The sequence below is a fragment of the Acomys russatus genome, chromosome 9 (assembly GCF_903995435.1).
Source record: "Acomys russatus chromosome 9, mAcoRus1.1, whole genome shotgun sequence".
Taxonomy (NCBI): Eukaryota; Metazoa; Chordata; class Mammalia; order Rodentia; family Muridae; genus Acomys; species Acomys russatus.
This window is the reverse complement of record NC_067145.1, coordinates 37,297,728-37,558,463: the sequence shown is the minus strand read 5'-3', so window position 1 is coordinate 37,558,463 and position 260,736 is coordinate 37,297,728. Positions and strand designations below refer to the sequence as shown.

Sequence of the window (260,736 nt, the reverse complement as noted above, 5' to 3'; positions counted from 1 at the left end):
TAGAGATGCCAGAAGAGGTGGGCGGAGGTGAAGGCAAAAGGTCGAAGTGCAAGAAGGAGGCCAAGCAGAGAGCTGAGCACGGGAAGACTAGGAAGAGAAGAAGGGACGGGAAATGCGGAGGTGGGCAGTGTCAGAGTAAGTGGAAGGCAAGAGGACCCTAGGCCAGCTTGAGAACCTGAGGAAAAGTGTGTGAAGGGAGAAGGGCCGAGAAGGTAGTAGGGCGGTAGGGAGAGTACAGCTGGGGACTGGAGAGACTCGGGAGAGGTGAGTGAGACTTGAGAGAGTTGGAGAGGCACTACAGTGGGAGGAATGCAGAGGGATGGGAGAAAGGCTAGAGGAAAGGAGAGCCAAGGACCAGGAGGCCCGAAAGAAATTTAGGCTGCGCACCCCACCTCGGAGCGCCTCACCACCACGACCACTCACCTGCGGTGTCGCCAGGCACGCCAGTGCCCGCGCGCCCTGTTGCTAGGACACCGGTAAACACCCGCTCGCCCGCGCTGCGGGGGACGCAGCACGCCCTGCCCCGGGGCTCCCGCAGCAGCTGCCGGAACCCTCGAGCTGCTCAGTCCTGCACCCTGGCGCCTGCGGAACCCCTCGGCTCTTCCCAGTTCAGTGCAGGGACGCAGAGGGGCTCCGAAAACGGAACAGAAAGCGCTCAGAAAAGAGGCGTTAGAATATTCTGTGATGTTTCACAGGCTTCCAGAGGACAGCATTCTAAGCACTGGGACTATCTTAGGGTATTTTTTTTTTAAGGCTTGCAGCTTTTTATTCTTAAAGTAACTGCGGTAGAACTCAGACTCACAAGGCTGAACATACTCAACAACAGCGAAAAACTAATGAAATGAAAACCTCTCTTCCATCTGTGTAAGAAAGTATTGCCTTTGCTCATTAAAATACATTTTTCTAAGATTTAGTCTATTTTTAATTATGTGGGGAGCGGGTGAGTGCAGGCGCCAAAAGAGAACAGAGGACCCTCCAGGGCTGGGCAGTTGTGGTACTGGTAGACTCTGGTCCTCTGCAGGGGCACTACTCCATTAAGATGATCTTGACCCCACTTGTAGACAGACACTCTACTAAAAAGGAACCCCTGGGGACTTAGAGAGTGGGGAAAAAGACAACCCTGGTAGCAGACGGGGAAGGAGCAGTACACTGTCAGAGGGGACAAGACGTGTAGGGGCAGTAGACGGATTCAAGTGCAAGACAGTTTTGAACAGTTTCTGGACTAATTCCCAGACGTCAAAGGGGCAAAGGAATCTCCACTATCAGCTCAGGTACAGACCCCTGGGGACCGACGGTAGAAGCTTTTAGTTCCTTTCTTTTGAAAGCATCAATGCTGTTGAGGATGGACTAGTTTACTCAACGGACCCTTCACCTGTGAAGGATCTAAACAGACTTTCTCAACTCCCATCAGTCCAGGAAAGACTTCCTATAACTTGTCTGTGCCTTGTCACCTGTCTCCTAGCACTGCAAGAGAACGGCAGGGAGAAAAAAAAATGCTGTTTCCTTTAGACATGTGTCCCTAAGATCTAGGCGTGGGAGTGGCACACAAGGAATAAAATTGGCGAGGCACCTAATGAAGGTTGGCCTGTCACTTGACTCTGCAGGACGAGCCCCTAGAAAGGCGAGGGTTCAGTGTTTTGGATAACATTGGTAGCACCTGTCTGAGGATTCTAAGCAGCTGTGTTCTTAGAAAACAACCATCAACTGTAAGAGCCCACTCAGCGGGGAGCGCGCTGTACAAAGGCCTTCCTGGACTGCCTTCGTGTAGACACTCTACACTGTAGAGCAGTGGTCCTCAACTTTCCTAACGCCGTGACCCTTTAATATAGTTCCTCGTGGTGTGGTGACCCCCAACCAGGAAGTTATTTCATTGCTACTTCATAACGGTAGCCTTTCTACTGTTATAAATTGTAAAGTAAATATCTAATATGCAGGATAGCTGATATGTGACCTCCCCCCACCCCCTCAGAGCATGGGTACACAGCACAGTTCTGTCCCAGGGAATATGAGTGGAGATCTTCCTGGTACTCAGGAGAAGACTTGATGTCTGCCAGCCGTGCTTCCTTTAAACCATCCGCACTGGCTGGGGTGAGCCAACCCCTCTGGGAGAGAGTAGACTTCAAGTCCTTGCCTTGGATCTGTAGGGCCCTCCGAGCAGAGACCCACAGACCCGGTGTTACAAGTAACTTAGATGGATTGTTCTGGAACCTGGAGGGTTAAATCAAGTCAGGAAGGAGGGGCTTGTGCCAGGGCTTTCCCCTTGACTGACAGACGGAGGACCATGCTCATATGGCATGTTCTCTGTGTGTCCGCCCCTGTGGTGGTGTTCCCGTTGGAATAGAGTTTTCTCCACTGAATTAATTTTAATTTGATTGCTTTCGCAAAAACAAAACAAAACAAAACAAAACAAAACAACAACAACAACAAAACAAACAAACAAACAAACAAAAAACCCCTTATATCCTCTAAGATCACATTAGAGGTCCAGGGACTTCAGACTTTATCCTAGATGTTCTAGTTCTGACTGGAGACTCAGTGCAAATTCACAGCTCGTCAGATTTTAAGAACACATTTGTGTGTGGGAACGGCTGGTAATGTGGCTCTTCCCAGACCACCACAGTCAGGGTTGGTTTGTGTTCAGTATCTTAACCAGACTAGGATGCTCATGGATATGGCAGAAGGAAGTACAGTCACTTAGACTGAAGCTGGGTTTCATGGGCCACGGTCATTTCAAAGTAGGAGACTTCAGAGGTGTGAGTAGAAATTCTGAGGAGAGAAAACCGCATGAAGTCTCGTAACACCCACCAAAACCCCAGATCCTGCTTTCTCTCACAAAATGTCTTACCTATGGCTACAGTAATGAAACAGCGTGTCCAAAGCAACTAGGGTAGGAAAGGGTTAATTCAGCTTACACTTCCACACCATCAAGAGCTGTCAGGACAGGAACTCAAGCCAAGCAGGAACCTGGAGGCAGGAGCAGGTAACAGCAACCACCATGGAGGGTTGCTGCTTAATGGCTTGCTTAGGCTGCTTTCTTTCAGAACACAGGCCCACCAGCCCAGGGAAGGCCCCACATACCATAAGCTGGGCCCTATCCCCTGTTGATCACTAATTAAAAAATACCTTACAGGCTTGCCTGTATTGCATCTTCTTAACAGAGATTCCCTCCTCTCAGGTGACTTTGGCTTGTGTCAAGTTGACGTAAAACAAGCCAGGACACAAAGACTCAAAGGAGTCCAGCCTCATCTGACTCTCTGTGGCCTAAGTTATTTCTTGTTGGTGTACACTGAACACCAAACCATGGTTTGGCAATAAAGTTGTGGCTGATTAGAGACAAAGCTTGTATACATCCAATAAACGCTTTTTAAGACTATCGTGTGCTGGGCGTTGCTCCACTGGTCACTTGTGGTATCTGGCCAGCTGGAGCTGATGAATCAACTGTGATTAACAAGAAACCAGAACCGCTAAGGTAAAAGCACTGTTTTACTGGTACAATTATGCTGGTCAGCTGGAGCTGAGAAGTTAGCACTCAAAATCCTGCTCAACAACAGCAAGAGTCCAGTGATCTCCAAGCAGGACTCCAAAGTAGAAAAAGACTCGTGTCAAGACACACAGCACGCAAAGATGAATGCCTAGAAAAGGGTGAACAGGCACGTGTCCTTCAGTAAGTTAACTTATCTTTAAGGCCAGGAGAAATGCAGGATGTGTGTGGTAGGTCCTTTAAACCAGGATCCTGCTTATTTAAGGAGGAGGAAAAGAAAAAGGAGGGGGTGAGTTATTGAAAGGCTTTTTGTTATTGTTTTCTTATAGTTTGGGCTTTTAAATGTTATTTTATTTTTAATTTGTTCACTTTATATCCAATTGTAGCCCCCTCCCGCATCCCCTCCTAGTCTCACCCTCCCTCCCTCATTCCCTCTCATCCCCCTTCCCTAGTCCTCAGAAAGGGGGAGCCCTCTCCCCTATCATCTGACCTCAGCCTATCAAGTGTCTTCTGAACTACCTGAATCCTCTTCCTCTGTGGTCTGACAAGGCTGCCCTGCCAGGGGGAAGTAATAAACGAGTGGGCACCAGATTCCATGTCAGACACAGGCCTTACTCCCCATATTATGGGATCCACAAGGAGACTGTGCTGCCTGTCTGCTACATCTGAGCAGAGGGTCTAAGCCGTCACCATGCATGATCCTTGGTTGATACTAGTTTTGGTTTTGAGACAGGCTTTCTCTGTATAGCCCATTCTGGCCTCAAACGCATGTGTCTCTTGCCTCTACCTCCCCAGTGTAAGAACTGCAGATGTGTGCTACCACAGCTGTCTCTACAGGGAGATTTTAAGCAAGGAGTGGTAGGTATAATATGACTTGTGAGGAAAAGGGCCTGGGCTTGTAGCTCAGTTGGTAGAGCATTTGCTGATCATGTGATAAGTCCTAGGGTCAATCCCCAGCATCCCGTAAAATCAGCATCATGGTATGTAACTTCATCCCACTGGTCCAGTCTCTTGTGGACATTTTTCTTGGCCCCTCTTTGATTCTTTTCTCCCAGAATTTACTCTATTCCCCCAAACAAGTTTCTCTGTTCTGACCCTAGTTCCAGGAACCATGTCTTCTTTCAGCCGGAGTCCTACCACTGGCCACCAGCATCCTAAACCTCTGTCCCCTACGTCTACCATTGACCCAGGGTAAATTTGACCTTCAGGAAGTACTTAATCTTTTCCTGGCAAACTACCCCCAATCAAGCCAAGGTTTGTCCTAGCACACAGAATTTTCTCCACTGTTTATTACTGGAGCTTGTGCACTCAGTCTCTCATTCCTGGGACCCCCTCAGGTATGAGTATCTCCTTAACTCCCTGACCTCCCCCCGCCCCCGCCAACCCCACCACACAGGGTTCAAAGGACACAGTTTTGCCTTGAGTGCTCCCACTAAAGTGCCCGTTTTCCCTCTCTCTCAAGTTGAGGTGAGGTATGGGAGGGCGGTGAGGACAGAGGAAATAGTCACCCAGGCTCTTTCCAAAGAGCTCCTCTGTGGACACCATCCTGTTTTCTCTAACTTCAGTCTGATTGCTATTGCTCAGGGATAAAATGTCCCCCACAGTCTTATGTTTTCAATCTTTGTTCCTGGCTTTTGTAGCTATGGAAGTATGTCACGAGGAGACAGTGAAGGTTGTGTCTTCCACTGGCTCCTCAGCTCGGCGACTTCCTGCCCTGATGCCATGAGGACAGCTGCCATTACAAATGTCCGCCAGCATGGACCAAAGGCCACACTCTTCTTTTCCTGATGGACTATTCGTTAGATGCCGCCGGGGGCTAAAGCAAGTCCTTCCTCCCTACACTGTTACTGTACGGTATTTTGGTCACAGCATTTTGGCAACTCGGGTAATTGATTTTCCAGTTCAAAGATTGACAGTCCCATAGCCTGGATTTATTCCTCATTCTGGACTGAATTGTCTACTCCATCTTTGTTTGGCTGGTTGGTTGGTTTTGGTTTTGGTTTTTGAGGCAAGGATCTTACTGTCTGTTTCAGCATGGCTTCAGCTTGCCATCATCCTGTCTTTGCCTCCTGAGTCTGGCATTATAGGTGTGCGCCACCATGACTGGCTGTAATTTGTATCTTGAGTTAGTGAAATAATTCTACAACTTATTTCTCAGATATTTGTTCAAACTGTGGACAATAACGCAGAAAATCAAGAACATGCATTGCCTTCGAGAGACAATGGTTGAAGAATAATTTTTCTAAATTTGAACACCTCCTTATGTTTTGACCCATCATAATGAGCCTATGTTTCTGTGGTAAGAATTTAAAAGGCTACAGAAGACAGTAGATATATAACGTGGGTAAATAGAAACTAATTATATGTTAATTAAACTTGGGCTATATGTCAAGTAGCTAGTATATAGATTATTTTATATGAATCAAACAAAAATGGTTTTGTTTTTGTTTTTTTTGTTTTTGTTTTTGTTTTTGTTTTTGTTTTTTTTGGTTTTTCGAGACAGGATTTCTCTGTGTCGCCTTGGCCATCCTGGACTCACTTTGTAGACCAGGCTGGCCTCAAACTCACAGCGATCCGCCTGCCCCTGCCTCCCGAGTGCTGGGATTAAAGGCGTGCACCACCACGCCCAGCTAAAAAAATGGTTTTTATTTTAGAACCATTAATTGACTTTTGAGTTGAAATAAATTCTTGGGAGAAGGGCATTTCATCTATCTCTTCTCAGGCATTCGCATGTTCTGAAGAAAGTTGGTTCTTTGACTAGAAAATGTGAGCAAGAAAATGATCAAATGGCCACTATCTTAAATTGAAGTTTGAGGTGTGCAGGGTAAACAGGTGAACATGTTACAAGCTTCAAAGCCACATACAAGAAATGGACTGGCTATTTTCCCCAGTCTGAAATAATAAGTAAGTGATGAGGTCATTGATGTGCCTGGTACCCTTCATTCTACACCACTGACCTGGCTGGGAAGGATCATTATCAAATTTGTCAGCCTTCATCCTGCACCACTAACTCGGGTTGGGGGAATCCCCTCCTGCCTCACCATGGAGCTCCAGTCAAATGAACATACTCGAAATTTGCTCAAATGATAGTGGAACAAGAAAGTGGAAGGGACTACACTAGGTGAAACATGTCCATGAATTGTGGGTGACAGATAAGAGTTCCAGTGGCTCAGCAGAAAGGAGAAAACTGGAACTGAGCAGCTCAGTAGACTAAAAGCCAACAGGGGAAAAAAACTGTGTGTCACAGAGCCTGGGAAGACTCAGAGCTATGTCTGAAGTCTGGGGAGTGAGTGGGCTGAAGGCAGGAGGGCAGTGTGTTCTCAGTAGCAGGGTCCTACGTGTTTTTCCTCCAACAGAAGGGTTTGTAAGTTGGGTCCTGAGCAAAATTCAATGTTCCAGGACCACGGACACTGAGTGTGGAGTCCCTCACTCACACAGGCCCTCTTCTCTGCCATCCTTCTGTCTCCAAGAAGAAGATCTGAGACCTGCCAGCCTGAAAGCAAAGGCCAACAGAGGGTCACATTTCAGGGCCTTGCAATCAAATCTTGATGCCCCCAACCTGCCAGTTATACATCTATGGGTTCAACCAACTATGCATCAGAAATACTTCAAATCATAGTGGTACATGCCTCTGATGCCTAGACTCTGGAGGCAGAAGCAAGCAGATATCTGTGAGTTCCAGGATAACCTAGTCTATGTAGTGAGTTCCAGGCCAGCCAAGATTATTGAGTGAGTCCTCTCTCAAAAGTATCTATGTTTTTAAAGCATTGCTTCTGTTCTGAGTATGGATATGCCTTTTTTCTAGTTAATAACTCCTTACACAATAAAGCATTAACACGTCTTTATACAGAATTTATTTTGTATTACTAAGGCTAACGACAATAGGATGCAGGGCCTGAAAGAAGAAAGTGTGATTACAAGAGACATGACAGTAGCAGACTTTATCCTCTTCTCTATAGTAGAATTCAGTGATGATCTCTCTGAAATGTGCTCGGCCATCACAGTTGAAGCACATTCTTGAGGAATATGAAAATATTTGAGCAATATGGAAGACAGCATTTGGGTGTAATTTATTCCAGGGAATTTTAGAAAAAGGACACATTGGCAGATGAAATCGTAGAGAAAAGGCGCTGCAGTGACACCATAGAGTTTTCATAAAGAGGAATGACGTCATGTCATTTTATTTTTTTATAAAATGAGTCCTACTGAATATCATAATATTAATTGAAATAAGCTAGATTCAGAAAGACAAATACTATGTTTTCTCTCATTTATCCATTCTAGGTTGTGTGTGTGTGTGTGTGTGTGTGTGTGTGTGTGTGTGTGTGTTGTACATACATACACATATACTATACACACATATACATATATGTGACATGGATATAGAAGTGAGAGACTTAGGAACAGAATATTTCCTTTAAGAGGAAAATAGGATGGAGGAGGGAATGGAGGTTACAGATAATGAATATGTTCAATGTACCAATATTATTGAAAGAAAGCATCATTATAAAACATATATATATATATGTAGAAAACCAAGTGTTAATAAAACAATTAAGGTACAAAGAAAGGAAGGAAAAACAAAGAAAACCAGGAGGAACAACTGAGGATATCGAGGGGACCCAGGGCTATTCACTGCCTATGCTCTGTTCATCGGTCTCCAGGAGCAGCCAGTTGTCAGGCGACAAAGGTGTGTCCAGTCCTCATGATAAGAAAGCTCCTCTCGGCGCTCAGAGCTCAGTGGGGTCTGTACATTTATACCATCCTCCAGAAGCTTCAGTGGCTCCTGCTGCAGGTTGCAGAGTCTCTGCTTAGTGCTGCTACTGTGGCTCCAGTTTAGACAGCCACTGTTAAAGCAGTTCTCCTCCACACGACTCATCCCCTGAGGTAAACCGAGGCCATGGCCACCTGCTGCATGCTCTTGTCCTGTGGATTGTTTTACAGGCTTTTTCATTGACCACAAGAAGTCAAGCGGCCAAGTCTAAAGTCAAATGGTCAAATGATATCATTGTATTATGTCGCTCAAAGGCTCACGGGTTAAAGGATTGATCCCCAGATTTGCACTGTTTGGAGGTGGTGAGACTTTTAGATGTGAGGCCTAGTGGAAGGTTAGAGGGTACTGTGGTCATGCTGTCACAGGGAACTACATAGCCATGCTTGCTTTCTCTGTCACTTTCCATCCCAATACTGAGCTGATATGCCCCCTCACCAGAGCCCAAAAGCAATGTGACCAAATGACCATGGATTGAAGCCTCTAAAATGGTAAAGGTAACTAAGCCTTTTCTCTTTTTAATTTGATTATCTCAGGCATTTTATTATAGTAATAGAAGGTTAATACAATGGGGGAAATCTGTGTCCACCACAAGGTCATGGTAAATGTTCAGATACATAGTGTCACTATGTGTCTTAGGTTACGGTTTTATTGCTGTGAAGAAACACCATGACCAAGGCAACTCTTGGTCATGGAAACTTAAAGAAAATGTTTCACTGGGGCTCGATTACAGATTCAGAGGTTGAGTTCATTATCATCATGGCGGGAAGCATGGCAGCATGCAGGCAGACGTGGTGCTGGAGAAGGAGCTGAGAGTTCTACATCTTGATCCACAGGCAGCAGAAGGAGACTAGGTGCCACACTGGATGTAGCTTGAGCCTGGGAGACCTCAAAGCCTGCCTCCACGGTAACACACTTCTTCCAGCAAGGCCAAACCTACTCCAACAAGGCCACACCTTCTAGTAGTGCTACTCTCTGTGGCCAAGCAGGCAAACACATGAGTCTATGGGGGCCATTCCTGTTCAGACTACAACACTATAAAAGCATAGAGAATTATTAAAAATACTAGTTCAATATGTGCAAGCTCATGTCAACACTAATTCATCAAAGGCATCCCCATCACAGCTATCATTTCTGTTACAGTCAGCCTCTACCAAGAGGCTCTCGAGTGAATAATGCAATTAAATGCTCCAATTTCTTTGTGGCTAAAGACAAGCTCACTGGCTAAGAGCAAATACTACTTTTGCGGAAGACCTGAATTCAGTGCCCAGCACACATCGGGTGGCTTTCAACTACGTGTACCTCCCACTGCAGGGGGTCCTGCACTCTCCCCTGGCCCCCTTGAGTATCCGTACACACTTGGCATACACTTGTACAAACACAGACACATAAATAAAATAAACCTTTTTTTAAAAAAAACTTATTTAATGTTATTTTGTGTGCATTAGTGTGAAGGTGTCAGATCCCTTGGAACTGGAGTTACAGAGAGTTTGTGAGGTGCCACACGGATGCTGGGAAGAGGAGACAGTGCTCTTAACCACTGAGCCATCTCTCCGACCTGAATAAACTTAAAAAAAAAAAAAAAAAAACCAACTTTGTTTCTTTTAAAATATAGTTTTCGTAAATCTTTTTAAAGTGAATCGATATGTATGAAATGTAGTTTACTCTAAGTTCCTTTATTTTAATAAGAGTACAGAACAGTGTAACAAAATTTGAAAACCCTTGTGTGTCCAGTTCTGGATGTTTTAAAAGTACAAACTAGGAGCAAGGCACGATGGAATGCCGGCAGGGTTATTTGATATAGAAAACTCACGGTCTGGCCAAGTCGTGATGCCTCCAGAAGCCCTCATGCAGAATAAAGGATTGAATATGAGATTTGATATTTTGGAAAAACAAACCAAGGATTAATAATATCCGGGTGATGTCTCGCAGTCACACAAGGAAACAACGGAGACTTCTTGGGAGAATGGCTTCCAGATGCACAGTAAATCATGTATCCGTGGCAAACACGAACATGCCTAAGGGAGGGTCTGTCTGATTTTGAGAAAGGAAGTGTTCTTATGTGACTAGATGCATTTCCCCCTTCAACTTTGCAGTACCATTAAAGAGGGAAAAGCTAAGCCAGTTCGCTTTTCCAAGTAATGAAAGGATGAATAAAGTAGGCAATGAAAATCACTTTGCCATTCAATGTGATTTATCCATTTACAAAAATAAACAGAGTAAGGTTCATAGTTATCTGTTGACTACCTTGTCTAACCCATACCCTAACGTCTTGAATATAATTGATATAATTATCCTGGGAGGGGAGAATTATACAATGGGAGGCAGTGCAAGGAAGTCAGTGTGACACTGCCTTAGGAACGTTCACAAATAGATTGATTTGTTAAAAATCTGGAGACTGGAAATTTATTATCCTAAACCATTTCCATCCACACCTCCTTCAAAGATCATTCAGGTGCCCCCATAGTGGAGTTGCCATGCTCCAGAGGCCTTTGGGCCCTAAAACCATTTTCTCCGATTAACTCCATCTTGGATCTCAAGAACCAGAGTCTGCCAGAGCCTGCTGGCTTCAGGCACGGCATCAGAAGGAGCCTTTGGTGAGGTCACCAGCCTTTTGCCTCCACACTGAAAACTTCCTTTGACCTTTGCATCTTTGTGTCACCTGGCAAGCCTTTGCTCTCTAGCCATTTTTTCTGTGGGACTTGTGGCTATACTGGTGCAAAAAGCGAGTTGCTAAGGGATGCAGGCAGATTGTATTCAGATGTGCTAGAACGAGAACTGAAATGTGTGTGCTTGAGGAGGAATGCTCTTTTTAATCAGAAGAAGTTCCTATAGAGAGAGCATCAAGCACAAATGGACCACTTGGCGATTTCCGCAGATATTAAGTGTCTAAAGTAGGGCAGAGGGAGAGGAAGTCTAAATGAACCAAATTAATCTTGTAACAGTCTGTTTCCTTCTTAATTGCTAATCAGATGAGCATAGGCACAGAAACACAGATTAAGAAAACATACGCCTCATTGCTCTGCTTGCCGTTTGACGGAAGTGCTTTCTCTTCTCCTGGCTTGAGTGCTTAGGTGTTACAGTAATATCTCTGGAACACATGGGGCTGGCTGGTTTTTCCTTCCTTTCCTGAAGCATCTACTTCTGTGACTTCAGTAAACCGACTCCAGTTTATCTAAGATCAAGTTTTAGTGAGAGAAACAGACTCCAAAGGCTAGGGTTTCCAGAACAGAGAAAGGCTAATGACTCCCGATGAGCTGTGAACAGCTTGCGGATGACAGTCAAGCTCTCTGCGGAAGCTTCTGCACTCCAGCCTCTGTGCAACCCAGCCTCTTTCCCACCAGGCATTCAAGTCCCTAGGATCTACTCCTTGTCCAGCTATCAACACCAGCAGGGATGGAAAACCGTGAAAGGCAAACCACAGGAAAGCCTGTGAACTGTTTCTGTTTCACTAGCCAAACTAACCACACACAATTTGTTTCCTTTGTATATTTTGAAACATATTAGTAGGTGCATAGAAATTTAAGTTTGTCATATTTTTCTGGTACTTCTTCCTCTCCATCCTTATAAAGTCACTTTTTTTTTTCCTCCTTGAGCAAAGCTCTTTTTTTCCCTGAACATGCACCACTTGTGTGATTTCCAGAGTACAACAGTTTTCTCCTTAGTACATTGCCTGGGACCTTTTCCACCCTTGCCCCTTCTGCTCTACTTTAAACACAGAGAGCTCTTTGATGTCACAGAGCACAGCTAACTTACCATGGCCTGACAGTCTTTCTGTTCAGTGAAGGCATATTTATTTTATTTACATTTTGTGGTATCTTACCTTTTGTTTGTGTAGCCCTGGCTGTCCTGGAACTCACTTTGTAGACTAGGCTCTAACTCACAGAGATCCACCTGCCTCTGCCTCCTGAGTGTGTATGCTGGGACTAAAGGCATGCGCCACCATGGTCTATTGAGTTTTTGTTTTTGTTTTTACTTTTTTTCTCCTTTTTATTAGTGCTCATAAAATTTAGTACAATATATTTTGATTATATTCATCTTTCCCCCAACTTCTCCCAGATCCACACCTACTCACACCTTTCCCACATCTTACCCATGTAACTTTGTATCCGGTTTTGGTTTTTATCCCACTAAGCACAGCTGGTGCTGGCTGCATTAACTGGATTTTTGTCTTCTACTTCTTGAATGTTTGCATTCTGGTACTGTTGCTTTAGTATTTACATTTATTTATCTATCTATATCTATTTGTGTGTGTGTATATATATATATATATGTATTTATGTATGTGTATATATATATGTGTGTGTGTGTATGTATAGCTTCTGCCTTTTCCAATTAGCTGGTACATTCACAATGGTAGTAGTGTTTCAGGGAAAATTGTCAGTCCCAACTGTGTTGCTATATCCTGGGTGCCTATGTGTGCATTTTGGACTGAATGTGACACCTTTCTCCTTCAGTCTCTAGCAGGGCTGAGAGTTTCCTTTGGCAGCTTTGGCTTAACAGAAAACTCCACTCAGTCACTGTGCCTTGAAATGTCGTCCTTTGGTTTCATGCAGAAAATACAATTTTTTTTTAGTCATAGAGCTTTAGGTTAATAAAAGCTTTTCTTTTGCACATAATACATCGGTCCACAGTCTCCTGGATTTCTTCACTGCCGTCAAGAGAAAACACATCAGTTTGTAGATTGGTTAGAGGTAATGTTTCATCTGGAGGGATCTGGTCTTGGTCCCCTCCTGTCCAGTTGCACATGGTTTATCTAGTGGTGGATTTGCTTAGTGTCTCTCCTACCTGATTTTTACTGTGTTTCAGATTCAGCCTGGAGAAAGACGCTTTTCAGTGACTTTATTCTAAAATATTTCCTGTTTCTCTTTTCCCCCTCTTTTCACCTTAGATCCACAATTAGACCATGTCTATCCCACCCACCTTTCCTTACTCATTTCACATTCTGAATCTCATTCATGTGGCATTTTGTATCATTTCTTTGTGACAACTTGTCTTTAAGATCATTAATCCTCTCTTTAGCTGTGTTTAATCTACGGCAAAGCTCACCCACTGTGGGCTATTTGCTCATTTCAATTACAATATTTTCATTTTCTAGGTGCTTCATTGGTCTTTATTCAAATTTTCCATGTGTCTAAAAATACTGTCTAAAGCACTGGGATTTATTTCTGAAAGCCACAATTTTTTGTCTTTATCTTCTACCTTGTTTGACTATGTGTGAAATAATTTTTTACTTGTGAGATGATCATTTTTCTCAAGAATTTATATTTGAAGGAAACTTTTGAAAACTGGGAAAAATAATCTGCTTCTTAGGGAGCTTGGAAGACAACATGACATACCACATGTTTTAGGCTAAGCTCAGGTATTACCTGTCCACTTGGTCATTTTTTAAATTTAATAATAAATCATGCAATGTTTATCATTATAAGTCAACTAATCTCTGTATTATACTGAACGATGCATAGATTTCAATAATATGTACTTATTAATCCTAAAATTAATAAAATATTGCTACTAGGTGAGCCTTGTAGCACACATATCTTTAGCACTCAGGAAGCAGAGGCAGCCTGGTTTACATAGTGAGTACCTGGATAGCCAGGGTTACATAGTGAGACTCTGTCTATTAGAAGTAAGTATCACAGCAAATGTGTGTTTTTACAGCTTTCCATGCTTTTATTATTCAACACACGCACGCACGTACACACACACACACACACACACACACACACACACACAAGAATGTAGATTTAGACATGGCTATATTACTAAAAGCAGGACTGCTATAGCGAAGAAAGGGGGCATCTGAACATTCAAAAATAATATTGCACGTGATTTATAAAGGGTTCCATTTTTAATCTATTCAGAGTTGGTCAGTATATAGCTACCGCCTTGAAAGCCCTCAGTGTCCTCGGTTGTTTCATGATGAGAATATAATTGCTCACTCCTGCTGAAGTTTAACTGCCGGCGTGGCTGAATACTACTGCTGGCATTTACCAACTATTTGCCTTTTCCCCTTTGTGAGACGGATGCTCATTTACTTTGGCCATTTTTATGCTTTTTTTTGGGGGGGGGGTCATTTAATTGCAAAGTTTCAGGTGGTCTTTAAACTTTAGAGGGTAAAAGTGTTTCTTTCAAACATTGTACACAAAAGTACTTTACAAATATGAATACAAGCTGGTATAAACTAGTGCTAAATGTCTTTCATCATAACTCAGTGAGTGAATGCTTTACTTGAAATGTAACTATGTGTATTCCAATTGAGGCCAGAGAAACTGTCAGTAGTAGCTGTATATTTTAATGCTGTGAAAATTAAATCTGTTAGTCTCTTAAAACACTGTTGGAGAGTCCTTACCTAACAACTGGAGGGCTATTTCCAGTCAAAATTTTAACCCTTTACTAGAGGGATAATTATTACAAAGAAACTTTTTCCTTAAAAATTGCCTGTGTTCCATAGGCAATGAGATCTCCATTGGTGGTTCCATCTCCGTTTATCTACAACAGTTATATTTACATGTCATAAAGCTACTTTTTAAGAGTTTTAAATAGTGTTGGAATTTGAGGGGGCACTAATTTTATACGTTGGGGAAATGCTTACTATCTGAAATGACTACTCAAATTTGTTTTTTGAAAAAAAAAAGTCATACTTGCCTTCCACAGCCAATTCTTCTTGTAAAGTTATGAGCAAGACTTGGACAATTATAAAGCAGTGATCGTAACTATGGAAACTTATTATAGGTTTTAACAATGTGTGAGGAACTAGTCAACTTTGTATGTTGAAATAACTGGGGAAAATAGTAAAAAGGAGCCATGTCTGGCAGCTCAGGCTTGGAACCCCAGTTACTTTGCAGGCTGAGGTGGGATTAGCATATGTTCACATCCTGATTGGGCCACATAGCAAGTTCAAGACCAACCTAAGCAACTTATCCAGACCCTGTCTCAAAATGAGAATTTGAAGATGACTGAGGGTGACAGAGCTTTCACCTGGCACCAGAAGTTCCTCATATCAGTCCCATCTACTGCAAAAACAAGTTTGGTACAAAACGGCACAACAATGAAGGTGTCTAAATACCGTTTTAGTGCCATAGTGTTTATTTAAATACTAATACTTTAGAATTATTATTACGAATATTTCTCAGGATTAATAATTATCAATGCCGTTGCACTTAGTGCTAAATATTTATTCATTATTTACATGTATTGTGTTTTAACTGGGAATTCACACAACTTCATAAATGTATATTTGATAGATTACTTAAAAGAGGAATATGGCATTACCTAAAAATCTAATCATACAGTTTAAAAAGAAAATTGGTTAGCCCTAAAAGAACTCAAAAGTCAACAGAATGTAGAAATCAGATTTCTTAGAACTCTCCCAAATAATCTTCTAGCAAACAGTATGATCACTTGACCCAAATCTGGTCTACAAACAAAACAAGTGACAATACATCCTGAACAAACCCTGTACTTCCCTGCAACAACGGGTTAATCTGAGCATTCTTTAAACTTCAGTGTCTAGTGTTCGCTGCTACTTCTTGTTGTAGATACATAAAACTTTGAGTTGCAAACGTTTAGATTCTACTTTTAAAGCAGATTTATTTGATCATTTACAATAAAGAAGACAAGATGAGGGAAAGGGTCTTTAGAACTATACACAAGGATGTCCTAAGAGATTGAATGTCTTCTTTAAGGTGAGCTACTTACTAGTAAACATTGCACCCTTGGCTTCTTAAGTCGAGTAAAAGTTTATTTATTTCATGTGTTGTGAGAGACACTAGCAGTCCTTCCTCCTAAGTCATTGCAATCAGGTAATTTGGAATCTGGTATAGGACTGTCTGGCTTTGGGGACAGGGTATTATCCAGGGCCCAAAAAGGTCAAGAATAGAAGAGATGATGCAAACAGAAAAGGACTTTACAAATTCCACTATATGAACCAGGTGAAGCCGAGAACTGGAACTTAGGACTCCTGAACTACTAGAGAACAGCAAGATTGGAGGGGGCAGCAGAAGTGTGCCATGATTACACTTTATCCAGGAATCTTATGCACCAGGATGACACTAGCATAGAGAGAGATGCAGGACTGGCTTTCTGGTCTACCCCAAGGCTGATCTGTCAGCTTTCCTGCAGATGCCTAAAATCATTCCCTAAACTTAGTAAAACTGGAAAGTTCCTGCATCTTATAGCAACAAATGTGTAAGTCATAATAACTACTGTGCCTGTATGCAATTATCATAGTTTATATATCATGCAAGTAATCCTATGACTATATTTTTAAATCCCTTAGTCTTCTAGGGACAAGCAGCCACTTCTAAGACAATTTACATCACAATGTAAACAATCTGTATATTCTGTGGCAGTATGTCAGCAAAGTGCCTACTCAGTTCTGAATAATTGACTCTGTACTTAAATCAATACATAGAAATATCAATAGATGGCAAAATTCAATAAGTGAAGCTACATTTTTGGAAAATGCCAGAATTGGAAGAAAATATAGTCTTTCTTTTTCATGTAGACTTGTACAATCAGATTGAATTTTTTTGTGTTTGGTACCTATTAAAAATAAATTCAGGGGACTGGAGAGATGGCTAAGAGCTTAAGAGCACTGGCTGCTCTTCCAACGTTCCTGAGTTCAATTTCCAGCGACCACATGGTGGCTCACAACCATCTATAATGACATCAGGATACCTCTTCGGGCATGCAGGCTTGTATGCATCCAGAATACCATATACACAATAAATAATTTTTAAAAATGAATTCAACATATTCAAAATACAATGAGTTTTGGTCTGAAAAAAACTGAAGGAACAAATTAGGCTTATACTGCTTTAGAAAAACTAAAAGTGACATCAAGACTTGGTATGTGGGCATGCCTTTAAGCCCAGCATTTGGAAGGCAAGTCAGGCAGATTTCTGTGAGTTCTAGGCCAGCCAGGACAACATAGTAAGACTCTATTGCAAGAGAGAAAAGTGGCATCAATTGTGCTGAGCAGTTTGCCAGATCTTTGTTCCTCTAGCACATCCTGCAATAGACTTGGATCTGACCATAAGATCCAAGTGACCTCTACACATGTCTGTCACTACTTCTAGGAGCAATGACATTTGTGAGTAATAATGACAACACGAATATAAAAAGCTCACTTATTCATCTTGTAACTCTGCATATAAGTATACTCACCCACAGTAATGTCGAATTTACAAAGCATCATGCAGCAGGATGAGGATTGGGGTGATGGCTCAGTGGTAAAGCACTAAGCAGAAGGACCAGACTTCGGATCTCCAGCAACTGCATAAATGCCATGGGCTTGGCAGTCTGCTTATCATCCCAGAGCTTGTGAGTCAGCGATGGCATCCCCAGAGAAAGCTGGCTAGCTAGAGTAGCTGGACCAGCATGCTCCAGGCTCAGTGAGAGACTCAATCTCAGGATCGTAGGTGGAGCATGATAGAGGAAGACAAGTGACCCTGACCCTCTGGCCTCTACATGCATGAGCACCAGTGCACATACGCACCTTCACACATATGTGTCCCCACACATACAAACATGCATACACGCAGATAGACATGCCATATATGAACAGAGCCCTGCACAATAAATAAATAAATAAATAAATAAATAAATAAATAAATAAAAAGACTGCCATTCCATATGATAAGCAATGTGACACGCTACAATTAGTACATACCATAATTATAACCTTTTTTATTTTAATTCACAGTCCCACTTCTACTCTTTGTTCTTTGATAAGCACCTCAAAAAATAACTAATGCAGCTTATGCACAACTTCACAGAACAGAAGTTTAGCACCCATCGCACAGTGAGAATCTGGGGATGCCACTGACCTCTCTGTCCCAGAGTGCTGTCTACACATATTTGCCAGCAAAGTCATCCGTCTGTCCTTCATCGGTCCCTATACACCTCCATGGGTCCCAGGCTTTGCTATAGTGCGTGACATCCAGAATTCCTTATCTCTCCCTCCAGGTTTCCCTTCTCTGGAAATTATTCCGCGCCTCTGCCTCTAAGCTTACTTACTACACCCATCCCACCAAGCCATTCGGAAAACAAAAAGAATTTGAAATGAATTGCTAGGAAACATCCACCTTAATATTAATGTTAAATAACAAAGTTACATTAACTCCCAACTCTAAGGGGAAGCAGTGATGATTTGTATGAGCATTATTTACATCTGTGTGAATATAAATTAAAACATTCCAAGATCACACTGTAGTAATACTTACCAACATGTAACACCTATACGCCCTTGAAGTCTCTGGGATAGAAAGTCATCACACACAGACTTCTAAGAAATCTCAGCAAATAAAAAATGCCTGTAGACATCACCAGTGCATGGTACTAGCAAAAATCTGTAAATACCCAAAATAGGCACTAATATGTCCCTGGCTGAGAGAAATTTTTAATACTCATGTGATGGACTAGTGTACCACTAATAAAAGAGATGAGAGAGAGCACACTGGCTAACAGGGAAAGTTTTCTATATATGGAAATATTCTAAGTCAAGATATTAAAGTGAAGAGAATCTTCCAAATCAAATCCCCCAAGACAGAAGAAGACATTCCTGAGGGAGGAAGACAGCACAATTGATAACCAGTGTACCCAGCATTCACCCTGAGGAGAGCTAGCACCTTAGAGATCTAATGTTCCAGACCCGGTGATATGGCCACTTTCTCTCCTTTCTTGAGACAATGTGATGGTGGTCCTAAGAGCTGAGTTCACCCTCATAGTGAGCAGTCACAGAAGCATGGAGAAGCAGTGTAGGTGGTTGACTCTCAGGTTGCCCAGTTGCCACTCATGTGGAGAAGCTCGGTGGCCAGGAAGGAGGGCAGGCCTTGGCCTGCCACAGAGAAGGCGTCAGAGAGTTCTGCCTCTCCGTGCAGTCTCCATCACTTTTTTGCACCCAGGCTTTATGCAGAGGCCAGATGGGTCTGATTTCTCAAAGTTCCCCACAAGCATGTGATCCACGTGTTTTGGTTTCTTTCATTACATCTCTTCATGATGCGGAGACATCAGCCCTCAGCTCTAACAAACAGCACCTGGGCTTTCTTGTCCTGTTTCCTTCTGAATCAATGAAAAACACTTGAATACAAAAGATTTATGACAGCTTTTGTATTTTTCCCATTTTATATGTCTGCTAAATTCCATTTTTTTAAAACATTATAGAGAAAGCCATTGGGTGGAATCACAATGTCTAGAAATGTTAAGTTCTCTGTAAAAATAAGGCCACTCGAATCTTGTTAAACTGATACTGTATTCATTGTGCCTCTTAATGCCCACGTTCATTCCAAAGGACTTATAAAATGAAATCATCAAAAAGTTCCCAGCTGCACAAGTCTTTTGAAACTTTTCTGTCGTAACAGAGTCTGCCTTACACATTACAAAAACATGCAAGGGGGCTTAAAGATAGTTTAACAAAAAGACTAGAAGGGGAGTGTGTCCAGGTGGGTTTTTAAGTGTGGAGCATAATAAAATGGGATTTGGAAAGTACCATGCTAAGATATAATAACTAGAAAACAAGAAACTCCACTTACAAGCTGAAGTGTAACTCCAAGTCAGAAGAAATGTTGAGAATGCAAGGAAAATAATAACAAACACACTTATTAAATGCGGGACAGACAAAAACCTTCAGCAACACGTTAGCGGCGCAGCCACATATCTCAACTCGTCCTTCTGTGGTTCTGGGATTCCTGTTGCGTAAGTCAGGCTCCAATCACAACAGAACAGAAGCCAAGGGTGTTTAAAACTGAGGGACCTGGTGCAGGAAGCTCGTCACCAAACCAACTTACTCAACGGCAAACAGGGAGACAAGGCAGAGAGCTAAAGTCCCAGAAAACCACTGTCTCTGCTCTCTCAGAGTCAGGACACCAAGATCCAAGGTCCTCAGTAGAGTATTCAGAGAGAGGTAGTGTGAGCCAGGTAAAGAGTGGGAGAAGGGAAACCCTAGCTCCGCCCCCGCACCTTCTTGCCCCCATGTCCCACCAGAAACTATCTGTGTCCTGAGCTTGGGGATTGGCTCAGCATGGTTGGGGAAGGGGGTGAGCAACAGCTCCCAGGATGAGCAGCACCAGGGCTGTTAGGCTAGCAGATGTAGCCTGTGTTCTAGTGTGATCTATTGGGAAGTAACTATGTCACCATGGGACTCTGAGTGTCCCAAACAGTAGCTTTGCTCACAGCCAGTCAATTAATCCTGATTGTCCTTTGCCATCTTGACAGTGTCCCTCAGCCACCGTATGTAGAGAGGATTCATTTTATCAATACGCACTTTTAAAAGGGCCCATTTGGCTTATAGTCTGGCTGCTTACTGTAAGTCATCCACTGGCTTTTGGGCAGAGCAAACTTATAACATCAGAGGCAGGATAAGTGGAAGTCCAGCTGGGCAGTTGTTGATGGCATCAGCCAGGGAGAGGCACTAAAAGATCAGTGGGGCATTAAAACATCTGTGTTTGAAATGCCAATAGCTAGAAAAAAAAAAAGCAATAACATATTTCTCAAAAATTCTCTAAGGAAGAAGACAAACAGGTTGTCTCATTGAGAGGTGTGGGGTTTGGTTTTTTGTTTGTTTTTTGTTTGTTTGTTTGTTTTTTGGTACGGGTATGGATGCACATATATTTGTAGATCACTCATGTATCTGGTGTTTGGAGACGTTAGAAGAAAGCATTGAACTCCCCTAGAGCTGTAGTAATAGATGGTTGTGAGCAGCCGTGTGGGAACTGGGAATTGAACCCTGGTCCTCTGCAAGAGTAGCTAGAGCTCTTAACCTCTGAGCCATTTCTCCAGTTCCTGGTTGAGCTTTTAAACTCACTTTTAGACACTGCCTCCTACCAGACCCCAAGCAAAAAGGTTGCTCTTTGTATCTGCTTGGAAATAGATAGAAAACCAAATCCCATCAGTGAAGGAAAAAGTATTGGGTCATGTCATTAAAAATCACTTGCTGGAGCAAACTCCAATCTTGATCCATGGTGCAGTGAGGTCACCAAAGCCTCCCCCGCCCCCCCCCCCCGACCTCACACTGGTGGGGCAGCTCCTGGGAGGAGGTGAGAGTGCCCCTTTCATCAGCACTAGACACCCAGGCTCATCAATACTAATCTGCCAGTTTTATGGCTTCTCTGCAAATACAGATGTATCCTGTCTCCCATTTGTCTTGTCACTAATGCGTGACCTAAGGGTTAGGATGGATGAGCAGTGGGGCTCAGACCTGAGTCCTCTGCTCTTACAGCAATTCCCACTTCCTGCTTTCTCTGGCTCCAGCTTTGCTTGTGAATAATTGAGCATTTTCAGTGTTGAAAGGCTCCTGCAGATTGAATACCCAGGCCGCTGGCCAATCAGTAAAAAGGTCTCTCAGGACAGACATAGAACCTCTTCTCCAATGTAGTTGGACCACCTGCTAGTCAACCTGATTCGGAAAGAAAAGTAAAAGGATAAAGATATTAGAAAATATTTAACTCATCTCTTGTTCACCAACACAATTTTGTGTGAATCCATGGTCTTTTCCAAATATTTCTTCACATACATGTTAGTATCAGGGCATATGAGACCTTCATGCTCCTTTTATCTTTTATTGTATTTGATATTATTATATTATTTTTTAAAGTGTGTGTGTGTGTTTACACATAATGACGCACACATACCATGGTGCCTGTGTACAGATCTGAGGACAGCTTGTGGGGTTCAGTTCTTTTCCTTCACTGTGTGTGTCCTTTGGTTTGATCTCACATCATGAGGCTTTTGCTATTAAGCCATCTTGCTGGCCTCTCTATAATTTTATTTTTGAGGTGTGGGGAACCAAACCTAGGGCCTCTTGCACGCTCGTCAAATGCTCTACAACTAAGCAACATCCCAAGGTCCTCTTTTTCTAAATTGTAAAGTGAAGTGAGAATTTAAAAGATTCTGTGAAGTATATGAGAGAGAAATCCTTTTCCATTTCTATTTACGGTCTACATTTCCCGTATCTTTTATAGTTTGAGAACAGCTATAAAAGAACTGGCTTTCATCAAATCTTCCCAAAGCATTTGATTTTTTTTTTTTTTTTTTTTTTTTTTTTTTTTTTTTTTTGCATAGAGGGAAAACCCTACTATTTTCACAACCACGATGCACTGCTTTCTGTGCCTCTGTAGTATTTAGCTTGATACCGCAGTACGTATAATGAATAGGAGAGCTTTTGAACTTTCATTAGGCATAAAGGTCAGACGGTGGAAAGCTTGGTACGTTAAGGGGAGAGCCCAAGGCTAAGGCCGTGCTGAGGACTGTGGGCTTCCTAATAGACTAAGGAGCACCAGGTATGAGGCAGCCAAGCACTGGAGTCCTGCATAGATCAGTGAGAGCATTGATCACTGTGTTGCTTTCTATGCCTCCAGGAACGCAGCTCGTGGTCCAAGCTTGTATTCTTCACAGTGACCTTGACTGAAAGGTCACAAGATGTTTTTAAAGTCTCCCAAATCCTGATTGTTTTCCAGCTGTCACACTATGGCAGCCTTGGTAGATATGTGATCAAAGTCTTGAAATAAAATTCCAAATGGATTTCAAAGAGCTTTTTGCTTTGCTTTGTTTTGTGCTAAAACATACAAAGGTTATCAACTCAGATTCAGAAAGAGGAGAGGCCGGGCAGCTTCCAACATCACAGGGCCCAGCGTCACAGTTGCCTGACTTACACAGGCTTCATCCAAGAATCTCAAATCACCTTGCAGTCAATATGTGTGCACACCAGTGCTGGGCCCACCTGAGATTATGGATACACAATGTGGAACTCTGGGCCAAATAAAGGCTAGAAGAGCTACAGTTACAACTATGGCAACAGTCAGCACACTGCCCACAAATATGGTTCCAACTGTGGGGTCAACCAGCTTGGCAAGGAGGCATGTACAGCTTAGGAAGAGAGATAAGACTCCTAAGAGTCTAACCCAAGGGCTTTTCTGGGTGAGTGTGACCTTCTACTGGTCTAGCTGTACCTGAAGTGAGCTTGATATGGAAATGGCCTATGAGGGCCAATATGATACCTACCTTGTGTGTACATGGTCCTCACACTTTTGGTCCAAAGGCTCAGAGCGGGACTCAGGATGCCCAAAGCTTCCAGCCAATGGCTTCAGACTATGGGTGCCTGTGAGAAGACCTAACTGGGGACTCAATGCCAGTGCATGTTTGATGCCCCTGGCTTTCCTCCCTCTTCTTCCAGAACATCATCGAGTATATGGCATGGGCCAAAGCACAAGTTGCCAGGGTGCTTACTGAGTGGCTCCTGCTTTGCCTTTCACTTTGATATGGCCTGAAGCAGATGGTTCCAAGGCTGTGGAAAAAAAGGCTCCTGAGCAGAAGAAGAGAAGAAAGAAAAAAGAGGAGAAGGCAGGAAGATTCAATGAAGAGGGTCCCAGCACCGCAGGATTAGAGCAGACACAAGAAACAAGTTGCAAGTTGGGTACAAAAGCTGGGACAAGAAAAGGGGCGGGGGGAGGGATACCCTCGGGACTTCATGGTAGAGAGGATTCACCACACAAAACTGATGGCAAATACTCAACCTTCTTCTACCAGGATAAAAGAACCAGCCACCTTGACAGCAAGTCTCCCAAGGAACATGGTAAGTAGGTGGGTGCCAAGCTCCCCAGGCAGATGTTAGACTCCCTTCAGTCATAAGATGAAGAAAACAGAGAGGCCCCACAAAAACTATGAAGGGCCTTAATAGGATGCTACAGTAGGCTAAGGAGAAAGATATGACCAATAAAAAGAGCACAGGATCACAACCAGAACTGCAGGTTTGGGATGGTCCTCAGGACCATCAACAAGCTCACTGGTAAAAAGCTGCAGAGCTGTTTTAAAGGCAAGAACCCTTAACCCAGGGCCCAGATGAATAGCAGGGTCATGTGGACAATGACACTGTGGATGAGGGGACAGAGCAATGCAGCAGGGTTCGCAGAGGAAGCAGAGAGCAAGTGCAGAGTGCTGCTGGCATACATTGCTTCTTTATCCCCACCTTAGTCCTCTGGCCTATACATGACCACTACAGGCCCTGGAGGAGGAGGTGTGGTACCCTGGCTGGGTGGTGTGCTACAGTGCCAGGTCTTTTGCATCCTAGGTTTTGAGATGGAGGTTCATGAGGATGGCGATGAGACTGCCCTGTAAGCCATACGCAGGGCAGGCAGGGACCTGGAGAGTGAAGCTGGAAGCCAATCCTACTCCCCACCAGCAATAAAGAATCAGTTCTTCTGGTTAACCTCTACTGCTCTCTTAGACAGCCCCACATTTTAGAATGTATTCTTTGTATTCCGTGTAGACACAGTTTTTTCCCCTCTGATATAAGTAGCCAGGAGTGCATTTGCTCAGTGCTATGGTATTCATGTGTTTGCTTTGAATACTGCAGTTTTCCAGAGTAGTTGTAGCATTTTACACGCTCATTGGCAATATGGTTTTCATTTTTTTTTTTCCGCATCCTCGTCAGCGTGCCTGGGCTTCCATTGAAACACTGCCAAGCGCTGGGCAGCCTGGACAACAGGCACTAGCCTCTCGCTGTCCTAGAAGCCAGTAACTAAGCTGAAAGTGCCCATCTGTTGAGTCCTTGGCATGTGCCTTTTTTTTTTTTTGGTTTGTAGACAGATCCCTGCATGCTGTGTTTCCCGTGCACAGAGATGCTCTTGTCATCCTCTGAGGCTACTAACATTGACAGGATGGCCCAATTCTGAAGACTCATTCTCCCAAAGCCCCATCTCCAAAGACCATGTGACTAAGGGTGTGCCTTCAGTCTGACTTAGAGGCATACAATTCACACCAGCCAGGCCGAGCATCATCCCCCTTGTATTCTCTTATTTCAGGTTCACAAAGCAGTAAAGCTCAGAGGTGGTTCTAGGATTGGACAGTCTCAGCATCCTTTGAAGCCTCACTAAAAATGCAAGCTCCCAGACTTCCTTGAATTGCCCTCTGTGGTGGGGCCCAAAAGCCAGGAAGTTGTGTCTTAACAGGCTCTCTGACAAATTCAAGTACCAGTGTCTCAGGGAGCCACTCCCTTCCATAATCTTAGGGGTTGGAAGCCAGAACACTCTTGTCAGTTCAAGCAAGCATCAGGTCTTCATCAAGTTTCCAAAAACCTACTATTCTTTCAGCTGTTGGAATTGTTTCTTGGTCCAGTTGGTTTGCAACTTCTAATGGAGAACCAGTCTGAAAAAAAAAGCCAGCTTATGGAAGAAAAGCAGTGGACAGGGCCAAGCCCTATGCCTTGATCCACTGACAACCAAGTCTTGATAGTGTTGCTGGCCACCGCCACCAGACACCACCTCAAGCCGGATCTTCCCTGGGCTGTTCAGACATAAGAGTACACCGTGTTTACACACAAGCCAGTTTGGCCAAGGTATCAGGATCCATGAGACCAAAGATACAGAATTCACATGCTAGCCTACGCCAGTCAGTAGGGATAACAGTAAGTAAAAGTAAAGCTACCAAACTATCCAAGAGCTTACTCTTTACAGATAACCCTGCCTCCTGATTTAAGATCGAGGCTTCTTGAATTCTTGCTGTATCTCACACAGAAGAGGGGACTCTCCCAGGCATGGCTTAACGCACCCCAGTGTGCTTCCTATCTGTAAGTCTCAAATATCAGTGCCAAGAGCCAGACCTCTCCAGATTGCCCAACGGTCCTGCTCGGTCTGGCTCAGGGTAGTCCTCGGTTCTCTCACCTTGCCAGGGACTGTTCGGATGCCATGCGCTGCAGGTCAGAGGGAGGAAACCGTGGCAACTCAATATTTCTGCGCTTACCTTTCAGAGATGAGGAGGCAGGAGTAGATCAACCAAAGAGTGAATGGTTAGGATGCAATCTTGCTAGCCGCTATGGACACAGATGAGATTCTGGGAAGGCTCAATATCCAGCCAGGGAAAGGATTTTAAAACGCATTTTAAAAACAGAATTAGGTTGTCTTGCCCAAGAACCAGGTCTCTACTCTCAATTTTAATTTTGATTTTGGTATGTGTATCTATTCTTTCAAAAAAAAATTATGGATATACATTGAATTATGAGAAACCACACAACATATGAAAGTATATTTTGAAGAGCTTGATCTGTCTTAGAAGTCGTTACCACAGTTCAAATGGCCAACAGAATCAACCATCCCTGCAAGTTCTTTGTGCCACTCTCTGTCACATCCTTCCCCGTGCCCGGCCATTATTCATCTGCCTTCTGCTGCTGTAGATTACTCTGAATATTCTATAAGCAGCATCACACAGCATATTTTCTGTTCTGTTTCTTCCATTCAGGATATCTGGAATAATAGTAACCCATATTATTGTATACTTCATTGGTTTAGTCCTTTCTAATGTGGCATTTTACTCCATTGAATGGACAGGTTGTAATTTTATAGGCACTTAGGTTGACTTCAGTTTGTACTATTACAAATAACACTAAGATAAATATTTGTGTGTAGAAGTCCTTACATGACTAGATGCACCACCTCTCTTTCGTAAATACGTAAATGCATAAGTGCATGGCACCAACAGAGTTGCTTTCCTGCACCCACTTCCTTCCATCCAACAGTGAGAATTCTAATTGCTTCACATCCTGGCTGAAGGTCCGTCTGTGTTTTTTGGCCAGCAAGTGTATATAGGAGCATCTCCGTGTGATTTCAGTTCCCGTTCTCTGTTGCTTGAAGCTGAACGTCTTTCTGTGCACTTAGGACAGACACGTCTGTGGATTTACTTTTGTGGGGTGCATGTTTAAATCTTAGCCCGTTCTTATCAACAAGACCCTGGGGAGTTTATGTGGCATAATTGTGTTTATGTTTTAGAAAATTATACAGGCAGAAACTAGTGAGGATGTGACACTAGGTGAAGCTGAGGGGTGTGGGGTTGGGGAAGAACAAAATCTATATCTAATTGGAAGAGCTTAGCTACTACTGTGGGTAAGAGAGACTTCTGAAATAGAGTAACTGTCAGGTGTTTGCTTCTGAGTTACTCAAGGCGGAGGAAATCTGGCCCCACTGGACGCAGGGTTCAGAGTTATATATACACATATCCAATACAAATGGCTACACGTTGGATGCTCCCTCTGAAAGCTTATAAAGGTTTATTGCTGTTGTATTGGGACGGGAGTTGAGACTGCTGTGGAGCGTTTAAAAGTGTACAGGCTAAGTCCTCATGCATGGATGAAACCCTTACGCTGGGTGTTTCTTCCTCCCTTCCTCTCTCCTTCCTGTCCCCCCTCTCTCACTCTCCTCTCTTCCCAGGGCCATGTGTTTTAAGAAGCGCTACATCTTGCAGCACCACTGCAGGGCACCAGGTGGAGATTTTATACCAGATTCTTCAGTTCAGGAAGGTGATTTTCATTGGACTAGTTCCTGAGTGTAGCTTAACTTTTCTCCTTGAAGGAACTCCTATCAGGCAGACATGGAATGTGGGCCTCACAGACCATGCCTCCTGAGGAACTGGCATGGGATGGCTGAGATGGAGCATGTTCAAACCCCAGAAATTTCAAATTTTGAGATTAAAAAAAAAAAAAAAATCTCATCCTGAGAATGGAAGGTGTGGGACAAAGCTCTCCTGTTTCCTTGCCTGGCTCAGGGGTACGTGACACAACCCCCAGGTGGCTAAAGGTGGTCAGCCACATGAACTTGTCATGTGTTACCTTTCCCTGTGCAAATAAAGCATGGCCCTTGTCCTGAATCCCAGCTGATGAGACAAGATTCATCCCCAAGACTCAGCCCTGTTTCACATGAGCACCACCTACTTTACCGAGGATGTCTGAGACTGGCTGCTTGTTCTGAGCTGTGGCACTGTGGGAAAGAAGGGTCTTCCTTCTCCCTGAAGAATTCATTACTAGACCGCCGGACTTGACTGCCAGCCAGGCGCTCTCTGCAGAACCTCCATAGAGCATCCCCAGCCGCCAGTAGAGCTCATCCGGCCACTGAGAGCTTCTGCCGTGCCAATCCGCAATCTGCAGGAGCAAGCTGACTGGGCCTTCATTGCCACCTGACTGGGTCTCAGGGCCATGCGCTACCTACTGTCACCTGGTCTGATGTCGACAGCAAGGCTAAAAGAGCAATAACACTTATTGTGGAGAAAAATCTCCTTTTCTCTCACAATCCTGGACTGGACCAGACATCCTCCACATGGATCCCATCATTCGGTGTTCCATCCTTCCCTGGCCAGAAACCGATGTTCCTGAAAGAGGCACAACTTGGGACCCTGTTTCTGTTTTGATGTAGTAGAAAACTCGTCTCATAGTAAATGGATTTATGCTACTTAACATTGTGTTAAGAGACATGTGACTTGCTTCGTCCAAATTCTTAAGAAATAGTTATTTGACTTAGTCCCTTTTCTTCCATTACCAATTTTGTAGTGCTTTCTAGAGTAATAGTAATGTATTTTGATAAGCTATTACTTTTTACCATAAAAATTAACTTTGTCATAATTTTATTGTATAAGGCCAACTGTTCAATATATTTCCATAAATTAAAAAAATTAACTTTATGTGTTGGTGTGCATATGCTGTAGCCACAGGTGAAAGTCAGAGGACAACTTTCAGGGGACAGTTGTCACCTTCTCCCTTGTTTTGAGGCAGAGTCTCTCCTGAGTCTGCTGTTTTCCTGTGTATTTCATGCTAGATGATCTGACAATCTCTGGGTCATCCTCCTGTTTCTACTCACATAGCATGTGCTAGATTACAGATGTGTGCCATTGCATCTGGCTTCTTAAAAAAAGGATGTAATTTTAATCCTGTGATGGAGATGCCCCGAGGCTGGATTCCTGACGTGGGTGCTCTGGAAGAGCAGGACACTCTCTTAACTGAGCTCTCTCTCCATCCCCAACTTCCAGCTTTATAATGTAGTTTCAAAGATAGAACTCAGCTGATCACCCATGCATATCAATTTCCCTGGCCCTGAATTTTTCCATATTTAATGTAATCAATAATCACAATTTACAACTACTACTCTTAGCACAATGCAAAAGCTAAAAACAATGACGGGTATGATTTGTACAAGGTAGAGGCAACTAATGTCTGGTCAGCTTTTTAATTTATATTTTAAATGACCGATAAAATTAAAGTACCGCTCTTTTTAAAATAAACTTAAACCTCGAAGTTTAAGTCTTACTCACACTGTGGAAGATTACAAAGGTACATAAATCCAAATGGATTTTCTTGCTTTAGTTCACCCTCTTTAAGTTCCAGGGTCTTTTCAAGTCCAACAATGTGCCAACAGAGGCCGTGAACGCTGAGCAGGGGCAGCCTAGAGGTCAGCCAGCATCACTCCTGGGTCTGCTTCTTGCTAGGAGTGCTTTTAGCAGCAGGAACCCAAGGGGACTTAGCTTTATTTAACATGGAGACTCAAAGGTGCTATGTCTTTTGTTCTGTCTAGTCAGTCATCCTCAAACTGGCCTTCCTTATCCTTTACTTCAGGGCTAGAACTAAGGTGCCTCTATTAATAAACACTTCAAAATCACGCAAGTGTCTCAGATAGGAAGAATGGGTGGGGGGTGTATGGACTTAGCACTTTGTGTACAAGTGTTAGCTCAAATGTTTCTCCTAGCTTTAGTGCAGGAGGGAGATGGAACCTGGACCAGGTTAACTTGCACCAAACATGCAGGGCTGTTAGGATTGATTCAGACCAACTCTAACATCCATATGCCCAGGTGGAGCAAAGGGACAAGCACACATTCTGTAATAGACATGGATGCTTCTGGAGACACCCACTCTCCGAAGAGTAGCTTGCCCATATAAGAATACATAAATCCAAGTCCATGTGATCACCGCAACGGTAACTGAGAAGACCACGTGTAAACCACACAGGCTTATGAAGATGAACACTCCTCTAATGATTGACACATTAGCAGTTTGCCAGTGACTGAAGCAAGGCAGTGTTGATTCTCCTAGGCCCAGATGACAAGTTCTGTTTGTGTAACTGGGTGGGGAGGAGGATGGAGCACCTGACTCCCGATGGGGAAAGGGAGCGGAGGGTGAGAATGGGTGTTCCCAGCGCACTCAGCGTCCGCCGTCTCTCTGTGCCTCTGCACATCTTCAAGCTGCTGCTTACGGACCGAGTCCTGCGAATCCCGTCTGTCCAATAATCTTGATGAGAGCATGATTTGAAGAGAAATGTAATGTTTCATTTTAGGCAAGGAAAGATCAAATAAATTACATCATACTGAAGGATGGAATCTGTTCCACCATGGAAAAAGCAACGCAGGGTAGAACAATTATAGTGTATTCAAGTGCTAAACAACTTTCAAGCAGACATATTGTTTGAAGATACTTTATTAAGATAAAAAACTTTCCATTACGTTTATCTATAAATCCATCATAGACCAAAGGAAAATAAATAAAAATCTGTATCTTTAGGGACATTTCTGACTCCGTCGTTTTGTAACTCTGACTTTACATGTTTTCTCACTTTAAATGACTACAGTTTAGGTACACGCAATGATTATATAGTCCCAGGAATGTCAGCCTTATAGACGCCAAGTTTCCATGCTACTCAGTAAAACCATGGCTATTGTTATAATTTTATCTCTTTACTTTTAGGCTACTCTAATTGGAAAAGAAGAGCAGCATTCCATACTAGGTTCAATTTTAAGAGTACAGAAAAACAATTAAAGAAGATATCTGAGGAGTGCCATCCCCAGAATGCCCTATGCTGGTATACACTCCCCAGCATCCTCGGTACAGAGCCTAGCTTTACAGCAAATGCAGGCATTGCCCAAAGGACAGAATGTTTCACCCAAACCAATTCTTTTAAGACTTGTGCTTCTAGACAGGCCACACAAGGCACTGGCTTCAGAAGAGGAATCTAGTAATCTTTCCATCTGTGTTTGAACTGCATGGCTTTACTTAACGCCGAACTTGCGTGGACTGTCCTCATTATTCTAATGATCTGACTCATGGGCTTGAACACATAACGAGGTCACTAGAACAGTTCTGCTTCCAATTCCCAAGGAAATTTGACATGACTTAAGAAAAGCTTGCCGTGGACGGTATTAAGTATTGGACAGCAGTGAACATGTAACATGCATGTGGACTTATCTGCCAAAAGGTCAAATATTTACATGGAATGTTGACCTTGCTTATAAAATTACTATTTTAAATTATGATATCTTTACATACAATTTATTTTATGAATAGCCTTATCTGATAATTTAAAAATATGCCTTTCAAATATCTCACAAGTATATAAAATTTCCCCACATTTTATTTTTCTTTAAACATGAAATTTAAACTCTTTACAAAGCAACAAAAATATTTTTATGAATAATTTTTTGTATGAAAATCACAGATGTGATGCTTTCTCTATTAGCTAAACTGTCCTGCTCACAGGACTGGCAGATTGTGCTTTCTACTGAACTGTGGATATTTGTAGGATGGCAAATTATTCACTTGCCAGAGACCTGAAGAGGAAAAGGAGGACGTCATCTAATATCTAACATGCATTTTCCTTCAGGACAGGCTGCGTTGGAATCTGCCAGTGTTGATCACGCTGGTGACAAAGCACTAACACAATATCAGGTTTCTAAAACACATTTTAGCACAATTTAAATGTGTGGTGACTGCACAAATCAGAAACACGATCACCTCTTCCTTAACTGTACTCTAACATGTGTGTTGTATGTCTCAGAATACTTATTTCACTCTTCTAATTTGTTAAAAAAAAAAAAAAAAAAAAACCAAAGCAAGAGAAGAAAACTTTCTGACTCCAGAAATGTCTTTTGAAGAGAGAGACTAAAACTGGGGCGCTGCATGACCACTTCTTGCCCTAAGACATTTTTACTAAACCCTGAGGGAAAGTTTTTATCTACAGCTATAATATTATTTAAGTCCATTTCCAGGCCGGATGCAGTGGCATGTACCTGTACTTGGGAGGCTGAGGCAGAAGGCTGTCATGTTTGAGGCCAGTGTAGACAGCATAGTGAGACTCTAAATTTAAAATAAAGAGAAGAATCAGATTTTCCCTTATAGAATATTTGCAGCATCACTGATATGCACTCACAAGGACCTCCTAAGCAATAATATGTGAGCCACTTCCTCAAAAAAAAAAAAAAAAAATGCGTTCCTACTCAGTTTTAAAATGTGCACACTGAGACCATGTTTTGCACAGAAGCGGTGAGAGAACAATCTTATTTCCAGCTCAGTTAAGTCTGGGGAAGGGCTCAAGGCTGCTAGCTTCATGCTTTCAACTGTAAGTGTGCAAAGAAAAGGGTTGTGAGCACATCTGAGCACAAGTGAGGAATGAACTCTGAAGCATACTGTCTCGCACACCAGAGATGGATTAAAGACAACCAGGAAACTCAAGTTTTGCTAAGAACACAGCACTGTGCAGAGTTTGGCTTTTAGATTGTACAGCCATGTGCTGCAGATAAGGGTGTAAAAGACATAAACAAAACCAGCATTGAAATTTTATGAGGATTTTACATCTGTGACAGTGATACAGATTATTAAAAAAAAAAAAAAATCACACCCAAAACATGGTAGCTGACAAACTATGCACTCTGTAAAATGACAATTAGGACACTTCCCTGAGTTACGAATGTAGCCAGCTCACTGGGACCCAATGGGTATCAGTCTCTAATTTGTCAAATGCTGTTTTTAGCTCATTAAATGCCACAGTGAGATCATCATTTATTATGGTTTTGTCAAATAGATGGCCATATTGATTTTCCATTATCTGTGCTGATTTAATCATTTCTTGAAAGTCTTCTTCCTATAAAAAAAAAAAAGTGTGGACAAATTAAGTAATCAGGCTACTGTATTATTTCACATCAATGGAAACACCCTTCAATGACTTTACGTAAAGCTATGATGTTTTCAGATGGTAAACCAAGTCAAAAACAAAATGACCTTTCCCATCACAAATTTTTGGGAGGTTTTAACTGTTAATGCCACCTTTAACTGAACTCCATTCAGGGTCATCACCATCTCACCATTACATGGACACATCACTATTAGTGTAGATATGAAAGCTGCTCTTGAGTCTGATGCTCTGGCTCGTGGCAGTATTGTGTTTGCTCACAAGAAATAATTTATAGCACAAACTATTTTCTCAAGCATTACAGAACAATAGTTCAAATGCCCCTTTTGTGGTTCAATAGAAGTATTTCAACCCTGTAGGGCCACATTTTTTTTTTTTTTTTTTTTTTTTTTTTAAATTCCAGGAGCTATTTTAGCTAGGTACAAAACTCAGGATAGTACATTAAGAAGTATAAGCCACAACCTGAAAATATGCCATGATTTACAATTTATGTTTACCGAGAGATAACATTAGTGCTAGTCAACAACTTAAAGCAACTATGTGACAACATCTGTCCCTCAAGGACAAAGGTCACCATTTTAGAACAAAGAGCAACCACCAGGAATCAAAAGCATGACTCATGCTTCGTAACTAAAATCAACAGTTCACAGATTAACCCAGACTAAATTAAAGAGGAGCTAAACAGATGAAAGAAAAAATGGATTTAATATTATTTGTTCCTTTTTTACTCAAAGGTAGAATTTGAGAAGAATGAAAACAAAAACAATGAAAGACTTGCCAGGAGCCAGTGATGGACCAGCCTGACTCTATCTTAAGATTAGAAGCCATCTTTTTACGAGGTCAAAATAAGTTCATTCCTGTTTTCTGTAAAACTTAAATTTGACCAGGTCTTGACCAATTTTCTGGAATTTTACATGTTCCACAGCCTATATCCTGACCTCTACCTTGATAAGATATTCTCCAAGTAATTTGAAAAAGTTCAGCCAAGTTCTATGTAACCAAAATTCCTCTGGAAATCCCCCAACCCTTGAAAATCTCCTACTCTTGCACTTTTTTTTTTAAAGCTGTCTTCTCCTATGTTCCATGATATTTTCTCAAACCCTGATGTGGGGAGATACGCCTTTCTGACAGAAAATAAAAGCTTGAATAATTTAACCAAAGAGTTTGGGTAATGGTCTTTACTCTCATTCCGTGGATTAACACAAGGACAGCCATGGACCTCTGAAGCCGTAACATCCAATGACATCTGTAGGAGATACAAACATCGCTAGGGAACAGTTTAGCCTCCTGATTCTATGACCCAAATGGTGCCTCTACTTTTTCTGTACTAAAAGGTGACAAAGCAAATAATTACAGTTTTTGTTTAGACTACTAATAACAAACAGAAACTGACTTAGAGACTTTATGCTTTAAAAGGGGTTAATCAAATATAAAAACTAAGTTGTCTCATATAAATGACTGGCTTAGAAAAAAAAGCAACATGCATGTACAATACCATACTTTTGTTGTTGTTGCTTCTTTTTCTTTGTTTTGTTTGGTGGCATTAGAAATAAACCCAGAGCTTGGTGTATGCGAGGAAGCCCTCAAACCTGGTGGTTGCTACTACCATTGTAGCTGTTGGTTTGAGAGAGAGTCTTGCTTTGTAGACCATGTTGGTTTCAAATTTGTCAAGCAGAAGAGAATGACTGCTAACTCTCAATTCTCCTACCCTGCCATCTTGGATGCTGAGGATGACAGGAGTGCAGTGCCATATCCAGCTCCACAGAGGAGTCAAGGATCCATTTAATATGAACATCAAGTCATATCACAGAAACACAAAAAATTTATAATGCCATTGTTCAAAATAAATGCACACACTAAAACACATCTTCCTTTTGAGAGCTCTGGATCAGGTCTGTGAGAGTGTCCCTAAGTACACTAATTATACAGGGTTTAGGTTCTATTCACATGATGACTAGGAATCCTGACACCCACCGTGAAGGGCTTTGCAGTCCCTTGTTCATCTCTGCTTGAAATAATCTTGGCATTTTTCCTTGTCTCTCTCAAACGCTCTATGGATGGAGGTTTTATAAATATCACGTAGGGTTTGAACTCCAGTGTCCTTAAATGTTTTACTGTCTGCAAGGGAAAAAAGTTGGGGTTTTTTTTTTTTTTTCATATTTCTTCATAATCACATGTATTCTTGATTTTCTAAGGAGAAAATGTCTTAAAATTATTCTTTAATTAAGCAGGTTATTATTCAAACAATTCTTGACAATTAAATGACAATCTCCCGGATAAGCAGCCAGAGAATGCAACTTCCACTTTAAACGTTCTAATGTGGAACACAGTGGCTCACAACATCAGAAAACTAGGTTCTAGATGAAGGCTCTAAAAGATTTCCTGTCTGTAAGCTGTCCCAGCTCTTTCACACTCTGTTAGCAGCCTAAAGGTATAGTCTAGAGGCCTCTGCTCTCCCTGAGGCCTGCCAGCATCCCAACCCCCGTCCCCCACCTGCACCCCCCATCGTGTGGAGAAGGCCTGCCGGGGAATTCTAATGCTCTTGCCTCAGGTTCCTGAGTGCTGGATTACAGGTATGTACCAACATACCAGTTTGTTTTGTTAACTTATTCTTCTCCCATAAAATATATTCCAACCAGTTTCTCCTCCCCCAATCCCTTCCTGTCTCCCTCCCCAACCCCCCAACTTCCATTCCCCTTCAGATCAATTCCTCCCCTATTCCCTTCATAAAAGAGCAGGATTCACAGGAACATCAGACAAACACGGCATAACAAATCACAATAAGACTATGCACAAGCCTTCATGTCAAAGCTGGGTGGCTGGGTGAAGCAACCCAGCAGAATAAAAAGGGTCCCAAGAGCAGGCAACAGAGTCACCCCAACTCCCATTGTTAGGGATCCCACAAGAACTTCAAGCAGGAACATATATGCAGAGGACCTAGTGCCAACCAATGCAGGCTCCGTGATTGCTGCTTCAGTCTCTGAGCCCATGTGAGCCCTGTGTAGTTGATTCTGCGGGCCATTTTCTCCAGGTGTCCTTGACCCCTCTGGCTCCTACAATCACACCTGGGTTTTCAAGTGTTGATTTCTGCACACTGAGCTGTAATCAAGGAAAATGGACTAAAGGGTCAGAACTGAGAGACATTGCTCCTCATGAGGCCTCTCTACTCCAAAGTCTGAATATTCCCTAAGTCCCACTGTGACGTTATATAGATGGGCTCCAAGTGTGTGTGTGTGTGGGGGGGGGGGGAAGACAGTGAGGACAGGGGAGGGGATGCCAGGGGTGGGAAGGCACAGAGATGCAGGTGAAAATGCCTTCAGTGAGTCTGGGTCCAGTACACAGGCAGGGAGTTCAGAACAAGCAGGAATGCTGCACTCCTTCCTGATGCCTGGACAGGAGACAGCTTCCACGTTGATGCTAGGGCTTCTCTGACTCCAGCTTCTCCATCCCTAAGAGGTGTGGCAGTCTTTCTGAAATTGGGAGGCTAAGCATCCCTGAGTACCACCATCACAGAAGGAGAATCTGTGGCTCCCAAGGACTAGGGCAATGCTGGGCTTGGGTACCAATCAGATGACAAGTAGCTTGATGTAGGAGTTGAATGTTTTCTCCTATTGGCCTGCTTAGCTCATTCAAAGTGCCCACGAGAGACCCCTGGGCGATACACAAGGTCCCCTGCAGCACCTCAGCCAAGGCATTATAGAACAGTGCATCATAGCTCTGCTGGGGTTTAAATGTCTACATTGCGTCCAAGACCAAAGTTAGAAAAGCAGAACCAAGATCTAAAATGCCCATTGTCGGCCTATAAACACTAAGAATAAGACATAACACAAAACATGTTACGTATGCAGCAATGTAATACATTATTAAAAGACCCTAAATAAGCACGTAACAGCCAGCGAACTTGACTGAGTACAAACAAGAGATATAAACTCCAACCTCGGGTTTCTTCCTCTCTTCTAATAACATTACGCCTTTTTTTTTTTTTTCTCCACCCGAAATGTCTCAACCTACATTTAAATGAGCAGACGTCATATAAGGCCCATTGTGCGATGCCTTGGGAGGTTTGGTTTACTCACATGAGGCTGGACATCCAACAGACAAACTTTGTTCTTCGCTAGGACAGAGCGAACCGAGTCTATACTTGTTCCATAGTAGTTGTTTTTATATTCGCCATATTCAATGAACCTGTAGAAAATCAGACACTCATCTGAATGGTTTCTGACTATGAGACAAACAGGAGGCAAGTTATACTTCATAGGCGAAAGATATTTTTGCTGAACATGTCATTTCTTTGCTGTATTTAATAAAATAAACAGAGCCAAGCATTTCAGCAAATGTCAACTTAAAAAAAAATCTTCTACATTTTCAAATCACTAACACTTGCTTGTATTACACTTAAGCCCAAAAAAGTACTTTAGTTCAGTAGAGTGCTAATGTTTTCCATCACCCCTTTCAGAACTAATGCAATGCAATAAAACAGCGAGTGAGCCAAACAATAGAAACTACTGGAATTTCACTGCACACTACAGAGTAACAGAGCTGGGCACTGGAGCCACAGGAGCTGGGAGGTGCCTAATGGAACCAGGGCAGCGATTATGTGCTATAAAAACACAGTCATGGGGCCAAACTCGAAGAAAGCATTTTGATGTTTCAATAAAATCCCACAATACTGCGTTAAAACACGCCCTGCTTCTGACGCCCTGGAGTAGCCACACCTCAGCAATGGAAAACTGAGGGAGCGTGGAGTAGGAGCTAGCTGGAGGACACCTCGGCGTGTGCTTTATTCCACTGCTGTAAAGTGCCTATGGGAGGCGAAGGTGTGTATGAGAAAGATTTGGGGGCAAACATATCATATAGCTAGCCATTGATTTTTAAAATAAGGTCCTAAGCAAGTTACATGTTGAGATTCAATTACTGGACTGGAAAAAAAGTCACAGAAACACACTGGGTAGCTTCTCTTGTGCTAAAATATGGGTTTAGCTGAACAAAGACATAGCAGCTCCTGATACTTTAAAAAAAAAATAAAAGTAAACATCAGTAATTGTGAACAGAACAACCACTTTTTAAAGGCTTCAAATATTACTCTAATAAGTGAAATGCATTTCAAATGGAAGGGAACTCTAGGCTGTCTAAGACTAGATAAATAGGCAACAGTTGAACAACAACAGTAATAGAAACATTCTGCAAAATGTTCACATACTTGTTATTTTGAACATCTGTCTCAAACAAATGTTTGGAAATAAAAATGTATTCCACACCATCACTCTCTTGGCTCCTTCTTGCTCTAGTGGTGTCTGTAACAAGACAGAAAACGAGGTGAGAAAATCCTATTTCAGTTACCTTAAAGTATTAAAAGGAAATTAAGGACATTAAGTCAGTTTCTTATACAAGATTTTAAAACACGCAAAAGGAAAAAAGAAAGCAAATTAGCTGCTAAAATACAGTGGAGTATAAATTCAGACTTTTCCACTGTCGTTCCAATGTTAAGACTGAAGATCTAATTGCATCATGGGTCTGAGTTTTATTCATACCTTTGAAGAATCTTCAATACAAGTAAAAACATAAAAGTAGAGTTTAACACATTCCCCAGGCAATCATCTTTCTTTTGGAAAAAAAAAAAATGCTTAGCATATCACTTGCTGTCCTTTACTTGCTGAAGTAAGCATACTGCTGGCAAGGTGGATGGTAAAGCCTTCCTCACAGAGCACACAGCAGGTGCCTTCTGTGTTCTGTTTTCCTAACTGAATGAAACCAAATACCTCAATGTGTGATTTGCACTCCTGCCAAGTCATTAACAACAGCACCTTAGTCTAGGATTCAGCTTGCAAGCTTGTCACAGTGTTGCCTATTTATTTCTGAGTGAATGAAAGGGACAGACAATATAGGATAGTGAAAAACAATGACAAAGCACAATGCTTTCCAATGTGGCTATACAGTCAAACCCTACTGCGGCCTACCCTTCCTGCTCTCACAATTGAAACCCCTGGATCCCTGTCAGTTATCTGAGCACCTTGAAAATACATAAAACAAGCCAGGCATGGTGGTGAACACCTTTAAATACAGCACTCTGGAGGCAGAGGCAGGCAGATCTCTGTGAGTTTGAGGCTAGCCTGATCTATAAAGTAAGGCTACACAGAGAAACCCTGTCTTGAAAAAAATAAAAACAAAGCAAATACACAAAACTGGAAGGGTATGGAAGGAAGCGAATCTGCTTGGGGGGGTGGGGAAGGCTGATTTTATTTGTTTCTCTTAGAAGCTGTAGCATGCTGGTAATGAGACTGCACGTGCAAATACAAATGGTATGCTGAAGATACATTGGACTTAAAAGAAATGCTGGGGTTAAAAGAGTGAGGTAGTGAAGTCAAGGAACAGCAACTAGAGGGACTGTGGCTGGGTGTAAGGCAGCCAAACTCTGAGCAGCTAAGAGAGAGGGCAGGGGCTCTAGGAAGCAAGGTCAAGGCTGGCAGGCCAGCTGGCTGACTGACTCCCGTGAAACCCTGGGGATTGTACACAAGATACCGCCGGCCTCTCACAGCCTCACGCGTCTGATGAAGCTAAACGCAAGTGACAAAACGGGGGGGGGAGGGGGGGATGGCTTCTACTAAATGAGCTTTCCCCTAGTCCAGAGAAGAGACTCTTCCAGATCGCCCCCGTAGATACGGAGGGATGTACTGGATAGTTAAGAAAGACTGAGGCTACATCTTGGTAGCTCTGCTAAGGCTATCGCCTCCCCGTGGTGAAACACGCGCTGGACACATGAACGCTGAGAACAAGGAGCAGTGTGACAGCTGCGAGGCTGACAGTGGCAGATGACTAACTCCGTTAGGGAGAGCACACAGTCAATACCCACACCTAACAAGGCAGAAGTCAGAGATAAAATGGGGTGGGGGCTTCGGCTGGGCGGGCAGCATGCATGCAACAAAGTCTGATCGCCAACCTGGCTGGACCAGGAGAGCACGTGGGCCGTCCACTGGCTTACACTCAGTATGCTCCAAGAATGAACCATTCTCCATGGAAACCGTGCCAGTCTTTGCTCAGTTTCTGCTACAGACCTACGGAAAGCCCGGGGCAAGCAGCTCCTGGGTTTCCCCTGCCCTGGAAGCCCTTGGACTGTGGGGATTTCTTTCCTCATTCCTAAGCAAGGGCTGCCTTCCACTTCCCCTGGTCCCATCTGCCTGTGTCTTGTCCTCACTGGGGTGAGGCAGCAAATCTGAGAGCCACCATCCCAGTGAACTTTTGGAGACCTTTGAGTTGGAGCGCTTGAGTCCCTGTGCAGGTGCACCCAGGTTGAAAAAGATCTTGTCATTGCAGAAGAAAAAAACGCTCAGCAAAACCAACAAGGGGGTGGGGGGTTGGGCATGAGTAAAGAACGTGGAAAAGTGGAGAAGGCATAGAAAGGAATACATTAATTATCTTTAGAACCAACACAGGCCTAAGAATAAGTTTTGCCCTTGTGTATACAGCTCAGATTCAAACCAGTGGAATTTATGAGTTTGATTAGAATACCCAGTCCTTGGTCTAAGCTCTGAATAATGGGATGAAACACACACACACACACACACACACACACACACACACACACACACACACACTGAGATGTGCGCCATGCACACAGGCCTCATATCCATCCTTGAGCCAAGGCATCCTAAACCCACAGCACATACAAATGAATGAAACTTAGTGTCTAAATATAACATAGCTGAGAATGTGCTAGAATAAATGTTGTTAGGGTCTCCAGAATTTACATCAGGAGACAGCACTAATATATTCACAATATAAAAATATAATCCAAAACTATACAACATAAAAGAAATGAGAAAACATTACCAAGTCTCAAGGGAAAAGATAAGAGACGACCTCAAATGATCGGGTAATGGAGAATGTCACAGACTTTAAAGCAACTATTGTAACTGTACTTCAGAAAGGAAAACATCTGAACTGGATTGAAACGGAAAATTTGCCATAGAAACACAAACTATGACTGAGTAAGTAGAAATGCTATAACTAAAAAGAAACAAAACAGACGGAAACAAACCACTAGAAGGCCCAGCAGTATAAGAGGTCTAAAAAAAAAAAAAAAGCTAGTGAGCTTGAAGGCAGAGCACACAGGAAGGAATGCCATAGTCTTTCCAAAGCAGGATTAAGGACTGATAAATTTTATTCCTTCATGAAAACTAGCAATACATTTCACAGTAGGAAAATATTTTGTTGGGTGTGCACGACATGATACATACTCAAGAGCAGAAACAATATTTAGATAAGTAGTTTTTTATGCCTTGGAAATGGGGCTACATTGGCTGGTATTCCTTTACCCAAAAGTAAGATAAATACATACATACATACATACATACATACATACATACATACATACATACATACATAGATCAAGCCCAACAACACAGAAGTCTAAACTGAGACTTCTCTCTGCATTCATTTGCTCGCAATAAAGAAAAGACTATGAGGGGCTGGAGAGATGGCTCAGCAGTTATAAGAGCACCGACTGCTCTTCCAGAGGACCTGAGTTCAATTCCCAGTAACCACATGGTGGCTCACAACCATCTATAATATGGTCTGATGTGCACTGTATACATAACAAATAAACCAAAAAGAGATTTATTTAAAAAAAGAAAAGAAAAGAAAAGACTATGCTTGCCCAACTATAGGAGTTTTACACCATGACCAAGCACATACAGCACACATTTTTAGGATCAGTGGCCTATACAGAACCACCTCCGCTAAGTTAGACACTTTCAGAAGTACACCGGCTAAGTGAGTAAGACACCCAGGACACTCAGGAAGCTCTCAGGGTTAGCCATGGCTCCTGGCCTTTTGCTGTAGAAAATTTCATGTCTAACAAGGACAACGCTGTAGGAGTCCTCACGTGCCTGTGAGATGATGACAAGGGCTGTCATAATCTAGCAAAAATCTCAAGTGAGGTATCCTTTAGACAGCTTAGTCTTCTAGAACATGGATAGTTTGAGCTCTATGAAAGCACCGATCCATGCCTGCATGGGAAACCTCAGAAAGAGGAGATGTGGGCGAAGATGAAGGGTGCGCAAAGCCAGGCTAAGGATTTGGAATCCACAGATCCAAATGTAATACCTACCTACCACAGAACCTTTTGTTACCGGCACTGCAACTGTTTGAGCCCAAGAATAGCAGCACTTACTAGACTTAGTATTCCTTAAAATACTGCCACATGCTGCACAATGACATCTTATATTAGGGAACACATACTCGACGGTGGCCTTGCAGATTATCTAGTGACACTGTAGCCAGCTTAGTTAGTTATATGGTAAACAGTTCAAATGATAAAACCGCAAAAGGACACACTTCTCATGATGAGTACTTCCACTGCCTTTTAAGTGGAAATATGAAACACTCAAAAGTAGTTATAAAAACAGCACAGACAGGTGCCCGATCCTGGTCATTCAGTTTTCTCCAATAATATTTGCACAATTATAATATAGCCTCAAAACCAGCATGTCAGATGTCAAGGAATTACAATTTGTTGAACTACAAAGAGTTCTATTTAACATTTAAAAAAACCAGACTAGAACACAAAACAGTTGACATACAAGTCTTACATCAATGTGTGTAGAAATTGTGTGGGGTGTGTGTGTGTGGGGTGTGTGTGTGTGTGTGTGTGTGTGTGTGTGTGTGTGTATTGCAAAGACTAATGAAATCCCATGGATCAGCACACCCATAAGGCCAGTACTCTAACAAGCAGCAGAACACCACGCCCCATGAATTCCACTTGAGTTGCCTTCCTAACCCGTGTCCACAGGTTCTCTAACGGCACAGACTACAGCTGCTGAAGCCTTAACAGATGGTCTCTTTTGGACCTGCGCCCTTCTGATGCAGTGAGAACAGATGTAAGCTTTAAAAGGGGTGTAGGTGAGAATGCACGCTGGAAACACCAAGGAAAGTAAATAAGAGGCCTTGCAGCTGGATATGAGCTGGCCAAGCTAAGCTGATATGAAGGAGGACAAGATGGCGGAACACAGGGCCTTCAGTCTAAGCAGGTCTACTGGCTTCCATTCTCATGACCTCCCACCGAGGACAACACATGTCACCATTGGCCTTCTGCATACATTTGCTTCTAATGCAGCTAATCATAACAAACTAAACTGTAAGTAAGAGCAGCTTCTAAAAGCAGCCCCCATTTCTTTCAGACAGCAGACAGGCTTGACAGGAACTAAATATGAGACAACAACAACAAGCTCTCATAGACAGTAAAGAAAGATGGCCCATGCTAAAACTACAATCTGGCCATGCAAACACAAGAAGAAAGCACAGTTAAATGATGTGCAGAAGACCCTGCAAGGAAGGTCAGAGGCCAGCGGTGCCTGCAAGGCCAGTGGGCTGTAATCTGGCAGGGGCTACTGGCCAGGAGACAGCCAAGGCCAGAAGCTAATCTACCAGCCCACCTAATCAGGCAAGCAGCCCAATACAGCACGTTATCATCTCCGTGGGTTGGGTCAAGGGAATAGGCATGGTGGGTGAGTGGGCCTCGCTACACGGCTTGGGTCATGTCATACTCAGAGAACTAGCCAATCTTAACAGGAATCCCCATAGCCTAGCCCATTTTCTGCTGTAAGGCCAGTGAAAGGCTCTAGGCCAGCAGCTCGATGGCTGTTCCTCTCTGGGGTCTCCCCCTGCTCTCTAGAGTTCCTCCTACTTCCCTCATAAAACAAACAAACAAACAAAACAAGAACCTAGTTCTCACTTTCTCTTAATTTTCCTTAAATAAAATTTGTTTTCACTTTGCTTACATTCATGTATCCATGTCTTTAGTAGTAACGACAGACAATGAGCTCAAGAGCCACTGACTCGGTTGTCTTTTCGGGAATATTCAGTGTCTGGCCATCTATCTAATCCCCGAGACCATGTGCACCAGGGCTGGGAAGCTCTGGTGCTCATAGCATCTGTTTCACTCTTCCTCAGTATACTCTTTATGGAATCAATTCATGGCGGCCCCAGCAGCTGCAGACTGCTATCCCTTGGCATTCTAGCATCCTCTACACAAACAAGTCATGCTTACCTATCTACCCATTACTGGTGGCATCTGGGTAGCTTTTAGCCTGAGATACTTATAAAGACGATTTCTAAGAATATCAGAGTACATGTCTTTTGTTGACTTCACACACATTTCCACTGGGTGTGAAAATAAATTCGTGGCTCCTCTGGTATTTGTGTAGTTTTATAGTACGTAGTTTTCCAAAGTGTTAATCTGAGCTCCCGTCAATGCACAAAAGTTACATAGCTCCATATCTCTTATAATACACCAATTCTAATGGATATTTAATGTATGTTTCAGAAAAGAACATCATAGAGGCATGTATCAAACAGAATACTACAATATTCAAATCAGAAAGCTTTCTCTAAAATTCCAGGGTCTGCCCAAAGTATTTTGTAAAGTAATACAATCTGAAACTGTGAAATCTATCTTCAAATATATTCCTCTTGAATTACCTAGAACACTAAGGTGGTGCTCTGGCTGCACGTACCTGACACCACAAGGCACTAGGGAGGCTTGCTATAGACTCAGAACTCAGTGCCCCCTTTCCTACAACCCGAGGGGGAATCCCACCAAACCTGCGAGACACTCTGCACAGGAGTCTTTAGGCACTAACATGTTTAAAAGCATGAAGAGGGACTCTTTGGTGGGACTTCTTGATATGATCTTAGTATCTGGTGAAACTGGGGCCAAAAGCTTTGTTCAACTCTCACAGAAGGCTATATCTGAAAGGTAGCATTTCTCTTCCAAAGAAACTAAGCTGCACCATTCACTTGGATACAGCAGTTTAAAAGAACAGAGCTACACAGGAGGGGATGAGAAGTGTCTTGCTTTGAGCATTAGGTATCCTAATCAGCGCGTATTCTGCTGTTCCATGTCTGGCAGGACCATCTTTGAGGGTTGCAGCCTTCAGGAGGTGAGGCCTGACTAGTGGAAATAGATTAGCAGGGGCAGGTCTTTGGAAGTATAGGCTGGCTTCCAGTTCCAGCTCTCTGCTTCCGGATTCTCTATCAAGTGCACAGGCTCAGCCACACATGACCATTGCCATGCGTTTGCTACCAGGATGGAATCAATTCCTTTGGTCCCTGAGGTTGGTACTAGCAGGTACCATGTTCACTCTGAACAAAACTAAACTACCTCGAGAAATGATGTCATAGAGCCTGCTTCCAAGTCCAACTGAATCATCTTTTGTACCCCGGTCCTCCTCCCAGTGAAGCATCCCATCTACCCAGGTCCTCCTCCCAGTGAAGCATCCCATCTACCCAGGTCCTCCTCCCAGTGAAGCATCCTCTCTACCCAGGTCCTCCTCCCAGTGAAGCATCCCATCTACCCAGGTCCTCCTCCCAGTGAAGCATCCCATCTACCCAGGTCCTCCTCCCAGTGAAGCATCCTCTCTACCCAGGTCCTCCTCCCAGTGAAGCATCCCATCTACCCAGGTCCTCCTCCCAGTGAAGCATCCCATCTACCCAGGTCCTCCTCCCAGTGAAGCATCCCCTTTACTCAGGTCCTCCTCCCAGTGAAGCATCCCATCTACCCAGGTCCTCCTCCTAGTGAAGCATCCCATCTACCCAGGTCCTCCTCCCAGTGAAGCATCCTCTTTACCCAGGTCCTCCTCCCAGTGAGGCACCTGTACCCAGGTCCTCCTCTGTGAACTGGAGAAAATACACCCTGTTCTATGCTGCTTTGTAGAGTTTATATAAATCAGGACAGATGAGGAAAATGATAAAGCTACTTTCCCCCTTGCAACCTGTTTTGAACCTTCTAGATTTCTCTGACAATCATGCACCTGATAAGGTTAGCAACTGTTTGGTAAAATTTTCTAATTATCTGTACAGTAGAATTCAACATCTGTAAGAGAAGAGAATTGAAAGAAAAAAAAATGAAGGGAAAAACCCCTGCACCACTCCACATGTTCCTTTACTTTCATCTTAGTTGCTGAAAGCCAGAAGTCCCCTCACTTATAGCTAAAAGTGATTACAAACAGTAATTTGGAAAAATGTAGTAACAAGAGTAACTGGAGGTAGCAGAGCAGTGTAACTTAAAACACTGCTGAACGCTTCCAAAATGAGAGAACATTGCTACAGGCAATATACAAATGATTTTTCTTAAACGCAGCCCTAAAACCACTTGAAACAGCCAACATTTCAATTTGGCCTTTCAGACAGCCCTTCTAACATCAACATATTAAGTAGTCAAATGGCATTTATTCTGGAGATCAAAATGTTTCAAGTATCGTATTTCATTTGTAAAAATGCATATGAAAACCATTTTTATAAAAATAGATCTAATTCTGTGTACCCTAAAGAAGCCTACCATGTTTGGTCTATTAAGCTATGGAAAGCTCATTTGAAATGCTACCTGCCAATTACTACATATAAAAGATAATTAAGAAACATTGGTGCTATGAGAGGTCTCCCCCAGCTTTCTGTGGTTTGGTCTTTCTAATCATAAAACTGCTTTTTAAAAAAGCTTCTAGAGAACACTAGCACTTATTTGGGGGAACAGAACAGTAAGGCTTTTATTTAGAAGATAATTTATAACTACAGGTTGGTGTCATCCATGTATTAAAAGCCACCGTAAAAGTCTCAAGTAGGTAAAGAAATAACCCGCTAATAATCTGTTCAGTGTAGGGTGGGTCCTCGGACCACTCAGATCCCTCTCTGGTACCACAGTGTGATAGCACTGTGTTCCCTGCAACGCTGAGGGTGACCTAGCGGAGAAACGTTGAGAGCAGTGGTCAGCACCACGCAAGCGCCCTAAGCGGCTGGCAACCGTCACATGTGTCCTCGAGCAGTAAGGACTCACGGGGCACAGTCACACCGTAGTGCTGCGTGTCGCTGATCAGCAGCTTCCTCTTCAGCTCGTTCAGCCCGACCCCGACAGGACCTGAAAAACAAGGCAGCAGACACTGAGAACAAGAGTCTAACCCTCCGTTCCAAGCAAGCTAAGCTCTCTATAAGAAAAGGATGGGCTTCCTAGAGCTCCTTTAAAAAAAAAAAAAAGGCACCCTTTTCCAGAGAACTTAAAGTAAACATACTCAATAATAGACGGATATGTTACCAAGCAACTCATATGCAATCACCTAAAATTGTACTGCAGTCCTCAGTGATCACCTCATTCTTAAATATATTTTTTTTAGGTTTCAGTAAAAGAAAATTGTTGGTCGTTAATTCATTTTGGATACAAATCCAATTATGCACTTCAAATGTGCAAAGCCACACAGAGCTGACATGACCTCCTAGTCCGCATAATTTCAAGCAGTCCTAAGCATCTGAACGCTGCCACAGGCTTTACACATTTGTATCAATCAAATAAATACATACTCACAGAATATGTCATGAGCAAGGCCAATGGTATGTGCTGTGACAACGAAAGATGGCAGATAAGCACTGCATTTAAAGACATACACTGCACTGAAAGAACAGGATGAGTTACTGAAGACACGGGGGCTAAACAAAACCATCCCAGAGTGGTTGCCAACACCAGCCTGAAATCAAGTCACGAGGGTTTCAGCATCACAACCGCAGTCCCTTCCTCATCTTAAACATCACACAACTTGTGGTTGGAGTCTATGGATGAACTTTATAGAGACAGTAGAGAGAGCACAGGCCCCAAAGCCAGCCAGCCCTGAGTTGGGTCCCCATTCGATCCTATGCAAACTTTTCCTTCTGTGACACTGAAGAAGGTGACACACTCCCAGCCCCAGCAAGGTCAGGTGTGCTCTCAAGCTGCATGGCGACACTCCCTTTGTTGGGAGAAGGGAAGAGAGCTCAGTACAGCATGGCATGACTGAGCATCCCCCCCACCTCTTTCTCCTCTGTGGGCCACAAGAATCCCAGGAGAGGGATACTGAGGCACTTGCAGGCACACAGCCGAGCCCGGGCCAGGTGTGGAAAGGCAAAGGGGCAGGACTGGGACCAGACCTTCCTTCCCCACCGGCACTGTCCCACTACTGCTTTTTACCTTCCTACATGGCTGTCAGGAGCCTGTTTCTATGTCAGCTCCCCTTTGTTCTCCAGGACTCCATGGGAACTCAGTGATATGCTCAAGCAACTTTCACAGTTAGTATAACTTCCTAGAACACAGAGTCGCCCTCTCCAAGTTAACATGCTTTCCTAGGAAAAGCGTAGCAAAGAAAGGAGGGAGTGTAATTTCTAACAACACAGCTTGTATTTACACACTTGGCATGACCAGAAGGAAAGCATGCAACAAAGTCAGATGTCTGCATCCACTTAGTAGTTCATATGTAAGAGCTGGAGAGCATGGGGCTGGAGAGATGGCTCAGCGGTTAAGAGCACTGACTGCTCTTCCAGAGGTTCTGAATTCAATTCCCAGCAACCACATGGTGGTTCACAACCATCTATAATGTGACCTAATGTGCACTGTATACATAATAAATAAATCTTAAAAAAAAAAAAAAGGAGCTGGAGAGCCTCAGTGTAGAAGCAAGGACAGAAAAATAGGCCCAATGGTACAGGTGAGTAGACACCAGCATTTGGGCAGAAACCATGACCAGGTTTACCTGAACACAAAGTGTCATGGATCTGCTACTGTGACCTCCTTAAAATTATGCTAAAAGCATAGATGGCAGCTGATGTGACTAGACCATGGGGGCTCTGACTTAATCGATGGCTGAATGGTGGCGCCCGGGTTGGAAGGCATACCTTGACCTTGGAGCCTTTCTCAGTTTCATTCTGTATCCTGGTCCCCATGAAACGCGCAGCATCTCGTCCACCCCCCCCCCCACCCCCGGTGCCTTTCCTCTCTAGTGCTTCTGCATTGCCAGGAGCCTCCAAGCAATGGAGTGAGCTGCCCTTGGCTGAAAACTTTCAAACAGTGAGCCCATATAGATTGGACTCATTTTAAGCTGTGCTCAGGTATTTTGCTATAGTGACTGAGGTGACTAACACAAAGGGAAAGAGAGGGGCAACCTTAACTGACAAGAGGACAACAGGTCAAGTGTATCAAAGTGAAATAATACAAATGAGTGGGCTTGATCTTAAGGGCAGCATAAGAACCTTAACCTGAGCGATGGAAGTCGATCCAATGCCACAGAAGGCTGGCTTTTAACTTTGGGTTATGTACCAAGTTCCTGGGTTTCCTACACTTTCCCACTTCAAAGGGCTTTCCACACTAATTACACATGCCTGCTTACTTGCCTTGATCCTCTGACTGGCTGTGAGGTCCATGAATACAAAGACACCTCCTTCCCCACACACATCTACTATTTCCACAGCTGGCAAATTACAGGCACTCCTGTGTTTGTTCCGTGTTACTGGAGCTGCAGCCTAGGGTCTCTCTCACACGTGCTAGGCAGGTGTGCTACCAGTGCACCATATCCTGAGTGCCTAGGGCATTTATTTAAATTTTATGCTGCCGTGGGGTAAAACGTGAGCAAACCACAGGCTCGGAAGCTGCGGTTAAACAGCACCTAGGTCCGCCGGATGGTGGTCAGGCGATCCAGTAAGAGAGGGACACAGTGTGTTAGGTGCAGGGAGCTTCAGGAAGGGACTCTGGTTCTCTGTATCTTGACAAAAGGCACAATGCACTAAGGAAGACAGGCTGAGACCCCTGAGCACATGGTCAGAGGTAAAATCCGACACTAGGAAGAGAGATCCCATGAAGAATGCCAAACAGCACATACTGATGGTGTCTCTGGATCCACGTGAAAGCTATGTATCCCATCCACCTTAATGCTCAAAAATAAGACAAATATACTCTTGAAAGGAAAAAAGGAAAAGTGTTTTAATGGAATACTATTATGTGTACCTTTCATGTATAGATGAAGTGAACCCAGTCAGTTATGTCCCCCAAATACTAAAGCACACATAAAGCCTGCTCCATGAAAAAGAAAGTGGTGGGAAAAATTTTTTTTCATAGCTCTCAGATCTGAAACTTTTCCTAGAAGAAAATACTCTTTGAGGAGAAACAGACCTCCCTTATTTCATACTCTACACAAATTATGAGCAAACAAAGAACAAACACCACCCCCCATCCAGCTTCCAAAAGTAATGATTTATCTTAACCCAGTAGAAAAAACTGCATGTGTCTGACTTAGTATGGAAAGCTACGCCAGGGCCAGGAGGGCACCCTTAAAATCTGATCACAGTCCCATTCAGTCCCATCTGACAACTAAGGATGTCACCCTCACAAACCAACTCTAGCCACCAGCCGTGAAGTCACACCCACTCACCCCAGGCATGACCAGAGGAAAGGATTTTGTCAGAATTTCCTCAGATTTAGATTCATCTAGACTGTGATCTGCAAAGGACAGACTTTCAAATCATCCTGATGACAAAACTGCTCACACACGGCAGCTCCCCCAAGGAAACACTCATAGTCACTTTGTTCTGTTGACAGTGTCTCTTGCCTTACAGAAGCTTCTCAGCCTCATGAGGTCACATCTTATACCCATCAGAATGGCTAAGATCAAAAATTCAAGTGATAGCACATGTTGGCGAGGATGTGGGGAGAGAGGAACACTCCTTCATTGCTGGTGGGAATGCAAACTAGTACAACCTCTTCGGAAATCTATCTGGTGCTTTCTCAGAAAACTGGGAATAGGGCTTCCTCAAGACCCAGCTATTCCACTCCTTGGAATATACCCAGAAAATGCTCCACCACACAACAAGGACATATGCTCAACCATGTTCATAGCAGCCTTATTCATAATAGCCAGAACATGGAAACAGCCTAAATGTCCCTCAGTAAAAGAATGGATAAAAAAAACTGTGGTACATTTACACTATAGAATACTACTCAGCTATTAAAAACAAGGAAATCCCAAAATTTGTGGACAAATAGATAGAACTAGAAATGATCATAATGAGTGAGTTAACCCAGAAGCAGAAAGACTCACATGGTATATACTCACTTATAATTGGGCACTAGCCCAAAAGGCATGTCCCATGAAAGTCTTTACTTACCAGGAGATTGGGATAGATGTGAGGACATCCTACTGGGACTCTAGATAAGAGAAATATAGGATATGGGGAAATACAAGGATTCAGAGGGTCCTAGAAACCTACAAGAAGAACATCGTGATGAGTAGATTAGATCTAGGCTCAGGGGGGTCTGCTCAAACTATCACACTAACCAAGGACAATACAAGCAGTAAACATCAAACCCTTACTCTGATCTAGTCAATGGACAGGACATTCTCCACAGTTATGTGGAGAGTGGGGACTGACTCTGACATGAACTCTGGTGCCCCATATTTGACCACCTCCCCTTGGTAGGAGGCCTGATGGCACTCAAAGAAAGAATAAGCAGGCTACTGAGACTTGATAGCCTATGACCATATAGTGGGGGATGAGGTCCCCTTGGGTCACAGACCTAGGGGAGTGGAATAGGGTAAAAGAGGGAGGGAGGGAGGAAGGGGAGAATACAAGTGATGGGGTAACAATTGAGTTGCAATCTGAATAAATTAATTAGATTTTTTAAAAAACTCACAGTCACATCTGTGCTCTGTAACCCTCTACGAGCAGGTACAATCACATCAGTTGTAGCCGGCTCCAGTTAGAGTGTGTATTTTGAACACATGATCTATGTGCAGATAACACAGGGATCTGAACAGGCTAACTCATACCTGTTTATCTGCCAAGAGGACTTGCCGTGCCCTGCAGTACGTCAACTTTTTACCATATATGGTGAAATGTGCTAATTTGTAGGAAAGTAGACGACTTTATGGTTTTCAATGGTTCTTGATAATGATAAAATGGGTTGAGGTTTATGCTGAAACCTCATGTCCCATGTGGCAGTGCTATTTCAGAATAATGGTGATGTGTTTTATGGTGAAAATAAGTTTTTTTAATTCAAATTAGTGAAATGTGGTATAGACACACATACATACATATATATGTTTTAGAGTCTAAGGGTGAACACAAGATGATTTTGACTTCTGCCATAGAATATTAGTATAATGTTTCCTTTTTGTATGTGTGTTTTGCAAGTGTGTGTGTGTGTGTGTGTGTGTGTGTGTGTGTGTGTGTGTGTATTGGGTGCTGGGGATCTGAGCTTCAGTCCTCAAGCTTAGCAAGTGCTTTATCCACTGAGCAACCTGCAGCCACTGTGTATAGTGTTTTTTAGGGCTGGTCAGTATCGCATTCAATTTAGTAATTTAAATCAAGGTAGTGCCTTGTAGATGAACGACTTATCATGCTAACAATCTAATAGAAAAGTCACTATACAGGGAAAGATAAGTCAAGAGAGATGGCCAAACCACTCACGTAACTACCACACTAACACATTAACGATAAAATCCTCCTTGTTTATACACACTTCTTTCTAACATTTGGATTTATAGCCAATATTAAGTGGAATATTGGAAGGACATGTGTGGCTCTGACCAAGTACTATTTATGTTTTCTCCTGCTCTTTGTACGTCTTGGCCCAAGCCAAAGATGGTCGATTACACACAGAGTTACTGGCATGGATGCGGCCTCCGTTATGTCTCAACCCCAGTGTACTTACACTGCGCCACACAAAAATCCTGCATTTCCCTACAGACATTTTTTTTTTTTTTTTTTTTTTTTTGGACTTGGCCAGACTTGTTACTCTTTACTATCCAGGAAAAAAATACCAGAATTACTGGAGTCTACCGTAGGAACCCAAACTGCATTGTTTCCTTAAAACAACAAAACAAAACAAAACAACCAAACCCACACTCATTCATTTGATTTACTGCAAGATAAACCCAACCAACCCCCTAGGTATCTCTGACGTCAGACACATGCTATAAAACGTCTACTTATCGTATTGTGGCAATGCTCTTTTACGGCTCTAGGCATAAAATATAAACAGCCATGCTATTACATTTGATCCGTGACCATGGGATGGTCATATTAGTGGGTGGCTCGAGTTTTGTGTTCAAGAGCGACAAATCAAACTCTCCAAAGTAGAGCTGTATTCACGGCAAATCAAACCAGAGCTCATTTCTTCTGTCACTTCCACAATGGGAGAAGCAATGCTCTTAATGAGGCATCAACTCATAAAGCAAATGCCGAAGCACTAAATGAAAACAGAGGAGAAGAAAAAGAGAAGAAAAAGTTTGCTGAAAGCACACCACTCTAAAGCAGGTCTGTGGACCCACTTATGGTTTCGTCCTTCTCCACCCCAGCTATGCTGAGAAAACAACGGAAGGTTAAGATCTAACCACAGTCACCTTCCTTAACAAAGCAAAGGACAATGGTAACGGTGACTTCCTCCCCAGCCCTTCAGAAGGTGGCCTTTCACTGGAATAATGAGATCTTATTCAAAATCCATTCTGTTCTAGCCCCAAATTCACAATTCCCTGAACCAGTGGCACATGTCACCTCTAGTAGCTCTACAGTGACCATATCTGTCAGCACTTGCCGCTTTGAGTAGATTTTTGGTTCATCTCCTCCCACGGCAATATAGATGGGGCTGGAGGATAAACGGTCCTGTTGTAACCTAGAGAGCTGATGGTCAGAGCAGCGCCTGCTCACTAAAATCCAGTTCAATGAAAAGAACTGTGCCTCATGCCAGAAAGGAGTCCCACGTATAAATAGTTCAGATAGACTATAGGCATAAAAAGCCAACTGTGATTCCAATAAAGATCATCTTTGTCTCCTTACTCAGGATTATAATTTTAAGCCCACCACACACTCATAAATTTGATTGTGACTTTCAGTTTTAGAGTAGCCATATAGACTCCTCCAGAACAGACGCCACAAGGTTTCAGGCACAGTTCAACAAAAGCAGCAGGGACTCTAATGATCCCAGCCAGCTCTGAACGGCGCACTTTCTACTCAGCTTTATGCAGCTGTGCCACTGCCATCATTCTGTGGGGAAATGACGACATTCTTACAATTGTCCATTTATCCAAAGCATCTTGGCAGAGCAGGCTTCGGGCAATGTGTATAATTCAGCCCAAAGAGGGACCAAATCGCACTTCCTGCTCGCAGTATAAACGTGAACGATACAGAGATTTATTGTTCTTTTCCTCCCTGTGCAGAGCAACCAGACAGAACAAGTCGCAGAGTGTCTGACTATCCACAAGATGAATTTTGCCCTTGTTGTGGCTGAGTCCACAAGAAGGGCCTTCGTGGCTTTTAGCGCCACAGCTTGCTTCTGCTCCTCACCGTGAGCCTACATGCATCGCTTGACTTCATTGCTTTACTTTAGAAAAAGTCAGGTTTTACTAAAGATGAAATATGACACGTTGTGTAGGACAATGTGCTAATGCCGCAGCATTTGGGTCTATCACTTTTTATGAAATATTCTTAAACACAGAAGGGAATTTAACAGAAAGATCACTGAGGTATCAGTGGCTAAAATAAGGCCCAGGAACAATATGTTTGCCCAAAGAAGGGAAAAATCTAGTGTTTCTGGTCAAGTCGCACAGCTCTCAGATGTCATATTTTTGAATGGCAACAATTTAAGGTTTATTCTGATTTCTTGAACACTGCGTCTAAGAAAACCATATCATAACACTATTGAGAGAAAATATTCTGTATGTCTCCCAGTGACATTTACCTAAGACTCTGTAGGCTGAGGTCATTACTCCCATGGCTCTGACAATGTGGGTTAAAAAAGCTACAGTGCTGTGCTCCCATCCTCCCACACACGTCAGAGAAGTCAAGGAAACATGTCTTCGGCATGCAATCATAAAGGCAACAGTTAACTGAGAACAAAGCAGAATGCCCAAGCCATACACCTATTACCCAAGTGCTTCTTTCTGAGGGTCGGCTGCCAAGTAATCTAACTTAACATTATTCCAACGCTGAGGCTCGAAATCAGCAGGCATCTAAGACTGCAACACCTCATATTTCTTTTGAAGATATTTTCAGATAATATATAAGGATGGCTTTTTACTTAGACCTTAGTACGTGTTAGGAGCAAGTCTAAGTCTTCGCTCTTCTAGCAAAGCTTCTCAGATGGGGAAACTGAGGATGAGGAAACATCTGTGGACAGGCAGACTATTGGGTGAGCTCCCAGGGGCTCCCTTCTTCTCTTTTTTGCTCACTGTTGGCAAGATGAGCACTTCTGCCCTACCAAATGCTCCTGCCGCCAGGCCCAGTGGCACTTGAGATTGACTTCTATTTCAGATGCAGCACACAGCAGAAGGTCATTTTACCCAATGCTTAGGGGCGCTTGTGCTAGGATATCATGTTACCTGGAGGCAGGTGAGGTTCTCCACTCATGGCACTATCCTGGTGCTTACGGCTGTGACCCAAGGGAACCTTTATCTCTATTAGTGAACTATCTCAAGCACTTGACTTTGATGCTAGGAGGCTACCATGGCATCCTTCTGCTAGCCCATCCTCTCTTAAGCTAAGTCCAGGATGGTGGCATCCTCCGTCACAGAGTACTGTGTAATGGAACTGTCTCGCCTGCACAAGCTCCCTCTGTTCCCTAGCCCTCTGAAGGAGCTTACTGGTTGGCTATTTCTTTTCCAGAACCATCGACCATCCTCAAGTGCCCTCCACCTTGACTTTCTTCACTCTTCTCTGGCTTACGTCACAGATCTAACACACACTCAACCACCGACTCTCTCCCAGCCCTTGCAGAGAGGGTTTTAGGGTCAGGGCTCAGAGGAGAAGAAAAATGGCACAGTTCCTTCCTCTTCCTTTTAGTCCCTAAAGGAAAGAGCAAAGCTACAACAGCAGTCTAGCTCCAAGAGTGAGGCTTGCCCGGAAGAATGGAAAACCACGCTATTCTCCACCTTAGCGCTTTGCACGGCTCCTGGGCTGAGGCAGAGACAGGAGTGGAGTGGTGGAAGACTGTTAAGGTGAATGCTAGGAGGGAGGAGAGACAGCAGGGAAAACGGGGCCAGAAGATGTTGGGTAAGAGGTCTCAAGTAGCTCTGGGTGCTGTGTGGACTGGAATCTGGAGAGCTATAAGCACAGTGGAAATGGTAAGATGAATAGAATTCCCCTCCCAAGTGTGGCTAGGACTACAAAAAAGTAGGCCTTACTAAGAAAGGAAAATTTGAATTTCCTTTAAGTATGCGATTGTGTATTTCTATATAGCACAAATAAGTCCAGTATCTTCCAAGTAAATGATCAATTCTGGTGCCATTAGGTAAGAGAAAACCATATCACTTCCCGCAAACCACCCACTGCAAGTCTCAGTTAACATGTAACAAACATACTAAAGTGGCCGATGCCTCACCCTTCCGTTTATCCTCGTTCCCCAAACTAGCATCGTGAGTTTCTAATGTAAGACCTGGTGGCACTCAGAGGAAGGACAGCAGGTTACCGAGAAGAGACTTGATACCCTATGAGCATATACAGGGGGAGGTAATCCCCCTCAGGAACAGTCATAGGGGAGGGGAATAAGGGGAAAATGGGAGGGAGGGAAGAATGGGAGGACACAAGGGATGGGATAACCATTGAGATGTAACAAGAATAAAAAAAAAAAAAAAAAAAAAAGAATTCACAAGAGACACTATGCTTCTCTACCCGCAAGACTTCAGAAAAACCGCTGGCTTCAATCCTGGAAGCCGACACAGATCTCACCATATCTTAAAAGAAACACCATGAGGGGCAGGGAGTGGAGGAACATAAGGTCACGGGGGTCACATCATGAAGGCTGCACAAGACACTGGCTCAAAACAAATCGAGAAGAGCTTCGTTAACAAATGTTCAAACATTCGTCAACAAATATTCAAATATCCATTAACAAATATGCAAATATTCGGTGCTCTTGATGCTTCTTGGGTTACAGTGGACCCACTGACCAGTCTCCGGCAGAGACTCCACAGCAGGCCAGGCTGCCCCCACTCCCCCCCCACCCCGTCCCGAGGCATAGATCCAAAGCACCAGGGCACATAAACAGCCCAACAGATACTTCACCGTAGAGACTACACAAGATGTTGAAGATGTAGGGAATTTTTGCTTGAAAATTTCAACTACAATAAGCTTCAAATTTAAATTTTAGTGTTTTCTTATTTGCTCAGGACTCCAAAGAAAGCAAACACTTACCAACCAGGACAACAAGCCTGTATTTCTCATGAGTCTGCCGCCGGTAGGGGGTCACTTCCTCATATGTGGGCACGTCTGCTGTGTCATACTGGTCACTCTTTTTGCATTCATACATGGACTTATTTGTTTTCTTATCTTTTCTGCTAAGACGGAAACTTCTTCTAAAACCAGCTACAAATAAAAAAAAATATACATACGTATCTTTTTAGAAAATGTTTAATGTATTTCAAGCTAAATATTAAAATCTCCCAAACCAACCATTAAAATCCTTCGTGTCAGCTCCACAATATAAAATAAAACTCAAATGTTCTTTAAATAAATGAACAAAAGCACATTTGCTTTAAAAAGAATACCGAGGGCTGATGAGGACAGTGCCTGCTGAGGCAAGTTCCATCTCTAGAATGTGCATGATTGATTGAGAGAACTGACTTCCTCAACTGCCCATGACCTCTACACACAGGCTATGGCACGTGCACACCCATCCATATCCACACGCACATGAAATAAACAAAATATAATAAAAATTAAAAATAAAAGGTAATAGTTGGATGTGTAGAATACCTTGAGCTTTTCTACAACGTGCAAAAGTGAAAATATATATGCATGAATTTTTGGAGACTACGTAAGAAGTGAGTAACTATTCCCATTGGGTTTGAGAAAGTAAAAGAAATCAAAAGAAAGGCAATACTAAAGTGGACTGGGCTTCAAGTGCAGTTGGTGGAGTACTTGTCTGGCACGCAGGATGCCCTAGGTTGGATGCCTAGCACAGCACTGGGCAAAATGGCTCTGTGCTGCGCATGTGCAATCTAACAAGCTCAGGGTCATCCATGACTACATAGTGAGTTCGAGGCCAGCCTACGTTACATGAAACCAAGTCCCAACAACAACAAAAGGGTGACAATCAATGAGTAAATACGGCATTATCTGAAACACCTTATTGGAGTCAGAGTTTAATTTAAAAAAAAAAAAAAAAAGCCAGCAAATACTTTTGCAATGGGCAGTAAAATTATAGTTTAACAAGAAGTTTTAAGTCAGCAAAGATATTCTGAATACTTATTAAGAGTCATTCTGGGACTTTCTAAGAGTAACTGATTGTGAGGTGAATGCTAGGTTATTTGGGAGGAAAGGTATGAAGAAGATTCTCACCTTAGCTCCCTCAGAGTCAAAGAGGGGAGCAGGACCAGTCACAAAACCCATTGCATTTCAGAGAACGAGTGAAACGCAAGGGAGGCAGAGGGAAGCATGCCACCCTGGCCAGGAGGGGAAAACACCTGTATTCTAAAGGCACGTGGCAGAGAATCCAGCATTCTGTGAGAAGCTCAACCCCACTCAAGTTGGCAGTGTCTAACTTATCTGTGCCCCTAACTCTGTGATCGCTGACAATGATGGGATTTGTGATTGATCATTCTGACTGAAAGAGGTGGGATGCTGGCGTCCTGATCAGGGTTCTATCTGCAGTTCTAGGATCCCAATCCCTTCACAGTTCTTTCTGGCATGGAACTTACTAGAAATGTTGGGTACAAGCATCATCCAACACTAACAAAGTCCTACAGCTAAAACGGGGAGAAACTTCTGATCTGTAAATTTGTAACTGAATCCTGACTTCTGAGAAACTGCTTACCTATTCGGGTCTTTTACAACCTACTGGTGTTTCTACTCCCACTATAAACAGGAAAGTGAGAGGGAGGGGAGGGGAGAGGACAAGCTGATTTCTCATAAGACGCAACACTATGGGGAGCGCACTCCACAGGATAGGTGACGGCACCTTCTCTGTGGTGCTTCCCACAGAACTGGTACTTAAGAATTGCCCGAACTCAGTTTTAAAAGACAGCAGCATCAACTACAAGTCCACTCCCACCCTGTTCCACCCTTGAAAATGGCAACCAAGAAAGCTGGACGTCAGGGGAACTTTACCTCAGACCTGAAGCTGGGCAGAACTCTGCAAGGCATGGGCCAGGGATGATTACCCTGGAATACAGTCCCACCCTCAGCTTTTCAGAAGCCATCTCCTGGAACTGCCTTGCCAAAAATTTCCCTTTACAAAACAAAAGCAGTCCGGTAGTCACCGAGTTCTGGAGAGGAGGTGGCCACGGTGTTCGGGAGAGCAGGAGCTCTGCAAAGGCCGTAGGTGGAAAGTGAAGGACACGGCCTGGAAGTGCTGCCCTGCCACACCAGCTGTTTATCTCTGCAGTTTCAAGAACCTTCTGTAAGGCTCATTTTCTGTAGCTAAACAGCAGAATCTCCCTCCCAGGGTGGTGAAGGCTAGGCCACTCACAGCCTGGGTGCGTGGCAAAGACTCCCGTAAGCCTCTCACAGTTCCTCTGTACTGTGTCTCTCACTACCTAGCTGGGCCTTTAGGGCGAGCATGTGCATTCCAACAGCACGGACTCTCTAAAAGGAGAAAAGTACATCTGGAAGCTCATTAATCCACTTTAAATGGGCTCTTGTAAAAGAGAAAAATCAGTAAAAATGAAAGCCAGATTTAAATACGTGAATCAGGGCTGAGGTGTGACTGTGTAGTGTAGCACGTGACTTCCATGAGGCCGCAGTGCTACAACTTAGAAACAAACAATTATTTCAAATGCCTTATTGACTTGCCACTGTAAAGAAGCACAACGGAGAGGCTAAGTGTGTCCTGGCTATTCTTTCGGTCACGCTCTCTTCTAGGAATAAAAAACTTTTTAAGAGCATCTGTCCCTCCAGTCTTACGGTTTTTATTTATTTACTTGCTTCTCTGCATCATAAATGTATATGTATTATTTGCCTAGCCACTTTATGTATATATTCTACACATACACATGTAAAAACAGGAAAAATTTTCAGCTCAGAATCAGCAATTAACAAGCTATGAAATCCAACTGTGTTACTGTAATCTTTTTTTTTTTTCAGGCAAAAGCCCCCAAACCAAACACACACACACACACACACACACACACACACACACACACACACACACACACACAGGAACTCACAAACCAACATACATTCACTCGCACACACCTGAACTCAGGTTGTATAGCTAGAACGTATCCTTCCACACCTTGTAGTTTCCAACATCCAGCTAGAAATGAGGGGCTTGCCTGTCAGTACCCCGAGGCTGAGTCTCCAGGAGACTACACCCTATCTAAAAACAAGGAACTTCTCGACTTTGGAGTTTTCTTAGTTCTCTTATGAAAAGGGGCCTAAGCACCATGAAGCTAAAGGAAAAGTTAGCAGAGATTCTAGTATTCAGATCAAGTGTGTAACACAGCATTGGGTAAATTACCAGTCAGTCACAGTTGCTCAGCAAGGAGGCTTTGGAAGCAGAGAGACACGGAAAGGAACTCAGGATACGGGAACAGTTTCACCCGGAATGTATTTTCCTTACAGTTCATATTTTTGTCATTTATAATGGGTCAACGGTTTTATGGACGGGTTTGTTTCCAGGGAGGCTTACACACAGCTGCTCGAAGTCTTTCTCTTTGAAAGGGCCAACAGGTTTCATTACAACAGAAAAGTGACATCGGAGCAGGATGCAGCTGCAAGACATGGCTTATCTGATACTTTGCAGTAGTGACAATTCACAGTGACGTGCCAATCTTTCATCTAACTCTGCAAGCTCTGCTTAAAGACATTAGCCAGGAAGGGGTGACTATACAGAAAACTGCTTGTTATCTGAAACGTCTAGTCAGTATCCCTAGGTTCAGCTATATCAATAACCTGTGGTTTCATGGGGATACACAGCTGAGGTGGGGTGCTTCTGGCTCAGGACTCCTCAGATGGGCTAATAACAGGGCCTGCTAGCAAGCTGCCTATCTCACTGCTCTCCCAGGACAGCTTCTTTAAAACCTTCAGTAATGTGGCCGCTGTAAAGCTGTATGTCAATCACTGTTATTGAGGGTGGCAGTGGGATTTGATCATTTTCACGTCACTAACCTTTGTCTTTTTCACTTCTTCTGTCCCTGCCTGGTGATTGACAACTGATCAAGCTTTGAGTCAGTCCTTCATCATCAGATGCACACATTTATACGTCAGCAAGCAGCGAGCTTGTGAGCCTCTTCCCAGAGGTATTCGCCATTCTCCTAACTTTGAACTGATTTTAAAGAGAGCCTAAATCGATCGTGTATTGGAATCTGTAACTTTGCTTTTGTTTTTTTCCTCAGTGCTTTAAGGACTCTGCTCCTGTTACGTCTGATAAATATTCCCCTACATTCTTCTAAATTTTAACAAATGGGAATGCATGGCTTTATACTTAATTTTTTTAAGTCCCATCTGGAATCACTCAGATGTAATCATGACATCAAGTCTGTAAAGTGTGGCTGTAACTTTGTATTTTTCTAAATAATTAACCAATGGTTCTAAGAATCCCGAAGGAGAAGGACCCTATATAACTTCATATTGAGACACATGTGCAAAGGCTTCGAATTGTTTACGTCAGAACAAAAAACAAGGGGGAGATTTTGGATCCGAGCTGAGCTCATTCTCTGGACTGTATTGTCACCAAAACATGCTTGCAATCTTGCAGTGGCGGCAGCAGACGGGTTCACTGAGAACTTACCAGGTGACGGACGATTCTGAAAGCACCTGATGTGGGTTAACTTATTCAGTTTCCCTAGCAACTCTGGGAGGGGAGTTGAGTGTGAACTGCCTTCACTGTAATAAAAAGTGATAGCTGAAGCATGGCTTAAGTACTCCACAGTAAAATGAGGTCACAGACAAAGGGAGAAATGCCACCCTGCAGTCACAGATGTGGAGCAGGGAAAAAGACGAACCCCTGACACAACTTAACAGAAAGAAACTATAAAAAAAAAAAAAAGAAAGAAAGAAAGAAAGAAAAAAAAAAAGAAAAGAAAGAAAAAAGCACCGGTTTAATTTACAGATTAAAAGGTTATAGAGTGGGTTTTTTTTTTCTTTTTTATCAAATTAAGTAAGCATTTATGTCCCTCTGTATTTAAGGTGAGCTGTAAAACACAAAAATACAAGACTGTGTCACTGGCCTCAAGAAGCTACCCATCCTGCCGGGACTTAAAGCGTTTGTCCCCTACACTTATAGTTCCCAGTGTTCTCACAGTACGGGATCCTCACTGTATCTCGGGACTCTCTGATAAATTTAGAATGTCTGATTTGGCTTTCACCATTTTTATATATATATAAAAAAAACCTCGGCTATAATTTGGTCATTCTCAGAACTTGCCTCGCACTGTATAGCACAGCAGCCAAGAGTATCAAGTGTACCACTGGGGTGTGGAATTTAAGAAGCGTTTGTGATTAAAATAAGCTTTAACACTGTAGGAAACAGCGTATCTCTCTACTCCACTCCACAACTCCATACACTGATATTAATTTTAACAGTAAAAATACTTTAGACAAGAAGCCGAAATATAGGAATGGTTAAATGACGAAATAACCTCCTCTGGGAAAAATAGGGTTGAAACCATTAAAGTTATAAAGGTATAAAGTACCATAGAAGTAATATAATAATAATTAGAAGAACCAGACAGGACACAATAATTGCATTTAACACAATGAACTTTGGTTTTACTGCTACAAAAAGTATTACAAATATAAAAGAAAACACATGAGAGAAAAACAACGGCTTTGCTGGTCACAGAGGACTATGGCATCTACTTTATTATCCAAACTTACTACCCCGTGTGACTTTACAACTTGACAGGAAAACAAAAACAGTTTATAATATACGACCACACAAATGAAATCAGACCTAGACAGAAGTAGTTGTCTGGCTCTCTCAACACGAGGCACAAAGTACATTCCCTGTTTCAGGAGCAGGTTCCAGTCTCCTATATTTTGAAGTGATTACACGAAACACCAAGTTTCTATGTAAATGACAGTTGCAAATGGCCAATAAAATCAAATACACAGAAAACAACGAAAGTGAAACCAATGGACTGCTATAAAAAACATAATGGAGTATTAAGAAATCAATATCAAGAGGACAGAGAACCAGCAAAAAGCGAAACAAAATAAAACAAAAACAGAAGACAAAAGGAAATCCACTGTTTCAAAAGCTCAAAGTTGAATAAAACAACTAAAGAGTTTATTACAAACTCTCATATTTGTTTGCGCCCACAAATAAGTCACTTCAATGAAAAGCAAATGTTTTAATTTTTATGATCTCACTTTTTTTTTAACAGAACTGCGCCCTTTAGGATGACACGTCATTAAAATGATGATTACATAATTAACTCAGAAGTCGCTCAGGCCAAGCAAATGACACTGACAGCTTTAGACTCACACATGGACACTAGGGATGTGTATACTGGCTTTCTGTTTACTCAGAGAAACAAATATCAAGCCATCTTGTCACCACCTGCGATGTGTTGGGTAAGACAGTTTCAGTAACTGATTTCAATTGTTTTACATAACCAACCCCTGGTCGATAACATCAGACCCTCTGCATTGCTAATGTTTAAACAAGCTTTTCCTAGGTTTACATTTCACAGATGTTCAGTGCAAATGTGTCACGAGTACCTCAAAATTCAAGAGACTTACAGAAGTATTACTCTCAACCTCCTAATGTACGAGTAAACGTATCATGATGCAGACACAGTCAAAACAAAATATTCAATTTTTCCTAAAAGGAGCCTAAAATTAAGTACTTTACAGCTTTTTAAAATTTTTTTATTTAATTAATTTATTCAGATTACAACTCAGTTGTTGTTATACTTTATAGTTTTTATCTCCATTTTAAATATACATGAAATATAGGTCCCATTTTTATAAACTGGGAGTACTGCCAAAAACATCATATGAAAAAAATTTTTTGCATCTTAAAAATCAGAACTATTTAACCATGCAAATATTTACCTAGTATCTAAATTATAAGAAAGAGTACATTTTTACTATAAACGAGTGTTTAAAGAATATTTTTAAAACCCCATGGAGACACTAATAAAAACTAAGCAGCTGGAAATTATTCTACAGCATTAGGCTCTTGACAAGAAAAGAGAGAATGATGCCTCAAACACACTCTGGTCCTCAGGCCGGCGCCCTTAGCAAGTCTACACAGACACATGGCATACCAGAGAAACGGCTGTGGCTCCACACCACTGATGGAGATGCCCACACAGTCACGTGACTTCAAGATTTCACTGCTGGGTTGGTGCTGGGCAGTGGGTCAATTCAACATTATCCCAGAGATGATGAGTGACAACTTAGCATATCTTAAAGTAGCAAACCTGGGGGTGGGGGTGTGTGTGAAGGTTTGAGTTGCGGGGCTTCGGGTATGAATGGAGAGGAGCTGGATGTGTGAGTCCTCCAGCCATCTCACGGGGCCAGGAAAATCACCAAGGAAAGAGCGACGTCACAGTTATGATAAGCTATACATACACCGTGAGTTTTCACTGTACAGGGTGGGAGGGAGGCTTTTGAACCAATTAGCAGAAAACCCACTCCAGCACATTACAAGTTCACAGCTTCCTTTGTGGCAAGTTGTGTCCAAATCCACAATGGCTCATTTAAGTTAAAAACAAAACAAAAACTCAAAGTCCCCAGCACATTCCCAAGAGGTAAACTAAGATACGAAGTGCAATTGCCAACTGAAAAAAAAAACTTCTACTTTAAGATTTCCCAATCACACTAACACCTCAAATTTATTGTTCAGAAAAACAACTAGAAGTACACTAAAACATCAACACACACACACACACACACACACACACACACACACGGAGACACAGAAAAACTATATGGGAATTTAACTTTCTGCCAATCCGCTAATAAAAAAATGAGTTCTTACTTACACTTTCAAAATTATGACAAAATGCAGTATGCACATATTTTTTTAAAAACTATAGCTTCGGAAAGAGGGAAAAATTGGATTTGAAACTTCAGTAATTTTTTTTCTTAGCTTGAGATTATCCTTACAACCTAAAATGCTCCGAGCTGGAATAATTTCTGTCAGGAAACAAATATTTCCAAGCAGGAGTCCAGACATGTTGATATTTTGCAGAGGTCTTTTCTGTTCAAGAAAGAACCTGTATTTCTTTTTGGGGGGAAAAAGCTTTTAAATATTCTCTTTGCACAAATTCTATCTTAGAAAACTTCACGTCCATGATTTAAACACAGCGATACTTCCCCACGCAGCATGTTTAAATAAGGGTATAGAGCACTCGGCTAAATGGGAATTTTCAGTCGACGTACAAAATCAGCTGTGCTCCTCAGCACACGAGAACCATGGGAAGAAATAAGAACCAGCCCTGGGAAAAGCACACAGACCTAGAGAGAGATAAACAACAACTTTTTAAAAAGTAACACCACAGGAGTTCTGGTTTTATTATTTAACTGTAGGCTAAATACTTTGCTTAAATAGAAAGGACAGTGTGGGTCCCAAAACTGATCTTGTTTTAAAAGAATGCAGCATGTGCTCTAGCAAGGACAGAACACCAAGCATTCAATTCCTTGGGAAACCATTTGCAGCAAAATACCAGAAAGCACATGCTTGACGCACAGCGCCTCCTGCACCGATCAGAACAAGAGTCCTGCAGTGAATTAGCTGGAGGAAACTAGCCAGTGATTCACATCGATGTCAGAAAATTGCTTTACACTGATTATTTGGGGCTAAGGCAAGAGAAGAAATAGTTTTGTTTTTTTTTTTAAACTCTGCTGCTGGGGAGCGAGTACAAAAGCCTAGCGTAACAGCTTCCACATCGCTCACCAAAGTGAAAGAGCTACCCAGACCTTCAATCCATCATATGCAGCAAACACACATGAATGCCACATAGCAACCGATGACAGTCTGTACATGTAGCTCATATGCACACATAGCTCATATACACATGTAGGGCATAGAGATATATGCACCATGCATGTATCAATGGCAATCTTTAATGAGGGCAGCTCCTGACTTAGAGGACTCCAAGTTTAAAATGCCTTACCTTCTACAAGCTCTCTTTACAGTGCACTTTGTGTAATTATAGCACGTTACACAGACTACAAATAGCTTATATCGACTGTCCATCCAGCCAGCTTCTTCGTGCTTCCCAATCAGATGGACAAATCTTTTTCACCGATGACCTTTAAGAAACTGGTTCTGTGCCAGTCAGCTTATGCAGCACAGTAAGCCCTACTGGCGACACCTCTGGCAATGCAGGTTGAAGGTGCAAGTGTGTGTGTGTGTGGGGAAAGGGGGGTGGTGGATTACATCTGTAATTCCAGCACTCAGAGACCAAAGCCAGAGGCCAAGAGAGCGTGACTGCTCCCCTGGCGCTGGAGTTATGGGTGCTCGTGAGCCACCCAATGTGGGTGCTGGGAACAGAAGCTCTGTCTTCTCCAAGAGCAATGTGCTCTTAACTGCTAAGCCCTCTCCCCAGCCTGCTTTCAGGACGTGAATCCTGGTGTAGGATTAGAGGGCTTACCTATACACTGTCTCATGTTTGATTTTCACATACGTCAGGGAACGTGAAAATAACCAAATGTCTTCCCAGGGTTGTGACAGCACATGAGGCCACGAGCCTGTGCAGGAATCAAAGACACTGCTCCAGGGATACCCTTTCTGCAACAGAGAAAACGTCTGCTTTTCCTCCTCCTTTGGATATGGAAGCGGGTGACAGAAAAGGGTTAGGTCCTAAAACGAGCCGCAGCCTCCAATACTCTAAATAATCATTGGAAAATGTCAGATGGGAAGATCAAATTCCTAGGTGCTTTTGCAGGGTGTCTCTGGGCCAGATAAATGTGTGCAACGGGGCAAGGATGGACACAAAGCTCTCCTGGACAAGCCAATGCTCTTTCAGACAAGTTAACTACAGCCCATCTTGGGAAGCAGCTTTGTGCACTGGGACAGTCTTATCACAGAATGCTGTGATCCCTTAAAGGTACACACACGACGACTGAGATGCTAAGAACCAGTTTCATCTGGCTGACTCAGACCATTTGGATTAGAGAAACAATGGACATGAAAAATAGATGAACTCTCCAAAAAGGATTTTTCTCTTCAAAGCAACAGTTACCACAGACAGAGCTTTACAGAAGCCAAGTGGTGTAACTCATGACTATAGCCCTAGTACTTAGGAGGCTGAGGCAGGGAGGATCATAAATCTGAGATAGGCTAGCTAAAGAGCACGATTCTGCTTCAGAAAAAGGAAAAGAAGGGGCTGGGGAAGTGGCTCAGCAATTAAGAGCACTGGCTGCTCTTCCAGAGGACCCTTGTTCAATTCCCAGCCCTCATGTGGCAGCTCACAACCCAACTCTAGTTCCAAGGGATCTGCTATCCTTTTATGGCCTCTGAGGGCACTGCATGCACTGATACACAGGCATACCTGCAAGCAAAACACCGTACACAGAATATTAAAGGAAAAAAAAAATTAAGCCAAGGAACAAACAAACAAAAAAATCACATATCACAGAAGGTAACAATGCTTTTCCCTCCCACATTGCTCAGATATTTGGCCAAGATTATTGTGGAAATTCCTCTTGGTACAAAACAATGATATTCAAAATATCTGTCCTAGAAGTAGTAAAACAGGTCAGTACGTGAGTGATCTGTCTCTACTTAGGTGATATGGGACACTAGCAACATCCTGAGATTCCCTGAGTCACGCTGAAGACCTTCCTGTCCAGATGGTTTCTAAGCTTTTACTGTGAAAGGTGCTGGACCCCGGGCAAGTGCTTTCCATCGCAGCTAACTGCTATCCGCCTGCTCCTACCCCTCATCCTGATTTCGTGGCGGCACCATTCCTTCCTCCTTGAATCTTTACTTCCACCAGCCTCTCCTGGTGTCTACCCCACTTGCCTTGGGGCTCTTCTCCCATGTGGACTCCCACTTAGCCCTTTGCTTGTGTCATGTAACTTCATTGTTTTAATAGATTCCAATGCGCAAAACGTCCAAATTGATGGCCTCGACTCCAGCGCCTCACATATTTGTCCCCACTGCCAATTCCATACAGCTGTCTTCAACATACTATGCCCAAACCGAAACACCTGGGCAGCCCACTCCTTCAGCCCCTCGACCTCAGCAAACATTTAACTCCACTGTTGGAGTCACAGTGACCCAAACCATATGTCCAGGATCTGGCTTCCTCCTTACCTCCAGGGGAGACATCCCAGTTCTTACCTGAGCTACTACAGTGCGTCTCTGCTTCTGTACTGCTCCCTTCCAGATCCTCAACCCACCAGCTAGGGGGAACTTGAAACATACAAGTCAGACCATGTTTCTGCCTTGCCCAGGACCTGCCAATGATGCCCCATCTTCCATAAACGCTTGCCCCGTTTGGCATGCCCTGTTGTACAGACTTCAATTCCTGCCCCCCTTCCCTTCTAGACACTCTGCTCAAGCCACAGCGGCCTTCTTGCACAGGCTCCTTTGGGTGCCGCGGACATTCCGCCTTAGTCTCGTGCCATGTTTATCCCACTACTTAGATTTTGCACAATGCTCCTCTCAGCATTTTGACTATACACGAACTACTCAGGGAGGCCACTCATTGGCCTGCTTCTTTAATGCAACTTTTTTGTTTGTTTGATTTTTGAGACAGGGTTTCTCTGTGTAGCCTTGGCTATCCTGGACTAACTTTGCAGACCAGGCTGGCCTCGAACTCAGAGATCTGCCTGCCTCTGCCTCCCTAAGTGCTGGGATTACAGGTCTGTGCCACCATGCCCGGTGAATTTCACATCTTATGATCCAATAATTCTGTCATTTACTTACCTACCCTACTTCTAGCCACTGGATTATGTCCAATATAAGCACTGCATAGTTCATCTATCGCCGTATTCCACTCCCAACGGCTTGTGTCATCTATTTATTCATCTCCGCTCCTTAATAATCACTTGCTCCCTCCTCTCATCTGTAGTTGGCTGATCTACAGCGGAATGGTGTCTTGCAAACACAAGCCGTCTAACTACCCCAAAGCAGCTATCATGAGAGCTCATAAGAGACACGTAGACTGCACTTCACCAGTCAATCCAAGCTCTAGTCTCAGCTGGGTCTCTTCACCCAGCCATTTCCTCTCGGATGTGCAATCCTTTACCGCAGGCTCCCTCAGCAGTTCCTACAGAAGGTATCAGATTCTCTTTTCTCATTTGCAATATCCCTATCCCCACCTAAAACACTACCTGGACGGGGAGGAAGAGATGACTCAGCTGTTAAGAAGACCTGGGTCCGCATCCCAGCACCTGCATGGTAACTCGCATCATCTGCAACTCGGTTGCCAGGGCTTCTGAGGGATGTGGTACACAGACACACATGTAAACACACTAATGTGTTAAAATTAAAAAGTGAAGAGTCAATAATAAAATATACATAAGCAGAAAGCCTGCCTTGAACTCAACTGCTGTCTTCATAGTCTAGTTGCTACCCTTGACACCTTGCGGGTTAGCTTACAGGAATAGTTGCTTTTCAGGCAGCTTCTCAACTCTAGACTGGGTGCCAGATCGTAAAGGCATTTTATCAGAAGTCTGTGCTGGCTGAGAAAAATCTATGTTGCTTATGGCCCCTTTGCTTTGGGACCTTTAACTCGTGTCTACTGATTAAATATCCATTTTATAAATTTTCCATATGCTACAGTAGAAGCACAGATTAAAAACCCATATTCTGATATCTGGATACAATTTTATACAAAATGATGCCGAGTATAAAAACCAGGTGAAACTCTAGTAAGTGTAAGTTATTTGGTCTGATGTTTATTATCTCATATTATCAAGTAACCAAACTAATAAATAACTTACCTACAGATCACCCAAACCTACGTATACCCTGTGTTCACCAACACCCGCCTCTCCCACATGGCTGGGCCCACAGCTAGGCCCTCCTGCTAACTTCAGATCCACCCACACCTGGCAACAGTTCCAAGGGCATCTATTAAGAATGGCATCTCTGACCACCTCAGGCTGACAGCTGCATCTCTGTGTGTGAACTGCCACACTGTATACCCTGCTCATGTTGTACCCTCGCCACATGGCTGAGCACAAACTCTCCAATCAGTTGGAGTGGCATCTTTGTCTCTGCTTTTGAGAGTAAAAACACAAGGTAACGGCTGTGCATCTCTTCCCATCTCCCAGCGCCCATGACCTTAGGCAGTCCCCCCACACTATGTCTTGGCCAGGAGACCTATTCTGGTCACTAAAAGGCCAATTGCAGGAACACTCTCAGAGTGCTTCCTCTTGCTGCAGTCAGGAGCCCTGAGTACCCCTGAGAAGTTTGGGGAGTTTCCTAGAGAGTGAAAGACCACACAAGGGGCTGGAGAATCAGCTCAGCAGGTAGAGGACCTGAGTTCTGGTCCTCAGTACCCATGTAAGAAGCCAGGCATGGTAGCATGTACATGTAATCCTAGCACTGGGTAAGCAGGGAAGGTTTGGTGGCCAGCTGACTCTGGCCAATCAGTGAGCTACCCTGACTCAAAAAATAAGTCACTTGGAGGGTGAATGAGGAAGACACCTGACACTGACCTCGGGCTTTCACATGCAGGGACTCACATGTACATGTGGTAAGATCTCTGCACATGCATACACACAAAGACCACATGTAGCCAATGTGCTCACCGAGTTAAACTCCAAACAAATGAGATAGACCCCAGCTACCGGACTGCAAAGAACCAGCAAGCAGAGCCTGGGCAGAACCATAGGGCTGACATCAGACTTACAGGCCTAAGAGCTCGCTCTGTAAAGTCACTAGGGATTTTGAGGTATAAAAGAGATGTGACAGTCCACAGAACACAGGTCACATTGTCTCCTAATTTCGGTGCAGTGCGATGGAGGTGGAACCCCTCCCTGCTCCCCCCAAATATTAGACTTTTCTGTTAACTCAGGTGATGGGAGACAAGAAAACAAAAATTTTAGTTTGGTTGATGATATGAAATGAGAATCCTGTGTGTTTCAGAGTTTCTGGTATGATTAACAAAACAAAGCCCAGAAGCCAGCTGCCAGGAAGCCGATCATAGCTGTCTTTCTAGAGATGTGGGATGAACCCAGAGGCATTCATTGTATCTTTTGGTTCTTAGGTGAGCACCATATGCTTCCTGGAGACTCATGACTAATTGTCTTAGGATGGACAGGCAACCCCAGCCTTGAGGCACTGGGGACACTACAGCCACCAGGTACCTCATACAGCATGTGCCCCACTTCCTCAGTAACCAGATCTTACCACCATGCATGAGAGTGACAGTCTTCAAAGGAGGCTAGAAGGTACGTGCTCGGCCCTTGATTCCATATGCCGCCCTCCCCATACACCCCCCTCAAGTGCTGAGCACAGAATTTGCCGGTGAACCAAAGCAAGGGTGGAAGAGGCTGTGAGTGAAACGTAGAGGAAGACAATCTTGTTGCCTTTAATGGTTTCTAGACACTTTTGCTTCCATCTATAACATCCCCCAGCATCTCCAAATGAGAAAGAAGCTCTTTAAACCATACGTTAGAGACTAGTAATAAGACTTGACTCTATCTGTGGTTGTTTGTACAGCTGTGGAAATAACAAATCGTAAGAAAATGTGAGGAAGAAGTCATTTGAGAGAAGGAACAGCTTTGAGCAATCCCAGCAAACTAAATTGTTCAGAAAAGACCCGAAACTGCTATTGAGCAAAATTATCAATGCCAGCATAGCGTGTGTTCATTCCTCTATCAAAAAAGCTGTCTGGAGTGCTTCCTGCGTACTAGCCACAGTGCCTGCTGAGCCTGTCCAAAAAGGTTCCTGCTTGCCCGACTGTTGGAGCATGCTCAAGCAAACATGCTAATTTAAAAGGAAATAATATGATTATGTTAAAGAAAGCAGCAGAAGAAAAAACATCTTCTTCCACCACGGCCAATTGCTCACCTATGTAGGTTCCGCTGTTGTTACCGTCATATCCGGCATCCTCTGGGTAGAAGGTAAAAGCCAATACAGCAGGAGTCAGGAGACAAAGCAAAACGATTAGGAGCCCAGCCACAGACGCCACAAGCCCATTACCGGAGCAGTCATGTACCACACAGCACGGAGCAGCCCTGACGACGGCACCCTTATGAAACATTTTGTTTACTATGTTTCTTGGATTGAAACATTTTGTTTACTATGTTTCTTGGGTTGAAACATTTTGTTTACTATGTTTCTTGGAGTATTTTGAAGACCTCGTACTACTGGGTGGCTTCTTTCTTTCTTTCAACCTTCTTCAGAGGTTCCTTGCTACAGTTCCAAAGAAAATCTTTTTTTTTTTTTTTTTTAATTATCTGAAATGTTTATATTTTCACAGTAAAGAAAATTACACCAGTGGCTCCCAAAGTAAATTTACTTTTTATAAATCAGCTCTTTGATACTATGTAAAATACAGCGTTTACTTTGGCTGACTGGAGTAGACAGAAAGGTGAGACTAGCATCACCCTTGCTGATAGGTGTACTGATCCCACGTTGGGAAGGAATAGAAGAATAATATTCTATTTTCATTAAAAAATAAAATAAAACCTTTAAAATTAAACAGTGTGCTACTGTTTGGGGAAATCGAGTGAGTTCTGAGCCGTGCTTCTTTTAAAGCAGTGAAATAGTGTTTGTCCTAGAACATTCACACAAACAACACCCCAAGGCTCTGAGAGGGCAGAGCGCACGTCTGTCAGTCACCACACGAAAGTATGACCAACACTGCTTCTTCTGTTTGCCTTTATTTAAGACTAGTGACAGAGTCACAAGCACACTGTGTAGACCAAGGTTACGAGTTACAAAGTCCAGCCATGATTTTTGGTACTGGAAGTGGAAGTTTGTCCCCATAAAGAGCATCTAAACAGTGCTTGGCATGTCCATTCAAGCCTGCACTACTTCTCACTAAATAAACTTGTTAACCACACAGCAAGACTTTCACACATGTACCTTTAATTTCCTCTGAGGAGCATAAAGAAAATGAGAAAGCAGACAGTTAAAAAGACAGAAAATACAACAAAATAGGAAGATCCAAGTAAAAACAACTAAAATAAAATCTACCTACCACATTCAACTGCTTCCTCATCTTAGAAAAGCCGAAGGAGGGAAAACACATACATGTAAACATTTGAATTATTAGTCAGTAAATACAACTGTAGACTGTGCTGAAGCCTGCATGTACAGAATGTATACATTTTAGTAAAGACATGAAGTGGCCATACAGCTTATAGTAAGCGACCAAATGGGCAAAAATAACTAGAAAAAAACTGTCAACATTTTTACTGAAAATAATACTGTGAATAAGGGGATTTTATTTCTTTTAATAGATTGGTTGGCTTATAATTCGATATTATCAGTACATTGAAAAATGCTTCATGAAAATTAAATATCAAAGGAAGAAAAGATCTTGGAAACAAGCAAGTCTGCTCTGAAAATGTCTAAGTATTCTGTAATTTCAACAGTATCCTGAAGAGGCAATTATCACATTATTTCATGGAGAATATTTTATTAATTGTTTTTAACTTGTGCCACACCACTGTATACACCTAGCTGCCCTAGAACTCACTCTATAGACCAGGGTAACCTAGAACTCATAGAGCTTCTTTTGCTCTGCCTCTCAGGTGCTGGACTATTTATAGGTGCATGCCACTGTGCTGTTTTCTATTCACCTGTATCAACTGTAAAGGGGGACTTAATGATGGCATAGGCAAGCATTCACATGACGCACTTCAACCATGCTCACTCCTCCTCTATTACTTCCTGTCCATCTCTACCTTGTTCTCGTCCACATCTGGCATATCCCCTGCCCCCTCTTAGTTTCTTACCTTTTTGTTTCCCCCTAGCTTCCAACTGAGAAAATAAATGCTGTATCTGTTTTTGTGAAGTGGTTTAGTCTCACTTGACATTTTGAAATCTTTTTTCTATCCTCTATTCCAGCAAATGACATCACTTTATTCTTCTTTATGACTTAGAAAGGGCCTTTGTGCACACACATCACATTTCCTTTTCCCGTTCATTTCTTCATGGGCACCAAAACCGAATCTGCAACTTGGATTCCCTGAGCAGTACCATAATCAACATGGAATACAAGCTCTCTGTACAGCGAGTGTCATTCTTTCAAAAATAATTTTTATTTATTATTATTGTGTGCATGTGTGTGCCACAGCACACATGTGGTGGTCAGAGGGCAACTCTACGGTGTTGGATCTCTCCTTCCACTTTTCTGTGAGTTCTGAGATCAAACTCAGGTTGTCAGTCTTGTATAGCAAATCACCATTACCCACTAAGTCACTTTGCTGGCATCGTCTTTCATTCTTTTAGATGTCTGCCCAAGAAGTGGTACAGCTGGATGATATGGAAATTTATTTATTTATTTATTTGTTTGTTTATTTAAAAGATGGAATCTTGCTGTGCAGCCCCGAACTTTACTAGGTACAGCAAGGTAAACTTAAACTTACAAGGGTCCTGTTCTCTCTCTCTGCCAAGTTCTCGGACTATAAGGCATGTGCCACCATGCCAGACTTGCCTTTAATTTTTGAAGAACCACAACAAAAAGTGCTTTAAAAAAGAAGCTTGTAGTCTTGAGTTACTAATTAGATAGCAACTTAAAAGGTTGACCAGGAGACTTCTCCCCAGGAAAGAACAGAAAATGTAATGGCAGCATACCCCAAAGAAATCTCACCCTTGAATCAAGGTGGAACCTATTTCACGGCATGCCTATATAGAAGGAATGAGAATAAAACCTCCCGAAGCTACAGGACAGTAGCCATAGAAAGCGGGTCAGGAAAAGGGAACACCACTGGGTTATCAAGCTATGATGGTTCTACTTGACCACTGTTAGCAAATATGATAAGCAAGGAGTATTACTCAGGTTCATACTATAAACATCCCAAATTAGTGCTTATGCATATTTCTCAGTAGTTCTGAAATGCTAAATGCATCCAAAACAAATGATCAGAAAACAAAGAATAAATTGCATGATCAGAGTTGGCAAGACCAGGCATTGGGCCATACAGAGATCACACAACACAACTTGAGAATCACTACACTCTGCGTGGCAAGACACACTTGTAATCCAGTATGCAGTGGGCTGAGGTAGGAGGATTGATTTGAGCTTGAGGCCAGCCTGTGCAACATAGTGAGTACCAGTCCAGGGCTATATGCTAAGACCCTACCTGATCAAGCAAACAAATACAACAAGAACAAAAATCCATCACTGTAAAATTATCATGAGCTCTATTATAAAGTAGACTGCTAAATCCTCTATATTTCTTTGACAGGAATAATAGAATAAGTAAATAATAGACCCCTGGCTAAAGACTTCAGTATCATGATAATCGGGATGATTAAGGCCACAGAGATAAACAAAAACTTGAAATGCCAACAATCAACCCACAATAAGCATTTTATGTTACATATAACATAACATATAACATGCTTATTTCATATTCCAATAAAAGGTCAGAAATTCATATGTTGTATAAATTTATACAATTATTTCTCCATACAGTTATTGGGAAGAATGGTATGATTTTTAAGCATAGTAAAACTATATATATATTAAGTCTGTGCTTAGTAAATCTCATGTGGAAAAACCAAAGGATTCCTGTAGAATTGACAGCTTTGAAACATGAGAGAAAATATACAAAGTATTGATCTCCGAGGAAATGGGGTAAGCTATTTAATCTTGCAGCAACTCCATGAGGACAGGACTATTAGCCCCATTATACAAATGAAAGCACACGCACGTAGTGAAATACAAAGGATGTGGACCCAGAAGTCTGGCCACATGTATCTAACTACAAATGCCAAACCTTCACACCAGAGCCACTTTGTGACTATTCAAGATGAGGTAGGAAACACCACCAGTGAGGGATCAGGGTCTCAGTGTTGCCTCCCTTTCCCCCGTCCACCACCATTACCTCCACCACTTGTCCCTCTTGTACTTTCCCTATAACCTCAGCAGCCCCATGGACTTCCCAGAAGAGCCTGGGAAGGCTAGCCCCTGCCTCCATGGTATCAGGATTCGCTGGTTCACTGGCTTGGAACCCTGGAGAACAGGACAAGGGAGCTATAAAACCACAGAGGAATGGGTGCCAAGGAAACCAGAAGATAGACTGGGAAGGCTAGAGGGGAGGATGCTGTGAGCTGTGTACAGCAAACTGCAGGCAGCTTCCTATTCCGTCAGCAAGGTTACATCTGCTTGCCTACATCCCCTTAGCACTGACTGTAGCCTTCCCAGAGTGTGGATATGCCATAACCACAGATCAGACCCTTAACCATGAACAGACTCTTCCTTACCAGCATGTCATTAGGTCTCCAGGAAGAATTGCAAAAGATAGCATGGCTTGGAACCTTTCAAACTAGAAGAGTCTTTCCTAAGACTGTTTCAGAAGAGACCGTCAGCCATACCCAGAATTTACTGGGTCGGCACTGTGTGAACTACTGGATGTAAAATGGGCAGCCTTGCTCACTAGCACCTCTTTCCACAAAGCCCAAACCTGTGGAATCTGCCCAACAGCAGCAGTGAAATGAAGGTGTTACAGCTTGGACCCAGGATGCCAAAGGTCCACACTGCCAAGCTATGGGAGGAAAGGGAGCCCAGGGAGAGGACTTCTCCCCCCCAGAACCATGCCCATGAAGGGGACAAAAGAACTCCCCCCTACTGGCTCCTGACAAGGAGGTCGGGTGATTAGGGACTGGACTCCCTAAAACTGAGCCAAAAATAAACCTTCTCTTTATAAAACTCATCAGCCCAGGTTTTTATTAAGGAGGCTACCATAAGGGAAACTATTCAGAGGGACTTATATATTTGTATTTTAAGCTATGTGCCTGTGTGTAGGTGTGTGCATGTGAACACAGGCGTCTGAGGAGACCACAGGTGTCAGATCCCTAGAGCTGGAGATACGGGTAGTCCTGAGCTTCCTGACACAGGTGTGAGGGCTGAACTTGGTGCCTGTACAATGCATTGTGCACCCAACTGCTGACTGATCGCTCTAGATCCTGGCAAGACCTTTTAAAAAGTGTGTTTCTATTAACGACAAGTGCTACCGACACTAAGAAAATGCTTGACAAAGCTTAGATATGCAAAAGTTTTTAGCAGCACATGCAATGCTTATAAAGTGACACTCCGGCGTAATTGCTAAGCACAGGGCAGGTGGCATGAAGGAGGTGTGTGCTCAAGAGAAAGACGCTATGACAACGACATGCAGAATCTGAAGTGTGGCCCGAAATACCGGCAGCCCATACAGAAAATGGCACCGCTTTACTTAGTGTTAAAGCTCTTTTAACCAGATACTATGTGTGCCAATCCATAACGAGTGCATCCTACCTGCATTCACTTCATCTGAAATTAAGTAGTTTCTTTTGTGTCTACGAGCCCCAAATTGATTGTAGTTAAAATGTTTTGCGATTTTTATGTTCTAACTCTTAACATATCAAAACCTTCGCACATTTGTTTATCTCATGCCAAGAATTCCATAGAGCTATTTTTAAAGGGAAGAATTTATATGAATATTATTCAGTTTGCTGTATGAGAACTCGAGTTATTTATACTTTGATAACTGTAATAGATTAGGCACTAAATATAGAAATCATACTTTGATCCTCTACTGTAAAATAATCTATGTGAAAAAGAGGTTTCCCTATCCATCTTTTCTAAAGGCCACAAACACTGGATTTAAACATAAATTCTATCTGGACACAATTAGGAAGACCATTCGTAGCTAGCCTGTCTGTACTTCAACAGACGAGGAATGAACAATATTTCATATTTTTAAAACTTCTATGTCTTTATCGCAAACTAATCGAGGTGTGAGGACATAGCTCAATGGTAAACACAAAGTGCTGGGCTCCGAGGACATAGCTCAATGGTAAACACAAAGTGCCGGGTTCCGTTCATAGCGCGGAGTGTGCATGTGAGTGTAGGGGGTTGGTACAACAGAGCCATGCATGCAAATGAAACACAAAATAAATTATACATAAGAGCTACAGGCTCCCAACTCTCCACCGTCAACTACTCCCACGTGCTACAGGAGACACCCACGCCCGGGACTTAAGCAGCTGCCTCCTGGGTATAATAACCCACAGCAGGCCAGAGCAAAGAAGACCCATCGGACATCCATCTAGCTCTGTCTGGGTTACCAGTACAGAGCTACTATGAGAAAACAGTGAGAAATTTTTCTATTATAGGGAACAGAGCAAAGAGGGGATGGATCCCTGCATCAAGCTCCCAAGCTTTTAGAATATTTTCATTGCAGGAGTTCTGTCTCAGGTTTCGGGAAAGTTTAGGAAGCAAACATTCTTGTTTGAGACGCCCGCTTTCTGGATATGCATTGTCATTAAGGAGAGTTCTGGATACAACATCAAAGATGAATGCCACCTGTGCATACACTGAGTCTTGTATAAAAACGCTGGCATCAAAATGCAGAGAGCTTATCAATATCTTCTTGGTTTGATTTTCACTGGAGCTAGGAACAAAAACTCTAGCACAAAAACAAATGCAAAGACATATGACTAGAATTTGCCTTCCTTTGCATTCTGTGTTGATTTTAACCTAGTCACTGTGCGATTCTAGAATTATCTTCCGTGAACTTTTTCTAGTTACTACGATACACAGCAATCACACTGTGCTAACAGGGAACCAACTGACTTAATGTGTTATCATGTGGGGAAATTTAGCACTTCAAAGTCAGAGCATGCTGCACTTCCCTGGGTCTCAAGTACACTTAAATTTTTAGTTAAAACATTTTTAGGAACTGCTGATATAGCTCAGTCAGTAGAGTGCTGTTTAGCATGCGTAACACCCTGCATTCCATGCCAACACTTCATGAACTATTTGTGAGGCATTGCACACCTGCGTTCCCAGCACTCAGAAAGTGGAGGCAGAAGGGATCTGGAGCTCAAGGTTGTCCTTGGCTGCACAGAGAGTCCAAAGCCTGCCTAGGTTACGGAGGCCCCTACCGCAAAATGTTTGCTTCATTATTGTATTTGTTCATAAAGTTACAAATCACTAACCCCGAAGATCCCTCATTTTAAAAGATCTATTTTGGGGTATTAATGGATGTCTGTTGGATGTCTATCTGTGGGATGTCTGTGGGATGTCTGTCTGTGGGATGATATCTGTGGCATGTCTGTGGGATGTCTGTGTGATGATATCTGTGGGATGATGTTTGTGGCATGTCTGTGGCATGTCTGTGGGATTTCCGTGGGATGCTGTCTGTGGGATGATATCTGTGGGATGATGTTTGTGGCATGTCTGTGGGATTTCCGTGGGATGGTGTCTGTGGGATGATGATATCTGTGGCATGTCTGTGGGATGTCTATGGCATGTCTGTGGCATGTCTGTGGGATATCTGTGGGATGATGTCTGTGGCATGTCTGTGGGATGATATCTGTGGGATGATGTCTGTGAGATGTCTGTGGGTACCCAAGGAGATCAGAAGAATGTGCTGGATCCCTGATGCTGGAGTAAAAGGCAGCTGTGAGCTATATGAGGTAGGTGCTCAGAACTAAGTCTTGTCATCTGCAAGAGCAGCACATGCCCTACACAGTGATCCATCTCACAAGCCCTATCGATTATTTTCCTTCAAGCATTTAACATCATTTCTATCAGCTTCTATTTTCCTTCCTAGATCTCTTCCTGAAACTTGGGAAAGACTGTGACAATGAAGGTTTCTCGTTCTAAAACCCTATCCAGTATTTGAGCCAGGCAGGCCTTACAAAACGCTACACAGAGGGAAAAAAAGAGCAATGTAGTTTAACGTGCTTCTAAAGGTCACTGTAAATATTCAGAGCTAACACAACCCATTTCTGCAGATAGTGGCCAAGGAATTTCAAACAGAACTTCAATCTCAGAGAATAGAAGACCCTGGCCTGCTTCAAGTCTCACGGAAACCTGCTCTCTCTGAGCAATGCTATTTTAAAATATATGCTGCTGGTTTACTTAGATACCTGGGGCCAATTTACCCATCTCTTAGTGGGTAACACATTTTAGTGAATAAAAATCAAGGTATAAAAAGAGTGAAAATCAGAAGCACAGGCCTTCGCATCAGCACTGGGGAGGTGGGACAGAAAGCACACAAGGTTGACGCTCCACTGGGACACACTGAGAGACCTTGTCTCAAATACCCAAGAAGAGTGGGGGAGGGGAGAAAGGAAAAGAGCAGGAAGGACAACAAGTGCACTTCTGTCTCTTTCTTGTATGTAGTGCTAGGACAGGAAGCCCAGGCTGAGTGCTGGGCGCATGCTTTGCCACAGTTATGCCCCTAGAGTGTTGGAATGGAACTCAAGTGGTAAGACAAAAATCAACCAAAAAAAAAAAAAAAACCCAAACCAATAAAGATGGTAATCTGGTAAAGATACTTCCTATAATAAACACCAGATCCAAATGTTTAAATATTAACATAAAAGTAAAATGATGCCAAACAATGGGCAGAAGCCTCCATTACAACTCATGTTCACACCAGCACTCTTCCCTTACACCCACACACACGCAAGTCCACACACACCTATATCAAGTTGAGAGAGCAATTAAGAAGCTGCCCCTTCTTTACAGCTCTTTAAAGAAACATATACTTAGTACATTTTCAAATTAGTAAAACTCCCTAATTATTTCAAATGATAAGGTTCTAAGGAACCTGCCTACAGTTCAAAGCTGGGCACATCTTCAAATTGAGTGAAGTCTTGTTTCCCTCACTGTGTAGCGGCATATTTCATCTAACAAGCACTGAATATATTCCAGCAGCGCAAATCTCCACTCAGTGCCCAGGCTCAGCTCCTCAAAGCTGGAGGAGCTGACAGTGAGAAGTGTCCACACTTAGAAACAATGCACCCTTAAGCCATAGGCCTTCTGACATCTCAGAACGCCACGTGCACCCGGACTGCAAGCAAAAGCAAGCAGGCTTCCGTTCAGTGGTGCACCGGCCTGCTGGGAGATTTACTCTGAGCTGCAGTCTGGCTTTCTTACTACATGATTCCTGGGCTGTAAGTGCCTACAAACTGAAGGAAATAACAGGAGATGTGAAAAATGCAACAATACTAAAAACAGATGTTGGTATAAAATTTCAGGGCCATTTGTTTGTTCATTTCACTTTTTAACATACAATCACTATTTTTTAAGGGGTGGGGACTAGGGTTCCCCCCCCCCCTTTTAAAATGCCCAGACACACAGACCATTTAGAGAGACCTAAAAAGGCGAAAAGAAGGAAATAAAGAAAAAAAAATGTCCCAAGCCCACTCTCTTTCAGTAGTGTTACACGGCCTTTTTTTTTTTTAAAACTCTCATTTCCTTTCTTTCGGTCTGGTGAGAACACAGTGCAGGTGGGATCAAGTACTCGATCGCGATTGGTAGATAAGAAGGTATTAAGCATGGTTGCTCTTAGGCACAAATGCTTTTGTGCCCAAGAAAATGATAGTTTTATTTTCTTTTTCCCTATTTTTTACAGAGAAATATTTACCCCAAGCCTTCTGGCCTAGGGAAAACAACAACAGTAACAACAACAACAGAGTTGTACTGTAAGCTCCTTACTCAGTCTTTAAGCATGAAAGTTACTGATGACTGTTTCACACAGTGAGTTTTGCACAGCACAATGAACACCCTACCACATCTTTTTTTTTTTTCCTTGCAAAGATATCACATTACTGTGAATTATTTCTGTGTTGGGTTTCTGAGACACGATGGCCCAAGAGCTACTGCAGGATAATATGACCCCCCCCTCCTCCCCGGAGCACCTGCTTTCACAGTCAAAAACCAACAGTGGGATCGGGTTACCGTGCATTCTTATTAACAAACTTACATGATTTCCTGTTGGAAAGTTTCAGAGGCTGAACTACTATTTCTGGTCGTCTCACAGCCAATCTCCTGGGGGAAAGAAAAGGCCAATGTGCCTATCAACTTTCAGGCCCAGGTTCAAGGTTAACACAGCACCAAAATATAAAATCCGTAAGGAAGACCTTGAAGAGAGTCAAGACGAGCTGCTCGAATGAGCCAAAGCCGCTGCTGCTCACGTTTTAAAGTTGCCCCCTTTCCTGAAGTGACGACTCCCGCCTCCACCTCTCCTTGAAGCACACCCCCAGATATTAGTGTGCTAGGTGTCTGCTTGTTTCACAACAAACACAGGAGGACCTGGCCCTGGCGTATTACATTTGGTCATTAGTCACAGAGCTAGACAAAACAGCTCCGAATCCAAACCCAGCAGACAACAGATTCGCAGGCAGGGTTTAAAGGATCATTTTTATCATAACTGTGCTAGAGTAACACTCTGCAGGGAATGGAAAGTCCTTTGAAAGGTCACTGTGCGCTGGACCAGTGGCTTACCGTTCCTGGAAATGCTTGGAGGGGATCAGGCCTGCCCTGGGGTTGGCATCACCCTCGTGCTTCGCCTGCCACCACGTCACATCATCTTGGCTCATAATCTGAAGAATGTCTCCCTTTCTGAAAGACAGCCCTGCCTCCTTACACGGGATGGCCTTGTCCTCCTTGGGATCATAGTCGAAGAGGGCTTTGAGAAACATCTGGAAAGCAAGAATAAATGGGGGAGGTGAATGAAAAAGCCGTCTTCATTCTTGCAATGTAGACGAAAGAAGTAGTGATTTTCAAAGCAGGTATGTATTAGTTGGGGGGAAAAACACATTAAATCCCCAACCCAAACAGTATTTTAAGGACTTACCTTGCCTTCCTTAGAAGGTGCCTCTTCTTTGGTGCTGGGTATTATCTTAAATGTAATTGCTCCCTGGGATTGACTCTGGCATCAGGGATCAAAGAAAAGGTCATTAGTGAGATAAGGCAAGGAGACACCACAGCACGCAGGTAGGAGTGTACAGGACTGGCGTTCCACTTAGAAGACGCCAGGAAACTATGTAGAGAGTCCAGAAACATGAGAAAGCTCTAAAGTGGGTCAAGTCAGCCCAAGACCACATTTACACTTTTACACCCCCTGTGTGCTCAAGGTCTCAATACACCTACTGCCATCCAAGCTAGGTTACCTTGAAGCAGACATGAGCGATATGAACTAGGCTTGAAATGAACACAACAGCCAATGACTAGAACAGATAACAGAGACGAGATCCTGGTGTTTAAGTGCTGGCATCCACACTGGGTGAACTTGAAAGCTGATACCAGACACATCATTTCTGTGGTTATGAATACGGGATTCACTTGGCAGCAACGTGCAGCAACAAAAGCAACCAAGCATAGCCAGCTTGGCTTTCTTCTGGCAGTTAGGTAAACAGCACATATAACAACTCCATTGAGAGGTCTAAAGACAGACAGAATGTCTACTCAAATTTAATGAAGACAGCAATTCCATGACCCACAGATGCTTGCTGATTATCTCAGACCAAGACAGACCTCCTTGTGAATGGGCATTTATGAAGACATCTATTGGAGGTGCTCACTCATCTCTCTATTGCTGTAGGCTTGCAAGCTCATATACAAAGGGGCGGCCTCCGTTTTACCCCTATACCTGAACTTAAGTTTTAATAACTCCCACGCCTAAGAAAATTTCATTCAAGTTTTAGCGCTCATGAGAGGGGCAGAAGCAAGAGCCTCACCACACAGCAGACACACTTCACACCGACCTGAAACTCAGCAGCTATTATTATGACCCCATTCAACCCTCAAAGCACAGCAGCAGCTCGCTACTTTTGTCACCTTCATTTTGTACATGAGAACCTTGGCAAAAGTGTTTCTCAGTATGTGGGCAGCACTCTGAATCTGGAGGAGTGAGTCCAAATCAGACTGAGGAGCCTGAAAGTACGGTGATTTGATTTTCACTGAGATTTACAATGATGTGACAGCTTACCAAAATCTGTATTATTTCCTCAGGCCTCTTGTCTTCCACTGGGATCCCATTTACTTCCCTCAGCTCGTCACCCACGTGAATAAGACCTGACAAACAGGAAACCTGGTAAATCAGCAGTGTCACAAAAAAACAACACTGTGGTCTGTGACTGTTCCCGACAGACGAGTGTCACTCATTCCTCGAGGCAACTCAAGTATTGGAAAAGGAGGCCTCAACACCTCACGTGCTCCAATTCAACAGTGCTCTCATGATGAACACGGCACCATCAGTAGCAGTAACTAGGTCTCTATCTAGATATGTTCATTACTGACACCTTAGAAAATAACTCATTTTTAGTATTTACTTATTTTTCTTTGGTCAAATTTGGCATGTTCCTCAGGAGCAAATTACCTTGTTTTTGAGAAATGGATCTCCCACTGGCCTGGAGGACACTGAGATCCAGCTATGTTGCTTGGCCTGTGACCTCCACCTCCGCAAAGTGAGAATGCTAAGCACACCCACTTCGCTTGGATTTCATTGTCTGTGCTGTGGATTAAAATTGGTCCTCACGCATGTACAGCAATCACTTGGCTAACTGAGCTATTCTGCCAGCATCTAAAGTAATTTATAAATTTATTTTTTAAATTGCATGTATTAGTAGTACATATTTTTCACATGAAAAAGAACTAAATGGTTCATAATATAACTTGTAGGTGGCGAGGGCAGTATCTCCAGGATAGAACACTTGACTAGCATGGTTGAGGCCATAGGCTTGACCATCAGTACTGTGAGGTGAAAATCCCATGTCTTTGGAAGACTGTATAAGCTAAGAGCACAGAGAGAGATTCATCTATTATCATTTGTTTGCACAGTGTCCACATTTCAACACAGCAAACCATGCCTGCTCTTGGTTCTGCTATCTTGTATCCTACAGAATTCCCTCATAGAACACAATAAGATTTGTCCATAGCCAACCAACAAAGCTCTCACCACTTCTGTCTGCAGCTCCTCCCCGCATGATGCGAGCCACAAGGATTGCCCCAGTCTGCTCATCTTTCTTAATGGTGGCGCCCTTTCCAGGCAACAGAGATGGGAAAAGAAAACAAAACAAAAAACATCTGTAGGCGGATCTGTGAACTGGGTTGTAAGACAGAGATGTGAAATAACAACTAGAAGCTACAAGAAAGAGAAAGGAACAAATCGGGAGGAAAAAGACCTGTCCGTTGGGTCCTCCTTAGAATGCACCGAATTCAAGCTACATACAGAGCCCCTGGTATTTCAGCACAAGTTAAAGACTGGTGAAATCTTAAATCTCTTCTAATTCATGCAAAACAATTTTTTTCCTTTAAATTACCCATCTTGTATTGCTTTACTTTTGGGATACTATCTCATTTCATTTTGTCCTTATGTATAAATATCCCACGATGGGACACTGGAGAGATGGCCCAGTGGTTAAGAGCATGGGCTGCTCTTCCAGAAGACCCAAGTTCAATTCCCAGCACCCACATGGCAGTTCACAACCAGCTGTACCTCCAGTCCCAGAAGATCAACGTACCAAGCACACACATGGTGCATCGATATACATATATGCAAGCAAAATACCCCTTTGGGTGACCTAGGATGTTTTTCTGCTCGAGATCCATAGCAGAATCATGGAACGTCTGTTCAGGGCTCTGGGAACTAGGCTGTGACTTTTTGGGTGCAAATGGGTGTTATTGCGGCAGCCCAAGGTCCCTTGATGCAGTTTAACACTATGGGAATTCTAGTGCCAAAATAAACAGTTCTGTTTGTATTATCAATGCTAGATACCAGGTTAATTTCTCTTCACTACTTAAAATAAATAAGCTTTCCAGAGCAGCCTAAAGCACTATTTTTCAACTACTCATTTAATTTCCAATCAGTCATACTTTGCTACATGTTAAGTTTTCCCTTACAAATGTCACTAGGCTATATTTTCAAGGTTAATACTATTTTTTAAAAAACAATAGAATGCCTATTATTTTATTTTGATTTTTGTTAGCTGCTCTAAGTCATATCCTCAAGATGCAAATGTCCCATTTGGTTTTTAGAGACCCAGAAAAAGTGTATCTTAGGAGTGTGAGCACTGTTAGCTCATCTGACTTGGCTCCCTGTGAGATCTACTCATGTCTGAAGACACCACGCGGACCAGTCTCACCAGGGGTTCTCTGTTCTTGACCAGGCGGATGATTTTCACAGAATCTTCCTCATCGTCAATGTCGTCAGGCATGGGAGGCAATACAGGATCGTAACTCTTTTGAGCCACCGTATCGTGTACTGACAGCAAAGCCTGGAAAACCAAAGATTCCACAGAGACTCCATCAGATACAAAAGCCCTAATCCACTGGCACGTGAACAAAGCTGAAACAGCATTACCCTGTTAGCATGCTGATTGTACGGAAACCAGCTGCAGCAGGGCGTCTTCGGCTTGGGCAGTGGGGGCAGAGGCAGACTGTGCGATGACAGAAGGCAGACTACTCAGATGCCCCCGCACCTCCACTTCTGGTACCACTGACATATGATGCAATCTGCATTAAATTGCTTCTAACCTATATATTCTCTAGTAATCCCTATAAGGTACCTGCTGGGCAAAGGTCAGAGATGTTCCTCTTGGAGAGACTTTACTGATACACTGCCCATGAGCTGACAGAAGCTTGAGACACTGTCCATTTTTTCTTTATATTTTAAAAACATTTTTGAAAATGACCATGCAACGTAATGCATGGATGGATGTTTCTACATATGTATGTGAGTGAACACAGGGTCCAGGTGCCCTTGTGTGCATGTGGAGGCCTAAGGCTAATATCAAGTGTCTTCCTTGAGGCTGGAAAGATGGCTCAGCAGTTAAGAGCACTGACCGCCCTTCCAGAGGTAATGAGTTCACTTCCCAGCAACCACATGGTGGTTCACAATCATCTATAATGTGATCTGATGCCCTCTTCTGGCCTGCAGGTGTACATGCAGGCAGAGCACTGCATACATAATAATAAATAAATCTTTTTTTTTTTTTTTTTTAAGTGTCTCTCTTGATCCCTCTCCACCATATGTAGGGAGACAGGACTTCTCACTGAGCCCAGAGATCAGTGTTTCAGCTAGTGTGGCTAGCCAGCTTCCTGGGGGACCTCCTCTCTGCCCGCCTTGTGATGGGAGCTAAACTCTGGTTCTCACAGTCACTGTGATTTACCCACTGAGCCATATGGTTTCTAAATGTTTTTTTTTTTTTTTTTCCCCTCTGCTGGGGATGTAGCTCAGTGCTTGCTCAGTGTTCATGAAGCCCTGGGCTGGCTCCCATTGTATAAACCAGGTGTGGTGGTGTGTGCCTCTGATCCCAGCAGTCAGGAGGTAGGTAGGGGCAGGAAAATCAGATGTACAAGGCCATCCTTCCACACATGTAATGAGTTTAGACATAACATCCCCTCTCGCCCTCATATGCTTATGTGTGTGCATTTAAATTTTTTCTACTACCACCAGATATTGATCAACACCATTTTTCATTGTTTTTGTTTTGTTTTGTTTTACATATTTTGTGTAATGGGTATATATAAAAGAATGAAAGTGTCTTTTAACATTTTCTCACATACATCAAAGAGGAGAGAAAGTGCTGGAACTTTGCACATCGTGTTTCAGACGAATGCACTTGGAAGATCTCCCTCACTTGCTGACTATGGGTACCTGACTCCAGCTGGAGGCCTAGACACCCTGCCCTCCTCTCCCCCTCTAGTCCCAACATCCAACCTGTAACTTACTAAATATACTTCCCAAATATATTTAAAATGCATTTCCATTTTTCTAGTCCAACTCAAAGACCAGTAAACTACACTACCTGGCTCTGTGAACTCTGATGGCAACTGTCATACTAGTGGATTCTTGCACTGTCTATGGCTTCTGTTATGTGACAACAGCAAGGTGGGTAGATGGGACAGACTCTACATCGCAAACTGCCATGCCTGCACAGGGCGCTGTAATAGCTTCTGTATGGCCCAGATGTACCCACTTTTTAAAAATTCATTTATCATATACGCAGTGTTTTGCCAGCATGCACACCAGAAGAGGGTACCAGATCTCATTATAGATGGGTTGTGAGCCACAATGTGGTTGCTGGGAATTGAACTCAGGACCTTTGGAAGAGCAGCCAGTGCTCTTAAACTCTGAGTCATCACTCCAGCCCAATTTCAAATTTACAGTTCACAGTGTAGCCAGAGTGAGTGCTGGCTGGTCAGCGCTCTTCTTAGGCTACCTTACGTTCTGAGCTGAATCCACGCTAGCATGCAACCATCTACCACTTCCTTCTTCCTTCATCTTAAATAATTCATTTTCACCGAGGCCTGGCCAAAACATTTATTATAGAAGGACGCTCCTTGATGTACTTAAACAGTGTGTTTACTTTTATTATTTTACTTTTACCCGTGCTTGTATGTATGATGATATGTACAGACATATGTACTACGGCATGCATGTGGACATTAGGAGACAATATCTGGTGTCAGTCACTGCCTTCCACCTTGCTCGAGACAGACTTGCTCACTGCCATGTATATCACTCTAGCTAGCCACCAGCTCCGGATGCTTCTATCTCCATCTCCTGCCTCGATGTGAGAACACTGAGATTGTAACATATGGCTTGCATGGGTTCTGGGGGAATAAGCATTTTAAACACCAAGCCATCTCCTCAGCCCCATGCCATGGTTTCCTGACCTCGGCACTGCATCTGCTGGCACACACATTAGAAATACATAATTATACATATATTATATTTAATATTTTATATCATTCCATTGTTGATATCAGCTATCAAGAAATCAGAAGCTCTGGGATGGCAAAATGGCGTCAAATTTTAAATTAAACAATTTTAATGACTCTAACATATGTAACCAACTGTCCCGTTGTATCTCAGAAGATTGGTTCTAAGAGTCTTGACATGCTCGCTCCCATGTAAAATCGTATGAGATGTGTGCATAGCTTATGCGCATCATCTCACATACTTTAGAACACCTGCATATTACTTTCTCTCAGTGCACCATGGAAACAGTTGCCATACTGTGCTATTTGGTAAACGGTGACAAAAGCAATTTTCGTATGTGCGCAGGACATGCTTAACATTTTTCAAACATATTCAACCAGGCCTTGGTGGAATGTGCCTCTAAAACTCTGACCTGAATCAGCCCCCGCCTCCTTTTTTCAAAATAAACACCCAGCTTCAATATTTCGTGCAGCAACAGGAAAAAGATGACATCATCCTGCACAGCCTACAACAGTCTCTGAAGCTTGCTTCCACAGGGCAAGGACAAGCACAGAGGAATCCCCGCAACTTGGGAGAGCTGCCAGACATATATTACCTCAGCAAGAGGTTAAAAATAAACTCAGATTAAAAGTGGTGATGTGCTGACTGAACAAAATGTAAAAGTAACCCCCGAGGGTCAAAACTCTTCCAAGTAACTTAACTGTATGACAAAAATCATCACGGATACTGTCTGTAAGAACACTACTGTACTCAATGTCAACTACACATGACTACAGTTCACTCAAAACTTACCAGGCATGCCAAAAGTCAAAGAAGGTTTAAAAAATTACTCATGCCAGGTGGTGGTGGCACTCGCCTTTAATCCCAGCACTTGGGAAGCAGAGGCAGGAGGATCACTGTGAGTTTGAGGCCAGCCTGGTACAAAAAACGAGTTCAGGATAGTCAAGGCTACACAGAGAAACCCTGTCTCACAAAACCAAAAAATAAAAAATAAATAAAAAATTACTCGTAACGATGAAAAACTGAATCAACAAAAGAAAAAAAAGACTGAAATTACTCAAAGGTATAAGTAGGTATAAACACACAGTAGTCAAGGATATCAAAAGCTACTACTGGGGGCTAGGGAAGTGGCCCCATAGGTAAAATTATATATTGTACAAGCTCAATGACCTCTGTGTTCAAGATCCCCAGGGTCCACAGGGAAATCCAGATATGGTAGTATCTGTAATCCCTGTACTCCTCTGGACAGACACAAAGTGAAGATAGCAGAATCACCATGAAGTTTGTGGGCATGCTAGTCTGGTGCATGCTGTGAATCATCAGAGACAACATAGAGACACTGCCTCAAAACAAGGTGAAAGGTGACATACAATTGCTGAAAATTGTCCTCTAACCTCCATATGTGGAGTACACACACACACACACACGCACGCACGCACGCACGCACGCACGCACGCACCCCATATCATATTTATGTAAGGAGAAAGTAATTCTGCAGAAGACAAACTGATATAAACTATTCACAATTAAGCAACAATAAAAATATATTAAGGGTGGGACTGAAGAGAGTGCTCAGCCCTTAATAACATGGGCTGCTCTCCCAGAGAATCTAGGTTCAATTCCCAGTACCTGTATAATGACTCACATCTATCTGTAACTCCATTCCAAGAGCATTTGGCTCTCAGGGCCACCAGAACAGATGATGCACACATATCCAGGCAAAATACCCATATACCTATGGAACACACACACATACACACACACACACACACACACACACACACACACACACACAATTCCTGATTGTTTTGTGGTTCTTCTTGCTATAGGTAGTTTATTGTATATATGTGTAATAATATAAATGTATATGTAAAAACTTCGATTAAAAAATTAAAAATTACAAAACACCTATACACATGATGGAGTAATAGGTAACTGTGGGATTTTAAATAGCCTAAAATGGGTACTCAGATTCTCATGCTCAGAAGTATAACAATTTATTTTTTAGAAAATATTCCATTTTAGTGAGACAATAATAATCACGTGTTCATGAAAGTCAAATAGCTGAACACATGGAAAAGAGCATTAAATGAATAAAACTGCTTAAAACATGTAAGAAAATTCTAAAATCATGCACCAGAAAAAAAAAAAAAAAAACACAGCACATTACATATAAAAGAGTGAAGATGAAAGTGACTTCCATCAGAGATAAGATGACGCACTAAGCAACAGAACAACATAATTTAAAATACCTGAAAAGAACACTGTCAAGCTAACATTCTATACCTAGCAAAAATATCTCTTAGCGGCAAAGACTTTTCAATGAGAAGGGGAGTTCTTAATGAACTGCTAGCAGACCTGCTTTGGAAAAAATGTTATAGGGAGTCTTTTAGATGGGAGAAAGCTGATAATCCACCCAAAGCCGTGAAGGATACCAGCAATAAAACGCTCACTATCTCCGTGTCTATGTATGTCCACATCCCACATGGTGAGAACAACAGATAGCTAATCAAAACATTTTAAAATAATATAGTTACAATATTAAGGACAGCAGCTGTTTATCTTCTTGGCTTTGGACTCGTTTCCACGTCTAAACTCCAGTGGAATTTTGTAGATTTCAAGCTCATCGTTTAACAGCTTTGCTTTAGGGATATCATTGCTTAGCAACACTTTGTACTTCGGACAATGAGAAGTCATTTCACATTCCATCTTCCTGTTTTCACTGAGGTGATTTCATTCAACATACAGATTTTCTTCTCAAAAGGCAGAACTTAAGTAAAAATTGTGTTTCCATGCACCATAACCACCAGTCACAACTGATGGCTTTCCCTGGTGCTCAGAAGCACCCACAAGAAACTGAGTACTCGCCACCATTGTGGGCCCCTGGAAGCAACTCTATGCCTGAGTGTCTGTCAGGTGCGCATAACTAAATGCTTGTTCATTAGGAAGAAGGACAAGATTTATCCCTCCAGAAAGAAGCTCAACTTTTACCTCTAGCTTCCTCTAAGGAAGCCTCACCCATCCTTTCAGGCTCAAGCTTTGAGTGATTTCTGGTAAGTAAATGTTCTGGAAATCTGAAACAATTTTTTTTCTTAATCTGCCTAATTTTCCCAGACACCCTAAATCACAATACCATGTCCAGAGAGTGTCCTGAATCACTGTTTTATCAAATTGAGCACCAGGATGACTCAGGCTAATTTACCTTTACTGAAGAAGCTGTGTGTGTAGAATTTGGCTTTCACTGATGACTGCTTTTGTTCGCCTGGGGCTCAGGGCTCATGAGCGAGGCTCTTCCCCATGCAACCTGGCAGCAAACACCTCACGGCCTTCACCTTCCCACTATCAGGCATCTCTTTCATGCATTTCACTGCTCTTCCTAGACTGTATGTTCTTAAAAGTGGTTTTGTACACCTTAGCTGATTAGAATAATTTATTTTTGGATGGTGATAGATCAGATATTATTGGGCATAATCCTTCACTTTTTTGACAGTCCTCAAGTACAGTTAATGCTTCAGCAGAACAAATCGTTCCCCCATTATGAAAGGTTTGCAGCCATAGGTCATAGGAGAAGGAGTGAGCCCTCTTCAGAAGTGAGAGATGACAAAAGGTGAGATGACCAGAGTATGAGAGCAGCTTAGACAGCGTGTAATGGAACTGGGGGAAAGGCTCCATGGATAAGGCACATGCTGTGCGAGTTGAGAACCCAAGCAAACCAGACAGAGCGGAGGGCACTCAGATGGCGAGGTGGAAAGTAGAGTCTGCAGTCAGCTAGCCTATGAAGCTGCAAACAAAAGACTCTGCCTTGAGACTATCCTCTCACCTTTATACAAGTGAACATGCACATACAATTAAGCACACGCACGTAAAGGCATATGCACATACAAGCACACAAAAGAGGAGACTTACAAAACTACTACAAAGGAACAAAAATTCCAAACACTGCATAGATTTCACTGACTTCAAGTGACTTGAAATTCCCCTTGTGAAAACAGTGCTAGAGTCAGAGGTAAACAATTAACCCTTTATCTTACTAAGGATAAATATCTAAACAATTTACATAATGTATTCATCATGTTTTAAAAACTGCTCTTGTGTGTGTGTGTGTGTGTGTGCGTGTGTGTCTGTCTGTGAGTGTGTATATGTGTGTGCATGCGCACATGCTTGAGTGCATGCCTGTGTACTCCCAAGCTTCAAAAATACTAGGCAAGCACTCTTCCACACTGAAGTGGACCTCTAACCCCATTAATATTTTTAGGATTCGTCATATATAGCTTGAATCTATTTGGAATTCACTGTAGTGTGATTTTTCTTACTTTTTGCCTCTGGTTATCCATGTATCCCAATAGTATATGCTGAGTTATATTGGAAAAATGGCCCATGCCCCGCCTCAAGCAGGGCCACCAGGATGTTGCAGTTGAGTCCTTTTGACAGACGCCCAGCTCTCCTCCTCCATATGGATTCTGTTTTCTAGTTGCACTCTATATATGAAAATTACTGTCACTTTTCTACTTATAAGTCCTTTCAATGGCTTTCCCCTGTGCTCAGAATGAAATCCTGGTTTCTTAAAAGGCTTACAACTAGCGTGGTCATATCATTCGTCTCCCTAATAGAGTAGCCAATGAAAGGAAAAGAGACATTAAAAACAACACCAGATTTATAGGCCACACTGGGCAAGCTTAGTTCCACGCTCTAGCTTGTTCTCTAGCACACAGTTCTGTCTGTCCAATGGACTTTACTTTGTAGCTTTGAGCTCTACAACCTCTTCTTATTAAGACTTCAGGTACTATTCAAACTTGCCTAAAGCATTTACTTTTCACACTCCACCTCCAACCCACTATGGACATCTCTGCCCTTCTCTGTCTACCTCACACCCAATGCCACTTCTTCAATGGTTTGTTTCACTTACTGCTTCCAACCCAAGTTAGTCATTTCCAACTACTTTCATTACTTAAAAATGGGCCCTCTACAAGTTATACCTACACAAGTTAGCATAAAACAGGCACAGAATAGAACTAAAAAAGAATAGATGAAGATCCATCTCATTTCATTTGCAATTTACCAAAAATAAGCTATGAAACTTGCCCAAGAAGAAGGTAGCAGACCTATGAGGTCTATATATTATTATTCTATACTGATTATGTATTTGATTGAGCATATATTGGTGTGTTTGGGGAATGCAGTCTTGACTACTTTGGGAGTATACCTCAAGTCTCAGCTCAGTAGTGTCAAGTAAGTAACTAAAACAGAACAGCAATTTAAAATTAAGTAATTTCCTTTATCCACTAAAGTTTTAAGAAGTGTTTACATTACATCAAAATTGCAAATTAGATACTGTAGTCTACTTATCTTGCTTCATGGGATAGTAGAATTGTGTGATTATAATCTAAAAAACCTAAAATTTGTTTTAAAGATGAATTTTTTAAAAGAACTGCCCATTAAAGTGACATTCAAGAGCTATTTAAATTCCTCCAAGAAGACCAATTTCAAATGTTAAGACGATGGAAGAAAGATGCTCTCTTCACAAGTCTGGCTGGCCACAGAGCAAGACTGCTCACTGAAATACCATGCCTGGCTCCAATCCACTCCCCATGTGTATTTCACGGACATGCATGTTTCATGCTAACCTTTGCATCCAAGGATTTAGTCGTACTGCTATATAAACATTAGAACTAAACAGGTCATCTAACATATTTTCCACATGATAATACTTATCTGTTCAATTACTGAAAATGAACCTAGAAACAATAAAGAGAACACAAACTGAAGAAATCATGGAGATGGAAAACCCAGGGAAGAAAACAGGAACTACAGAGGTAAGCATCACCAACAGAATACAAGAGATGGAGGAGAGAATCTTAGACGTAGAAGATACAACCAAAGAAATTAGGGGCAAGAAAAGGTTGCCCATTCTCTCTAATACAAATTGGAAAGGAAGAAGTCAAAGTATCACTATTCACAGATAATATGATAGTATACATAAGTGACCCCACATATTACACCAGGAACTTCTACAGCTGATAAACACTTTCAGCAAAGTAGTTGGATACAAAATTAATTTTTAAAAAATCAGTAGCCCTTCTGTATACAAGCAACAAATGGGCCAAGCAAGAAATTAGGGAAACAACACCCTTCACAATAGCGGCAAATAATGCAAAGGATCTTAGTGTAATTCTAACCAAGCAAGTGAAAGACCTGTATGACAAGAACTCTGAAAAAAAGAAAGTGAAGAAGATATCAGAATGTGGAAAGCTCTCTGATGCTCATGGATTGGTAGGATTAACATAATAAAAACGGCCAATTTACCAAAAGCAATCTACAGATTCAATGCAATTCCTATCAAAGTACCAACACAACTCTTTATAGACCACGAAAGGACAATTCTCAACTTCATATGAGAAAACAAAAAATACAAAATAGCTAAAACAATCCTGTACAATAAAAGAACTTCTGGAGGTGTCTACATCCCTGATTTCAATGAGTAGTAAAACTGCATGGAACTTGCATAGAAACAGACTGGTAGATAAATGGAATCAAACTGAAGACCCAGAAATAAATCCACAAACATACCGACACTTGACTTTTGACAAAGAAATAAAAACCATACAATGGAAAAAGGAAAGCATCTTCAACAAATGGTGCTGGTATAACTGGATGTTTACATGTTTAAAAATGTAAATAGATCCATATTTATTACTCTGCACACAACTAAAGTCCAAGTGGATAAAAGACTGCAACATAAAACCAGATACACTAATTCTAATAAAAAAGAAAATGGGAATCACTCTTGAACTCATTGGCACAGGAGACAACTTCCTAAACAGAACACCAACATCTCAAGTTCTAAGATCAACGATTAATAAATGGGACTTCTTGAAACTGCAAAGCTTCTGTAAAGGAAAGGTCACTGTCAATAGAACAAAACTGGAGCCTACAGATTAGGAGATCTTCACAAACCCCACATCTGACAGAGGGCTAATACTCAAAATATATAAAAAGCTCAAGAAATTAAACACCAACAAACCAAATAACCCAATTAAAAGATGGGGTACAGAGCTAAACAGAGAATTATCAACAGAGGAATCTCTAATGACTGAGAAGCAATTAAAGAAATGTTTAAAGTCCTTAGTCACTAGGGAAATGCACATCAAAACAATTCTGAGATTCCATCTTACATCTGTCAGAATGGCTAAGATCAAAAACTCAAGTGACAGCACATACTGGTGAGGATGTGGAGCAAGGGAAACACTCCTCCATTGCTGGTGGGAGTGCAAACTTGTACATCCACTTTGGAAATCAACCTGGCACTTTCTCAGAAAACTAGAAATAGTACTACCTCAAGACCCAGCTATTCCACTCTTGGGCATATACCAAAAGATGCTTTACCATACAACAAGGACATTTGTTCAACTATGTTCATAGCAGCTTTCTTCATAATAGCCAGAATCTGGAAACAACCTAAATGTCCCTCAGCCGAAGAATGGATCAAAAAAATATGGTGCATTTACACAATGGAATATTACTCAGGTATTAAAAACAAGGAAATCATGAAAGACACACATGGTATGTGCTCACTTATAAGCAGATATTAGCTACATATTACAGGATAACCATACTATAAGTCACAGACCAAAGAAGCTAAGTAACAAGGAGGACCCGAGGGAGGCCCTCACTCAGATGAGGAAATATAAGAGAGTGGAAGAAGATGAAGAGAAGAAACTGGGTAGGAAAGGCGGGGAGGGAAACACTGAGGTGGGGAGATCAGATATGGGGAGTGTTGGGAGGGGAGGAGAGAGGGATTGGAAACTGAGGTCAGGGGCATCACTGAGACAAGGGTAGGCTACAGAGAGGGTATGGGGGTGTCTCTAGCTGATCCTCCTAGCAATGGGAGACATGGAGACTGAGGAGGCCACCTTCTAGCCAAGCAGGACTTATAGTGGTGAGAGGGGAACACCAATCCACCTACAACACCCTCGACCCAATATTTACCCTGCCTACAATATATTCTGAGATAGAGTAGACCAAACCAATGGCTGGCCCAACCTGAGACCCACCCTATGGGAGAGAGCCAACCTCTGACACAGTTAATGGCACTCTACTATGTTTACAGACAGAAGCCTAGCATAACCGTCCTCTGAGAAGCCCCACCAACAGCTGATTGAATCAGATGCTGAGACTCACAGGCAAACATTAGGCAGAGCTTGAGGAGTCTTGTGGAAGAGTTTGGGATTGGGCAGAGGAGAGAAGGACCCAGAGGGGACAACAACGCCACAAGAAGACCAACAGAGTCAACTAACCTAGAAGACCCAAGGGGGCTTAAAGAGACAGAAGCACCAACCAAAGAGCATGCATGGACTGGATCCAGGCCACCTTCATATATGTAAGTGATGGGCAGCTTCATCTTCACGTGGATCCCCTCGTAAAATGAACAGGTGCTGTCTATGACATGGACTCGGTTGACAGCTTTTGGTCACTTCCCTCTAGTCAGCCTGCCCTGCCTGGCCTCAGTGGATGAGGATGTGTTCAGTCCTAATGTGACCTGATGTGCTGAAGTGGGTTGCTTGTATGAGGAGAAGGGGAGAGGAGATGGGGGAGGAAGGTGGGAGGGAGAGACTGGGACGGGGGAGGGGGCTATAATTGGGATGTAAAGTGAATATATGAATTAAAAATAAATTTAAAAAAAGAAATCTCACTCAAAATCCTGTGTTTATCAGTAATCATCATAAGATAATCTTTCATTTAATTATGGAATTCAGATGAGATGTACTTTACACATAATGGCAACAGTGTCAAGTCCAAAATGAATACATTACAGGAACTTCACACAATCAGGTCCTGTATATTCACGGCCTAAAAACAAGAGCAGGAAAACTATGGATCGCCTTAGATACATCCCACTTGAGGAAAGATAAGTGATAAAATCAGGAGGTAGTGAAAGCAAGAGAAGTGAGGTTTGGCTACCAGTGTTCTGTTAATATGTTATACTTGAAAACTGCTCTGTAACATGGGGTGGAATCCTAAAGCATGGACCAGCCTGACGAATGGGAAGTGGGGACACTATGGACGGAGGGCTAGAAATGCTGAAATCCTCCTGTAATGAAGCGCCTGTCATCAATTAGCCAAAGGCTAAAGTCACCACAGGGTCTCTGTTCTGTACCCCCTACATCAAATGAAGACCTGACTTTCAAAGTAAGTCATACCTGTCAACTCTGAGCCTGGCTTGCAATTACAGTCCTTAATTACAGTCCTTTTCAGCTCAGTACGTCATCATAATCTCTAAGAAGATCAGTTCTTTTCCCTCTATATGATTTCGGGTGATGGAACATTGTATACTGTTTGAGTGAGCATTTCCTTGAAGACAGAAACATGAAGCCACTGGCCCCCAGGCCCATGAGCAGCCTCTGAAAAGGCACATGACACAGGCGCAGCAGGTTCCTCACCTTCACGTTGGGTTTTGACAGCAGCTGCAACAGCTCCCTGATCTCACTGTTTAGTGGCTTGCTCTGTAGCTCTTCAGCCAGCTGCAAGGGAGATTACATCAATGTGAGTAACAATCTGTGGAGTGCCATAAGGTTCACTGTGTCACGGCTGAATCTGTTTGCCTTCCAGAGCTACAGGATAAGGCAGCACAGAATAAAGCAAGCCATCAATCCGTGCTCCTCTTTACAGGCCCCTAGCAAAGCAGACCCAAGCCCAGACTGAGTGCTGCTGGAGTAATCCCATCAGCCACCTTCTGATTTACTGCCAGGAGGGCAGATCCCAGCACTTCATCTTCGTGAACGGTCTCCTGCACACAGACAAAGGGCCATTTGTAAAAAGGGCTGGATCAGCTTTGACAGTGTGCAAAAGAGAAAAATAAAAAGAAAGAAAGAAAGAAAAAAGACAGCTCTGGATGAGGTGATGAAATCCTCAGGACTTCCAGTGACCCACAGTAGCGGTGCTGTTCAGAGCTGGGGTAAAAAGAACTCGAATGCTCCTAACAGTCAATGGCCCTCGGCTTGTATTATGTGTCTGTACGCAGTCTACTAAGTCTGTCTAATATGAGCCAGTTCACCATGAACTCAGAAAAATTCAGCAACTACTATGGCACCAAAAATGCCAGCAGTACTTTATCGTAACCATCAAGAATGACAACTTGTTGGTTCAACAGAAAAGACTCGAACTGTGAGCCTGACTCATGTTCTCTATGAAGAAATCTAGAATGTTCTCACTGCAACGAAGTATGCTGAGGTGGCTGGCAAACTAAGAGCCTTGAGTTAATGCTTCTGAAATGTGTGTGTGTGTGTGCGCGCGCGCAAGGGTACTAAATCACAACCCATAAATATATAATTGCCATTTGTCAATTATAAACAAGGTAAAATGTAATAAAAAAAAAACTCCCCAGCAAGATTTCTAGTCAATTTTAGTTTTTAAGAAACATTATATTCACAAACACACACAAAACAAGATTTAAACGGCAAAAAAGGATTAGAATTATGAAATATATGGTGTGCTATTAGAATGTATATATTCAATATCTCTTCTTAAAACATGACATGGAGCTCCACTAGCCTCTGCTGTCCTCACTGTGCTGGCAGGACAAGGCGGCTCTTATCTATGGAAGAGGGGCTTTCTGAAAAAGTACAATATACATAGAAGGCAAAATCAGAGAAAAGTGATAGGTTGATCCATTACACTACAAAACTGCTTTTGTTTTATTAGGATACAATTGTTTTACCTAACTTTTAGCCTACACAAACAGCTCTTTACTCACTACATACATGGGTTTTAACATTTGAATGCAGTACTCCAGTGAATTAAACACCATGGTCTCTCGTAACTACACAGATTCGAATGTGTTGATTTCTGGAGCTTCTGGACCTTGAATCCACGTGTCACATTCTTGGGACACACTCTCGTGTTGAATGGTACTCCCTGCTTTGAATTCTTTTTTTTTTTTTTTTTTTTTTAACAATCAAGAGCAAAACTAGAGGCTGGAGAGATGGCTCAGCAGTAAAAAGAGTGTCTGTGGCTCTTCCAGAATACCTGAGTTTGGCTCCCAGCACCCACATCAGGCAGCACATAACCACTTGTAACTTCAGCTCCAGGGGATCCAACAAGCCCTTCTGGTCCCCACAGGCGCACGTGCGCGCGCGCACACACACACACACACACACACACACACACACACACACACATGTCTTTAAAAGAAATTGCTATAATTTGCTTGGGAGGAGGGACATTAGTTTCTACACAAATATTTCCAAAAAAAAAAAAACGCTGTGTGTTCTGTGTTTGGATACTGGTTCTTAAGGTTCTTTCAAGTTACAAATGCAGCAACTTGTATGACTGTCTTTACACCCGTATTCATCCTTTAAAAGTGTGGGTTCTGTGCTACAAATATACTTCTTTGTGGGACATGTGCTAGAACACACTCACATCTACAGAGAACACAAAGGGACATGTCTGCAAGTTAATCAGCCTACAACTGGGACGCCAGTCCCAGGGGCTTTAGTTACATAGGATGATATAACATCAACTTTGGAAGACAGTGGACTTGTCTGTTTTATTGGGGCCCTGGCACTCTACAGCACTGAGCTATGGTTTGCTCTATGGCTACAAAGGCACAACTGAAAAGCGACAAGTAAGCTGTAGCAACCACCACCACACAGCAACACGCTCTTGTCCAGCCCTGCACCTTTACAGTTTATCCAGGTGTGTTCTCAGTTCATCTGAGTCTGAGAGTTACCAGTGGGAATCAGCAAGTGAGCTCCCCTTCCCCAGGCTTAAAATAAAATTATAGCGACAGGAAATTAACTACTCCATCAATGCCAAATGCTTCTAAAATTTATTTTTTGGTTACGAAGGTAATTTGGAATGGTCTAATATCCATAAATCATCACTATAGTCTACAATCTATTTTTAAAACAATCCTGCCTTTTATGAATTTAATATGCCCAGTTCCTATCCTAGTATCTGTCGTTTTTTTGGTACTGTCAGCAAGGTAACTATCTCATTTGTCTTTATTTCTCCAAAGCATTCTCCTTGTGTGACTTTCACAGACCACTGATGTCAGACAGCTTTTCTTTGCATAGAAGCCGAAGCCTACAATTTCTATTACATAGTCACCAAGGCATAATACCAGGGTGGCTTTAGGCACAATTTTAGAAAAAGAAAGTAGCTAGAAATCCACATAGCCAGCACAAGCTTGGTGATGACAGGGATTTGGGAAACATTTGCAACTTCTTCTAGTTTTCACTCAAAGGATCTCATACATCTGTCTGCAATGGGGTGGGTCCCGCTCGGGCCAGGTTCCCGCAAACCCAGAAAGGCATACTTACATCATCAGCCAACGTTGCTGCACCATGGAGAATGGGCACTGGGCTCTGCGTCTCATAGCAGTGAAGCTTTTCGTGAATCTGGAGGAAAATGAGAGCAGTATTGAGTTCACCTGCTGGCGAAGCATCGTCGATACTTTACTTTCACAATCCTGAACAGAATCAGGTCTCTCCATCATTTTAAAGTCATGCGTTCAAATCAACCCAATGACAGTGGAGATGTACGCAATCCACCAATTACTACCCAGAGTCAAATGGCAAAAGCATCTTCCAAACCGACCCCATAAGAACGCTAAGGCTCTGTTTCTCCTCCCGGACAGAGCCCACTGTTTGTAAGCTACACTGTAGCCTCCCGATTTCAAGTATCATTTGTAGCTTATGCTCCTCACAAAGCAGTAACAAAACAACATCAAAGCAACAAATGGCAACAAAAACCCATCATTTATTAACAAAGCAAACCAAAAGTAGCAGCCCTGTTGTGACAGGTTGCTCTGCAGGAGCTGCCGAAACCATACACATGCACACACCTTACCCAGTATGCTGTTCCAACAACTCGCTTTGTTATCCACCTGCCCTCACTGTTGTCACTTCCCAGATTCAAATCTCAATGAAATTAAGGAAGGACTTCTGACTACAGATACCTTCACTATTCAAGTTAAATGACACCAGGCCCCATACTATAAAACATTGTCACATTTGTTTAGCTATTTTATTGGGTTCTTACACCTACCAGCTTTCCAACCCTTATTCCACCCTAATCCCTTCCAACTCCCCAACACTAGGTAGGAGAGCAAGAAGGTTAGAGGGGAGAGGGGTCACAGAAGTCTATAGGCTGCTTTCTGCTGATTAGGCACATAAAGTTCCTTGAGGAAAGTCCAATTTTCATCATCAGAATAGGCAGCAGTGGAGCAACCCAGCAATCCAAAAATAACAAACACCACAGCAGCAGGGGCAGCAGCAGCTACCACAGGCCCTCTCAGGGCTCGCCCATTTATACCCTCTCCAGAGTCCCCTGAATTAAACCATCTGCAGCTGGCAAAGATCACACCCCTGCTGGTGCAGGAGGCAAATTCTAATCACCTGCTGTGAAGCAGCCTCTTACCCCACATCTGGGATAAAACAAAAACATATTCACATAACATAACTTATTTTTTTTTAAGAAACCAAAACTCTCACTACACTAAAACAAGTAAATAATAATAAAATGCCCTTTTATGTTCCATCATCATGAGCTAAGAAACACAAGCAAGAATGTGTTTTAAAGCACTATTAAGCAAACTGAGTTTCGTTTAAACTATTTGGACAAGAGCTATGGCTCAGCAGTTAGGAGTGCATACTGTTCTTGGCAGGGGAGTCAAGTTCAAATCCCAGCACTCACATCATGCATCTTACAACCACAACACCTCTGCCTCCATGGCCCTGGCACACTCACATACAAACCTACCCACACATAAAAACATAAGCAAAATAATATAATCTTTAAACATGTGGGCTGGAGAGATGGCTCAGAGGTAAAGAACACCATCTGCTCTTCCAAAGGTCCTGAGTTCAATTCCCAGCAACTGCATGGTGGCTCACAAGCATCTATAATGACATCTGGCGTGCAGGCACACATGCGGCCAGAATACTGTATAAATAAAAAATAAATCTTTAAGCAGGCACTGTGGTACAGTAAGTTAAACTGTCTTTGACCTATGTGTATAGTGATCACTTTTATTTATGTTTCTTCCTTAGCATTTAAAATACTTGAGCACTCATTTTAGCTATTCTTAGTTAAGAAAACTATTCTGGAGTGGGGGCAAGGGGACCATTCTCTATTGTGTTTGAAAAACAGTGTCTCAACATGCCCTGTTACTTATATTCAAAGCTAGCCAACCCCTTGTAACAGTCTGCAAGATAGATTTTATTTTGATTAGCCAGACGCTCCTGCTGAGAGCAAGCCTATTACTTTTGGCAACTTGGTATAGAAAGTAGAACATCAGGGAAAGGTTGATGACAGTTATGGCGTTACCAGAATGAGCAGAGTAAATTTTTTTATTTAATATCCTGAAGTTTAAATATTTATCACAAATTGCTGGGTGTGGTGGTGCACGCCTTTAATCCCAGGACACGCAGAGTCATGTGGATCTCTGTGAGTTCGAGGCTAGCCGGGTCTACAAAGCAAGTCTAGGACGGCCAAGGCTACACAGAGAAACCCTATCTCGAAAAACCATCCAAACAAACAAACAAACAAAAAGCCCACAATTTGTAGAGAATGTAAGAAATGAAACAATTTAAGCCATGAAACTATGATTTGAAGCAAAACTCAGGCACACTGAAAGCTAAATTTATTTTATTTAAACAGTTACCTAGCAGTAGGCTGCTCAGTAACATCCAACCACAGTGCATGAACTGAAGACTATTATGAAACTCGTGTTGTCTAGCCTCACACCTCTAATCCCAGCATTTAATAGAGTCAGAAATTCAAGGTCATCTTCAGCTACAGGAAGTGTTGGAGGACAACCAGGGTGCCTGAGACTGTTTCAAGCAAAGCAATGTTCATTTCTATATGCATCCGATTTGTAAAAGAAAGCTATTGTCACTTTCACTTGGACACACTTTTAAAGTGAATGTTCGTTTTCAGTAAAGAAATCTGGTGTCAATGTCTGATGTCAGTCATGCATGTAACGTTCTGAAATGAAGTTTCAGTCATCAAACTACACAGAGAGCATAGTAAGTCACTGCGATGCCATCACTGAAACTGAACTCCTCCACGACTGCACAGAGGCATTTACACTGGGAGGAGGGACACTGCATCCCAGTCATCTGGAAGAGATTAAGTAAGCCAGACCTCTGTTTCTAGCTATTGAAAAACACTCACTCTTGCTCAGGTCATGTTCAGGCAGCCATATTGATAAGGCTTTCTGAACAAGGATGGCCACAAATGGACACACTAAGGTGGACTCGGGTGGGGCTCACAAAGCCTCAGCCCTACACAAAGAGCTACAGGCACCTAAGGGATGCTGAGAGCCAGAGTCTTCCCCAGGGAGGAGTTCGCCAATCGGTGTTCAATGCCAAACAGTCAGCCCTGACAACATAAGGATACAAGTAACATTATACAGGATGAGCAGGTTATACGTATGTCTTTAGGGATACAAACACACACACACACACACACACACACACACACACACACACACCAACAACAACAACACCTCCACACCACCAATTAAAGAAAAGAAGGCCATGAATAAAAAGCTTGTAAAAGAGCTAAGAAGAAGGTACATGGGAGGGCTTAGAGGAAAAAAAAGGAGGAAATGTTATAATCTTAAAAATTAAGAAAATTGTTCCATTATATAGTACATTAGTTCTGCCTGCTTGTTAATTTTTCTTCTGCGCTGATAGTGTGTTGCTGCCAGTGCACACCTGCACACACAGACTTCTCTGCTTCCTTTCTTTGGTTTTGCTGTCATTTGTGCCATTTTGTTTTCAGAGAGGTTTTGTAACCCTTGACTGGCCTCGAGCTTGTGGCTCTCCTGTTTGAGTCTCCCACATACTGGAATAAAGGTGTGGACCACTACCCTGGCTACTGTATTTATTTAAAATATAGATTTGGAAGGTAGGGAAATCCTGATTATTAGAAAGAACATTACATCAGCCAGGCGTGGTGGCACATGACTTTAATCCCAGCACTCAGGGAGGCAAAGGAAGGCTGATCGCTGTGAGTTCAAGGGTGCCCTATTCTACAAAGTAAGTCCAAAACAGCCAAGGCTACACCAAAAAACCTTGTCTCAAAAATAAAAAACAAATAAAAACAAAAACAAAAAAAAAATACATCAAGGAAGAGCTGCAATTATTAGGCATGGTAGGATTTTTTCTCAAGCAATGAAGGAACTCTATTTTTAAATAAAGTAACGAAAATTCAAGAGGAAAAAAATAGAAAGGAAAGCTTACATCCCCCAAATATAACAAAGCCACTGGGCAAAAGCAACAATCCAATTGTATGTTCCCCTTTTACATCTGATGCTGCTAATAGTCTATGTTTGGACCAAAAAAATAAAACTGATGAGAATCCACATCCTTATTTTAATGTGATACTTTATCGCCTTGCTGAGTACTAAGTACACGCTATCATGTGAACTCCACTTTATAAGTCCATCAAAAATATTTAAAAGTATTCAACATACTGTCTCTTGAGCCAACATTGCTACACTATACATTTACCGTGCTGTGGAATTCTTATGTTTTATACTCTCCTTACAATTTCCCTGTTGATCGTCTCGGGATCCACATTTGCTTTCTGGCTCTGTCTTCACTGAGTCTCAGTACTCAGAGTTACACTTATTAGTGTGCTGGTTTTATCCTCAACTGGACACAGTCAGAATCACATGTAAAGAGAAAAACCACAGTTGAGGAACTCCTCAGATCAGACTGGCCTGTGGGCATGTCTGTGATAGACTGTGTTGCTTAAAGACTGATGTCGGAGGGTCCAACCCACTACAGGTGGACCTACTCCTAGGCAGGAGAGTCTGGGCTGTAATAATAATACCCAGCTGAGCATGGACCAGAGAGCAAGCTAGTGAGCAATATTCTCCACCATTTCTTCCTCTGTTCTTGCTTGAGCTCCTGCAGCGACTTCTCCTAGCGGTGCACCGGCCATATGTTGACATAAACCCACACCTCCTCAAAGTTGCTATTGGTCGTGGGGCTTATCACAGCAACAGAAATGTAACTAGAACAATTGGTTTTTAAAATATGAAAGCAGTCCATCTTCTGTGTTCTGAAAATGCCTCCTGCATTCCCTTCTCCTCCTCTTTCCTTCCAATGCTGGTCTCAGAATCACTAGGTCTGGTCTGTTTCGGGGAGGTCTTTTCCACTCCACCTGATTTCTTGCAATTTGTTTCTGTAGTTCTCCCTGAAGAGGCTCCTCCCTCTTCTATGAGTTGCAGAAATCAGTATGTCGGAGAGAACAACTCACTTCTCATCTGGCCTTTTAAAAATTTACCTAATCTCCTTAGGGAAAGGACACTCTTAAAACTTACTGAAGTTTCTTTTCTCCGTTTCTACATGACAATTTCTGCTTGGTCTTATCTCTACTTCGCCTTTCATTCCTTCACTTGACTAACATGGAGTTTGCTATACTGTCAGGGAGCACCTCTTAAATCATTCTACCATTTCTAGTCTCTCTCTCTCTTTTTAAGTTTTTATCTTAAACTCTTTCTATCAACCTTAAAGTTAAATCATGGGCATCATGAAATTATTAGCAAATAAAAGATAAACCATAATAATCTGTATGAATTCTGCTTGTTTATAAAGCATAATTGACTGAAACATCCATTCCATGAGGCTTCTCAATCAATCTAAAAATAACGTGTCTCAAGAGTGTAGGTACTGGGCCGGGCATGGTGGCGCACGCCTTTAATCCCAGCACTCAGAGGCAGAGGCAGGTGGACTGCTGTAAGTTCGAGGCCAGCCTGGTTTACAAAGTGAGTCTAGGACAGCCAAGGCTACACAGAGAAACTCTGTCTGGGAGAGGGGGGCAGGGGGAGAAGAGTGTAGGTACCTTTAATTTTTGCACTCAAAAAACTTGTGAAGGCAACTAGAAGACAGGAAATGGGAGTGCACACACCCTCCGCAGACTCCCTGTACTTAGCTTGAGCACCGTACACATACTATATGCTGCAGGTAAATGTGTTTCTTACGCATGGAAGTGGCTGACAATCCTTACCATGCACATTTCTGCCTATTTGATTTCTGTCATCATTTTAGAACTACATAAGAACAGCAGTACAGCACACAATCAATTGCACTGGGAAAAGTGACAAAGAGATGGAGTAGACAGCACCCTCCCTCAACTGAAGTAACGTACACTCTCCTCCCATTTTCACCTCTGCTTTCCATTCATGAGACATATACAAAGGTCAGGAATGTCAGAAGCTGCCACAGGGGTTTTTCTTATATTCATTTTAGTCATATATACCTACCACTCTTAAGCTTTAAAATATGGGGGGTAGGGGTGGGGGGACAGTTGCTAAGAATAGAATAGGAGCCCATACATGTTGCCAGGTGCTCTACCGCTGAGCTACACCTCCAGCATTCCTTTAGAAGTTTCTCAAACATATCCAGAGGTGACAATGTGGTTTAGGGGAAGATACTTTCCTAACACATTCAGGGCCCTGGGTCCTATACCAAGAAACAAACAAGAGCCCCAAAAATTGCATACACAAAGCTTGAGTTTGTGTAATGGTTGATACAGTCAACTTGATAGCATCTGAAATCATCTAGAACACAAAGCTTTGGGCATGTCTGTGAGGGGAGCTTCTAGGTTGGATTAATTAAGGTGGCGAAACATGGGCTTGTGTCCCACACTCACACTTGAGTGAGGAGCTGTGCGACAGTGCTCAGATCCGCCCGCCCCCCCCCTTTCTGCTTCTTTGTTATGGGTGCCACGTGAGCCTCTGCCTCATGTTCCCACCACCAGGACCTCCCTACCATGACAGGATGTACCATCAGGCTGTGGGCTGTGAGCTGAGAGTGAGGATGAACCCGCCCTTCCTTAAATTGCTCTTTGTCAGTATTTTGTCAGAGCAATGAAAAAAAGTAGCCAGTATAGCATTTTGTTTCCGAAATGAGTTTGATCTTAAAGAAAAGAAGGCAGCCAAGTATGGTGTCAGATACCTGTAATTTTCACACAACAGAAACCGAAGTAAGAGGCTCCCAGGTTTAGGGCCATCTTGGGCAACATAGTGTAATCACAGTTCAAAAAACAAAAGTTAATTAAAAGAAACAAATTTAAAGAAAATGGAACATTTGCACATAGCATTAATATCAAACGGACATTAGTTTCATATACATACTTTAGACAGCCTATGAAATAAGCCATGAGAGAGATGACTGAAAACTCAGCCTCCCATCTCTTTCTTCATGTCTTCCAAGTGGAAAATTTATGCCAAAGGTCCTATATACTTCCTTATATACTTGCAAGCATGTATCCATAAATAATATCTGTTATTGCATGTCTTCAAAGTAGATATTGCTGTAACACATAAATGTGTACAGTTAAAAATGAACATTTAGCTGAGCATGGTGGTGCACACTTTCAGTCCCAGCACTTAAGAGACAGAGGCAGGTAGATCTATGCAAGTTCAAAGTCAGCCTAGTCTACAAAGTGAGTTCCAGGACAGCCAGAGCTAGACACACACACACACACACACACACACACACACACACACACACACACACACACAGAGCCCTGTCTCAAAAAAACAAGAAAGAAAGAGAGAAAGGAAGGAAGAGAAAGATTAGGGGGGCAGGGAGAGAGTGGGGGCACAAATTAAAAACTTGTACTGATAAATTGTTAGAAATAGCACAGTGGTCCTAGACAAGTGGTCGTTGTTTGAATGCAGCTAAGTGCTGTAAGCATTTTCTTTCTGGCTGTGCACTGTGCATTTCTACCCTAAGACCAGAAGGATTCCTGTGGCTTCCTGGCCGTGTAACAGTGACACTGCATTCAAAACCTCTCCTATGTAGCCATGACCGGCTCTGGCTTCATCTTTTCTCAGGAGGCAGCCCCACTGTGATGGCTAACCTCAGCTGTTAAATGATGGGATCCAGAATCTCCTGGGAAACCAGCGTCTAAGCATGACTATGGGATGGAGAGTGAGAAGAGACATGTCCTCTCTGGGTGACAGCATTCCACGGTGGCTCCTGAACTGCAGAAAAGGAGGAAGGAAGGATGCAATGTGACCAGCTGCCTTAGGCTCCTGGGGCTGTGAAGCCTCTGCCAAGAGCGATGGCAGCCTTGAGCTGTGAGTCAAAATAAAACCTTTTCCCGTTAAGTTGTTTTTGTCAGGTATTTAATCACAGAAACTGTGGGGTGGGGAGGGTAACCAAGACACCTAATTAATCTTTTCCCACTGATTTTAATGTTATTTAAAAGTCACATCGCAGGAGCTCAAGAGACCGGTGGTTAAGAACGCCTACTGTTCTTGCAAGTACACAAGTTTGGCTTCCGGTACTCACACTGGTCACTGTATCTCCTGTACTAACTCTAGCTCTAGGGAAATCTGACCCTGCTTGCATTTAGAGCCACCTGCACATAAACACACACACACACACACACACACACACACACACACACACACACACACACTGTTGTTGCTGTTGTTGGGCACAGTGCACCTGCCTGCATCCCAGCTGGGGCTTCCCCAACATATAAACCAACAGCCTAGGCATCAAAGGGATATCATATGTCTAAAAATAATTTCAAATAAAAGTAAATTGTAAAATGAATAAACCTTTTAGCTAGACTCTATGCTGATTGATTGAGCCATAATTACTCTCCTTTTGTGATAATTCTTGATGCCAGGACTTCGTTCTCTGACATGGCCTAGATATTTGGATTCCATACGAAACCAACTTTGTTATCTCTCAACATTCTTGTAACTCCTGTTTACTTATTTCTCTTAAGCTGGGCCTTTTATGGGGTTTCCTACAAAGGCCTCCAAGGATGATAGTAGACCCTTTCAGAAATATTTTAATTAGCTTCTGTTGGGTAACTATAATCTTAGCAACCGACTTTGGTGCTTTTGCAGTGCAAAACTGCCAGATTTGGAGGATGAAAAATAAATAAATAAATAAATAAATAAATAAATAAATAAATAAATAAATAAAAAATCACAAGCCATGGGACCAACTGGTCTGTGGTTAAAATTCTTATAGCAGAATCTTTTCTTCCTTCTATATTGCAGAAGCACAGTTCTTCTCATTTCCCTAAGGGGGAGAATTTTCCATAACTTTCTATCATTGATAGAGTAGCCATAGCAAGTCAGCAAATTCTGTGTATCTTAACAACAATTCTCCACCTATGCCTAGCCTAGGTTTCAGGAGAGTGAGCCCCACACCCACCCTGACCAGAACCCTACACAGCAGCTACAATGCAAGCTGAAGCAGTTAACAGTATGCAATTCATATTTTTACTATACTTTCTTTTAAACTTAGCAATGTATTACAGCAATACTTGTCAATACTAAGAAAACTGTAGGCACAAATACTGTTGTTTTTATAACAGCTATGGGGAAGCCATAATCAATAAACCTGAAACCATGCCCTTCCCTTAACACTGATAATACAGTAGTACAGTTTACATTGCTAGCAATATTTAATAATAAATAAAAAATATTAAACCATAAAATTAAAACAGCTTGCAGTTACCCATAATTTCTAAATATTGGAGGAATTAAAAGGTTAGGTTTGCAATTTAATGCAAATTATCTCTGGCTTCCACCAGAGAAGCAGTTAATTTACTTATTACAGTGTTGTTATGAAAGGGAACAAAAAACACTTCTTTGCCAGAAAAAGAACTTAAGCAAACTGAGTGATGCATCCGTCTGCTCTTGTGACTCACTCCTCTGGGCACTTGTGCCTGCACCTGAGTCTTTCACATTTTTTGAGCGTTTAGGACTGGACCCAGGGCTGCTAATATGCTGGTAGGTACTTTTCCTCTGTGCTTCACTTCAGCCATTGCCTTTCTTTAAGCACTGAAAATAATAGTCATCTAACTGACTTTTGTTGGTAGATTTCTGAAGCACAGGGAGCGAGACGGGTGCCGTCGTGTTTATAAGCACAGCAGAGACACAAAGCTGTTCTGAAAGACGGTGATGACGACACCAGGAATAAAAAGTATTCTGCAGGGAAGAGCTGGAAGCAATGAGCTCTGTGCCTTCAGGCAAGGGCAAAGTGACTGCAGATGAGCAGTCAGGGAAGAACATGCTTACAAAACCCTAAGAAGCGAAAGTACTAAGACAGGCTTTAGGCTGAAGTGAAACTATTAAAACCCATCAAACGGTCAACTTTGTTTTGCTAGGTGAAAATGTGATGATTCTATTTGAAATTACTCCTTAGAACAAACATTCTATACAGAAGGAATTCTGCCAGTTCCCAGAATAAACTCTAAGTAGCCAAGGAATACTTGGGAAGCTTTTGGTGAGTCAACAACAATGAAAAATCACCTTGAATTACACAGTCTAAGTAACCTGCTTTATTCTGAAACAGCGCAATACTTATAAACCCATCTTTCGGTCATCTACAATAATCAGCGTCCCCAGTAACAAAAACACCTTTTCATTTCTTCTATATTAAACTGATTTAATAAAACAAACAAGAACTCAACAACTAAGAAGAAATGTAACGGTAACCTCTGTTGCTTCAGCAGCACACTACTGAAACAGGTGTTTGGTTTTTTTAAGTGGGTGTGCTTGGTGGTGTGAGGACCAACACTGTTTGGGGTCCAAGCTTTGATCTGTATGCTGACCTTAGCACTTTTTAGCACCAACACAAAAGTCAACCAGAGAAGCAGCAAACATCATCAGATCTTCTCAGGAGGACAGCTTTGACTTTCAGTTCCACAAAGCAGTCTCAGGGGCTCTGGGGATCCACAAGACATACCGTTCAAACTAGGACGATCCTATACAACCTCTGAACACTCGCACATATCACATTTAAAGGACGACAGTGCGCTTCCTATGGCAGTGCAGCTCAGAGCTGGTTCTTATGCTGGTACAGTCAGCGAATACTCTCACCTGGTCAGCTTTCTTCATAATGTCCCATTCTGCCTAAAACCATGCATGGGTACACTCTCACAGTCAGGTGCTGCCTGTCTATAAAACCATGATCCTGCTATTTGAGAAGAAATGACAGGTAGCTTTCTTCCTTCCTTCTTCCTTCTCTTTTTATTTTTTAAGCTTTTTTATTAAATATTTTTACATATACATTTATATTATTATACATATATACAATAAACTACCTACATCAAGAAGAACCACGAAACAATCAGGAATTATATATATGTTACATTCATAGTAAAAGGTTTTTGTTTGCTTGTTTGTTTGTTTGTTTTTGGTTTTTAAAGACAGGGTTTCTCTGTGTATCCCTGGATGTCCTGGACTCGAGCTGCAGACCAGGATGGCCTTGAACTCACAGAGATCCACCTGCTTCTGCCTCCCAGAGTGCTGAGATTGCAGGTGTGCGCCACTGTGCACTTTCAAAACAAGTTCACTCACACAGAGACAAAGAATACACCAAGTGCCTCATAAAACTCACTGAGTCAACTCCCCGATCCCCTGGAGCTCTGCCTACCTCCAGTGCCTGTCATTCTGGACCCCAGCAGCAGCTGTGAAGACTGTTAAACTCCAGGAATTTGGGAGAAGTAGGCAACAGAGTCCATGTCAGAGACTGCCCCTGCTCTCCTTATTGGTGGACCCACATGAAGCCTGAGCTGCCCACCCGCTACATCTACATATAGGGCCTGGGTCCAGTCGATGCACGGTCCTTGGTTGGTGCTTCAGACTCAACAAGCCCCTCTGGGCCCTGATTAGCTGGCTCTGTCGGTCTTCTTGTAGCGCTCTTGTCACCTCAAGGTCCTTTTATCCTTCCCCCCACGTTTTGACTAGACTACCTGCGCTTCGCCAATGTTTGGCAGTGAGTGTCAGCATCTGTTTCAAACAGCTGCTGGGTGAAGCCTCTCAGAGGACAACTCTAATAGGCTTCTGTCTGCAAGCATAGCAGAGTATTGGTAATAGTGTCGGGGTGGGCTCTCTTCCATGGGGTGGGTCTTGGGTTGGGCCAGGCACTCCCTCCATTTCTGGTCTATCTGCTCTATCTTTATCCCTACACAACTTGTAGGAAGGGTATGTTTTGGATCAAAGTTTTTGTGGGTGGGTTGGTGTTCCCTCTACTAGGAGTCTTGTCTTGTAGATGTCCCTCTTTCAACCGAAGAAGGGGTAAATAAACTGGGGTACATTTTATTTTATTATTAAAATCTCTTATTTGGGTTCATGGTTTCAAAGCCGCAGTCCATAATTGGCTGGCCCTGTTGCTCTGAGCAACACAGTGCTGGGAGCACATGGTGGAGTGAAATCCTTCACTTAGGTAAGTTAGGAAAAGAAAGAGAGACAGGGAAATCAGGGTTACACACACTCCAGGAGCCCTCGACAGCAATGACCTGGAACCATCATTTGGACTCAATTCTTAGAGGTTTCACCACCTCCCAATAGTGCCAAGGAACCAGACTTTTGTCCACAGGCTTGGGTGTGGCGCTTGACTTCACCATAGCAGATATTATATGTAGTTGGCTGCTGGTTTTTCCTTTGCTAATGCTTCTTCTTCTTCTTCTCCTCCTCTTCCTCCTCCTCCTCTTCCTCTTCTTCTTCCTCTTCCTCCTTCTCCTTTTTTTTTTAAAAATGACTTAAAATAGACCTACAATTTTCCATTTTCAGACTGGATATTATCTTCTTCTAGTATTATATCAAGTTATAGAGAACAAGAGAGACTCATCACTTCTTCTATTTTCTGTAATAATTTGGGGGGGGGAGTAAATGGCTTTTTAAATATTTGGTCAAATATACCCAGGAAAGTCACATGGTGGTTTATCTGTTTTTGTTGTTGTTGTTGTTTTGATTTGTTTTTCTGGTTTGGGAGATTTTATTTTAATTTCCTCTCAAAGTTTCTTATGGTATTTTTCTAGGATGTTCTTTTTTTTGTTGTTTTGTTTGTTTGGTTGGTTGGTTGGTTTTTCGAGACAAGGTTTCTCTGTGTAGCCTTGGCCATCCTGGACTCACTTTGTAGACAAGGCTGGCCTCGAACTCACAGCGATCCGCCTGCCTCTGCCTCCCGAGTGCTGGGATTAAAGGCGTGCACCACCACGCCCGGCAGATGTTCTTTTTTTATTTTTGAGATTATAATATATTATAATTATATCATTTCCCCTTCACTTCCCTCCCTCCAAACCTTCCCGCATATACCATTCCCATCGCTCTCTTTCAAAATCATGGCCTCTTTTTTCATTAATTGTTTTACATGTATATATATATATATATATATATATATATATATATATATATATATACACACACATATATATATGCATATGTATTTTTAAATATAACCTGCTCGATCTGTATAATGTGACTTGTGCATACACTTTTCAGGGCTGACCATTTGGCACTGGATAACCAGTTGGTGTGCTCTTCCAAGACTACTCCCCTCCCACTCTCAGTACCCTTAGCTGCCTGGAGTTCTTCATGTAAGATTGAGTCCTCATGGCCTTCCCTCATCCACTTGGGCACGTCTAGTGCTGTTGTCCTCGATCCGCATGTTTAAGCAGTCATGCTGGTAAGACTTTATGGATGTAGTGTCTCAAATTACTAAGTCTCATGGCATACTCTCTGAGCCACTGGCTCTTAAAATCTTTCCACTCCCTCTTCTGCCATGTTCCCTGAGCCTTAGTTATGACAGTGAGCGCCGCAATCCTACATTTTGATTGGTTGTTTTCCTGTAACAGTCTACATCTGTTTTAGGAGAAGTTTCTTTAATGGGGGATAAGAACTACATTTATCTGTGGCTATAGGTATAAATATTTATAATGTAGTTAGCAATTATGCTAGTTTAGCAAAGTGGTGGTTTTTGGTTCTTCTGCAAGATCCACGACTTCCTTAGCATTAGGTGGTTGGCTATGTTGCCAGCACCAAACATAATTTCCCTCTTGATGAGTGAGTGAGTGAGAGAGCATTGGTTACTGGCAAGGTATGTGTGACACTATTACATCCTTAGAGTTATTATTGTGGTGGTTCATAGGCCTCATAGTGAGTGGGTAGGACTATTAATATCTTCCTTCCTTTGGAAGCTTCCATGGTGCCTTCTGTACTGTGAAAGATAGTTCTGAGGGAAGGAAGCATTCAGGTTAGTTCTAGCTCAGAGGCCTCTTGGCCCCGTGTCTGAAATACATGGTACCTGTAGCAATAGAGACTTACCTCCCATTTCTAGTGGGCAAGCAAAGACAGTAGCCAGTAATGTTTCTTGGACAGCACCAAGCAACAACTAAAAGTGAGTTTCTTATGCCTGGTACAGACAATTTTGTTAGGTGATTTTTGGCTCTTAGAGAGAGCATTGTCAGCCCAGATGAGATATTTTCATTTACACTGTGTATTCATGTATGTATGTATGTATGTATGTATGTATGTATGTATGTATGTATTCACAGACTTATGTGTATTATATATAGTTTTACAGAGATAGTTGATAGTATGATTTCTTATGACTTTCCCAGACATCCTCACTGTTACCTTCTCCCTCTTTCTTCTGTATTTATCTCCCTTACCCCTACCTAGAACCTCGTATTTTTCCAGATTCCCCAATCAGATCACACGTACTCTGCTACTCTTCTCTCTATTGTTCCCCATATCCCCTGCCCCAGCAATGTTCCTTCTTCATTTTCCTGGTTTCTACAGTTACTCCAGAAGTGTCTCTGACTTTGAGTTTCTGTTTCTTTTCATCTGTGGTTTTAATTTTCTAGAAATCCTTACGTAGTGTTTAGACATATTATATTTTCAAATGGGCTTTCTGAAGGTGTTCACAGCATTGCCTTAAGGAGGCTTTAAGTCCCTCCTAACCCCGTGACTGTGACTATTTCTTCCTTCCCAACACTGCTTCCACCTTGCTTTGCTTTCCCTTCAAACAACCCAGTCAGAAAGAGGTCCGGATCCCTAAGCCTTTGGTGGAGCCCACCGTCACTCGCTGGGTCTCTTCATTCTCCGTCATCAATCCCCATCTCCCCTAGAACAGGGCTTCCTTTCTACAGGTCACTATTCTGTTGCCCTTTTAAAATCCCTTAAGATGGATGCTTTGCTTATTGCCTTAAAAAAAATTTTTTTTCGCGCTGGGTGGTGGTGGCACACGCCTTTAATCCCAGCACTTCGGAGGCAGAGACAGGCAGATCATGTAAGTTCGAGGCCAACTTGGTCTACAAAGGGAATACAGGACAGCCAAGGCTAATACAGAGAGACCTTGTCTCTAAAAACAAAAAACAAAAAGCAAAAAAAAAAAAATTTTTTTTTTTCTTTTTCAAGACACTGTCTGCTGTGTAGTCCAGACTGACCTCAATCTCATGACGCCCCTGCCTCAGCTTCTGGAGTAGTAGGATTTGAGGCGTGCACCACAATGCCCAAGTCTCCATTCCTTTTATCCTTTCTCTTATATGACCAAGTTTTGACTTTTGAACACTAAACAGTTAAGTGATTTCTGTCTCTTATAGCTTCCCCCTTTTGGCTACTGTGTGGGTACTAAATGGCTCACTTTAGTATTGTTGCACTTTTATTTTTTCTACTTTTCCAGTACCAATGGTTTGAAGCTTATAAATTCCATCATGCAGAGTTGCCTCGGATTGCTGCATGCATACATTTAGCTGAAGTCCCACACAATCAAACAGCATCTTCCCACCATTTGTAAGCATGGCACACCTCAAGTCCAATCACGTCCCTCCCAGCTCATGAGCTACTCTGTCTAATGTGGTGCACTAACACTCCAGCCCACGACAACCCACGGCTCTAACACGCCCTGCACATTGTAGTATTTTTCATGTTCTCTGTCACCCATTATATATTTAAGCATAAAAACTGTGTAGTTGTGGTATATTGTGTCTTATCTCCCTTCCTGCTACTTTCTAAAGACATATTTCATATTTATCAGTTTTCTTCAGCTATAAGGAACTTGTAATTCAAGCCTTGAAATCCGTAAGTACACTTTTGAAGTTAAAGTTTTCACTATGCATGACAGGTTATTCCAAATCATTTGTCTGCAGCTCCCCATGGGACTAGGCCCTCTTTATCCAGGATAGTTAGCCGTGGGTGTCAGCTTAACTGGATCTGCCATTTACGGGGCCACACATCCATGCGCTTGCCTGTAGAGGGATTTTGTGGAAGGATTAACTGAGGAAAGACCACACACAAACACACGCACACACCACACACACACACACACACACACACACACACATACACCACCACCACCACCGGAGTCAGCAGCACCTTCCACCACAGCTCAGACATAAGGAAGTTTGAGGGAAATGTTTTTTGCTTTTTGCCTGCCCACCTTCACCACCTGCTAGCCAAGCTTCCCTGACATCAGAACCCAAGCTCTTCAGCTTTCAAGTGTTAATGTGGGCTGAGAAGAGCGGCTCTCCAGGAATCCTCCAGCCTTCCTGCCAGACTGCGGGTGCTGAGGCATCCAACCTCACAGACCAAACAGCACAGTTCTTGCCTTTCCAGGGTGTAGATGGCCATTATAGGGGAACCCAGCCAGAATCATGTATGCCTACTTAGTAAATCCCCCTTTTAGTATATATCATGTCTATATCATAACACACACACATACACACACCACACACACACCCTTGAATAACACAATCTCTTTATGGTTTCTCCCTTTTCCTTTCCTATTTCTGTGAGAAGCTAATGCAAGTCTCCCACACAATAAAATAACAGCTATATTATAACAGTTACACGCTCTGAGTACACGCTCATTTATACAACTTCAGCCATTTCACAATGGTTCCGAGGGGTACATTGAAAGTTTTAAATTTCGCAAATGGAATCTGGAAAGATGGCTTAGTGTTTTTAAAGCACTTACAGAGGACCTGGGTGGGTTCCCAACACTCACACCCAGCAGTGACCGACCACCGGCCACTCTAGTTCCAGAGGATCTGATACCCTCCTCTGGTCTCCACAGACACCTACGTGCACATGGCAGATGTGCAAACAGTCAGGCACACACACACACATACACATAAATTGAAAAAAATATTTTTAATTCTATAAATGTCACTTGTGTACTAAGGTCCAATTTAGGAAGTGTCTACTAGTATTAAGTACTAAGTGGATAGAAGGGATAAAAACAAACTCACGCCCTGTTATCATGAAGTTTACTGTCTGTGGAGGACCTGACTGGCATTTGGGAAATAATCACAATTAACTACTGTCACTCTAACTTGCCTTCTAATCAATGTCCTAAAAACAGATAAATTAATGACAACCAGAAGCTGAAAAGTAAGGCATTTTCTACAAGTCTTTTTTACTTTCTTTTAAAACATTTTTTAACTGTAGGGTTCTCTGCTGTGGGAAAAGCCTGTTTTCCTTATGGGCTTATATTTTAATAGCTGGAGAAAAATTGCTGGGTAGACTCCGTGGCAATACAGAAAGGAGGCCAAACCATAGGAATGGGGACATTTCAAATGAACCCAGAGATGTTGAAAAGCAAAAACATGTTATCTCACTGGAAAGAGAAACTATAATTTAATATTCTCTACAAATATATGGAATCACTTTCTTCTGTACGGCTTATGAGTGTGTGCCCGAGTGTACGTCTTGGCACCACATGCCTGCATGAGTCAGGAGAGGTCAGAAGGAGCCTCAGATCGCCTAGAACAAATGGTTACAAGTGGCTGCGAGCTGCCGAGTGGGTACTGTGAACCAAACATGGGTCTTCTGCTAGAATAGCAAGTGCTCTTAGCTGTAGCTGTATTTGTTCTTTGCACAGTCTCATTCTAAACAGCAGACGTCCTACACTTTACTTATTTCTTCCCTTTCCTGCATGTCTTTCTTTTGAGAGCACACAGTGAAAGCGGCTGCTCTCTCGGTGCCATGCAATTACTCAAAGCCTAAGCATCTTTCTAGCTGAGCGGCTACACCACATGCTAGAGGTACTCCTTAGATGCACTCGACAGCCTCACCAAAGGAGCAGCCGTAGCTACTCCACAGCACAAGAGCCTATGCTAAGGACTTTGCAAGCCCCCAAGGTTGCCAGATCTCAAATGACGCAATGTGCCTTCACTGGCCGACAGAGAGCATGAGGTCACATCACAGACTAGACTCTGGCAGGCCACTTTCATGAAGTTGCAAGATGCCAAATCAAGCTGTCCTGTGAATTTCCAAAGTGTCACTTCATGCAAATGCATATTAAGACTGTACCATGCTGTGGAACTTAAAATTTAGCAAGAATAAGTGTGGTAGGAAGTAACTTTTTTTTTTAAGATTTATTTATGATTATGTATACAGTGCTCTGCCTGCATATACACCTGTAGGCCAGAAGAGGAAGTCAGATCTCATTATAAATGGTCGTGAGCCACCATGTCGTTGCTGGGAATTGAACTCGGGGCCTCTGGAAGAGCAGTCAGTGCTCTCTTAGCCTCTGAACCATCTCTCCGGCCCCAATAACCTTTGTGATTTAGAAATAAATACTGTTGGAAGTTTATGCGACAATTTCCAGAACATACCTAAGTCGATCCCATTCAATCCTCTGCCACTCTGTTACACAGGAAAACTAAGCAACTCCACATAGCACGTGCTGAGACTGTCCACTGCAGACACTTGCCCTGTCCCAGACACACATGTATTAAATTCTACCTCTGCCAAAGCCACTACTGTGGAGGGATCCAGATTTTACTCCATAGGCTCAGATTGCAAGCATACCATGCATTTGGAGTGGGGACAGCAGAAAGGGACTGTGTAACTAAAATGAATAATACTTTCATCAACCTCCAAAGATTAAAAATAAAGCTAATATCATTAAGGAACTCAATATTAAAAACACTTTAGGTTATAAAAATTATACCAGTTATACTACTGATTGCCTCTCGTATATCTAATTATATGACTGCCAAAATATGAGTCAGGCTAGCAATAAATTAATTTCAGTTCTATAATTTCTTTTAATCACTGCCAACTTTGATATTTTACTCAAATAGGTGTTTATTCTGCTGAATGAATGAACATGGTGCCTTCCAATGACTACTAATAATTCTAATGCCAATGCGTACCGAGTGCTACTGGGTCCAGACTTGACCTCTTAGACCTTTACAGCCATCCTCTAAAAGTTATGATTCCCATACTCCATATATATATATGTTCAGTTGAAATTTTAAAAATTTGTTGTTATTCTTCTTTCTCTGTGTAGCCTTAACTGTCCTGGAACTAACCCTGTAGGCCAGGCTAGGCTCGAACTTACTGAGATCTGCCTGCCTCTGCATCCTGTTTGCTGGGATTAAAAGCATACACCCATTACCCCTTGGCTTTAAAACAAAGTTTTTGAATTAAAAAAAAAAAAAGCCAAGAGAGGACAAAAAGGTGACAAAAGTTCCCTTCCAAGGGTAGTGGGAAGCTCATCCAATAGAGATAAACATCAGGTAATAAGTAGAAAAAAATGTAATGGAAGAAACAAAGTTGCCATGTTAATTAAAGAATATGTAGATAAAATAATAAAAGTTCTGAATTAAACAATCAAATTGAAGAATTAAGTGATTTTTAAGTTCTTCTCTCATACAATGCATGCCAGCCTCAGTGTGCCCTCCGTCCGCCTCTCCCAGCACCCATCCCACCTGCCCTTCTCCCAGATCCACTCCTCCTCCACTCCCATTCCAAAAAGAGGAGGCCTTGCAGAGATGTCAGCCAAACATGGCATAACACGTTACAATAAGACTAGGCTGTTGCAGGATATTTGATCACACTGTGAACCTCGAGATTGTGTTATTTACTGGGGAAAACCTGTTTACAGTTGTGGTGTGGCTCAGCCTGAACACATACCTTAACCCAAGAGCTTTCTGCTTGAATATTATAAACAAGGTTAAATAAAGTCAGCCACAGATCAAGAGAGGGAGTGAGCAACCAGTTCATAGGAAGTGAACATAAGATTACTAAGGAAAAAAACCATAGAGAAAGAGGAAGTCAGGAGGATGGACAGAGAGACATACAAGAGGTAAAAGGGAGGATCACTGAGTTTGAAGATGGTTGATTGACAAGGCATGGGAGAGGGGCATTCCTTCTGGGACATCCACTGAGGAGGAAGGTCAGCCGTGTGCTTTCTCTGCCTCTCTGAGCTGGCAGGCTTTTACCCCGGCATCTGGCTCCCAAGTCTTCACTGGAAAAACTGAACAATTGAGATTTTGTTCAAGACAGCACAATGAGAGTGTGGTCTGGAGCTGTCTATTTGTTCACTGTTTGCACCCTGAGATTCTTACTGTTTACAAGCAAACTGTCACATACCCCAAGTATTGCTGCTTAATCTTGCCTAAGAAATTATTCCTGATTGGCTGAGTAAAAGGCCTAAGCCTGGGCAGGGCAGAATGGGGTGGGTGTGGCCAAAGTTTGAGGGCTTTGGGAGAGAAGGATCTTGGGAAGGAGAAGTAGAAGGGTACCAGAAGGGTACCAGAGGAGGAGGAGGAAGGAGGAGGAGAACCACCATGGGATAGGAAAGAGCCAAGTGGGCCCGGAGGAAGAACGCTAAAGTTCTACAGGGAAAGAAATGGCCCAGATGTACAACCTTAGCAAGTGTTTTGGGATTATGAATGTGAGGTAAATCAAATAAAAATTACCAGAAGCAGATGGCATGGGATGGAGGCTGGAGGATAATGGAAGATAGCTTAGGAGTTAATATCTGCCATACCCCAGGTGATAAGGGGCATGTGTCTGTGTCTTTATAGATTGTCAAATCGGGTTAAATAATACCACTGTAATAATTATAAGCCTAATAATAAATATTTATTAGGCCATACTTTTAAACAGCAAGACAACACTAGGTACAAACCCTTATATGGGGGGGGGAGAGGGGTGAGGGGAGGGGCAAGCCAGAAGGAACAGGAGGAGCAGGGTCAGAACAACAGAACAGATTTCAGTGCACTAGTACCAAACAGCTAAAAGTTAAATTTGTAGAGCCTAGGGAAAAACCGTAATCAGTGATATGTAAAATCTTTAAAAGAAAAGTATAAAGTATTCCTGAAAGAAATTAAAAATCTAAATGAATGGAAAATTGTACAAAAATTGGTAGTAGAGATGATGTTATGAATATCCAGATGCACGATGCGTCCTGTGAAACTCACATGTTCTCCTTTACAGGGTATTGCGGTACCAACATAATACAGAACACACAGAATAAATGATGCAGAAGCAGAACCCATAGATACGGTGGACTAAAGAACAAGCTGATGCTACAGGGCTGTCAGGATGCTTCCTCCATGAGTGGGGTGTGTGTGTGTGTGTGTGTGTGCGCGCACGCGTGCGCACACGCACGCTGAAAAGGAATTTTTACAAAGTGGTAAGTGCTTCAGCTCATAGGATATCCAAATTGTCAATATAGAATGAAAAGGGCACAATCTACTGCTCATCTGGTATTCCAAATTTAAGCCAAAGAAATATTACTGAGAGTGGACTTAACCACAAGAACAGAAACAAGCCCTGTTTTCCCCAGACCTAGAGCATGTGTGGGACAGCATGAGGAGCCAGCTGCTGCTTATGAGAGCAGAAACTAAAGCAAAAATATAAAACATACTCTGTCACATAGCAGGGCCATTCCCAAGTATATTCCTATAAAACCTTCCTCTGTATAAAAGCAGTTGAAAAGAAACAACTCTCCAAGTCTACATACAACAGAAGTAAAGTAAAGAAGTAAATAATTATCGTCCTCAATACAACATGAGAATGCAGAGCTAACCATCTAAGGCTTGCCCAGCATGCCCAAGTCCTTGAATTCAGCCCTGAGCATTCAAGACTGATTGATCAAAGCCAAAATGTCTAAGACTTGAACATGCTATGCTTAAGTATAATCCGGAAAAAAAAAAAAAAAAACCTAGAAATCTAAGATATTACACTGATACATTTAAGAAATTCCTAAAACAGGACAACCTTCCACAGAGCTTCAAGTTAGAATAGAGATTTACTCTCAGAAAGTCAGAAATGGGCCAGCAACTGTGGTGGGCATGATAGTTTCGGAGTTTGATGGAATTTTAAAGAAAGAAAAACAATAACAATGAAAATATAAGTATAGGTGATGAGCAAGGTCCTGTGTCCAGGACACCCAGGGCTACACTCAGGGTTTTGTTTGAAAAACAAAACAAAAGGCTCTGGGTGGGGGGCTCCCATGGGCCAAGGGTGGACAACCCTGAGTACCAGCAGGAGCAGTGATGGATAGGGCAGTAGTGGCCTGAGCTGTCAGGTCAGCCTCCATTCATGGGGACCCTAAAGGATGAACTGATGAGGGTACCACATCTCCAACAGCAGTAGCTGTATCTACTTGTTGGCATGACTGATCTGGATCCCCCGAGTCATGACAAAAGACCACCAAGCCCATTTCTGCCACTGCATCATCATCATCACCTAACACACTGTACATTTATATACGTTTTACATGAAAGAGCCAAATCATAAATCAGATTCTCTCCAAATGTAATACATTATCAATCACAAATACCTCTACCTCAAGCTCCACAACTCTTTGCATGACGTAAGAAAATTTCACACATTTTTCATACTGCTTTGGCCTGGATTTGTTTCTTTTATTTTTTTAACCCATCAAGGACAAATGGACAGGTTCCTTTAGCAAGGGTGTCAAATTTCTTAAGGAATGGTGCCATCTAGTGGACATCTAAAGATTAAGACAGCCTGACTCTAAGGCGCCCAGGACAGAGGCCAGGCCAGGGTTTACTGGAATGAAAAGACCGTGATGCACATCTTCTTTGTCAAGAAACAGAAATTAAATGTTCGTCATCTGCATCACGAAGAACTGTTTGAAAAATGGCTATCAAGAGACAGGATGTAGTTTACGCTGCTGGCTAGCCTCACTTAGCTTCTAACTGAAACAGAAATGAGTGTGATATGATGAGGGCCAAAGCAGCTAGAGTAGGGTCACAGCCACAGCACTCGCCGCAGACAAGAGCATCTGAGGAGCCAAGGCCACTTTGCTTTCTCTTAGAAAAGAGGGCACCTGTGTGCATCTTCGATATCAAAGAAGAGGCAGGCCGATCGCCCTGAGTTCCCAGCTAGCCTGGCCTAAAAAGTGAGTCCAGGACAGCCAAGGATACACAGAGAAACCCTGTCTCAAAAAAAAAAAAAAAAAAGAAAGAAAGAAAAGAAAAGAAAGAAAGAAAGAAAAAGAGAAAGAAAGAGAAAAAAAAGAGGAAGAGGAGAGAAGGAGGCATTTTTGTCCCAAACCACTAAAACGTCAAGATTCTGTATTCACGCAGTCTTAATCCTAACAACTGTCTCCACAGGATTACATTTCTGCAGTCCTTTTAGGCAGACATAGATGAGTCTTCTGGAATAAGTGTCTATTTTTTTTTTTTTTTCCTTCAGCTTTTACTTTCTGAAAAGCTGGGTAAGCACAATTGGATTTAACACATTTAATATAAACAAAGACCCAGGGACAGGACACTCCAGGTGATTCCCATACACCAACTTAAAAAAAAAAAAAAAAAAAAAAAAAGGAAGCTGTGATGTCCCAGGGATGCATGTTCAAAGCTAAAAATAGGAGTCTTCTATTCTACTGCTGAGGAGAGGCCATGAAGCCATCATAACTAGCCGTTGCTAGTCCACTGCACTGCGATACTCTAGCAAGAGTGACGCCATTCTTCCTCTAACCCCGACACACTGCTCAGGAGCGTTTTTATCAAGGAAGAAAATAAGGAAGTTATGATGTCTTGGCAAGAAGATGAGTATTAACGTTTTACCAAGCAGCTGTCAGACCATAGCAATCACTCACAAATACCTAACTTCATGCAATGTGAATGACTGCATTCATTATGGGCTCTACAGAACTGCCAACCAAGCTCCATCTGGGAAACAGATTTGCAATGTAATACGGTGAAGACACTTGCTAGAATTAAAGCTTGCTAAACTGTGCGAATAACAAATCCTGAAGTCTTAGTGACTGGTGACAATGAGGGTTTATATTTTAACTGGACCCCCCCCCCCCGGCCCCCATCACTGCATGTCCTCACAGAACCCTGAGCCTGAGCCTTATGTGCTCAGACGCAAGCAGAGAGAGTGCCCGAAGTCTGAAATACTACACAGCAGGAGGACAGAGGGGAACAGGTGAGGAAAGCAGCTCGCTGGCTCTGCTTCTGCCCGCAGGGAAACAGCCCACATCCACACACATCTCAATCAGCACACAGACCCACGGCCATGACTGACATCCAGGGCAGGACAGTCAAGTTTTCTTCCGTGAACATTATTCTCACAGCATGGACAGACAGAGATTAGGATAGACGAGTGGAGAAAGATATAAAATAGCTTTCTGAATGAGAGTAGGCCACTCTATGCACAAAAAGAAATAGACCGTGCATGGTGGTGCACGCCTTTAACGCCCCTACTTGGGAGGCAGAGGCAGGTGGATCTCTGTAATTTTGAGGCCAGCCTGACTTACATATGGAGTGCCAGGCTAGTGGGGGCTATTACCTGCCTTAAAAAGAGAAGGAAAAAAGAAAGGGCTACAATCTTATATTTAGATTTTTAATTTTTAATTTATTACAATTTATTCAGATTACATCCCAATTGTTATCCCTGCACTTGTATCTTCACATTCCCACCCTCCCTCTTCTGCTCTATTCCCCTCCGCTGGACTTCTGACAGAAGGGGACCTCCTTCCCCACCATAAGGCCACAGCATACCAGGTCTCATCTGGATAGCCTGCTTCCCCTTCCTCTGTGCGCCACCAGACCTCCCCACCAATGGTAAGTGATCAAATAGGGGGCATCAGAATTCATGTCAAAGACAGTCCCCTCTCTCCCCACAGCCGTGGGCTATATCTAAACAGGGGGTCTAGGTTTACTGCATGCATTGTCCTTGGTTGGTATAAGGGTTTGTGCAGGACCCCCTGGGTCCAGATCTACCAGCCTTGATGGTCTCCTTGTGGGGCTCCTGAACCCTCTAAGTCCTTCCATCTCCCCATTTTTCCACACCACTTTCAGGGTTCCACCTGGAGTCCAGCAACGAGTCCTAGCATCTGTCCCCATCCCTCGCTGGGTGGAGTCTCTCAGAGGGTATCTGTGTTGGGCTAATACCCACTTAAAAGTGGGTATATAGCATGTGTGTCTTTCTGGGTCTGGGTTACCTCACTCAGGATGATCGTCTCTAGTTCTATACATTTGCCTGCACATTTCAAGATTTCCTTGTTTTTAATAGCTGTGTAGTATTCCACTGTGTAAATGTACCACAGTTTCCTTATCCATTCTTTGGTTGAGAGACATCTCGGTTGTTTCCAGATTCTGGCTATTATGAATAAAGCTGCTATGAACGCAGTTGAGCAAATGTCCTTGTTGTATGGTGGAGCATCTTTCGGGTATATTCCCAGGAGTAGTATGGCTGGGTCTTGAGGTAGCACTATTCCCAATTTTCTGAGAACGTGCCAGATTGATTTCTAAGTGGTTATACAAGTTTGCACTCCCACTAGCAATGGAGGAGTGTTCCCCTTTCTACACAGCCAGCATGTGCTGTTACTTGATAGATTCACTTCAAAACTTTTAAGTGTTTTTAAACTTTTAAAAATATTTCATTTGAAGATGTTACAAGTTCTTTTTTTTTTTTTTAAACATAGGTAGCACGGAAAGAATTTTAAACCAATCTAACTCTTGCCTTTTCTCTTGATAACATCACCAAAAGACATTTTTGCTGATATATACAAAATGACATATTGAAATCAGTAATAAAAATACTAACAATAACTTCCACTTTAAGCTAGTTTAATAAAGAAAGCCTTCATGAACTATAATCTATCTGTAAGAAAAATAACACAATTCATACCCCAACCTGAGTTGACTAAAAAGCCAAACTACATTAAGTCAATTGCCTACCAACAGCTACAAGTCGGTCAACCAGTACAGTGAGTTGTGAAAATCCATCATTGTGCTTCAAGGGGGCCTAATAAGCTTTTATGAAATTAAGGTAAAACACAGGTTTTCTCATCTCCTGTCATCTAGCAACCTCTTTCAAACCCCTCCAACACTTTTAAAACAATGTGGGATAGAAAGGAACAACTTCAAGTCCCGGCATCCATCCCAATAACCCGCTGGGTGGAGTCTCTCAGAGGGCATCTATGTTGAGCCAATATACTTATAAGTGAGTATATACCATGCATGAATTTCTGGGTCTGGGTTATGTCACTCAGGATGATCTTTCTAGTTCTATCAATCTGGATGTAATGTGAATAAATTATAATAAATAAAATGTAAAAAGAAAAGAAAAAGGGAAGGGGGAACACAGACAATGCCCAAAAGGACTCCACTCAAAGAACAAGCATACCCATAGGTGCCCAAGGTGCTAAAAGGGCATTATATACCTTCTTACCACACAGCGGGAGCCTGAGGGCAGGGCAAGAGGCTACAAACACTTTAGACTCAGTCAGACTCAAGAGCTGAGGATTTTGTTTTGGAAATAAACTCTTTTGCTTCTACATCTATGACAGCTTGGGGGCAGGGGTGTCAAAGCTCTCCACAGAGAGCAAAGTGAGCAAACACATTGCATTTCAAAGACCCAGGATCAGGACACACCAGGTAACTGCTATAAACCAACTAAGAAAAAGCAAACCACCAAAGGGCAGGGAGGCAAAGGGTGTAAAAAGGAACAGAGATGGCGCAGAAACACGTTATCATTCGAATGAAGCTGAACTAAAACTAAAAGATGTCATTTCCAGTCAATCCTGTCAGCAAAACAAGAAAATGTAAGCATTCAGTCACTGTCGGGTCTGTGCAGTACCTGGAAGGGGGCTTCCAGCCTGCAGGGCAGTTCTCAACACACATACCCATTAACGGAAAGTAGACCGATGACTTCACCATACAGTGCCCCACTAGAATAAATGGATGGACGCACCCGTACCACAGATACATCCACCCAATGGCCAGGGAAAAAGGAGGAAAGAAAAGCTGGGTGCAGAAATATGAGTGGGTTTAGTAAAGTCTACTTACAAAAGGTATTAAAACACTACTATCCCACACTGCTGTGACCACAAACGCAGGGTGAGCATTACTGGGAGCTAGGGGGTCAGACTCCCACCAACTATGAGTTAGTCCATAAGACAAGAGGAGGGGTGATTAATTCATTGTTCTCATTGCTAATGCCCCAAATGTTCTGTACCATTTGTAACTGACGCAAAAATTAGAAACCACATTTGACTAACTCAAGAACTTTTGCTAAGAATTTCTAATCACATTTTGCTATCAAATTTTGGCTACAATTTTAAATAGGACAAAAAAATAAAAAACAAAAGGCATTTTTTTTCCCAAAGTGTAAGTAAGGCCAGAAAACATCATTGTGAAAAAAATAACCAGGCAGCCAAAGGGATATTGGAAAGAACGGTGCATCAATGAGCATGGCTTGCAAAAATAGCTTTAAAACAGGTATGGTGTGCGGCTAGAGAGATGGCTCAGAGGTGAAGAGCACTGACTACTCTTCCAGAGGTCCTGAGTTTGATTCCCAGTAACCACATGGTGGCTCACAACCATCTATAATGTGATCTGATGCCCTCTTCTGGCCTGCAGGTGTAAATAAATCTTTAAAATTTAAATTAAATTAAATTAAATTTTTAAAAAAACAGGTATGGTGAAGGCGATACTAACTGACTCACTACTCACCAGGCAGCATTTAAAGAATACTTCATATATTCATTTGTTAATTCGAATTTGATTCACTGAGTCATTAATACTCAATCCTGACAATAAGCATTGCAAAGCAAGTACTTATTTCGCACATAAAGCAACTGCAGCACTATGACAGTGGGAACACAGGTGATGCCATGGTTTCTTTACCCCTGTAAAGCCAGAATCCAACTCCATCAACTGAAGTGCACAGGGCCAGATTTGAACTAGGATTTGAGATCTATCTTGGCAGGTGGTGGAGCTTAAACACACAAAACACTACCGGGTGGGAAACAAGGACTCCACTGTAGCCAGCGCTCCACGGTGCTAGCTATGAGAAGGAGATGACTACAAGGGAAGAGTATGGGCTGGAACCCAATGGAGAGGGGTCACAAACGCTGTCCTGCAGACACAGCACTCCTGACTGGGACCTAGCCCACCTCGGGCTGCACACTGGACTTCCAGCTCTTTCTTTTCATGGTGGTGGTGAACAAGGACCTGCAGAACCTAACTAAACGTCAGGGAATATTATCCAGTCTTTCAGAACAAAGCAGCTCATGTAAGAGGTTTACCTGTAATTCTCATTTGATCCTCAGTACAATTACAAATGCATGTTTCAGTAGGCCCGCCTCCCCCAGTATGGTCGATCCTCGGTAGAGCAATCGGGCAAAACCTCCTGAGCCTGGGAGCACAGCTTCTGGTTGTGGCTCTGCCCTGCTGAGCACACTCTCTAGGGAAGCTGGCTATCTTCCTGCTCTCTGGAATTGCTATTCTCTGGGATTAGGGAGTAACAGGAATTTCTGGACAAAGGAAATGAAAATATTAGAGACCATCTTGACTTCAAGCATTCTAATGACTGACTGTTCGCAAGGGCAGTAGTACTTCTAGGAAAGAAATGTTTTTGCGGGACTAATAGATTCCTTCCCATTAAGTTATGGCTAAATACACATGTTAGGTGGTTGTTCTTGAAGTGTCATCTGCATGCACCCTAACTTCCAAAAGACACTCTTCCGTGACAGTGAACTCAGGCTGGGAGGAAGACATGGCTCCATCAAGGGTTCACAAACCTGGCTCTGATTCGCTCCCTCCCCTCCCCAGCAAATACCTACGGCGGGCTACATATGGCCACTGTTTTGAGAGTATGAATTACAAAGACAACAATTTACCCAGAGCCTCAGGAATTCCTATCTTCAGCAGGCTGTACGTGTTTCTGTGCCCAGAAAAGTGTAACCTGTAACATATGAAATACCTCTGTCTGGTTTCTCCAACAGGGCTGGCTGGACGATTACCTTTGATTGGCCCAGGAGCATTACCAGCTGTTGAGGCCCAAGGAACGGCTCTGTCAGACCAGGTGGCCCGTGGATCATTCACAGTGTCTGGCTGTCTTTTTCTTTTTCCTCCCACCCAAGGCAAACAATACTTCGGAGGCAAGTAACATAACCTCCCCCAAGGGGTTTGCTCTCTAAACATGACACCATTCCGCCCTCCTTACACAGACTGACGTGTTTCCAAAAAGCCCTAAACTTGTAGTATCTTACAAAATTATCTCAGCACAGAATCTAATTCACTAGCACAGAAATATCACCTCCAATGACAGCCATTAAGCTTCTAATTGCTTCTTGATAAAAATGAGAGACATTGACAGTAACTGAATAGAAAAGACTAGAAAACCAATAGGTAGCTAACTACATCTCAACAGGCTTGGAGAGCCATGAAGATGGACCCTTCTCTCCAAACCAGCAGCCTCTGAAACCAAGAACTGGGACCACAGGACACTTCTAGTGCTACCTAAAAGAATAGAATGTGTGCTGTATCTCTGGCCCTGGGTAGAGATGTTGCATCCTGAATGGCTGGCAAGGCCTAAGGTCAGTGTCCAGCCAGAAGGTTTCTAATAAAGAACACAGTCAACAGCTTTGTCTATTCCCTTAAGAGTTGATAAAATGAGTCTGACAAGTAAGAAAACACCTTGGGTGGAGGCTGTCTGTGCCAGAGACAGTAGAAATAGAATCAAGTCTGCTGTAAATGTAAACTTATACCCTTAGTCATTGTCCTCTTTTGCCTCAGAGTGGCCTGCTATACTCTGTAGGAAACCCAACCTTCTACAGTACACCCTAAGTGTCTCCTGTAAATGGTTTAATGGCCATCACCTGGACTGGAGATCCGAAAGGAAGCCAAAGAGAAACCACAAAGATGGAAATGTGTGTTACCTCAAAATACTCCATTAACTAGGATAAGGGGTGGACAAACAGGACTGTCGTGGTACCAAGAAATACCACGTAGGGCTGGAGAGATGGCTCAGAGGTTAAGAGCACTGACTGCTCTTCCAGCAGTCTTGAGTTCAATTCCCAGCAACCACATGGTGGCTCACACCATCTATAATGCCCTCTTCTGTCATTCATGCAGGCAGAGTACTGTATACATAATAAATAAATAAAACTTTAAAAAAAGGAAAAAAGAAATACCACCTAAACTGACTTTATGTATCGCTGGTTTAAAAAGCACTGATAGCCACAGCACTTCACTTGTTAGGGGATAAAAAGGTTCATCTTTGCACGGTCCTGACCTCTTCCTCCTCCATGCTTTCTCCAACAAACGTGAATAAATCCAGTCAGCCAAGAACTTTATTACTTTGCAGCATTTTCAAGTTCAAAAACAAGTTTGTTAGAAGATGATGAGGCCAGGCTGGACCTTTGCCTATGCTACTCCATTTTGTGTGAAATGACAGTGCCTTGCCCTGAGAGACCCTACTCTTGTATTTGGCCCCAGTTTTAGATGACAAATGACCTTGCCCCTGGATGCACTCGTGAACTCCTCCATACGTCCAACACAACTGGTGCCCCAAAGACTAAAACTGAGCTCTCCCTGGGAGTGGAAAGAAAGCCACACTATACAATGTATCACGGTGAACTGGTGCTGTAGGGGGGCATCAGAGCAAGGGTGTAACTACCCCACATGGAGCCCAGAAAGAGGCCAAACTCAGCATTGGAACAGTGTGGGTCCAGTTGTCATCTGGCCAGCTAGCGTGTGCGGGTGAAGGAATCATGACCTACTCCAGTGTCACCTGCCTGTCCCCTTGTTCACCCTGCTGGCCCTGCCATCCATCTCTGCACCTGTTCCTGCATCTTGACCGAGTCTCCGCAGTGGGGCTCACCTCTGAGGCTTCCCTCTCAACTCTGTGATGTCGATGTCCGTGGCCACTGTGTTCCTTCAGATTCTCACCTGCAGCTTATCACTACATTTTATCAACATTTATTATTACCTTACCAATATAAGGACTCTTATATTCCTATTGGTTTTCCACTTTGGCTTCTAGGCCTAATTAACCCTTTGTAATCACTCTATAACCTGCATATGTACACAGATACAGAGTTATATATACTATATGGAGTTTGCTGTGCTATCGAGAGTCTGTATTACAAACTGAGACTGGCCTGAGAATTAAAATCTCTGGGGGACCCTGTCATAGAAGAGTCTCCCACACTTTCTTCCATAAGAGCCGCCAGTTCATACGGCTGAAGTCAGGGAGGTGATACCCTGGAATCTCAGTCGGAGGGAGACAAAGCAATTACTCTTAAAACACATGTGCCCAGATAGACCCATCTCAAAGAAAACAAAAACAAACAAAAACAAAACAACACCCAAGAGACAGGCATTTAATAAGATTACTGAATCATTTTCTAACAACCTACCCTCACCAATGAGTCTGCGGTGATGCCACCAATGGATTAGAAGTGAAGGCTTTGCCTCACCACTCTAATGAAGTTTTTGGTTTTTGTTTTTTGTTTTTTTGTTTTTTAAAGAAAATCCCAAGACAAAGGGGCTGAGTGGCTAGAGGAGGAGGGCACAAAGGAAATGCAAACCTCTGGGCTGATCTACACACCCAGTTCCAAGCCATGCACACAGAAGCTCACAGCTAAGGCCGAGTTCCCTGAGTTCCCATTATCCCATTAAGTCAAATCCAGTTTTCACCAAAAAATTGTAAGGCAGGATAACAACAGGGAAACAAGATGAACCAAGTAACAAGGAAAGCTAGACACTGTGGGTCTGGCAAAGGAGACAAGGAATTTAAAATATCTACATCCGATATGCTGAACATTCAAACGGAGAAAGCGCAGGTACCACAGCAGGTACCATGACCAGAGAGGCTGAAGACACTGGTGATCAACAGAAAATTAGAGAAACTGCAGAATGGTTGTGCAGAACCAAACGCTGCCTGTGAAGTGCTTATCGGCAGAAAGGGCACAGCAGCCAGGTGTATCACTGACATTTCTGTTGGGCCGAAAGCAGCTGACTGAAGGAAGAGCTAACTATGCTTTATGTTCTAGAGGAAGAATCCATGAAAGCAGGGGAGGCATTGCAGGAGGCAGCCCAGCACAAAGCCAGAGGAGCTCAACGGCAGTGGGGCAAGGCTCCGCCTCCTAGGGGATCCTGAATCTCCCAAAACAGCACCACAACTGGGGATGAAGGGTTCAAACATGAACAACTGTGGGGAACATTCTCACTCAAACCCCACACCAGGGAAGGTGAAGACTGCCTGCCCCTGTGGAAATGCAAATGCGAGGATGAATGAAGAAGGGCAGAGAAACAACAATCTACGAGCTGGGAGGCAATGAGAAAAAGGGTGACACAGAAGGGAAGCCTCGGGAGAAGAGGGCGGGACAAGCACCTAAAGGGACAAGAGCCAAGCGCTGTCCAAGACCAATGACAAGCACCAAACTACAAGCATGGGACTCTAAAAATAAGTAAATAAACCCGTAAAAATGGAAACAAATCCTGAAACAACCACACCTTTGCCCATCACATTAAAACTACAGAGGACCAAAAGTAAAGAGAAGTCGTTAGCGAGGGTTCAAGGTCGGGGGGAGGGTGGATAGCACAAGAACCATCCTATCTTAGTGACCCTTATCTTTCTGGAATTAGACTAACATTGGCCTTCTGCCAGAATTCATCATGCAAGCAAGGAAACAACTGAGTGAAATATTTTACATGTTTGAAGAAAAAGAAAACACCACTCTTTGATTTCTGTATCCAGTGAAATAAATGTGTCACAAGTAGGGGGGAGAAGTAGGAACTTTTCATCCAAACAAAAATGCTAGGAATTTGTTCCCAGTAGATCTGTCTTCCAAAGAGTATTAAGAAACATTCTGCAGAGATTAAAAAAAAAAAAAAGATTGCGTAGATCTCAGGTTCGAATACTGAGATCTACATAAACACATAAGAGTGACAGAAAAGCAGTATGTGAAGGTAAATGACAACCCTTTGTTTTTCTTTCTCTGAATCGCTTGGCTAAGGCAAAGCAGTAATGGTCCCTAACAACTTAGAGGGTGATTCTAGCATGGGGTAAGTGACAGGAGTACTAAGAGAGATGGGGGGGGGGGGGGGGCAGGGAGAACTGAACATGCTCTGGTGCAGCAAGTGTGCCTACCACCGTATCTGAAGACAGATCCATGTTAACCAGGGGGGAAAGATCACCAAAATGCTAAGAGGGTAATTGGAATAATATAAAATGTCCAACTAAACATAGGGAAGAAAAATAAAGAGTGTGGTCAAAGTTTAAAACTAACCGAAAGCTACGGAGACATGATAAATATCAGCCCAGTACACAAACCATGATGTCAAGGGTGAGTGGTCTGAACAGACCCCATTCTATCACTACAGTGAACATTTTGAGGGTGATGCTTTAAAGACAAAAGAGGTTTGCTTTCTCAGATATAGAGGTCAACCTCATCAGCCATGCTCACCAGAGATTGGTAAGATGCCACACTCAGGAGACGTCACAGCAATGCCACATGAAAGAGGCACTGTGAGGCAAGAGAGGGAGTCAGAGTGCAAGTCAGGGGTCAGACTCACTGAGAACTAAGCAGAACTGCTAAAGAATTGCCTTAATACCTGCTGATGGCAGTACATTCACTGACTAGCTCAGATCCTACCAGACTGTCTTCTTTTTTTTTTTTTTTTTTTTTTTTTAATTTATTTTCATTTTAATGTTTCTCTTTACAGGTGTTTTTTTCTTTGGTTGGTTGGTTTTTCGAGACAAGGTTTCTCTGTGTAACAGCCCTGGCTGTCCTGGGACTCTCTCTGTAGACCAGGCTGGCCTCGAACTCACAAAGATCCGCCTGCCTCTGCCTCCCAAGTGCTGGGATTACAGGTGTGCGCCACCACGCCCAGCTCAGACTGTCTTCTTAAAGGTCCCACCAGCACTCAGCATTATCCCAGTGAAGGCCATACTTCCAAAACATGAGCCTTTGGAAGCACAACCTATATCAAAGCTATAGCACAGCAATTATAAGTCAGAGAAGGTGGCTCGGCAGGTAAAGTCACCTACCAACAAGTCTGACAAGTTGAGTTTGAAGTCCCAACACCCGCAGGTATGTCTGCGCACCACATGCATGCTTGTGCCTGAGGAGGTGAGGAAAGCGCATTGGAGCCCCTGGAACTGGAATTGCAGATGGCCATGAGCCACTCTGTGTTGATGGGAATCGAACACAGGTCCTCTATTAGAGCAGACAGTGTTCTTAACTGCTGAGCCATCTCTCCAACTCACTGACGTCACTCAAATGGTGAGAAACTAGACACTGTTTTCTCCTTAAATTACATAAGAAGGCAAAGATGGCCAGTCCTACCACTGCTCTTCAGTACCGCCCAAGATCCTTAGCAAATGTCATAAAACGTAAGAAGGAAATAAAAAGTACATATTGAACATAAAAAAGTTTTGTTTACAGGTGACATAATTATGTTGAAAATACTAAAGCGTCAACAGCGATAAAACCTGGGCACTAATAATCAATTTAAGCAAAGATACATGACTCAGGCTTAATATATACATAGTCAACAGTTTGCCTCTATACACACAACGAAGAGCTGAAAACAGAAATTACACATACCATTCCTGTGACAGTTTGAATGAGATAGCTCCCATAGTCTGGGGCATTTGAATACTCAGTCTCCAATCTGGGGCATTTTGGGGTAGGAGTGGGAAGTGTGGCCTTGCTGAAACAAGTATGTCACTGGATTTAAAAAGCCATGTGCTATGCCAGTTCACCCTCTCTGCTCCTTGCCTGGGCTGAGGTATGAGCTCTGACCTGCCTCCTCCCAGCTGTCATTGTCCCCGCCTGGATAGTGATCCCTCTGGAACTGTAAGTGTAAAGTTTTACTCTCACATAGGATTCACACCATCCACAACAAAATTAACTAATGGGCCTAACTGTAGCATAAAATTTTAAGACTTTCAAAGATAACAGAAGAAAAAAAAAAATCTAGGCATTTTTGAGTTTGGTCGCAAGTGTTTAAATATGCAAGCATGCATTGTTTAATGATGGAGAAATTTTCCACATGGGGACACATCCTAAGACCTACACTGTCTTCATCATGCATACACCACAGTGAATACTCACGCCAACTATGACATCATCAGGTACTCTCCAGTTACAAGACCAGCTATACATGTAACTGAGCACTAACAGCCACATCATGATTTAGGTGATGTCCGGTACTTTATCTGGCAGCCCTCTACCCAAGTCTATTACCTACCACCTTGAGCCTAATTATCCTCAACGCTAGATTCGAGAGTCTAGTTGTTTGATTATGCTCTAAATACTGAGCAAACTTTTAAAACATCTAAAATCACCTCTCGTTTCCTCCAAGGAGAGAGTCGAATTGCCTGAGAAGTGATATCCTTGTAGAGGGGTCCCAGAGATTGGCTCCTGAGTCCCCTCCCAACTCTGAACAGCTTGGCGCTGGTGGGTAGATCACAGGGCAGGAGTCTCAGTTTGCTAGGGAACCGCACTGCCAGCATCCCGCTCAAACTAGACATCAATGCTTTGCTGTCTGTCATCACCTTCAGCTTGGAAATCCCAAGCCCATCTAATCTCTGCAGTACACCAATCTGCTTCCAAATGAAAGCTGGGTGAAGGACTGTCCTGGTGGTTAAGAGTGTGCTGCACTGCTCTTGCAGAGGACCTCAGCTCAGCTCCTAGTGCCCACACTGGCAAGCCAGTGAACCGCTGAGATCAGCCTACCTCTGCCTGCCTTGTCGTAGCATTACAAAATACCAGATCTGTTTAGTTTAACATGGGTTCTGTGGAATCAAGTTCAAGATCTTTAAGGCAGGCACTTCACTGACAATCTCCACAGCTCTCAGCATTATTGTTTTAAACACTGAAATCCCAGAAAAAAAGCATACACTAATTCTATTGTACAAGGAAAATCTCCTTTAAAATACAAAACGTGTGTTTGTGCAAATACTCCAGAGTCTTAAAAAAAAAAAAGCATAAAGCTCCAATAATGTCTTTTCTTTTTCTTGACTTTCCCTCTGAAAGAGTACAAGGAGCATGTACAAGAATGTAGCAGTCAAAAATAAAAAATAAAACAATTCAACAGTCATAACGGTTGGCTATTCTCATCCTAGAGAGCCTGTGACTCTGAGTTAAAAGCAAGTTTCTGGAGGAGACACAAATGCAAACTAGTATAGAAGAAATGCAATATTTAAACAAGTTCTCGTGTCCTATCTTGTTCTAAGTTGAATTTAAATCCAATTATAAATATACACACAACTAAACAAAATTTAAATTAAGTAATAAGAGCTCATTCTCTTTTTGAAAAGTGGTAAGAACAGAAGATAAGTCTAGAAATAAAGTTAGGGCATAAAATGTATGCTCCATGGACCCCATGCATTAGCAAAAGATGTGTCGGCAGTGTGTTCCCTCACAGGGACTGGACTGAGTAAGTGGTGTGCCCTGGTTGTCCACCTGTGCAGGTTCCTATTAAGCAGACATGACAGTTCTCAGAGCCTCTCAGGACCATTTTCCTCCTAAGACTGACAGACTGTCACCCTCGTGGGTTTTGTTGTTGTTGTTTGTTGTTTGTTTTTTGTTTTGACAGACCAGGTTGGCCTTGAATTCAGCGAGATCCACCTGCCTCTGCCTCCTGGATCCTGGTACATGCCACCACCACCCCACTTTAGCTCTTCTACCTAAAGCTTTCCTTTTAAAAATTATCATCAGCCAAGACATCTAACTATGAATACGTCCCAGTGCAAAATCATAAATATATTTAAAATGTTGAGGGTTGTGTGTGTGTGTGTGTGTGTCTGTGTGTGTGTGTGTGTGTGTGTGTGTGTGTGTGTGTGTCTGTCTGTCTGTCTGTGTGTGTCTGTGTGTGTGATTTTTTGGTAGCTCAGCTGTGCTCCTCTTGGGCATCAACTTTATAGATGGTAATATTGGGTTGCTTTGTCCAAAAAAGTTGGACAAGTCTGCAAGGATCAACCTTTCTTTCCAGTAACAATCTCAACATCCTAAAGTAGTACACTGTACCTGTCAGTGAGACAGCAATGTGCAGCCTACTCTTGAGTATATTTTACAAGTATGTTAAACCTTTAAAATTGTGTGCCAATTTATAGCACTCACACATGCATATACACAGAGAGAGGTGGGGGAAGACCCTGCAAGAACCATGAAAATTCTGTGCTAGGATAAAAATCAAATTCTCCAGTTCTAAATCACACACTAACGGCTTTAACTTCAGGCAAGAGCATAAAACCAAAGCACATTTTGGTTCACTCTATAACAAATCTTTTCAAACAAATTCCTTTGGCTCTAGCAAGATTTATGTACAAAAGCTAAAGGCTTCTGTCCCCAGCCTTAAACAGAGGCATTTGGAACACAGTTACTTGGTTTGTTCCAGCTGTTTTAAGCTAAGATCCCATGAGCTTGCCTCCTGGAGGCATCGTAGACTTTACATATTTAAAACTAATAGAATGGGTCAGTCAGAGGACACACTTGAGGCCTGCATCTGATCAGAGTTGGAGGCAGAGAATCACAAATACGCTAACGGTATAAAATAAGACTCCTTTGAAAAATTCATGTTATAGCAATTACTGAGAACACTTGAAGCCGTGCACATGTCGACTGTGCCATCTAAATGCTGAGCATCCGGCCATTTGCCTCATGGTTTTAGGGAGCCAGACACTAGCACTCCTTTGGATGCTTCCTACCCACTTGCTACTTACAAATGCTTTAGAAAGCAGCCTCTGCTTAAGGCTCACCAACCAATGTCACTAGAACTGCCTTATACGCGCTAGTTTCATCCTTTTAAGAACAGTAGTCACCACGTCCAGAGTTCTCTGACCTTTTATGTGCTCTGATAACCTTTTCCTCAAAACTTAATAAGTCTGTCTGACTTCATAGCGATCCAAAAACCAAGATGATCACAGTTTTACAGAAATTGTCAGCTTGCTGACACCCATTCTGACTTCCACTTTAGGTAATGAAATTATAGCTATGTTAGAAATAGATGGAAATAAACATGCATCTGTTATTCGGGAGAATGCTTACTTGCTGACCCAGGAATGATGCCAACTCAAATACGTGCTATGCCTTTTGGCAAAAGCTAAACCAGTGTGCAGACAGCTGCAGCCACTTCCCTGCATTCAACACAGAAGCATTTTTTATTATTACTACACCAAGGCATAAACTCCCCAGTTGTAGTCCAAAGACCATTTCTCACTCACCCCAAGAAATTAGCTAAAGCTGCCTAAAATGAATTACGCATAAAGATATGTTGGCAAGTGTGCATTATGAAAAACATAAATGAATGAATACTCTCTGCTTTAAGCGCGCTGCCAGGGTAGCGCCAGGGTTGACTGCAGCTTCTTGAGTCCAGTTGCTACTCAAAGCAGACAAATTTCAGGGAGAGAAACACATAGACTATCCCTGTTCTGCAAATGGGGCAATTCAGGAGTGAATTTTCAAATACTCTGTATCAGTTAAAGCCCACCTCCCCCCCCCCCACCCCACCCCCACCGCCGCCTCCCACATGGGGACAGACAACCATAACAAAGCTATAGCTGAATAAAGCATAGGTCTAGATCCCCGGAGGGAAGGGCATCTCCCTCCTAGGCATTTCTTTCAGCTTGAGTTAAATGAGAGAAAGCGCAGTTCCGATTTCCAGAAGCAGGAGTGGCATGTTTTCCAGTGAATTTCTTGTTCTCATTTTACTATTTTAAGAGTGCTGGTCACTCCCAGAGTTTCTGTAAGATGGGATCTGCTTCCCAGGGGCCGATGGTTCTCCGTGGCGGGATGCTTTCCCTAAAACAGTCTCCAAAAACTGTTTTGGTTCGTATTTAGCTCCACTGTATTTATCTACAAAATACCATTTCAATGGAGTCAGGCCAATAAAAGGAACAGCTTACTAGAATTTCAGTTGACTTTGTTAAAGGAAATTATTTTAAATCAATGTGGCTTCTGGACTGCTGCCGTTTCTGACCTCAGAACACATATTCCTTCTAATTTCTGCTGTGAACATTTGTTTATTTAAGTGAAATTCCAGCTCACAAAAGTCGACCATAACGGAGTCTCAACCTTCCTGCCACTATTTCGTCCTTTGTCTAAACAAGGGCAGGCGAATGCAGCCGCATTAGCATGCTCTGCCACATCGCCGCCCTACAGTGAAGTCATCTATGTATTTTTGGTAAGATCTTTAACAACTTCCACGCCCGACCATGAAATAGAACAAGGCTGTTTTGTTTTCAGACAGTAACAATTTCATCTCTGGTTTACTAGATGGCGCTCAAAATATTTTTCCATATGTTTTTTGCAAAAAGAACCTGACATCAGCGTGGTTTACCTTGACCAGTGAATGCAGGCTCTTTTCACCAAACATGTCCCAGAGGAAGGTCAGGTCCTCCTGGCTATCCACATGTGGCTGCAGCTGGGCGGGCAGAGCCGCCAACAGCTCATACAGACCTATAAAATGAAAATAAAACACAAAGTGTAATCTTAGGGTGATCTCATTAATTTCACTGAAGGTGTAGGTGCAAATGACGGCTGGGCATGTCACTTTTACTGGATTTGTATTCTGGGCCATCTAGCAAAACAGTTCTCTCAAGAAGCAGAGGAAGTGTTTTGATTTTTAAATTCCAAAGAAGTAAGTGTGTGTGTGTGTGTGTGTGTGTGTGTGTGTGTGTGTGTATGAAAGTCGGGTTTCTTTCTGCCCTTTTTTTTTTTAACCTTTCACGCTTGTCAACATTTTGCAGTCAGGCAAGTTTACATAACCAAGGACAGAAAATGCGTGCAACTCCAAAATAAAAAAAGAAAGAAAGAAAGAAAGAAAGAAAAAAAGAAAGAAAGAAAGAAAGAAGAAAGAAAAGGCATACATTCCTTTCCTTGACTATTATTGCATTCCCCTCTTGTCAGCCAAGGAGGCGAATGAGTCATAAGGAGGAAAACCATCCTTAAGAGAAAATGGATATAGTAGTCTGCAAAAAGGCTTGGTAGTCTGCAAGAAAGTTCTAATAGCATAAGGCTTCAAAACACTTGCATTATCTAAGATGCAAATAAAGTTCCACCACATAGGATCAAATCCACCTCACACAGTGATTGATGCACGTGCTGTCCTACCACTGTGGACTGTGCCTTTGTCAAAAGGACTGTGCAGAATGGAGTTGACATCTGGGGTGTATGAAGCCTATCTGCTTCCCCTCTGGTGGCAGATGCAGGTTGCTGTGGCAACACCTCGAAGAGATGCTAGAGGTAGACAGAAGCAGTGTTTCACAGGAGCCGTCCAGCTCGGTCACAGGCAGCCAGACTGCTGCAGCAGGCTTGCTCATGACTCTTGAGGGAGGTGACCTGGCAGAACTCAGTATCAACTCTCGGCACATGGTGCATTTTCCAGCAGGATTACATGAGGTAAAAAGGACAAAATTCCTTTTTTTTTTCTTCTTCTTCTTCTTCTGTCTGCTGTCTACAAAAACACCAAGACCTCCTGAGGTAGGCAACACAGGAGGCTGTTGTTATTCCAAGTCTGGGTAAGGGCTGCCATTCATCATAGAGACAGCTTTACAAGAGATTTAACAAGCAAAGAACAGAAAATTGGGAACTCTTGATTAGCATTATCTATTATCTTTCTAACATATCAGTCCTAATTCACAAGCCAATGCAGGAGGTGAATATCTGATTAAATCCAAACATCCCTGGAGCTGTCTTTACCACCACCCCCAAGTCATAAGAATAGCTGGGCATGGTGGCTCACATCTCTCTGGGTTCTGGGAGCCAGAGAGACAGAGGCAGGTGGATCTCTGTGAGTTCAAGGCCAGCCTAGTCTACAAAGTGAGTCCAGGACAGACAAGGCCACACAGAAGAATCCTGTCTCAGGGAGGAAAAAAACAAAACAAAACAAAACAAACACACAAACAAAAAACCCTAAATTAGACTATGAAAAACTCCAATTTTATTACTAAGTATTCTTGGTATTTTCCATTAGTTCTTTTTAAAAACTTGGCCCTCTGCCTAACCAGCTCTTCTTTACAATTTAATAAAGACTTTAAAATATGTCACCATGACTGCACCTATAATACAGTACTCACCTGCCCAGCCTCCCTCCCTTCCCCACTCCCACAAAGGGATATATCCCCATACTCAATAACTGCCAGGGACAGTGGTTACTCAAAGAATCACAAAGAAAAATTAGGTTTAAAAGGGTGGAATGTGTTATTGATTTCAGAAGTTGTTTTTAAAAAAATGCCTATACCTTGGCAAATGACTTCAGGTTTAATTGAGGAGAGTAAACCAACTTTGATCTAACTTACACGGTATAAATGCTAGAAGGTTCCATAAGCCAAAACACCAGAAGGCCCTGTTATGTGGTAAGTACACATTCTAGCCCATACACAGCCCAGTGAAACCTGGCTACCAGTCATTATTCTTACAGAAAACCAAGATAGATCCATATTTGACCCCCGTGTCTACGTTTAAAGCAGTTAGCATAATTCATCTGGGCCTTACCTCCTCTGTGTTTAAACACAAAGGGTCAGTTGTACACATAAAACTAAGCACAAGCCAGGGGTGGTGGTGCACGCCTTTAATCCCAAGCACTCGGGAGGCAGAGGCAGGCAGATCGCTGTGAGTTCGAGGCCAGCCTGGTCTACAATGCGAGTCCAGGACAGCCAAGGCTAACACAGAGAGACCCTGTCTCGGAAAAAAAAAACAAAACAAAAAACAAACTAACTAACTAACTAACTAAACATGTACAAACACAAGGTCACAGGCAAGCTGGAGACTGGTTCACACTGCTATAGCAGATGCCACTCACTGGATCCGTTATGAACAACCCGAGTTCACTTGGGCCCCAGGTCTGGAGGGTAGAAAGTCCAACATGAAGGCGAGGCATTTCATGTGGGATCTGTACTACATCATCCCACGGTAAAAAGCAGAAAAGTGAGAGAGAGCAAGTGAGCAAGGCCTGATAGAACGTTCATGTGTAACAAGCTCACTCCTGCACTAGCAACATTAACTAGTTCATGAGGGAAGAATCCTACTGGACGGACTTCCTAAGAAAGGCCTCACTTCCCTCATAACGCCCCCACCGGAACTAAGCTCCTGGCACATGGACTTTGGGGAACACATTCAAATCACAGCAAGTTGTATCAATAACAACTTCCTGGTTGCCGTATTCTGCTGTGGTCAGTACAAGATATTAACACTGGAAGGAAATGGGTGACACACAGATCCATACCATTTCTTACAACAACACACAGGAATCTATAGTGATCTCAAAATAAAAGTGGCGACACAAAAATATTAAGGTCAAATGGTTGTCTTAAAATGTCAATGGAATCACGGGGCTCTAAGCCCAACATACTTGGTATAAAATAACATTCTTTCCTTGATGCACCTTCCTCTAGATCAAAACACCACTGCATTCCAAGGTTCAGAGTCGGAACACTTTGGCAGGCATCCCAAGTGGATGCAACAGCACACTCCTTTACACATGGAAAGTGTTACCCTACACAAGGATTGCTTATATTTTGTGAAGCATGCCATTTGATACTTCAGGTTTTAAAAAATAATTTTCCTGCTAGCAAAGGGTCATAAATCTGAGTTTTCTGGTCTTTCTAGCATTACACAATCGTTACTGATATGCTACCACCACAGTCTGGCACTCCAGTGACAACCGCAATTGCTCCCCTTCAGCTACCTGATCTGGAAGCCACAGCCAATGCTAGAAGAGACAGGCTAGTGTCAAGCATAAATTAAAGGCATGGTGAGAGAGCCAAGAAGCAAAGGCGTGCAGTCTCAGAGAAGGCAACACAGGCTCTAGATATCCCCAGGCTGTGAGCAAAGTGGAGTCTCGGTTCCGACACAGGACTGAAAACATTCCTACCTTCGAGTCCCAACAGTGAAGAATGCCTTTGAAGTCCAACCGAATGTTTTCAGAACTAGAAAGTTACAGGGCACATCTTTAACTTTTTTTTTAACCTATTCTTGGTCTCAGAGCAAAGCATAAGGGAAAGGTGGATCAATTCTGGCAAAGAGGAAGAAGAAATAGGGACAGAAGAAACACCTGAGCTATGTGTTTATGACTTGAGTCCCTTCGTCCTCCCAAAAGCGCATGTTGGAAATTCACCAATGGTAGTTAAGTTGGGAGGTAAAAATTAGGGTGACTGGGCCATGAAGACACTGCCTGAAGGAATTAACACTATCATCATCTAAGTCAGTTCCTTCCATGGTAGGTGAAAATTCATTATAAAAAGCAAATTCAGCCACTGCTTTGCCAGTCTCTTCTTTCCCCCTTCCCCTCCCTTCCATCACCTAATGACGCAGGAAGGCCTGCCCCGTGCTGTGCTACTACTGCTCCATCAGTGCTCAGGTAGTTCTTCAGAACCATGAAATGATAAGTGTCTTTTCCCATGAATTAGTCAGTCCCCAGAGCATGTGCGAAACCACAAACAGTATCAAATGTGCGCACTACTGCATTGTTTCCTATGTCTACCTTTGTGGCTTAGGTGATAATGAGTCAATAAAACAGAGGTTACATGACAAACAAAAACACCATGACGCTGTGACTAGAAGGGGCAGGTGGCACACACAGCGTGGACAATTCACACTCCAGGTAGGCTGCTGCCACGTTCCATTACCCGCTGAAGAAGGTGCACAACGTACAACCTACGAATTGTTTATTTCTGGAATTTTCCATTTAATATTCATAGACCACAGTTGATGGTAGATAATGGAAACTACAGAAAGCAAAGTCCTAAGAATCGACGTTTTATGAAGTCTTATGTTGGTATCACTTCACTAGCTAACTGAATAGAGAAAACCTCTCTCTCCTCTCTCTCTCTCTCTCTCTCTCTCTCTCTCTCTCTCTCTCTCTCTCTCTCTCTCTATCTATCTGCTCCCTGCATTGTTATGATCTCTGATGACATACAAGAGAGATTGAGGACAGACAGATAGGTGGATATGCCAAGCATGAAATAGCCATAAACATAAGAATCTCCTATTTCCCCCAGACAATATATATCTAAACTATGTCTTCTAAGTACATAATTAAACTGAAAATATACATAATTATTAATTTGTCATTGTGGCTAATAAGTTAAACATCAAATTCATTTCTTTTTTTTTTTTTTTTTTTTTTTTTTTTTTGGTTTTTCGAGACAGGGTCTCTCTGTGTAGCCTTGGCCATCCTAGACTCACTTTGTAGACCAGGCTGGCCTCGAACTCACAGCGATTCGCCTGCCTCTGCCTCCCGAGTGCTGGGATTAAAGGTGTGCGCCACCACGCCCGGCTGCATCAAATTCATTTCTTATCACACAAATAAAATGTCTAAAGGTATATTAATGTAGATGTCCTACTCTCACCACCTTCATATGTTTTGTGGAACCATTTTATTTAAAGGTTGCACGATGACCTCCTTGCTTTGGGGCCACTTTTAGAATTAGAACTTGTCACTCTAACCTCTGGGTACACTGTGTAAGATCTGGCTCTTTCCCGTTGCCTGTGTGGCACTGCATTGCACATGCTGTTCTCATGTGGGGGCACATTTTATTGTCTTTACAATGGAACCATTTGCCTATCTTTTAAGTATCTAGCATTTGCAAACATGGCATTCTCCCCTAAGAACTGAGAAACTAGAAATAACCAGCAGCCACAGAAGACTGTGCCGAGCAGCAGACAATGGACACCCCACATGTGTGCAGGTACACAGACCCCAGAAAGCCATCCCAGGCACGTCTATAAAGCTCACTAGTAATCTCTTTGTGGGCGTGTTGCTAAAACTCAAAGTGGGTAAGTGCCACTGGAGACTCCCACGTGGGCTGTTAAGAAGCCCAGGATAGAAGCAAAACTCTGCAAATGAAAACCACAGATCAAGGGCAGCCTCTTGCTGCTGCACTGTCCAGCCAGCGCCCTCTACTGACAAAATGTATCATTGACAGTGGCAAAAGAAAGTCCTTCAAGGCGACAGCAACTTTGCTTAGAGCAGACCAGGCTATCTGCAGCCCAGGCTGTAAAGGTAACTGGCTAAATCTACCGAGTGAGTCTCTTCTTTGGGGGAGGGGCTGCCTTTCTCCCTTTTTCGAGGTGGGGGTGGTTTTCTGCTGTTTCACACTGGGATACAATTAAAGTTACTGACAAGTGAGGATTGAGGCTTTACTCACAGCCTTAAAGCAGAAATGTTACTAAATCAAAGGCTTGCATCTAAAATGTTTGTCTATTTTTATCACATTTGCTTTTCATACATGAGAAGGGAGAGAGAGGAGGGGGAAAAGGGTGGAAAGAGAAGAGGAAGAGGAGAGGAGAGGAGCAAGGGGAAGGGAGGTGAGGAGAGGGGAAGGGAGGGGAGGGGAAGGGTGGGGAGGGGAGGGGAGCAGAGAGAAAGAGTGCTACTATGCAAATGTAGAGGGCAAATGTGGGCCCTCAGACTGGATTCAGGTCATCAATTAGTTATTTCAAGGGTGATTGATCAGGGACTGGGGAAGGCAGAAACATTGACTTAACTCATAAAAATCGTAATTATAGCCAGGCATGGTGGCACACATCTTTAATACCAGGACTCTTGAGGCACAGGCAGGCAGACTGCTGTGAGTTCAAGGCCATCCTGATCTACAAAGCAAGTCTAGGACAGCCCAGGCTACACAGAGAAACCCTGTCTCAAAAAAAATAAAATTATGATTATAATGAACATCTGGTCCACATGAGGTTGTAACATGTTCACACAGTATCATCACCTTAGTTAATAAGATCTTTTAACTTTTTTTTAATTTTTATTTTTAATTTATTCACTTTACATCCTGATTGTAGCCCTTGCCCTCATCTCCTCCCAGTCCCACCCTCTTTCCTTCAGCCCCCTACCCCCTCCCCTAATCCTCAGAAAGGGGAAGCCCTCCTCCCCTACCACCTGACAACAGCCTATCAAGTCTCATCTGGACTGTCTGCATCCTCTTCCTCTATGACCTGGCAAGGCCGCCCCTTGAGGGAGAATTGATCAATGAGCCGGCAACAGAGTCCATATCAGAGGCAGCCTTTAATCCGCATATTATAAGGACTCATGGAGACTAAGCTGCCTATCAACTATATCTGAGCAGAGCGTCTAGGCCTTCTCCATGCCTGGTCTTTGGTTGGTGCATCAGTCTCTGCACCCCCTCCCTGGGCCCACATCTGTGGTCTTCTTGTGGAGCTCCCGTCTCCTCCAGGTTCTTCTATCCCCAACTCTTCCATAAGACTTTCTGTGCTCCACCACCATGTTTGCTGTGAGTTTCAGCATCTGCTTTGATCCCCTGCTGGCTGGAGTCTTGCAGAGGACATTTATGGTAGGCTCTATCCTGTTCCTTCTCTTCAACCACTTCCGATGTCTGTTTTATTTGCCCTTCATGAGAACTAAGCATCCTCCCTAGGGTCTCCTTGGTATTTAGCTTCTTTATTTAGGTCTGTGTATTGTGGTAGGATTATCCTATATTATATGGGTAATATCTGCTTATAAATGTGTATATACTATGTATGTCTTTCTGAGTCTGGGTTACCTCACTCAAGATGATTGTTTCTAGTTCCATCCATTTGCCTGCAAATTTCAAGATTTCCTTGTTTTTAATAGCTGAGTAGTATTCCACTGTGTAAATGTACCATATTTTCTTTATCCATCCTTCAGTTGAGGGACATCTAGGTTGTTTCCAGATTCTTCCTATTACAAATAAAACTACTGTGAACATAGAAGCAAATGTCCTTGTTGTATGGTGGAGCATCTTTCAGGTATATGCCTAGGAGTGGTATAGCTGGGTCTTGAGGTAACACTATTCCCCATTTTCTAAGAAAGCACCAGATTGATTTCCATAGTGGTTGTACAAGTTTGCACTCCCACCAGCAATGGAGGAGTGTTCCCCTTTCTCTACATCCTCACCAACATGTGTTGTCACTTGAGGTTTTTTTTGGGGGGGGGGGTTGGTTTGGTTTGGTTTGGTTTTAGGTTTTGGTTTTGTTTGTTTTTGTTTTGTTTTGTTTTTGTTTGTTTTCAAGACAGGGTTTCTCTGTGTAGCCTTGACTTCCTGGACTCACTTTGTAGACCAGACTGGTCTCAAACGCACAATGACCCACCTGCCTTTGCCTCCCGAGTGCTGAGATTAAAGGTGCACACCACCACGCCCAGCGTCACTTGAGTTTTTGATCTTAACCATTTTGACAGGTGTAGGATGGAAACTCAGATGACTAGGGATGTTGAAAATTTCTTTAAGCATTTCTTGGCCATTCAGTATTCCTTTGTTAAGAATTTTCTGCTTAGTTCTGTACCTCATTTTGTTGTTGTTGTTTTGGATTTTTTGAGACAGGGTTTCTCTGCTAGCTCTAGCTGTCCTGGACTCACTTTGTAGACCAAGCTGGCCCCTAACACAGAGATCTACCTGCCTCTGCCTCCCGAGTGCTAGGATTAAAGGCTTGTGCCACCACGTGTGGCCTATACCCCATTTTTAAATTGGATTATTTGGTTTGGTGTTGTTTAATTTCTTGAATTCTTTATATATTTCGGACATTAGCCTTCTGTCAGATATAGGATTGGTTAAGATCTTTTCCCAGTGTGTAGCATGTCGTTTTGTTCTGTTGACAGTGTCCTTTGCCTTACAGAAGCTTCTCAGTTACATGAGGTCCCATTTATTAATTGTTGATCTTAGAGCCTGAGATGTTGGTGTTCTGTTCAGGAAGTTGTCTTCTGTGCCAATGAGTTCAAGGCTTTTCCTCACTTTTTTCTTTAACAAATTTAGTGTGTCTGGTTTTATGTTGAGGTCTTTTATCCACTCGGACTTTAGTTTTGTGCGGGGTAATAAATATGGATCTATTTGCATTTTTCTACATGTAGACATCCAGTTAGACCAGCACCATTTGTTGAAGATGCTATCTTTTTTCCACTGTATGGTTTTGGCTTCTTTGTCAAAAATCAAATGTTCATAGGTGTGTGGGTTTATTTCTGAGTCTTCGATTCAATTTCATTGATCAGTCTGTTTCTATGCCAGTACCAGGCCATTTTTATTACCGTTGTTCTATAGTACAGCTTGAGATCAGGGATGGAGATTCCTCTGCAAGATCTTTTATTATACAGACTGTTTCAGCTGTTCTGGGCTTTTTGTTTTTCCATGTGAAGTTGAGAATTGATCTATCAAGGTCTGTAAAGAGTTATGTTGGCATTTTGATGCGAATTGCATTGAGTCTGTAAGTTGCTTTGGGTAAGATGTCCATTTTTACTATATTGATTTTCCCAATCCATGAGCATGGGAGATCTTTCCATCTTCTGATATTTTCTTCAATTGCATTCTTCAGAGACTTGAAGTTGTTTTCATGTAAGTCTTTCACTTGCTTGGTTAGAATTATACCAACATATGTTATGGTTTTTTTGTGACTATTGTGAAGGGTGTTGCTTCTCTAATTTCTTTTTCAGCTTGTCTTTTGTATGCAGGAGGGCTACTGATTTTTTTTTTTTTTAAGTTGATTTTCTATCCAGCCCCTTTGCTGAAGGCTTTTATCAGCTGTAGGAATTCCTTGATAGAATTTTTGGGGTCACTTATGTATACTATAATATCAGCCACAAATAGTAATACTTTGACTTATTCCTTTCTAATTTGTATCCCTTTGATATCCCTTAGTTGTCTCATTGCTCTAGCTAGGACTTCAAGTACTGTATTGAAAAGATATGAGCAGAGTGGATAGCCCTGTCGTGTCTCTGATTTCAGTGGAATTGACTTAAGTTTTTCTCCACTTAGTTTGATGTTGGCTATTGGCTTGTTCTATGCTGCCTTTACTATGTTTAGGTATGTGCCTTGTATCCCCGATGTCTCCAATCTCTTAACATTTTAAGTTAATCAACCACTAGACTATATCATAGTAATTTTTAAAACAAGAAAAAGATACGGTGGCAGTACAGAGGCTAAGCTGTCGCATCTCCACTTTCAGAGTCCTGTGGCTATAAATGTGCAGCCCCCATAGACCTAGGGAAAGCATCAGAGTGGCTGGAGACTGGCATGGCAGAAGCAGAGGCAGTGAGAGGACCAGCACCAGAGAGGATGCAGGATGGAGGGAGGGGACATCCAAGGGCTTAACGGTGCCACTGCGGACAGTGGGGCTGCTCAGGGTTAGACACGCTGAAACAGGTACTGAACAACAGGTAGACACACAGTGGGCACAGACATTAGGAGTGTAACAGCAGAATAGGCTAAAGATCCAAAGCCATAGTCCTGAGGAACAGCCCTAACGGTGAGGCTAAAGGCACAAAAGATGCTCACCTCCCCCAAGGCTGCAAGATGCGAAAGGAGGAACCCACAAGTAATCAGAGAACAACACCAATGGTTGAAATCATAAAAACAAATCTAGGAAGAATCAATAATCTACCTTATAAACACATGGACAAGAAGGCCCGAAAACTGGTCTCTGGACTTCACTTTGACAGAGCAGACTGGGGAAAGAAGGCTAAAATCAGGGAAAAAATATGTCAGAGATAATGTATACAGGCAGCCCTTAGAAGTTTGAGCACAACTAGCCGGGCGTGGTGGCGCACGCCTTTAATCCCAGCACTCGGGAGGCAGAGGCAGGCGGATCGCTGTGAGTTCGAGGCCAGCCTGGTCTACAAAGTGAGTCCAGGATGGCCAAGGCTACACAGAGAAACCCTGTCTCGAGAAAAAAAAAAAAAGTTTGAGCACAAAAGAAAATTGTTATTTCTAAGTGGATATGGGTAATTTAAAAAAAAAAAAAAAGATAAATAGAAGTGAGGCCTAGTAGCACAGACCTGTAATCTCAGCTACTCAAGAGGATCATCATAAATTCAGGACTGGTCTGCGCTAGAGTGAATTCCAGGCCAGCCTGAGCATCCAAGTGAGACTCATCTTTAAAAGAAAAAGAAAAAAAGGAAAGGAGGGAGGGTGGGGTGCAGCATGGTGGGAGGGCGTTTGTCTAGAAGGTATGAGGCCCAAATGGTCTCCAGGTACCAATCAATGATCAAGTCACTACGAGTGCACACTAACAGCAATAGACAGCACAGCGGGAGAAAGCTGCCATCGCGTCACACCCCAGTGGGTGAGAGGCACTGGGCGCACACACCACACAGAGAGGGGAGGTAGGGCTGTCTGTAGCTGTCTGTGCCCCCCAGAGGGTGACAGCACATAAGGAGCATATTCGGAGACACCATGGTCGTTGCTTTGTGCCAATATTTTCATCACGGTCATCTGCTGAGAGGAAGGCCAACAGAGATTGGCTATGGTTTTAAATGGTTGGACAGTGTGTCCAGAAGAAAGAACAGACCCAAAAGGTATAAACTTTTATAGAGTTATATCACGCTATGTTATGCTTACTATCGGCAAGATGGTCACCCCAAGCTTGCAGTCCATTTGATGGAGAATTCACCTCTACTGCCTGTCCCCTACAGTTCTAAGTGAACAGAGGGCCACCTGCAGGAAGAGAAACGGGGAGCTGAGGCAACTACTTTCAGTTCTACTATGTCTATTTCTGTGTATATTTCCTTGGATTTTTTTTTCAAGACAGATATTTTAATTTTAAAGCTAAAATTCTGAGTAGTGGTCCAAAATAGTTTCTCTCCAGTGCAGAGATCAAAGCCTCCACAGGAGTCGTTTCAGGCACAGAGGGCAGCATTTGCTGTACTAGCTGACACCAGTGTCCTAGTAGCTGTCACAGTCCCTCCTTCCAGCTCAAGATTACCAAAAGACAGCGCAACCTGGCAACATGCCTATGCCTACGCTCCACTCCTAGGTGACACGTTTACACCAATGTGCCACTTCCAAGTGCAGCATGACATACTGCAGAGATTTTAGGCATCTGGCTAGCTTCCCATTTCCCTCACATTACAAAATCCCTCGAGAGCAGTGGTTCTCAACCTTCCTAGTGCTGCAACCCTTTTAATACAGTTCTTCATGTTGTGGTGACTCCCCACATCCCCCCAACCATAAAATTATTTCATTGCTACTTCATAACTGTAATTTTGCTACTGTTATGAATTGTAGAGTATTTTTGGAGACAGAGGTTTGCCAAAGGGGTCGCGACCCACAGGTTGAGAACCACTGCTCTTGAGTCTCTCCTGTCATCATTTTAAATAATGATGCTGGCTGTATTTCTGGCACCGTGAAGAGGCTGGGGAACGTGGAAAGGGAAAAGAACAAAGCTGTCCCCACAGCAGCATAAGAACTAGACATTGCAACAACCTCTGTGACTTTGATGGGCAGTAAGGAGAGGCCTGTGGCAGGAACACGGACCGGTGTGATCTGAATCATTTCAGGAATGGCTTCCCTAAGGACATGGTCACTGTGTGAGACCACCGCGAAGTACAGGCATCACCTGCAGGGTGCTGACGCAGGGAGAAGAACGGGACTGCATTTCAGGGGCTGTAGTAGGGCAGCGTGCCTACAGGCAGACGCCATGTGGCACGAACAAAATACTAACTCCGCAATTGGGCCATCTAGACAAGATCTTTGAGCATCGGTTTTCCACCCTTGTAACCCCAGCTCCAGGGGATCCAGCATCCTCTTCTGAACTCTATGGGCACCGGCATTCCTAACTATAAAACCAAACATAGACAGACAGACTGACAGACAGACAGACAGACAGACAGACAGACAGACACACACGCACACACATAATATAAAATAAAACTTAAAAAAACACGCAATCATTACTGCGCATTTTGTAAAGAAACTGAGATGAGAAAGAAGGATCAGATCACAACCTGAGTCAAGTTATATTCACATAGTGAAGATCAGGAGGGAAGGGAAGTGACAATGCTGTCTTCAAACAGCTTAATTTCAACATAGGTGGCATGATAGTTCATGTTTTCAGCCAGATGCGGGGGGTGGGGGGGGGGTGGAGTTAGCAAGGCACACGCCTAGCCGCCTCCGGGGAGGGCCTTTCCAAACAGAGGGCTGGAAAGGACAAAGGTATGCCCAGCATGCCATAGGCAAAGGCCTCAACAGAAACAAGAGAGAAAAGGAGAGAACTGGCTGGTGCAGGCTGGTTATATTCCTCCCTCCCTCCCTCCTCCTTCCTCCCTCCCTCCTCCTCCCTCCCAGAGCACTGATGACTGGTGACCTCTCTGCCTCCTTTCCACAAGAAGGACAGAAAAACCTTAAGCAGAACAAGTAATTAATTATTCCTCTTAAACTGCTTCCTCGGATGTCCGTAATGGTAACAAAAAAAAAAAGTGACTAATACAGATATGCAACAAGTCATTTGCAAAGGACATCCATAAACTTTGGTAATGTTACTGTGAAGGACTAAAATGGACTAGACACATCAGCATATGCAAACTGCAAGTAAATATATCATTGTGCAGTCTATATCAAAATCCAAGCCCAGACCCCAGAGAACCAACTCTTTGGCTCTAACACTAAACACAAAATGATTATGGACCCATATTACACAATTCTGGTAAAAATGATCCTTTAGAAGTATTTATAAATTCCATTTCCCTCCAGAGTGCCAGTGCTGGACACCATACACTGGGGCTGCCCCACCTCGGCATTCCAGTGTTGGCTTTCTGAAATAATTGCTCAGAACAAGACTAACAGACAAGCAAATGTCTGTTCAAATGATTGAGTCCTCCCGGATCTACACACTGACTTCTCCAGTGACAGCAGAAAGCAGCTCACTGGACCAGGGCCATCGCTTCATAAGCATAAACAGTGCTATCCTCACTCTTTAGGGCAAACTGATACTTAGAAAATCCAGGCTCTATTCAGAAATGGTGAAAAGAGCGATGTAACCATCTCAAGGAGAATTATTTTAATAGATCTCATTTGGGGACTTTTAGTGTCATTTTTCTAAAAGCTCTTAATTAACATTCATAAGAAAACAGTAAAGAATTCCCACTAACAGTTGCCTATTTACTGTTTCAAAGTTTTGATTGTTTTCATCTTCCATTTCAAATGCCGTATTTTAGGGAAGACCTTAGGATATGAACTATCACAAGACTATCTTTCATATGAAAATACAACATGCTCCAAGAGCATCACCCCGGAACTTACACAAGAGGCTACACTAGAGGACTGACTGGTTCAGTCCTGTAGTCCTTGTGGCTGGTCCCCAGAGGCTACTTTTTTATTATTATTAATTTATTCAGATTTACAACTCAATTGTTATCCCATTACTTGTATCCTCCCGTTCCTCCCTTCCTCCCGCTTTCACCCTATTCCCCTCCCCTAGGTTTATGACCAAGGGGGACCTCCTCCCCCACCATATGGTCATAGGCTATCAAGTCTCATCTTGGTAGCCTGCTTATTCTTTCTTTGAGTGTTACCGGCCTCCCCACCAAGGGGAGGTGGTCAAATATGGACCCGCTCTCCCCATAACTGTGGAGAAATGTCCTGTCTACTGGCTAGATCAGTGTAGGGGTTCGATGTTTACTACTTGTATTGTCCTTGATTAGTGCAATAGTTTGAGCAGGAGCCCCCTGGGCCCCGACCTACCTGTCACAATGTTCTTCTTGTAGGTTTCTAGGACCCTCTGGATCCTTCTATTTCCCCATCTCCTATATTTGTCTTACCTAGAGTCCTAGAGGGATGTCCTCACATCTATCCCAATCTCCTGGTAAGTGAAGACTTTCATGGGACATGCCTTTTGGGCTAGTGCCCAATTACTTAAATGCTGAGTGTCCCCGGCACTGAGCTGCCTTGGTAAGCCTAGTGCTGGGGAGACGGAGACAGGACGGCCTCTGGCTTCAGTCTAGGCTAACTGGTGAACTTCGGACCAATGAGAAAGCCTGTATCAAAAGAAGTAGACGTCTTGTGTGAGGACAACTCCCAAGGACGTTCTTGTTTACACACTCACACACATACACACACACACTCACACATATACACACACTCCCTCATGCATACACATATTCACTCACCCACTCACACTCTCTCACATACATACACACTCACTCACACACTCACACTCACCATGCATGTACGCACACATGCACATTAGAAGGGAAGAAACAATTTATACCAAAAGAATCACGAAGAGGCTTTGTCATTTGGTGGGAATAACTGCACAGACTCATACTGATTGTTACAATCGTCTTCTCTACCACTGAGGTGGGATGACAGAGCGGCTGTTCTCAACCTGTAGGTTGTGACCCCTTTGAGAGCTGAACGGCACTTTCACAAGGGTCAAGTATCAGATTTCCTGAATACCAGATATTTACATTATAATTTATAACAGTAGTATTAGGAAAGTTGAGGACCACTACAGCCGAGGAAAGTGGACAACAAGTGAGAAAGCCACAGGAAAACTACCCAGGCTGCCACGCCTGTCTAGTGACAAGGAGCTGCCTTTTCTTCAAGATGACTATAAAGTCAGGACAAGTCATCTGTCCCACATCAAAGCAACCTACAAACGGAGTCAAAAGGAAAGACTCTGACTTTCAAATTCCTAGTGGTCTGGACAACCCAAAGAAATTACATTGCAAAAACACACAAGCTGGGGTGTCACCAGCACATCTTGCATGGAGGTAGCTCATTGCTGCTTCTGTAGACCAGAAGCCTGGCCAACAGGGACAACCACCACGTAATGTTCTTACCTCACAGGAGGCCTGCCCAAAGTAAGAAGTGGAAACTGAGACTAACCATGCAGCTCCCCTCATAGTCTAAATGTAGGGGAGGGGACCACAGAGTCCAAGACAGAAGTGTCTGGGATGACATGAGACCAGGATGCTTGGAAGGTGGCTGTGAGCAGGGTGTAGTAGGGGACAGAGAACATAAAACAAGACTAAATCTTCAGACTGAGGATGGTTATAACACTGACCTTGTCCACCCCGGCCGTAAACTGTCGCCTTTGAACAGCACTCGGTATGAAGACGAGATGCAGCTGCACGGGTGTTAGGTATACTGACACTTATTTTAATATTAAATCTTAATTGCAAAAAAAAAATTAAACTAATAGAGACTGAGTATGTTAGTGGGTGTCTGTAATCCATCACTCAGGAAGCAGGAGCAGGATGAAGCGAAGTCAAGGCCAGCTTTGGCTATATGAGTCACTATCTCAAGAAACAAACAACAACAACAAAAAGGTAGGGGCGGGGAAAATAACACAGCTAGTGAAGACCTGAGTTTAATCCGTAACAGGAGGGATATGGAGCTTGAAGTCATCATGTCCTGTAGTAGGTGAGTCTTCTAGTGGAGGGAGGGCGACACCAACCCATCCACAAAACCTTCGACCCAAAATTTGTCTTGCTTATAAGAAGTTTGGGGGTAAAGATGGAGCAGAGATCGAGGGAATGACCAACCAATGACCGGCCCAACTTGAGACCCACCCCATGGGAGAGAGCCAGCCCCTGTCACTACTAACGATACTCTTCTGTGCTTGCAGACAGGAGCCTAGCATAACTGTCTTCTGAAAGGCTTCTTCTAGCAGCTGATGGAAACAGATGCAGAGACCCACAGCCAAACAACAGGCCAAGCTGGGTGAGCCTTGTCGAAAAATGGGAGGAAGGATTTGAGGGAGCCAGAGGGGTCAAGGATACCACAAGAAGACCTTCAGAGCAAACTAACCTGGGCCCATGAGGGCTCACAGAGATTGAACCACCAACCAAAGAGCATGCATGGGCTGGACCTAGATCTCTTACACATATGCCGCAGATATGTAGCTTGGCCATCATGTGGGTCCCCTAACAATAGGAATAGAGGTTGTCTCTGATTCTGTTACCTGCCTTTGGATCACTTTCCCCTAGCTGGGCTGCCTTGTCTGGCCTCAGTGGGAAAGGATGTGCTTAATCTTACTGTGACTTGAGGTGCCAGGGTAGGTTGGTACTTTTTAGGGGCCTCTCCCCTGAGAAGAAGATGAAGGGAGAAATGAGGGGGAGGGGACATGAGGATGGGACTGGGAAGAGAGGAGGGAGGGGGCCAGGACTGGGCTGTAAAGTGACTAAGTAAATAAAATGTTTTAAAAATGTAAACTGTGGTGGTACAACTTAAAATCTCAAGGCTGAACAGGCTAACATAGGTAGACCCCCCCCCCTTAGGACTTATTGGCCAGCTAGCCAGCAAGCACCAGGCTGGTAAGAGAGCCTGTCTCTAAAATGTAAAAAGTGCAGACATGACCCCTGAGGAATGACACCTAAGGCTGAAGTCTAGTCCACAATCCACATATACTAAGCACATAGACACGCAAAGCAACAGAGACTATCTAAAATTCCTTCTCTTTCCCTCTCTGTTGCTTTGGGGCGGGGAAGCGGGGGTGCATGCGCAGGCACGGGCGTGTACACATGCCTGTGAGGCCAGCAGTGGACATCCATCAGGTGTCTTCCTCAATCATTCTCCATCTAATTTCTTGAGACAGAGTCTCTCATGGAACCTGGAGCTCACTGGTTAGAAAGCTCCAGGGCTCTGGCTGTCTCCACCCTCAATACCAGGGTTATTGATTTTTGCCATCCTGCTATTAATTGAGCTAAGGATCCAAACTCAGACCTTCATTTTTGTGTGGCCGGCACGTTACTGTCTGAGCCATCTTCTGAGCCCTCTACAGCCCTTGATTTAAAAATAATAATAATAAATCCAGGCTATAGCCAACATAAAAGGTGTCATTGCACATATCACAGATGCTATAAAAACCTGAGGGGAAAAACGGCAAAGCCTAGACCACGGCCCCATTTACATAAACTACAAGTTATTAAGAATTATTTATTTTCTGCTGCTTTTCACTATATTTGGTCAAATATAACTTACTGCTACTAACCCAAGAGAAATTAATTTAATGTGGCACTGACTCTCAAAACAATAACAGACCTAAAAGGGAAAAACGCTAGCGAACGCAGAAGCATGAGTGGAGGAGGAGTCCAGCCCCAGAAGACACCTCTGTGGAAATACAACATTCTGTACAAGACAGTAGTGGCTCCCGGGAGAATAAAGGGCTCAGGGCCTGATGAAAGTGTCCCTGCAGTGAACAATTCTCTCTGCTTGCAGATTCCAGAGGCTCTACATTCCTGACATCAGGGTGGAAACATTTACTGGTAGTCTAGAGAAATTTAATGCCCTCATTCCTGTCATATCCCTCATAGCTTCATTACTAGCATGAGTCTGGGGAAGCTATAAGCCTATGCTAAATGAGAAAAAAGATGTCCACAGCGTTCAGCTGCCCTGGACACGAGAAGCAACCAACGCTTTTTTTTTTTTTTTTTTTTTTTTTTTAAAGAAAGCATTTAGCAAAGGACTTGGCAAACGGGGACAGTTATGCATTTGCTTTTTTTCTTATTTTTGATATTTGCATTCTACACAATATGGACAGGCAGTGACCCAAACCATTTCACTATAACCCGGGGCTAATAACCACTAAGGAACGCACATCAACGCCCAGAACAACATTGTTAAGTTTTATGATATTAATAAAATGGGACACCAAGTAAATTTTCCACTTTCTTAAACATAAAATAACTAGCAGTATTTAGTGCCATTCCTAACAGGCCCGATTTTTTCTCATTTAAAGCATGATTTTTTTCCCAAAAGTGCCTATATGACTAAAATACTAGAATTCATCAGAAGCGGACTCCTCATTGCACTACCCCTCAACTTCAAACATTAAAGGGTTTGGCACACTGAGATTTTTAAATATGCAGAACAACTTAAGTAACTACTATATTGTAGCTTGGTTAACAACAGTAATAGACAGTTCACACAACTCCCTCGATGTCCGCTAAATCAGGGCAAGTTAATAGAAAGCAAGTGCATACACTCACACAGAACTCTCATGTTTAGGAGCTATCTCTAAGCTTTAAGGAGGTTCCTGATTGTGATTAACTCCAAGTTAGTAGCCTGTGGCTTTGCACAGAAGATTGCAGTACTACCAAAGCAAGCATGACAGTACTTTGATGGTTTTTTTTTTTTTTAAAAAAACAGTGTTCACATAAAAAAATACAGGCATAATAAAATAAAAATGACTTCTAAAACTAACAGACTACGGCCAATAGCCACCCTTAACTCATTTACATCATATCAAACTAGTCACTGAGCCAGCAAGGATGGAGTAGGTTATGTATACAAGTTATGGGGTGTGGAGTAAGAATGTCCTGCGTGGGCTCATGTACTTGAACGCCTGTTCACCAGTTGTTGGCACTGTCTGGGTTAGTTTAGGAGGTTTGGCTTTATTGGTGAAAGCATGTCACTAGAGGCAGGCTTTCAGAGCCGAAAGACGACCCCACCATTTCCAGTTGCTGTCTCTGCTTCATGCTATTGGTCAAGATATGAGCTCTCAACTTCTTGTTTCTGCAGCCATGCCTGCCACCTGCTGCCGCAACTAAACCACATGAAGCAGACTGTGGAGTGTCCTGTGCAACTCTACCCTACCCTCTCAAGTGCAAGCAACTCTTCTGGCAGAGCACAGGGATGCTTCCCTCTGCGGGCACTGCCCCAAAATATCCTTCACTACGTCCCCAAGAATCTGAGCTGTAAACAAAATATTTCATGTGTTAAAAAATAACAAAGCAGCAATTTATAGCTACAAGCAGACTGATCAATGCTTCCCAACCTGTCAGCCAACACTCAACTCTTCTCAAAACACATGAAATTTTGCTTTCAAAAGAACTCATTGCTACCTGGGAATGCAAATCCTTTTCTCCTCAAAAGATCAGAAGAGTGGCTGGGAAAGCTAAGGTGCTATTTCAACTCAGGCAGGGAGGGTGCTTTGACAACATAAAGCCTTGTGATTTGGCTCGTTTAGGTAAGTGCACATTTGTGTGTAAGTGCAGGTGGACGTGTGCTACAGCGTATGTACAAAGAGCTGTCCATCCCGGCCTTCTGCCTTATGTTTGCTGTTGTTTATAACCGTGTAGGACAGGTTACTTGACCCTCAAGCCTCTGGGGCTCACCTGCCTCCAGTTCCCCTCTAACCACAGAAGCCATGGGATTACAGATACTACTGCAGCTCACTTTACGTGGGTTCTGGGGGTTCAACCTCAACTCCCTAACCTTCCTCTTTAAGAGGCACTTCCTACAGCATTTTCTTTTAAGCAAGAACCTGCTGAGGAGGCAAGTAGGGCACTTTCCAATTCTGTGAGGAAATCATACAAGAAAAGAGATCAACGCTTGCTTCTTAGGGAGGTCTGTTGTGTATGGAGAGACCCCAGTGGTCTCTCACAAGGTCCACAGGGTGTTTTCACTGGGAATTTAACACTAGCAAAGAAAGAGTGGATTCTGGTCACCTACAGTCAAATCTGCAACAAGGAGACAAAGAGTAGATTGCTGCCCCATGTATGCATGATGGGTAAGTCAGTGGATCCTGGTAATTTGTAGAATGTGCAGTAACCATTATAATGATACAATGAATGAAAGGGTTCACAATGAATGAAAGTTGTGAGAGTAGTGTCAATATTGTAGAAAGTTCATCCTATGGTCGTTGCACAAGGCTATAAAAAGTGTGGGAGCCATGGCTGCAGCAGGTACCGTCCCATCCATCAGTGGACTAGCCCAGGCTCATCTGGCTGAGGAGGTGGCTGCACTTTCCTCCAGGCTTCACACACAGTGTGCTTCATGAAAGAGGAACCCTTCCCACCAAGAGGAAGGCGTTCTTCCGGTCAAAGGCATGAGTGACTACCTTCCTTCCCATGGAGCCACACAAGTCCCCCAGGCCACGCGGCCACGCACATACTTATCAACACTCTTCAGATAGCATTCACTCATAGTGTTTGTGTCACGTATATCTGGGAAACTAATACTTCGCACAATTACAGCTACAGAGAGCCACGAATCTCAGGGACTAACATAGATCAAAGACTTAGAATGAGTTTAGGGAAGCAACAAAACAGTAGTTAGAAGGGCAATGCAAACACAGAGGTCTCCACATGCCTTTTCCCCACCACAGAGATTGGCCAGCAAGCAGCCACTTGTCTGGAATCCTTACTCGGCTCTGGAGTCAAACTGAAAATTGGAAACACGATGCAGTCAGATCTGTACAGCGTACTTTCCCTAAAAGCTACTGGAAGAAAAGCACGCCCAAGTTGAGACTTGATTTTCCACAATGAAATCAACCATCAAGGGGGAAAGTGGTCACCAGTGGCTTTGGGGTTGATTTGGTTTACTTTTATTTCTTTGGTTTTTTTTTTTTTTTTTTATGTTTTATTTTTGACAAGCTCTCACTACGTAACCCTTGCAGGCCTAGCTTATTTTTTGAGATAGGATCTTGTTATGTGGCCTAGGTTGGCCTCAAATTCATGACCTTCCTGGCTCATTTTTCCAAGTGCTAGGACTACGGGTGTTCTCTGTCACTTCTGACTATTCCTTGAGGATTCGTTTGTTTTAAAATGAGCTGTTACGCAGTATTTTTATGACAACAGTGGGATAACATCTATTCTTCATTATTCTAATTAGCTGCTTTTAGTAGAGACGCTCAATGTGTCCAGTGTCCTCAATAAATTGAATCTACCATTTTAAGCATAAAAGCATCATGATTTTGGTGTTGGAAAATAATTCACTAAGATTTCCTCACCAGACTCACCTATAGTAAGTATATAGCCTAAATATTTGCAAGCCAGTACTCCTCAGAGAGAACAAACACTGCCGAGAGAAAACAATATTGGCCATGATGGAGATCTGGTACAGTTCAAAATAGAATGAAACAGAAAGCACCTAGCTGGCAATGCTGAAAACAGTGGTTAACGTGACAATAAAAGATTTCAAATGTTTCATGAACTTAGATGGCAAAACAGCAAAGCCTGGGGTAAACCGCTGCCAGGTAGCATCAACTGCAACAAAAGGGGCGGGGGCGGGAGCGTGTGTGTGTGTGTATGTGTGTGCACGCACGCGCATTCGAGGAAACTTCAGCAACCACCGCCTTCACCACTCTCCTGCTGCAGCCACCAAAAACACTGACTCTCTAAGACTTCATATCTTTTCACAGTAAAATAATTCTAAAATAAGGGATACCCTAGTTTCACTTCTGATACTGTAATAAAATCCCTTGGCAAAAAGCAACTCAGGGGAGAAGGAGTTTATTTTAGCTCAGAGTTCTAGGTTATAGTCCATCCCACCAGAGAAGTTAAGGCAGGAACCTGAAACATCTGCCCACATCCAATCAACAGAGGAGGCACAATACGCTTTCTTTAGTCTACTGTGTAGAGGCCAAGCCCAGAAAATGGCACTGCCGCGACAGACAGGTCTGCCCACTTCAATTACAATCATGACAATCCCACAAGCTGCACAATCATGGCCAGCAGCCATCATCCTGTCCACCACCTGCCCTGTCCACCAGCCACCCTGTCCACCAGCCGCCCTGTCCACCAGCCGCCCTGTCCACCAGCCGCCCTGTCCACCAGCCGCCCTGTCCCCAGCCGCCCTGTCTACCACCTGCCCTGTTCCCAGCTGCCTGTCTACCACCTGCCTGTCCACCAGCCGCCTGTCCACCAGCCACCCTGTCCCACCAAGCGCCCTGTCACCAGCCGCCCTGTCCACCAGCTGCCTGTCCACCAGCTGACCCTACCAGCTGCCCTGTCCACCAGCCGCCCTGTTCACCAGCACCCTGTCCACCAGCCGCCCTGTCCACCAGCTGCCTGTCTACCACCTGCCCTTCCACCAGCTGCACTAACACTGCCTGTCCACCAGCCCTGTCCCCCACCGGCCTCTGTCCACCAGCCGCCCTGTCCCCCCCATAGCCTGTCCCACCAGCCGCCCTGTCCACCAGCCGCCCTGTCCACCAGCTGCCCTGTCCACCACCCGCCCTGTCCACCAGCCGCCTGTCCACCAGCCGCCCTGTCCACCAGCCGCCCTGTCCACCAGCCGCCCTGTCCACCAGCCGCCCTGTCCACCAGCCGCCCTGTCCACCAGCCGCCCTGTCCACCAGCCGCCCTGTCCACCAGCCGCCCTGTCCACCAGCCGCCCTGTCTACCACCTGCCCTGTCCACCAGCCGCCCTGTCCACCAGCCGCCCTGTCCACCAGCCGCCCTGTCCACCAGCCGCCCTGTCTACCACCTGCCCTGTCCACCAGCCGCCCTGTCCACCAGCCGCCCTGTCCACCAGCCGCCCTGTCCACCAGCCGCCCTGTCCACCAGCCGCCCTGTCCACCAGCTGCCCTGTCTACCAGCTGCCCTGTCCACCAGCCGCCCTGTCCACCAGCCACCCTGTCCACCAGCCGCCCTGTCCACCAGCCGCCCTGTCCACCAGCCGCCCTGTCCACCAGCCGCCCTGTCCACCAGCCATCAGAACCAAGGTAACTTCCCATTAAGAATCTGTCCCAAGGTGATTCCAGCCAGGGTGTATCAGGCTGACAACCCTGACCACTGATCTCACCATCCCAAGGTGTGGACAGTATGCATGCTGCTACACACTCAGGAGATTCCGTGCAGACACACACGCGCGCGCACACACACACACACACACACACACACACACATACATACACACACACACACACAATGAAATGGAAAACAGAAAAACCATGACTCACAAAATTGACATATTTTCTGTATTGCAGTGGTTTACATACATTAGGATTAAAATCATGTGAATCTGTCTTCTGACCAAAAAATAATAGAAGTCAGTAACAGAAAAACAACTGGAAAAAGCCTTTTAAAAAAAATTCTAAATAACATATTTAAAATAATTCTTTCTTCTATTTTTGGGGAGGGGGTGGTTGAGACAGGGCTTTTCTGGGTTAAAGCACTGGCTGTCCTGGACTCACTTTGTAAACCAGGCTGGCCTCAAACTCACAGTGATCCACCTGCCTCTGCCTCCTTGAGTACTGGGATTATTTAAAATAATTTTAATTGACCTAAGAACTTAATGAAATGAGAACAAAATGGAGCCTGGTAAAATGGCTCAGTGGGTAGCAATCAGAATTCCATCACTAGAACCCACGTGGGAGAAAAGAACCAACTCCCAAACACTGTGTGTACACACACACACACACACACACACACACACACACACACACACACACACACACACCACAAAATAAAATTAATAAAATAAAAACAGAAAGGTTAAGAACTGTCCAAACTGACAAAATTGAGCTGTAATCAGAAGAGCAAAAATAGATACCAGATCAAAATCATCAACACAGAAAACACAGGCATGGAGCAGTGTTACTAGGAAAAACTTAACCACCAAAAGTTTGAAATTTTTGGTGAAATGCGCTGAGTCCTAAATATATACTTACCAGGCCCAAGTGGCCTATCAGAAGGTTCTATCCTGGGAAAGGTAATTTTTCCACAGAAAAGGATGAGGGAGTCCTCCCATTGCACAAGGCTGTAGAAATGGGTTTTAAAAAGACAGAGAACTACTCTGGCAAAGTGGTGTAGTCCTGGCACTGCCGAGGAACAGATATTAAAGCCAGCTTGTGCTATAATCGGAGAGCCTGAAGGACATTTTGTCTTTTGTTTTTGTTTTGTTTTAAAAGAAGCATTAGCCAGGAGTGGCAGCACAAGCCTTTAACCCCAGCCCCGGGAGCAGGCAGAGCTCTGGGTCAAGGCCAGCCCGGACTACACAGCAAGCTCCAGGCAGCCAGAGCTATAAAGTGAGGCCCTGTCTCAAAATAATAATGATGATGGTGATGATGATGATGGTGATGATGATGGTGATGATGATGATAATAAACACAATGACAACAAGGAGGTAAAAAGGAAATTATAAGCTAAACCCGCTCTGAAAACAAACCTTGAAACAAACAAAATTCACTACATTAAAAAGTAATAAATCATGACCAATTTGAGTTTCTCTCTAAGAAGCAATCTAGTTTAACATTTTTAAACTAATTAGTTTTCTATAAACTAATCATACGTTCATTAAAATGTATAAACAAAACCCTCATAAATTGAAGGCTAACAATTCTTTAATTGCCAGAAAAAAATGTAATTTTCAAACTAGGCATAAAAGGAAACCTTTATAATATAATAAAAAATGTGCGAGTCTTTTGCAACTCAGAAAAGGACAAAGTACAACTCTTTTCATATGCCAGCCACCTCTGACCCCTTGTCAAAGTGGCAGGTAAGGACTGGCGCCTGAGGTTGACCTCTGACCTCTACATGCACAGGTCAAAGCGGGATTCCTGAGGTACACTAATTATTACGTTGATGTCTCATCTGTCTTGACCCCCCCAAAATCAGCACCCTGAATCTGTCCAACATGCATACACATATAAACAGCCCAAAATGGACTGCTTAAAATAAAACTGTTCAAACGCATCCTTTTTAAAGGCTGATGAAACTGCCAAGGCAAGAAGAGGCTAGAAAGTCTGAAGATTACAATGTGACTGTCCATTCTGAGCAGACAGGCCCGGCTAATGGGTGTCTTTCTGCCCCTGCAATGCTGATTAAAGGCCATGGGGAACGTCAGCCTTCCAGAACTCTTGGAACCACTATACAGCTTAGGCTGTGTGGGCTATGGAGTTCATGGCACTACCTTGTTGACAACAGAAGTGACAGTGATGATCAGAGAGATAGGAAAGGCAAATGAAAACGTTTCAATAAAGGGTCACCTGAAAACGATGGGAGAGGAGGCATTGCATGGGAAAATAAACAGATCCAACAAGACAAAGAAGCAACGTTGAAAGGATCCCCTTGAGATCCAGAACCACAGGCAGTGCGCTCACACACTCATCTCACACTGTAATAAAGGTCCCAGACAGTGGTACTGCCAGCGAAGGGAAAGGACCATCCATCCCAAGTCAAAGTGGAACAACAGGGTAACGGTACAAGAACTTAATTTAGAAACAGAGCTCATGCTCTATCCAATACATACACAAGAAAAGGTCCCTAAACTTCACAATCTTGTTTTTAAGGAAACATTTGATGAATAAAATCCAGTGACTGTAAATCCTAAAGGAAAATGGAAGTAAAGGTTCAACGGCCTGGAAATTAGCAACTCTGGGGCAGAGAGTAGAGAAGACAGTGCACACAGAGAGAAGGCAAGCCATGGAAGAGTGCAGGATGGGGGTGGCACTTGAAAGAATCTAATTAGGGATGGGTTGCCACTGAAGATAAATTGAATTTGGGTTTAGTGGGAATGTCATTACGCAGTGGGCTCAGTCACACGCTTCCTTAGTGCTGTCTATGGTTAACTTGCTGTTAGGAAAGGCAAGTTGAGGATGTCTACAGCAGCCAAGTGCTGGCTACCCTGGCCTCCTACTCCTCAGGGGATGCAAGTCCAGAGCGTGGGCCACGCACAGCTTCCAGGACAGGAAACCCGAGCCAGACCAGGGCACCAGCCAGTTGGTAATCCTCCTCAGAGCTGTGAAACTGTGTGCTGAACAGTCTGTTTAGGTCTGACACAGTGAGTGTCAGCTTTTTTGAGGCAGATGCAGTAACGGTCCACTGAAGAGTCTCTTCTCAGTAAGTAGCACGCGAAGTTGCCTCGTTCTGGGGCAAGATGAATGTGGTCTGCACTTAAACTATCAGTAGTTAAGAAAAAAAAAATATAAAGACTATAAGGGTTGCTCTACTTTTCTCTTTTCATAATAAACATGTAAAGAAAGAAAAGCTGGAGAGATGGCTCAGATGTAAATAGCACTCACTGCTTTTGTAGAGGACTCACACTGTTTCCAGCACCTACCTCAGACTGCTCACAACCAGTTTTTACACTAGTTTCAGGAGATCTAACACTTTTTTTCTAGCCTCCTCAGACAGACAGACACACACACACACACACACACACACACACACATATACACACACCATACATATACACACCAAAAATAAAAATAAAAATAAAAATAAAAATAAATTACAGAAAACGTTATAAAAGTGTGTCTGGTAATTAATTAATAAAATTATATACACCCCCCCCAGATTTTAAAATACCTGTATTTTTAAATGCTTATGGCTTATATATACTTTGTGATATGTATAATTTATTATTTTATTTTTTCTCAACATAATAGTCAACTTTCCGTCTATACAGATGAATATGAAGCAACTCTATTTGCAAAGTTCAAGAGTCAGCAAAATTCCACTGTGCCGCAAGGACTCCATGGGCAAATCACAAACGACACAGTGTGGTATGCAGCGAGAACTTAAGTCTGTCAGGAGGTGTTCTCCAAGAAGCTGGTGTTTTCAAGTGTCCAATTTCCAACTGTAGGTGGCAGTCACATGGCTGTTGTGTTATAAGCACTTTTAAAGCTGCACTTATAAAAGTTTTACATTCATTTCTGTCCAAATATATTTTACATTATATGTTTATATAAATAATATTTAATGAAATTATAAAATTACAACTAACATTCAGAAAAGGCATAGTTCTATAAGTTTTTTAAAAGCATGCTCCATTACAAGAATGAAAATAGTAAGCTGAACTCTAGCTGAAGACTGGCATATCCCAGGACTACTCATAAAAACTGTGCCAAGTGAATAAGCAACTGAACGGTGGCATCTCAGCCTGGAGGAGGAGTTTACAGATATGCAAAGGTTAGAGTGTAAACCTACCTACTAATAGGATAAAGGAGGAAACATCATCACAGCGATCCGCCTGCCTCTGCCTCCTGCGTGCTGGGATTAAAGGCGTGCGCCACCACGCCCAACTCCAAGTCACCTTTTCTAATCCTATTCTCCTTCCAAAAGAAACTAGAATCCATGGAGAAATGGCTACTTGAGGAACAGAGCAGGAATCACTCAAGAGGAGGTGACTCTTGGCTGCCTGAGGTAAGGAAAGTGATGCACAGTACGTAAGCCCATATCCATGGAGGAATGCATCAATGGTACCCACATCAAAGGAGCCAACCAACTAAGTAACAACATAAACAGTGCTGGATTATAACCCGAACACACGCCAAATAACCACTAGTCAACACCAACATTGACAAGTGAATAAATAGTAGAAAGTGACTAGAAGCCAAGAAACTTACATAGAGTTCACCCTAAAGGGGGGAACAAAATACACCTCAAGTTAAGTGTGATCTTCACATGGAGATGCCCAAGGAAATAATATAGAAATATTTATATTATACTGTAAATATATGTGTGTGTATATGTATATGAAAGAGGAGAAGGAAAGCAACTTTACAGTGGAGGAACTGAGCTGAGATAAATGTCCGCATCAGCAGTCTCAATTCCTGTGAGTTCATGACAATGGCACTTAGCTCTACTACTGATTCCCCAACTCATATAATTCCGTTCCTTCCATGAGAAAATCACAAGACAAATTCAATCGCAGAGAACCTTCCAGTATGTCTGACTAGTAACCCTCAAAATAACTAAGGATGTCTGTGAGTCAAGACGAGTCTAAGAAAGCATCAAACCGAGAGCAGCCTGAGGACTGGCAACTGTGCGTGCAGCAGCACATCGTTCCAAATGGGAGCCTGGAACCAAAGCGAGCGCGGATGTGAGGGAAGAGGCAAACAAACAGGAGTGGAGTTTAGTTATATTTCTGTATCTGCGTCAGCCCACCAGCCGAAAGGAATTTTCCACATGAATGCCGAAGGTTAACAACTGAAGAAGCTGTGTGTGAGGTACACTGCAACTTTCTACACTACCTTTGTAACTCTAAAATGATTGATAAAAAATGGACTATTAAAAATTGTAAGATGAGGGGCTGGAGAGATGGCTCAGAGGTTAAGGGCACTGACTGCTCCTCCAGAGGTCCTGAGTTCAATTCCCAGCAACCACATGGTGGCTCACAATCATCTATAATGTGACCTGATGCCTTCTTCTGGCCTGCAGGTGGACATGCAGGCAGAGTACTGTATATAATAAATAAATAAATAAATCTATTTTAAAATTTTTAAGATGAAATCAACAGGTCATTATAATCCAGAAAGAAAACTAAAAATGTACATGGTGCTCATAAATGACAAAGGAAAAACTACAACTTAGTGGGAAGAACAGAACATGTGGTCATTAAGTCAAAGATGACTGACAGTCTGTATGAGAAAAGATGAAATCTCTGCTTCATCCTAGATTCAAACTGCACTCAAATCAAAATCCCATGTGTAAAAACAAACCTTTAAATGTGTGAAAAGAAATCTTGGAGAATATATACGCTCTGGGGCAAGGGAGACATACTTAAGCTGAGGCGGAAAGCAATAACCAAGATGTGATTACATGATTCTCCACTCTGTAAGAGAAATGGGACTACTTAAGTGAAGGTTAAAATAAAATAAAATAGGATGGGCTGGAGAGATGGCTCAGAGGTTAAGAGCACTAACTGTTCATCCAGAGGTCTTGAGTTCATTTCTCAGCACCCACATGGTGGCTCACAACCATCTATAATGAGATCTGGTGCCCTCTTCTGGCCTTCAGGTGTACATGCAGGCAGAGCACTGTGTACAAAATAATAAATCTTGATAACATATGAGATGTAATCCAAATAAATTAATAAAGAAAAAAAGAAAATAGGATAAGTGGCCAACAATAAGAAATGGCCCAAAGAATTAATAAATAAAATGTAAAATGAGAAATTCTGCAAATAAACTAGTACATGGTAGAACAACGCAGTGCTGGAGAACAGGCTTGAATAGACACATCTCAGGCAGGAAAGCACATTACGGCATGGAAATGTGCCCCACAGAGGGAACAACCCACCTTTACCACTTTACACGCCATGGTGGCCTATCAGACGACAAGTACAAAGACTGACAGTACTGAGCACTCGCAAGATCATGGAGGCCGGGGTCTTTAATGCACTCCATGTATGGCTAACTGGCTAACAAGTCTAGAGATCAACTTGACAACGTCACTGAGCATGTGCATCTTCCCTGCCCAACTACTGACAAAAATTACAATTCCCTTTACAGCACCGTGGTCCACGACACTGTGAAGTCATGTGGAGAGGATGCTGGTGCGCCTGGCACGTAAGTGGACACGCACGTGTGTCACGCTTGCTTAGCTCTCCAGGAAATAGCACTCGCTTTACGCAGTTACAGAACAGAGCTGGGGACATGGCTCAGAGGTCAAGGGCCTGCCTGGAGTGCACAGGGGTCTAGGCCCTGTTCCTCAGGCTGCAAGAAGATAGAAAAAGATGGCATAATTTCCACATATAACAAAGTCTGTCTTTTTTTTTTTTTTTTTTTTTTTAAGAACAGGCTCTTGAGCCTCACACATGCTAATCATGCACTCTACAGCTGAGCTACATCTGGACTAGGTTACATGTTGAACGCACACACAACCCTTGAAGAATACTTATCAAGATGGGAAAGAAAGTAAGACTGAGGAGACGGGAATGTTTCCATGTCGCACTTACAAAATTATTTTTCCCCGCCTCCCCCCTTGGTGAGATGAGCAGAACAAAGAAGAGGATGAGTGCACAGGTTTTACTTTAAAAATCATTTCCAGGGCTGGGGAAACGGATCCAGGGGTAAAGGTGCTTCCTGTGTAAACATGAAGCTCCCTGGTACCACGTAAAAAGCTAGACACGGTGCATACGTGACCCTGAGAGTGTGTGTGTGCGTATGTGAGCCCGTAGGGGTGGGGAGACAGGAGGATAAAAAAGGTTTTCTTGCTGGCTGCCTAACATCCTAGCCCCATGTTCGTTGAGAGACGATACTTCAAAGGACACAGAGAGGACACTCACATCTTCTCTGGCCTCCACCTGTGCATAAGGCTACACACACCCAAACACACACGCATTTGGGTATCACACACACACACACACACACACACACAGCTTTCTCCCAAATGAGCACAGCAAGCACTCACACTAAAGTCAGCCACCTCTCTTCTGAGACCATCAGTGTTGTCACTGTAACTTTATTCTTGTGGAGACTCAATGGCGAGATAACATCAACAATGTTGCTAGGCAACACAACCTTAGTAAAAAGAGTATCAGCTGCACCTGTACAGGCAGTCTAAGCATGGGCTCTAAACATCCGATGTAAACACCACATGGTGGCTTCTGTGGGTGCACTGACCTGGGAACAGCCATGTCTTCCATGCCTGACTCAAAGCTTCTGGCACACAGGCTAAAAATATGCCAGAAAGCAGGTGTTACAAGTCAGTGCCTTTCTGCTGTAACTGACATAGCTGTGTGGAAAAGCTTTTTGTAAACTCCATGCCATCCATGCTCTTTTCTGTGACCAACAGGTCTCAATTACAAATGCTTATTTTCTTTTTTTTTTTTTTTTTTTTTTTTTTTTTTGGTTTTTCGAGACAGGGTTTCTCTGTGTAGCCTTGGTCATCCTGGACTCACTTTGTAGACCAGGCTGGCCTCGAACTCACAGCGATCCACCTGCCTCTGCCTCCCGAGTGCTGGGATTAAAGGCGTGCGCCACCACGCCCGGCTACAAATGCTTATTTTCATCAGCCCTTGAGTTATGTGTAATTACCAATACTTTGCTATCAATTAAGCTAACACAATTTTGAATAGTGAAGTATAAAATACACTACACAACCTCAGTATACTTATGACTAGAAAAATTTTACTTATAGTTACCATGTCACTACAAAAAGTTCAATTATTCATTTTATATAATACAATCAAACAGGGAACTATATAAAAACTAAAAAGAAAAAAATTCCAAAGGAGTTGACTTCCAAATTAATGTCCTGAGAGGGTTAAAAAAACAAAAAAACAAAAAAACAAACATTTAACAGATTATAACCAAAAATAAAATTGCCTCACAACAACAACAAAAATCTATCCAGGCGTGGTGGTGCATGCCTTTAATCCCAGGACTCAGGAGGCAAAGGCAGGAGGATCTCTGTGAGTTTGAAGCCAGCCTGGTCTACAATGAGAGTTCCAGAACAGCTACACAGAGAAACCCTACCTGGGAAAAAATAAAATAAAATAGCCACAGTCCAGGTTTCTAGGCTTCACTGCTGCTGGAGAGGGAAGAGGACGAGGTTGACTGCACAAGTGGGACTCAACTGGAAACAGTGATGTCCACCAGAACATGGTGCCTGGGACAGAAATGGCTGGGGTGGAGTCAGATACCTCGGCTTGGAAGAGTGTACCGTCCCTGAGCTCAGGGCTACCACAGGCATCGTGACACTTAGGGCATTTTTCCGTGACGGTATGCTGTCACTTCATTTGAGGAGTCTTAAAATTTCATGGCGCGCCCTGGGCATGGTGGCACTCAGAGCACTCCTAGCACTTGTGTGGCTGAGTCGGAAAGAGTGGGAGCTGAAAGGCTAGTCTAGGCTACGCGGAGCAAATGCCTGTCTCAAACAGATAAAAACAAAAGGAGAGTGCATAGCCTAGTTCCCAACCCACTCCTTTTTCTCCTTTGTCTTGAGGATTAAATCCAGTGCTCCATGCACGTGAGCCGCACCCTCTACTGGATTTCAGCCCTAGCTCCCCACGCCCCATGCTGAACAGGTCTAACAGGCATCTGGGAATCCATATTTCAGCGGCACTGGTTGCAAGGAAGCCAAATAACTGGCAAATTAGATCAGAATGATTTTGTATACATGACGTGTTTTGTTTTAAGAAATAGTTATTCTATAGGCCTCTAAATATTGTAGCTAATAAGATTTGTTTAACGTTCAGATGCTGCACTTACTTATTGTGAGTGAGTGGGTGTGCATGGTGGGAGTGTGAAGGTCAAAGGTCAGAAGTGGATCTCCTTCCACCATTGAACTAAGGATGGCTGCCTTGGCAGCAAGTGCCTTTACCCATTGAGCTATAGCAGCAGTTCACTGTTTAATTTCAAAACAGATTCTTAACGATGGGTAAGGACCTCCGGGTCCGTTTATCCCAGGTGACAGATAAAAAGAATAAAATTTTTTTTTAAAAAACAGATAAATAAAATAAGAAGCAAGAGGTCCAAATGAAAGGTGGCAATATGTCATGCCTGCTGTATTTGCCAGAACATTCGGCGTTCTCAAATACTTCATTTTAAGCAATTACACACACAGTGTTGTTCCAAAGGCAAGGCAAGGGTGCGGGCCTGGAGCACCACCACCACCTGGAGCACCACCATCACCACCTGGAGCACCACCACCACCTGGAGCACCACCATCACCACCTGGAGCACCACCACCACCTGGAGCACCACCACCACCTGGAGCACCACCACCACCTGGAGAAGGAGGCATCTGAATGCTCCAGTTACTTCCATCTAGCCCAGAGCTTATTGGAATTCCTCCATTGCCCCTTGTGGTGCTGGTCACAAAGAAACAAATGTGGTTTATTTGCGCCTGCAGTGCTATAGTCACTGAGAACAACAGTGATGTAAGGATGGAGGGGAAATTGTCCCCTTAGGCTCTCATACCCGTGTCGCCAGCAGATCCTGCGGACAGTGCTGGCATGATGCAGGCTGTGGGTGTGTGGTCGCCCTCCACTCTCTTGTCTCAGGAAGCGTCAGGGAATTCAGTGAACTGCAGCTGTGCTTCGCCCGGGAGCTGAACTGCAAGCTAGGAAGAAAAGAAACATTTAAACATATATATATATATATATCAAGCACCACTAAATTAAACATCCTATAAGTAATTCAAAATTTGTTATTCGAGGCTATACCGCAGAGATCATAAATCTTTTACAGTTTTTCTTCCGCAATGACAGGCTGATATACAGGAGAATTTCTGCGTTTGATGTCATTTCTAAGTGAAAACACGCTGCCCCTGCGTGTGTCAAGGCTTCTGAAAGACAGACATCTGCTCTAGGAGTGCTGATCAGATGCACCTCTGCCTTTCAGAAGATTCCGTATAGCAGGTTCCTCCCTGGCTTACCCTGATTCTCCCCAACGTGTAACAAAGGCCACCAGAGTCACCAGCCAGCTACAATCCTGGGGCAGCGGCTGCAAGCCCCTCTACCACAGATGAGGCCTACCTTTGACAAAATTACTCAGCTGAAAGCAGGGCACTGGTGCGATTCACAGAACTGTTGGTTAATAATGCAGGTCAAACCTTCTTTTAGTAAAAACTGAGTTTGGATGTATCCTGGAAAATACGTGGTTTTAGATGACTCGTCTAAGTTTATCTTGAAATAAGCAGGAAAGGAGAGAGAGTGTAAAAGCTGTGCAAGGACAGCCCTGCCCTGACCTCTAATCCTGCTGCCGCTGTAATTGTGGGTAACTCATTTAATCTGATTAAGCCTTCACATCCTTGTAGGCAAATGAAGAGAATAACGTAGAACCTCGTGATAATTAAATATGTCGAGACATGCAGCAATGCCTTGCATCAAGTAAGCAAACAATAAAAGCTGGCTGTGTGGCAGTTTATTTCTTTAATTCAGGTAATACAATTATAAAATTAAAACATAAAGGAAAGCTGCGAGTTTACAAACCACCCAGCCTAGCACCTAAGAAAGAGCCGCCATGTGTTTTAAATTTGGATCACTGCAGACTAACAACGGAAAATACACATCAGTTACATTTTTGTTGAAATCATAACTATACAATGCATTTTAGTGCATTTTCCCCCAATTCTCCATACAGCAAATTCAGGCATTTAAAAGCATACTTTAACATATATTAAAGACAACAAGAAAAGCAGACATTGTAAACACTGGAAAACGATTCACTTCCATTCCTACGGCCTCTAAATTGCTGATTCATATTACAGGCTAACGGCAAACGAGCTTGCCAGCTTTTACTTGCGAAAAATACAACTGTAAAATTCCAGGACAGCCTTCTAAATTAGCATTTTAATTGTCAACGTGAAAGCTGATATTTTAAAAAATCCACCATCAAATAGACTTTCTTGGACTTGATTATCTGCTGCGATGTCTTACCATCTGCTTTACATTATAACAAAGGCAAACACAGACCTCGAATCATACACACCCATACAGAGACAAGTGCTAATTAAAACTAGCATGGCGGTTATTTAAATTCCCAGTAAAAATACAACTCGCTGAGCTACAAGTTAAAAATGAGAGGGCAAGCCAGGCTTCACTCACGCCCAGCTCAGGCATGGCTTTTTCTCCAAAAAGTCTTAAAAGGAAACTTTGCTTTGGTCTCATAAATTATTCTAATCGGGATTAAGATTTAACTGCATGAAAATATTCCTTGCATAAAGCAAGGAGATAGATGAAGTAACTTAAATGCAAAGAGAGCACCAGAAAAAAAAAATGGAGTTAAAGAATACAATGTTGGGCTGCAAAGATGGCTCGGTGGTTAAAAGCACTGTCTGCTCTTCCAAAGGACCGGGGTTCAATTACCAGCACCCACATGGCAGCTCACAACTGTCTGTAATTCCAGTCCAAAGGGATCTGACACCCCATACCATGCACATAAAATAAAATTAAATAACTTATTTAAAAAAAAAAAGAATACAGTGTTGACAGACTTTTTGTTTTACTAACAGGAAAGGAAGGAAGGAAGGAGGAAAACCGTTCTACCGTTAGGGCAATGCCTCCTTCTGATGTGAGCAGTTATGGTGCACTCCAAGTGTCTCTATTATATGTATATAGCTTAGCCTTTTAGGCCACTCGAAGTCAGAATTTGCACAGCACAGTCACCACATACACATTCTACATATGCGTTCTATGCTACCCACATCGTGCAAAACCCCCCAACTTTTCACCGCTCAAAAATTCAGTTTCATGCTTATAAACTATATGTCACATGACTCAATTTATACTTTTATTTAAAAAATGACATTTGATAGAATGTAGTACCTTCTCGTCCCAGGAATATTGACAAAAACCTGATGTCCCACTTTAAAACAATTTTTAAGCCAGTGTTACCACACATGCAAGGACTTCGTGTACTCTTCATAATGAACAGACCAGGTTAAATGAGCAGACAAGGTTAAATTAGTCCAATACTGTGCTTATCACAAAGTCCTAATTTTCTAAGTATATGTTATACAACATAATTAGTAGCCCAGAAGAGTGCAAGTATATAGATTTCTTAAAAGCAGTTTGATATAATCCTAACTAGAAAACTGCTCAGCACTTTGTGGAATGAAGTAGTCTTGCTGGATTTAACTTCCAAATTGGGCTAAATTTTTGTGTAATAATGTTATTTTCTTTGGCTGAATTGATTGAAAATGCTTTGGAATTTGTCAGAACACAGCCGTAATTATTACTGACTGTTGTAATTTGCTACAACACAAAAATACCAGCTGTTACAGTATGTCCTGAGAGGGATTACTGGGTAGTCTTAAATTGAAGTTCAATCCATCTTTCCATAAAAAGGAGAAAGACCTGAATGCCAGGAACACAGCAGCAGGATCAAGTGCCCCTGAGGCATTTACAATGCCCAACAGGACCATTACAGCTCTCCTTTAAAAAGGCTTATTTTTGAAATTTCACTATTCCAGTTGTACCTTGCTTCTATATATCACACTGTATCAGGTTTTCCTGGCATTGATCACGTGGAAACAGTGAACTACATGAAGGGCTACGTGCTCACAATGTTCAATTCTACTCTGGCTACATTCGATACTTCTGTAGCACTCCTGACATCCAGTGGCTGGTCACAGAAGTGCAGGCGCTTGCAGGAGGAGGAGGAGGAGGAGGAGGAGGAGGAGGAGGAGGAGGGAGAGGCAGAGGAAGAACGGGGAGACAGAGGAGGCGGGTGACTAAGATGTGCTGTGTGTGTTATGTATGCAAGACACGTGAATGTTACAGCACACATTCAATTCCCGCCTTTCACCAAGAGTGACTGGGCTCTAACTCAGTTCCTCAGGCTCACACAGCAAGCATATTTACTCACTGAGCTCGCTCGCTCTCTCTCACCAAGCCCAAGTAGGTTTTTTATTTCTCCTAAAGCAAAAATTGACTTAATTCACTCAGCAACAATAATGTCCTTCAAAGTTTCAATATCCAGTACAATCGCTGGTACCAAGGAATGATTGGGGTCCGTGAAAGCCAGTCCTTGGGAAGGCACATTCAGGTCAGTCCCAGCTCAGGGGTCTCTGGGCCCTGATTCTGAACTGCATGGTGTCTTCAGTGATGAATCGGGACTTCCCTTCCACCTCTAGGGGGCAGCCAAGCACAACAGCAACAGGCTGCTTGTTAGGGAAGTCTCTTGGTCAGCCCTGGGCAACAACTCAAAAGGGGCTTCTCGCGTCTGGTATTGGGGTTTCTGTGAAGTGGGCATTGGCTATTGGCGGGAGAGCTGTCAGCCTAAATGAAAAAAAAGTATTATACTTCTGTGTATATTTATATACTAAATTACATGCATTTTAGAGGGTTTTTGGTAAATAGTTTCTAATGTGAGTCCTTGTGGCTTTTTTACCTACCTCCCTCCTGTCTTTAACTCCCTCTTCCTCCCTAGGGAGCTCCCCACCTTCCGCATTTCCCCCACCAGGTGTTTCCTGCCATTTGCTCCCCTTACCCCTCTTTTCACCTTCTTGTATATTTACCTCCCTAAGCATCCCCCCTCCCCATCTCCCTATGAGATTCCTCACACCCTGCTATTCCCCTCTCTGTTGCTCCAAGCCCCCATACCCTGACAATGGTTCCATTTTGCTTTCCTGGCTTCTGTAGTTACTAGCGGCTGTGTACTCACATCTAAAGCTTTGGAGCTAGAAGCCAGCAATGACAGAGAACGTAGGACGTTTGTCCCTCTGGATCTGGATCGCCTCACTCAGGATGGCATTTCCCAGCTCCATTCATTTACCTGCAAAGTTCACAGTCTTGCTTTGTTTTGGCACTGAATAGTCTTCCATAGCATGTGTGTGCACCACATCTGCAGTGTCTGTTTTTCAGTTGTAGGATTTAGGTTGTTTCCATTCCCTAGCTATTGTAAATACCAGGGCAATGACCACGGATGGGCAAGAACCTGGGAGCTATGATATCACAGCCTGTGTGCTGGTACAGCTGGGTCACGTGGTAGATCTACTTTTAGCATTTGAGAGTTCTCCACACTGATTTCCACAGGGGCTGTACCAGATTGCACCCCACCGGCAGTTCCCTTTCCCTCACCCCTCCAGCACTTGCTGTTGGTGGTTCCACTGATTTTGCCATTCTGACTGGAGTAAGATGAAATCACACAATTGTTTTGATTTGAATTTCCCTAATTGACAAGAGATGAGTAACATTTTTTTTGAGATGTGTCTTAGCTGCCACCATCACCTTCCTCCTCCTCTTCCTCCTCTTCCTTCTTCTTTTGAGAACTCTCTATTCAAATGCCAAACCCAGTTTTCAAATGGGCTGCTTGTTCTTCAGTTGTTGGGTTTGTTTGTTTGTTTTTATTACTCTGCTTTTAGAGTTCTTTGGATATTTTGGATATTAAACCTCTCAGACGTGTAGATGACAAAGATCCTCTCTCATTCTGTAGGTTTGTCATCCAGCTGCGCAAAGTTTTTTAGCTTCAATAAGTCCCACTTGTCAGTTCTTGGCCTTGGGCAAATAGTCTTCCTCAGGAAGTCCTTCCGTCACCTATATCATGCATGGCACTGGCTATGTTTTCCTCCAGCCGGTTCAGTGTTTCAGGTTTAAATCTTTGATCCATCTGGGGCTAGTTTTTGTGCAAAGTGGTAGCTACGGGTCTAATTTTATTCTTCTGCATGTGGACATCCAGTTTTCCCAGCACCATTTCCTCAAGATGCTTCCTTTTACCAGCATATTTTTTTTGACATCTTTGTCAAATATTAAGCTGCTGGTGTTACTTGTACAGATGTTTAGGTCTTTGCCAGATGTGGTGGTGCAGCCTTTAATCTCAGCACTCGAGAGGCAGAAGCAGGCGGATCGCTGTGAGTTCGAGGCCAGCCTGGTCTACAAAGGGAGTCCAAGACAGCCAAGGCTACACAGAGAAACCCTGTCTTGAAAAAAAATATATATATATACATATATATATACACACACACACACACACACACACACACACACACAAATGTTTAGGTCTTTGATTTTGTTCTATTGGTCTACATGTCTGTTTTTGTGCCAGTACCAAATTGTTTTTATTACCATGACTCTGAAAAATGTGGTGTTGTTCGGTTTGGTTTTTTTGGGTTTTGTTTTGTTTTGTTCTGTTTTGTTTTGTTTTGTTTTGTTTTGTTTTGAGACAGGGTTTCTCTGTGTAGCTCTGGCTGTCCTGGAACTTACTCCATAGACCAGGCTGGCCTCAATCAGTGATCCACCTGCCTCTGCCTCCTGAGTGCTGGGATTAAAGGCATGCGCCACTATTGCCCAGCTGTAAAATATGTTTTAAGACCTAGAATTACAATCCCTCCAGCTTTGTTCTTTAGGTTCAGTGTTGTTTTGGATTTCTGGGGTATTTTGTGGTTCCATACAAATTTTAGTATAGTTTTTCTATTCCTGCAAAGAATGAGATGGGAACTTTGATTGGGACTGTATTGAGTCTGTAAACTAGCTTTTGCTACGATGGTCATTTTTCACAATGCAAACTCTACCAACCGAGCAACATGGGATGTCTTTCCATTTTCCAGTCTTTCTCTTTCTTCGGTGGTTTCAAGCTTTAATTGTAGAGCCCCACCCCCCACTCCCTTGATTAGGTTTATTCCTAGATATTTCCTTTAAGGCTATATTGGGAATGGTACTGCTGCTCATGACCTCCTTTCCCATTTGTTGTATGGTTTTAGAAAAGCTATTTATTTGTGCAAGTTGATTCTGTATCCTACCATGTTGCTGAATCTGTCTATCATTTCCAGATGTTTTCTTGCAGAAGTTTTCAGATCTCTAATGTATTAGTACTATATCATCTGCAAATAGAAATAGTTATGACCTCTTTCCCTATTTGTATCCCTTTAATTTTCTTTTCTTGTTTTATTTCTCCAGCTAGTACTTAGAGTGCAGCATTGAGAAGGAAGGGAGAGAGTGGACATCTCTGTCTCCTTCCTGGTTGCAGGTGGAGTGCTTCCAGTTTTTCTCACGTAAGATAATGTCGGCTGTGGGCTACTTGTACATAGTCTTTTTGGTTTTGGTTGATGGTTTTTTTGTTTTGTTTTGTTTTTTTGTTTTGTTTTTTTGTTTTATGCTGAGGTATGCTCCCTCTGGCCGTATATTCTCTAGGGCTTTTCATGAAGCTATGATTTTGACAAAGTCTATCTCTGCACCTATTGAGATGACCATGTGGTTTTTGTCTTTAAATCCACTTATATAGTTTATTACATTTATTGGCTTCCACATATTGAAGCATCCCTGCATGACAGGGATAAAGCCAACTTGGTCATTGTGTATTCTCTCTTAGATGCATGAATTCTGTTTGGGAGTATCTGATTGAGTACTCTGAGTCCATGTTCATGGCCTGTGCTTTTCCTTGTTGGTTGTTTTGCCTTCGCCTGGTTTGGGTATTAGGGTGACATTGGCCTTTTAGGGGTTTGTGTTGTTTGTTGTCGAACATTTTAAGAAGGCCTAACTGTAGATCTTCTGCGAGTGACTGGTAGAACTCTGCTGAGAATCCATCTGGTTATGGACTTTTTTTTTTTAGCTGGAAGTTTTTTCTTCTTCCAATTTGTCTAGATTGAGAACGAGGCAAACCACTGAAGCAGCTTGGCACAAGAATACAGTCCCTTTCACAGGAGTCCTGGGCTCACTAACACAAGCCAGCATTGAGAAACAGCACACACAGTCAAGTCCTCACTAATCAGTTACATTTACTTCCCTGTCAATTTTTAGACTTGGAGGAGAGTGGCTTTTAATTTAGTCGAAAGATGGACAAGTGGATCCCTGGAAATTCTGGTAAGCAAGCAGAACTAGCCCCATGAACCACACAGGGTCCACACTTGGCTTAACGTTCTACAGTGGACTGGTGATCTTAATAATTTTTTACAAAAAAAAAAAAAGGCGTTTTCATTCTGTAACTAAACCCCACATATTAATTAATCAGCACTGGGGGTAAAAGAATAGAAATGGCACCCACAAAATTACACCTCCAAAACACCTGAAAATCAAAAGTAGCTGATAGCTTTAAACAAGTTAATTTATAGTATAATTAGCTCTGGGGTGTAGATGTTATAGTTCTCACCCTATCAAAGACAACAGAGGTGGGAGGAGCTGTATGTGATGATGACTCACGCTTGTGTTCCCTGTGCGTGTGAGCATCAGCAAGCGGGGTCATCCTCGGAACAGAAGGCTAGACAGCTTTTTATTTATCTGTTTAGCTTGGGGGCTTCTTTCCTTTAATTGCGATGGTTTCACTGCCTCTATAAAATTATCCACTTCTTTTAGACTTTCCAGGTTCATTGAGTACAAGTTTTAAAAACATTCCCTTTTTCTGAATTTCTTTAGTGTCTATTGTAATGCTAACAGACTAACTGTTCATTTGGGTTTTTCTTTCGCTTAGTTGGGCCAAGAATCTGTTGATTTCGCTTATCTTCTCAAAGAAACGGCTCTTAGATTTGTTGATTCTTATATGTTTTCAAGACAAGGTTTCCCTGTGTAACAAGCCCTGGCTTTGCAAACAAGGCTGGACTGGAACTCAGAGACCTGTCTGCCTCTGCCTCCCCAAAGGGCTGGGATTACAGGCGTGTGCCACCTCACCCAGCTTATTTCTACTCTTGTTTTTCCATTTCTTGCCATGTAGTGTATTTAGATTTGGGTTGTTGTTTTTCCAATTTTTTTCTTTTTAATTTATTTTTATTTTTTGTGCATTGGTGTTTAGCCTGCATGTATGTCTATATGAGAGAGTTGGCTCTTGGGGTTACAGCTATGTGGGTGCTGGGAATTGAACCCAGGTCCTCTGGAAGACCAGTCAGTGCTCTTAACTGATGAGCTATCTCTCCTGGCCTATTTTTTTCAAATGTTTGAGTTGTCTCATTAAGCCATTTCTTTGTGCTCTATTTTTGTTTTCGTTTTAATTTAGGCACTTGGAGCTATAGAGTTCCTTCACAGGACTGTTTTCAATGTGTCCCAAAGGTTGAGTTCAAGAAAGGTTTCTATTTCTTTCTTGGTTTCTTTTTTGACCTTTTCATTCTTTAGTAATGAGTTATTTAAATCTCATTTTGAATTTGCATATTTACTAGAAGGTTTTTGTTGTCAATTTTAACTTTTATTGCATTGTGGTCAGAAAGAATACAAGGGGTGGTTTCAATCTTTTTGACTTTGTGAAGGTTGGGGGTTTTTTGGTTTTGTTTTGTTTTTTGGTTTGTTTGTTTGTTTGTTTTGTTTTGTTTTGTTTTGGGTCTCAGGATATGGTATACTTATTAAAAGCTTCAATGTGCTGCTGAGTAGAATGTTTGTTCTTTGGAGTTTGGATAGAAATTTCTGTAGGTACCTGTTCAATCCATTTGATGCATGGTGTCAATTAATTTTGATGTTTCTCTATTTATTTTTTATCCAGATGAACCGTCTGTTAGAAAAAAGTGGAGTATTTAAATCACCTACTATTAGTGGATTAAGTGTTAATCTGTGTTATTAACTCCAATAGTAGACTATTTATGAAACTGGGGCCCCCTGAGTTTGGTGCATATTATGTTTAAGATAGTAGTGACAGCTGGGTGCGGTGGCACATGCCTTTAATCCCAGCACTTGGAAGCAGAGGCAGGCAGATCTCTGAGTTCAGGGCCAGCCTGGTCTACAAAGCAAGTCCAGGACAGCCAAAGCTGTTACACAGAGAAACTCTGTCTTAAAAAAACAAAACAAAACAAAAAAATTAGTCTTGACTTACTGGTTAGCTGCTCCCTTGATTAGAATAAAGTGTCTGTCCCTCCTTATCTCTTCTGATTAGTTTTAATTTAGTCTACTTTGGGTTTTGGGGTTTCTTTTTTTTCTTTTCTTTCTTTTTGTTTTTTGTTTTGTTTTGTTTGTTTGTTTGTTTGTTTGTTTTGTGGTTTTTTTTTTGAGACAGGGTCTCTCTATGTAGCTGTCCTGGACTCACTTTGTAGACCAGGCTGGCCTCGAACTCACAGCGATCCTCCTGCCTCTGCCTCCCAAGTGCTGGGATTAAAGGGGTGCAACCACTATGCCCAGCATGATTTAGTCTACTTTGTAAATAGCAACACCTGCTTGTTTCCTGGTCCCACTTTATTGGAGTTCTTCTTTTACTTTAAAACTAGGATGCATTCTTGTAGGCAGCAGAGAGGTGAATATTGTTTCTTTTTTAAAAGATATGTTGATTTTTATTTTATTATATTTACAGTGCTCTGCCTGTATGTAGGCCTGCACGCCAGACGAGGGCACCAGATCTCATTATAGATGGTTGTGAGGCACCAAGTCGTTTTTAGGAATTGAACTCAAGACCTTTGGAAGAACAGGTAGTGCTCTTAACCTGTGAGCCATCTCTCCAGCCTGAGTTTTGTTTCTTGATACATTCAGTCCATCTGTATCTTTTGATTGAAGAATCGAAGCTACTGCTTTTTATTTAAAGTTACTGTTGAAAAGCATGTGTTAATTGTGCTGTTAATTTGGGGGTGGTATTATTTGCATTCTCCATGGTATTTTGGGTTTAATAATTACAGTTTTGTATTTAGCACCACAGTCTCTCTCCTATGCCCCTTCCTCTCTTCAACCTGGAACAGTGCTTCCTCTATTTCCCTTAGGTTTGTTTTGTTGTTTATAAAATGTTTAGGCTGCTTAAGTCATGGAAAAAAAATGTCTTCCTCCTTCGCTCACAGCAGATGGTTTTACTGGATATATTAATTTAGGTTGGCTGACGCGGTCCTTTAGGATGTGGAATGCACTGCTGCAGGCTCTCTAGCTTTCAAAGTTTCCGTTGAGAAATCGGCTGCTATTCTGACAGGTTCTCCTTTATACATGACTTGCTTTTCTTTTATTCTTTTTTTCTTTTTCTTTTTCTTTTTTCCTTTCTTTTCTCTCCTGCCACTTTCAATACTTCCCTTGTTATATATACTTAGTGCTTTAACTATGAAATTGCCATGAGGATTTTCTTTTCTGTTTTGTCTGTTTGGCGTTCCGCATGCTTCTTGTATCTGTCTATTTACATCCTTCCACAATTTGGACTTTTTGTCTATGATCTTATTGGAAATCTGCTCTGTGTCATTGAATTGGGATTCTCCTTTGGCTATGCCAGTAAGTCAAAGGTTTGGGGTTTTTTTCATGGTGTGCCACATTTCCTGTGTGTTCCTTTCCTGTGTTTGCTTTCATCTTTTCGTGTGCCTTCTGTCTCCTGCTTGAATGCTAGTCTCCCCTTGCACTGTCTGCAGCACTCCACCAGCCTTATGGGCATGTTGTCTGGAGCATCACTCAGGCGCTTACTCTTCCTAAGCTATTTCTCCTGGATTTCACTGAGGTGTCGGTGTTTCCTTTAAACGCCTTTGAGGAGGCTTATGACTTTTCCTTTAACTTGTATGTCCTGGGGGTTCATCTAGGTAATTCTCACCCGACAAGACTTTCTACAAGACTGGTAGGTTTTGGGTTTTGTGGGATTTGTTGTTGTTGTTGTTTGTTTGGTTGGTTGGTTGGTTTTTCAAGACAAGGTTTCTCTGTGTAGCCTTGGCTGTCCTGGACTCACTTTGTAGACCAGGCTGGCCTCGAACTTACAACGATCTGCCTGCCTCTGCCTCCCGAGTGCTGGGATTAAAGGCGGGCGCCACCACCGCCCGGCTAAGACTGGTAGGTTTTGAAGAGAAAACTCTGGCTTGATCATCCGTACCCTCAGCACACCTACAGGGAGAAATGAGCATATTGAGTCCCTTCTTTATTTTTGAGTTTCTTACAGACAGAGCGGTACGGGGGAGAAGAGAAGATGTAGGGGCAGCTCGGGTCTAAAGGTTGGAAGTGGCGCAGGCGGAATGAAGTCAGGTGGGCAGTCGGACTGGTACTAAGGATGTGCTTTCTGTTGCAAGCCTGCAGTGTGGGGGGCAGATAGGTCTGAGTAGAAACTTTGGCTATGAAGTGACGTGGCAGTGTCCTGTGGTATTGCAGACAGGCATAGAGGATCCTGACCCAAGACTAGAGCTCCTCCAAGTGAAAGCAGGGAAGGCCAGTTTAGGCTGATGGACTGATTGTAGGGCCCAGGCTACATCTTCAGCATGGCTGAAGAGGTCAGGACTACTGACTAAAGCTCACCCTGGCTGAGGACTCAGGATGTCTAGGTATAGAGTGGGGTGGTGGAGGCAGTACAAAGGGTCCTGCGGGTGGATGCAGGTAGGGCGGGTCCTGGAGGAAGCCTAGATATTGGCCACAGTAGAAGAGAAGGTGGTGGGACTAGGCTGGGACACAAATGTGGACCCCTGGGAAGCCTAGTTGTTGAAAGGTACAGAAGGCCAAACTAGGTCTAGGCACTAGCTCTGGGACCTGGGTTGGTTTATAATAACTTTTTTGTATGGAATACCTAGAGATCGAAATCAAAGTAGTTTTAATTTGCATTATCCTAATGCTAATGATGCTGAACATTTTTAAGTGTTTATTACAGGGGCTAGAGAAATGGCTGAGTGGTTAAAACTACTTATTTCTCTCGCAGAGGACGCAGGTCCAATTCCCAGCACTCATGTAGCAGCTTACAAGCATCTGTAACTACAACTAAAGGGATCTGCATCCTCCGCAGGCAAACACTCATACACAGAAAATAAAATAAAAATAAATCTTTAGAAATAAATAAACAAAAGTTTATTGGCTGCTTGTTCTTCTTTAGAGATGTCTCTGTTCAGGTCCATGGGCCATTTTTTGGACTGGACTGTTTGTTTTCATGTTGATAGTGTCTTGAGTTCTTTGCATATTCTAAATACGAACCCTCTGTCAGATGTGCAGCTAGCTCGTCAAGCTTTTCTCCTATCATGTAGGCTGCCTCTTCGCCTGATTGAGTTCCCTTTGCTAAACAACGTCAACTGTTGGCCTTACTTCCTAAGCAACAGAGTGCTACTTAGAAAGCCCTCACCAGCCTACATCTGGCAACGTACCCCCACCCTACCTTCACTCTAGCACTCACACTGTTCAGTTACTCATGCTCTAGGTTGAGGTCTTTGATTCACTTAGAGTTGCCTTTTATGCAGCATGAGAGATAAGAATCTCATATCAGGGCCAGAGAGATAGCTCAGTGGTTAAGAGCAGTTGTTCTTGCAAGGGACCTGGGTTCGAGTCTCAGAACCCACATAATGGCTGGCAAACATCTGTAAACTCCAATTCCCGGGGATCCAACAGGCATACCCGGTGTACAAACATGCATTTGAATGAAATAGTCATATACACAAATAATTTTTAAAAATTTTAAAGAATCTTGTTTCCTCCTTCTACATGTGGACACCCAAAATTTCCCAAACTATTTGTTGAAAAGGCTGTCTTTCCTCCTATGTGTATGTTTAGCATCTTTGTTGGAAATCAGGTGGAAGCTGCATGGACCTATATCTGGATTTTCTGTTCTGTTCCACTGACCTGTGTGTCTGCTTCTGTTTATCTTATCACGGCTCTGTAGTGTAACTGAAGCTGGTTATGGGGATGTCTCCAGTGGTATTCACTTGCTCAGGATTGCTTTTCAGTTTCCGTATGAATTTAAGAATCTTTTTTTTTCTCTCTCTATTTCTATACAGAATGACACTGAAACTCCCATTTGGCTGTCCATCTTTTTAACAATCTGTGACAGAAGGCAGAGGGTACGTGAGACACCGCGCTATAACGGCAGCGGGGCCATCAGAAACACACGTGTGATAGCTTTCAGCTCCCAGAGAAGCGTCTTACTTAAAAGAGATGGTGAAAAATAAACTATGGTAATTCTGGCAAATGTCAATGTTTACCTGAGGATGGTGTGGATCACCTGAAATTATAGTTACAAATTATTGTAAGCTGCTATGTGGGTGCTGGGAACTGGATTACCTGAAAACAAGTCTATCACTTCAAGAAAAAGTATACATAGTAACAGTTTGTGCTGCTAATGCTAAAAATAGGTTTGAGCAGATGCTTGCAGATACTCACAGACTGTAGAGTCTGACTCTCCTCAGGGAATACCTGAGTCCTCACTCTGCCAGTACTGTGGGCTCCTAGACCTCCCTGGGGAGGCCAACGGTGACATCAGCAAATGTGATTTGTGTTGCCACCATGTCAACACATGGAAGACGTGCAGACCTAGTAAGCAACATTTTCCAATTTTCTGGTCATGCGTTAGAGAGTCATACATGGCTAAGATTCACCCAAAGCAAACACAGAACCGCTGGCTGCACGTCCAGTGTAAGTTTGCTAGTGTGTCCTCAGGATTTTAATCAGCCACACTGAGCTTTGACATTAAGAAACAAGAATGTCCACAGCACACTAGAGAACCATCTGCAGGTGCAAGTCCAGTGTGCCCATACCCCTTAAGTAAGACGTGGAATAACACATTGGAAGCAAACAGAGATATGAGGAGAGAAAAAAACTGTCCTGTTGAGCCAAGAATTAAATATGTTTGCAAATATTGGGGAGGGACTAAAACATTGCATTAACAAGTAAGCTAATGTTGCTGTGAAAGGATTTGGGTGTGTATGCATGTGTGTGTGTGCGTGCGTGTGTGTGTGTGCGCGCGCGTGCATGCGTGCGTGCATGCATGGTGTGTGCCCATGAATGCATGATGTATATGTGCATGGTGTGTGTGTGTGTGTGTGTGTGTGTCTGTGCATGGTGTGTGTGCGTGTGGGATGTGTGTGTGTATGTGTTTATGTGTATGCATGGTTTGTGTGCATGTGTTTGTGTGCATGCATGGTGTGTGTGCATGTGTGTGCATGATGTATGTGTGTCTGTGCATGCATGTGCATATGTGTCCTTGGTGTGTGTCTGTGTGTGTGTGTGCATGGTGTGTGTCTGTGTGTGCATTATGTGTGTCTGTGTGTCTATGCATGATGTATGTGCATGGTGTGTGTGTGTGTGTGTACATGTGTATGCATGATATATGTGTGTCTGTGTGTGCATATGTGTGTATGTGCACTGTGTGTGTGTGGTGTATGTGTGTCTATGCATGGTGTATGTGCATGGTGTGAGTGTATGCACGTGTGTGCATATGTGTGTCTGTGCATGGTGTGTGTGTGCATGCATGTGTGTGCATGATGTATGTGTGTCTGTGTGTGCATGTGCGTGTGTGTGCTTGGTGTGTGTCTGTGTGTGTGCGCGTGGTGTGTGTCTGTGTGTGTGTGCATGGTGTGTGTGTGTGTGCCTCTGTCTATGTGTGCATCTGTGTCTGTGCATGCACATGAGAGTGTGAAATATATGGCTCTACAGATCCAGCACCAGTGAGGGCACTACCGGCCCTCCAGGCCTGTTAGTGTTATTTTTATTACTTGAGACAATTTTTCAATTTCTTTATTTTTAACTTTCATATGTTAAATATTGATCAGTATCATCCACAAAATCACAAGCCTATGTCATAATTTTTAAGACTATAGAAAAGTCTGGAGATCAACGATGGATGTTGAGAACAGACTGACTGTATCAAGGCCTAGCATCTTCTATGAAGGCCACACAGTAAACACGGAAGGTCTGGGGCCCACTGGCCTCTGTCTCAGCTTACTGTGTCCACTGTGTCCCTAGAGTGCTTTCCAGACACTCAAAAGCCACGTGTGCGGGTGACCGTTCTGGATCTTCTCACCCTTCCTGCTAGGTTCTTGCAGATACTAAAAGGAGCTAAAAAATACTAAAAATAAAATTAAATAAATAAAATTAAATAAATAAAATAAAATAAAATTCTTTAATCCCAGCACTTGGGAGGCAGAGGCAGGCAGATCTCTGAGTTCGAGGCCAGGCTGGTCTATGAATCGAATCCAGGACAGCCAAGACTACACAGAGAAACCCTGTCTCGAAAACAAACAAACAAACAAACAAAAAACTAAACAACAACAACAACAACAAAAAACCTAAAAGGCGCTTGCCTTCTGGTAACATTTTTATTAGTTATTATTCAAATAAAGGTAACTGCAATTATTCTGGAGGGTTAGGGTGCAAAATAATATAGAAGTCTCTAAAATGATATCAGTAATCATAATCAAAATTCAATTCCATTTTTATTATTCCAAGAGCCTTAGATTCTGTCACGTCAGACACTCCTTGACCATGATGGGACTAAATCCTGAGAAGTGTGTTGTCAGCTGAAAATAGCATTAAGCCAAAACACTGACTATCTCTAACACTCCCAACTCCTACAGCAGAAGGGCTGTGGGCTGGTTCACCTCACAAATGCATGCATGGCCCCAGGGCCGTAGCCCACTGCCACCACTCTGCATTGTACGAGAGACCCAGGAAAAGTGCGAAATTGAAGGTGCACAGCACACATCTCAGCGTGCCTCGCTTTCCTCCTGCTGAACCATCATATGACAAAAGAGTGTCGACACAGAAAATGTCTAGACCTGTTAGATCTGACAAAGTGGCAGGATGCCAGAAGCACAAAGTCCTCTACACAAGCAAAACCAAACATCCAAGCTTTCAAGAAATGGAAACTAAAAATAAATAAATAAATAAATAAAAATTAAAATATCTCCCAAGGATCAATTATTACAGCCTGTGAAACTAGCATGTGTTTACTTCATGCCCCTTGATTTAAAAATAAAAAATAAGTTTGCCAGTTTCCACAAATTGAGAAAGAAATGCCACAGAAAGGAAGAACCCCAGGGGACGAGGGGATAAACCTTCAGGACTGAAGGAGAAGGCGAGCCGCTCTGGCATGGGCTTGCAGAGGCTGTAGTCAGCAGGCAGCCCTGCTTCTCCTGCGGAACTGCAGTTCAATGTGGGTGCTGGGAACTGAAGCCTTGCCCTGAACAAGAATAACCACTGAGCCATCTCCTAGCGCCCAATACTATAACTTGTAAATAATAAAACATTTGCCTGATTTATTCCTCTAAATATGACTCAAAGAAAGAGTTTCAAAAGTATCACCTAAAACTGAAAAGTATATTTATGAACATAATTTTATATGTTGAATAATCTACAACAAAACTGTACAAATAAGTTTCCTGGGCAATATATAATAGCTGTCAAAAAAAAAAAAAAAGCTTGCCAGGCCTGCTGATAAGTCCAGCTTACTGGGTAAAGGTGGCAACGTAAGTTTCATCCCTGGAACCTACACAGAGGGACATACAGAGAAAACCAAGTCAACACAATTGTCCTCTGACCATCACACACACACACCAGGGCATGCACACAGTCACGCATATTACATCATACATGTGTGCACACATGTACACACACAAGTAGAAGTAATTTAAAAATAAACTTGTTATGAACAAGCTGCTTCTCCTGCGGAACTCCCCAGAGCCCACATTAAAGTCCGGCAGGCACACTTCCACCTGTTACCCCAGTACTCTGGAGATCAAGAGACAAGAGGACCTCTGGGCTAAGGTAGCTGGCTAAATGACCTGGAAACAACATGTGCTGGATTTGGCGAGAGATCTGTGTTAATAAACAAAGTGCACAGTGATCAAGGAAGACAGCAGACACCAACGGTGAGCTTCACACACGGCCTACATCCCTGACCGTGGACCCACACACGAAGGAGCCCACACACATGGAAATGTGCAAAAGCAGAAAAGAAAACCAAACCAAAGAATTAGACAGCCTTTCTACCCAGTATATGATGGATGCTTGTAATTCCTGTCTGGCCTATATAGTAAGATCTAGGCCAGGCAGCCCCACATAGTGAGATTGTTGTCTTTAAAACAAAAAACAAACAAACAAAAAACACCCAAATTAACTGTATCTCCAAATTAGCAACAGCTCTAAAGGGTAAAGTAAATGAACACAAAATAGTCGCGTTGATCCTTGTTTATAGCGTGTGTTTTTTTGAGGACATCAACAGTGAACAGTGGTGCAATGGTGTGTGGTTCAGAAGCATTGCCTGTTTGTCATAAATGACTGCCCTAACTGGATTTTCTCCGCGGTGATCTTGCCTCATGCTTGGAAAAACTCCCCACTGCCCTTTACAGGAACATATACCCATGATTCTTTCCATGATGTACTGATTTTGAAAGCTGAGAACAGGGGGACACAAGTCCTTTAGACATTCAAACCCCAACATCAGCACAGAGAAGGCTGAACAGTGAGCTAACGGGAACTCTTCCTATTGGCCTGTGTGTTTTAAATCTTGAAGAATCTTCTCAGTCCAGGCTTGTTCTTCCTTATCCTAAGAATGGCACTTGTCCTCTAGGTGCCCTTCTCCCTGCGTTCTGGGAATGACACCTGCTGCACTCTCCAGAAACTGCCGGGAACAATTAACACCCAATGAACCCTGGAGATTCAGCCTCCTGGACCCAACCTGCTGGAAGGTCCACATTCCTAAGACTCACAACCTTCCCTGGAGATCCGACCTCCACCCAGCCTGCCTAAAGGACTGCATTCCTGAGATTCACGACCCCTGCTTATAGTTTTGCCCTTACTTCCCTGTGACCTCCACCCCTAATTACAGTTTTTCCTTATAAACCCATTGCCCTTGAAGCTCCGGTATCACTCTCCTATCCTGCTGCATCAGGAAGGATGATGATCCGAAGCCCTGAGCCCGTAATACAGGACCCCGTGTGTGTTGCACCGGTATCGAGTCCTGGTGGTCTTTTTGGGGGGTCTTGCGATCTGGGTAATCTCCACAGAACATTACTATTTAACCTTTGTTCACATTAGTTCCTGGAATCTGTTGCCTCTGTGCTATAAATTTTTAATTTATATGCCATAGCTCTAAATTGAGTATTTTAAGTTTCCAGAGTGAATCAAGTGAGTAGAAAATGAAAAAAGTTAACATTTCCAGTCTGGTGAAAACAGAACAAAAATTAAGTTGCTATGGAAAGTAACATGCCAGTCACTGTCCAAAAGCTATGGACATGTGTAGCCAAATGCACATTTTACAGAACTACACAAAGTCACTGAGCCAACTCGCAGACACCCTCTGTAATGACAGAACATAAAAATGGGAGCATTTTGATAAATTTAATGGCAAAAATCTAGGACCAAGGATATAGCTCAGTGGTAGAGCACTTGGCCTGGCACAGAGGGTAGAGAGAGAAGAGGGGAGAGAAGGTAGGAGAGAGAGAGAGAGAGAGAGAGAGAGAGAGAGAGAGAGAGAGAGAGAGATCTAAGAGCCAGAAAAGGAACTACACTATAACAGGGGAGGGGAGCATTCTGTAATTTTAAATAAATAACTGTTTAAGATCATATGGAAGCCAGCTGTGAGTCACTCCATGCATTTCTTGAGAGGAGACATGCACGTGTGCGCGCGCGCGCACACACACACACACACACACACACACACACACACACACACACGCAAACCCAGGAAGTGACACCAAAGTCTCTGCTCCTGGGTGAGCTACAATGGCATCACCCCTCCTTGCTTCTAAATTTGCATGTCTATTTCAAGTATCCTGTTTACAATGCATCCTTCCTACTAGAGTGCAAACCACAGACTGGTGGGCGGGGCTTCTGTTGTGTTTGCTCCCCACTCCATTTTGGGTTACTCCTCACAGTGATCAACAGAAAAGCAGCTCCGGGAGTCATTTGCTGAATGGAAGTGACGGATGAAGGCGGGCTGGACCCCCTGCTGCCCATTTCAGCTAGGAGAACATAACATGACTACAATAGTCACTCCCCCTCTCCAATTCTGCTCAAAGAAGATGGCTCATCCCCATCCTTAGTAGCTTAAAGCATTTCTTGAACCCAATGTATAACAAGCAAATCCTCGCCTAATGAGGACACTGAGCTCCACCTCTACACCCTCTGCTCTCAGACATTCCCTGTCCCCTCTTCCAGCGCTCCCTGCAGGTGCCAGCCTACTGCCTGAGGCACAGGTACCATCAGCACACAGCAGAGCCAACCTGTGCTCAGCGTGGGCCCATCTTCTCACGAGCACTTCCACTTGTCCGGGTTCTGGCACGGTGAGATGATGACTCAGTCTTTGCCCCCCAGTAGAAGTCTGGTGACCTCTCTAACCAGATTTCTGTCCTCCCTAGGGGAAGCTTCCCTCCTCACCCAGGCCACCCTCTGCTAAGAACCCTGGCTTCCTGAGCTTTTTTCATAATCAAAACAAAGCTAACTTTGTTTTTTTTTGGGGGGGGGGCATTGGAGCTTTTTGGGTTTTATTTGTTGTTTGGGGTTTTGTTTTGTTTTGTTTTTGCTTCAGCTTAAAATTTAATAGCATTTGCTATACAACAGTCTCCAAAAAACTCAGAAATGGAAATACTATATAAACTAGTAACTGTAGATAACCAAAAGCTAGTAACTGTAGAGCAAATGTCATCTTCTTACTGGCTACACTGGAGCCACCATCTCTATATCCAAGACCTGACTTCCTAGCTTCAGGCCCTGTCCTTCCTCTGGCAACCTTTCCAGAAGATGTGCTTCTTAAAGCATTTAGCCATGTGATGGTAAGAGTAATTTACCCAGAAGTGCTTCAGCAGACAACGACAGGGAAAGCACAAGTGTAACACAATGCCACAAGACAAATAGGTGCTCACTGTAGTTCTTCTTGTATTTCTGAACCTTCATACTTGTGTTATGAATTCCGCGCGTTTATGTGTGTTGGTGGGTGCAGCTGTCTGTGCAGGTTCACATGTGAAGGCCAGAAGGCAACATCAGTGTCAGTCCTCAGGAGATGCCCACCTGTTTTTAAGATGGGGTCTCTCACAAGCATGACACTCACGGAGTAGGCTAAATTGGTTGCCAATGAGCCCTCAGGAGCCTCCTCACATCACTGGGATTTTACACACACACACACACACACACACACACACACACACACACACACACGCACACACAACACACACCAAAGCCTAACGACAGACAGTGCAAGCAGCAGCCATCATCACAAAGGAAAACACAAGCTTAAGTGAAAACAGTCTGCTCCTAAATCTGATTACTCCTAACTCAGCAATTCTTTTCCAGATCAGCAGAGGGAGCCCTGATTTTATTTATCAAAAATAAAATGAAGACTTTAAGGAAAAGCAAATTTCACAACCTTCAGGTGAAGCGTTAAACCCCATAAAAATATATAAGGAATTTTAAAATAAATACTCAATATGGAACTCATATAAGCAAACATGTCCTTTATTCAAAAAAAGGGGGGGGGGTTCCACAGAGGTAGGAATCATAGCACACTTCAGTGCCAACTCTGACTCTAGGTCAGCGTTGATGGCTAGTACTGCCCCAGCCTTCAGCAGAGGAGATTCCTATAGAAAAGCGCCTAGGGTCTGCAGTGCAAGAGAGAGAATAAGTGATGGTGAAGTGCTTCGCCCGCAATGAGACAGCTACATCCACCCATTCCTAGGCTCGGGGGTGACTGTGGAAGAGAGGGTAGAAAGAATGTAAGAAAAGGCAAGATGATGGAGGCATGGAAGAAGAGGCAAGAATGACGGAGGGATAGAAGAAGAGGCAAGAATGACGGAGGGATGGAAGAAGAGGCAAGAATGACGGAGGGATGGAAGAAGAGGCAAGAATGACGGAGGGATGGAAGAAGAGGCAAGAATGACGGAGGGATAGAAGAAGAGGCAAGAATGACGGAGGGATGGAAGAAGAGGCAAGATGATGGAGGCATGGAACAAGCATCTTCTGGGTGTGGCTCGGCCAGTGCATCGGAATGGCACTGCAGCTATTCGTGCACCCTGAGCTGGGGAGGGGACATGAGGCGCCCACCTCTTCCTGAGGAACTACTGGCAGTTAAGGGTTGTTGGGGAGGGTGTTGAGTGTCGCAGCCATTGAAAAACAGCCCGGCCCACACTTGGTCAAGAAATTCTAACTGGACTCACACAAAGAAGACATGAAATAGGAGAGGGGGCAGGGGGCTTGCTGAGAAGGCTTCCAGAGGGAGAGCAAAGGTGAATGAGAGGGTTCTGGGGATGAAAGTGACTTAAATTTCCTTTCATAAAGATATGAAACTGTCAGATAATTTAAAATGAAAAAAACAGCAACAAAATGTGATAATATACCAAACTGCTCCATGTGATTAGACTCTGGCCCAACAGTTTAACCTGAAGGGAAGTTACCCCAGGATTAATTGGTGAGGCTACAACAAGGAGACAACGGTCACAGCAGACTGCGACAGCGAAGACACCAACGGCCCCCGCCCCTCCCACTTCCCACCCACACTCTTCGGCTTCTCCTGGGCTCTAAGCCAGCTCCTCCCTCCTTCTCAAGACGGATTTTGCCAGACTGAAAGGGGGCTAATAATAAAGTGGCCACATTTTAGAACTATCCTTGACTCTAACTGACACTGCCCAACACCACTTGGCTTTGTGACTTTCCACACGCACTGCTTATACTTATGGGGCAGTAAATAAACTGCTAGCAATGAGCACGGTGCCACAGCACAGGCTTAGCAGGGAGTAGCAAACTGCAAAGACTTCGTCATCTTAACACCAAGGCCACTTCTAAAATGCTCACCTGGGGGTACAGATTCTATTCTGCCACTCTGCTCAACTTGAGAGGCCCAAGTCGCCTGGACCACACAGCATTCCCCCTGCGCATTCTCATCATAGTCACACGGCTAGATTCCATCCTTACCTGAAAAGGAGAAAATGCCGAATGGGAACAAAAAATGGTTCTTGGGTGATATAAAATGTAAGGCCCGCTCAAGCCTGAGCTGTAACGCGAGAAGCTTGTGTCCCTGCCCAGGTCGTCTGGTTCTAAAGACAGTGATAGGGCACGTTCTGTTCAGTGAAGAAAGGCCCATTGGGATCCACAGGTGCACTAAACAAGCTACCGCGGAAGACTCGCCTCTCCAGCTTGACAAGACCATCGCCCTCTAGTGGAAACCCTCGGGGACTGCTTCAGTCTGAACCTCCCGGAAAAGAGAACCCACCTTCACCTTCTCACACACACCTCAGGCAAAAGCCCGCTACTCGGTGTCGCTCCAAATCCGTCCCCAGTTGCTTAGCGAGGACTTTTTCTCATCCGAATGTCTGTCAAGATCAGAATGGTTGCCAGCCCCACCCCAGAAGTGGAATTAGTGGTCAAGATTACAACTCCAGTTTTAAAGGTGGCGGACAATGCTCACGTAGAAAGTCATACTGATGAAACACAAGAGAATGATCGAGGGAAGAAATGAAGAAAAGAGGGCTGGAGAGAAAGCTCAGCGGTTAAGAGCACTGTTTGCTCTTCCAGACGTCCTGAGTTCAATTCCCAGCAACTACATGGTGGCTCACACCCATCTACAGTGAGATCTGGAGCCCTCTTCTAGCGTGCAAGCACACATGCAGGATACTGTATACATAACAAATAAATCTTTAAAAAGAAAAGAAAGAAAGAAATGAAAAGAGTTGAAATAAGAAATGAGAAAAAAATGAATGAGGAGAGGGGATGGGAGAGAGGGGGAGGGGTTGAAGGGAGGGAAGGAGCTGAGGGAAGGGGAGGGCAGAGGAGGGGCTGAGGGGAGGAGAGGGGAGAGGAGGGGCTGAGGGAGGAGAGGGGAGGGGTTGGGGGAGGGCTCCTCTTGACTTCTGCAGTGTCAGGAGCAGACCCAGGTTCAAGAGTTGGGTTAATCAGAAGATGAAAACAGCTGTGCCCTCTGTCTCCGCACACAGTGGAGACATACTCTGCAAAACCATCTACTGATACTTCCTTCAATTTCTCAGGTCTACGTGATGACTCCCAGTGAAAGCTCACCTTGAGTCTCCAAATACACAAAGTATCTGCTACAAGGAGATGCTGCTCCTGGCATGGCAGGAACTATCTAAAAAGTAGCAGTGTGGTGGTGTACAGGTCTACTGCTCCCACACCTGAGAACCTTAATCTCACAATTTAGCCAGGAGGTCTCAGAGAAAAAGCACAGTTGTACAAGAGCTAAACATTAGGCTGAGCAAAACTGTCTTCTAAATCAAGGCTGTGAGAGTACTCTGAAGAATAAACGACTATAGGCAAGATGTGGGGTTAGGGGGCGACACTGCTCAATAAAAAAAGAGATTGCAATTCAGGAAGAAGTGACAGTGTGAGGGCAAACATTCTGATGGCAAAGGAATTACCTGGACCACCGACTTTTGCTCTGAGCATTACTGTTACAAGGCACAGCACTGCAGGCAAAGAAGAGACCTGAGCCATCTGTGACATAATGTTGATCTGACCATCTTTAACAGCAAGGAGGCCATAAGTTGCTAGACCTTAAACAGTAAATAAAGAGAAGAGATACATAGTCAAACCTACCAGGCAGCCTTAGCCCAGGTGCCCATAAAAGAATATTGCACAAGCAGCCGGAAAAAAGGTTCACGTCAGTGTAAGCAGGGTGGGTTCTATCTGACTAACCATGCTAGCTAGCTGCACTCTCCATTCAGCTCACAAGAGCGCTCACAGGAAACAAGGTGAAACTGGCTTCTCTCCTACAGCAGAGAGCTGGCTGGCAGTCAAGCAGCCCGCCGAATTCATCCAAAAATCCTGACGGTGACCTCAGGGAAAGGAGCCCATTATACAGAGAGGGAAACCTGCCCTACATAAGGGGGTTACTCCTGGGCCTCCAGGGGCTGCGTGGCTGTGTGCATGGTTACAGATGATGGCAGGGAAGGGTGCCAGTGTCATACTGGAAACACATGATAGTCACAAACTGATGCAGCTTTTCTGGTTATTCAGGTGTTACTGCAAAACTCAAAGGGGAAACTGTCTAGGTGTTAGCATTCATGTCCTCTAAATTTCTTACGCTGTTTCTAACATAGATTACAGATATTCTGGGGGGAGGGGACAGGGGCGGGGGGAATATTTAAGATGGAAACAGCACTGGAGAAGTTTTCCTGAGTCCCTACTGGAATCCCAACTGCAGTATTTGGTGGGATACACTTGTGACGTGGCCCGGGAGCAGCTGCAGCTATCCCTAAGTTGTCACTAGCAGTAAAAGGGGTTAAAGAGGAAGGGGGCATGGTAACCACGACATCTTGGTGCAGGCATTTCACTTCTAAGTCAACTCTCCTTTGGAGTCAGGAAAGCTCTAGAAATACTGCTGTCTGCAAATGCACAGCACAGTTTTCTTTGCTCTGACAATCAGAGGGGGCTGTGCCTACCAGCAGGTCAGCGTCTTGGAACAGGAGCAGCTTGCTATGTCTACACAAAGCGGCATGAGAGCAGTGGTAGTTTAGGCGAAGGGAGAAGAATGAGCAATGTGGGGAGCTGAAAAACAAAAACAAAACAAAAAACAGGGTGAATGGCAGAATTCTTTCCAGAAGACAGTGGCTTCCGGCACGTGGCCAACCAGCAGTGCGCACAGGCTGCCTGCACTTTTAGTCCGCCTTAAAAGAAAGGCTGGGAAATCTAACAACTTAATAACATGTGAATGCATGCAGGGAGAGACAGACCAGAGCCAGGTCTCTGCCTCTAGGACTGTCTGCAACAGATACAATCTGCAACACATGTAAGCAACAGTAGCAGCCAACTACAGCAGGAGAAGAGGCAGAGTCAACAAAGAACAAATCAAGCAAGGGGTCAAAGCAAAGTGGGACATGGAAGGGAGCTTAGAGATAGAGTGGGACTAACATTTTCAAAACTATTTCCATAATATTTTTTTTTTTACTTTGCAATTATTTTACTTCAGATAACTAAAAACAGACAACCCAACACATTACTTCAACCTTTCAAACAACACACACACACACACACACACACACACACACACACACACACTGTGATATGTGTTTCACAGACCACAAGGCCTATTTAACCCACTACTGTGGATATATGTCCATATCTGTGCCTCCTCCGTTAGACCATACATTCCTTCTAAACAAATTACAATCACCTTTCACAGTTCCTGGCATGGAGATTCTTGGAGTAAAACAGCAAACAGACAAATACACACCCCACCCACAACTATGCAGTAAATACAAGGTGGTCTTCAGAAACAGTATTAACGCCCAGTCCCTTAGGATGGAATTCTATGGGTTGCTTAGATCTAATATCCATCACAGGATCACCCACTGGGTGGCGGCAGTGAGACTCTGGCAGTGGCTTCCATATGCTAGGGTTAAGCTTTACCTACCCTGGAAACCCAAATCAGACACACAAAACAACACACATGGAGGTGACAGCAGAAGAGCCCTCAGGATGTTAAAAAGCAGGGAGAACAGTTCGCTGCCTCATGGCACACCAGAAGCTGTCAATAATATCCCTTCTCTGGTACCCTGAAGATAAGTGTGGGCTTCGTTAAACAAATCACACTTCTTTGTATTCTGTGATTTTAAACCTGAAACGAAAACCTATCACAGAAATTAAAGCATTTATACAAAACACCAAAGAAGACAGCAGTTGTTTTCATAGAAATTAAAGTTTATTTCCACTAGCATAACATTTTCTTTATCTCAGGTTCTGTGTTTATAATAGCTGCAATGACTGGCCAAGGCACATGTGAACATGAGAAAATAAAAATGGAAAATCTTTTCTATATGCAGTCGGATGTTTTTAATGAGTTCATACTTACTATTGATTCACTAAACAAGCATGCTCGAGGCTGAGCACAAGTGCATAAACTGGGAGAGGGGGGTGCACAGCCTTTGATTCCCCCAAGCTTGGGAAGCAGAGACAGGGAAATCACAAGTTCATTGTCTTCCTCATCTACATAGTGATTTGAGGCTAACCTAAGCTACATGAAATCCTACCTTAAACAAACCAATAGATTTTTAAAATAAAATAAATGTGTTTCACGGTAAAGCAAATAGACTTGAAATCAAATCCAACTATTCATCGGTTCTTCAATGTTTTCCTTCAAACAGATGTTTTGTTGGTCTTAAAAAATCCTTTTGTATTCCACGTATAGTGGAACCGGTTTTAAAGTGACATTTCCCAAGCTGAATTTTTGCTTTGAATTACTAAAAGTCGTTAAAAATAAAAACCTACACAGTTCCTGCAGCTTTCCGTACTCAGTAGCCATGTCCTTCCTGCCTGCCTGAGTGGATTTCATTCACCACAGTGCGGGGTCTTAGTCTCCAAATCGTGACTGACAGCTCAGAACTGCAGAGGGTGATACACTGGTCCCATCCGATGGGGGAGGGGTACTACATTCAAGGGTGAGGTTGTTAAATTCATTAGTTCTATGATACCAGTTAATAAAAGAATCTGATTTAGAGCTAGCAAGCTTTCACATAAAGGCTTTTCCACAAATGAAAATAAAAATGGAAATTTTAAATTTTTTTTTTTCCCAAAACAGGCTCCTGTCTTACCAGTGTGGCAACGTATCAGGACAAGCGTGTGTGGCACTGCTGTAGTATCTTATCTGCTCTGAAGTATTCACTTACCACAAGGAACTCACAACTCAGAGATTGTGAATAATGTTCTTCCAAGGACTCCAGGGAAGAGTATTATCTTAGGTGCTTTCCTATTGCTGTGCTGAGACACCACGACCAAGACAACGCATAGAAAACAGTCTATAGGGGATTACAGCTTCAGAGGGTGAGTCTATGTCCGTCACCACCATGGCAGGCAGCATGGTGCCAGAGCAGTAGCTGAGAGCGCACACCCTGAGAGCCAAGCACACAACAGAGAGAAAGCTATCTGGGGGTGGTGTGGGCTTTTAAAATCTTCAGTTGCTGTTCCTCATCAGAACAGGACAGCTCCCAGGATAGCCTCAAAGAAAGCTTCCAACCCTAATTGGTCCAGTATTTCAGACTGTCCTACACAGGACGCTAATTAAGCCTGGAATTTCTCAACATTTAGAAACTGGACCACAAATGCTAATCCTAGCTTGTTTAACTTTTTTCTCCAATTTTACTTGCACCCCTACAAGGGTATTGTCTGTCCCAAATCAGCAAGAAGAAACCTTAAGAGAACAATACCCATTTCCTTTAAGGGGGTGTGGATAGGTTTTTGGTTGCTTTCTTGGGCTATAGATGTTTATTTTCATTTTGAGTTGGTTATAAGTTACTATTGATCTTATTCAGAGAGAAAACTACGTTGGACTCAGGGATGTCTCTCTTTTCCTTTATCTTCCTTTCTTAGGTTTGGAGACAGGGGTTGAAAAGAAAGAAGTGGGGTATAGAAATATATAAAAATGATAGGACAAAAAGATTATTGAATCTACTCCTCAATTTAAGGCCTTAATTGTTACTCACAAGGTTATTTTAATTCATTGGTATAGAATTTTGTATATTAATACCAAATAAGTTTAATTTTGATACACTGGTATAGAATTCAAATTAAGATTATTCTTCACACACCCATATATATTTCTACTCTAATATGAGGTATTGTACCCATACAACTCAAGTAGGATACAAGGTTTACCTCCACTACTTTGAAAGTGCTATTGCAGGCTGTTTAGGATAAGTTGTACAAGTTTATCGTTAGTTGATCAAATCATGGTCATGTCAATTACTAGTCTATTTACATTACAAGAATATATGTCCTAGGTTTAACAGATAGATATGATTCTATAGATAAGGTAAAATCATTAGATAAGGTCTTCAAAAACCTAGAGACCTACAGAATATGGCATTTAAAGATGTTTTCACTATTTTAAAGATTCATTGACAATAAGACAGGTTTACTCCTGGCAACGCCCCACCTACCTCAAAGAAGATGATGAGCATAGAAGAACCTCCTTCTGGAGATGGCTTCAAATGTGGCAAACCAGCCACTGGGAAAAATGTACTCACTTCGACCCTGACAGAATTCTCCTTAAAAATGGGCAAGCCTGGATGTAGGCAGAATCGACAGCCAAACTCTGCTAAGACAGTGTAAAGTCCTCAATAGTTCCTGACTCACAAATATGTATGTCAGATATACTGGGCCAGAAGGCTGAAGATGATGCTCCAACGTTATAGAGAGTTTTGGGTGACTATTCAGGCAGCAAACTGTCTCTGTCATTTTTTTTTCCCCAGTTTGGAAGCTGCTAACCTGCACTTCCTGTTTACTCAGGTAATTAATTCTATTCCTTCTCAACTCTCTGATGAGTTGAAGATCAGATAGTTTAGTTCTACAATTAAGCTTAGTTGTTTAGGGGTTTACGATATTTTTAGGTCTAGATAGATGTTTTAAGTTGATAATGATGAGATATGATAAATATTGATTTACATTCAGAATTTTAGACTAACCAAGATAGGAAAGATGTTTTCTTCAAAGTTGCCAAATACAAGTGCCAAAACACTACGAATGTAACATTAATATAATTCCTGACTGTTTCATGGTTTTTCTTGCTGTATGTAGTTTACTTTATATATGTGTAATAATATAAATATATATATATAATAAATAATATTTTTTTAAAAACTCAAAGCCACTTCCTAGTGACACGCATCCTCCAACTGGGGCCCAAGCATTCAAATACAAGCCTATGGAGGCCATTTGCATTCAAAGGACCACAGCTAACCAAACACTTCTGTGGCTGCTGCTGACCTCACACTCTGCGATTTACTCCTCCCCTGGATATAGTCTCACTTGTCATCAACAGGTCAAACAGACCTCTGCTTTATAAGTAAAGCACTTTCAATTTTCCTTTCTCCACTGCTGGTTCCTAACACAGTACCCAGAGTTTCCTGGCAAGCAGTCAAATTACAAAATTCTTAATTCCGTGATGCACTTGGTCTTAGTGAGTGACCGTGTGGCCTCGCAGCCAGTTTCATAACTCAGTATGATTAGAGCCTGACTCCCAAAGAAAGTCCTGCTTTGCCCTTGCAACTTTTAAAACCTGACCTCACACGTAGCAGAAGACAGCCGTGTTTGGGGGTGGCGGGGTGTCCACTGGTGCCTCTGCCTCATTTAATAACACCCCATGCATAACAGCCTCAAGCCCCCGTGTGAAGCCATCTTTTACTACAGCATTAATGACAAACTAATCTGAGGTTTCTATGCTCACCTTCCTAGCCTATTGCTTTCAACCTCTAACCCACAGATGCCTTTCTGTGCAAGGAATTCAGCCCTGTCCACCTTGAATTATTTAAAATAGAAAGCAGCAAAGAAACTTGAGGCATTGTGCTTTCACAATCTAAACGTTTCCAATATTTGTAAGGATACCTTCATTTTAAGAATGTGTGAAATAGCTCCTTGGGGAGAGATGAAGGCTGGGTTCAAAACACAGCTCAGCAGGTAGACCAGCAGCTGCCACCTGAGCCTGATGCCTGGGGTCCACCGTGGGAAGAACGAACGCCAGAAAGGTAACCTCTGATCTCCACACCCACACTGTGGAGCTCCGATCACATGGAGTTAGGAAACCAGCTTTGCGTACATAACACACACACACACACACACACACACACACACACAGAGGGAAAAGAATGTTTTTAAAAGGTTAAAAGATGCCTCTGCAAGTAAAGAGGACTGACAATCTGAGTTCAATCCCTTTGACCCACATGGTAGAAGAAAAGAAACAATTGCATGGATTGTTTTTTGGGGGGTTTTTTGGGTTTTTGTTTGTTTGTTTGTTTTGTTTTGTTTTGTTTTTTTAACCACACACACAAACACAAACACAAACACTTTTTTTTTTTTTAAGCTGTAAAGGCTACTCGGTAAGCAAAACAGAAAGTGGGGGGGGGGGCATTAAATTTCTTGAACTTAATAAATTCTGAAAAAGTAGTAAATTATATAAAATTGCATTCAGGTGTAATGAAGAATATTTGAGGAAATTACTTTTCTAAAGCTTCAGAGGTAATAATCCCATTAAAGTTAAGTAGGTTCAATAATTTGCTTTCTGAAACAAATAATTTTTTACGTAAGAAAAAGTCGCTATAAAATTCCACCAAAATCTGACTGTATAATTGTTATTTCAAATGCCAGACATATATAAATGTAACAAGAAAATGAACAAAATCAATTTACACTCTATACACACACATCCTTTCATCAGCTGTGCTAATGGTAAAGGATAAAAAGGGGGAAAACGGTGTTTTGAGGAATTCCCTCACAGCATCACCCAGGCTGGTGGGTGAAGCAGGAGGAAGAAGCTCAGGGCCAGTCAGGGCAGTGCAGAGAAAGCCCATCCTCTCAAAACCACATAGAAGGCCCAGAATGTGGCTCTGAGATCAAGCACTTGACTCATATTCTGGGGTTCAAATCCCAGGACTATGAAAAAAAAAATGGCTAAAATGGTGAAAAGGCAGAAGTGAGGAGAGCTGCAACCAGGCTGGGAAGGTGACAACTGGAGTTTAGAGGCAGCAAAGCAGAGAGGGCTTTGGGGCCCGTGACCCCCAGGAGTGGGGAGTGCTGCGGCCAGAAGAGCATTTACCCAAGATGCCTACGGATCCCACGCAAACCAGGACAGGGAAGCCCAGGGGAACTAAAGGGCTAAAACGACATGAGCAGAGCCTTGAGGGAAGAAAAGAGTCCAGTGTCCAGCAAGATCTGAGGATACTTTATATGCCACCAGATTTTATATGCGACATCAAAGGGGACTGATGGAGACACCTGAGATCTGGGTGGCGTCCCTGGTCTGACACATCCAAGAAGCTAAAGAAATCCTATAGAGGGTGGCATTGTCAGAGCCCCCAGAATGTCCAATATTCGACCAAAAATTATTAGACATATCAAGAAACGGAACCAGCAGAAGGCAAACCAAAAACAGAAGGGACGTCAGGAGACTGGGGAGTGACGGCTCAGCAGTGCTGATCTTGCAGAGGGCTAAAGTTAAGTCCTCAGAGCACATGTTGGTTGGCTCAACTGCAGCTCCAGGGGATTCAATATCTTCTCCTGGCTTCTGAGGCACCCACACATGCACGCACAGACACACACGGACAGAGAGAAATGCACATAAATAAAATAAAGCCTTTATTTTTAAAAAGGCAATAAATTCACAGGCGATCCAGATACAGGAAATCACCAGGTGCAGACATTATGCATCACAGTTAGAGATGATACTGATGAAAATTCAAACCACAAAAGAAAAGCTTCGTTAGTACCTACATGACCCTGATGGGTCACGTGAACGGGTAGCACTGACCACTCCGAGTGGCTGTCAGTCAACAGCTCTGCGCTCGGCTGCATTCATGCCCTGCCTGGTGGAGGCCACCACGCCTTCCTCACAGTGTCATTGCCATCAAATATCTGACCTCCTTCCTCACAGTGTCACTGCCATCAGACGTCTGACCTACTGTCAGCCAGCAGTAAGTCATCTATGATGGCCAAGGAACACAACATTGGAGTCATCCTTCTCCAGGACCATGTTCGATCGGCTTCCCCAGCAATGTCGCAGAATCACACTGCTATCACCTCTAAAAAAAAGACCACGTGGGAAGGATCCAGTCTATTTTTGTTATGTTTTCAATCAGCAGTAATATATTCTGAGACTACCACTGCATCTCAGAAAAGATATTTTAAAGACAGAGGAAAGTGTTTACTGATGTATACCCAGCCTCCTTTGAGTTCCCTTTAAAATGGTAGCTCACGGGGACACACAGGGGTAAGGTAGCCCGGTTTCCTTTGGCTGACAAGCACTACACCTCATCCACACAGGCCATGAGTTCAGAACACTCCAGCTAACAGAAGGTGAAACCCACAATTCAACAGGAAACGTTGAGACTGCATCTGCTCTACAGATTGTGTGAGCACCTGTATGTCTGATGCGATTATAAAACAGCCTCGTGTCCTCAGACTGCATGACATCAACACGGGCTGCACAAACAGCTGCAACCAGCTGCAGCAGCAACAGCTCCTGAATTGGACAAAGTAGAAAAGTGGTCTGATGGGTTCAGGAAAGACACAAACTCAGAAAACAGCAATTACTCCTTTCAGTTTAAGAGGACAGCCGCTGTGGAGGAAATAAAACGCCCAACCTAAAGTGTCCCTTCTACTTGCTGGATCTTAGAAGCTCCCCAGAGTTACATTTCCTTCAGTGTTGATGGTAATGACCCCTCCCCCAAAACAAACCCTATAAAATCAGCACTGCAGTCTTCCACTTGGTTGCAGAGCATGGCCTGAGCTGCCAGGAGGAAGGGGAACAGCCTGGTAGATGGAAATCTGCAGATGGGGGAAGACAGGAGGAAAAGACAGACGCACATGGCTGCCCAGCTCAGCATCTGGCCCAGGAACTGCAGCTGAAGGAGTAAGGTGGCCACCGGGCAAAGTCTGCGGTGTAGAAACAAGGCCAGCAAGGAAAGGAACTGGGAAACCATGGTTTCAGCAATCAGGTAGGCAGGATGCTCGTATCTGGGAAGGGATCGTTTGGAGCCACTGGCTCTGGGCCCAAAGTCAGGGGCATGACTGCATCTCCAGAAGAGGATGCTTGAGACCAACAGTACAAGACCTAGGGGCAAGCTCCATTGTGACCAAAGCCTGGGACAGTTGCAGTGAGAGCAAAGGCTGGCCTCAGTACTCCAGGCAGATTCAATGTATAACTCCCATGGATGACAAACTCCACACATGCTCAAATTATCTTCTTCAAATGGTCTAGTGTTTGCACAGGTCTGCACACACCCTCCAGTGCATGCTAAGTCATCTCTGGGTCACTTACAATACCTGACAGCAGAGAAACACTGTGAAAAAATAATTGCCCTGTGTTGTTTAGGAAATAACAGCAAGGAAAACCAAGTCTGTATGCATCCAATGTTGATGTCTTTATCTCTCAATAGTTCTCTCAACAGCAGTTGGCTGAGCGGGTACACCCTGCCTGGTATATAATGAAGGCATGAAACATCCTGTTCAGTTCTGACAGACTGGACTGGAAGGACGGGATGGCAGTGACCAGCAAAATCTCCCTGAGGAGACTGAGCTTTCAATCAATATTGAATCCCGAATCCTAGGGTGCAGGGGATAAATTTTAAAAAAAAATTGTAACTTCAAACTATGTTGGTTTCTTTTATCAGTATTGTGACAAGAAACAACTTAAGAGAGGCAGGATTTATTTTGCTCACATTTGAGGTTGCAGTCCATACAGCAGGCAGCAGGAGTTTGCTCCCATCTGGACAGTCCAGGAAACAGCGGCAGGAAAATGCAGTCATGCGGATTGATATTCCAGCCTGGAAGCCAGGCCCACAGGATGGTACTGCACAGTCTCAAGACAGGCCATCCTTCCCCAGGTAAAACCAGGGAAAGGCAGTGGGAGGCCGGCAGAGAGTGCAGCTCCTCCGTGTGATCCCTAACCCAATCAAGGTGACAGAGAATAGCAACCATCGTATCTGCTATTAAAGAAAAGCACACACAGTCTGACCAAAACTGTGTATTAATCTAGGCTATGGCAACAGCAGGAGTGAACGACGCCAGTGGGAAGCGCACACGTGGTGGTGAGGAAACTGTTTCTGACAGTTGGCATAAAACACATGGGAAGTAACTGAAGAAAAAGTGGGAGAGCTGAGCCTTGACACTCGGAGGCAGAGGCAGGTAGATCTCAGAGAGTTCGAAGCTAACCTTGTCTACACAGTGAGTCCAGAACAGTTAGGGCTCTGTTACATAGAGAGACCTTGTCTCAAAAAAAATCAAAAACAAAACCAAACAAACAAACTCAACTTGTGGGGTGGGGACTGTGAGGAAAGGGACACTGACATCAATGGAGACTCAGGATGGAGGCAGAGCCTGCATCACCATGTGCTGCTGGCACTGAGAATCGCAAAAGTGACCCATCAGAAGGCTCTGCATCCTCCCAACAGAGAAGTGGTAAAAAGTAGTAGGAAATGTAGCACTCGCACACTAAGGAAACAGACGAGCCCTCTGTCAACTGTGGGGCAAGTGGCAGCGCCTGGAATTCACACAGAGGTACTGTTTGCATGGTTGCAGTCGCTGTTTTTAAAGACGGGTAGCCAACAGGCTAAAGAAATCAAGCTACATAAATGAGAAGCAGAGGATGGTACAAGGGACACACTCACACTAAAGTTCATCTCACACCAAAATGTCTTCAATCTTTACAAAGAATTAATTCCACTTTCAAACTCTCCGATGGAGCATTTGGCAGACAGCGATCTGTACAGACCACTCAGTGTTAATACTGTGTTCACTGTTGACTAACTAACGGTGGCATTAACACAGTGTGAATGTTAAGATATCATCAATGCACACATTGCACATAAACACAATGCAAAAAAATGCATACAGGCAACATTTAATGACACTAACAAGTTTGTGGGAAGTCTGTGGCTCTGAATTACTCAGACCTATGCTTACTGTAATGCAACCATAGTGCAGCCTGCACACCTTCAAACACGGGTGCTCACACCGCTCCCCTCACCTTCTGGAGCGCCTCCCTCTCAAGCAAGGAGTTCAAACCCCATGCCAGTCTGTAAAGAAAGGTATAGGCCAAGCGAGGACCTGACCTGAGTGCACTGTAACAGTCAGGCTTCCACGCCCATGATCTGCCCCTCTCTACACTCTGGGTCTCCATGATGCCTTCATGTAGTTTTATCAGGATACACAGGTACCTTTCACCCAGACCGGCCCCCAGTAAAAGCTGGCTTCTTCTCTCCTCCTGCTATTTCCTTCTGCAAGCATTGTCTTACAGTCTCCTGTTCCTGTGGCTTCTCTCTTCTCTGGCCTGAGATGCTATCCGTACATTCTATGGATGCTATGACTGACTGCTAGCTGACCCTCACTACCTCCAGCCGGCAGAAGCCACTCAAGGACCAAAGCCTTTGCCTACCTCTAGCTTTTTTTTTTCTGGTGGTGGTGGTGGTTGTTGTTGTTGTTTTTGTTTTTCAAGACAGGGTTTCTCTGTATAGCCTTGGTTTTCCTGGCCTCTCTTTGTAGACCAGGCTGGCCTTGAACTCACAACGATCCACCTGCCTCTGCCTCCCAAGTGCTGGGATTAAAGGCGTGCGCCACCCACCGCCCAGCACCTACCTCTAACTTTGTATATGGTTCCATGTATCTAGCATGCAGTACATGATCAGTAACCATTCCTTGTCTCCGCTCATGCTGGTTAACATTTAGACCAATCGCTGTGCTGGCGTGGGTTGGCTTCATCCTAAATCCTTAGTCACGAGGCCCCATCAATATCACTCCAGATGTCAGGGCTAAAGTACATCCTATGCAATATGTCCTGTCATCTGCTTAGTTCAGAGGCCACCTAAGTCTGAGTTGGCCATCATTGTTTCTAGTGACTAAGTATTCCTGGAGCCCACCCATATTTGCTCATTTACATACCATCTGAGCCATTACTTCATTTCCATGGCAAAGCAGAACATTCACAACAGAGACCACAAGGTCTAAAACATGATCATATTTGCTATCTAGCTATTTACAGGAATACTTGCTGACCTCACAGCTCAGTGGACCCACTCAGAGAGTCAACAAGCATAAAGTGCTTACTATACACCCGCTCCTGCCTTCAGGCTCTGGGCTTATCATGAAGAACAAAGTAAACACAGCCCTATTCCTTGCACAGTCCAGCAAACTAAACCAACAAAACAGGCAGCCAAGAAACTAAGTAAAGAATATTCTAGAATGAGATATGCAATGAAGGAAAAGAGAATGCGCTCTATGAGAGAGTAAAAACTATGAGCAGCGAGCCGGTGTATCTCCTTGCATTGGGTGAAAGGGGAAATTTCTCCAGGAAGATGAAATTTAACCCTGGCATAAATCACTCGGAAAAGGAGAAGAGCAGCTGCAGGCCAGGCCCGCAGAGGGTCCCACATGAACATCGCTCTGAGGAAGGAAAGTACTTGACGTGTTCAGAGGAGGAGAAGCCAAAGAAGGGCAATGCTGCCTAACATGCAGAGTAGGGAGGGGGTCACACTTATGAGGTATGGAGCACCTCATAAGTTATCTTACAAAGTGAATGCCCATTTTTTTTTTATTTTAATTTCTACAACACATTTTCATTACAAACATGGGAAATTCTACGAAGTCGTATTTGAGATTGACACAGTGGCCTCCTCTACATCTGGCCTCTGCTTTTGTAGGTGAAGTGCATGAAGACAGATAAGAGACACTTGGTTTGCTCTTTACCACAGCTCACGAGAGAGTGCAAATCAGAACCTGTGCCACCCCATCTTCCAAGGCGGTAAAATAATAGCTAAAGGGCTCCGCCTCTCATCACGTCCACCACTCCAGAGGAAGGACCCGCTCTCCCACGGCACCTTCTCCTGTCTGAGCGCACTGACGACAACCCCCACACCACAGCTATGGCTGAAAAGCATTCGGCTCCTCAGACACAGCACTACTGCTGAGGAGACCACTCTCGCAGCTCCACACGGACCCTCTGATCATACACAGACTCTGTAGCTCTCCCTAACCAACAAAGCCTAGCAAACAAATCTGCACAATACAAACAGAAGTGACGTTTCCTTCCAGTGGTACCTGAAGAAAGGTAAAACCAACCTCATTTTTATATAACAAATAAAAAAGCGTTTACTCTTTTGTATCAGTCAGTATTTTCCCCAAAACATAAAACAGTAACACTATTATTTTTAAAAAACAAAGAGAAAAAACAAAACTGTTCCAGAGCTAGGCATGGGAGGCACATGCCTTAAATCCCTGCCCTTTGGAGGTAGAAGCAGGCCAATTTCTGTGAGTTCAAAGCTGCCCTGGTCTCCACAGTGCACTCAGGAATGGCCAGGGTTATAGTGAGGCCCTGTCTCACAAGCGCACAGCTGTTCTAATTAGTCACATAAACTCCCTCCCTCCACAACTGCTTTAAAAAACGGACATTCAGACACGGGTTCAGTAAGGTGCCTGAAGTATCCGGCCATGGTTTTTACACCTCACCCCCTGCCCCCGGCCGCGCCCCCCCCCCCGCCCCGCTACACACACACACACACACACACACACACACACACACACACACACACCCGCGCCCGCCCACCCCAGGATGTTTCTCTCAGTGCACCGCTGAAAGCTTTGCAGGGAGGTGGAAACTCGCCAGCTCCTGAGTACACTCTCAGTAGGGTGTTTTGATCCTCACAATTTTAATTTCTTATTGCCACAGAAAATATAACAGAAACGCCTAAGAATCGCATCGCTAGGAAGAATGAGGACAGATGAAACCTCAGCACACGAGCGACATTTGCCTCCCTGGATACACGCGGGGATGAGGAAGCAGGAGTAAGAGCGGCAAGCAGCCCCTGAAACCTCCTTCAGGTAAGGCTGGCACTCTCCGTAAGTACCCTCACTTGTCCTCATTGGCTATGGCTGCCAAGCCTAACACACGCCCGACTGAGTTCAGGAAGGTCAAGCATCTTCATTCCACTTTAGTCCGCCCACTGGACGTAAGGCGCGTTTTCTCTGTACAGTTGAGACTGTGATTATAAAATACTTCATTTGCATAAAAATGTCTCCACCCGACTGACCTAGGACCTCTGGCGGCAGATGAGAAGGCTCCCTGGACATTTTAATGCTATGGTCTAGTGCTAGGACTAGGTGAAGGACGCCAGGCATCGTGGGAGACACCTATAATCTCAGCCCGTAGAAGCCTGAGGCAGGAGCGTCATGAGGTATAGGTTAGCCCGGACTAGATAGGAAACCCTGAGGAGGATGAGGAAAGGAAAGAAAGGAGAAGAGTGGGAAGGACAAGGAGGGAAAGGGCTGGCAAAGCGGCTCCGCAGGTAAAGGCACTTACTGCTCAACGCTGGGGGCCAGAGTTCAGCCCCAGAAACCCACACAGACACTGAAGGAAGAATCATTCCACGAGTGTGCAGACGGCGTGCACTTCCCTCAGCGATGAACACTGTGGCAGCAGCTTCTGCGCACAGGGCCGAGTCTCAGTCTCCAGCTGTGACTGACAGCAGCAGGGTCGCAACAACACGGTATGCCTGAATTTAAGTGTGAGGTGCTCAAGTCTAGCAAGGTTATGTAAGGCCCAAGCCAGGGTCACATCCTGTCCCCAGGATCTTCAGAAAGAACCACAGATGAGGATCGATCATGGCCTTCCCTAAATCACCAACAACATAAATGTAATAACAGTCCAGAAATAGTATCCAAACTTTGGATATTTAAAATATATCATACTTAGTTCTTCAAACTACATTAAAAAAAAAAAAAAAAAAAAAAAAAACAGATAGTCAGATGGTGGTGGCACACACCTTTAATTCCAGCACTTGGGAGGCACAGGCAGGTGGATCTCTGAGTTTGAGGCCAGCCTGGTCTCAGAGAGAGTTCTAGGACAGCCAGGGCTATCGAGAGAAAAAACCCTGTCTCAAAAAACAAGGAGAAATGGAAAAAAAAATAATAATTGCAGTTCAAACTTTGACCAAGGAAGAATGTTAATATCTGGACAGGGAACCTGACTAAAAAAGACCTGCAGAGTGGGGCTACGGAGCCAAGGAATGCTACCACGGCACTATCCAAGGCCCACACTGCCCTGCACCTCAGCTTTCTCCTCTCAGCCAGGCAGGCAGGTTGCCCTCATTTCATTTCTGTTGCTCTAATAAAATACCCTGAAACAAAGACAACTTAGAAGAGAAAGGACTTAAGCAACTTATAATTCCAGGTTATTCCCCATCACTGGGGAAAGTCAAGGCAAAAACTTGAAGCAGCTGGGCACTGTCACATACCCACTCAGCCCCCTCGCTGCGCTCACACAGCCCAGGGCCTAACCCCTGGGAATGGTACCTACCAGCCACTGTGCTGGGCCTCTCCACACCAACCAATGCACCTGAGGCAATCACCCACAGGTCTCCCTAATCTAGACAATTCTTCACTGACATTCTCTTCCCAGAGATAGATTCTAGAGTGTACCGAGTTGACAACTTAAATAAAAGTCACCATCGGAGTGCCCCAAATCCATCGCAGCTTCTTCATCCTGGGACTTTAAGGTTGGCAAATACCACTAGATTCTTCGGTGGCCAGTACACTTATAAGAGCGAGCTCCAGACAGAAGCTCATCAAAATAGTTCCAAACAGGAGGATTTCAATACAGGGAAGGAAGGCGTTAAACCAAACCCCACTAAACCACTAACCACTCTTCATTTGGTCAAAGTTCTCAGGGTGCCAAACACGGTTACAAGCAGCCATTCAAGAAGCCAATGGTTCTGAGACTCTAATTCAGTGGTTCTCAAGCTGTGGGCGGAGTCTCTTTGGGGGTAGAACAAGCCTTTCACAGGGGTGGCCTAAGGCATCCTGCATATCAGATATTTACACTATGATTCTTAATAGCAGCCACATTACAGTTATGAAGTAACAACAAAATTTTATAGTTAGGGGGAGGTCACCACAACATGAGGAACTGTAGTAAAGGGCAGCAGTATTCAGAAGGTTGAGAACCGCTGCTCTTAATTTTTAAAAACATTATTGTAATTGTAAAATAACAGTGATGATGATGATGATGATGATGATGATGATGATAATAATAATAATAAAGAGAGAAAGAACAATTACAGACATCAACTCCAGCTTCCTTCTAGTAGACTACTGAGAGGCGGCATATGGGCGTCCGATGGATGAGCTATCTCCTGGGCCCTGCTGACATGAGGCCACGCTCTCTGTTCCGCTGTCCTTAAATGTTCAGCAGGCACCAGGTGCATTTATTGGGAAAGGCATGTAAAAATTACCACATAGCCACAAGCTTTAAAATAGGATTGTGGAAAACGTGCTGAGCGGAGTTCATGGATCCTGCCCGTGAGCAACTCCTGCTGTGATGACAGAAAGCGAGCTGGTCTTGTGAAGCAAGTGTGTGCTACTTTTCCACTCTTGCCAACAGATGATGTGGGATGTCGAGTAGGCCCGGACTGAGCATCTGCTTTTGAGTCTTTGCAACACTGTAGTGAGTGGTGTGACGTGAACTAGAACAGCAACTGCAAAGCGGAGCTGTTGGCCCTACTATAACCTCTAACTACCAGACTTTAGGTTTTTTTCAAAGAATTATTTAGGCGTGGAGGTTTGGCTCAGTGGTAGATTGCTGGCCTAGCGTGCGCCAGGAATTAAGTTCTATCTCCAGAAATATACATTAAAAAAAAAAAAAGGATTAACTGAAATAGTTCATGTGCCAGCTTAAACAGACACATGACGCTCTAAAACCCCAGATTCCTATTCCTGAAAAAAAATGAAGAGGCAAATACTTCAGAATATTCATTAGAAAGCACTAGAGATAAAGACAGAAACAGACATGGGGCGGGGGGGGGGGGGGGGGGGGGCACAGTGGCTGGAGAGATGGCTCAGTAGTTAAGAACTTAGTTCCCATCACGGTGCCCATGTAAAAAACCGAGCCTCCTGCAAATGTTTGTACTTCCAGCAGGTCCAGCCCCCATATATGCACACAGGACACACACACAAACACACACACACACACACACAGATTTTCAAGTACATTCTAGTTACCAAGTCTCCTTGAACTTTGCCCCCTGTTCTAAACCCTCAAAAGCACCTCCCACATTAGTGTTGAGGAAACCAAGGAATATGGCTTACAAACTTTACCGACTTTCTGATGGCTTCTTAACAAGTTCAACCGTTGGGTTTTCATAACCCACCAAGTGGATAAAATACACTGAAAGATAAGCCACACACTTGAACCAGGGCTTACACAGCACTTCCATTCTCTCACACTGAAGAAGAGCGTGGCTCACGTCACAGGCTGCAGAGCGGTCACCTGCCGGGATCTCCACCCTTTCTCTCTGGCTTTCTAATCAAGCTCTACATCCTAAGTCATCAGTAGCCACAAACTGCCCTCAGCATTCATGTCCAACATGGCTCGTCCACTTCCCACCACCTTCTATTCAGGTTACACTTAAGACCATGAGTATTTGCCCAGGTCTTTCAATGGGTCCCGGTGAATCAGGCAACCCCAGGTGTTTATAAGGCAGCCTCCTGAGGTACTGCTGAACCACAGCCTGTGACACCAGCTCTCAAGAGGTACCTAGGAGAATGGTGAGTTCCAAGCCAGCATGAGCTACATGCCAAGACCCTGTCTCATGAAGGGGGAGAGGGGTTCAAAACAAATTGTAAATATCACCTTCACACTGACTTCTCCAGCCTTACCCCAAGCCCAGGGTACCAGCCAAGTGTCATGCTCCCTTAGCACACCGGCACCTATTTAACACCAGGTGCATCTCTGATACCTCCCAAAGCTGCTCATCTGCCAGCACTTCACATGCGGTCAGTGGAAACCTGTTGATGTCGGCAGCGAAGCAGGTGTGTATTCAGAGACTCGGCACTGTGGGTGCTCGGGTTTGCGTAGAAGGCAGGCCAGTAAAAAACCAAAGAAACAGATGTGATTATACAACAGATCTGTGTTTTTAAAAGGATAAGGCTGAGGACTGCGGGACAAGAAGAACAAGGGAAACAGGGGAAAGCATCCAGCCTCTAGCACGCGCGCCAGCCTCTAGCACGCGCGCCAGCCTCGGCGTTTTAAGTACACACCTGCACCAAGCCTCCTACAACACTATACTCCGAGTACTGTTATGACTACCTCAGCTGGCATGCTCAGACACGGAATCCTCAGACAGGTTCACAATTTCAAGGTCATGTAACTGGTAGCTGTCCTAAAAGGTCAGAAGGAGGAAGGTCTCTGCGAAGATTGCGTGATGACGTAACAGCTGGAGCGGTTAACTGAAGGCATGCCCATGAGGTGAGCACAAGTAGATGAGGGTGAGAGCAGTAAAATGGAGGATACTAATTCAGGACAGTGTTACAGGTAAGTAGGTTTGGTTTGGTTTGTTTTCTTTTTTTTAGGGAAAAAGAGCTGCTAGGATTTGGGGTTAGTATAGTCTTAGGCATGGAAAGCCTAGTGGTCCCCAAAGCAGGAAATGTGGGGCATGCATCTCCATTTTGGATCTTGACTTGGCTCTAATTCAGTTTTCTTGAATAAAGAAAAAGAGAAAATTCCTGCCATACTGCAGGAAGCGCAGCCACAGGTCTGGAATCTACTCAAAGGACACCAGGGAAGAAGACTATGTTACTGGAATACAATTGGTTTGCTGCTGGTGGTGGTTTGTGAGAAGCAGGGCGGTACAACTAGAATTTGGAGTGAGCCCTACGGTTGATGTAGCTCAGATAAGCCCGGGCAACCTTCAGGAGGCCTTGCCCGTCTGTTCGTGTTTGTGGCAGGAGCACAGCTCAGCCAGCTTTCTATGCATGCCGCACTGCCCCTCGATGGAAGAACAGCTTTGTGTCTGCTCCCTAGATTGTTTGCTCACGGATGGTTTCACAGTCTCTACATCAGCTTCAAACATCTCTGCATCAGAACCGCCAAACATAATCTTAGGCATGGCGTTGTCATCCAAGACAACAGGGTTGTATCCGCACCGAAAGAGAAACGTGGGGGGTGGGGATGACAAGGTCACTACAGATCACTTGATAAAATGAAGATATGACCACAGGAAAAGGTCCTGTACACACATTGCAAAACCAAGGAAGCCCAGGAGAAACTCACCAAAGAAACAGTACCCTCAGATCCACCATGGAACAAGCTAGACTCCCGGACAGCGCTGAACTCAACAGATCACTGAGAGCTATACAAGCCCCTGGAAGGCTGATGCCAAACGTTTTTTGACGCGATGAACTAGTTGGTCAGCTTGGTTTGCTTGTTCCAGGTTGTATTCAAAAATCATGACATCACTTTGCACTCCATAGGTATGCAAAGCTATTATATGTCAACGTATAATAAACTTGTATATAATATATAATCTCTCATATATATATACATATAAATGAGAGTATCAAAATGTTTCTTAAAAGTAAAAATACTAATTCTTATTAACAATTATTTCTGGGGAGAAAGAGAAACACAGCTGGAAAGGGGAACAGAGTAGATTCCAATTATACATTTCATTTCTTTCATGAATTGAAAATCTGAACTAAACACACCAAGCCATAAACAACCATTAATGTTCCAGTGGAGGCCAACAGGGTGCTCCTGCCACCTTTCAATGTTGCAGAATGACATCCTTTATCTGTAAAAGACTCAAAATTCCCCACAAGATGAAAACGCCCCAGAAGCCTATCTGACTATCCTGCCTCGTAACTTTAGGATAGACAGAGAAACATCTTCCTCACCAAGCATCCAGTTTCTATTTTGGACTTGTAGCAAAGCTCTCGAAATAGACCGCTGCTACTAGCACAGTGGAATCCTGGCTTCACCTCCTCCCAAAGTGAACCCACAACAGGGCTTTCATTATACACAAAAGGAAACATACTTGCCCCATCCCCTGAGGAGGCCAAGAGGAAGCTTCAAAAAGGAAGGAGGCACTAAGAGATTTTGGACAAATCCAATGTCTCCCACTGCCCCTTCCCTCACCCTGCACTGCTGGCTTCCCTTTGCAATCCCTTAAAAGGCCAGCAACACGCTAGCTGTACAAGGCAACAGCTCCTTCCCTTTAGGTGAAGGCCTCTGCACAGGCCTTCTGTCTTTGCTCACTTGTGAAATGTACAGCATGCTCCTGCAGGGTTCACAGTCCTGGCAGGAGCTGAGACAACTCAGGGAGCAGAGCCAGCACTGTGACCCAAGTTTGATCCCTGGGACACACATGGTGAAAGCAGAGAACCCACAAGTTGTTCTCTGATCTCCACATACATGCCGTGACATGTGCACACACTTGTATGTACAGGTGCACATGTACACGCACGCACACACACAGACATAAACCAATTAATTCTAAAATTATTAATTCATAGCCACTCATGCATGGATACAAGGAAAAGACTAGGAATAAAATAAAGGCAAAATCTCTGACTTCCAAGATGGTTCTATTTATCTTTCCTCCTCTCAATCTGTTACTATTAAACCTCATCATCATCACCCCAAGAAAACTCAAGACATCATTATAGTCAGGCTTGGTGGCGCATGCCTGTAATCCCAGCACTCAGGAGGCAGAGGCAGATGGATCTCTGTGAGTTCGAGGCCAGCCTGGTCTACAAAGTGAGTCTAGGACGCCAAGGCTACACAGAGAAACCCTGTCTCGAAAACAAAAACAAAAAGAACTGCCATTATTACCATGAGCCAGGGAATGGAAAAACTGAGGTAGTCCCTGCTCCTCTCCCCAACCCTACCTCTCTTCTTTTATTGAGACAGAGTCTTGCTATGTAGCACAGGCTAGCCTGAAAACTCACAGTGCTCTTGTATCTGCCTTCTGAATGCATGCATCATTTTTCTTTTTTTTTTCTTTTTTTTTTTTTTTTTTTTTTTTTGGTTTTTTGAGACAGGGTTTCTCTGTGTAGCCTTGGCTGTGTGATTTTTCTAATGTTCTTAAATAACACAGGTGAGCTGGCTACAGAGCCCCAGGGCAACAGGTGAGCTGGCCACCCCTATCCCAGGGCAACAGGTGAGCTGGCCACACTCATCCCCCACCCCAGGACAACAAACAGGTGACCTGACCACACCCACCCCAGAACAACAGGTGACCTGACCACACCCACCCCAGAACAACAGGTGACCTGACCACACCCACCCCAGAACAACAGGTGACCTGACCACACCCACCCCAGAACAACAGGTGACCTGACCACACCCACCCCAGGACAACAAGTGACCTGACCACACCTACCCTAGGACAACAGGTGACCTGACCACACCCACCCCTGGACAACAGGTGACCTGACCACACACCCACCCCAGGACAACAGATGACCTGACCACACCTACCCCAGGACAACAGGTGACCTGGCCACAGCTACCCCAGGACAACAGGTGACCTGACCACACCTGCCCCTGGACAACAGGTGACTTGGCCACACCTACCCAGGACAGCAGGGCTTAGCAAGAGCAAGAACATATGCTTGCTACTTTGTATCTGGCACTTCTAGCTGCCAGCAAGACATTCTGAGCAGCTACTAAGACCCCTATACTCCCAAGGACAGAAACGGAGGAACACTATTGGCCATATGCACTATACTCTCATGCTTTAGGGTAAAAAAGAAAGCAGTAATATGGGCCACTGTGCTTCAGATATCAAGACAAAGAATTCATTTCACCAGGGCTAATGCTAAGATACCATTACTCGCCACTCTCTGGATTACTGGACAAAGCTGTAAAACTTCTCAGCAATTTGATTGCTAAACACTTAGGATTCTGTTTCAGTCTGCCTACCTGTGATGTCACTGTCTACCTGCCACGGGGCCGTGGCCCTGCCCAGGGCTATATAAAAGGACAGTCCTACCTTGCCCCTCCCTCTTACTCTTCCTCTCTCTACTCTTACTCTTCCTTTCTCCCTCTCCCCCTCTCTTCCTCTCTCTCCCTCTCTCTGTCTCCCTCCGCCTTTTCCTTCTCTCCCCATGCTCATTTAAGAAATCGCAAGTATTCTAATATCTGTTGCCTGGTACCTTATTGTCTTATTGCCTTATTTCTTATATTTTTAATTATAAAAAAGACAAGCTAAGGCCCAGAGAGGAAGAAGGTGCCACCTCCCAAGTCATTGCCACTCAGACCAAATGAAGGTCACGTAACAAGGGCAAACCGGTCCCAAATGGACTCATATGCAATGAAGCAGTCCACCGTGCCAATTTATACAGCATGGGTGGAAGAAATTCCCATCCCAGAGTACATTTCTGTCTCAGCACAGTGCAAGCCAACCCTAACAGATGGATGTTAGTGTGTGAATCTAAAATGCCCGCATGACCTTGTGTTTTTAGAACTGGGTGCCCATTTTAAGGCACCACATTGAATACTGTAGAGCTGTTAGGAGGTGGGGTCCAGCTGGCAGAAGTAAGTCACTAGGAGCTGGCCCTGGAAGGTCACACACGGCCCTGGTGCCATGCTAGCATGGCAGGTGGCCATGCTCTCCTTGAAGCGTTCCACCATTGCCTTCCCCACTATCATCCCTCTGCAGCCAGGAGCCCATTAAGCCCTTCCCATATTAAGCTCTTTGTGACAAGCATTTGAGCATAGTGATGTGAAAGTAACTAATATGCTGTGTTTTAAAAAAGGGGGGGGAGGGCTGGAGAGATGACTCAGAGCTTAAGAGCACTGACTGCTCTTCCAAAGGTCTGAGGTTCAATTCCCAGCAACCACATTGTGGCTCACACGCATCTATAACGAGATCTGGTGCCCTCTTCTACTCTGTAGGCACAATACTGTATGCATAATAAATAGATTAATTAAAAAAAAAAACTTCAGGTCTCATAATTAAGGAACAGGAGCAACTCAGAGAAAATATTATGCCCAAAATTCACTTGAAAGTCCCACCTGCCCAAGTGCCAGGTAACTTCCTGGAATGTTGGGAATTGTAGTTAGTAGGGGGAAAAAACAAAGCCTCGTGGGAAAGAATGGTGGCCTATGGGTTTGTCCTTATAAGCCCTTGCAACATATGACTTGGGGCCATTCCAGCTAGGAAATTATAGGGAATGGTCCTGACCCGAGTCCATCTCTTGGTCAGTATTCAATATTTAATAAATGTTTGCTTTAAAACTGATCCAAAATGGTGGAGTTGTTTTTTCTGGCGAATCATAGGATTAACAAAAACTGCTATGCTTATACACAGGAGCATAGCATAACTCCTCTGAGAGGCTTCACCCAGCAGCTGATAGAAACAGACGCACAGACCCACAGCCAAACATTACACAGAGTTCAGGGAGTGCTATGGAAGAGCTGGGGGAACAACTAAGGGGGCTGGAGGAGTCAAGGACTCCACAAAGAGACCTACAGAGTCCACTAACCCATGGAGGTTCACAGAGACTTAACCACCAACCAAAGAGCATGCATGGGCTGGTCCCAGGCCCCCTGCATATGTGTCGCAGAGGCACAGCTTGGTCTTCATGCGGATCCCCCAACAACTGGAGCTGGGCCTCTCTGACTGTGATACCTCCCTTTGGATCCTGTTCCCCTTCTCTAAGAAGGAGGCGGGGGCTTACAAGTAGAGGCTGGAGCCGGGCATGGTGGCGCATACCTTTAATCCCAGCATTTCGAAGGCAGAGGCAGGTGAATCGCTGTGAGTTCAAGGCTAGCCTGGTCCACAAAGAGAGTCCAGGACACCCAAGGCTACACAGAGAAGCCTTGTCTCGAAAAAACAAAACAAAATGACAAAAAACAAAAAACAAGTGGGGGCTGGGAGGAGGGGAGGGGACTGCAATCAGGATGCAAAGTGAATAAATAAATAAAGTTTTGCTAAGTGCCAGAAACCAAGAGGAAACTGAAAAGACATGGCATTCAGCTATCAACTCCACAGCTGTGACTGGCACTGGCCAAGCCTCCGCTAAGCATCCCGCCCCGCCCCTCTGACTCCTCAGTCAACCCATCCTCACCATCGATCTACCTGTGCAACCTCCAACCTGACCCACTGTGCACTCCGCGCTTGACGTGCACTGCTCCAAGGCTCTGCCTCACGCTGACGGTTTCCGGTGGGACTAAAGGGGTAGGACTATATCAGAATTCACATCTTCTCGCACACTGAGAAGCAATTTTCCATCCATTAGAGGGAGCAAACACTGCAGAAAAACTTCATGACTGCAGTGAGTGAATTTTATGGGCCTCCTTTAAGTTTCTCTGGGGGCAAACCTCTAATATTAAAGCCGTGTGCACTGGTAGAAAACAAGTTTAGAGAGCGGACAATGTGGGTGTGCTGTGCACCTGTCTAGAAGGTGGTACAGATCCAAAGGAGGAAAGATTACAGAGTTGTTTAAAAATTGTGTTGTGGGGCGGGGGTGTCCAACATGACTTCAGTTGTACCATTCTCGCCCACTGTCCTTGATTGTGGCCTACTTAGGTTTGAATCCTGGCCTGACCAGCAGTTATACAATTCATGATACAATCCTTCACTTGAAAAATAAAAAAAAATTAAAAAAAAAAAAAAGACAACATTAAAGAGCTGGTAAAGAGTAATAAATGCAGCGGGGCCGCCTTTAATCCCAGCCCCTCGGGGAGGCAGAGGAACGTGGATTTCTGTGAGTTCGAGGCCAGCTTGGTCTGCATACCCAGGCAGAACTTGCTCAGCAGAGTTCCTGGCATACAGCATGGAACAGACATGCAGCAGGTGCTCTCTGTCACCCAGTCTGTTACAGCACTGCCAAGCTGCTGCCAAGTCCAAACTTACCAGTCTTTGCCCACCACTCACTATCTCAGCAGGTACTTTAATCTCTATGCAAAAATAGAACACGTGGTTACCCCGTTGAGGACCCTTTTGGAAAGGAGGAGTGCCCAGCAGTCAGATCGAAATCACTAGGCACTTGGATGAAAACCCTCTATAGCCCTGGAAGAGGGTTGGCAGGCAGGCCACGCGGGCTGATGGTTTAAAATACTTCCGCTGAGGCCGCTGCTCTGAAGCGCCCAGGAGACAAATGAAGAGGAAAAACCAGTGTAGCAGGCAGGCGCTCATGTAATCTTCCCTCAGATAGGAAGTAAATACTTGTGTATTCAGCAGTCACTCAAATTAGGAGGAGGGATCTGGGAGGAAAGAAAACAGGTCTGACCCAGGTGGGAAAACCTGTTCTAGAGATCAGGCAAGCAGAAGTGTGGGCCTGCAGACCTCGGCTTTTGCTTCCTTTCTCACTCCCTGGTCCCAGCAGAAGCTCCTGAGAGCCACCTGACTTGCCACACCCAAACAGCACCTTGAACATCTTACTTTCTGATCCGCCTAAAGGTGCCGCATTCCAAGGAGTGGAGAAGCAGGAATGTCAGTCACATCTATCTAAACAACCAGGCACAGTGAACACACCTGTCATCTGGGCATCAGGGGATAGCTGGGCACCCAGTGGGCACACCTAGAGCCCCACAACTCACAAAGCCAAGCAAGGGCAGTAAAAGTGGGAGGCGGAGGCAGGTGGAACTCTGTGAGTCTGACACCAGCCTGGTCTACAAAGTGAGTCCAGGACAGCCAAGACTACACAGAGAAACCCTGTCTTCAATAATCAAAGGAAGGAAGGAAGGAAGGAAGGAAGGAAGACAGGGAGGAAGGGAGGGAGGGAGAGAGATAGGGAGGGAGGGAGGGAGGGAGGGAGGGAGGGAAAAGTTAGTTCAAGGACAGCCAGGGTCCTAAAATGAGATTCTTCCTTGGGCATAATATGTTTTTAAATTTTGTTTATTTATATTTACACACATATACACATATATATACACATAAATATGTATAAATATGAAATCAGAGTCAGTGTTTCTCCTACTTTATTATTTATTCTACAAGTACCTTAAAGACAAAGATATTTACATTTTGAAATCTGGAAATACAATGTATTACACATGTCAAGATAATATATGTAATTCAGACAAAAAAAAAACTTTTAATTTTTTTCTACTCTAGTTTCCTTACCAGCCCTAAAAGGTTTCTACTATTACTTTTATTCCAAATGAAATAAGCTACTTTCAGACTGTAACAACAACAAAAGTTTCTACTAATAAAGCCCGAGCTTAGAAAAGTCTGGAAGGATTCTGGAGTCCAGGGGTTGGTCCACCAAGCGCTCAGAAGCGTCTCTGGCTGGTAAAGCACTCCCTTCCAACAGAAACTCGGCGGCCTGGGACCTCCTCCCTGAAGACACATTAAAGTCCTGCCACTAGAGAATGGCCTCACACCAAGACATTTGTCACAAGCCACTACTGCACGCTCTTCAGATCCAGGCTACTTCCCAGAGAATCACAAACTGGGCCCTAACAACCAGAATGTTCTGCACACCTCCCGCATCCCTCTCCACTAGGACAAAGGTGCTCCAGCTTCCCCTGCCGCCCTCCTTTGAAATTCATTTCGGATGGTTTCCATTTTTAAGAAGTTTGTGCAGCCTTTCTCCACTGACTGTCTATGTCACTTATCCCAGCAAACATAGAGAGCACAGGGGCCTTCCCCTGCACCCTTCAAATGAACCTTTCCAATAACCCCTAAAATCCAGTGCACTTTTAGCTTGGCATTTTTCTACACGTTAAGTGTTGTAGAGACAATTTTAATTTGTTCATCCTGAGCAGATGTGTTCTATAATCTAACAGAAGAACTCATTATATTGAAATCTAATTTAAATTTTTTTTTTCAAATATTTAGCCGGCTTTTTCTCTCCTACCTATCTCAGAGATAACGAGAGAAGGGATTTTGAACCGTCAGCCTGCGGGGAGCCTGAGGAAGGGTGCAATGATTACCACCTGTGCTCAGAGCATCACAGACAAGCAACAGACCCTAACTCAGCCAGGAACGCAGGCCCAGCGTAAGAGTTCTGCTAAGAAGTAGAAAGTGAATCAACTCAACATCAGCGTTCCACTCACAGGAATTAAAATAGAACACCTTGAACCTTCATTCAACGAAGGCAGAAGCACGGCCTTGGGCTTTTTTCTGGTTTGTCTGTTTGCTTGTTTAGTTGGTCTTTTGGTTTTTCAAGACAGGGTTTCTCTTTTAGTTCTGACTGTCCTGGACTCGCTTTGTAGACCAGGCTGGGCTTGACCTCACAGTAATCCACCAGCCTCTGCCTCTTGGGCTTTTTTCCTTATAGAAGGTGCCACTGTGACAGAACCTCGGTGCCTCCAACAAAGGGACACCACATCTCATGTGTTCTCTTTGTGAACACAGGGAAGCACAGCGAGCAGAGCGTGTGTTCACAGAGAGTTCACCGTGATACCACAGCAAAAGGAGCATCACGTGGGTCGGGAACTGCTGGGTCCAGAGACACTGTCTCTCTAGCCATTGTAAGCTCCCCTTCAGGAGCTGCCGAAACGACTCAGTGGGTAAAGCACCTGCCAAGCAGGCATAAGGACCAAGTTCAGGTTTCCACCATCAGGTTCGTGTGTCGACCCACTTGTAATCTCAGTGTAGAGGAGGTAACAGGCAAGGGGTACCCAGAGCTGACAAGCTAGACTAGCCTTATCCCTGAGAGATGATCCTGCCTCACTGGACCCAAAGTCACCTTGGGCTTCCACACACACGTAACATGCATGTACACTATAAACATACACCCTAAATATATATATATATAACAATTTCACTTGCAGAAATACAGCAGAGGTGAGTGAAAAGGAACACATCTCTGATTCCAGTAAGCAGGCTTTAGCAGCTGGTAGAAAGGGTGGGACAGATGAGGAAGAGGAACTGTTCCCAAAGTGGCCTGACAGAAGATGCTATCTATCACCCCTCTGTACTCAAAGGGGCCGGGAACTCTATGGACCCTTGTCATTTTAAAAGAATGAAAATCCCAATCACTTAATTTTACCAGTGAAGACTCGGGAGCCAGCTGCTGGGGTGAAAACCTACTAGCTCAGAGAGGCAGAAAAAGTACCCAGCTGACCTTCCTACTTAACTCATGTGCCAGAGGAAAAACCAAAAAGCCCAAACCCCAATGCCAAAAGCTTGCTAGCTCAGCTGTAAGCCCAGGAGGAAAAAAAGCAAAAAAACTAAAAGCCCAGTTTGAGCTTGTTAGCTCAAAGCTCAAAAGCCTCTGATTTTGTTTGTTTGTTTGTTCTGTTTTTGTTTTTTTGTTTTGTTTTGTTTTGTTTTGTTTCTGAAACAGGGTTTCTCTGTGTAGCCTTGGCTGTTCTGGACTCATTTTGTAGACCAGGCTGGCCTCGAACTCACAGAGAACCACCTACCTCTGCCTCCCAAGTGCTGGTATTAAAGGTGTGTGCCACCTCACCCTGCTTAAGTCCCTTCTTATCCACCTGTCTTAAATACCCTTCAACTCAAAGTCCCTCCTACTCTTTAATCCCTGTCAGCTGGTTCTTGCTCTGCCTCTTGACCTACGGTTAGCTTTATTAAATCCCGTGTCCAGAAAGCTCTTGGATTAAAGGTGTGTACTAGGGCTTTACACAGCCAAACAAGAAACAGGGTTTTACAGTTCGCAATCTCGGGGTTCACAACAGGATCAAATATCCTGCAACAGACTGTTACAAATGTTTCAGGACATCCAGCAAATCAAAGTTGCCTTAATTTAAAAAAGCTGGAGGTATAGCTCATTGGAGAAGCATGTGTTTAGCATGCATGAAGCCCTGGGTTCAATCTCACAAAACCTCTGTTCCAAAAATTGACAGACAGACAGACAGACAACTGTATAACTGTGAGTGAAGTGATTCTGATGGCAGAAGCTGGAGGACGTTGGCTCCAAAAAGATAGAGCCGAGGTCAAGGCTGTGCTTCTTCAAATTAGCTTTCAGACATGACCTTATTCTCTGCTTTGTCCTCTGAACAAAACACTAAAAGTCGTGACTAATAACGGACTGGGAGTATACCTACCACCCAACAGAGCATCCTGAAAATATCCTGTATCTAGCCATGGCTGGCAAGCTAGGAGCCTGCAGCCAGCAGGGTTTTGGCAGGACTTAGTACATCTTGGCTCAGGTCCTCTTTCAGGAAAGGTCAAAGCACATACTACAGTGGAGGGGACAGAGTGTACGGTGAGCATCCATGCACACATACTCATCTTCGGGTCACAATCTGTTTTCACTACCTGTCCTAGGTATGGGCTTACTGCTGTGATAAACACCACAACCAAAAGCAACCTGGGGAGAAAAGGACTTTTTTCAGCTTACAATTGTAGTCTACAGTGGGCTGTGCACCCTTACATCAGTCATATAATCAGGAAAATGCCCCCAATGGACTTAGTTACAGGCCAATCTGAGAGAGACATTTTCTCAACCTCCCAGCTGACCCCAGGTTTGTCAAGTTGACAAATAATTAGAGAGAGAGAGAGAGAGATGGCTCAGAGGTTAAGAGCACTGGCTGCTCCTCCAGAGGCCCTGAGTTCAATTCTCAGCAACCTCATGGTGGCTCACAACCTTCTATAATGAGATCTGGTCCCCTCTTCTAGCGTGCAGGCATTCACGCAAACAAAACACTGTATACACAATAAATAAATAAATATTTTTTTAAAAAGATAAAAATTTTAAAATCTAACCAGGATACCACACTGCTTTCCCATTCCCAGTTATTATGCAGTTGTTTTTAAAACTGTTTTCTTTCTTTAAAAATATTATGTTATATAAAAAAATATTATGTTATGAAAATTTAGGAAAACAGACAATCATTACAAAGTAACTCTCGGGGGAGGGGGGTGTGCGCACGCGCACATGTGTATCTATTTTCCAGCATATAAGACAACTTTTTAAACCCAAAAAATCTGTGCCAAAGTCGGGGCCCTGAAATAGACACATGCCCAAGTCTGCTACACAAGGTGTGAGTTGGAAGAAGGGTAGTCTTATATGGCAAGTATATTCCAAACTCTATTAATAATGCTGATACTATATCATTTATCTTATACGCTGGAAAATACAGTGTGTGTGTGTGTGTGTGTGTGTGTGTGTGTGTGTGTGTGCGCGCGCGCGTTGGTTTTTCAAGACAGGGTTTTTCTACATAGCCTTGGCTGTCCTGGATTTTGCTTTGTAGACCAGCCAGACTGGCCTCAAACTCACAAAGATCCACCTGCCTCTACCTCCCAGAGTGATGGGACTACTGGTGTGCACCATAGCACTCAGCTTCATTTATAATCTTAATGTGTACTAAACTTACTTTTCAGCTGTTTTGATTATGGATATTAATAGCAATCATTTATTAAAAGCTATTTATAGACACCGAGGATTTTATATGAACACAAACTTACTCTAATACTAAGGCAGAATTATCCCAGGTACATGATTTTATTATCTGTTACCCGCTGTGCAGTAACAATCCCCACAGAAAATAATAAATACCCACTGCTACACATTTAGGTCAGTTCTTATTCTTTTAGGTATTAAAATGTCCTAATGTATTGTATCTATAGATATGTACAGTTCATAACGCACACTAGCAACTCTACACACCTTTCATGTAAATACATACACACAAAAACAAACGAACAAAATAAAACCAGGCTTGGGCTAGAGAGATCGCTCAATGGTTAAGAGCACTGACTGACCATTCTTCCAGAGGACCTGGGTTCGATTCCAGCAACCACACAGTGGCTTACAAACTGCCTTTATCTCCTGTTCCAGGGGATCCAATGCCCTTTTCTGGCCTCTATGGACACCAGGTAGTTACATGCATACAGGTAAAACACCCATACACATAAAATTAAAATAAAAAATAGTTAACTAAAAGAAAAAAGTAGGCAGCCAAGAGTGAACAGTGTAGCAACAGTGAAAGGCAGAAGGCCCACAAAGTCCAGGAATGCGGCTCCTGCAGACAGAATGACAAAGCAAGCAGCAGCCATGGACTGGGACGAACCTTCACAAAAATAAGTGAGCAGATAACTTCAACTGAAAATTCTTTCCACTCGCAAAATATTCCCAAAGTGCATGGTGTTTGGGAAACTACTAAAGAAATAGTAACAAGTCAACCTAACTTGACTGGAAATTTTAGCTCAGCACTACCAGGCACCTAACGAAGGTGATGGGCACTTTCCCAGTGAAAACCAACACAAGAGACACTTGTCTTTCTAGACGTCTGCCTCCTGTTATCATCAACCATCCGTCCATCTATCCATCCATCCATCCGTCCGTCCGTCCGTCCGCCTCCCATTATCATCAACCGTCCATCCGTCCGTCCAGCCATCCATCCGTCCGTCCATCCGCCTCCCATTATCATCAACCATCCATCCGTCCGTCCAGCCATCCATTCATCCATCCCTCCGGCCATCTACAAACTGCAGTAACAACACTGAAAGCCAAAGTGTGGAACAGGAACAAGTTGATCAAAACAACACAGAGAACCTAAAGACAGGTGAGTAGGAGAAAGATCTCTCGCTGGAGGACAGAATTAGCATCACCGCCCCCTAGGCTATTTTATAAATGGGACTGAGAAAATTTAACCTTGTCACTTCTTTTAAAATGTAGAAGCATGCCTTTTCTTTTTAAGTTAAAGTATATTCTAAACAAGATGGAAAGAGAGGAAAATGGATGGAGAGCAATTCTGTTCAGAATACGGTTTTTGGGGGGAGGTTGTTTGTTTGTTGTTGTTTTTGAGACAGGGTTTCTTTGTGTAGCCTTGACTATCCTAGACTTGCTTTGTAGACCAGGCTGGCCTTGAACTCACAACGATGTGCATGCCTCTGCCTCCCAAGTGCTGGGACAGAATAGTATTTTGAAGAAAAACTTTTCTTGTAAAACAGGATTTTTTTTTCCATGTTAGGGAGCAAGCTCTAGAGAAAAACATAATGGAAACATCTAAAAATCCAAGGAGAAAATGACATCTTTCTCAGGACAGAAAGGCAGGGAAGGGACAGGGAACTCTGGTAGAAAAATTAGTAAAGATGAGTAAGGGCCCAAATAAAAAGGGGAGAAAGGGGAACCCCAGATAGTTAAGAAGTGTATGATAGAATATATGCCTGTGTATGTTAGCAACCAGAGAAATCCAAGTAAGAGAGAACGCGAGCCTGTCCCCCTGCGTCTGGATGGCTCCACCTGTCACACTGGATTGGAAAAAATGATGAAGTCACAAACTGTGTAGCCCCAGCAAGAATGTGGGAAATAGCGGCTGGTGAGAGCGCGGGCCAGAACAGCCACGCCAGGTCGTAAGCCAGCAGTGCTTCCAAACAAGGCATCCACACCACACAGGGTCAGTGGGGACAGAGACACGGGGACAGGAATAAGCAAGGAAGGGAAACAGAACAGCAAGCAAATGGCCCCCTGTACAGTGATGACAGTGTACCATGGGCCACAACCAAGTGCAGTGACTCAGAGAAGGGACAGGGAGCCAGAGAGGGACACCCAAGCACACATCCCTTCATCTAACCAACAGCCACTAACTCCCCCATACCAGCTACTGTGGGTCCCGACATCAAAGGCAACATCCTTGATCAGTGTTTACAATCTGATGTAGGAAACAATGACAACTAGGCAAAGGTGACAGCAAGGTAACTGCCACAAAGGAAATAAAAACAAGGAATGTAACAGTTGTAAAAAAAGGGGATTCTACTTGGCAGAAGACCACTGAAGAGATGGGGGTGCTCAGATCTACAGAAAGAAATTAATAAAGCATATATGCCACCTGTGGCCCTAGAAACTGCATTCAAAGTCAGGGAGTGCTGTCCCTAATTACTACAGGTAGGCAGTGTCCAAGAGGAGACTGCCAGGAACTGCCTATAATTTCACTGATGAACAAACTTAAAAACCAGCTTGGTGGCACACGCCTATAATCCCAGCATACGGGAAACTGAAATGGAGGTGGAGCGTTCCAGGCCAGCCTCAGAAACACTAAGAGTGCTACAGTCAGGAAAGTGCTTGCTATGCAAGCAGGAGGCCCTGAGTTCAATGCCAGTACTCATGGGAAAAGCGCCCGTCGTGTTGGCCAACACTTTTTTTTTCCCATTTTATTATTTTATTCATATTACATCTCGATTGTTAGCCCTTCCCCTGTTTCCTCCCATTCTTCCCTCCCTCCCACTTCCCCCCTTCTCCCCTCCCCTATGTCTATGATTGAGGGAGACCTCCTCTCCCTATATATGCTCTTAGAATATCAAGTCTCTTCTTGGTAACTTGCTATCCTTCCTCTGAGTGCCGCCAGGCCTCCCCATCCAGGGGACGTGGTCAACACTTGTAATCCCAGAACAGGGGAGGCACAGACAGGTGGATCCCAGGCTGGCTGGCCACCTACTTGGTAAGCTCCAGTCAGTGAGAGACCACTCAAAATGCAAGGCGGGTGTCCTGAGGAACCACATCCAAGGTTGCACACACACACACACACACACACACACACACACACACATACACATACACACACACAAATGAACACACAGTGTTCATGAGCACACACTGCACAGACAGTGCTGTGCGCAGAGGGCTATATCCTCAACATACATAGGAAGTGTGTGAGCAAGCTGGAGCCTCTGCCTGCTGCCCATGTCACATGTGCTCTGCTCCACACCAACATACCACGTATATTATGAATACTCACACATATATACACAAAACATAAAGCAACCAGCCTGGTTTACAAGGCAAGTCCAGGACAGCCAGACTACCCAGAGAAAAAAACCCAAAAAAGAAAGAAGAAAAAAACAAAAAAACACACAAAAACAACAACAACCAAAAAAAAAAAAAAAAAAAAAAGTAATAGATGAATTCAACCCTGAAGGGAGATATCCTTAATATGAGCATTTTACATCTCTAAAAATTGCTCCTGTGGTCCACAAACAGTAATTGAATCCACATCTTATTTCCCAGTGTGGTGCACAGAAATGAGGGTAAATATAAAATTCCCCTTCTTTAAAAATCTTCCTGCAACTTACAAGGCTTGGGACTCTCACTGCTTCATACCCTGAGTTCTGTGATTAAAAGCCATCCCTGACTGCATGTCTAGGAGCTTGAAAGTTCATTTAATACCAACATTATAATACTCGCATTCACACTTTGGAGATGAGAAACAGAGGTCGTGGCAGGCGCACTGCAGTCAAAAGCCGGCACGGGAAGGATCAAGCCGCCGGTCAGCCCTCCAACATGAACAGAGGAGGGAGTCTCTAGAGGACCCGCCCCAAGCTGAGGAGCTTTCACAGGTAAAGGCTGAGGAGAGCCTGGGGGAGATTCTGCCCTCCTCAGGGGTATGGTCCCTTGTATGCTGCCATATATGATCAATGCGCACATAGGCAACGCCAAGTGGACTCTGAGGGAAAAAGAGATGAATTCAGGGCCCAAGTGCTGTTAGAAGGGGAAAGTAGGCATATAGACAGTCCAATTGCATTGTGCTCATGTATGAAATTACCAAAGGGTGTGTGTGATTGGCCTGAAGCACTGTCCTAGGAAGCGGCACGGCCAAACCGTCTTTCAAACTCCGAAGGCCGTATCAACAGTGATGTTTGTACAGTCCCTGAGGTCCATTCAATGGTTTTCAGTGTCAGCGGCACCACATTACCTTGGAACCTACCAGAGCTTCAAGAAGCCCACATCAATCAAATCAGAAACTCTCGGACAGGCTAGCAGGCCACATTTTCACGAGGCCCACAGATGATGTCAAGGTGCACCACAGCTTGAGAATCACCAACCTACTTTGCATTAAGGTGAAATAACCCTGAATCTATATTCAGGTCTTGTTTTAGTTTAAATGACTATAAATATTTCAAAATAATGTCAATTTATTTCCTTGCTACCCACAGGCCCCAAATTCTAACCAACTTCTCTCCCAAACCTGAAAAGGGCTAATCTGTATTTTGACTATCTCACACACACACACACACACACACACACACACACACACACACACACACGGACATGGACACACGGACACACACAGACAAATCACAAGGCCAGTGAGGTGGCTCAGCGGGTAAGGGCATTTGCCACCAAGCCTGATGGACTGCGTTTGATCCCTGGAACCCACATGGACAACTTAGCTCTGAAAAAAAATCAGCTGAGTACAGTTACCCCTCTGCACCTGTATGTTTCCCCAGCTAAGGCTTCAACCAACTGTGGGTCAGAAAAGCTATGGGTAGAGCGGACATGGACAGGCTTTCTTACTTGCTATCATTCCCTAAAGAACAAAGTCCAACAGCTACCTAGGTAAACGCCGTTTACACTGTATTAGGAATGCACCGGGTGGCCCTCGAAATCTAGACATGGCTCAGAGCGCACAGGGAATGCATGAGGGCTATATGCAAATACAGGCCATTTTGTGCCTGGAACCTGAGCGCCCAGCCTTAGATTTGGGTACCTATGGAGGACTTGGCACCAAGCGGAGGTAAGGGAATCCCCAGAAAAAGAGACCAGATACCGTGGATGGGCCCTCGTAGGAACAGAGCTAAATTTAAAACACGCTAGAAGTCTACACTGACTAGTCAGAAGTTAAATCAGAAGACATTTGCAGAAGAAATTGAGTAATGTGGTCAGGGAAGGCATGAAAAATCCAGACCATAGCGCCACAAGCCTGAACTCAAGCCCAAATTTTTGTTTTGTTTGTTTTGTTTAGGTTTTTTTCCAGACAGGGTTTCTCTGTGTAGCTTTGACTGTCCTGGACTCATTTTGTAGAGCAGGCTGGCCTGGAACTCATAGAGATCTGCCTGCCTCTGCCTCTGCCTCTGCTGGGACTAAAGGCAGCGCCACCACACAAACTTTTATACCATTTCAACACATTCCCTCCCATTTGCCAAGAAAGAAGTCACAACCCTCAAACGCAACACATCTGATTCTCAGGATTCGAGCTCCTCGACGTGAGTACACCGGAAATGCTTCCCAGGAGATTTTAAGTCACAAACTAATCAACAATGTGGCTCTTCACAGGTCCCTACTGGGTCTGCTCTTCTCAGAGCCCAGCCCTGTTCCCAGCCTAAGTTTTCAATCTGGGTGACCAAATGTGCATTCTGTGTGGTTCACGTATTATTGACCAGGGGCTTAAAAAGGAAGGCTATGAGAGTTATACAGTCTAGCTCCTACAGTAACCCAAATGCATACTACTTAAAGCTCTCCACTCACACACCCAGCTCAGTAATTTGAGAGTGTTCAAGATTCCACTTACTTCAGAATTTAAAGCTAGGAAGCCAGGCATGGTGGAGCACACCTTTAATCCTAGCACACCGAGACGGAAGCAGGTGGATCTCTATGAGTTTGAGGCCAGCCTGGTCTACGGAGTGAGTCTAGGACAGGCAAGGTTGTTATACAGAGAACCCTTGTCAGAAGAAGGAGGAGGAGGAGGAAGAGGAAGAAGAAGAAGAAGAAGAAGGAGGAAGAGGCGAAGGAGGAGGAGGAGGAGGAGGGGTGTTTATTGTGGAGACCAGGCTAGCCTACATAAGGAGACCCTACGAGGGAAAAACAAATTGAAGGCATAACTGGACTGGAAGATTAGACCACACCTAGCCCAAGTCTGGCCCACAGGAGAGCTTTAAACCTGAGTACAATGCACACTGACCAAGCAGCTTGACGGTGAAGAGCAGCCAGGAAGCTGACCCCAAGGCAGCTCTGTCACAGTGGCCACACATGCTAAGGGCTGGCAGTGCCGTTAAGCCACCTTCCTAGAAGGGCTGGAGCCTGTTCACCTCCCTGTTCCCAACTCCGCACCAAAGGCCACAAGCAAGCAGCAGAGGGGATCCCTAGAAGCTGAAGGGCAAAGGAGTGAAATAAACTCAGGCTCACCCCTCAACGGACGGCTTTCCAACTCCTGCAGTTTAAAAAGATAGTGTTTTCTTCAAAGTATCTCCCCAAACAAAACATCTGCTCAGGTTGGGGAGTGGGCGTGGTGCTGTCTGGTTTCCTGACACTGAGGAGGGATATGTCACCATCCCTTTCCCTTGTCCTAAGAATTTCCCCTCCCTCCCTTTCTTCCTTTCTCCCTCTGCCTCTACTACTCCCCCCCCCCCACCACCACCAAGCTGGCCTCAAACTCCCAGCAATCCTCTGTCTCAGCCTCTGGAGTGGGATTGGAGGTGTGAGCCACCCCACAACAGGTTCACTCTCCAAGATCATTGCCACCCACCTACTTATGTAAAGTAAGAACCTTGCTTATCAAGGACAGCTGTGCAACAGCTGGTAAAAGCCACCCAATCACAGCAAGTCCAGCTACCAGAGCCAGGAGGACTCCTGTCGTCTCTCCTTATGAAGCAAAGCACAAAAAAATGTATTAAGTGAATGCTCAAGACAAAAAGAAAAAACCCTTTCACAAACCTGGGGAAAACCAGGCTGGCGAGATGGCTCAGTGGTTAAGGGCACCACCTGCTCTCAACAAAGGTCCTGAGTTCAATTCCCAGCAACTACATGGTGGTTCACAGCCATCTGTAATGTGATGTGATTCCCTCTTCTGGTCTGCAGGTGTGCATGCAGGCAGAACACTGTATACATAATAATAAATAAATAAATCTTTAAAAAAAAAAAAAAACCTGGGGAAAACCTACCTAGGCCTCCATTCACAGTGAGTGCCACATAATTTTAAAACATGCGCTTTACCAGAGTTTTTAAAAAACAATAAGGAAAAGTCCAAGATACCCTCAAGTATCTTAATCCTGGTTCATATAAATTGTAAGAAAAACACAGCCATTTTTCTAAAAGCTCGAGTTTACACAAGCACAGACCAATAAATCTTCACTCTGGTCCGGATTACTGACCATGCAGAGGGCCAGGAAGCTCAAAACTGACATTATTTATGAAAGCACTCAAAATTTTATCACTTTAAATTAAACCACCCTGTCCTTCCAAATAATCTTAGTTAATAAAACTCTCTGAAGCCATTCACTGCCATGGGGGGTGGGGGGGGAGGAATAATAGTAAGAGTAAAAATAATGATAAAACTAAAATAATGAAGTTGTTGATAGCAGCACCAGGTACACCATCTAGTGAAATTATGTAATATCATTTTTTTATGTAATATCTTAATTTTGGGAGAAAATGCAAAAAAGATGTAAGCCCACAGGATAGAGAGGAGATTCAGTAGGAACAGGCAAGTCTCTCTCCATTTCTCATCTTCAGAAAACTGGACACAGGAAGGGCTTGGGGCTTTAAGAGTGACAGAGCCCGGCCTGTAATCCCAGCACTCAGGGAGGCAGAGGCAGACAGATCTCTGAGGCCAGCCTGGTCTACAAAGTGAGTCCAGGACAGCCAAGGCTACACAGAGAAACCCTGTCTACAAAAACCAAAAGAGAAGAAAAAGAAAGAAAGAAAAGATTAACAGATATAAATTTTGTTACGGAAATTTTTGCTTCAAATTTTCAGATGACAAGAAAATTAAAGTTAAGTAAAAAACACTAAAGCATGAAGAAACCGTCTGACCCTGGTGTTACAAGTCTGTAATCCCAGTGTTCAGGAGACAGGAGGATCACTTCACGTACAAGGCCAGTCTGTCTCTAAAGGGGATGGGGTAGAAAGTTAGGAATGGAAGGGACAGACAGACTGACTGATGGATGGAAGGATGGACGCAGGGCTTAAGTAACAATCCTTATGTAAGGTTATCTTGTATGTTTCACAAATAAATTACATCAAAATGCAGTGTACCTGAAGCAAACCGCAATGCATTACATAAAGCACAGAAAGGATTACTTCATAATAAGAATGTCATGAGGCATTTCAATGCTCCTAATTCCTTCAACAAAAGTTAACAACCTGCTAGAGCTCCGCAACCCATGGCATCACCCCACACTGATCCCCTAAACTCTTTCTCTTGAGTCACTCGAATTTAAAAAAAAATAAAAAAAGTGCTACATTTTCAACCTTCCATAAATGAAAAGACTTCTCCAAAGTCATCTTATGGCTGATACACATCAAACGCATCCGCATTACCTCAACTCACAGCACTCCTGAAGAGGCGGCTGGGCTAGGGGTGCAAGCGAAAGCTCTAGAGTTTGTAAGGGCCCCCTCCCCTAGAACATTTCAGTAGAGTCTCATGAAGTGAAACACTGTCCGTTTCACTTGTTTTATTTTGCCTGTGTGGAAAATTACCTTTCTGGGAACTTTCAAACGATCATGGTAGCAGCTCAGAAAAACTATGAGACGGTATTTTTTTTTAATAACCTCTGATCCTGTACTATGCTTGATAATTCTAGCCATACCAGATCTCAGATAAAATGGCAGGTAGTATCCCTGCTATAGTTTCCTTCAGCTGAAAGATGTCGTGACTATAAGCTGTGCACGCTCTGCAGAGTCTTCCCCGGGAAGAGTAACTAGCAAAAATTTTGTGAGCTTTATTAACACATCTAAGTGGAACCTGTGTGCACCTGGGCAAGGAGATTCGCCCTTCAAACACATCACTGCGCCGCAGACGCTAAGCCTGCCTCAATGGCCAGCATCATTTCAACCGGTGGACATATGGCATACTGGGCAGATTAAAGAAAAGTTAGCAGCCATTCCAGGTGGGAACGTCCAATCACGTAATGAATTGCCTAAGATTTATCTGCCAAGTATTCGAGTTTTACTATAGGAGCAGCAGGTGCAGCCCTGAAGCCTGAAGTCCATAGACTGCTTTTTAAAAGGCTTTTCTGCTCTAATGCTGTTGGTTGGAGAAGGAGAATTAAAAAAGAAAAGGGGAAAGGGAGTGAAAAGGAGAGGAAAAGAGAGGGAGGGAGGAAGGCGGGGGGGGGGGGGGGGGCGAGAACCACAATTCTACTCCCCAACTCGTGGCATGACAGCGGCAGGTCCACCCCCACAGTGCTCTCAAACCTGCACGGGCACCGTCTGAACATTCCTCCCCCCACTCCTTTCAGCTTTCCCTACCCACTTCAGGCAGACAAAGGTGAGTCACCAGGCACTGTGCTCGGTCCACTTGTCACTTAGGTAAATGTCCTCAAACAAACTCCCGACAAAAGGCTACTTTAAGTAACAGAGCAAATAACATCGCGGTGAGCCCCGTGAACTCCACACTCCCTAAAGCCTAATAAACCTGAATTAAACACGACTCAAGTAAAGACGTCTTCTGGCTGAAGTGGATAAAAGAGGATTTTCACTACTTCGCAGGTCCTTGCCCCTCGTAGCCCCCTTCTCCCGCAGGTCTTCCCGCCTTGGCTTAGCAGCCGCGTCCCGGAGCGCCCCAGGGTCCCAGGGTCCGTCTGCGCCCGCAGCACCCCCCCCCCCCACCGCCCGCCTCTGCGCAAGGTGCGACCGCGAGGCGCCCGGAGGCCGGCGGGGGCTCCAGGGAGCGCGGCCGCTGGAGCTGGGACCGTGAGGGCGCCGCAGTCCCCGGGCCCCCTACCTGCTTGGCAGCCGCGGTCCCCCGATGCTCAGCCCCGCAGCCCGGATCACAGCTAAGGGCTAAGAACAATCCCGAGGTAGATCCGATCCGCCGCAGAACAAGACGAACCAGCCCACAGCACCCGCCGCACCTCCCGCCTTGGCCCCGCCCCGAGGCTGAGGCTCGAAGGGGCGGGGTCTCGTGGAGGCGGGGCTAGGGGCGGGGTCTCGTCGGGCGGGGCTTGGGCAGGGCGGGGCCTATGGGCCTATGGGCCAAGAGCAACGGAGGAGTGTCAGTCAAGGCGTCTGCAGATGGATTGCCTAAGGAAAGGTCGTCGCAAAGCTCCCTCATTGGTTAGCAAGAGCAAACATAGCAGAACTCTGATTGGTAGTGGCACAGTAGCACCTCCTCTCCGTCCCGCCCCGACCTGCTGCTGTGTTTGCCCTTGGCTGCTCAGACTCAGGTGGCTGCCGGATGAGGTGCTGTAAGGGAGCTAGCAACCTCTGAAGAAAACTCCGGATGCTGGATTCCCTACGCAGGATATGAGCTCCCCTCGAGCCCCTACTATCTTGTGTCTTTTGTAAGACGTTTTTGTTGAATAACATCCCAACTTCATATTAATTTAGTGAGGTCGCTGGGATATATTTTAAATTTTTACATAAAATTCAGAAAGATGTCAGGAAAAGGTCATGCTATGTTTGGTGAGACTGGAAGTAAAGTCCTTACTGCCTGTCAGAGAAAGCATTATTTCCATAATTTTTAATAAAACAAGCAGAGAAGGGGGGAGGGAGGGGGAAGAAGGGGAGGGGAAGAGAGGGAAGGACAGAGAAAAGAAAGAGAAAAATTGGGCCGGGCGTGGTGGTGCACCTTGTCTCGAAAAAACGAAAGAAAGAAAGAAAGATAAGTGGGGAGCCTTGAAGATATGCAAGGGACTAGTTCTAAGATAGAGGAAAATACAATAATTGCACCCTTCAGTCTCTTGAAGCAGGGCACATGACGACTGAGTGAGTCTGTTCTTCTGTATTGGGGAGGGGAGGCGGAGTGGCAGGGAGCTGGGGGAAAGGGAGTGCCCGTGAGACAGGGTTTCTCTCTGTAGCCCTGGCTTTCCTGTACTTGCTTTGTAGACCAGGCTGGCCTTCAACTCACATTGATCCGCCTGCCTCTGCCTCCCTGAGTCCTGAGATCACAGGTGTGCGCCACCTTACCCAACTTCCTTCCGGAATATTCTGCAAGACATAAAATAATATATAAGCAGACGTATTACAGCAGGACTCCCTGATACAAAGTATTTTGTACTAAATAAATAAATCTTTGGCCCAAAAGGGAAGAAAAATGACATGGAAAGAAATCCAGGTGCTAAGTGGAAAGCTCAGCTGGTGAAGAAATTAAGAAAACGTGAGTTTCATAGTTTCATGATGTGATCAATCAGAATATTAACTGTCAAAGGAGGCAGAGAAGTTAGGACCAATGGCCTATGCTTAATCCAATTAATGGGAATTCTAGCACATTTTCTTTGTTTCTTTGTTTGTTTCAAGACAGGGTTTTTCTGTGTAGCCTTGGCTGTCCTAGACTCATTTTTGTAGACCAGTCTGGCCTCAAACTCAACAGCAATCTGCCTGCCTCTGCCTCCAGAGTGCCACCATGCCCAGCTTGGGAATGTTAGCACATTTCCAACCAGGCCGCATGACTGAAACCTTGGCCAGTAAAGGTGTGAAGCAAAGTCCACTCTGCCATACCAATCTCACAAATTCTAAATAGGCCACAGGAAAACAGTCACTTCCAACAACTCCATGAACTATTTAGTAGTGAACAAAACAGGCATTTTTGTTTGTTTACACTAATGTGGGGATCCAAACATCAAAATCGAAGGTGACACTTCTCGGCAAATTTCTGCTTCACTTGGCTTCCAGACGCCAATGATTCTCCCTGCCAGGTTTCCAGTGAGACCATCGTGGCATCACCGAATCCTGATGCCATGGGATGGCATGGGATGGCAGATGAAGGCTGCTGTCGTCCCTTCTGCAGAAACCCTGGGGGAAGAGATCTGAAACAGCACCAGACAGTTTCATAACTTCTTTGACGGCCCTGAAGTAATAAAAAGAATTTCAGTCACTTTAGCATAGTTCCCTGAGAGTGTGCCCCCCTCCAGCTGTGTGGGGTCCCTGGTTTGGTTTTGTATTGCAAAACAAAACAAACAAAACCCTTCCAGCTAGGCAGCCTCTGTCCTTCCTTATGGAGAAGGAAATCTGACTCTGCATCCCCAGGATCCTCACTGATAATCACACACACACACACACACACACACACACACACACACACACACACGCTGGTAAGATCTACTAACAGGGTCTGCAGTTGCCAGGAGGGTTTGTTCTCTGAGTTGGCCAATGACTTGACCAATGATGACTGAAGTTTGTGTTTCCCTCTCGCCAGTATTTTCAGTCATTTCTGGAGACCTGAACTTGTGCAAGTGACTGCGCCTCTCAGGGTCTGGCACTGTCTCCAAGTTGTCATCTCTCTCTTTGTTTCCTGCAGTGTGTGTGCTGTGGATTGTTTTCTTGTGGTTCCCAAAAAACAACCCATGCATGCCTTCCTCCCAGTTACAGAAGAGCACCTCTGCCTTCTACAGATGGATTTCTCTATTCTTTCTCCTCCACTCTAAACCAGTGCCTGAACTTCTCAACTTTAGATGGGTCAGGTCAAGTTCGTACACTCTAAACCCACAGTGAGCTGCCCTTGCTGCCCTACCAGTGTCCCCTCCTCCAGCGAAATTAGGGACAACAGTATAGAAGTTACAAGACTCACAGCATTGCTTCTTCAGAGTAAATTCTATTCCTTCATTGAATTTTTTCTTCGCTGTCCCTTTACCTCCCAGGATCTTATTTTGAGTGAAGGATTTTTTTTTTTAAGAGTCACAGTGGTAGTCTGAATGAAGGTGGCCCTCATAGGAAGTGGCATTAATGGAGGTCCAGCCTCGTCGGAGTAGGTGTGACCTTGTTGGAGGAAGTGTGTCACTGGGTGGAAATGGGAGCGTTGAGGTTTCAAAAGCCCAAGCCAGGCCTAGTGGCATGCTCTCTCTTCCTGCTGCCTGCCAATCCAGAGGTAGAACTCTCAGCTCCTTCCCCAGCACCGTGTCTGACTGCACACTGCCAAGCTTCCCACCGTGATGATAATGAACTAGACCTCTGAACTGTAAGCCAGCCCCAATGAGATGTTTCCCTTTATAAGAGCTGCTAGTGGTGTCTCTTCAAAGCAATAGCTCGTTAACTAAGACAGTTACCAAGTGACTAAAGCTCCTTTCAAGGTTTGTTACTCGCTCAGGCAGCTTCAGAATTTCATACCTGTTGTCTCTTGCCACTTCAGTCAAAATTAGGTCCATCTTGTTATGTTAATATGAATTTCTTTTTTTTTTTTTAACAAATCTCTCCAAAGCAGAGGAGATTTTTTTTTTAAGATTTATTTATTATGTATACAGTGTGCCTTAGATCTCATTATAGATGGTCGTGAGCCACCGTGTGGTTGCTGGAAGTTGAACTCAGGACCTCTGGAAGAGCAGTCAGTGCTCTTAACCACTGAGCCATCTCTCCAGCTCCTAATATGAGTTTCTAAAAAGCCGTTTCAGCCCATTAATACCAACACCATAGGATTGTAAAAAAAAAAAAAGTTCCCATAAGTCACACTCAAATATAGTGCTATTTAAGAAAGAGAACAACAGAACACACACTCTTGCCTGTCAGTCTCTTGATCTCTCTGACCTCCAGCGTGAGAACAGGTAGACCTATGTTCTACTCAGGACTTTGTTTGTTTGTTTGTTTTTCAGGACAGGATTTCTCTGTGTAGCCTTGGCTGCCTGGAACTTACTTTGTGGGCCAGGCTGGCCTCGAATTCACAGTGATCTGCCTGCCTCTGCTCCCTGAGTGCTGGGATTATACATATTTATACACTACCACACCTGGCTCTTTGTTTTGACTTGGTGTTTGTTTGTTCGTTTGTTTGTTCTTGAGGTGGGAGTTGTGTATTGAGACAGGTTATATATACATAGCCCTTGCTGGTCTAGAACTTGGCTTAAACAATCCTCCTGCCTCAGCCTCTAAAATGCTGGGATGATAAAAGTGTGCCACAATGCTCAGCCACATTGGTCTTAACTTTACAGTTACCAAGGAAATAGCTGTTTCCTTTAGGAAAAATATTACTGCATATTAGTAGGCTGTTGCTCATAGCTTGCATTTAATGCCTGAGGCACTCCAGTTAGGGCACTGACTGGAGTCAGAAGAAAGCAGAAGAAATTGTTTTACCAAGTCTAGCCTGCTGTTCATTGGAGACAAGTGACTCAAAGGCAGCTGTAGCCCCATAAAACCCACCCCCACTCACAAGCTGTACCCCTAGAGTTCCTCTCCAGTTGGGAGTAGCTACACCTAAGAGAATCTCCTCCAGCTTATGCTTAATGCTTTATAAGTGTAGTAGGACTGGCTTGTGAGTCTTAGAACTTTCTGAGCTTCCTGGGCCTTGCAAATTTCTTCTGCTTCCTGAGTCTTATGCCCCACTCCTAAGAGGGAACTTTTAAATTCAGAAGAAACAGCTATGTACCATGTTCTGCTTTGAATCTATCACAAGACTTTCTCCCTCATTTTTTTTATTAGACTTTACTTAGTGTGTGTGTGTGTGTGTGTGTGTGTGTGTGTGTGTGTGTGTGTGTAAGCGGAGGTCAGAAGACAACTTGTTATGACTAAGCGATACTGCCAGCCCCTCTTCTCAAATTCTGTCTGTGTTCTACCCTTTGCCTAAACACATGACGTTCCCTCTCTGCTTGGTGCGCCCCCCTGGGCACCCCTTATCACACTCTTCCTTGTTACACTTTCATAAACCAGAGCTCGTTGGACTAGTTTGACCTAGGAGAATCTGGCTGTTGGGAATTACCCTGTAGAATTAGTTCTTGAAAGCCGGCACGATATAGCACATGGCTTTAACACCAGCACTCTGGAGACAGAGGCAGGAGGATGGCAAATTTAAGGCTATCTTGGTCTAAACAAGAGGAGACAGAACCAACAAATAAAATGGAGAGACTTAAGCTGTTTATAGTACGGGATTAAGAGGCATCAGTCTAAACTTTTGGCAGCCGCTGGAGTTCATGATGGTCTTTTCTATTTGGCAACTCTTCCTCTTCTTCTATTTGGCTCCCGTGGATATTTTGCAATGTGATCCTTCAGTTAGGACATTTGTGTGTGAGCTCCCAAGTAACACCCGGAGGTTGGGTTAGGAAAGACAGCTAGATAGCTGGAGTATTTGAAGTGGACCACTTCTGTTCTAGGGATACCCTTATGCACACTCACCTGGAGGCTTCAGCACAGAAAGTGGCATATGAGTCCTGTCAAATGGCCAAGAATTTCTAGTCTGATAAAATAAAAAAATAAAGCCGGGCGTGGTGGCACACGCCTTTAATCCCAGCACTCAGGAGGCAGAGGCAGGCGGATCGCTGTGAGTTCGAGGCCAGCCTGGTCTACAAAGCGAGTCTAGGACAGCCAAGGCTACACAGAGAAACCCTGTCTCAAAAAACCAAAAAATAAAAATACAAAATAAAAAAGGAATGCTGCTAACTCCTTCAGTACTGGAGTGCTCACCTGAGGTGCCTCAGCCAGCTGGTAATTTATTTCTCCAAAAAGACAAGCCCTGTAATATATGCATAATATATATTACATACATTTGTGTGTAATATGCTTGCTAAGGTGTAGACGTCCCCTCTGAAACTGCTGATGAAATTTCCTTGCCATTAGACCCATCCTAGGAGAGGGCCCTTTAAGAGCTGACTAGGTCATGGGACTCTCACTGCCATGAGTGAGCTAAGCTGTTATTCAGGATTGGCTTAGTTGGGGATGGGGAGTATAGGGGGGAGTTCAGTTTCCCTGCTTTTCCCCCCTCCAGCTCTTCATGTGCTTCTGGCACAAAGCACTCTTCATGCAAAAGTAGCAAAGATGCACTGTAGCCTATGCAATCCTCCTGCCTCTGCCTCTCAAATTCAGGTACTGCCGTAGCAACAAAAGCAGATTAAGGCAGCCTCTGATTCAATTATCAGCATATGTATATGTAAGTGAAATGCATCTATACACATATGTATGTCCCTATACTTACATACCACGCATATACACTTATGTATAAACCATATAGATTCCCATACTAAACCAAATAAACTAGACTAGTAAGCCATTATCCTAGAAATCACAACTTTGGTATCATTTCGACTGATTTTAAAGCATTCTTCATATGTACAAGCTGGGATCAGACAGGACTGTTTTGTGATGAGGTTCGATAGGGTGAGGTGGGATGCAAATGTGTATACACTTGTTCATGTGTACATGTGTGTGCATGTGTGTGTGTGTGTAGAACCCAAAGACTGATCATAGACACACCCTGCTGCACCTAGCTTTTTGCAGTGCCAATGCCAGCTCAGGTTCGAGTGTTTCCTGAACAACCACTTTGCAGACTAAGCTGTTGCCTTGTCTCCAGAAAACAAGCTTTTAGTCTCATTTATTTTTAAAAAACAAACCACTAACATGGAGGCAGAGACAGGCCAATTGCAGTGAGTTCAAGGACAGCCAAGGCTACACAGAGAAACAGCCCCCCAAAAAAAGAGCCGGTCCTGATGTTGGAAGTTCAAGGCCTGCCTGGATTGATTTTATGTCCAGTAGAATGGCTTGCCAAAACTCTGTCTCAGATTGTTAAAAAGAAAATAAGAAGCTGTCTCCCGGAGCATGCTAAGGGCAGAATGCTTGCCCAGCATGCTTATGTCCCTGGGTTTTATCCTTGTGCCCACCACCCCAAATCAAAATCCTGGTACAACTGAGAACATTTCTACATGTTGCCAAAAACACACCCTCCTCACTTGTTAGCCATACACACTAAACCAAGGAGAAGTATAGAACATTAACATGTATAGTGGGGGTGGGGATTTTTGCATTGTGAAAGCTGGCTTTGATGGGAGGGTGTGCCACTTACAAGCTAAGCAGAGAGGAGCTTGTGTTTAGTTAAGCCAGGTTGTCTCTGTGCTCTTGGCATGGAGATCCCAGTGGAGCCGGGCAGGCAAGGTTACTCCCTAGCTGCTTGGGTTTCCTCAGAAACATCCCTGACTACACCATCATTAATTAATTTACGCTGACCTAGAAGTAAGAAGCCTCCAATTGACTCTCTGCTGAAAAGCTAAGCACCACCTTGCTCCACTCCACACAGAGAACTGGGAGAGAGGTGTGTGTGTGTGTGTGTGTGTGTGTGTGTGTGTGTGTGAAGGACTTGGCAAAATAGCCATAAAAGCACGGGGGGGGGGGGGGTCGCTGGGAAGACACAGACTTAGAATCATTGTGAATTTAAGCTCAAATATACTTAAGTTGATGCCCTGTGTCCAAAAAGATGAATAGTGATTCATTCAACAGAGTGTAAAATATGCATGATGCTACTAAAAATTTGATTGAAGAAGCTAGGCCTGGTGGTGGACACCTGTAATCTCATCACTTGGAAGGCCAACCAGGAGTGTTATATACATGTACAAAAAAAAACCATAATAAAAATGCATTTATTTGAACATACACATGCTAATAAAGCAAATGAATAAAGGAAGTACATAAACTATGAGCTTGTTTAGAACAAAAGCAAACTGGGAGGCACACAAGTTTGAGTCCTGCGCAACGATTCTATTCAGCCATTCAAGCCAATGGTGTGATCTCGGTATCTCAGTATGTTCCTGCGGCTGCCTTCTTCTTGAGAACATGTGCACACGATCATCTGCCCACCAGCTGCCCACAGAGCTCACGCTGAGCCAGCACAAAATAGGTGGAAATACGAGCTGGCTTGGCACCATTTCAAAATCAGGTGATTCCATGGAAAAGTCCAAGTCACCAGTTCCTGCTTTTAAGCAAAAATGGGTACAGGAAGACGGCCTACTTTCCTGCTTGGCAGAGCTTGGCAGGACCAAGTGTGACCCCCTCAGAGCTGCAGTTTGCTTTGCAGTCTGTTACGCACCGTGCCTGGCCTGCTGCCATCACCCACCCCAATGCCACCCTTACCACTCTAGGTACCCCAGTTTCACCTCCAGAATTATGTCTGTTTTGTTTTGTCTGAGACAGGGTCTTGCTACTCACTGAACTACGTGGTATGGAAGGGCTTGTTGTTGAAAATTACAGGAATTACTTTAAATTAATACATAATATAAATTTATCTAACTTGAAATATATTTTTTTAATAGAAAACAGTTAAGTCTTCCATGCGAAAGCACTCCATACAATAAATGAAAATGTACACGTAAGGCCCGGCACATCGTGACCCTACTTCCAAGAGTATGAAAAGGTGAGGGACATCACAGGGGGGACCCTGACAGACACTGCCTCAGGTAGATGGCTTAAAAGGCATGTTGTCGGCGTGTAGAGTCTTCCTCCTCAAAACCCATGCCCCTCAACTCATCATGGCACAATCAAATCACAGCATAGGTCCTGCAAAGGAACAGGTTCATCAAAGACAAGGGAATTCTGAAACAATGGTAGCCAAGAGGAAGCCTAGGGAGACGCATAACAGGAAAATATACTGTCTTGAAAGGGAACTCCAAGTCCGGCGTGGAGGCGCATGCCTTTAATCCCAGCACTCGGGAGGCAGAGGCAGGAGGATTGATGTGTGTTCGAGGCCAGCCTGGTCTACAAAGTGAGTCCAGGATCCAGGACACCAAAGGCTACACAGAGAAACCCTGTCTTGAAAAAAACAAAACAAAACAAACAAAAGCTCAGCTCCATTCTGGAGGTTGCTATCGTACAACACTGCTTTGATTAGAACTCAACACATCACCTACATCTTTAAGGAACCGGTCACAGTGAAAATATGAATGGGTGATGCTCTGAGGCTAGCAGGCCCCGCCCAGTGCAGAAGCAGTGCAGCTGATGCCTGATGCCTGCGGCTGTGGGTGTCAGGCTCTGAGAAGCAGTGTTGGCAGTCTAGAGTACTTCGCACCTCACTATATATAATTCTCCTAACACGGGAAACCTTCCAACATTCATGGGTAATTGCTAGTTTGTTTATTTTGGAATAGAGACTCCAACTCCTGGACAGATACTATAATTACAGTTTCCTCAATCAGAACAAAGGGAATAGTAAGGTCCGTGGCACAGGAAGGCGCGGAGCTCAGAGCCTGACAGACAAAGGGTCCTCCATGGGAGCTTGGTTGGTTTTTCTTCCTTCCTTACAGGATAGAATTCTGGGGCTCTTAGGCTGAGTCAGGACTCTCTGTCAAGAGACAAGGCTCTGGAAATACTCCTAGATGCACAGCCTTGCCTTTCCATGTGTGAGAAGTTGGAAAGAGTCTCACTTGTCTGACCTTCGTCAAAAGGCAAGTCCAAATACCACAGCCTCTGTCCACTGCCATCTGCCGATGAGCCAATTTCTAGGCGCCCTTCTATAGTTGGCCTAAAGTGAGGCTTTGTGTCTGCTCTAGTTTGCTTTTCTGTTCCTGTGCTCAACACAATGAACAAAAACAACCTGAGGAGGAAAGGGTTTGTTTCCATGTCATACTCCATCCCTGAGGGAAGCGGGAATTCAAGCAGGGACTAGAACAGCACCCTGGGCGAAGTGCTGCTTTCTCACTGGCTGGCTCCGCTAGCTTCCTTACACAGCGCAGGCCCACCTGACTAGGGATAGAGTCCCCTACAGTGGGCTGGGCCCTTCCACGTCAGTTATCAGTCAACACAGTTCACCACAGGTATGGCCACAGGCCAATCTCATCTGGCAACCCTTGAACTGAGACTTTCTCAAATGCTTCTAGGCTGGGTCAAGTTCACAGTTGACGCTAATTAAGACAATATCCTAAGGCAGCTATGTTATAGGCTACCCTGAGTACCACAAAAAAATTCGTATGTGTGTATACATATATATTCCTCAAATTCTTTAGGTTTAAAATTTTAAAATATAGGATATATATCCAAAAGATACAGTCATATTATGTAGCCCAGTCTGGCCCAGAAGTCGTCTTCCTACCTTAGTAGCTCAGCAGTGTTATCTCATTATTACATCTGAGTGTGTGTGTGTGTGTGTGTGTGTGTGTGTGTGTGTGTGTGTGTGTGTAGTTTGAGACAGGGTCTTGTTTGGTTTTGTTTTTGGTTTTTCGAGACAGGGTTTCTCTGTGTAGCCTTGGCTGTCCTGGACTCGCTTTGTAGACCAGGCTGGCCTCGAACTCACAGCGATCGGCCCGCCTCTGCCTCCCGAGTGCTGGGACTAAAGGCATGCACCACCACGCCCATTGAGAGACATGGTCTTACTCTATAGTCTCGGCAGGCCTCAAAGCTTAAGATCAGAAGATATATTGAAATATTGAAAACAGAAACCATCTGTCAAGGTTTGAATCTGAAGTGGCCCAGCCACACACCACAGGCTCTTGCTCCTTCCCCATAGCTCGTGACCTATTTTGAAGGCTGTGTGGTGCTTTTACGAGGTAGGGCCTGGCTGGTGGCAGAAGGTCACCAGAAGTAGGTCTTTGGAAGTTCCATCTCTGGCTCTGACTTGCTCTTACTGTTTCCTAGGCCACCACCAAACAAGCAGCTCCCGCCACAAGCTTCCATCCCACTGTGGACTGAGCTGTTCTGCCATGCTTTCCACTGCTGGGATTGAATGAATCCTCTGCAACATTCCATGCTATGAAAGACTGAAACCCTTTGATACCTTGAGACAAAAGGAGCCTTTCCTCTCCTGTGTGGCTAAGGCATTCAGCCACCATGATGCAAAGATGAGGAATGCAGAACAAGCTCTGAAAAATGCACATTTTAGCCGGGCGTGGTGGCTCGTGTCTTTAATCCCAGCACTCGGGAGGCAGAGGCAGGAGGAGCGATGTGAGTTCGAGGCCAGCCTGGGCCACAAAGCGAGTCCAGGACAGCCAAGGCTACACAGAGAAACCGTGTCTTAAGAAAACAAAAACCGGGGCTGGAGAGATGGCTCAGAGGTTAAGAGCACAAGCTGCTCTTCCGGAGGTCCTGAGCCACATGGTGGCTCATAACCGTCTATAATGAGAACTGGTGCCCTCTGCTGGCGGGCAGGTACACATGCAGACAGAACATTGTATACATAATAAATAATTAAACCTTAAAAAAAAGAAGAAGAAAAAAGAAAGAAAGGAAAATGCACATTTTTAGCCTCTGCTAGCTGCAGAGGGACCTTGCCTGTGGAAGGTGGGAGAGTTTCTGCTCACACCTTCCAGTCATCTACACGTCACATCTCTGTAAAGGGGATCGATCTGCTCTTGTCCCTGGAGACTGAGAGCAAGACATGGATGTGAATTCAGGGGAGGAAAGCGGACAGTGTAGGACAGAGGACAGTGTGGGACACTATGGGACAGAGGACAGTGTGGGACAGTGTGGGACAGAGGACAGTGTGGGACAATGTGGGACAGTGTGGCAGTGTGGGACACTGTGGGACAGAGGACAGTGTGGGACAGAGGACAGTGTGGGACAGTGTGGGACAGAGGACAGTGTGGGACAGAGACTGGAGGTGCCTAAGGAGGACATGCCCTCTGGTATTGGCCATGAGTGAAATTTTCCAGGCAACAGTGACCTGGATGTGTTGAGAGGACAGTGAGGTTGCCAGAAACAAGGACTCTGGTGGGGACAGGCCACCATAGTGTGATGACCTACATTGGCAGGTTGAAAACTCTGGACCTCTTCCTAAAACCAGTAGGAGCTGCTGAAGATTTTTTAGCTTGAGAGGAAAACTGTTATTTTTGGAAAATTAACTTGGTGGAGGGCAAAAAGAGAAATGGTTCAAAAGTCAAATAATTGAAATTTCATTTTATTTTCTTTACAATGAAAACAGGAAAGACCGTTTTGTATGGCCTCCTAAGAAAAAAGCGACCAGGCAGCAATCAGACTGAAAACAGTATCCCCCTACATACACATCCTTGCTCTACAAATGCCTGGAAATTAAGCAAAGACAACATTCCCTTAAACAGACATGGAAAAAAAAGCTATGAATTTCACATGAGAATACCGGTGTGCTCATGCTTACCCAGCTGATAGTAGAATGGGTGTGTGGGAGGACTCAGGGAGCCTGCACAGGGAAAAGATCTCCTTACCCTGGGGTCGGAGTCTCTCGCTAAGAATTTTCAAGCCTATTACCAAAGGACAATAATCGTTTTTTTTTTTTTTTTTTTTTTTTTTGAGAAAATTTCACCATATCATTAAACACATTTATAGTCCAAACATGTTGGGCTCCTCCTATCTAAGGGGTCCTTTGAAATTTCTTTATCGTCTCTGAATGTAAACCTGTCAAGTCCCTCATAAACCTTAGCATACTAAGTTCAGCAAATAAGACCAAGACATTTCACTCTAAACATAGCTAAAGAACCACCAAGATCATATACAGATATAGCTATTTTAAGACACTTAAACAGTACATTTGTCTTGTTACTTTGTGTGTGTGTGTGTGTGTGTGTGAGAGAGAGAGAGAGAGAGAGAGACAGAGAGAGAGACAGAGACAGAGACAGAGACAGAGAGAGAGAGAGAGAGAGAGAGAGAGAGAGAGAGTATTGCTGTAGCATATATGTGGAGGTCAGAGGTCAGCTCAGCCAGATTGTGATTTCTTTCTACCCTCTGAGCCCCAGGGATGCCCTCAGGCTGTCAGGCCTAGCAGCAAGCACTCTTCTCACGGACTCACCTCACAGACCCAAACAAGACATTCCTGAGAAGCCATGCTACCTTTCCCTCACTTTCTTACCCTGCTTAAGTCTTCTGGTTCTGTTTGGTTGGTTTGTTTTTGATAAATCCAAACCTTGGTTCACACTGACTCATTGGCTCATCTACAGTTACATTCGGCAGTGTGAGGAGATCCTGGCTCCAGCTGCACCAGGTCCCTGAAAGGAACTCCTCAGCCTGCACAGCCTGCAGTATCAGGCTGTGGCTCCCCGCCACTGGCAGGAAAAGCTGAACTGTGTTTACCCACCTCCGCCTGTGATCTCACAGTTTCCTTCTGCCCTCATTTTTCCACGAAGGGATTTCCACCCAAACTGGTAATTCATTTTCCCAGGTGTAAATCACAGGCGTAAAAGGCTTATTAGTAGAGCGTGGTGATGCGTGCCCTTAACCCAAGCACTTGGGGAGGCAGAGGCAGGTGGATCACTGTGAGTTAGGGGCCACCTTGGTCTGGGATAGCCAAGGCTACAGAAAAACCCTGTCTCAAAAAGCAAGAAATGAAAGAAAGAAAGAAAGAAAGAAAGAACTGCTGCTGCTGCTGCTGCTGCTGCTGCTGCTGCTTTCAAAACTATGAAATGACCAGAAGAGAAGAGATGAAGCTGTGGCTCCTGTTCTGGAAACAGCTTCATGAAGGAGGATGCCACGTTCCACCTTAACTGAGATCAGCCATTACACATGGTAATTCAAGCCAGGTGTGGTGCCTCATGCCTTTAATCCCAGCACTTGGGCAGCAGAGGCAGGCAGATCGCTGTGAGTTCGAGGCCAGCCTGGTCTACAAAGCAAGTCTAGGACAGGCAAGGCCAACACAGAGAAACCCTGTCTCAAAAAAGCAAAAAACAAAACCATGGTGTGAATTACCACGCAGCATGTTGATGAAACTGCTCCATGACCCCAACATGAGCAGGGACAGGACACGGCCTTCCTCACCATGCTTCTGGGCTAGCAGCTGTGTTACCCTTCTTAGCTGATCATGGGTATTCAACAGTAATATAGCTGTTATGATCTGAATGTCTGCATCCCCCATCCAAATCATACACTGGGATTTTATACCTTCGAGGTGAAAGTACTAGGGGGTAGAGCTGCTTTGCGGTGGTTAAGTCATGGGAATCTTCTGAACGATGCCCTGGAGGGTTGCTTTGCGCCTGCTAAGGTACAACTGAGAATGCCATCTACGGGCCAGGGCTTAGGTCTTCCACAGACACCAAGTCTGACAGCACCTTAGTCTTAGACATCTTACTCCCCTGAACTGTGGGGAATCAATTTCTTCTGCTTATTTTTCATTGTGCATGAGTGTGTGTTTGTGCATGAGAGCTCCGATTCTCCCTGGGATGCCCGGATGTCACTGGACACCAAGCCGAGAAGGATGAAGCAGAGTCTGGGAGCAGAAGGATGGGGGAAGGGGGGGAGAAGGGGCTGAGGGGGGTTCTCAACAAGATTCCAGTCTGGCTGGGAGTGCTGGAGGGAGAAAACCTCCTCTAAGGATGAAACAGCAACTCTCAGATGATATTCAGGAAACAGCGTATTAGACTTTATTGGTGAAATAGCTCAAGTTTCTGTGTGTGTGTGTGTGTGTGTGTGTGTGTGTATACCTATGTATGTATGTGTGTGTGTGTGTGTGTGTGTGTGTATGTATGTGTCATGGTGAACAAGCATTATTATATAAACCTTGGGAAGCAGGGAGGGTGTTTTAGGGGATGAATACCTCCCCTTGGTTAGGGATGGCGTGCTGGTGATGCCCTATTTACATCCAGGTACCTGATACCTGACTAATCCTCCAGTGACCACCTGGTTGGAGGTTGTAAGTGACCCAAGGCAGGCACAGAAACAGGAAGGGAAGAGTCCCACTCCTGCCCTGTCACAGGATGTGATTTTAAATCTCGAGTCTGAGATTTCCGGGGTTTGAACGTGGTCCACTTGACCAGTCCCATGCCAATTCCTCTGGTGGTATGGCCCACATACCTCACAGGTACAGATACATGTATGTGTATGCTGCATAAGCCAGAAGTGGGTATCAGGTCCCCTGGAGCTTGAATTCCAGGCTTTTGTGACCTGCCCAACATGTTCTAAGAACTGAACCTGGGTCCCCTGCGAGAGCAGCAAGTGCTCCTAAATGCTGGGCTTCTCTTCAACTCAATTTCTGCTGTTGATAAACTAGCTAGTTTTTTAGTCTTTGTTACAGCTCCCTTACAGGCCTTAGACAACAGCAAACGTATGACATGCCAAGAATGACTGTAAGTAGCTGGTACATAATTTAACTCAAGGTTATTATTATTATTATTATTATTATTATTATTATTATTATTATTATTATTATTAATTATATCGTATTTTTTCATAATCCAATGGAGCCTCAAAATAAACATTTTAGATGTGTATATATGTGTGTGTGTATACCTTCCTATGGCTGAGCTAAAGTACCATGACAAAGGCAACTTATAGAGGGAAGGGTTTATTTTGCACTATGGTTTCAGAGGGATAGAGTCCGTCATAGTGTGGAAATGTGACGGCAGGTGTACATGATGTTGGAAGCAGCAAGCTGAGAGCTCACATCTTAAATCACAAGCACCAAGCAGAAAGAATATACTAAACATGGCCTGAGTGAGCCTTTACACTTTCAAAAGCCACGTCGAGGCACATATTTCCTCCAGCAAAGCCACACCTCCCCACCCTTCTCAAATAGTGCCACGACTGAGGATCAAACACTTAGTTACTAAAAAAATATGAGAGGACATTTCTCATTCAAACTACCACAATATCTTGGTATCAAGGAAAACAAAATATAATCAGACAGTGAACAAAATGTTTAAAAGTATATGGTAATGAAGGCACTTACTTTATTTTGAACTTCCATAACTTATTTTATTTTTCCTTTTTGGAGGGGGAGGGGGTGGGGGTTAGTTAGGGTTTCTATTGCTGTGAAGAGACACCGTGACCTCGACAACTCTTACAAAAGAAAACATTTCATTGGGGCTGGCTAACAGTTTCAGAGGCTAACCCATTGTCATCATGGCCGGAAGCATGACAGCATACAGGCCGACAAGGTGCTGGAGAAGGAGCTGAGAGTTCTACATCCGGATTGGCAGGTAGCAGGAAGTGAACTGACCTGAGCTCCTGAGACCTCAAAGCTCACCCTCTAGGGAACATCTCCTCCAAGACAGCCACACCTACTCCAAGGCCACACCTCCTAATAGTGCACTCCCTTTTGAGTCTACAGGGCTATTTTTATTGAAACAACCACAGAGGGGTTGTTTGCTTGTTTTTTCAAGACAGGGTCTTATTATATAGCTCTTGCTGGCCTGCGACTCAGTATGTAGACCAGGCTGGCCTCAAATTCAGAGTTCCATCTGCTTCCCTAGTGTTGGGATTAAAGCCCACTACTCCTGGCTAAACTTGCAAACTTTTTTTTTTTTTTTGAGACAGAGTTGTTCTGTGTAGCCTTGGCTGTCGTGGACTCACTTTGTAGACCAGGCTAGCCCGGAACTCATAGAGATCCACCTGCCTCTGCCTGGGATTAAGGGAGTGCTGGGATTAAGGGAGTGTGCTGCCACACCCCCCCTTAAACTTCCAAACTTTTATAGAGCTTTTAAGAAATACAACTGGTCTCAGTAATATATGTAAGCTTGAGTTTGTCTTCATCCGTGCACGCAACAATAAGTCTAGAGGTGGGGTCCTTCCTTGTCACCTTTTTATTTTTCATAGGCTGTGTTCATTCCAAAGCTCTGATTCAGTGGGTGCCCTTATTGTTTTCTATTGTATTGAGTTGAACCATTTCCTCTTACAGAATTGTGCTGTCTTTGGGGTGCGGTGTGATGGTGTGGTTGTTATCTCAGCATTGAGAAGGCCAGCCTCTCATGTTCAGTCTCACAACATATGAGCCAAACAGGAATTTGAGTAGCTGGACCCTTTATTTATTTATTATTTATTTATTTTAAGGTGTTTCCTTTTACAATATGGTGGTATATAAACACAGTGGAATCCATGAAATGAAGTTGTGTTGTTTCTGGGAAAATGGGTGAACTGCAGATGATGGTGTTAGGTGAGATAAATCACAAAAGGAAACACAAATCTAACAACGTTGGGCCCTGCTGGTGAGGTCTGGCATTATCAGATAGCCCCTGAGCTCGGTAGGCAAACTCCCTTCCTCAGCTGGCTTTCCTCCCTCCTCTCTGACTGATCTGGGGAAACCCCAGATTGGGGGTGGAGGGGTGGCGGGGTACATAGCTCTCAGAGAGATTACAGGCCCAAACCTTTCCTGATAAGAAACCGGATCAGTGTGCACATGGGGACAATATCCCCCCCATGCTAATGAGATATCTTGGTACCTTAGCTTTCAACCAATGACCTTTGTTCCTAACCTTAACGGTACCTGGAGGTCTACCCTCCCCCACTCCCCGCTGCCCATAGGATAATTAAGTACTGTGTTCCCCTTCTTATGACAGGACTGCACTGCTGCATATAAATGAAGTATCCCTGGCACTCCCAGCCCCAACAAATCAAACCTTTTCACCCGGAAACCCCTCCCACTGCCCAAGCTTTATAAGTCCTTGTTTTCCGTGAAATAAAGGGGCCGCCACCTTCTATTACACCAAAGATCGTCTGAGACTCAGCGTTATTCTGGAGAAGGAAGGGATCCCCTTCAACCTAATGCATTCATGTCTGCACCCCCAGACATGGCTGCCCCACTGAAGCATGCTCGACTGCCATGAGACCGACAGAGGAGCTGCTGGACCTGCTCCAGCCGGGCAGGTGGCTTAATCGAAGGGCTATTACAACGTGGCATCCACAGCTTAGGAACTCCCGAGCTTCCTTCCGCCTCTCACTGGACTGTCAGCTTGAATCCCTGCAGTGATCTTTCTGGCGCCCACCGCAGAACTGCAAAGGAAGGTGAGCTCCTGCCACTACCTCTCCGTTTTGGAGCTCTGAGCCTTGGTTATTGGCTGTTCTCAAAGCAGCCACAGAATCACCCAAGTCAGGCCGGGAGGCCCTCGTTGCTGCCCTGGTTTTGGAGCCCTGAGCTCATCTGACCCAGGCTTCACCCTTTTGTGCCTGACTGTCTGTCTGGTGGAGGAGTGTACACTTCCCTCCAGTTTGGTGCTGGACTGGGCCTGAGTGTCCCCTGAGAGTATCCAACAAGGCCTAGGCTCCACCGGATGCAGAACAATACAACATATTTTTGTTTTCTCATACATGAAATTTATATTTTCAAAACTGGTATGAAAGGGAAAGGGCACTATTTAAGAAAAATAGGGGTGAAGGAGGACTAAAGAGGATAAAAGGGGTGAATATGATCTAAACACAGTATATACGTGCGTGTAAGTGACATAGTAAAACCAATTATTTTGTACAACTGATAAGTGATAAAAATGTTAAAACGGCTTCTGTTTTAAGATTTATTTATTCATTATTATGTATTCAGTGTTCTGCTTGCATGTACACCCGTACACTAGAAAAGAGCACCAGATCTCTTTATAGATGGTTGTGAGCTACCATGTGGTTGCTGAGAATTGAACTCAGGACCTTCGGAAGAGCAGACAGTGCTCTTAATCTCTGAGCCATCTCTCCAGCCCAAAACGACATCTTTTTAACACATTAAATAATAAGCTCTAGAGATAGATTTAACAATAGCACAAAATTGAGAATCTGATGATGCTGGATGTAATTGATTTTTCACATTCAAATTCAAAAGCATCCAAAACGGTATACACAGGATTGTAGATGCCAGAGTTAATGGATTTGTCAGTTTCCCTCTAAATGTAGGCACTGTTATCCCCTTTTTGACAGATGAAGAAACTGAGGTGCATGGCGGTTAATTGACCCATCTATGGCAATAAGTGATACAGTTGGAATCCAAACCAAGATTCTGGCTTGAAAACTGTGTGTATGTGTGTGTGTGTGTGTGTGTGTGTGTGTGTGTGTGTGTAGTGGGGCCCAAAACTAGATTTGTATCCAAATATGGTCTTGAATCCTAGATCTTCTTTATCTCCGATCTGAAACCTTATTTATTTATTTGTTTGTTTGTTTGTTTATTTTGGTGTGTGTGTATGTGTGAGCATGTATGTATGGTGTTCTAGGGAGGGCCATGTACAATTCCTATACTGATGAGGCTGTCATTCAGATGCCCACGCCTGTGCAGCAAACACTTTACTCACTGAGCCAGACCCCTAACCCCAAAACCTTCTCTTAAAAAAAAAATGGTTATAGCAGAGCATAGTGATGCACACCTTTAATCCCAGCAGGGGCCCCCAGCTTCCTGAATGTGATTGCCATTCTGAAGGGATGTGACAATGTGTGGAAGTGTTCTTGAGTCTGTGAAATTCTCTGTTCTCATTTGTGTAATCCTGTACTGATACTACTATGTTTCTTTCTGCCCTGCCACTGTCACCAAAAGACCCATAGGACAGAACTCAAACTCAGCAGAAAGAAAAAGGACACTGTCGCCCCGAGAGCGGGGGCAGCTTGGAATGACTGCAGCTGCTGTTCTCCTGGCCATCTTTTTTGAGCAGGGCCAGTGGTGATGACACTGACGGAAGTCCTTCAGGCTCTCTGTAAATATTAACTGCTTTGAAATGGGTCGATAAAGTCAAGAAACTTGACAGTCAGCATTTCAGGCTTAACATTTAAAAAGCAGATCATTAGAAGGGCTCCCACAACACAGCAGTGTGAGGTCACCAGGACTGTGAGAGGGGCCGTGTCTGGAATTGTGGAAATACAGCCAGACCGATGATGCACTCTTTTCCCAGTCAGCCTCATAAATATATCTTTAAAAGCCACGTGCCTCCAGCATAGTTCTGCTGTTTCCAGGCACCTCATTCCTTAAACATTTCCCCCCCCGCCCCCGCCCACCGCTTCCCGCCCCGCCCCCCCCGCCCCCCCCAAGCTGCTCCACAGTACAAAAGCAGCAAAGCCAGAGGATGTCACAGCAAACAACCAAGGTCAATACTAGGTTCACCCAAGCATCGGCAAGCCCCAGGCTCTGTCTGTTCATCTGAAGTCCTCCCAGATCCCTCAGAGGAGAAGCTTTGGCATCAGATACCGGAGAGAGCTGAGTTCTGGTGGCTACTAAGCCCAGGATTTAGCTCCATGGGATCAACAATGTGTCAACCAACCGTATCCTCTGCCAGCAGAAGATGGAGAGGTCAAAGAAGCCTGGAGGGTCTGGACACATTCCTCCTCAGGTCATCAACCTTGGCTTGGGAAAGGGGACCGGGTGACCAGCAGTGCTGAAAAACATCAACATGAACCTTCGAAGGGGAACCAGATGGCTTTAAGCCGGCAATAAAAATAGCCCATCACAGCCGAGACCGGCCTGTCTTACGATCTCTTCGGTTTGATTTCAGCTTTCCATAGAGGTTTAAGAAAAAAGTTTTAACTAAACTGTGGGAACCTACATTTGATCAACAGAAGAAAAATATTTGCTTTTCTTATTTATCCATCAAAGAAAACCAGGCAGGCCAGCACTGTTTTCAGCTTGGTAACTTATTCAAATTGTAAACGTAGCTCAGTGGTGCAGCACTTGTTTAGTGTGAGCAAAGGCCTTGGGTTCATGCCCAGGCACGACAAAGAAAAACTGTCTTCCATATACAGATAGATTAGTAGGAAGAGCTGGATAAACAGATAACTGAAAATGTTCTTTTAAGGTTAGACAGAGGCAGGAGGATCTCTGAGTTTGAGGCCAGCCTAGTCTACAGAGTGAGTTCCAGGACAGCCAAAGCTACACAAACAAAACACAAAAACATAAAAACAAAAAGACCCCCAAACCCAATAATGATGATGATGGTGGTAGCAATAATAGTAAGTTAATTCAATGATATTTTAAAAAGCCAAATTTATCTGAGTTTCGGTTTGCTCACTTAATCACTGCCTTTACAGGGGTTGTTTAACCTATCTCTGATTGTCCCACTAAGGTTTCTATTTTTGCCAAAGGGGGTGAATCATAGATCATCTGGGGACATGTTTAGAACACAGATTTTCAAGTCAAGAACCAAGTGGAATTTTGATATCCAAAGCAGAGCCTTGTAACAGAGCACACTGGCAACCATTGTGCACTGGCATTAGTGCGCGCGCATGTGTGTGTGTGTGTGTGTGTGTGTATGTGTGTGGTGTGCGCACGCACGTGCGCATGCACGCATGCCTGCACTGGTTGTATTAAACAGAACAGAGGTGGTTGGAAGACTTCCATGGACAAAAAAAAAAAAAAAAGCTTGAAAAATAACTCCTTAGAAGATAAGAGGAAACCAATGACATTTAGCATGGATTCCTCTGTCCCTGACCCGAGGAACAAGAAAATGCTTTTGTCTCTTTGAACTGTTGAAACCAATGAAGCTCTGTCTCTAGCCAATCAGCAACGATGTTCTTGTCCTCAAGCACAGTGTGGTTCTGTGCTGGAAACCGTGAATGCGTCTCTTATTTGACTGAAGTTTCTAGTGCTTCATTCACACGAAAGCGGTGTTGTAGTTTGCTTTCTACTGCTCTGATAAAGACCATGACCAAAAGGCACTTGGGGAGGAAAGGATTTATTATAACTTATAGGCTAAGGTCCACCATGAAGGGAAGTCAGGCCAGGAACTCAAAAACAAAAACCTGGAGGAAGGGCACTGAAGCATGGCTGTGGCAGAACACTGCTTCCTGTCTTGCACTTCCTGGCTCACTGAGCCTCCCCTCCTTCCTTATACAACCTAGGGCCATCTGTCCAAGGGTAACATTGCTCCCACTGGGCTGTGCCTTCCCAAATCAATCATCAATCGAAAAATTGCCCCCAACAGCTTGCTTACAGGTTAATCTAATGGGGGGACATTTTCTCTCAGCTGAGAGTCCCTCTTCCAGACGACCCAAGGTTGTAACAGGTTGACAAAAAAACTAACCAATGAACAGCTCAACTCTGCTCGATTTAATTTTAAACATTTTAAGGGGGGAAACATGCAAACTTGAATCTAATAAAAAGCAACTTTTATAAGCCTGCAAAGATTCTGTGTTCAAAGTTACAACTTATAAAAATAAAGAATTCTTTCTTTGCACCCATGCTAGAACTTAATACTGAATCCTTGGAAGTTGAACATCATGCCAAGCAGACCTTGTATGGTGGCTTCTCTGCGAACTGTCCCCATGAGCTCATTTGCCTGAACAGTTGGTTTGCAGCCACCGATCTTCTTTGGGAAAGTTATGGAGCCTTTAGGAGGTGGAGCTTTGCTAGAGGAATTGAACCGAAAGGCTTCATATCCTGTCTGCTTCCTGACTGCCTATGCAATGAGACCAGCTGACCTTGGGCTCCTACCATCACCGTTCCCCACCATGACGGAATATATCCTCTTAGACTGTAAGACAGAATAAACCCTTTCTTCTTTAAGTTGCTTTGACCAGGTTATTTTATCACAGCAACAGAAAAGTAACTAATACCACCCCGACCCAGTCTCCAAAACTGTATTAAATATGACAAAGATGTGAGGCTGGGTGTGTAGCTTGCTGGCTGGCAGAACGCTTGCTTTGCATGGCCCAGGCTTTAACTCTTATGCCAACATCATAAAAAGAAACAAGTAAGGAAATTTTTGACAAGAATGAGGCATTATAAGACTGAGTGGAATAATTCCAAATGCCTCTTAAGTTTATATGCTATAGTTCAACTTAAGTGATCAGCTACTCCAGTAGAATTCTTGGTTTTGTCTCATGATATCAGGAGTTTGTCCTAGCTCATTGCCCTGACACTTCTCCCTCAAAAAGAAAGTACTCCTTTCTTTATTAAAAATTGATTTCTCAGTCCACCGTGATCACGGTGCACTCGTTTAATCCCAGCACTCGGGAGGCAGAGGCAGGCAGATCTCTGTGATTTCGAGGCCAACTTGGTCTACAAAGCAAGTCCAGACAGCCAAGACTACACAGAGAGACCCTGTCTCGATAAAAAAGAAAAAACAAAACAAAAAAAAAATTGATTCCTCAGGGCTAGATGGCTCAGTGGTTAAGAACATATTCTGTGCAATCATGAGGACCAGAGTCAGGATGTCAACACTCTCATAACAAGTGTCCTATAAATGCCTGTATCAGGGATCCAATGCCATCTCTAGCTATATACACATACAGATGCCTGCACCTGTGTATGCACATGTGCACGCACACACACACACATACATGCACAGGCACACTCCCACATACATACAAACACATACACACATATAAATATATCAAATAAAGTTTAAATGCTGGTTTATTGTGTCTGGTACCAGATAGACAATTGCCATAAAGTTCAGCCACTTTGTAATCTCAGTTCTTAGCAGGGTCCACAGTGACACCTCCATGCCACCCGCAGGAACACAGGAAAGCCATGTGTCCCTGACCTCTGAGCTGGGTGAGTTTCTTTGGAAGTTTTTGAGCTGGCTCTGGAAAGTCTCACTGCCCTCTTATATAAGACACACAGGCTATGTGGCTCTGTTAATCCCTCCCCCCTGCAATTCTGATTAATCATTTTAAAGAGATTTATATATTTATTTTATGTATGTGAGTGCTCTATCTGCATGTACACTTGCAGGCCAGAAGAAGACATCAGATCACATTATAGATGGTTGTGACCCACTGTGTGGTTGCTGGGAATTGAACTCAGAACCTCTGGAAGAGCAGACAATGCTCTTAACCACTGAGCCATCTCTCCAGCCTGGCAAATATGTCTTAACTGCAATAATGAAAGTCAGTTTTTACCATTTGTTTGTTTGTTTTTTGAGACAGGGTCTCTCTGTGTAGCCTTGGCTGTCCTGGACTCACTTTGTAGACCAGGCTGGCCTCAAATTCACATCAATCCACTTGCCTCTGCTTCCCAAGTACTGGGATTAAAGGAGTGTGCCACCACACCCAGCAGTTTCTACCTAATAGGCAAAGTAATGACCTTATTTTTCTCCCTAAGAAAAAAAGACTAATGTGGTTTTTCTCCTAAATTAGAAAAAAAATTACATTAAAATTATTAGTATATTGACCCAGGATTTCCCTGAATACATTGCAATTATATTTTCAATGTTAGCATTTCCATACAGCTGGATTATATTTTGGTATACAAAATAAAATATAGAGATTGACTGTAGCTCAGTGGTAGAGCATTTGCCTGGCACACATGAAGCCCTAAATTCAATTCCCAGAACTGCGCGGGAGGAGGAGGAGGAGGAAGCCCGGCTTGATGGCACATGCTTGTAATCCCAGCACTCAGGAAACAGAAGCAGGCAGATTTCTATGAATTTAAGACCAGCCTGGTCTACAAAGTGAGTCTAGGATAGCCAAGACCACACAGAGAAACCCTATCTCAAACCCAACCCCCCACCCCCAAAAAAAAAAAAAAAAAAAAAAAAGAACAACAACAACAAACAGTTTTATTTAATTTAATAATTTTCCTGTTGCCCAATGTGGCGTTGATATGAAATGCTTCTGCTATTTACCGTACTTTCATACACACTGGCCCCTCCAGTCTGTCCCATTACCACATCATATTCCTTTTCACTGACCTACTCTTTAAACCACTATGCCCTATACAGTCCACGGTGTCTTAAGCAGAATAATCTATTGTAATATATGCTGTGTTTATTATACTACACACTAAAATATCTTACAATGGCACTTATCTAGCCTTTCTATTCCAAAATGATCCTCATGCACTGCTGACCATCAGTGGCTTGTAGACTGGTGTATTGTCTCTTTACCTGCCTTGTCTCTTCCACTCAAATGGAATATATTTTGTTTTATTGTTCATCTTAACAAATTTTGATTTATTGATTTAGATGACATCATTATTTCAGAACATTGCTTGTTCTAAAAAAAAAAAAAACTCAATGCTCTTTGAATACTATTTTATTGTCTAATTTCCAAGGGCTTTGCATCTTTTCTGGCTTCTTGTTAAACTATCAAAACGAAGGATCTGAAATATTTTGGCTATAACTGAATACATGCACTCGCTACAAGTCCAACTAGCTAGAAGAAGATTTAAACCCTTGTGCAAAGAAAGGCTTGCAATACCCTTTTAGCTATTGGCTGGCCTACTATGAGCAAGTGCTCTTTATTCTGTTTTCACTTTCGCCCTGCTCTGGGGTGATGTGATGTGATGATGAGGTGACATGCTGCTGATGACTTCCCAGTCTGTACCTCACAGCAGCAGCGACCACACACACCTACGCACCTTCACCAGTGAGAACACTTGCTGGGAAGGGTTCATATTGGCAATATAATATCGATAATCATTAGAATATAATTCGTCATCATTCTAATGTCCATTGGAACAATTTTGATTCCAGAATGGTCTTGAAAAATAGCTTGAAGGCATTAGAAAACAAGAAAA

At 43.7% G+C, this 260,736-nt stretch overlaps 1 protein-coding gene across 2 annotated transcripts; it reads right to left on the bottom strand.

Annotated features, from left to right (window-relative positions):
• Nucleotides 1-32,321: 32,321 nt before the first annotated feature.
• Mpp7 (MAGUK p55 scaffold protein 7) lies at nucleotides 32,322-235,918 on the bottom strand. 2 transcript variants are annotated; one of them, XM_051151157.1, is made up of 17 exons: nucleotides 235,756-235,918; nucleotides 172,141-172,282; nucleotides 139,412-139,530; nucleotides 100,591-100,668; nucleotides 97,711-97,791; nucleotides 85,692-85,823; nucleotides 84,506-84,587; nucleotides 83,537-83,622; nucleotides 82,403-82,477; nucleotides 82,051-82,247; nucleotides 81,530-81,594; nucleotides 56,930-57,100; nucleotides 46,788-46,868; nucleotides 38,163-38,256; nucleotides 37,039-37,147; nucleotides 34,937-35,080; nucleotides 32,322-32,914 (listed from the first exon to the last, which is right to left on the bottom strand). In XM_051151157.1, the coding sequence occupies exons 2-17, from the start codon at nucleotides 172,175-172,177 to the stop codon at nucleotides 32,735-32,737; spliced, it is 1,731 nt and encodes a 576-aa protein (XP_051007114.1). In that variant the 5' UTR covers nucleotides 172,178-172,282; nucleotides 235,756-235,918; the 3' UTR covers nucleotides 32,322-32,734. The 2 variants fall into 2 exon arrangements, with proteins under 2 accessions (XP_051007114.1, XP_051007115.1); XM_051151158.1 differs by having other exon boundaries at nucleotides 46,803-46,868.
• Nucleotides 235,919-260,736: the final 24,818 nt, after the last annotated feature.

What these genes read in the sequence shown, in the direction of transcription:
- Mpp7 (XM_051151157.1), bottom strand. Translation starts at nt 172,177, where the DNA reads ATGCCAGCACTGTCCGCAGGATCTGCTGGCGACACGG. An exon ending in CTACGGTGTGACTGTGCCCC is followed by an intron (nt 38,257 to 46,787) that starts GTGAGTCCTTAC and finishes GTCTTGTTACAG; the next exon opens with ACACCACTAGAGCAAGAAGG. An exon ending in ACAGATGTTCAAAATAACAA is followed by an intron (nt 37,148 to 38,162) that starts GTATGTGAACAT and finishes GATTTTCTACAG; the next exon opens with GTTCATTGAATATGGCGAAT.